At 40.8% G+C, this 212,160-nt stretch overlaps 8 protein-coding genes across 22 annotated transcripts; 4 read left to right on the top strand and 4 right to left on the bottom strand.

Annotated features, from left to right (window-relative positions):
• The first annotated feature begins 907 nt into the window (after positions 1-907).
• Positions 908-50,025, top strand: SHOC1 (shortage in chiasmata 1). 10 transcript variants are annotated; one of them, XM_032676286.1, is made up of 30 exons: positions 908-969; positions 2,739-2,816; positions 6,512-6,641; positions 7,210-7,291; positions 12,557-12,747; positions 15,412-15,574; positions 17,473-17,575; positions 18,269-18,425; positions 20,275-20,382; positions 23,647-23,776; positions 24,623-24,717; positions 25,373-25,387; positions 25,740-25,982; positions 27,111-27,560; positions 29,896-30,021; positions 31,475-31,651; positions 32,600-32,707; positions 34,335-34,522; positions 36,005-36,077; positions 37,514-37,586; positions 38,161-38,345; positions 38,846-38,951; positions 40,619-40,730; positions 41,686-41,807; positions 42,750-42,843; positions 43,806-43,937; positions 45,261-45,410; positions 46,258-46,423; positions 46,643-47,197; positions 49,659-50,025. In XM_032676286.1, the coding sequence occupies exons 2-30, from the start codon at positions 2,772-2,774 to the stop codon at positions 49,757-49,759; spliced, it is 4,380 nt and encodes a 1,459-aa protein (XP_032532177.1). In that variant the 5' UTR covers positions 908-969; positions 2,739-2,771; the 3' UTR covers positions 49,760-50,025. The 10 variants fall into 10 exon arrangements, with proteins under 10 accessions (XP_032532177.1, XP_032532178.1, XP_032532181.1 ...); XM_032676287.1 differs by having other exon boundaries at positions 37,517-37,586; XM_032676290.1 differs by lacking the exon at positions 32,600-32,707.
• A 3,743-nt stretch (positions 50,026-53,768) lies between these two features.
• Positions 53,769-60,737, bottom strand: GNG10 (G protein subunit gamma 10). Its single transcript, XM_032675723.1, has 3 exons — positions 60,529-60,737; positions 57,126-57,257; positions 53,769-55,395 (listed from the first exon to the last, which is right to left on the bottom strand). Exons 1-2 carry the CDS (start codon positions 60,607-60,609, stop codon positions 57,132-57,134), a joined length of 207 nt encoding a protein of 68 aa, XP_032531614.1. The 5' UTR covers positions 60,610-60,737; the 3' UTR covers positions 53,769-55,395; positions 57,126-57,131.
• Positions 60,738-65,004: 4,267 nt separating this feature from the next.
• DNAJC25 (DnaJ heat shock protein family (Hsp40) member C25) lies at positions 65,005-72,364 on the bottom strand. The gene is made up of 4 exons (XM_032675722.1): positions 72,038-72,364; positions 70,916-71,068; positions 68,644-69,114; positions 65,005-66,059 (listed from the first exon to the last, which is right to left on the bottom strand). Exons 1-4 carry the CDS (start codon positions 72,338-72,340, stop codon positions 65,937-65,939), a joined length of 1,050 nt encoding a protein of 349 aa, XP_032531613.1. The 5' UTR covers positions 72,341-72,364; the 3' UTR covers positions 65,005-65,936.
• Positions 72,365-75,927: 3,563 nt separating this feature from the next.
• ECPAS (Ecm29 proteasome adaptor and scaffold) lies at positions 75,928-136,327 on the top strand. Of its 2 annotated transcripts, none has more exons than XM_032676621.1 (49): positions 75,928-76,002; positions 84,521-84,651; positions 88,049-88,165; positions 89,749-89,867; positions 90,989-91,141; positions 93,267-93,435; positions 93,917-94,056; positions 95,081-95,162; positions 95,418-95,537; positions 95,714-95,799; positions 96,063-96,141; positions 97,229-97,278; positions 97,837-97,903; positions 98,010-98,132; positions 99,260-99,363; positions 100,428-100,551; positions 102,763-102,843; positions 103,579-103,810; positions 104,344-104,435; positions 106,218-106,352; positions 108,419-108,584; positions 109,014-109,186; positions 109,645-109,746; positions 111,520-111,643; positions 112,298-112,443; positions 113,503-113,557; positions 114,348-114,462; positions 115,400-115,465; positions 115,637-115,754; positions 117,675-117,842; positions 118,675-118,754; positions 119,508-119,613; positions 120,166-120,213; positions 121,179-121,300; positions 122,378-122,528; positions 123,401-123,466; positions 125,301-125,390; positions 125,871-125,937; positions 126,578-126,669; positions 126,767-126,833; positions 127,047-127,238; positions 128,184-128,392; positions 128,843-128,886; positions 129,446-129,638; positions 130,254-130,398; positions 131,018-131,123; positions 131,280-131,368; positions 132,593-132,664; positions 133,475-136,327. In XM_032676621.1, exons 1-49 carry the CDS (start codon positions 75,981-75,983, stop codon positions 133,612-133,614), a joined length of 5,538 nt encoding a protein of 1,845 aa, XP_032532512.1. In that variant the 5' UTR covers positions 75,928-75,980; the 3' UTR covers positions 133,615-136,327. The 2 variants fall into 2 exon arrangements, with proteins under 2 accessions (XP_032532512.1, XP_032532511.1); XM_032676620.1 differs by lacking the exon at positions 75,928-76,002 and adding an exon at positions 76,250-76,354.
• Positions 136,328-137,046: 719 nt separating this feature from the next.
• On the bottom strand, positions 137,047-158,118 carry SMC2 (structural maintenance of chromosomes 2). Of its 2 annotated transcripts, none has more exons than XM_032676622.1 (25): positions 157,751-158,118; positions 156,938-157,178; positions 155,906-156,055; positions 155,162-155,284; positions 154,228-154,266; positions 153,931-154,041; positions 153,700-153,744; positions 153,015-153,248; positions 152,199-152,348; positions 151,315-151,548; positions 150,318-150,477; positions 148,283-148,400; positions 147,428-147,566; positions 147,060-147,179; positions 146,538-146,742; positions 145,832-145,967; positions 144,746-144,870; positions 144,002-144,195; positions 143,556-143,699; positions 143,115-143,309; positions 141,999-142,199; positions 141,067-141,183; positions 139,609-139,769; positions 138,316-138,463; positions 137,047-137,399 (listed from the first exon to the last, which is right to left on the bottom strand). In XM_032676622.1, exons 2-25 carry the CDS (start codon positions 157,103-157,105, stop codon positions 137,187-137,189), a joined length of 3,630 nt encoding a protein of 1,209 aa, XP_032532513.1. In that variant the 5' UTR covers positions 157,106-157,178; positions 157,751-158,118; the 3' UTR covers positions 137,047-137,186. The 2 variants fall into 2 exon arrangements, with proteins under 2 accessions (XP_032532513.1, XP_032532514.1); XM_032676623.1 differs by lacking the exon at positions 157,751-158,118 and adding an exon at positions 157,623-157,672.
• On the top strand, positions 157,571-157,894 carry LOC116781106 (predicted GPI-anchored protein 58). The gene has a single exon (XM_032676707.1). The coding sequence runs from the start codon at positions 157,571-157,573 to the stop codon at positions 157,892-157,894; it is 324 nt and encodes a 107-aa protein (XP_032532598.1).
• On the top strand, positions 157,874-176,630 carry PTGR1 (prostaglandin reductase 1). 4 transcript variants are annotated; one of them, XM_032676626.1, is made up of 11 exons: positions 157,912-158,040; positions 165,122-165,228; positions 167,133-167,178; positions 167,854-167,913; positions 169,103-169,270; positions 171,081-171,198; positions 171,496-171,651; positions 173,150-173,255; positions 174,332-174,450; positions 175,369-175,481; positions 176,133-176,630. In XM_032676626.1, the coding sequence occupies exons 2-10, from the start codon at positions 165,123-165,125 to the stop codon at positions 175,477-175,479; spliced, it is 990 nt and encodes a 329-aa protein (XP_032532517.1). In that variant the 5' UTR covers positions 157,912-158,040; position 165,122; the 3' UTR covers positions 175,480-175,481; positions 176,133-176,630. The 4 variants fall into 4 exon arrangements, with proteins under 4 accessions (XP_032532516.1, XP_032532517.1, XP_032532515.1 ...); XM_032676625.1 differs by having other exon boundaries at positions 157,874-157,981; positions 175,369-176,630; XM_032676624.1 differs by having other exon boundaries at positions 175,369-176,630.
• Positions 176,631-185,246: 8,616 nt separating this feature from the next.
• Positions 185,247-193,950, bottom strand: TXN (thioredoxin). Its single transcript, XM_032676246.1, has 5 exons — positions 193,761-193,950; positions 188,492-188,596; positions 187,748-187,807; positions 186,865-186,930; positions 185,247-185,466 (listed from the first exon to the last, which is right to left on the bottom strand). Exons 1-5 carry the CDS (start codon positions 193,782-193,784, stop codon positions 185,404-185,406), a joined length of 318 nt encoding a protein of 105 aa, XP_032532137.1. The 5' UTR covers positions 193,785-193,950; the 3' UTR covers positions 185,247-185,403.
• Positions 193,951-212,160: the final 18,210 nt, after the last annotated feature.

The following is a 212,160-nucleotide window of genomic DNA, read 5'->3' on the forward strand; positions in this document are numbered from 1 at the left end:
AAGAAAACTTTTCAGTATTGGCATTTGCTTTCTTCAAATGTCAAATGTCTGGAAAACATTGGCAATATGCCTGTGATTGGGCTAGAACCAACACGTATTCTGTGGGTATCCACATCTACAGTAAAAGGAGGAGGAGGCACAGACAGGCAATATAATGGCTTTGTGGTGCCAACCTCCATAATAAGGTGCCATTTCAGCAAGCAGAACCACATCTGGAGCCTAGTCACAGCTAGGATGTGTATACAGTTGGATGGTGTGGGATGAAGGTGGGGGGATGGAGCGTTCTCACAACTACTCTTGAAATTTCTGCCAGACCAGGAATTACTCAGAGTCTGGACACATCAGAAATCTGACACCAGACTGCCGTCTGAGAAACACAACAATTTGTTCAACAGACAGCAGCTTGAGGGTTGTGGGAGAAATTTATGCAGCCAATTAAAACTAACTAACTGACATTTCAGACGTTTGCCGAGTTTGTGAAGCGGAAGCATATCTGGATGCTAAATTGTGGCCTCGTTCCATTTCCATTCCCCAGGTAGCGGGCAGCGGGTCAGCAGTTCAGTTACACTTTAGGAGCCAACCTGGTCCCTTCCTTGTCGCGTCTTCTCCCTCGCATGCAGCTACCGGGGGAACAAAGGATGGAATGTAGTTACTTAGCTGCATTTACTTATGCATGTACTGCTTTTGAAATGTGTTCAGCTTTGCAGACCGGGTAAGTTTTCCTATCAGCTAACTCCAAGGAGCTCCTCTCTATACACGCAGCCGTCAGGTACGAGCCTCTCCGGAGGGAAGGGACGGCGGGGAGGTGGCTGGGGCGCACGGGGCGGGAGGGCCAGTAGCCAATCAGAGGGGTGAACTCCGGGCGGCAGCCAATCGGAGGGGCGCGTTCGCCGTCCCGCGCGGGCGGGGCGGAGGCGCGGCGGCGCTGAGGGGAAGGGCGGCCGTGTGGGCACCGGGAGCTAAGCGGAGGTGGGTTGCGCCGGAGTAGCTTCCGTCCGTACTGCTGCAGATTTAAAAACACTTGGTGCTGGCAGAAGTACCTCGGACTGCGTATTTCACTGAGAGCGGTGTTCCCTCGAGTTCTTGGAGAATGAAACTGGGTCGTATCCTTCTGCAAGCTCGTCTTGCCTTAAAAAAAAATCGAAGACTTCCTTGTGTCTCCACAGACTAGTATTGCTAGGCCACAGTCTTTCGGTTTTGAATTGGAAATCCGGAACTTACCCGATTGAGGTGGTTTTAATGTTCGGTGATTGACATACCCTTAAGAAACTAGCGGTACCTAAAGTGACTGCTGAGCAGTTCACTGCTTTCAGCTGTGTTAATTGAAATTAGTTCCCAGGCAGTAGTAGTTGCTATTCTATAGCTACTATATTGCGTGAATGTATGATTTTATTGCTATGAGGAAATTTTGGTCAGTGATACACATCAACGCTATGAAATCGCAGTTCTATTCCCTGCCCTTCAGCACTCAGTGGTGGGGTACTGATCCATTCCATCCTTGCAAACCCACCCCTTCTTGCTCCATTCTTCCACATCAAGTCTGTTGGATGTGCAACTGATGGAGGGTCCAGCAGACTGTGCAAAGGGTTTTCTGTAGCATCCCATGGTTTTAATCCACTGTTTCTAACTGTCCGTACTCCTTCCATCAGAAGGTTCCCCTCTACTTTGTTTTCTATATGATTTTATACCTTATTCTCTATTCCATTTTCTTGCCTGAACCTACCTTTTTACCTCTCCTGCACTTCCTTTCTCTGCCCAGACTCCTCTCAAGTAAGCAACTAGCCCCTAATTATTTTTTCCTCCATGGGTTCCAGTTTCCATACCTGAATTTGGTGTTTCCAAATTTTTTACATAGGCAGCTTTAGCCTCTTGGTATGTTACTGATATTTACTGATACATATATGAAGACAGCCTTCTGTCGCAAGTTTCCCTTATGGCCCTACAATTTTAAGTTGGTTACATTTCATTTACATCCTACACTTTTTTGATAGAATTACCTTACTTTAGCTTTGACTCTTGTACCTAATTTTAATTAAGAACGAATATTCTCTTACCTTATGCACACCTGAGCTGTGATATAGTCTGTTTTGCACTCACACTGTGTCTCTGTCCTTGTATAGTTTTTGTTTCACTCTTGGTTCCCATCAGAAGCATCAGCTTACTTAGAGACCTGGTGTTCCAGCAGGGCGTTGTGCTCCCAGCTAATCTATACTCCTATAGCTTATACCTATAATCTCCTTCACCCTTGTAAAACCAAAAAAAGGGAGGAAAAAAGTCCCCTCCAAAATACATGAACCAGTGAAAAGTTAACAGTTTAGGAGGTAGCCAGTCTATTGTCTTTGAAAGCTAATTTATAATCCATAAAAATTCATTGATTCAGATAATTTCTCAAAATTATTGCTTAAGGGAGGTAATTTGTATTACTTACTTTCACTTAATGCCTTAAAAGGCTTTCTGTGGAAAAAACAGCCAGAGGCATAACTGAAATAAAAACCAAAAACCCAGTTCCTTCTGATAGAAATCAAGTGTGCATGGTCTGTAGTTGGTCTGTTACATCCTTCCAAAGGAATAACACTGAATGCTTTGTGTAGCCTTCTTTTATAGGAAATTCAGTCCAGGGTGCATATGCTAGAAATGACAAAGCTATTCTTGTTGAACCTGAATTTCAACCTTCTCTTTCAACATTTTTAGAGGATATAAAAAATTTTTAACTAATCCATATTCTGTATATCTTCCAGACAATTGGAGTGTTGAAAACATCACAAAACAAGATGTTTGCAGCTTTACAGTATCACTCGACAGACTACTTATATGAGGTATAATTTTATTATTTCTCTTATTAGTCAGAACGAAATATAGCAGTAACTGAAGAACAGAGTAAGTGCACATTAATAAAGATATCAAGAACTACTTTCTTAGGAATTCTCTTACAGGGAGGTTGTTGTGCTACACTTGCTGGGATAACAAGTGAAGTGATTACAGGGTTTTTTTAATAAAAAATTGAAGTACAATTTTGCCAAAACTAACGAGCATCCATTATTTTTAATGTATGTTGCAAGTTTACTTATAATACACTTATAAGTTTCCTGCTTTCTTTGGAGAATACTGTGGTTCTAATGCATTAAATTAATTGTTTTCCGGAGAACTAATCCAATTTTCCATCTCCTTTAGTGTGTATTGGGATAGTTGTACACAATGCTGTATTCCCTAATGATTGTAGGGAAGAGGTTTTGTAATGTTTTAGCTTAAATTCGTGGAAAGCAGATGTCTTTTCACACCTACAATGAATATTTTGGCTTTACATGTTTTGATCAGTTAAGATCTAGAAACCTTGTGAAGTCTTGTTTTCCTTCCTGTCTCCATCTGTTATGCTGCCAACTGCTTATTCCTGAGGCACACTGTCATAATTGGGTTTTTACTTTTTACTATTTAAGTTTTCATAGAAAAGCTACGGGCCAAATAAAAGACTCCTCTCGCAGAGGGGTGCTTTGCCGAGAGGGGGTTATTTCTAGTGTGTGAGCAGAAGAATAAGGTAACAAGACATGATGCCTTTAAGAGTACAGGGAGAGTACGAGGACACACACAAGCACTCCTGGCATACAGATGGAGATTTGCAGCCTGGGAAGTGGCCCAGCAATAGTACTTGCAGTTATACTGGGACCCATGTTATGGACCACTGCCCACATCCCTTTTCTTAGAGTGCAGGAATTGTTCCATATTGTACCTGTTCCATATTGTAACAGTGCCCACTGTTTTCTTAGATTATGGAAACCAAAACTTTTTCTGTTGTAATTCCAGCTGTATGCAGTCTGTCATTCAGTGTTTGTGTGGAAACCTTCTCACAGTAGTTCCATTCAGTTTGATCTTCAGATGTTTTCATATTTTCTACCAAAAAAAATAGATGTATTAGCACAACATGTTGTGGTCTATGTGCGAAAGAGAAGAACTACATGGCTTTTCTTGCCTGAGTTTTGAGGATGAGGACAGTGCTGACAGCAGGACAAATGAAAACTGTTAGTAGGGAAATGCTGAGCGACCTTCCCACTGGCTACTCTGGAACAGTGTGAATCTTCCTCTGTAATGCTACCAGGAGGGATTAATGGATGTGATCACACATTTAAAGGTGTTACAGATCTGGCTGTGCAAGGGATATGCCATGCTCGAACCGCAGCTTCTTGTTCCACTCTTGTGCCTAGCTTCTACTCTCTGGAGGAAGTTATATTGATTTTTCCTGTATCAAATGCACTTGACTAAAGCTTCCAATCGTTAGGAAATCCTGGAATTTGATGAGCTTATATCAGACTGATTCCTGCCCACATCTGGCTCAACTGGATGTGGAATCCTGCTCTTAATGTACTTGTTATGCATTTATATCAATTCCAGATATAGTTTTTCCAGCTGCTCTTTAGAAGTGTATCTTTGAAGAAAGGAACCTTTTCAGTCATCAGAGATGCAAGAGTTAGGTACTTCATGGCACCGAGTGTTGTAGGTGTGATCACAAAGTCGTCTTACAAGTTCAAGGTTTTCTAATATTATAAACTGATAATGCATGCAAGCTGTATGGAACTATAAAAATGCACATAACATCTTACAGTTAGAACAGAAATTTGTGGAGACCTCTGCAGTTCTGTGAGAAACAGGGGTAAACATGTGTTGATTAAATGCCATAACCATAAATAATGGTCTTGAAAAACACTTTTATATATTTGAGACAGGCAAGAAAGGTTGTGTGCTATCAGACTTTATAAAATGAACTAATTCATCTTAACCTTTACACTTAGAACAATTTTCCTGGTTTAAGGCTGTTACCTGTGATGATAGCCCTTGGGTGTATTTGTTCCACTTCACAAACATCATGGACAGAAAACAACTTTAGCTAAAGTTACCCTCCTTAAAACTACATACTGGTGCTTAAAATTTCTTTCTGATCTCTGTTGTATTATTGTTTGTATTTTTTATTTGGTAGCTTCTACTTCTACAGTACCATGTCATTCTCCTTTAACCTAAGAGTACTTTAAGAGCTCTTATGTCACAATTGTGACAGTTTGCTTTAATCAAAGAAGGGTTATCATCAGCTCTTTCTGTTCCTGTGATCTCTATCAGGAAATTAATTTTATTTTGTGATAGATGCAGCTGTTTCAGAAGTAACTTCAATACTGATTACTTAAACTGATGTACAGCCAGTAACATGTAGAAGACCTAAGTCCAGCTGCCTGTAATTGTCTGACTCTGTCTTCTTTCTTCAGAATCTGTAAAAGAGATCACTGGGAAAGTGCCATGCTTTGACATAAGCAGAGGGAACCTCATTGAGTTGGATCTGTTTTTTTACAAGAGTGTTCTAAGGAAAAGATGCTATGATGGCAGTAGTTTTTGCCTTTTTTGTTAAAATTAACTAGCATTTACAGAATGTAACTATCCCACAGAGGATTAAACTGACATGGAAAAAGGATTTGTACTGGTGAAGTGACAGTATTTGTTCTCATTGCTTCCCACATCTTTTATTTTCTCCACCAACTTTCTACTTATACAGGAAGGTTTGGAAAGTACACCAACAGCATGGTAGTTCTGGATGCAGTCCAAGTCAGCGAAATATTTCTAGTTTGTCTTCTGGGATGTCTAACACTACAAGCTATAATTGGCTTGACAGCATATGCCAAAATGGGTGGACATTTCTTGGACTGAAGCAACACAGCTGAAGTGAAGCAATGGACTTAGATCTAGAGAGAAGTTACTAGTCTCATTCATTGTGTTCTCCCACATATCTATAGCTAGTTGCCTCTTCCAGTATGCTTTTTACACCCCACAGTTTTTAAGGACAACTTCTTTCTAAGCTATAAACTTGTTAAATACAAAACCCTGTGTAAAAATAATTTCTCTCTGCTTCCCTAACTAACTGCTTGTTCTGTGGTTCTGTGCTATTTATGCAGTACTGTCACACTTCTGTGACAAAAGAACTCTTAGATAGTTTATTGAACTTGGTCTTCAGTGAAGGGCTACTGAAGTTGCCACATCGACTATTTAATTCTAGAATTCGATTGATTACTACCATGTACTCCTGTTTTTAGTGAAAATGAAAGGACTTAAAAGGGCTTTTGTTAGCTCCTAACAGCATATGAAAGATGAGAAGCTTTAGAATATTAAAAATACTTGAAACAACAGTAGTAGGAATGATTTTAAATTGTTTCTGATCATGTGTCCATTTAGGAGACCGTTGCAAGTGTTAAGATAAGCACTTCTAATTGCACATACAAAGTTTACTTAAAGTGTAGCTAAGCATATGTGCAGGTTTGCAAATGCAGAGGTGTAGATTAATAGTTAAATAGCTAGTCAGGTAAATGTTAATATTTTCTCTTAGTTTGAACTGTGTCAGTATTACAGAAATAATAAGGTTTAAGCACAAAAAATCCTGTTATAGGAGAAAACACTTGGAAACAGTGGGAATGTTTGAAGAGGTGCACAAAAAGAATGGACCTGTCTCTCATAATTTTAACATATGTCTTTTTTTGTGCAGAGCATGGCAAGGCAGAAGTTTTCCATCTGGAGATTATCACTTTGCTTTCCTCCCTGTTTATATCAAGATGAAAAGTATCATCTCACAGGACTCTTCACTGATGATAAGTATAGGAAACCATGGACTAGAGGTAGGTTATATAATCCTTAAGTTTTAATTTAGATTTACTGTGGATTAAAGGAAAAGCTTGTGTTTGTCCATAATATGATGTCTGGTTAAAAAAAAATAATTTCCTGAAGTCAGTTCATATATCTCTTGAAGGTAGAACATATTCAAGTAGAAACAAATGGGTAACGGATATTTATTTGTGTATGGCACCATAAATGAGGGTGATATTTGATTAGTCTGTAGAGACCTCTGGAAAAGTTTCTGTCCAGAGAAGTGGTTATGGAAGAATATCAGTGATCAGAGATAAGTGAAATACTAAGTCTGATAAGCTGGGAGAGGTTCAAAAGATGATGCTGAGGTTATGAGATGTGGAAAAAAATGAGGGTTTCCAGTGACAAAGGTAAACGTGTATGAAAGTATTCACATCTTTCTGATGTATTTGCATTACTTTTCCTAATGGAAACCAAAAGTGTTGTTTCTTCTATGCATCTTGTATAAAGTTTGATTAGCCTCTGCAATGGTTTGATCGAGAAATAAAAATAAATTTTAAAATTTTCTATGTGGTTCTCTTTCTCTCTTTTTTGTCTCAGTTACTTCAACACAGAACATGATCACTATTTCGGTATTGGATCAATGGAAGAAAAGCTTGCCTGTGGAGGATTTCCTGGAAAAGTCAGTAACCTTAAGTTAAAAACATTTGTGATTTCTTTGATATCATTCAGTTACTTTGTGAACCATAAGCTAATGATGATAACAGAATATGGAAATGTTTTCTGACAGTAGCAAGCGTACAGTGTGCTGGAGATGTACACTGTAGCAAATAGCTTAAAGATGGCTTTTTCACTAAAAGTAGTATTGTGTTTTATGGAGTTCACTGCTTCTTCATATAATTTTTTTAATGGTTGTATAATCTATTTATGACATTGGAGAAAGACTCTGGAAACTGTTAATGAATATGAAGACAAACCACAAGGACCTTTTACCCCCTCCTCTCTGAGACTGTTATCTCTTGTAACTGTAGATGAAGCTGTTCAAAGAAGGGTATTTATAAATCTTTGAAAAGGTGTAAAAGGCAGCTATAAAAAGTCAAGCTTATATTATAGCAATTAAATATAGATATATTTATTTTAAAATGTTATATACAAAGTCAAAAGTATCAAATGAACTCTGAAACTGAGTTAATTTTAAAAACAGGCTTGCAACAGATTTTTCCAGCATATATTACCTGGATTATGGTTCTACAAAAAACAATAAATTGTGTGTATTTCTGCTTTCAATCACCAGTGTGAAAGAAACAGAGAAATTACATTTGTGCTTTTACAGTGCTACCTAAAATCTCTATTATCCTCAAATCTGCTTTAAAAAACTGGTTATAAAGAAAACTTATGATTGAAGAATTAAATAATCATTTACAGAAAATGCCAGTGCCAGGCTTCCCAATACCTTACAGTGGCACTCTTCTGTGATTTCAATATGATAGTCTTTAATTTCCTTGCTATATTCTAATAGGGCATAGCCCTCTGCTCATTCATGTCACAGAAATGGTCATGCTCATAGAGTGGATTAAGGCTGTGCAGAAAATGATGTGGATGTCTGTTTAACTCGGTGCACTGAAATACAATTGAAATTACATTCTGTATCTTCAGAAAAAAATAAGACTATTATATGTGATATAATCATCTTTGCACCTTCAGAGAGTGAGATAAGTATTATGAGGATGCTGCAAAACTCATGTAAAGATGTTACCCAAGACATTGTCTAGACTAGTAATACTAAAAGAAAAAGCAGATCCTGAAGAACTTGTTATAAAGACACAGCGTGATTTAGATATCAACAGTGAGCACTTGAGAAGTCCGACAGATGCCATCTCAAGTATTAAATGCCAAGAATTAAGAATTTTGTCAGACCAAACAACATTTACCTGTTGTTTTAGCACTTAAGTGAGTTATAACATCTAAATAAAACGCAGGAAATCAGTGCACATGGTAGGTAACAGCTACAGAAAATTTGAGACGATTTCATTTGAGATGATATGGTTTGAAGCTGGCTCCCTGCCAAGTCTCCAAACCTTACCACAAGAAGTCCCCCCCTCCCCTCCAAACCTCAGGGAGAAGAGGGGAAAAAAAACAACCAAGAAAACCGAAACGAGAGAGAGACAGCTAAAGCAATATATATAAATATAATATAAATATTACAATTTCACAAGGGAAAGGGCAGGGGGAAGGGAAAAGGAACAAAACCAAAATAAAATACATATATGTATCCCAATTAGTAGCCCAATATCTATCCACTAAAAGAGTTAGCAAAGAAATATCCCACCACTCTCCTTGGGACAACCGAGAGTCGCTCCGGGACGATCGCCGGCAGCCTCCGCCTCCCAAGGTCAATAAGGCCTTACCAGGCCTCGCTCCCCAACCTGGCAGACTCAACAGCAGGGAACCTGCACCTCCAAGCTGCCGGAAAGAAAGAGAGTGAAGGCCTCTCCTCCTTTCTTCTTATGTAAAAATCGTAGGGAATACTGGGTAAATCTGGACCCTTCTTGGCTACAAACTGGTCACCAAGGAAGGCCCAGACCAAACCACCACAATATTGTAAACCAAAGTGGACTAGATCTCTGTACCAGTGAAAAATTGCTTGAACTGAGACAGGCAAATAAGGAGCAGGGAGTTAAACTTAGGAGGAAAGGGCGTGTATTTGCTTCAGATTCTTCAAGTGCTTTGCGTTTTGTTTAAGGTAAGGAAAGAGAATCTAAATTCTTAGGTGGTTTATGATAGTGGTTTTCCTGGGGGTAGGACTAAGCAGTAATAGTACACATAATCCATCACAAATCGTTATAAGTATTTGCAAAGCGAGACATAAACACACAATAAAATATAAAAAAAGTGTGCAATAAATACAGTGGATGGTTTGTTTTGGATAGCTGAAAAGTGACCTACAGTAAATGATTTTCAGTAGATGTATTCTTAGCAAGGAACAGGGAGTGAGTAGTGTAACAGGTAAATTTATAGATAATGCTAATTTCTTTCTAATAGTCAAAACCAACAGATTAAAGGAATAAAGGTGCCAGAATCTTTTCAAAAATTATTAGGAACAAGCACTAAAATGTTCTGCTTTTGTCATTTCAAGCAATGGTAGGCATTTTTTCTGGAGTACGTTGTTCACTGCTGGGTATGACTCATAGGAGAACTATACTCCTGGAGTTGTACAAAAAAAATATAATTATCTAGTTTAAAGATTCTACACTTACTTGTGGTTTGGCATAATAATTTATCAAAGGATGTCCCAGATGTGCTGCTGTGTAATACGGTTGAGTTCAGTATCTTTGGATTGCTTATCATACAATTCAATATAGTCTGTTCTAAGACTCTGCTCAGTAGATTTTGAGGCTTTTGAGATTTTTTGAGACTTTGTTCTGTTTTCACAGTAGGCATAAGATTTTACTACTAAGTAGGGGTTTTGTGTAGAATTTTTATGCTTTTCTATGTGTCTAAATGTTCAGGTAACTAGGTTAGGGAAATGATATTTTGAAATAAGCTTGTCAACTTGGGGGTTTGACGTTTGTGATTTTTTAAAGTGTCTCTTCTTGTAAGCCATTCAGGAATGTAAGCATGAATGACTGATAAAATTAGTCAGTGAAGTGGCTTGATATATTAGCAAAAATTGGTTCAAAGTGTCAGGGACCCTACCGTCTCCTTGGAGAGGCTGAGAAATAAGAAGAGCACAAGAAACAAGTGAGAGAAAAACACTGAGGAGGAGAAAAACATTGAGAAGACGACACTGACTGCCTAAGCAGGTGTGAGAGGACACCTAACAGTAAAGGAGATAAGGAAGTGAGTCTGTAATTCCTAGAAATTGCCAAATTACTTAATTAGATAAACCTCCTTATTGGCTATATTGCATGTACTTAATAGTTATGCTTATTTTGATGATGAAACACAACTGTCCATATTTCAAAGATACTGCTGAAAGTTTTGCTTCATAATGTAAAGATCTAATTGAAGCTAAATACATTAAGCCTGATGTAGTTCTTTCTGTGTTCAAAACACTGTACAAGCATAATACAAGTGTGCCTTGAACATATGTTTCCATACTTAGAGTAGTCTGCATTTAAAATATTTACTGCTTTCCAGAACAGCCTTACTAAGGATTTGACTTCGGAAAAGATGGCCCATGTAGTCTCAAATCAGCAACTCCACTTAGGTATATTCTGTCTATGAAACTACAGTGAATTCTATCTATGAAACTACAGTGAAATCCACTAATTTCAGTGAAGTTGACCCACATGTAACTGGGCAGTGTTTTAAGGTTTGAGGATTTTCAAAGGCTTATGCCATATGAAAGTTTGGATATTAGTTATTATCAGTACTACATGGTTATTGCTTGTGAACTATACTACCTGGAGTTTCAAAGTTAACTTTTAAGCTATACTCAAAATGTTGTGAAATAGTTGATTTTTTTAAAGATGTGTAGCAGAGATTCCTAAGTCTTGCTGTCTACACATGAAGGCCTATACCGAAATTCAGAGGTGCACTCATCTGAGAATTACCTTTAGAGGACTAGCAAATAGCAAGATGGTGCAATGCAATGTATTATTAAAAACATACATGAATCAATAGGATGCACAGTTGAGAAATCCATTGTCTGAAATGAGAATAATAAATTCAGTAAGTGTAGATGAGCTGATTTAGGTTCTTCAGAAATGTCAGCGCTCATCAATTAGAGCCAGTATATTGTTGCAGTGAATTTATGTGGATAACAGAACACTAATATTTTAATTTTTTAACAATTACAACCTTTTTATCCAGATGCACATTTAGCTCAGGACTACGATGGTTGTTTTTTTTCTGCAGTCAGATGATTTCGCTATTTATTTGTCTAACACGGTTTGGTTTTTCTTTTCCTAAAGAAATAATAGTAATATTGAGATTAATATGAAAAGTGACAGGAAATTGAAGTGAGTTTGTTTCTTCACTTATCCTGTCTTTTTCCTATTGCTATTACTTGCAATTTCTTCATGGTTTTTGAAACACAAGTGTGATGGGTTGACCTTGGTTGGACGTCAGGTGCCCACCAAACCACTCTATCACTTCCCAGCTGGACAGGGGAGACAGAATAAAATGGAAAATGACTCGTAGGTTGAGGTGAGGCTGTTTATTAAAACAAAAGTGGAAGTTTGCAGTCTCACAAGCAAAGAGGAAAATAACAAGATTTATTCTCTACTTCCCATTAGCGAGTGATGTCCAGCCACTTCCTGGGAAGCAGGGCTTCAGAACACATAGCAGTTGCTCAGAAAGCAAACACTGTAAATAATGAATGCCCCCCTCACTCCTCTTTCCCTTAGCTTTTATATCTGAGCTGATGTCATATGGTCTGGAATATGCCTTTGGTTAGTTTGGGTCAGCTGGCCTGGTTTTGTCCCCCCTCAGGATCGTGCCCACGATGTAGGGAGGGGAAGGGATGTTGAGAGACAATGCTGATGCTGTGCCAGTGCTGCTCAGCAGCACCAAAACACTGATGTGTTATCAACACTTTTCTAGCTACCAATGCAAAGCATAGCACTGCTAGGGCTGCTTTGGGGAAATGAGCTCCAGCTCAACTAGACCCAATACAAAAAGTATATATTTAAAGTTTTGCTCTAAATGCTGTGACATCAATAGATTTGATGCTCTTTTCCAGCCGTTATCCTTTTGTTGAATTTAATGCCGGATGTATACTTAAAGGGTTTTTTCTTGGGAAAGAATTGAACATGTAATTGAACCGTGGATCCAGTGGAGAGTGACAGCAGCTCCGCAATTTCTAATCTTCTTCAGTGAATACAGTGATTGTCAGGGTTCTTAGAGTATCTTTATGAGTGCTGTTGATTCACTGAAAAGTCAGGGAAGTTATGACAGTACTTTTACATCAGCTTAAGTGTCAGATTTTTTTTCTGTTTTTTAGGAAACCTGTCTCCTCTGTAGAGCTCCAGATTAGTAATGAATTAATGGAAGTTATTCCAAGTTCAAATCCCTGCTCTCAGACTGACATAGAAGAACCCTTTTTACTTATGAATAAAGTTTTTAAGGAAGAATCCACCCAAGAAAAATATTTGAAGATTTACTATGTCACTGAATTTAAAGAACCATGGCAAGGTAAAATGTTTAATTCACTGTTTTCTAAATTCTGGTAGAATCAGCTTGTTAACTTCCATAACTTTTTGTGCGGGCTCCATAGGCATTGATGAAGCTGTCTGAGTGATCACAGACCTTTGCAGTTGCCTAAGGTATGACCACTGAAGCCATATTTATTCCCTGGAGAAGCAGGGCTTGTATTAGCAGTTCAAGATAGATGCAAACCAAAAGAAGTTTAAGGCTGATCAAACATATGGCAGAAGGTGCCAAAAAAGTATCACAATAAGTAGATCATATCAGAAACTGAACAAAATTATAGTGATCCATTATACATCAATAAAATTAGATCCTTGAAGCATTTTCCTTGACCACATCAAGCAGAATGAAAAGTAAGCAGTTTCCACTTTGCTGCTGGGATTTTTCAAGTCTGTTGCTGTGATTGTTCAAATTGGGTAGTGTCCCTATGTATTTTCTGAAAATTGTGATTAGTAGCACTCTTAACAGATATAACAAATTCTGATCACAGAAAACCAAATATTGAGAAAATGTTTGATTCAACTGTATTGTAAATCAAAGAAAGTGATGATATTGCATTCAAGTCACAATTCTGAAAAATAAGCATATTTAAAAATGTGGAACTGCACTTCCTAGAATCATAAAGTAGCAGCTCAGCTCAGTTCTCTATGAATTTCAAGCACTGGAATTTGTGAATTTCAAACTCTACCTGGTACTTCAGCTGTAAAATTCTATATTAGGAAAGCAGTTAGGTATGTGGTAGTATCTGTTCCACTTCAGTACACATGTGTTAAAATTAACAAAGAAATGCAGTAATTAAAATATTTTAATCACATTAGAATAATTAGATTAATTGGAAAAATCCTCCTTTCTTCATGCACTTTAGATACTATAGCTCCTTACAATAAAAAAATGAATAAAAACTCTGGCTAAATTAGGAAAATAAATGCAAATCAAAGGCCAAAGCTGTGCCTTATTTGACTTAATTTCACGTTAGTATATTAGGAGTTGTCCAGTTTTCTTTAACAAAAATTAAATTAGATATTTGAGGACACAAGTTTAGATCATTGAAGTAGTCTTTATTTTCTTATTGATTTTAGCACCTAATTTTGCAACCACTATTTGATTGAATATTGAGGTGCCTCCTACTTTGTTTTCCTAGTTGCCTAAAGAAAAGGAAGAGGAATAGATCAGGGACTTTGTAGCATATCAGAAAAAATGTCATTTTTTTTTTTATTAGAGCTACTTTTAGCTTTATAGGCTCCTAGAAGCCTTAGTAGCCTCTTCTGAACTGTTCATCTCATTAAACAGAGGCATTTTACAATGAGGCATTTATTTTTTAATTGATAGATTTCTTTATGGGAATCTGAGTCAGCAGCATAGAACAGTTAGAGGGGGGAACATAATCAGTATCTACAACTTCCAGCCACTAGGAAGGAAAGGAAGGTTGTTAGAGATAGGGAGTCATCCAAGGAATGAAAGGGGGATATAGGAATGAGGATACTTCCATGTTGGTAAAAAATAAGAAAGAACAAAAACCTCACTTTACCCTTCTATGTGTATTATCTATATGTAAAATGTGTATGTAAATATTTGTGTATACTATATTGCAAATGTAAGGGATTGCATCAAATAGGGATGTAGTTACTGCTTCAGTTCTGTCAGAAGAAATGAAAGTCCATAGAATCCTGTTATCATAGAATAGCCTGGATTGGAAAGGAGTTTTAAAGGTCATTTAGTCCAACCCCCCTGTAATCAGCTCAGGTCACTCAGAGCCCTGTCCAACCTCACCTTGAGCACCCACAGGGATGAGGCATCAACCACCAGTCTGGGCAAATTATTCCAGTGTTTTACCACCCTCGCTGTAAGAAACTTCTTCCTAATATCTAAATCATCTCTCTTTTAGTTTAAAACCATTACCCCTTGTTCTATTGCAATAGAACAAAAAATCTGTCCTCATCTTACTTATAGGCCCCCTTTGTGTACTGAGAAGCTACAGTAAAGTCTCTCTGGAGCCTTCTCTTCTCCAGGCTGAACATCCCAATTCTCTCAGCCTTTCCTCATAAGAGAGGTGTTCCTTCCCTCTGATCATTTTTGTGTCCCTCCTCTGGACCTGCTCCAACAGGTCCATGTCTTTTTTCTACTGAGGACCCCAGAGATGGACACAATGCTCCAAGAGGGGAGCAGAATCACCTGCTTTGCCACTGTTGGATTTCTGGGCTGTGAGTGCACACTGCTGGCCCAGGCTGAGTTTTCCTTCAACCATCAGCCCCAAGTCTTTCTCCACAGGGCTGCTCTCAGTCACTTCTCTACCCAGCCTGTGGGTGGGCCTGAGATTGCCCAGACCCAGGTGTAGAACTTTGCACTTGTCTTTGTTGAAAATGCAAACATGGGAAAGAAAGGAAAATACCTTTTCTTTTTGACAGACATTGTATAAGAAAATAAAAAAAAAAAAAAAGGAAAAGAAAACCAGAGCTTATCCTGTGGACCATTGGAAGTCTAGACTTTGTTGTACTTAAAGCTTTAAAATTCTAAAATATTTAAAGCAGAAAATACTTATTTTTTGCTGACACTTATAGTATTCTAAAAGTTGATCCACTATTCTGTTTATTCTGATGATTGTTACATTTATCTTGTTTTATAATGTATTTTTTTCTTATTTTTCATCAGATTTATATTTGGAAGAGGAATTTACTTTTATTGATAATCTTGAAAATTTTCGTAAAAACCTGCCAACTTTATCTATACTTCTGAGCAGACTACAGTTTTTTTTAGTGAAAGATCCCCTTTTGGATTCTGAAGGACAGATTTTAACAGAAGAGAACATTTTCAGGTACCTACAAGTTGATGTATAATATTGAACATAAAAAATAATCTGTGTATAATGACATTGGAACATCTGTTAAATGATAACTTTGTAACTAGTTTATATTTGCAACAGGTAAAGACTTCAGCTTTTTTTCTTACTTAGGAAAAAATGACTCAAATGAAATTTATATGCATTAAGAAAACTGGATTAATGAAGTTGTGTCACTTTTGCATTTTGTAAGTGTGAAGTGTACTCAAGATTTTACTTTTGGAATACTGAAAAAATGTACATCTTTTAGGGACCTTGTCCTCCCTCAAACTGATTTTACTGATTCCCTCTCAGTAAAATGCCTCTAAATTTAATTGGGCTAGGATTTTATACGAGCTTCCATGTTCCTTCTTTCTGTCATCTCAGTCATGCTGTCAGCAAATCCGTGCTCTTGTGCTGTTGAACTATATTTCTTCAAGTTCAATTGTATTTCTTCACATTCAAATATTATTTATTTTATGGTTTTACTCACTTTCATATTACTGAGTTGATTGAATTTAGTTGAATAGTGTCTAATGTCATGAATTTGAACTAACTGATACATTAAACTGGTGTAAACTGTATTAGAAATGGGCCTAGTATGTCGTAAATATATTGATGTGCATTCATAAAGTCTGGCTAAATTTTGTGATAATTTACTTCATGTCTGGATCGCTTGTATCACTTCTTTTGTGCTTGGTAGAGTTACATGATTCCCAAGAAAGGTAAAGCAAATTTTAACTGATTTAACTGTACCTGTATAGCAGCAGAACGGGGAGGAGTGGGGTTGTTGGCCTGTTTTTTAAAATGAGCTCTAAGCTCACACTGAGTTTTGGACATAAGACTATGTGCAAGTGTGAACACTGTAAATACCCAGTGAAGATAACATGATCCAGATTCTGCAACTGCTTTCAGAAATGGCATAAAAAGTGCTAGTGTGAACCTTTACTGAAACAGCTCTGACCTCTTGGTCTGTGGTTGACTAGCAAAACCACGAGCCTCCCCAAGGTGGGGGCCCAAATCTCCTTTTGCAGCACATAGGGAGAGGCATTTAAACAAAGACATATAATGAAACAGACTTCTACTTAAGGTAAAATTCAGTTAGCATCCCAAGGCTGGGTGTAGAACAATTTGTACTCTTCAGTCCAAAGTATTCCTTCAGGAAAATAGTGGTGTCACGGACTGAGGAGGAAGTTATCCCCCTAAAAAGTTGTTGTAATTTTAGTGTGGTGGCTATGATTGGCAAGCCTGATGAAAACTTTTCTTTCTGCTTGAAGAATCTTCATCTTTTTTCTGCTTGTATCCTTGCTTCACAAGGCAAGTAGTAGCCTCACTACTGAGTTTTATTTCCAAGCATTTTGAAAGTTTTTCAGTTAAACCAGGGAACATACTTTTGGTTGTCATTTTGATTAATAATAAGCACACTCTGCCTTCACTGGTGCTGAATCATTTCTGAAAATAGAAACTAAAGGAGACAAAAGTGAAATAAGGTCGGTGTTATAGATTACAGAGATTTTATATATAGTAAAAAAAATTTGACATTGGAGGAAACTTAGATCCGCAGCTTTTGCAGAAAGCGTTTTCACATGAGAACATTTATGTGATGGGTGTTGAACAATTTTAATATGAGGGTTTTTTTCTGTAACTTTTTAAGGCAGGTCCCAATATTAAGTGATTCTACTCTGCATATAATGTATTATTTCTTGAAAAATACTTTTGGTTAATTCCACAGATCGGTAGAGCATCCCTTGGAATTGCTTTCTTAGAAAAGGCATGGATTTAGAAAATAAACTTTTTGCCATGTGTATGGCTATCAAAGCTATTGCTAACACTTTCAGTCTTAGACATGAAGTAATACAAAGAAGTCACTTACTTTCTTTTATGATCTTTTAAAGAGAATGTTTGATTTTCCAAAATGAAATGAAGATGGAAGAGAGTAAAAATGAATTGCAGGAGATTAAAGAGAACTTCTGCACTATACCTATAAAAGAGGAAGAGGTATTCTGTTGTTTCATCCTATATATTATATTGGTTGTTGTTTTGTGTTTTGGGTAGGTGTTTGTTAACTTGCAAGTCATTTTACTGAATTCTCTTCATACTTGCAAAGTATTCACAGCCTTCATATTTCCAAGGTTAGGAAACACGGCTTTTATTGGTGGTTTTTTAATTGTTGGATGCTGCTGTTAGGAGTTTCCACTCCGATCAGCTGTTTCTCCTTCTTCTGGATGTGTTGGCACTGTAGGTACTTGTTACACTAAGAATACAAATTAACCAGAACAGGAAGCCATGACATGCATGGGAAAGGGAAAGCTCCAAGATATGTTTCAGGATTTGGGGAGCCAGCTTTGCTTCTTTTATAAAAAGAAGTCAAATCTCCTTTTTCCTTCATTTTTCAAAATTCTAAAACACAAACTTTCAGTAAAGTAAATGAAGATTTTACTTGACTGGGAACTGAAAGTTCAGATACACTCTCTACACTCCACTCTCTCAATCTGAAATTCTGTAACATTGCATTTACTCCGTATTGAGCAAAGCTTTGTGTATACTGTGTAAATGTCATATGATTTCTCTCCTAAAAGCTCTGAAATTGGTTTAGAATTAAGTTATTTCAAGATTTTGAAAAAGCTTTGACTATACAGTAACATCAAAGGGGATTTACTGACCATTCTGTTGTGATTAATATTTTTTCAGTATTTCATGTTGCCTCTTGAGCTAGAATTCAGCAAACCCAGCAATGGCAGATCTGATTCTGCTAAGATTCCATCATACTTGGAATTGAACGAGTTGTTAAATGTGGCCTCAGACACTATGGCTGATGAAGACCTGTGCAAAGAAGTGATCAAAGAATGTGAGGGTTGGTTTTCTTAAATGCTTGACCTGATTTTCCTTTCACTTGAACACATTTAACACAATTTGGCTCTTTGGTATTGAGTTCACTTTTGAGTTACATCACAGCCTATTAAATGAGAATTGCTCTGTGTGAGACTATGAACTATTCTATATCCAGATTTCTGAGTACATGTCTCCTCAAGGGGTAGTAAACTATTCTCCATTTGGTTCAATCCATGGTTGTGTTGTAATCTCAGAAACAAATGTAAATGAACCATGATTTGTGCTATAAAACCTACCATGAATATAATAATTTAGTCTTAATTTTTCCTATCTGTTTTTAAATTTACTTTCAGAGACATCCCTAAGAGGATTACGTGCAGTACAATCATACTGTAAAAAAATGCTTTTGTTGCACTGTAAATGTAAACACAAAAGCAGATTTCTGAGGACAAAAAGGTTAAATATTTCCATGGATAATAGGAATACTCTAAATGACAATAGTTATTTCTTTAAAGAAATTTTAGAAATGTTTCTAAATGCTTTTATGTGATGGATAAATACAACTTTAATGGCAGTTAATTGGCTAATGGACTGATTTGTATGGCAGTATTTTGTCTAGTTAAAAGAAAAAAACATTACCTGAGTGCCTCGGTCCGCAGGGATAGGGGAAATTTGGACCGAGCACTGCGGTTAGGGTTCGGACGCAGTTGAGGTCTCGTGCTGCAATGCCAGTTTATTCAAGGGAAACAAGGGTTTAAAAAACCGCGGTTTGAGGGGTGGACGCTAAGCCAGGGAGGTGCAAGAGATTGACAGCTTAGGGAAAGATGTGGTAGGGGGACAGGGGAAGAATGGGTGGAACTCTCGAGTATCAGAGGGGGCTGACTAATGGTAGCTCTCTCTGCGCTGTGATAGCTACAGCTAATCAGTAACAGAGGCACGGGAAAACAGAGGAGGAGAAGAAGAGATAAACAGCTTTCAAAGGGGAAACCTGAGGGAGAAATAGGGACAATATGGAGGTACAGCAGGATCTATAAATTTTGACAATAAACTGGGGTGTACAAGGGTTCATAAGCACACAACAGCAAACTGGGGAAAAACTGCCAGTCTGCTGGGTGGATTATTCAGTGAGTAAAAAGTCCATTCAGACTCCATTAATGCTTTTCCAGGCCACATATCTCTCCCATTCTGTCTTTTCATCCATCGCACCTGAGTTTTTGTTGTGTTCTTTTTAGTTAAAAATTAATATTTTTCCACTTTTTTGGTGGGCAGGAAGCAGCTCAAAGAAGGAAGATTCGTACTTCTGAATGTGGAGAGTGTCTGCTGAATTCTGTCTGATAGGGCACCAGTTTGAAATAATCCAGTCTCTTGTTGAAAATAGGAACAAAACTTTTAAAAGTGTATATTTGACTAGGGTGGTTTGATTTGCATTCTTATGATACATTTAGTACATGCCATGTTCTGAGCTGAATGATCCAACCTCTGCTGCAGATATTTGAGGAGTTTGTACATAAATGTCAACCTACTGGAGTTTTTCATTCTTTTTTAGTAGCAAAAGAATCTACATACACAAACTCCCAGCAAACTATATTTAGGCTACTTAATTGTTCTGGAAATCACTGTTGCCATAAGAGCTTGGAATAATTCGGGTAGTGATTATACTAGATTGTGGGGGGTTTCTGTCACTTAAGGGACAAGACTGAACACTGCTCTTATCAGCTACAGCATTTGGGGTTACTAAGCATGACTGTGATTTTTCATAACAATATGTCACGGAGGTTCAATAATAAGATTGAAAGCAAAAAGTGCTCTGACAGGAAAATGTAATGAATGGTTAATTTGTGGCACCTTTAAAAATCTGTTTTCAGATCTCAAAGCAGAAATTACATACAACATAGAAATTTCCAAGTACTGTCCCATTCCACAAGAGGTTTGCTCCAGTAATAACACAAGTATGCTGGAATTCTGTGAGTCAGGTAGGAAGATCTGTATAAATCAAGGGGTGATATTTAAAATAAATTCTTTAAGCAATTGTTCCTATATTCTGTTCGTAGGAGGACATGCACTATATAGATAAGAACATTCTCTTTGTGTAATCTACTATTTTTTACCTGCACTGTAAGGAGGTAGAAGTGCCATACTGCTTTCCAGAGCTTTATAGTCTAAACACAACCAACTTTACAGTTCCTTCATTTTGCTTTTGGCTGCAAATGATGTCTATGAATTTTGTATTTGATAGGTTTTTTGGATCTTTTTTGTCTAGCAAATTATCTACCTAGAGAGGGAGGATGAAATTCAAGACAGATTGATTAACATCAATTTGTGGAGTCAAAAAGCACAGTATAAAGTTTGTTAAAGTCTAATATAAATGCTTTCAAAATAGGGTGATGGAGAATAATCCAGGCAGAAGTGCTGAGGTAATAACTTCTAGATGTTCAAAGCTCCTGTACAGACATTCTGGTTTGCAAACGGTTCTGTAATGATGTGTGATCAAGAAATTAAGTCATATAGTCAGCAGAGCTGTTTTCCACAGAAATAAACTGAAAGTGTTGAATATTTGCATTGAATCCTTGCTTCTCCTTCACTGGCATTTGGAAATACTTTGTATGTGTCCACCTTTAATAGCTTGAAAACTCAAGTCATGGTGTTTACAGTGCATACCAATGCTGGGCAGGTTTGGTGTATGACTGCACAACCTAATTATCCAACCCTAGTTAAAATTTCTTCAGGTTCCAGGTGTGACCTTTGAAAATAATGTATATTCTTTGCCAGCCCAACTGTATTCCCAGCTAAATGTTGGCTGGTGAAGTGAGGCAGAAAAATGGCTATGCTGGTGGCGTTTTTCACCTTTAATTAAATGTAGAAGAGCCTGTGCAAAGAGCGACGTTTACAAATGGATGTGATCTGAGCAGAGTGGCAATGCTTGAATATATATGTACCTCTCATCCTAACGTTTATCCTATCCAGGAAAAAGTCTATCCATTATTGCCCTGGGCAGCAGCAGTATTATCAGTAACCAGTGCATGTTCACCTGATAGTTTTCCATCCAGCAGTTACTAAAATCCATGAGAAATCCTCTGTTTTCTCCGGATCAAGAACCCCCTTATTGTCTTAGTTTCAATGTGTTTTAAACTGAACTGATAGTTATCCTCTGCAGGCTAATAGGATCATGCTCCTGATACTGTATTGCAGTGGAATTTTGTTTGGAGCAATCATATCTGTTCAAAGGGTCTGATATAAAAGCTCAATGCAAACCCACCATGTGTTGTTCCACCAAGACAAAGTTAAACTTACTTTCCATCTAGAAGTTATTGCCTAGCATGATAAACTAATCTGGGTCTAATGAGCTGCCTGACTGCTCTCTGCTTCTGAGGCTGACAAATAGGAGGAGCTTAAGTGTAGTAGGTCTGAGCATTTTGAGACCTTCCTCCTGTATGCAACAGTGACAAGTTGACTTTGATCTTCTCTAGGATATTATCTGTTCTACTGGAGCTGATGTAAGAAGTCAAATAATTTTGAATTGTTTTTTAAAGAAAGTGACCTCATTAATCTTTATTGACAGTTTGCTGCCTTAGCTCTGCCATTGCATCAGGCAAAATTAAGTTGTTAGGGCACAATCAGCTTCCATCTTCTTGTTCTAATTGATTTTGCTGTTTATGAGCTACCAGAAGTGAAATATGTGTGCTTGAACTCAGAGAAGAAGCGGTGATAATGGCATTTTCTGTAAACCTTTCATTGTTTGCCTTTCTCTCTTGCTAGGAATAGGATCTGTTTATTGATAAAGGGCTTAAGGGACAAGAGAGTTCACTAAGTCATCAATGAACCTCTGAGAGTAAGCAGAGTTTATCTAATGTAACTGATGAAAATATTCCAGTCTTAAAGGCAAAAATAACTAGACAAGAATTAATATTAATAGTATTGCTGAAAGAGCGAGAATTGTTCTTTTTAGATATGGCAGGTATTTTTGCTGTCCTGAGATCAGCTCCTATCGTATTCAAAGTAATGTGCTTAAATTGTTTATCCCCACAAAAAACAGTTTGTGAGCTGAAGTTCACAGCAGGAGTTCACGGAGCTTTTTTTTGTGTTCTAAGTAAGTGGGAACATACTGGTTAGAAGTATGTTGTTTCCTTTATATCCACTTCTATTTCTTACCTTTTTTTTCTGCTTCTCTGATAGGTATTTGTGTTCTCTGGCTTTCTAACATTGTCCCTTACCCTTCCTGCCATACAATCGGCTTTTTAGGTCAGTCAAGGAGCAGCTGTAAACAGCTGGACAGGTGACTGATTCATAGCCTGCTGTGTACCAACTGGCCAAACAACGTGTGTATGAGGATTGCATCTGCTTGCTGCCTGTTAGAATGAATAGGGAATTTGTTACAAATGTTTTTCCTTAAAGAGGCACTGGTTTACTTAAAATTTTTCTGATAGTTTTCACAGACCATAGAACAACTGTGTTTTTTGTTACCTCTGCTTCCTGATTAGAAGAATGCCAGAGAGAAGAATTCTAAGACACTCATGTAAACCACAAATTTTTATGAAATGACACTAAAATCAGTGCAGTTGCAAATTCCTAATTTGATTTGAATAAAAACCAATAAATAATGCATTAATATATCCACATGTGATACAATTGCAAAAAAAAAAAAAAGTCAAAAGTAACTTGCAGGGGACTTTTAACATGCCAGGTTTGTTTACATACTACTTTAAAAAATGAGATGATCAGTTCAGTGATCATCCCTAGAAATTTCAATGCGTACTAATTCTGCTTGAAAGAGTAATTTTGTCTTTAAAATCCTGACTGTTTTTGAAGTTCCCGAGTCCAGTCATCTGTGTCTTACAGCCACTGTAACATTAGCCAAAGTCTCTCTCCCATCTAAGTAACTTCATTTATGGGGGAAACATCTAAGAAGGCTAACAGTCATAAATGCCTAATATCAAGACCTCAGCCATGGTACCTGATGATTTATTTATAAAAATCATCTTACATGTGAAGAGTATGCAGCCAGAATTACATCAAAGAAATGTAATCTACACATTGTTATCCCCAAAGTGTCTGGAAATTGGATGTGAAGTATTTGGGGCATAGAGCTTAAACAGTGAATTGTCTTATGAAAATATTTTGTAGTTTAATACAAAATTCCACTAGTATAAAATTCGTAAGCATGAGTATTTCATTCAAAGGTAGCTTTGTGATTTTGATTTTTTATTTTTGTTTTGGCTGGGGCATTATGTAATTTCTAGCTGAATATATTCCATATTTGAAAGATGAAATGGAAGTGCCTTTAACTCCTCCATGCAGACAACAAAGTTCATGGGTTAATTTTCTGTGCAGAGGACTTCAGGAAGAACTTCTTCCTCTCTCTGGTAACAGGTAATGAAACTTTGGTAGTGACAAATTCTATCATAAATCCTCTAAATCATACATCCTCAAAATAATTGGAAAAATAACTTTAGTCTATTATGAATAGAACGTTATGAATCAATACTTATGTTGTTTGACCTGCATATATGCTATGTTTTGTGTGAAAGAGTGATGGAGTGCACAGGCAGTATCCGTGGCTTTTCAGGGGAGCTTGAAAAAGGAAATGACAGTCACCTCTGTAGACCTCTTTCTCTAGAGGGATTTAATAACCTGAAAATGCAGTCTCCCTTTTGAAATAGGCAACAGTAAATACCTATGTATTTAGCAAGTGTGTATATGTGTGTATGTATACATTTATAAATATGGAAAATACATACATTCCACAAGTATCACCTTCAAAATCTCCAGAAGCAATACAGGAAGAAAGTATTGTCTGTGTTTTGGGGATATCCTCCAATAATGGGGTTTGGGCCTTTTCATCCTGACACAGGATTAGGATTGCTTCATCTTTTCCTTCTCATCTTGTTTTTGAGACTAGAATTTTTTTGCCTTGCTATCTTTCTGGCATATGCACAAAGAATTTAAATATCCCCTTGGGGCGGGAACCACACTCTAGACAGAATTCTCACTCTGTGCCACTTTAGTTCATGAATCAGCCTTGATGGGTCCTCTCACTCTTTCCTGTTTCCTCTGTGTGGATAAGAACAAACATTTTGATGAACAGGAGAATGAATGAATGAACTGAAAATTTAAAGACAAAGTAGATCTTTAAAAGACAGTTTTACATAAATCAAAATTCAACAGATAATCCTGTTAAACTTCATAACTACAAGTCTTTTTTTATGTTCTTTGTAGTATTTTGGTTACAGGGCCCTCTAGGGAATACTTAGACTCTTTGATATGGCAATCAGAGAAGTATCGGGATAATATGAGCTCTCTTTTGCTTGTCGGTAAGGATTTCTAATTGATGTTAACAAGTTCCATGTACACAGAGAAATACAACAGAAAAGATAATGTTATATTACAGAGCACAGGTTCTGTTTGAGCCATTGAAAATTATCCAGTTCATGTAAGCCTCTGAAGTTTGGATTATCTGATTCTTTTAGTGCATGTAAAAAGTTACAGTATGGCAACAAAGAAGTCAGTATGTCATGTACCCTTCTGTGGAGGTAGTTTGAATGAAATAAGAGTTTTATTGTGACAGTGTTCAGCTCACTACTGCTAATTATATACAATAACTGTAGTAACAGTTTGGTAGAAATTTGTTAATCTGTTGAACTCTTTCCTGTGTACTATTTTCCCGTAAATAATGTTTTAAAAAGTGTATTAATCAATAGAAGAGTATGCTTAATGGAAAATAATGTTTTAAATTCACAAAAGCAGAGTTTGTGTTAGGAAGCAAAATACACAAAACCAAAATAAGCTGCAGGGTATTTAGGACAGCACCAGAATATTAATTACCATTATTCTTTCATTTCATTTTGTTTGCTTCATTTTACAAGTCCCAGGATTAAGTTGTGTATATTGATTTGTTATGTTGTCCAATTCATTTGTACGTTGATTTACAGTTGAAAATAATGTACGGTATTCTCCTTACTACTCCAGTTGATTTTTTTTCGGGTAAGGATTCTGCTAAGTCTTTGTAAGCAGGATAAGTAAACCCATACATAATGAACAAGATAATTTGTAATTTTAATAATGCAGCTACACATTATTAGATCTGAAAAAAATTTAAACCCCCGCCTGACCTTACTCATAGACGCAGTAAGTAAAAAGTACTCTTGCTCTGATAATGTCAAATGCTCTATTCTTAAATCTGTTCATGGACACTGAGTTACAAATGGAAGTATAAAAAATGGATATATGGATATATATAGTAGGTCATAATACCTGGGAGCTTTTATTTACAAAATTACATTCTGTTTCATGTTTCTAGATTATTAATATTATACATTATTTCTGGGTTTTGTAGAGCATCAGACTGCTAACCTTGTGCCTCAGCATCATTCACTGACAGAACTGCAAGAAATGCTACCAGTTGAGACAGAAGCACCAATGCTTAGCTCTCTAGAGAAGGGCTGGTGGCTTAATTTGGGTTTAAATCCAGCAGCCACAGAAATTTTGGAGCAATTAAATATGGATGACAGTAATGCAAACAGTTTAATTCCTACAGAAATAGAAAAATTCACACAATTTACATCGTATCAGTTAGAAAGTAAGTACCTTCTTATTTTAAAAAAAGTGATAGAAAGGCAAAGATAGATACTTAGTCAGAGAATCAGGCAGTGATAGTTACATATCTCCAAGAACAAAGTAAATAAAATATTTCTTATTTTTGAGACTAAAATGTTTTACAGCAAAATGAAGTAGCAACACTATTGCAGTTAAGGTGTACTTTCACAAACTTAAAACAAATTGTAGGAACAGAAACGTTTAAGTACACAAATTTATTACCATGCAGGTGAAGAGTAGCCGCCACCAGCCATACTATATTTTAATAAAATAGGTTCATACAGGAGAATTTCTTAACAAATAGTAGTTTTGCATTGGAATATTTTAATAAAGCTGATACTCACATTGTCCTGTCTGCTGAAGCCAGCGTGTGTTACAATGAAAACTATTTATTTTGTGATGCTACAGAGGTTTTTTTATGCTGACAGTGGTTTCAAATTTGAACACTTCATAACTTCAGAACTTCTCATGGGCCATTTTGCATACTTATAATCAATCAGCAACGAAAAATGCAAAACCTTATTTGGATTTTGTTATATAGCTATGGCTGGACTGCAAGGCATCAGTTGTGGTTGTAGCATTCCAAGGATTGACAGTAACATGATATACTGTGAAACAAATAGACAGAGCTCCTGAAAGAACAGTTCCAAGGAACTGCTTTTTGCATATTTTTAAGTGTTTAGCTACTGTGTTTGAGATGAATGTACACCCATAATGCAAAAAATTGCAGTTCTACTGAAGCATATCTTCAGAGGGAGCAGATTGCATTCATTACTTCTTTTTTCCCCTCTAAAAAAAAAAAATCCGGTAACTTTTCTTCCTCATGAAAGGTACTGCATTCCACTTCCTAGAACTCTAACATCAGTAAACACCATGGTGAAAACTTCTTCAAACAATAGCATGGCCTTCTGTGTCTCAATATTGTGCATTTTTGCTTTGGACTAGTCAGTGCAAGTTTTCTAAAAGTGGATTTAAATGATCTGAGAAGACAGAAAGAAGAAATTTAAAAAAATGCTTTTTCTATAAACCATCCAAAGTCATTAACTCCAGCCAGAAGAGAGAAAAGAAAAAGGTCTATATTGCAGTGAATAAATTAAATTTTATTTTTCAGAATGGCTTGAAGAAAATTCTGTGATAAGCCAAGAGCTGCTTTCTGCTGAAAGACATCAAATGGACAAAGTAGTAAATCCTGACTTGTCACTGCAGACTCAAAGGCAGTATTTTGCCCTGCCTATGAGTGCTGTGTCATCTGCTGAAGTTCACAGCACAAATACATCTGGGGGAGAGCTTACTGGAGGAAACAACAGGAAGATTAAGGTAGAAGAGGAAATTTGTTTCTTAAACCAAGAAAAGAAAACTCCCAAACCATCTGAATCAGTCAGCTGTAAAGGTGTATCATCTAAAGTACACAGCTCATCCTGTAGTGAAAAGCCTGCATCATTTGCACTTGCTACAAAATGGGACAACGATGATTCTGATCTGAACAACTTTATCATGATGAGATCCAAACATACACTCAGACAAAGAGAGGAAAAAAATTATGTAGATAGACTTGAAAAAGGTATGTGAACCAGTTTATGCTGCCATTTTTTCCAGATTTAATTCTTTGCTGTTTTACCACTTACAATAGTTGCGAGTTCATCCTAGTAGATGTATCCTTTGAAGTAAATGGTGACATTTTTCTGGTGTTAGTTGAAGCTGATTTTTCCTCTAAGTGTCTTACCTGTTGGGTTTTTTCCTTTAGATATCTTAGGGGATTTTGGTTGGTTGGCTTAGCTGGGGTGGTGTTTTGGTTTTGGACTGGGTTGGTTTTTTGGTGGTGGAAGTGGTATTACATAAAATAAACATATGAGTTTATTCCAGTTCTGATGAAGTAACTCTTAACTGGTACTTCAGATGATCTCCTCTGTCCATATATTCTGAATCAGATCTCCAAACCTCTCTGGAGAAGAAATAGTTATCAAATTCATTGTAGTTACCAAATAGTAAATCAGTACTCTTACTTCTATAGAACCAACATAACCTAGACAATGAACAAGAGTTGTTCATTTGAGCCAGTTACCTTGGTGCAAACCTCATCAAACAATGAAGCAGAACAGGTTTTAGGAAAAACAGAAAGTTGTTGGTAGCCCTGTTCTTGTTGATGACAATGCTTAGGAAAGAATCTCAGGCTATGTGTTCAGCATTGCAGAAATGCAAAACAACAGAGAAAGAAAAGAAGTGGGAGAATTTCTTTATTTGTTTTTAAAAAGAAATGTCTGTGCCATGAAATAGCAGTCAGCAGAGACATATTTCCAGATTCAGTTTTCAGGATAAAATTATCTTTTGAAAAGAATATTTCTCAAGGTTTTTTGGACTTGTATGGCAGAATTTTAACAAGAACTTTTATCTGTGTTTTAGTTACATGTCCCAGCATTAAAAAAAAAAAAATTTGTTACATAAAAGCTTTCAGCAATAATTCCTCTAGAATAGAGTTGGGATATTTATTTAATTGAAAGCTTATGTAATCTTGTGGAGAAAATTATTTCTTGGTAAAAATTCACCTGTTACTGACATTGGTAGAGATGCATAAAACATTTCATGGCCTCAGAAAACAACAAGCCAAATTTTACAAGCAGGAGACCAAAGTACCTGAACTGAAGTTTTATGCTACCATCTAGTGAACTATGACCAGAACTGCATCGCTTAAAAAGGAATCCAAATGTACTGACAGATAAGCTATGTTACATTCAGGAACAGGCTTGTGGAGGTTTAAGTAGACTAAATGCAGACTAGAATATGTACAGGCAAGACCCCAGTGTGGCAGTTATTTCTGCTATATAGAGAATCCATTAAAATGTGTGGGTCTTACCACATGGATGTAGAAATTACATAAATTATCGCATACTTTTGTAATAATGAAAAGCTTTTATTATGGGTCAGTCTAAATCTGACTGAAAAGTAGAAATGCCAGCACTTCATGTAGGGCTCTTTGTTACTTGGCTTATTTTTTAAAGATATCATTGTGTTTAATATTTACTTTAGAAAATATAGAGGAGGGAGGTAGTAGAAACAGTTCAGTGACTCAGTTTGGAACCCCCTATAGCTTTTCAAAATCAGAAAGGTTTTTTTAAGTTACCTAGAATAAAAATTCATTTTTTCTTTTCCTTCTGTTTCTGTATGATCAGTTTGTTTTCTGAGAAAACTGACATTCATAAATAGAAAAAAATCAGTAATATTTAGGAGAGAACTATTCAATAAGAACTCCTCTCAGAAATAAAGATATAGAACTGTCAGAAGGAGCTTTGTGGGCAGAAGTTGTAGCTCATGCATCAGTATTTATCAGAAAGAGGGAACAGCCACTTAGAAATACTAGCAAGTTGCAAAAGATAGCTAGAAGATGGTAGAAAATTGTTTTCCTTTTTCTTTTTTTTTTTTTACTATTTGCATCTTCCATGTTTCTTCTGGATGGCTTACAGTATCTAATCTTTTCTAGTCTCACTGACTGAGGTATTTTTCATAATTTGAGCTCCTTATGGTCAGCAGTGTCTTTCCTCTCGTGTGTTTTTTCCCCGTATAGAGGCATATGATCTTTCTTATGAATCAGAATCAGTATTATAGAGCTGTAGGACCAGCACCTTAATTTTCCCAGCTCTATTTCTTTGATAATGCCTGACTTCTTGGGCTGTGAAGGCAGACAGGGCCTAATCTCCTTTTGTGTCTTGATGTTTTTCCCATACTGTGTAAGCCCATGAAAACAGTAAAGAATTCATGAGGAGAAAATGTATATGTCACAGAAACTATTTAAATTGAAAATATTTTTGCATGTAGAGTCATTTATTGAACAGTTTTCTTATTCATTGAGCTGGGTTTGTGATATTTGTGTCTAAATATTCACTTGTGGTTTAATAATTCAGTGCTACAACATGAAGAACAGCATACGCATGTTCACAAAGAGGATGACTCTGTTTGTGAGATTGTAAAAATAGAGGGAAAAACCCAAGAGAATGAAGATGGTATCACAGTCAATATTCAAGCATCAGGTATACTATTTTTGGATATGCTTTTTTTTCCCATATGAAGGTAGGCGTCAGACTTCCAGGTAACAAGTGACAGGACCAGAGGAAGTGGCCTTAAGCTGTGCCAGAGTAGCTTTAGATTGGATCTTGGGAAAATTTCTTCGTTGAAAGGATGGTTAGGTATTGGAACTGCCTGCCCAGGGAAATGGTGGAATCACCATTCCTGCAAGTGTTCAAATAAAGTGTGGCTGTGGCACTTGGGCATGTGGTTTAGTGGTGAACATGGTGGTGCTGAGTTAACAGTTGAACTTGACAATCCTAACAATTCTATAGATCTATACAGCTTTGCAATATAATTTTATATTAAATAGTACTGCTCAAAAAAATGCATAAATTATTAGGCCTAGTCTCTACTCCTTGTGACTGGAAACATTGCAAGTAAATGGATATTTGTTTTGACACAGGTGTGAGAGCAGGCTCTAGAATTCCATCTTAATATAAAGCCAATCACATGCAAAGTAAAAAGAGTAACTCAGACTTTGGGTTATGTCTGATCTAAATTAGCAGATATACAATCTCTTCATACCAATCAATACCCTTCAATTATTATTCTTTACTTTTTCCTCTGACAGAGTAAATGAGAACTGGGGATGGAAGGGATCAGTAGTTGTTTTGATAGGAAGTGTCTTGAACACAGTAGAAATGTACTGTGGATTAACACATGACTGAGCCTTACTCTGTGAACTCTGGCTGTTGTACAAGGAATTGTATCAAAAAACACGCACTGACAACAATTTTCTCATGCAGTAGAAATGATAGAGAATAACCCAGAAAATATTTATCCAAGCTATTTTAGAGCCTCAAATCAAGCATACACGGTGCTAGGAGTTTGTGGACCTGGTACAGATTAGTTTGGTTTCCCATGAAAATGCATTTATTCCAAGCATGTGCTTAGTGGGAATGTCTTTCACAGAACCAGTGAAAGAGTACAGCAGCATTTTCATCTGTTTCCATCTGAGATGGGAATCATAGCTATAAGCTTATTTTTTTAATTATGTTTTTCTAATAAATTTTGAAGCAAGACTCCTTTAATGCAACCAGAGGAAAAAAATTAGGCTTTTCTGCAGTCAAAACAAAAATTATCATTTTGAAAATGACTACAATGTAAAAGCAGGCTGTAGAACAATGGAATAGCAGTACAATTTCAGTGCGAGTCTCAGGAGTAAAAAGTCCTAACTTTTCATCATGGAGTTTGGTCACTTTATGAAATGCACGGAACAGCATGGATGCCTGTCGTGAAGATCGGCTTGGTTCTACCACTCAGGAAGTTCCATGGGGAGCAACTCTTCTTCCATTAATGTTGCAGCTTTCATGAAGAAGTGTTGTTAGTGTTTTCTGGGTCTTTGGACTATTCTTGTCCAATGATAGTTTATGAAACCAAACTTTGCTATCTTGTTTTGTTTATTGTGCTATGCAGAAAGCCAGTGCCAGGCATACTGCCTCTTGGAAGAAGCAGCCATTCCTGTGCTAAAAGATTTGACGCATCTGGGTGTACTTGCTTCTGTAAATTGGAGCTTTGACAGTGTTAAGTTTGATCATACAAGGTTTTTCTTAAAACAGCAAGAGAAAGTAGTGTGCGATAATTTTGAACAAGGTATGTCTTTTAAAAAGCATCTCTGGGGGTTTTTTTCTTCTTTAAAACAGATATAATTGGTGACCCAAGGTTCAAAATGCTTGATAAATTAATGATAAAACTATTAACAGTTTGTCTTATAGACTTACAGTAATTGATTTCCTCTTTTAGTTCCAAAATAATGTCTCCTAGTTGTTCAACATTGCATTTATTAACCTCAATATTGCAATACAAAAAAAGTATTCTAATTGAATTTAATTTTAAAATATTTTACATATGCTTCAGAAATGTTGCCTCTACAGCAAAAAACACTTAATATTTTTTCATACTAGATTTTAAAATTGAAAGTTGTCGTGTGTTTTTGTTGTTTCTTTTCTTTTAGTAGCTATATTTCATCCCACCTGCATGATGCAAAATGCTATGCCCATGTTAGAAATGACAAGGAAAAAAAGTCCATACTGATTTGGTTTCTTGGAAAGAGTTCTGAAACGTTTGGGAAACAGGGTAGATGGAGTTACAGTGCTGTTGAAAAATTTAGTGATTTGACTAGTTGGATGAGGAAATAGTAATGTGAACAGCTGGGTTTGTATCATGGACCAAAAGATGGGAAATGTATCAGTACCCATGTATATTTAGATTCCCTCACTAAAATCAGTGAGCAGTGTGGTTTTAACAGCACTCCCAAGGGTACTGTTATCCCCTACTCCAGCAAGGATCATCTGTCCCTACACACCTCTCAAAAACACTTCCCTGTGTGCTGCTTGCTCTGGGTCAGATGGCATGGGAGGTGTTATGTCAAAAGCTGTTTGCCAAGTTCACCAGATCTGAGCTTTGAAGGTTGTCTGTGTTTAAGTGTGTTTAATGAAAATTCTGAGATACCCGGATTTTTTAAATTGATTATGTGTGTACAGTGAGATTTCTGAAATTTTACACAGACCACAACCACACCTCAGTCTTCTGTTTGTAAAGGTAAAATAGATGAGAAGGAGATCATGCTGTTCAGACATGCTGCTCTGGTACATCTGCTGGTGACAGTTCGAGATCTGCTATTGTCATGCGGCTTCGACACAGCACTAGGTTTGTTTTCGATAGTAAATAATGATACCCAGAAACCCAAAGCTTTGTGTGTGTTCTGCAGTCTGTCCTTCATGTTTGTAGCTGTGATTCCTTGCCATCACTGTGTACGCTCTGTTCATGACTAATATACCTCTGCTTATGTTGTTCCATTAATTTGTCGAAGAAACATTCTTATGAATTTTCGCATATATTATGTGTTGTATCTCAGAATGACAAATCCTCATTGTAATCACTGTGTGAAACTGAGAAATATGCAAAAATGGCAGGTCCCTTTTTATTTACAATCTGTCTTCTGTGAGTTTGGAGCACTTTCCACCTAAAAATATTCTTAGGCTCTTTGGAAATTAGGTACTCAAATATGAGGGCATTTTAAGCAAAATCTGAAATATTATCTAATGTATCATAAGGCATGAAGTTTGAAGTTATAACTTAACTTATACAGCTTTTTTCTGAGCTTTTCTGGTCCTATGCTATTCAGATTTGGAATATGAAAATCCATTGTAACCCAGTTTAATGCCTGAAATGATAATGCTGAGCTTATCAAATTGTCATAGTTGTGCAGTGTGAATTATCAGATACCTCTATCAAAATAGATCAATAAAGAGCTGAAGTCAGCATTTATGAATGCCTTTAGGAAAGTCAGGCTCCCTCTATCTTTATAGCAGTAAAGGTGGTTCAGAACATCTAACTTCAGTCGGTCTGAATTCCTTAAGGGACAGTATTTCCTTAAAATTGATGTAAAATGGAAAACATTTGCCATAAGTGAAATTGTAGGGAAAATAAATTATTTTGCATTTCCTTAAATATTTCTAGCAATAGAAGAGTGGGAAGAAAAAACAGAATAAGTAAATAAATAAAATCCCAAGTAAAGTTATTTTCTACAATTACTATAAACAACGTAAGAGGGTGGAAGGAAAACAAATGAGCAGTTCCTCCTCCACTGTTTATTGTAGCAGAAGCACTCCTAGATGATATTTCAGAATTATAAAGCACCTGTGTTTCCAAACCCCAGCAACAGCTGACGCAGGAAACTGTACAAGTAAAAAAGATCTGGGAAAAAACTTAGAAAAATGGAGCCTGGTTCTGAGTAGGCCCTGTAGTCTTCATTACAGGTCTTCTTGTGTTGTTGTGCTGTGCTGTGCTGTTCATCACACAGTTATCTCAGATGTATGCATTTTCAAATAACCCCATCACTGTTCACCAGTTGTACACAGAAGACACAATTCAGAGTTGAAAACTAGTTGTGATAGTTTGAAGAGCGGTAAACACACAGGACAAGTGAAGCTTTGGACAGTGATGGCAGAAATACTGTTGTTATTTGTATAGATTAGTTAAATATAACAGTGCTGCTGCCTGTTTCTGCAGCCATAGAATGTCATATTGAATAATTCTAGCTGAAGTCGTATGGTCTATGGATACTAGAGAAAGTATGGCAGTTTTACAAAATCCATTTACATACCTGCTTACTGGTAATATTATCCTTCCATTTTGGCAAGCCATTGAATTTTCATCTGCTTTTGTGCCAGATACCCTTCATATAGATTTTAAATTGATGTGCAGATTAAACACAATGCTTGACAATTATCTTTTGTTGCTGCAATTGCTTCTTTTGTTGCTTTACTGGCAGGTTATTTGTCCAAGGCAAAGGATATCTATAAAAACATCTTAGAATCCTGTTTGAATAACATCTGGAGGCAGTTGAAGATCGTACAGTACAGCAGCCAGAAAAAGCATGAAACAAATCCCAAAATAACAGCTCTTCAGTGTGAAATGTTAAATTGGATGAAAAGTTATGGAGAGAAACACAGTGTTAAGGTTAACAATGTAACCAATTTCTCTAAGCAAACAAAGCTGTTCCAGACAGTGTGAATATTTATAATACCATCTTTTAACAAGAGCTGGTTTATGGGGAAAAAAAGTTGGAAATTACCTTTCCAACTCATACAATCTGTTAAATTAGGGTAATATAAATTTTAAGACCTCTGTCAGGAGTACTACAGGTTTCTGTTGGATCAAATCTCCCCTTGTTGTATGCCTGAGATAACATGCATATGAATTTTAACATTGCCAGGACTTCATTTCACTGCAGGTGGTTTTGTTTCCCTGGTAAGTATATTGTGTCACATCAGTTACTGAAAATTATATATAACCTTTTATTTGAAGGCCAGTGGCCAGTGGCGTTCCTCAGGTCTCAGTTTTAGGACTAGTGCTCTTAAATATGTTAATAAATGGTCTAGATGCAGGAATCAAAAGTACATGAATTGAGTTTACCAATGATATGAAATTAGGGGGAGCTGTGGACTCCCTTGATGGCAGATAGGCTTTACAGAAAAATCAGGATAGACTAGAGAGCTAGACAATCATCAGTTGTATGAAATATAACAACAAGTGCCAGATTCTCCACCAGGAATGGGGCAGTGCTGGTTATACATACAAAGTGGTAGAGGAGAGGCTGGAATGCAGCCCTATGAAAAGAGACCCAGGCATCCAAGTCTATGGCAAGTTGAATCTGAGTCAGCAGTGCCCTGGCAGCCAGAAGGGCCAACCATGTCTGAGGGGGCATCAGGCAAAGCATCACCAGCTGGTTGAGGGAGGGGATTGTCCCGCTCTGCTCTGCGCTGGGGCGGCCTCGCCTTGAATATTGTGGCAATTTTGGGCACCACAATATAAGGAGGACATCAAACTTGTGTGTTTTGTGTGTCCAGAGGAGGATGACCAAGACAGTGAAAGGCCTCAAGGGCAAGGCTTAGAAGGAGCAGCTGAGGTCACTTGGCTCATTCAGCCTGGGTAAGAAAAGGCTGAGGGGTGACCCCATCACAGCCTACACCTTCTTCAAGGGGGGCAGTGGAGGAGGAGGTGCTGATCTCCTCCCTCTCATGACCAGCAATAGGACATGAGGAACTGGAATGAAGCTGCTTCAGAGGAAGTTCAAATTGGACATTAGGTAAAAGGTTCTTCACTGGGAGAGTGGTCTCCCCTGTAACAGACTCCTAGGGAAGTGGTCAGAGCACCAAGCCTCTCCAAGTTCAAGAAGCATTTGGACAATGCTTTTAGTCATATGGCTTTGTTTTAGGTAGTCCTTTGGGGAGCAGGGATTTGGACTCAATGATCCTTACGAGTCCCTTCCAACTTAAGATATTCTATGATTGTCATTCTGGAAAGCTCCAAGGTTTCTATTTTTGCCACCTGTTTAATCAGTCTCGTGCTTTCTGTGCAAAGGAGAAAGAAAGATGTATGCAGGCTGAAAGAAGAATTTTTTTATTATTACTGGAGTTTCTTCTACTTGTCTTCTTACAGATACTAATCATTATAAGAATGGACTCGGAAAGAGAAAAAGCAGCCCTCATTCACCCGTTATCTAGAGTAGATGGTAAATAATTATTTTAATATGTATTTTTAAAAGAAAAAATGGCTGTTATTCTGTGGTTTGCTGCATTCCTGTTTGAATGCTTCGTGAAGGTGTTTCTCCCTTTTCTCCTCATCAGAAACCTTTCTATGTATTTTTCTCACTGTTTAATGTTTCCTAACTCTTCCATCAGCCATTTTTTCTGTCTTTTAGTTTTATTTTCTCCTCATTAAAGGTTCTGATATAATGTTTTCTTTTGCAACAGAATGTTAGATCACCTGTCAAGTCAAAAATTTCTTTAACAGAACACAAAAGAGCTGTGGACAGCCCATTGTCTAATTACATTTGCATCTGTTGTCCTGATCAGATTGTTTCATTGTTTTTAGCTGATTGGTCACAAGCTTTCTTCCTTGCAAGTTATTTAAGAGCAATTAGAATTTAGAAGTCCTAACTAAACTCCCTAGCATAAAACCTTGAATGAGTAGTTAGTGATAGACCATACTTTTCCTTATTTCGCTCATCTGGTTTGCTAATTTGTTAAATATGTCAGCATAAGCTCTAGTGATCTGTTGAACTCAAGGTAAAAAAATACTGTTTCCAATATCACATCTCCCCACTGATACAAGCAATGCTTTCATCTGTTTGACATTTTACCTGTGAGTAATTTCTGCACAAGCTTGTTCAATGTCACAAATTCAGCTGGTAAACCAAATGTGTTTCAGAAAAATTGTTATTTGAGCCTGTACTTATGTTTAGAGCAAGCCACAGATTTCTTTCATATTATTTTTTAAAATTCATTTTCATAAATCCTTCTTGCAGGAACCTTATCAAGTGTCATGTACTGTAACTGTTCTTTTGCCTTTAAAAATAAAGTTAAATTTCCTGTGCTTTTAAAAGAAGAAAGCCTGTCTTTTAGAATGTTTTGAAAGGGAGGAGGCATGTTCACAATGCTTTTACTAAGAATAATATTTAATGGAAAGTGTTTTATTTGTTTTAAGATCTTAAGGCTTGATTGCAAACCCAGATCAATCCAGCTAACTACATTTCTGAAGAGAGACACTTGTGTTATACCAAAATTCCTTCTTAGATACATCTTCCAGTTATACTTGTAAAATTTCAAATGTATAGAAGGTGTAAAGAAATTTAACTTATAAAGGGGCAAAGGTACTTCCTTTTGCATTAGCATTTAATTTTTCATTTTAAGGTAGTAGAGTTGTGAGTTTGTGAGACGTGAAACCTTTTTTCATTACTTCTTCCTTGGGTTCAAGACAGAAGTTTTCAAATCATTATACCCAACAGTACAATACAAACTGAAATTGTATGGAGCTTCATCACAAAAGACAATGTAACACGTAAAATTTCAATAACCTATGTTGTTCCACATTTGCTGCTTACTGCTGTGCATTGATTCATACTCACAGAGGCTCATTTATTTCATCAAGGGTTTCATTCTTTTTAAGCAGGTTTAAAAGCTGTGGATTTGAATTCTGAGAAAAAAGGAACTCTTTTAGCTTGTAAAGATATCATAAGCAAGTAAGTTAAATTCTTGATTTTTGAGAACAGACTCTCTAGTCAAGACTAAGGTCAGTGAAACTTAAGTTACCTTTGTTCATTTCGTGGGACTTTCCAGTCTGGAGTAGAGTTTACAGAGTATAGACCTACACCTTCATTTTTACTTTGTCCACACTCTAGCAAAATGCTTAGAGAGACTCAAAGGTACTTTTAGAGAACTAAATATGGCGTATTTTTAACCTTTTATCTTGTCTTGCATGTTTTAGAGAAACTTGATCAGAGAAATATAATTTTTTGCATGTTTTAGAAAAAGGTGCTAAAGGTGCATAAGGGTAAAATTGAAAAATTATGACATTATGGGAAAATATGAGTAGTTCAAGAAGATTATTAGAATGGGAGAACTACAGCTTTTAATTTTTTAATTGATTTTTAAAGAAATTAGAGTTTTAGGTAAGGGAAGGGTAAATTTTTTTTTGTAAAAAATATACTTCACTTTAAACAGTCATAATTTATCAAAGTAAAATTTAGTTTATTTTCTTCTCAGGGTAATTCTTCCTGAACTTAACTTTATTAACATTTTGTTGGATTTTTTAAGCCTTAGTAGATATTCCTGCATTATTGTACATAATCAGCAAATTGGAGCTGACTTCCCTTGGTCACACTTCTCATTAGTAATGGAATATGATTATTCTGAAGAGTCTTGCTGGAAAAATCTGTGCAAAAATCTGAATGTTGCTTACATGACTTTTAAAACTACCTTCCCTGAAACAATACAAATGGGTAAGTGCTCTCCAGAATTGTAACCAACAGTTAGGCTGGCATATGAAAGAAAACATTTTCTGTTCCCTGAAATGCTACATTGATGTGCCTGTGGAAGAGAATGAGTAATAACTTATGGAGGCAAATGCTAAGCAAACAGAGCTGGTTTATCTATGCAGCAAGATAGGAAGGTGTTTTTATTCAAGTGTAAGCCTAGTTTTGGCCAAGATGTAGTAGTACATAATGGTTTATAAGGCAGTTGTGCCAAGTTCATAAGTTGTTTACAGTTACTACAAGCTGTGTCCACCCTTCCTCGTCCTAAGGGAATGCTCTAGTTCTAAAGAAATCTGGATGAAAGCCTAATTTCAAAGAGATTCAGAAGAGTTTAATTTGGGTGGGGGGAAAAAACCTATGATGGAATCACTTTGTTTGTTTTAAAAGTTATGTCTATTTAAATATCTAGATGTATCTTTAGTTTTTTGCTCAGGAAACTATTATCTTACTTATACAAAATGTTTTAGGGAATCACAGTGATTCTTTTCTTCTGGAAGTACAGATTCCATATGTATTTCTGACAACTGAAGGGCTTCTCAATATGCCAGATATTCTTCAACTTTTTGAATCCAAGTGAGTGAAAATCACCTATTTAATCATATTGGCTATTTATTTTTCAATTTCCAGGACATGTATCTTGTCCCACTGTATCATGCATTAGCCATCTACTTGGCTATCAGATACATTTCTGCAATTACACTATTAGCATTTTAAGATGTAAGAAGATAGCTTTTCTGCTAAAGCTGATAGTTTAATTTTGGAGATTCACACAGATGTCAACCAGAATGAAATTGTTTAATTTGTTTATTTTTATAATGAACTGGTACTTTTAATAAAAGCAACTCTTTTAATTTCCTACTTTTCCCTGAAAATCGTAATATTATCTAAAACATTTTACTTTGGTGCTTCTTGGTACTTGGAAGACTTTATATTTAATTCTTCATAAAAATTGCTGTTGAATTTTTTTTGCTTTTTAACTACTGGATCTGTGCTAAAAAAGCAAAATGGACAAAAATAAAACATCTCATTTTCTGATGCTTCACAGCCTTTGGGAGAGGCTAAGTTCAAAACAAGGCTAATTTATTCCTAAAATTCAGATCTAATATTCACTTAATTTTCAATACTCTATAACCTGTACAAAAATTGTCATGGTTGTCAATCATTGTGCTTCTGCATTATTTACTTTGACATAATTTTCTTGAATTTTGCTTTCACAGTTATAAATACCTGATAAAGGTACCTTTTATCATGTGAGGGGAAAGAAAAAAAAAAAGAAAGAAAGAAAAAGGGACCAGAGCAGCAGTATCTCTTAAACATAGTGACAGAGATACGGGTGGTTGATTTCACCACATTGTTGCAGAGACATGCCAGTTTTGATCTTTGCTGTATCCATGAGTCAACTGTGGAGTCATTTTTGAACTGTGTCTAATTACAGTTCAGTAGGGGAAAAAATATATATATATATCTTTGACATTTAAAATTTGAACATATGATCTGACATGCTTTTAAACTCTGACTTGTTCGTATTCTCCATTCAGCCTGGCCATAAGCTAAATAGCTAGGAATGCTTTTTGATACTTTTACTCTTTGTAGTACTGATGGAGTAGTTAAGTAGGTGGGCAAAGAGCAATATAGTTTCACAAAAAGTAATAATTTGCTTTTTCATTAATGTCCATATAAGTTTATAGACGACTTAATGCTGGTAGATTAAGGTTCAGGTCTCCTGTGTTTCCTAATGAAATACAACAGGAGGCTGTGCTGCTGACAGCTCTCAGTCACTCAGAAAAAGTGACTTAGGATCATACCAATGGCAGTCAGGGAGTTTTCAGTCAGTTTGCTTTCTCTGTGTTGCACCATCATGAAAGGAGGAAAAGAAATTAAATATACAAATGTAGTAATAAGGAGTTTCTAAGTACATATCTTGATTTATCTATCTGAGTTTCTGTATTATGTCTTTTTTTTTTTGTAAACTCAAAGGCTGTATGTATATGGTCATATTTGATGCAGTTAGCAACCTAATTGAATTAATCCAGTAACATTTCGTTAAATCACTGCTACATTGATGTACACTGTTTGTGTCTTAAAGTGAACTGACCATTTGAGAAAGATTAATGTATGAAAAGACTGTTAAGTCTCTAAGTTAAAAAATTGTATTAAGAGGTATATGTTACTGATTTCCTTTAAGAAAAATATATTATTTCACTTGACTGAGTTTTAATAAAATAATTTTAATTCTTCAGATACAGCATTACCTTTCTTGAAAGAACCAGTAGTTACTCCTTAAGGCTCTTTGGAAGTATAGATCGATATGTGGTGTTGACAATAGATGAATGTACTGCTATCTTTTTGCAGGTACAAAATGAAACTACTGTGTGCAATTTTTGTTATGTGTTGGGTCACTTCTAGGCTATATGTGCAGGCTTCTAGCATATCTTTTCTTCCTCATAATCATATATAATTCATGCATTGTTTCACATCACAAATTATTTCCAAATTCATTAAGTCCAAAAGGCTGTCTCTGCCAGTTTGACTAGTTTGAAATTTTCTCCATTTCTTCACAGAAGTGTAACTTTTGACCTGTGATTTGACTGTATTAAATGGAGTTAAAGAATGCATACATGACAATAGGGTTGTATAAAGAAATTTTGTAATGAGCAGTTAAATGTATTTGTGGCTATAATCTCTCACCAGTGTGCATGTTAATTCCTCCCATTTCAGATTGTTATCTGAATTAGTCTAGAGAGTTATTCGTCCTACTGTTAAAAAAATAATGGTTTAAACAATAGCATAGTACTTAAATTCTGGTATAAAGGAAGACATTGCTTTTCATGTAGAAGAACTGCTTCTGAAAGACATATAAATAATAAAATAATCAATTAGTATTGCAAGCACAACACAGACTACATATACACAATAGCACAATACATGCTATTGAAATTAGTGATGGTGTACTTTATATAATTAGTGTAGGTATAAGATGATTTGTATAAGTTAAGTACTTCAGAGGTTTATATTAGTATTTTGCATTATTAAAGTTTACAGAAAAGTCAGTGGCAGTGTTTCCTTTTTACAGAAAGAAAGAAGGGCCATGAAGCAGTGAATCAGCTTTTTAAGGGTCAAACAAAATAAAAGTTGGGAATGCTAGCTAGTTCTCCCAATCCCATATGTGTCCTTAATGCTTACATTATTTAGCTGTATTTATGTTTCATCTAACTTCTCCGTAAGATAGCAATGCACATTACAAGCTTGGGACAGCCATGGCAATGTATTTATTTGCTTTTTACTTTTCATTTTAATTCTATGGTAGAGTGTGGAAGAACTTAATTATGAGAATTCCTGTGACACTTTAATATCGAGGCTGATGGCATTATCACTCCAATACACATGCTGTTGGATTGTTTTCTATTCCAGAGAGAGATTGAGTTTAGAGTAAGTTATGAAATTCTTTTGTTATCCTGGTATTTTTAAAACAAACTTATCGCTAAAGGAAGCTGCTTACTTGAACCAGTTGATACACTTTGAACTTCCCTGTAGGAAAACATTTCTTCTTAGAACAATACGAATATTGTAAATTCATACTTCTAGAGAGCTTTGGACTTTTCACTCAGTTACAGTGTTGCCATGGTCCTACTGAAAAACTCAGTGATATGACAAAAGTAGTAGTTATCACTGGAGACCTCAAAAAAGTTAGCAAATATGTTTTTTATTTGTTAGGATATTTTTAGTCTTACAAACGAGATAAAGAAATGGTTGTTATAAAATAACAGGCAATACTAATGCGAGGTGTATTCCAAATCAGGAGGTCCAGAAATTTCACGAGACTAAGGATATGAAGCAGAGGAATTATTCTTTATAACTTTGAAGTAAATGAACCCCTACAAATGCATAGTTATGAATGACTGTGTTAGCATCACTGTGTATCATTTGCAACAGGGAAACATTCTTCAAGTGTTCTTCCTATGCATCCATAGTTCTCCTTTTGCTATGGAAGCACACCTTTTGTTGATATAGTTCATAAGCATTCCTTTATTATCTCTTTTTTTCTATAAGCAAGTGTTAATTTTCCCATGCATCACCATTCCTCTCTGTATGTTTTCTCTCCAGTGTCTCCGACCTTGATGCAGACCTTTTGCTTTAGGCTGGACTTGCCTTGTTGTGAGCTGACTCCATTTTCTTCCTCACAGTCCATCCTTCAGCACTGAGTCCCTTAATGCATCCTAATTTTCCTCTCACAAATATTAATGCTCCAACTGTACTAGTATTCTGAAATCTTGGAAATGAAATGGACATTTATTAAGACATGTATCAAATGTTTTGGAATTATTACATGTGCATATTAAATGTTAATGGTCCAGTAAAACTCTTTTACAGGTACAGTCTTAAGGGAGATACTCTGCTTAACCTTGTCTTACTTTATGCCACTCTAATTGAGCTTACACAGAAGTCAGAAGAGTTTGAAGTGAAGGTAATTTTTTTCTGTTTTAATCTTCACTGATATGATATTTCTAGAGAGCTCAAACAAGTATTCATTCTACATCAAAAACATAAAATAGCTCAAAATTACTAAAATAAGAGAGAGGATCTTAATTCAGTGCTGCTAAAATCACTGAAAAGACTGTTGACTGCAATACAAGTTGAATGAGATTCAAATAGCCGTTGAAGGTCTTTTTATGGCTAAGAGTAAAACAATGCGATTGTACCTTTAATAAATTATTGGAATATAGATTAATCCTGCTTATATCTTAATTTGAATTTTCAGTTCAGTATTATGTTACAGAAGAAAAAAAAGTCTCATTTTCTAGTTTGCTTTTTTTATGTGACCAAACAAATTAACTTTTTTTTTTTAATAAATCAGAAAATGTAGTATATAGAATAATCAACATTAAAAAATGGGGCAGGAGTTTCATTCAGCTTACAAAGTTGATGTTGATAACTTATATTTTTGAATGAAGTAATACCTTTTTAGGCCCTTTTTCACTTATTTGCATACTAAATTTCATATAAAATTTACCTGATTGAATGAAAGTTACAGAGAGGACAAAGCTTTTTTCACACAATGTACACAGCAGTGTAGTTTGTGTGGAAATTACACCTTCAAAGTGTTACATATCTTCTTAAATGGTATCAGGCATCTCAGAATAGCTTGTTCTTTTAGGAACTCAAACCCAGAAAATTGATCACATATAAAAAACCTACAGGATAAGTTAATTTCACCTACATAGGATTTGCATAAATAAGGAGTGTCATTTGTAGCCAGGCTAGTGGTCAGAGGTCGGAGTTCCTCTGCGTGATAGGCATGGATCAGGTTTAATTACTCCATGTTACCAGCTGTTGTGTTCAGGTCATCTTTAGTTGTCACCTCAACTTCTGTAGCAAATTCAATCCTTATTACAAGTTTTAACCAAAAGTATTATGCATCACCTTTAGGTAGTTCTTATGCCGGGGATTGAAGAGACAGCACTGGTAATTCGTCAGATTGCTGACAACATTTTGATAGCGTCTAATATCAGTCCTCATGAGTGGCTGGACAAATCCTGGCTTTCTGTCTTGCCGTCTGAGGTTTGCTTATCTTCCCATGAATTTACAGTTTTCTTCCTGTTTCTCAGACTCATTAAATTCTAGGCTTTTTTTTGTTGTTCTCTTAAAATATATTATTAAAATAACCATTATTATGTATCTATACACACATGTATTTTGTATATATGTGTATATATATATATGTATATATATATACATATATAATATTTCTGTCATCCTTGCCAGCACAATTAGATGCAACCTGGACTTTCCGTGACTTTCACAACCTGTAGAGAAGTTTATCTTCCACATTCGTCTGCCAATTTGTACAGTTCTCCAGCTCTAAGCACTAAGTTTAAAAAACTACCCAAACTGTAAAAGATGAACATACAATGGCTAACTTGGGCAGGAAGCCAAATTCATCAGTGGTGATCCATTACCAAAATCAATGGCATTGCCTGCCTTGCTTTAATACCAGATTGTAGACATTCATTTAACTTCTCATACAGTAGACGATATTGTGTATTTACAGCAAATGCTGGAACAGGCCCATCAGTGATCTTCTTTAACTTGTATAGTAAGGTTTTCAAATTAAACATATGGATTTGTTCATTTTATGTAAAAGCTTTGAACTCTCGTGAAGCTTAGGTCGTTCTTGGCTTTTGCAAAATTCAGAAGCATAATAAAGCAGATATTGGCATGGCCTTTCAAGTGTGGGATATTGGATTATAGGTTTTCCAATTTAGAGATGAAGGATACTGTTAAAAAACTGAGAGGAGTCATTGTATTTTGTCTCCGTTAAAGATATTTGATCCTGTCATCTGTTGAGTACAGAGCTTTGTGAAAGTCAGGAACTGGAGGCTGAAATTCATAACAGGCTACTGCTCTCAGCTTGCTGCCCTGTGTGTGACATTCACCCTCCCCCTGACAACTCCTGCTTTTGGCACCTGTTCCATTACTCTTACAGATATAACTTTTATAAAACAAAACCAGTTTTGTCAGTTTATCTTGCTGTAGCTAATTCCCATTAAAATGGAGAATTAATGGTAGATCTGGTAATGCATTTTCAAGTCAAGTTTACATGATTCTCTGGTTTTATCCTTCAGAAAATAAATGTCTTCAGACTGTGCTTGCTTTTTGTCAAACTGTTATGCAGAACTTACTCTGTTTTAGAAATGATACTCTGTTACTTTTGTGGTAAAAAAAGGCAGTTGTAATTGGACTGTAAAAGTTCACAGTTTGGAAGCTCTATTTCTATGATACACTGTATGACCTATTCATAAAAATGTGATTTTGCAGAAACAGAAAAAAAAGAGATAAACATTTTGTCAGATATCAATCTAACAAAATAATTTCCATTTCCAGACGGAGAAATGCCTACTTACTTTTCCATGTATCAACCCTCTGGTTGCTCAGTTTATGTTAAAGAAAGAATCTTCATTGAACAGGTTGTTTCTTGCAAGCTTTGATCAACTGCAGGAACTTCTGCCAGAGGTTCCAAAAAAAGTTTTAAAGGTTGGCCAAAATTATTTTATGTATTAGATCAATCTTTTTTGCACTGTTGTAATATGTGGTTGTTTGGGGTTTTTTTTAATCTGTAAATACATGCACATTACCTGGTATCATTTAAAAATGAATTATACACTTTAGCATGTCATTCATGTCTAAAATGTTGTTAAAAATTCCCTCTCTCCCTCTCTCTCTTTTGCACAATAACAAAACTACCACTTACAAATTCACAGAACTAAGCATTTGACAGAGCCCTGAATGTTAAGATGAAGAATTATGTGCTCCTGCTGCTTCAGTTGGGCCAAGTTTGGGAAAAATGTAGGCTGATTATAGTCAGCTAATTAGATAAAAAATGCACTTATTTTATTATTCAAGAAAATGATGGGGGACACTGTTTATTTAAGGTGAAGCATTCACTTAAGGTGAAGGAGCAAGTGAACAGATATTTGGACACTGAATATGGAATTATTATTGTAATAACTCTATATATGTGAAGCCATGTTTATTGACTGAAAAAAAAAAAAAAAACCAGAAGAATATCTCAGTTAAATTCCTCTATGATGTATGATAGGAGCCAATCCATTGCAGACATTGCTTCCTGCAGTCTTGGGCTAATGAAAGAGAATAAACTACACTAAGACACTGGTTTTCCTGTGTTTCGAAACAGAGACTATTACTTACCCTCTTCATAGATTTAAGGCAGTGGCCCATTGTCTACTGTACATGCCTCTCCTGTATTGGTTCCAATAAACAAAAGCTGATACATCTTAACAACTGGTTTAACTTTTCATATTTAGCAGATGTAGACAGGTATTATAAATATTCCTCAATTATCTATTCCTCATTGTTTCAGCATTTTAGTGACATGATGTCTTCATGCAACCTAAATGCTGGTCCACTAGAAAAAACAGTGCAAGGTGCATCACAGCCAGAAAGCCAGAATGACCTCAACAAAATCTGTCCTGATTATAAACAAAATCAGGCTTTAGAGCTGCTTGATAAGGCCCTAAACAGCACAGGTAATATCTTGAATTGCTAGAAAAATGTTTCCTTTGAAACCAAGTGAAAAAATCTGAGTGCATTAGAATCTTTGTCTTCTAAGCATGGTAAGGCCAGTTATTCTAAGGAGACAGACTGCAATCAGAATGCTCAATGGCATCTTGGTTTCCTGTAAAATTTAGAGAAATAAGCCAATTTTTCATTCTCCAAACAAAATGCTTCAAATTTTTCTCTACTAGGAACATCTCATATGGATTCTGAAGCCTTAATTCCTCCATTGAATCATTGTAAGAGTTTTTTTAAGTCTGATCTTCCAAGCTGTATGCAAAAGAATGCGTGTTCTTCAGACGTAATTACAAGGAGGAAGCAGAATTTCTTTGCTGTATCAAAGGACTGTGAAGATTTTGCCCATCTAGATGTTACAAATTCTCTTCATGTTCAAAGACAGCCATTCAGGATACAGGATGGCTCTGATCCTTCTCCTAAAGACCCTGAAAAAGAGGATTTCTTTGCAACTTTCAATGTCTGTGAACCTCAGGAAAGCTCCAAGAGTTTTCTAGAAGAATTTAGAGATACATTTAAAATCCCTGAAATTCAGATTGACCAGGCCCCATGGAATGACTCTTCATCCACAGGCCCATGTAATTCATTTGTGTGTGATGGTTTCCTCTCTGACTTCTTTGTTGACACGGATGAGCTTCAAAATCTGAATTTTAACCAACTAGGTAGAGAATCTAAAGGAAAGAGAAAAAAAAGGCCTCCATTCTTATGGACAAAAGAAAAAAATAAAACAGGTATGTCCAAAGCAAGCAGAATTTGCTGAAATTCTGTTTGTAACTCAACTGGAAAGTTGTAAGGAGTATTAATAAGACTATACTTTCTATTTTCTTCAAATAGTTGTTAAAACCAATCCAACCCAACAGTTAAATGTTTCCTTTGCTAAAACTTACTTGGATATGTATTTCTTCTGTGATAAAAGGTTCCTAAAGAGGTTCTGTTTTGAGCATAAAGAATGTTTGAGAAAAAAAAGTGCAAAAAAACAAACAAACCCAACAAACTAGAATTGTGTTACTGCTGGTTTTTTCCCTTGGTAAAATATTGAAAAGTGTAGTTCTCCAGTATTGTAAGATTCAGATTCTTCTCTCTTTGACAGTGCCTGAAATATGGATAATGAACATGCCAGAATTATTGTTAAAGTTATGGGAAAGATTCTTTTGTAAACATAGATTTGGACAAAAGGGTGAACAAAAGACTCTAAAGTATATAGATTCTATAGGAAAAAAAAGAGATTTGGCAAATTCAGGGAGTGAAATTCAGATACTGCTGATGGCTGTGTTTTGCTGTTGATGCTAATGGAGTAAAAATGGCACTCTGAAAATTTTCTAAGTTTGTTTCATTCAGTTCCCTTATTCTTGGAATACTTTTTTAGCTAATTTCTCCAGGGCTAAACTCTCCACTTGAAATCATTCCAAAGAATATTTCTTCAATATAGTGTGTACTTCAAAACTTTGTTTGCTCCGGAAGAATGTGCCGTCCTTATACAAAATATTAATTTTCCATAGTTTTCTTATCCCTTGTTCACTTTCTCGAATATAGTTAACTTGAAACCTTTTTTGATAAGCCATAATATGTAGCCATGGAGTCTTACAAGTACAAAAGCATCACTAGTCCCTGTCAGACTATGTATTGCTATATCATTTATTGTAGTATTTTTTCAAATTCCTCTGCTTCCCCGTAGGTGGGGTGCCACATTCTTTAAAAAGTCTAAGGTTAAGCTTGTTAAGTAAAGTGCCCAGCTCCTAGTACAGATGACTTAATTATGATTTCTCTGTTGCTGCCTGTCATTAAATCTTTTGGTGGAATATGAAGGTCACCACAGCATTAAAATATTTTCACTAATTAGATCAGACTCATTCATGAAACCATAAGCAACTAATTTAAATTACTCTGTTTCATGGACTGCTTAAGGTAATTATGACAGTAAAGAAAGGAAAAGTTAATTGGATATGGTGAACTTTTAATATTCAGCCTATGTAAATGTAAATTTTCACACGGAAACTCTGAACAGACCTGTTGCCTCTCCTTTGGGATTAAAATTGAGACCGGTAGCATTGCTGAGTAGTTAACAAGTATTTCAGTAACCTGTAACTGGCATTGATAGCATAAAATAGTAGATACAGTATTTTCAGTAGACATCAGGGCAGATTCTTCTGGTACCACATTTTACAGTATTCTGAAAGCACTGTGATCTCCAACTGATAAGCCTTCTGTAATATTCTTGCACAGTAAGGCAAAGGTAATTAAAAAAATTTTTTTTAAAAAAAGTGATTTTTTTGTTTAGATTTTGGAAGAATAGGCTTATTCTACTTTATAATTCACTAACCAGGGGAAAAATAAGCGTACTAAATAGTTTTGCATGCTATCACAAGAAAAAAAAAAAAATTAAAACCAAAACAACCCCCCCTTAAGAGACTGAAAGCCTCTGAAGGCTCAAATTTGAGAAATGTAAAATCCCACATTTAAGAAATATGTAAAGAGTCAAGTTAAAAAGATACATGTCCCAGGGATTTCTTTAGGCTTTGAATCAAGCTCTCATTAAACCACAGACAATTAATGACACCATGTCAAGCCAGTATTTCTACTGGAACAGATTAAATCCTTAGGTCAGTGTTAGAGTTTTCTGACAATACTTTTTGTGAAGACCAAACAGAATTTTCGTACAGTAACTTGTTTTGAATAAGCAACTTCTCAAATACTTTATTGTAAAAGAGCTTGAATATTAAGAATGTAAGTAGCTTTTTTAAACAACTTAGAAACATGAACATAAATGGTTAAAAAGAATTCACTTTCAACAATTACTGAATATACTGAGTGTAATATTAATGAAATAGAAATAAGCATTAAAATCTTTTCTGAAACATTGTTGTTAAGCATAGTGTAGGTTGATTTATTTATTTTTGTATAAGGTCTTTATACATACTATATATGAACATATTCTTATTATGGGATGATATGCATACAATTGTTCAGTAGCAGTAAATAGTAGTTAATATTAATCTGTACGTATTTTATTTTATGGCATTTGATACTTTTCATGGAAAGGGTGCTGGTTAAAGCTAGAGTCTGTTACTGCTTCTGAGAAACACAGTTAAGTCTGCTGAAGTTAAGTCAAACACATATGAAACACATAGTTAAGTTATGTGTAGTATTTGTAGTTTATCATGGGGCTTTTTTTCTCCTCTACTTCTTTTCCAGATTCAGGATTTCCAGAAATACCAGAGTTCAAAAAGAGAAGACTGACATATGAAAGAGTTCCTGGAAGAAATGACGGACAAACACGTCTTAAATTCTTTTGAATGGAATGGGGATTTGCATATTACATTTATTTTTTTAAATTCCTGAAGTCTTTGAAGGAAATAGATTAATTTTCATTGTTGTTAATTTTTAGAAAGAAACTAGGGTTTGGGAATCCTTACTAGTTCAGGATTCTTTTGTATGTTTTTAAAGTTTTACTAAACAAACTAGTTCCTTGAAGCTTGAGAGTTACTGCTTCTTTGTTTGTTCTCAGGGGTGGTATAAAGGTACTTTATCACTCTTCACATAAAAAATAAAATATTAATGGAAAAAAACAGATGCTGAAGCTCCTGGTGTTTTCAATTCACCTATATTTGTTCCCTGAGCATGCAGCTTTTCAAATGTAAAAATGGGTTGGATCTGCCAGAATCTCCAGGCTTCTCATAAAGTCTCAAGAAATTTCTTGCACCTAGATCTGTGACCCTTTATAGTTGTCCCTTGGGTTCGGATCCACTTCTTCCTTCTGCCAGCTCCTTTAGGAACCATGTGATAAGTTCCTGAACTTTTTAAATCACAATTAAACTACAGGAAAAACCTGTATGTTTTATGGACAGCATTTGAAGGATGTGTTGAAATTTAGCATGCTCATAGATTTGATTCAGGGAACTATGCTGTGACCCTCACTTTCTGCATAACCTGGTGGAGGCTATTTGTTGCCATCTATGTTTTTGAGCCTTCTGGAATGCATTGGCAAGTAGGGAGCTGAGAGTCGTCTGGGAGGCAGTTCCAGATACTCTAGGCTACAACTAGAAGGGGTGAGAGATAAGGAAAAAAAGCTGTCTGAACTGTGAACTACAGAAGAGCACAGAATAGTGTCCAAACCCTCCTTTCCATCAAAGGATTTGGCAACAAAACTGGAAATATGTATAGGAGCAATGGTAGACAGTAGCTCCATTCTGCTGCAGGAATGCATACACAGTTTGCACAGGCGTGCCTGCCAGCTCCAGGATGTCTCTGTCTGATCAGTGGCCTTCAGCTGAGATGATTCAGGTTTCAAACCCACAAACCCTTTTAAGTTTGATGCAGTAACAGAAAGTGTGTGTGTGTGGGGGGGGGAAGTAATAAAGAAAATAAAAACCCACTATGTTTATGGTTTATGCTTGCAGTTAAATACTTATTTGACATTAAGCACATATTCACTGTATGGATAAATGAAAAAAGGACTTAGGGGAGAAAGATTTGGTCTCTCAGAGAAAACAGATTGCTGATTTTTAACTGAATTCTTAAAAGCTATGATGACAGCACTAATCACAATTTTAGTTCACAGTAATATCCCCAAATTATTTGTACCCAGATTATTTGCAAGACTCTAGAAAATACCTTTCACAGGTGATAATATAAAAAGATTTCTAGTAAAATTGCAACCAAGCCAGCGTTTCCCTGAATAAGATGAAGACTTATATAAAAATTGCAGTTTGCTTACTATTTCTGGCCCATTTTTGTGGTCATCTGACCTAACCAGTTTCTGTCTTTTGCATCATGGGTCTGACTCTGTTTTTTAAAATTACCTCCCAGTTTGCGAGAACCAGGAATCTCTTCTTTTAAAGTGCAGCTCTACAAAGTCTCAGTCACAGAAGACCACAGCTGGAGAAAATTATAGCTGCCAGTGCCAAGCTATGTATTTATATCTTCCTTTCCCACAGGCAAAGGCTGACACCAGAACTTTCACATGAACAGTTGTGAAAGAGTAGCTTAGATAATCTGTAGGTTACTTTGAAAACAAAGACACATTGTCTACATTAAATAAGAAAATTCAAGTGCTGTCTGCATTAAGTTTCATCAGGTAGAAAAAATGTCAGTGTGCAGTTAATTTAAGGGCAATGTAGTGGAAAATAAGGAAAAATGTTTGCAATGACTGATTGCTTTACTGTATTTGTTTATGACAAATCTCAATTTCTTACAGATATGGACACATTGACAAATTTATCAAATGTGACATTCTTCCCCCTCGTCAGTTTAATGTAAAATTACTATGGCACTACAAAGATGCGTTCCCCCTTCCCCCCCCCCCCCCCCCCGAAGTATCTATAACTAAGAACTAGAAAGCAACTAATTCTTACACAAAAACGTGCAATACAGAACCTAATCGCCAGTCCTCCATCAGCAGGTAGGGACATTTCATTCCTGGAACAAGTTTGTAAACTTTTCATGACCAGGCAGGTGGCACGTGTAGGTGTCTTGCTGATAGACTGAGGGAGAGGACAGTGAGCAAAGGGGGGCTTGTGGTTCGTGTGAGGCACTTAGTGTACAGATGTGTGCACTCACAGTGTGCTTTACTGTGGGCATCCTGTGGAACCTGTTGCCATCAGATGGTGTGAAGGCCTCTGTGCAGCAGACAGCCCTCTTGGATGGGCTTTGGTAAAGCCTGTGAAGGGAGCTAAGATGCTGCCCACAGCTCTCCACCCCACTGCAGGTTAAACCTGTTAAAGCAGAGGCAGCAAAATGCAATGCTTGTCCTGGTCTAAGGCATCGCAGTGTTGAGTTCAGCACAGTAATGCAAAACGAGGTACACCTGCAGCTGTCCTGTACACTGGGTAGGTAAGAGACAACCTGTTCTGCTGCCTACAGAAGCAGACAGCTGCCCAGGCTCATTTGTCAGGTTCCTTGGTTACACCTAGAAAAGGGGACCTGCAAAAGCTGAGCCGCTAAGATGCAGTCTCATCTACCCAGCACAAAATGACCAGCAGTGGCATACTTCATCACACTGATTCCCAACACAAACACAAGAGCCTCAATGCCAACCAATCCCACTCTGGAGCTCCTTCTGACACTCAACTTTTGTCACAGTACATGGCCTGGGAGGGCAGAGGTGGCATTGCTGTTAATCCTCTCCCTGCTTGTACCCAGCAGCTCAGTTGCACACTGCCCTGAGAGCAAAGGGGTGCAGCAACCACACTCCTCTGGAGAGGCTGGAATCCGTGTCTGAGGAATAACCACCATGCTCAGAGGAACATCATGGGGGAGTGCTCCCAATCCATCTCACAGCTGCTGCATGGGTCTTTCTATCCACCACTGGTGCAAGACATTGATGCAGCCAGGATCTGCAGTGTGCTCACAGTGCTACTCCTCTAACGTGTGCTGACTGTGGTGCTTCTGCTGAAAAGAGACCACGTGGAACTGGGCAGGGCAGCCAAGAGACAATAGCGGCTGACTGGCTGCCCAGCAGCTCTCTGCTGCACATTGTGATTTGGCTACTCCTTATGCCAGCTCAGCAGCCACTCCAGAGCCCGAGCTAAGCCAGGAGGTGTGTGCAACAGTGGGGGGGGGGGGGGGGGGATGGGGTGGGGAGAGAAACAGATGTGAGAACAAGGGGAGATTTTATGTCAGGAGGTAAAAGAAATACGAAAGGCTTGCCAGGGAGGGAGTGGCCAGCACCCAGGTGATGGCTGTCCCAGGCCCTGTTGAAGCATATGCTCATCAGTACCTTTGACTTTAGCATTTTGACCCCTGATTGCCCCTGTGCAAGTGAGACTAACCGTGCTTTCTCTGGACCTCAGCAGTGCATACCTGTGTCAAGCACTAGAAGAAAACCTCCATATTCTAATAGCCTACTGTGAAAGGAAGCCAGAGCAAAGAAAACCCCTTAAGGAAGGAGGTTCTCTCAAGAGAATGTGTATTTATAGGCACAATACATATTGGCAGTATTACAGCTCTCATGTTGGCATCTTTCTGCAGGACAGCAAGCATGAAAATCTTTTGACAAAGACATCAGCCTGGAGGACACCTGCTGCCCCATTTCAGTTAACATTCATGAACATGAAGTACTCAGAGGGCAGAGTTCTTCCTTACAGTTTCAAGACATGTAAGTGAGCCTGATAACATTGTTACTATTTCCCACAGAAATGGTAAATAGCTATAAATGGGATTTTTCTATTAATAAGAATTTCTAAAAATCCACCAGCAACCTTCTCTTCCCAAAAAAGCAAAGTGCTTGAGGCCTCCTCTCCCACTGCAAAATCCAAGTACCCTCCTCCTTACAGTATCTGCTCTTTGTTATAATTACACAATGAGTTCAAAGCCAATAGTGATAGGAATTTTATTTCCAAACTTCTAAAAGATTAATACAAACAATAGAAAGTAGACAAAATTAAAAACTTATTAAAAAAGTTAGTTATCCTTGTAAAAGTGCTCTATAAAAAAGTGAAGGCAAATCACCAAGTACATTTTAGTAAGTTTCATGTATTGCAGACCTTGACAGTGATGCATGCAAGTGTCTTTGGGTGCTCCTGGATTTTTAGTGTCTGTTTGGTCACATTTTAAATACATCAAGAAAATTTCACCATAGCAGTACTTTTACAAATACATATTAGAAGAAGGATTACAGATTAGAAGCATTGCAAAAAACATGCTTTAGAAATCAAGCCTATGCTATACATTGTGTCCAGCAGTTTCTAAGACGTGTCATTTATGCACCGAGATGCACTTAAAAAACCCCTGAATTTGGCTCCAGGTCTTGCTAATGGAAGCAAAATTCCCCCTGAGAATGTTACTTCAGCACTAACAGCATTTAGCTCTGTACCCTAATTATTCAGTTTTGGGTTGTTTTCTTTAGGGAAAAAAAAAATCATTTTTGCTATCATTCTGGTGTTGCAGTTTATCAAGACCAAAGTAAGTAATTTGGTAAAAATTCGCATGTTTTTCATTTCTAAAATGTAAACTTCTTAAGTAATATTTGTACAGTTAGCATAGTATGTAACAGCGGTGATGATTATGAAAAGAATGAGAGTTACTGTATCAGGGATGTTGATAGTTTTGGTCTGTGTTTGGCCCAGCCACCTGTATGAGTTTATATTTTCCCTGCCAAGTTCACTGACAAAACGAGAACTTCGTCCTTGGAGAGAGAGCTTCTTGTATAAACTGTATTAAATGGTGTTCTGTGATTGGCTTGTCATCTGTCAAGGACATTTGAAGGAGAAACCGAAGAGGAGGGGATGAAGTAAGGACCCCTGACTCAATTAGAAAAGACCCCCGAAGCAGACTGCGCACGTGGAAGGGAAATTCCAAAGTACTCACCCATGCACTGAAGGGATGCACTTGTATAACCAAGGGGGTGGGACTGAGAACCTCTGGTGGGGAGGTGCTGGCCACACCTGCCTAGGCAGACTTACTCAGTTGATTGTATAAAAGCAGACAGCCTGTGTTTTGAGTGAGCTTGCTCCACACTAAGGACCAAGTTGTCTTTAGCGTGGACGCCTGCTATGAGTGAGCCTGCTAACCCTCCGAAAAACGCAGCTGCTGCAGAGGATTTTATGGCATTCAGAGTTGGTAAAATACCCCATGAATGACACCTGAGTGAGTAGGGTGTCATATTTCTTCATTGTTTTCTCTTTCTCTCGGTTCCTGTTTACTTCGGCCACTTCTTTGTAACAAATATTGGGTTTTTCTGTTGAGATTTCAATGGTGTTATAGTTTTCAGTTTTCAGTATGCTTTGAACCCTCCCTAATACAGTTACATTAAAAAACTTTAAAAATATTACCAAAAGATAGTGGAATACAGATTCACAAGAACAAACAAATAAATATCTAGGACACTGTTTTTAGCCACATAAAAGTCAGGACACAAAGGGAGACTTTTCTTGTGAAGGAAAGGCAGTTATTATTCATGTCATGCTTGAAGGCAATTCTCCGATGACCTTCCCTATAAGAGGAAAAAGAAAAGATTTATTAAATGCCATCTTCCTAAGCTTTCTCTTACAAATCACAACAGAAAAGCTCCTTTGCACTGAGGAAAACATGAATAACCACTTTTCTTTGTTGGATATTGGTATCCTTGCATATCATAACATTTCTTACTGGCTTTTTTACTTTGCTCTGATTTTCTTATGATTCTAAGATAACAAAATAATAATAAACTACATATTTTATCTATTAGCAAAAAAATACTAAATAACATCCTGGGCTGAGCTATGCATTTCTCAAAGCATAATAAATTAATCATCAAACTCTTGTGAAAATATTTTGTAACCTATCTGAATGATGGGATCAAAGTTGAATCCTACAATACATACATCCATACACACAGAGACTGCCAAAAAAAAGAAAAGGTAGAAAGGCTGCTTCAGTAACAGAAGAACACATGAAACAGTCACTATCAATTTTATCTTATTTGCATGAATAATTAAGAGTAGCACATAAATTAAGAAAATCTACTTTTGCTTCTCCCCTGGCAAGTTTTTTCCAGAATAGCATCTCATGTCCAGTTGTTCTCTCTCTTTAGGTTCAAACCTGCTTTGTTAAACCTATGTAGCAACAATCAAAGCCACACTACTGATGAGGCAAAAGCTCAACTGCAAGCTCAGGAACCCTGGCAGCAGGAAGGGGAAGATTTTATGTTCTAGCTTAAATTCTGCCCTTAAGAAAACATTCCTTTTGTATTTGACAGCACTCTCAAAGAAGGAACAGAATTCAGTGGCTCTTCCTCTCTCTGCAGATTTTTCAGCTCTTTAGCAGGAACTATTTTTATTTTTTTCTTTTAAAGAAGAGTAACCCTTCTGAATATCCTACTTCCAGATTCGTTTGTCACACAGCAGAAATAGATTTTCCAAGTTATGGTGTGGTCCTGCCTAGGACTACTGGCATGCATGGTGTTTCTTTCTCCTGCTGCAATCACTGATAACCTGTACGACTAACAGGAGAGGTTGGAGTGGGAATCACAGAACTGGATCCCAAAGATTTGCAGATGCTGGATGGTCACCCACCCATGTACTCTGCAGGTGTTACATGGGTGCAAGCCAGGTAGAGTGCTAAGGCAGAGTTTAGGGAGTAGCTCATCCCTTAGACCTGTGCTGAAAATGGATGTGATTACAGAATGCCTCAGCTCCTCTTTGCTTCCATCGCTTTTGGTGCTGTACCAACAGTAAGAACAGAAAGAGCCTAAGGACAGACATAGCCAAATAAACTGCAAGATGACATTGAAGACCAAATGTATTTTAACAAGGTTCTTGCTTAAGCTGTGAACTAGTTATCACAACACATGCAACTGCTACAGCTTTGTCTTCTCCAGGCTGGGGATGTGACTGTTTTTTGTCTGCCTGTGTCAAACACAGCTGTGTGTCTTAGACAATTTTAATTAGTTTGGATACTGCTAAGGATGCTAGAGTTGCTCAAACACAAAAATACAACCATTCTAACAAAAAAAACCCCAACTCACAAACAAAACACTTCTAGAAGGACGTGTGGGAAAAAAACATGCTTCAACTGCCACACCTAAAAGAAACAGAAAACCATTTGCAGAGCCAGTAGGGAAATGATAAACACTTATCCACGAAGAACTCAACATTTGAACAACTATCACCATGTTTCTTTGTCCCTGCAAAAGGCTTGAGTTTCAAATCAGAGTAGTTGCCATGATATCTGTGACTTTATTACCTGTTTTCAGAGTAGAGCACAGGATCGGGGTTCTCGGAAGGGATTGCTCCCCGCAGGAACCCCAACGAGCAAGGCATCTTTGCAGGCATTTTGCATACAGTACTGCTGGAGTTCTGCAGCTGCCTGAGAGACCTGAAAAGGAAAAACAAACCCGGAGAGGAAACTAATTCATTCATAAGCATCTACTAGGCATTTCCTCTTGAAGAGCTATTATCAAACAGAGCTGGAGTGCAGCCAAGTCAGGTCTTGGATTCTAAAACACCAAGTAAGTCAGAACAGAAGCACATTTACAAAGCTCTGAGGAACCATGCATGAAATACTAGGCTAGTGATGAGCCAGGAAAGTACAGAGGACTGAGGTTCAAGTGTGATGCAAATTGTCCTCATTAAAATGCACCGAGACCTGACCACAGTATTTACCAATCTACTTTTTTTCAGGTTTATATCTGAACTCTTTGATTCTCAGATAATTTATTAAAAGGAGTTTAATTTCCAAACTTTTAAGCAACACAAACAATACCAAGGAATGAAAGAAAGGAGGATGTAAAGCTTTTTAAGACCGTCCAAATTGTCACCTTCTCCCACGAGTGAATTCAGAACTTCAAATCCACATTCTGGCCCCAAAGAGGAGAGTCCAGAGCTACAGAACAAGCCCAGGATCCCAAAGATAAGATGTCCTCAGCACTGAACTCCCCTGCTCTCCCTGTGGATGGCAAGTCAGTCATGTACCTGTATTCTTGAAGGACAATGTAGAGGAATTCACAATGTCCCAGACACACACTAGGAATAGATGCATGGAACTGTCAAAATCCATGCCATCTGATAGTTTTTTTATAAAAGGAAATAACAGACCATATTGATGGGAATACAAGTTCCCCCCTTAGCTTACCTCTGATTTGTTACAGGACTCCTGAAATAATGATTTTTCTTCCCACACAACTTTGCAGGGTTGCCAAAACAATAACCAGAAGGACCACCCACACTTCCCAGCCTCCTGTCTAAAGGGGCCACCCAGGAGCCCTGATGGAATTTTGGTTCTGGGCCATCCCATCTAACAGCATCTAGAAGTACATGAGAAATCTGGCCTAGCACATGCTTTCATTTGCTGTTTTGCTGCTCTCCGGCTCACCACCTTCCAACTCTCCTCCGTGATCTCCTCCAGGACACTCAACCTGGTACTGCCCAAATTTACTTGGCTGTTGTCAGCACTTCAGGGAGATGCTGTGAGGAGCATTTCTCCTCAGCCTCCCAGGTTCTCTTGGGCAGAGTACAGGGAGAAGTAAGGATTCCTGCTACATCAATAGGCTTCATCACTTCTTCCTTACTTGAGGAGAACCTTTCTAGAGGCTGCAGGGGTGTCCTGCAGTCCCTTGGACCCTCTGCAGCACTACCCTCCTTGCCTCAACCACAGCTGGTACCCTTGCTGGTACCTGACTGTGCACCACAGAGATGCCACCTGCCAACACTGATCAGGCCAAGGCTGCATGGAGCTCTTTTCTGGGAGAGTCAGCAGTTCCTCATAGCATCTCCTTGCACTTTCCTATCAAACTTTCCAGCATATACTAAGCTCTATATATCTTGATATAATTTTTCTTTTTTTTTTTACAAACCAGATCTACTCTTAGCCCTACTTAGGCCCCATAAAATTCTTCATTCCTTCAGTTCACACGAAAATACAAGGGTTTCTGCCATATTTCATCACACGACAACCACGCTCCCTGCAACAGCCTCCTGTGTGCAAGATGTGTGTGGGTACTTCTTTCTACTCAGTTTCCTCTTTCTGAAAATATTTTTCCTGTCTCCTTTTTCAGCTGGCAGAGTAAACAAAATCACCATGGAACTTTGTAGTATGAAATGTATTTTTAAAAATCCTTTCATAGCCTGCTTCCGTCTGGAAACACATTGTCTATTCAAAGTAGACGAAACAATGTTTTCTCCTATACCAGTGTCTGCTAAAACTGAACCAGGTGGTTTTTCACCAGGTGAATATAGTCCTCATGAGTTTTACACTGTATCTCAAGAAACCCAAATGACACTTTTTATAAGATACATTTTTAATCATGTGTCATTTCAAAGCCATGAACAGGTTCCTAGAACAGCAGACTTGGAAACAGATTGCTGCGCGCAATGCTGCAAGAAAAATGAGACCGAGGCCAATTAAGGCCAAGTCTCCCTGGAGTACAAGCAAACCCATAATAAATACATAGGAAGTCCAGTTCCAGAATACGTTATGGGCACAAAGTACCTGCAAACTATAAACTATGTATTTTACACCCCCTCCCCCCAAAAAAAAAACCCCCACAATGGGGCGAGGGGGGTATATATGCCTCAAAATGAGCAGGAACAGAGATCCGGGCACCAGCAATAACTGGTGGTTTGGTCAACCATTTCAGTGTTAGACAATATCCCTCTTGCCACGAGAGTCTACATTTGTACTCTGAACCGTGCTGTTTCTCAGATTCCCACACATCATTGCAGTGATAAATCACAGTCACTTGTAGCGAATCAAGCATCTGCTGATTCAGAATGTGCTAATAAAATTTACTAACATTAACAAATTTATTAGGATGATATCCAAAAGCCATAATGGTTTCACCTTGCAATGAATACTTCAAATTTTCACCAGCCCAGAGTCAGGAGTAATGAGGAAAAGTATTTTGAATTATTTTTTAAATCAACTAGCTAAGTTCCTGCAAGTCAATGTTGTCAGATTGAGGAAGCTATGTTTTGTGACAGGACAGAGAAAATGGTGAAAAAAGGAGGTGATGAAAGAAGAGGAAAGCACTGGATATAAATTATTTTGACCTTCATCCCTTCACAGACTGTGCTGGATTTTGTGAGTTGTTGGAAAGAGTCGTTTTTGCAAAGTAGTTGTGGACTCCCCCAGACCTTCTGCGAGCTAAGAGCTGTCTTGGACAAGGCACCAAACCTGAGGAGCTAGCGGACGACAGGACCGCCTCACCAGTCCGCCTTTGTCTGGAAATATGCAAGCAGGAGAAGGTTCATGCATGCGTAGCAAATGGCCTGCCTTCTCCAAGTGTGCCAGCGGGTACCACACCGCGCTGCCTCCCCCTGCAGATCCTGCCAGCTCTCCGAAGCGGGGGGGAGTCGCCTGGCTCCGCTGCGAGGAACTACTCCCGATTATCTGCTTGCTTGTGCAGAACTAACGAGGGGCTACTGTATTATTTATCACGGCTCCTTCCACAGGGAACAGCACTCGCTTCACCGCGCCCGCGGGGCTGGGGCTCCGAGCTCCCCCGGGGCACACGCACCCCTCGCCCCCTTCCTTCCCAGGGCGCGGACAACGCGGAGGAAAGGGCAGGAGGGGATTCTCTCCCGGCCTCGCCGCGGAGGTCAGAGCACCCGCGCCTCCCCCCGCCCCCGGGTCCGGCACCCCCGCTCACCTTGATCCTCTCCACGGCCGCCTCCAGCTTCAGCTGCTCCACCAGCCGCTGCATGGTGCTCAGGCTGCCGCCCGACGACATGCCGAGCCCCAGGGGAAGACGGAGGGCGTGAGACGGCGGGGCAGAGCAGGGCACAGCGGGGCAGAGCGGCTCCGGCGGGCTCGGCTGGGCTCGGCTCCGCTCCCTCCGCCCCGGGGAGGGGCCGCGGCCGCTCCGCCCGCAGCGCCAGCGGCACCGCCCCGACGGACACCCCCGAGCGCTGCCGCCTGCGGCGCCCTCAGCGGCACTGGGTGGGGACTAAAGGTGCTTCGGGGGACGAAAACTTGCTGGTTAAAATAGGACAGCAAGGGGAGAAAAATAAAAGCGAAGAACAGGAAACAAAACAAAAAAGGGGGGGGGGGGAGAAAGGGAGGGGGAAAAAAGGAAAAGGGAACAAAAAAGAGTAGGGGGAAGGAGAAAAGGAAAGGGAAGACAAGAAAAATGAGGGCAAAGATAAAAAAAGGAAGGGGAGAAAAAATGGAAAAGGGGGGGAAGGGAGCAGGAAAAAGGGGGGGAAAGAAGTGAGGAAAAAAAAGGAGGGCAAGAAAGAAGAGATGAAAGGGAATCCATAGGCTCAAAGAATGGTTAGGGTTGGAAGAAATCCTAAAGATCATCTAGTTTCAACCCTCCCTGCCCTGGGCAGGGATGCCACCCACTAGATCAGGTTGCTCAGAGCCCAGACTTGCCCCTTAACACTGACAGAGATGGAGTTCTAAGCATCCTTCTCTCCCCACAGGCAGCTGTATGGCTCAAACTGCCTGGCAGCTGCTGCCAGTGTTGTTTCATCCTCATCCAGAACTGTTCATCACCATTTCACCAGTGGCCATAAATAAGTCCCCTCACTTTTTGGCAGGGGTTTGCCGGCCATTAGTTTGTTGCCTTGTTAACAAGTCAGTGGGTTGAACCTTATAACCTCAAATGGTTACTCTGAACATAAGACAGGACAAACAGGGGATCAGACCCAGCCAGCATGGGTCTGTGGAAGGCAGGTCCTGCTTGATCAGCCTGATGTCCTTCTATGACAAGGTGAGCCAACTAGAGGATGAGTGAAAAGCTGTGCATGTTGTCTACCTGGACTTTAGTAAAGCCTTTGACACCATCGCCCATAGCACTCTCCTGGATAAACTGGCTGCTCATTGTGTTTATGAGTGCACTCTTCACTGGGTATAGAACTGGCTAGATGGCCAGGCCCAGAAAGTGGTGGTGAATGGAGTTAAATCCATTAGGCTGCTGGTCATGAGTGGTGTTCCCCAGGGCTCAGTATTTGGGCCAGCCCTGTTTAATATCTTCATTGACTACCTGGACAAGAGGATCAAGTCCTTAGCAAGTTCATAGATAACACCAGGTTGGATGAGAGTGTTGATCTGCTGGAGGGCAGGAAGGCTCTGCAGAGGGGTCTGGACAGGCTGGATCAATGGGCTGAGGCAAATGGTATGAGATTCAACAAGACCATGTGCTGGGTGCTGCCCTTGGGTCACAACAACCCCAGGCAGCGCTACATGCTGCGGGAAGAGTGGCTAGAAAGCTGCTCAGCAGAAAAGGACCTGGCAGTGCCAGTTGACAGTGGCAGAACATGAGCCAACAGTATGTCCATGTGGCCAAGAAGGCCAATGGCATCCTGGCATGGATCAGAAACAGAGTGACCAGCAGGACCAAGGAAGAGATTGTCCCCCTGTACTTGGCACTGATGAGGCCATGCCTCGAGTCCTGTGCCCAGTTCTGGGCCCCCTGCTTTAAGATAGACATCAAGGTGCTGGTGTTGCTGAATTTTAGGAACTCTCTAAACATGGAGAAAGAGTCAGGATTAGAAAGGAGACAACGTTTATTTTGCACAAAGTGGAAGTTTTTCCACAAATCAAGCACACAAAAGCGTAAAAAGCAAGGAAATGTATACACTAAAGTTTACAAAAACGGGCCTACCTAATACATAGTAAACAACTACCTAATGCATAGTCTTTGAGCCTGGTAATCTTATGCAATACTTGTTACAGCCTGTATGGGCCTGTCTCTCCTGATCTCTGATGGTCTTTTGGGGAGGTGTCCCCTGCTCAGTTTCCAGTGAAGTTCAGCTCAGGACAGGCAAAGCCCTATGTTGAGTGCCAATTAGGATGTGATCTGCAGCTCCGGCTTAAACAATTGCCAAGCAGGACGTAAAACACAAAAGCTTTCCATAAGCATTAAGCAACACCTGTTAAACACACCTGATAAAATCTATTTGTATTCAAAAGAAGGGTTAAAGGTGAGAAAGATACCATCAGCTTCCATCTGCAACAGAGATCAAAGGAAGGAATGGAGAATTCTGCTTAAAGATTCAGAGAAGTCTGTTTGAACACATCACCAGAGCGTGTCCAGAGAAGGGCAACAAATCTGGTGAAGGGTCTGGAGCACAAGTCCTGTGAGGAGTGGCTGAGGGAGCTGGACTTGTTTACCTTGGAGAAAAGGAGGCTCAGTGGAGATCTTATCCCTCTCTACAACTGCCTGGAAGGTCTTGAGGTGGGGAATTGGTCTCTTCTCCCATGTAACAAAAGACAGGACAAGAAGAAATTATCTCAGGCTACACCAGGGGAGGTATAGTTTAGATATTAGGAAAAATTTCTTCATGAAAAGGGTTGTAAAGCATTGGAATAGTCTGCCCAGGGAAGTGGTGGAGGCATCATCCCTGGGAGCATCCAAAAAAACTGTGAATATGGCACTTGATGACATGGTTTAGTGGTGAACATGGTGCTGGTGCTGCTTTGATGGTTGGACCTGCTGATCCTCCCAGGCTTTTCCAATCTTAATGATTCTGTTTCTATAGGGACAACCAGCCACAAGCTTTGAGGCTTGTGCCTCAAAGCCTCAGTATGGTCATGGAAAGGACTCATGCTGAATCTTCTCCAAGGTCCTATTATCTTGTCACACTTTTCCCCATTATGATCTCACCATTACCTTGTACCAGCAATACTTATTCATGCACATGCTTCTCTCTAAAGTATTGTAACTCTCATCACTCTCTGAAAATTTATGCCCAGAAAAAAGCCACCATTTAGAACTCCAATGACACATTAGGCTAGAAATGCTCAGTAGCCTCAGCTAACGAGGTGTCACTGCAGTGCTGACACCTTTCTAAAGACACGAGTTTTTTATACCCTTCATCACAAAGTTGTGACTGCAGCGTTGCTGCCCAGCAAATTTCTGTGCATTCCATTAATTGAGGTCTGCATCTGGTTATTTTTAAAGGGCTCATATGTTGAGCAAAGAGGGAACTCCCAGCTTAGCTAGCTCCTTTCTAGAAGGTTGTAGGATACCTGATGACTTCTTCACTCACTTGGTGTCAGGCCACAGTGTTACAGAGATGAAACACCATTGCTGCCGAAAGATACAGTTCTGTCCTCTGAAAAGACTGTACCTCCACTGCACTGATTTCCCAGTGCAGTGTCAGGTCAAGAAATTAATCATGGTTACAAGGAAGGTAGGCAAAAAGGGAAAACAGGTCTGTGTTTTTACTGCATATTTGCAAAACCCAGATACTGTGCTCCAGAAAGGGCAGAGCAAAATGAGGCACAAGGTCAGGAGCAGCTGCAGAGCTGTTATCCTGTGAAACTGAGGCCACAGGTTTTGCATACACCTGCCTCATTCTTTTACAGATATAAGTCTTATTTAATAATCAAAACCATTTTATTTGTGCTTCACTCTTTGCTTCTACCACAGCAACCTGATCTTCCCCCTTCCACTCTTACAGGAGACTGTGTTTTGGGGGGGATGAAGCAGCAATAAACCCAAGCTGCAGTCTCTCACTTCATAAGCATCTTTGCAGTGCCCCCAAGATTATTCCATGAAAGCAAGCTCAGCTTATTCTATATACTTTCTTTTACAACTTTTAGATTTAAATTGACAATTGAATACAAAGTGAATTAAGTTTATTGCTACAGTCTGCAGAGAAGGGAAAATCTAGCAGTTCCTCTTCAGTTTTACTACTGCGTACAGAGACTTAGCATAATGCTTCTATCATGCTTTTGAACATGTGTTATTTTAAACAGAAAACTGAGACAAACATTCCAAAGTGTGTGAAAGGTAAACTAGCAAAAGAAGCATAAAGAAGATTCTTCTGCAAAGAATGAGGACAGGTCCCGTTTGCAGAATCAGAAACTTCTTGCTTCAAAAATTAATATGCATTTTAAAATGTTTAGCTACTATGGGCTTTGTCAGGAGCAGCACGTTCAAAAGCTGTGCTCCCAGAACCAATCTGCACAGAAGGCAGCTAATCACGCACCATCTTCAGCAGTTCCCTTCAGAGGAACTTGCTTTTACAGGTGTCATAAATGACAAGCAAAAGACTGTGCTCCCATCTGCCCTTCCCCAGTAAAATTAGCGAGGAGAAATAAGGTAACAGAATCCCTTTTACCAGCAAATCATGGAAACTCTCTGACCTGGGCTGAGTTACAGAGGAAACCAGTCTGCTGTTATGCATCATTTATTCTAAGTACTCCAAGGTCTGATCAGAAGAGATAAACACATTGAATACTTTAGATTTAGAATTTAAAACAAATTCAGTGTGCATATATAAATTTTTATTTACTTAAGGCATCAAAATTGCCCTTTTTAATAAAAGGGTCATTTTTCCCTTTAACCAATACTTTGGTGAAAGAAATGTTCACATTTAGTAGACTAATATTCACTGGTATACTTGTTCTGAACAAGCAGGTATAATTCAATGTACAAGATGAAAAAATGAACACAAAATATCTAAACACACTATTTCATGAATTACTCTGTAGAACAAAGAATTAAGGCTTGTTTGCATCACAATGATGATCAATCATGCATCATTTATTCCCACAAAAAATAAAATCCATTTCCAACTGGACCAGGAATAGCAGTAGTCTGGTATAATCCCCATACTGTCTACATCAAAAAAAAACCAATTTGGCATCTTAGAAATTAGATTGAAAAGTAGGAGAAAAGAGAGGAAAACAGAAAATGGTCCTTGCTTCGAAATCCTTTTTATGAATTTCCAGAGTCCATTTGCAGGAACCCTTCAGTTTAAAGAGGAAAACCAGGACTTTCAAGGTTTGAACTAGGAACATTTTCAGAAAAACTAGAGTTATGGTTCCATTGATGATGAATGTGAAATATCTAGCAAAAATACATTGTTTGGAATAATGAATTCCATACTGAGATCCCCAAGTAAATGGCATATATACATTGAGCTGAGCCTGTTTAATAGGTCTGATTTATAAAAATGGTAAACCTGTATTATGCTTCAGCCTGATTTAATAATTCCTGAGTTTTAGATCACTGCTAAGTCACAGCAGACAAAACTCTGAACGACGTAATGAAAAGTTTTGCAAATCACTTTCAACATTAGCACACATTTTGTTCGGCAACTTTTAATCATCAATAAAAGTCAGTCTTCCAGGTCCTTCATTTTTCATCCACCGCCGATATCTCTTCCATCGGGGATCCATGGCCATCTTCTTCTTTAACTCCTCCTCTTGTTCTCGTTTATAGACCTGATAGACAGAGAGAAGATTTTAGTAAGGCTGAAGTGAGGCTTTAAGTGAGCCTGAAGTGGGATGTGTTTATACTTCAACCATTTGCCAGTTTATTTTTCTTACAGAAGACTGAATTGCAACATGGAAGCAAACCTTGGCCGACACAAAGTGTCAGAGCACCTGCAGCCCAAGAGCTGTAGTCCAGATACTTCACTTTTTTGCTGAGAGCAGAACTACTCTCTTTAAGATGGTACTGCAAGCTCCAGAACTTTTATTCCAAAGAACTAGATGCTTATGCATTCAACAAAACTAAATACACAGTAAGCAATGGCTAATGCTCCAAAAGCTAAACTTGGAGTCCCTCCTAAGCACACATACTGTTCAATACAGCTGTTCAGTTCCTCACTGTAGTTCTCCCATTTCAAAGTCATTATCTAATAGAATACTGCTATGGAACTTTTTATTCCTAATTAAGGTTCTCAACAAAGTTAATATCTCTGTGTCAAGTATTTGCAATAGCAACTGACAAATAATTATATTTCTGACAAGAAACAGTGTCATTGTAATGAAATCTACGATTATTAGCAAAGCCAATTGTCCTTAAAAAAAAAAAAAGCAACAGCACCTACATTTTTATTCTGGAAGGCAGTTTATGTAGGTACAGCCAGCATCAATCTCAATACCATTCATGTTTATGTCATCTTAGTGTCATCTGACTTCTCCTGACTCAGAAGGCAATTTAATTTAAAGTTCTCCTATGCATGAACAAGATTTAAAAATATTATAGATTGCTACATAAATACACCACCTCAATATTCAGTGAAGAATCATTAGAAACCAGAAAAAAAATATTGTGGAGCTCCATGATGCAACCATGTATTGAATTCTTGATCTTTCCCATCCTGAAAGGGACACCAGAAAACGAACAATATGCAAATAGACATCTCCAATGATGAAAGAACAGAGAAGCTTTTGGGGAGAAACACTTAGAGCATGTTTTTCATGCTCTAAAATACATGACTACGTTTCAAATAAGGATATGGTAGTGGCACACAAAAGCACCAGTAGCCCAAGAGGAGAATAAAGTATGATTATTCTCCATTTTCAGTAATACTGGAATGAGAAGGAGTCCGTGTGGCTTCAAAAAAACCCCATCTTCTGCAAGTGTTGGTGAACTGCTGACCAGACGGCACAGCAGACACTGACAGCTTTAATGCATTCCAGTGACTAGGTAAGTTTATTAAAGAAAAACTTATTAAAGCAATTACCTACAAAGACACTATTTCCTCTCCAGGAAGTCCCAAATAAATATTACTATACAGGTGCAACTTTCATGTATTCTTTACTGAAAATCAGCAGCTGGCCACAACAGGAAATGAGTGTGGGCTAAACAGACTTCACTTGTGGCAAATGTAGCTCTTTTATATTCAGTGACCCAAACATGACTAGTTAAAAACGTCATGGATCAGAAACCACAACATTTTTTCTCCATCCTATCTTACCTTTTCCATGTAACACCTGCTTTGACTAGTAGCATTGCTCAATTTTTGCTCTTCCAGATTGTTTTCTAGCAAACACCTCCTAACTGAACATGCGTATGCACCTGCCAGCTAGTCCTTTCCTTATATTAGCATCTATTTTACTATTTTCCTCTTCAGGTTTGTAGAGTAATACACCCCTGTCTTCTTTTGAAGAAGCATTCTCCTATCTTTGGTGTCCTGCCACCATCCCATTTCTTTTCCAATGCAAGGCAGCAGCATCTCCTCTTCCCCTTAAGCAGGCCAAGTCTGTATTTTCAAGTTTTTCTTTAGAAACCTCCCACCTAGATGGCCCTCAGATGTACCTCTGCAGAACAATCGGGAGTATTTTTTCAATCTGCCATGCCCCAGCATCCCAAATCATTCTGGACTGCAAATTCCATGCTGTGGTTAATGTTCTTTTGTTGCTCTCACAGATACCTCAACAATTACATATTGACTATTTAGTAACGGGCTATCCATGGCAAGAGTAGCAGTTGCCGCCTTTTTTACCATCCTCACTTGAACAAGTATTCAGCACTGCAAGAACAGTCCCTGATTCACTGAAGGCCAAAGAACTATCAAGAAACAGTTAGGGAAAAACCCAAAACAATAACAACAGCAGCAACCATAATAAAAAAACAGCCCTGAGCTAGGAATTAAGCTTAGAAGACTGATGACATAGGAGTTTCAGACAATCAGGGTAATCCTTATTACAAATTATTGCTTTTTGGAGAATATAGTCTTCAACCTGCTGTAATAACCTTGTGATAACACATTGTTAAAAGAAAGCCTTTCATCAGATTCAACTGAATCTTGTACGCATACACAGATGTCTTCTGACTGAGCAAATCCTTTCCTACACCCATGGGCACAGTCAGGAGCTGTTGTCTACCAGGCCGTGTGCATAAGAAGTCAAAGGAAACACACCAAGTGATTGTCTCACAGTTTTCAATTTGGAAAGCAACAGCTGAAATTGAAGCAATGCTTCGCACAGACCCATCCCAAGCACCTTCACAAGATGGGCTGTTCTTACTCTGGGAGCAATGGGTAACTAACATTAGCTTTTCACCAGGACTACCCACCTCATAGTTTTCTCGTATCCACAGCTGCCGTTCAAGAAAGGTCTCTTTTTGATGATCTTCTAAGCTGTCAAACTGAGACTGAGACATTTTCATGTACCTTCGTATGATATACAGCTTCTCTTCCACACCATACTCTTGCCCTTTAATAGTGAAACAATAAATCCACCAACAGTACCAAACCACATATTTGCACAAATAAAAAGGAGCAAGAAGGATCTGAAATAGAAGGATATCATATATCTTGGGCTTCTGATAACCACCCTTTATATCTATTTTATTTTTAATAATGTCTTTGATAATTTCTTCCTCTTCTTCACGAATTTCTTCTTTAGATCGCCTGTTCTTCCCTTTTTCTTTAGTCTTGTTGAGTAAACCTTGTTGTCTAGCAATCTCAGTGGCTTGTATACGGTATTTTGGTACAGTAGCTAAGTAGTTGATAGCTTCATTGTAACTACTCCACCAGCTGAAGAACTGTAATTTAAGAACAGTAAAAAGTAAAAAACTTATTTTTATACAGACACATTCCTATCTAGAGGTTTGCCAGGAAAAAAAAAAGACATAATGTGGTCACACACCTTTAATCACAGTTACATCATAATAAGGGTAAAAACTGAGGGTAACAGTTCTACTGTGGTATTACAGAAGCTGTAATCATTCCTCTGAACTTAGTAAAGCACCTGGAAAACAGATGTACAGAACTATATCTCACAGCAGTTTACAGTGACAAGCAAGGACAAGCAGGCGCTATTCTGAATGGTTTTGTTTATGAGAAGACGGTCAGCTTCTGAAGGTTAATGCCAGGCTGTGCCAGCCATTCTCAGAAGCCCCACTCCTTGGAGTTATAAATAAAGTAGCCAATATATGAACATTTAATTATACAATTGTTACCCACTGTTCATTAAACATGGATTAAGTATGTGATGATCTCATTTGCCTGACGGGATTCACTTTGCAAGATTCAACAACCCTCTCTGATCTCCAACTGCCCTCTGAATTTCAATGGGGGTGAAAAAAAACCCAAACAAGAAACCACGAATATACTGCCTGGGTGAACACAGAATCATAGAATATCCTGAGAATATCCTGAGGTGGAAAGGACCCACAAGGATCGTCAAGTCCAACTCCTGGCCCTGCACAGCACAGTCCCAAGAATAATTCCTTCTGAAGACAGGAGGAGCACAATGACTGTCATGGTCAGCTCAGAACTGATGTTGTTCCCATCTAGTGCCTTGTAAATGACATGAGATGAGGCATGGAAATCATGGAAGAAACCAGACAGGCACCTTAGCAAAGGCCAAGAAGCAGAAACAACAAAAAGCAAGACAGGCAAACCAGTTTACAGAGATGCTTACAGTGAATTTGCAATCATCTGGCAGGTGAACTGCAGGAAAGTGTCTCCACTTACAGCCAAATGAAGAAATAAGATGTGAAATGAAACTTTTGCCATTGGAACAAAATCAGAGAAATTAGGTATTTGGTTGCATGTCCCATTAGAACTTATTATTCCAAGCTCTCAAATTCTGATCAATGTGTTTCGTTATTTCAACTTCCAATATCCCACTAATCGTGAGATACCTACACCATGGACTAAGCTGTATCTTTATGCCTCAAACTTCTCGGCTATTATTAATGATGTTTGAGCCAGTAATCTAACAGATCCCAAAGAAAAGTCATGCATCTCTTAAATATGTGTCAGCAACAGCACAAATTTTCTCATCCAAGACACAGGCTGCTTTCTTGAACTTGGATCTATGACCTTCAGAGTAAACTCTGCTGAAGAGAATTTGCTTCTCTCCTGACTTCATCCTTGTGGTGTTTCAAGATTTAAAGGTGTAAGATTCAAATCTTAGTAAACTCCTGATCATCTATGTGAATTGAGTCTTGAATTTAATTTGCAATTAGTCTGTTTTTTAAAAAATGACTTATGCACCTTGACAAACTGACACCCATTATTTGAAGCACTAGTCCTGCCTGTGCTCAAGAACAGGCTATTCTGAGCCTGCCAGGAAGAACTACGTTACTTCTTCAGAAAAGCTACACTTGACTCAATGAAATTAAAAGAAAATAATCTCTACTTTTGTTCAAGGTACCAAAGGCAGTTAAAAATCTGTTCAGTACATTCTGACTTCAGGATTGTTACGGACACCACGCAGAACTTCACCACAGCAGAGAGAAACAGACCCTCACTTTTTATTAACTGGCACATTATGACAACTGTCACTACACCTCTCTCTTCAGAAACTCAGAGAATGATGTAAACATGAAATTTTACCTGAAACACAGAGATGGCACACACGGTAACTAGGATCACTATTCTGACATCCACTTTAGGTGCCAATCTCCTGCTGTAGTAGTGGTAATAATGTCTGTAATACTCTTCAGGATGATCCAGCATGTAGTCATAATCTTTACGTGTTTCTTCATCCTGCAGGATGAGATGAAAAACACATCCAGGTTCAGATTCCTGTTTTCACTTACTCTGTTATAGCTTTGTTTTACATCGCATTAATGACCATGCTGCTGTAAAACTGGCAATAGATCAAGTGAGTATGAAGCACAGAGGAAGATCTTTGGTCTTTTTCTCATATTCTCAATTATTTTGTTCTCAGACTTATCTGACCATTTAAGTAGGACATGTGTAGTCTTAAAATGAACAAGCAGGCACTATGTGAAAGACATTTAAAACTGGAAAATAGACAAGCAGTTGAAATCCACACAATAAGTGTTTTTAACTTCAGAAAGCGAAGTCCAGATGGACTGGAGTTAATAAATATTGCTCTGGAGAAGATTTTCAGATGAGGAACCTATTACAAGATTGTTCTACATAACTTTTAAGAATTAGTTTACAGGGCTGTGGAATCTGTCCAATGGAAGGCCGTTTCAAAACCTCATTGTTCTCATTTTCTCTGTTTTTATTCATTCTCCCCCATATAATTTTGGGATAGGAAATTTAATTTTGACAGACTCAACTGCATTCCATTCAACACTCCCCTTCCAAAAGAAAAAAAAACAAAACAAACCAGCTTCCCTTTTTCAATTCCTTGTAGTCTTAAAACACTTACAGGTCTCTTTCTTCTATTCCGGGGCTCCATCTTTCCCAAATCACACACGTTTTGCCCTGATAAGCCTTCCCTTACAGATCCCATATGCTGCCCGGGTCACTGCTACTTTTAAAGGTATGCCTCTAAGATAAAGACCATCCGGCCCGTTAAAAATAAATAATATATTTTCGAAAGAACGAATCCTAAACACAAAGGGATTTCCAAGGGAACTCCATCCTCCTCCCCGCACTCCCGGGCTGGCTACCGAAGGAGGTTTTTCGTGGTGTTTTTCCTCCCCTCCCTGACTGCTTACCGGAGCGGCTCCGGCCGCGGCGGCGGTCCCGCTCTCTCACCTTGAGGGTCTCGTAGGCGGTGGCGATGAGCAGGAACTTCTCGTGTGCCGCCTGCGCGCCGCCGGCCCCGCCGCCCGGGGGCTCCCCGCGGTACCGGTCGGGGTGGTACTGCCGGGCCAGCTGCCGGTAGGCGCGGGCGATCTCCGCCTTGCTGGCCTGCCGGCTGACGCCCAACACCTCGTAGCAGACGCGGCGGCCGCAGTAGAGCCCGTCGGTGAGGCCCCGCGCCGGCCGCGGCAGCAGCGCCGCGCACAGGCACAGGCACAGCACCCACGGCCCGCCCGGGCCCCGCAACGCCGCCATTTCGCCGCCGCCGGGCCCGGGCCGCGCTCCGCGCCGTGCGCGCGGCCGGGGGCGGGGCCAGCGCGGGGCCAGGCGGGGTCGCGACAAGAGGCGGGTCGCGACAGAGCCCGCGCCTTAAGGAGGTCGGGAGGATGGAGTTGCGATCTTCTCGGCGGTGACGAGCAATAGGACGAGTCCTTTCCCCCTGATTTCGCACAGGATGCGCCTTCTCGTTCTTTCAGCCGGCGGTGTGCCCTTGCGGCCGGGAGCGCCCACGGAAGCCTGGGATGCATCAGGAAGAGCGCTGCCAGCAGGTCGAGGGACGTGGTCCTGCACCTCAGGCCCAGTGAGGCCGCATCTGGACTGCTGTGTTCACTTTTGGTCTCCACAGCTCAAAAAGGACATGGAGCTACTGCAGAGGGTCCAGCGGAGGCCACAAAGATGATGAGGGGTCTGGAGAATCTCCCTCATGAGGGGAGACTATGGGAGCTGGGCCTATTTAGTCTAGAGAAGCCTGAGAGGGGACCTTAATGCATATAATATCTCAAAGGCATGTGCCTAGAGGAAGGTGTCAGAATCTTTTTCAGTGGTGCTCAGTGACAAGACAAGGAGTAGTGGCCATAAACTAAAACACAAGAAGTTCCACCTCAGCATGAGGAAGAACTTTACAATGAGGGTAGCAGAGCTCAGGAACAGGCTGCCCATGGAGGTCCTGGAGTCTCCCTCTCTGGAGATACTGGAAACCCACCTGGACATGTTCCTGCTGTTAGGTGTCCCTGCCTTGGCAGGGGGGTTGGACTGGTTGTTCTCCAGAAGTCCCTTCCAACCCTAATGATTCTGTGATTCTTCCAGGGAAGAACCTTTTAAAGTAATGCCTGAGCCCATGCCTGGCTTGGGCTTGCTTCTGGCAGAGCTCAAAGTTGGCCACCTGTCATGTGGGATCTGGCCCCAAAGTGGGAACTGCCCTATGCGCTCCCAGCCCCCCTCACTTCACAGACCCTCAGGGAGCACTCCTGCTGCTGCTACGTGAAGAGACAGCTGAGAGAGGACCTCACTAATGCCTGTAAGTATCTGAAGGGAGAGTGTCAGGAGGGTGGAGCCAGGCTCTTCTTGGTGGTGCCAAGCAATAGGACAATGGGCAGAAACCGATGCACAGTAGAGTTCCACCTGAACATGAGGAAGAACTTCCTTACTGTGCAAGTGACCATGCACTGGAAGAGATTGGCCAGAGAGGTTGTGGAGTCTCGCTCATGGAGGACATTCAAGAACCGTCTGCGATGTGCTCTAGGACCCTCCCTTGCTTGAGCAGGGAGGTTGGACTAGATGTCCTTCAATGGTCCCCTCCAACCTGACCCTGTGATTCTGTGTGATTCTGCATGCACAGCTCCCCAGGATGGTGGCTGCAACAGCAGGCCTGTGATCTCCTCTACCTGAAGACTTCTCCTGGAAAGGAGGACTACATGTCTGCTCCAATGTAACCAGCAGGAACATTACCTCAGTTAGACCTTTCCCAGGAAAGCCAGAAATATGCCTGACACTGTAAATATCCATCACAAAAATGCTCAGCTCACCAGAGAGCATGTGCTGTTCTTACACTAGAAATGAGTGTGCCTCCCATGTGCCTGGCATCCTCTGCCTGTCTCCTTTCTGCATTAATAAATGCTTATTATTTCATTGAGAGATGGATGGGTCCCAAATCTGTTTCCTCAAAAAAAAAAAAAAAAAAAGCTACCTCTTTGCACCTCACTAGAGCCCAGCCTCTCAGTGCTCTGGGTTGGCAGTCAGCTCCTCAGGCAAATTATGGTAGGTCGACCTGGACTGGACACCAGGTACCCACCAAGCTGCTTTATCACTCCACTTTCTCAGCTGGATAGGGGAGAAAAAATGAGAGGGAAAACAACCAAGTGGCTGAGAAAAGGCGGTTTACTAAAGCAAAAGTTTGTGCACGCACTAGCAAAGAGAAAAAAATAAATTATAAATTATTCTCTATTTCCCATCAGCAAGTGATGTCTGGCCACTTCCTGGGAAGTGGGGCTTCAGTGTAGATGTTGCTCTGGAAGGCAAACCTTGTAAATAATGAATGCTCTTCCTTCCTCCTTGAGCTGGTTTAAAGGTAAACCAGCAGGGGAAAATGAACTCAACCCAAAAGAGAGATTATAAGTCAGAATAACAATTTAATAAAATAATAAAATGAGTACGATTATACAGACAAACAATTGGTTTTAACCCACAAAACCCAAATGTATAACCCAGCACCCTGGGGCATGAACAGAGGGGTGTTCTTTGGGCCCCCTGAGTCCAAAGTAAAGGGAGAGGGGGGAAAACCTGTTGGTGAGAGTGCTGTTGCAGTCTGGTCAAGAGTGGCGATTGCAGTCCGATTGAGGGTGGTGGTCTGCAGTCTGGTTGAGAGTGGTGCTCTGCAGTTTGGTTGAGAGCAGTGATCTGCAGTCTTCCTCTGGATCCCACGAGTGGTTCAAAAAGTCCCAAGACTCCAAGATTATATATTCTCCAGTTCAGGCAGGAATGCTCAGTACCTCCCTCAGGGTTGGGGGGGGGGGTGTTCCTCAATGGGCGTGAGGACAAAAACATCCTTCTATCTTGCAGGCCTCTTAGCACCTAGTTTGTAGCCTGATGAGTCAGGCTGCTCTGGGCAGAGGGTGCAAATAGTCTATTGACAACAGTTTCTGGGAAATGGCATGGAAGGCTATAGAATACACAGTTTTGGGTTACACCCATCCAGTGATGAACTGGGCCCAGCTGTTCTAACTAGGACACCCCTCCTTTTCATAGCTTTTGTATCTGAGCTGACAGCATAGGGTCTGGAATATCACTTTAGCTAATTTGGGTTCGCTGGCCTAGTTGTGTCCACTCCCAGAATCTTGCCCACCCCCAGCCTACTGACGGAGGGTGGAACCTTGGAGAAAGCAGTGCTGATGCTGTGCCAGTGCTGCTCAGCCGTAGCCAAAACACTGGTGTGTTGTGAACACCTTTCTAGCTACCAGTGGAAAGCACAGAACTGTGAGGGCTGGTGTGGGGAAACGAACTCCATCTCAGCCAGACCCAATACACAAATGAAGCTCTGACACTGTCACTTAGACTCACTTCTGCCCTGGGACTGGCCCTGGAGCTGTAGGGAGAGGTCATCAACTGCTCCTGTGCAACCTGCTCAGTCGCAGCAGTAAGGAGGCTGGGGACACCTTGTCTGCTGTGCCCCAGGGGTGCCTCTTGATTGCCAAGATGATTCTTACGGAGATCACACGTGGCATGGCAACGCTTGAGAGAAAGACGCTGTATGGTGGTCGCACCTCTCTCTCTTGTGGTCTGAGCAAGCCGAGAACGGCACGCGAGGAATTTTTCGGAGCAGCTTTATCCCTCCAGTATTCCAGGCTTTGGAATACAGCGGCTTGGCAGCGCCGCTGGTGTCCGTGCTGGGCGGGGCCGTGCCAGTCCCTCAGTGTGTCTGTGCCCGCCGTGGGCGGGGCCGGGCGGGCACTGGGCGGGGCCGTGCCCGGCTCTCGGTCGGTCTGTGCCCGGCTGTGGGCGGGGCCATGTCGGACAGTGGGCGGGGCTCGCCGCCTGCCGGCGCACTCACTGCCGCGCGGGGGCGCCCCGCGCCGCTCCCGGTGCCGTCCGAGCGCCGCCGGGCCCCGCCGGAGCCGCCATGGAGGTCAGCGCGGACTCCGGTCAGTGCTGCCCCCGCAAACCTCCTCCTCGGGGCCCGCCGGGCGGGGCGGCGGCGGCGGGGCCAGGGCGTGTGCGCGGGGGGGGCGGGCGGCGGGGACGGCAGGTCTCTCTCTAAATATAAACCGGCGGTGACTGAAGGGCGGGCTTTGCCGCTGTCGAGGGCAGCCGCAGGGAGGAGGAAGGGGAGGAGGAGGAGAAGGAGGAGGAGGAGGAGGAGGAGGAGGAGGAGGAGGGAGGTGGCCGCCGGCCCGGTGCCGGTGCCGGAGCGAGGTGGGAGGTGCGGAGCGTCTCTCGCCGCCTCCCCTCCCTCCCCAGCCGGCAACATGGCCGCGGCCGCCCAGGACGAGCTCAGTAAGTGGCCGAGCGCCGGGACTGGCAGAGGAGGCGGGCGGGCGGGCCGGGGTCTCCCCGCAGCGGATCCGCTCTGCGGCGGCGCCCGACCCGCTACCCGGCCGGGCGGTGACGGCAGCGGGGCCGGGCCGGCCTTGGGCGGCCATCTCGGGAAGCGGAAACCGAGAGCAGCGGCGCTTCCCGCATCCTGGCCCCTCGGCGGGCGGCGCGGCTGTACCCTCCGCCGCCGGCTGCGTGACCTTGCGGGGAGGGAGCCCAGGGGCGGCGGGACCCGCGGGCACGGGGAGCTGCCTCAGCCCGCCGCCCCTGAGCGGGCGCGAGTGGCAGCGCCTCTACCCGCCAGAGCTCTCGCCCCGTGTTGTTGGACCGCCGTGTTTGAAACACAGAACCGGCGCGAAGACACCGCGGGCAGGCACATCCAAGGGCGGGCCCCGGCCCCAGGTGCGGTGCCGGGCGGGGGATGCGGGAGCGCATCGCCTCCGTGCGGCTCTCGCCACATGACCTGAGGTGCCGCAGCCGCCGGCGTTCGGGGCGGGGGGAGCTCGGCCCTGTGTTCTTGTCACCTCCAAGCCCCTCTCTCAGAGGCTCCGGGGCAGCACACGGTCAGCTGCTCTTTGGAGAAGCCCATGCAACTTTTAAAAAAGCGGTTTTTCTTTCCTTGCGTTTCCTGTCGTGGCATAGAGCTGATTCTTAGCCGTGAAGAATTAATAGCAAGATAACATATGACTCAGCCAAATGAGAGGGCCTTTGGTTGCCCTGAAATAGTACTTGGCAGTCACCAGGGAGGAAGGGCAGAAGAAATACTTCGAGCATATTTGTACTATTGGCTTTCAGTACTAAGGCATTTCTGTGTGATGTGTCTTTAGGGTTTTTTTTGTTGTGAGCTGCTGTGTAGACAAGCTTTTAGTTCTGCTCTTTGTTAGATGTTACTGAAATTAGGCTAAGTGGAACAGGCATATGATAATGGACGTCCTTCATGTAGCCGGATCCCATGGTGAAGTAAGAAGGATCTTGATCCTGCACTGATCCTTGAACTGGAGGACCCAGATGCCATGCTATTTATTCCGCTGACAACTGGGGCAAATTGTAATAATGGCAGTGAAAGCTTTCACTGCTGCTGTCATCCAAGAGATTCTGTTGTCAGCTTTACAATGCTAAAGCGATTCCCTTTGGTGAAACCAGTTAGCGTGAGATCTCTTGCTTGTAACTCCTTGGCATTTATCTGTGTGTAATCTAGCTTCCCAGCCTCCAAATATGAGCTTGCAAAAAATAAGTCTTCAGCCATGTGCCTGTTGCTACACAGCCCTTTCCGTTAAACTGTGCTAAAAGGACAAATGTCCCTACATTGAGATTCACATTAATAATTACATGTTGTCATTCGGGTTACTTGACCACTGCATCCTTCAAAATTGAGAGGGTTTTATTGGTTTGGTTAATTTGTTTGGGAGGAGGAATATCTTTTGGGATTTTTTTGTTTGGTTAGTTGGTTGGTTTGTTTTGTTTTTTCCCTGGTGCCTCATCTGTCACTGAATAGAAAGTACCATAGTCTTAAAAAATAATTAAAGCTAATGAAAAAAAGAATAACTTTATGTAGAGAAAGAGGGGGAAACTAAGGTTCTCTATGGGCTTACTGTCTTTTGATATGTTCGAATAGTTAAATTTCAGGATATTTGGAAAGGAATCCTTTCCTTTTTAGAATAAATAGTAGTCCCAAAATAACAAGAGTAATTACTATTAGTTTTAGATTGGTAAACCAGTTTTCCTTGCTTTATATTCACATGGCTGTAGGAAGCTTTGTTCTGTAGCCCCAGTCAAACACATAAACTCTACTGTTTGTGTAAACTCTGTGTAAGGGTGCTTACTGTTTTAAAGGACAAATTATTTGAATGCAGAATAGGATATGGCAGTTTAAAAAGTAATGCAAAATCAGTACGTTTGCCCTGAAGCCATAAGAGTTCAGATGCCAGAGACACAAGTTAATCTTGAGTGACAACAGTCAGCCACTCGAATGGAGAACCTATGCCTGGCATATTGCACATATTGGGATTGTAGTGTGCTATTCAAGCTTTTCCATAAGCTTTCCTATAAAATGGAAGAACGGGATGGAAAAAAAGATAATATATTCCTCCCTGCAACAGGCCTTCCCAGCCTTTTCTGGTCAGATCTTGTAAAACAACCTGGTGAGTGGCCTACTTGTCTAAGTGCTCCTGTATATTTTTTGGCAGTAGGCACAGAATGGGTTACTGGTAGTGCCAGGAATAGCACTAGCAACTCCTGACTCACTGTTTGCTGCTGTAATCATACTAAATGTAGTTTCTCCCAGAGTCTAATACCATTTGAACAAGAATTTGACTCCTATTTTAGTAGTTGCACGGCAGACGAGAGCTTTATTCTTTCTTCTGCATGTGGAATAGTGCCTGAGACAATTGCCTGGCTCTGGAGAGATCAAAGGGTGTGTTTGAGCTTTTGCTTTAGCAGGGCCCTGCCCCTAAATCTACCCCTGCCATTCAGGAGGTGAAGTTGAAATGCTTTTGTGCCCAGGAGTCTATTTGATGTAGGGCCTTCTGGAAAAGTGTGGGGGAATGCTAGTGAGATGTAATGGTTCTGCAGAGTTCAAGTAATAGAGGAGGGTTTCAGGTTTTTTTGTTTGATTTACTGAAACAATTCTATAAATTACTTATTTTGTAGCAGTCACACCAATCTGTCAAAAAGATGCTTTTCAGGAAAGCAAAGACAAATTCTGACAGCATACACAGTTTTTTGCTATCCCGGTCTCTGCTCTGTTTGGCAGAGGACTTGGACTCTCTTTTTAGTTCCTCGAATGCTTTAGTGGTTAACGGTCAAATTATGAAGTACAGTTAGTTTGACATGTCCTAGCTCTAGCAGTTCCTGGAGTCAGTTTTCATAAAGGAAGGGTGTCTTTTATTTGATACCCAGCTACACAAATACACATTGCCAAGGGGTCTGTGTGGAACACCTGATGCGCTGTGCATAATATCTGTAAGTGCCAGAGGAAGCTAATTTGACATGGAGCTGTGCTTAGCTGAACTGAGAGAAGATTTATGCCATAAAATTGTGGATAAACAGTGGCATAGCTATCTCAATAAAGCCGTTGTTAATGGCGTCTTCCTTCCTTTTTTTTTTTTTTTAATTAACATAATGAAAGTAAACTCTTTGAATTCTTGGCTTTATAGAGGTAGCTATTTTACTGTTTATCCATATTTTTATCCTTTCTGTGTCTTTCTCTCTCTTGTTGTTGCCTTTGGCAAGCTCTGGTATTTATATTTACCAAATGGAAGGAAAGGGCATGTTGTTTCTGTGAGCAGGCTGTGGGGTTTTGCTGTTGCCTTGGGAGACTACAAGATCAGTTCTGAAGTAACAAAACTTAAAATAACTCTGATCCTTTTATGGGCAGTGTTGCAGGATTTGGAAGTTCATAAGGCACCAGTTGTCACAACAAGGCACAAGTCTGGTTGTCAGTATGGCTTTCTTGTGGAACTTGTATACATTACCTATGTTTTGAAAGCTATTCATTTCCTTTTTGCATTTGCAAGGTGATTAAGTACTGAAACCTGTGTTCCTCCGTGTAGTCTTAAATGGAGATTGGAAAAAAACAGAAGTGCATTTTCTCAGAGATAGGTAGCTGCATTGCCATGGTAACTTGGGGATTTCAAATTCTAAATACACTATGTCTGTTCACAAAAATTGGACACTGCTCTTGGAAACAGGGATACAAAGATACATCTTGTTTTCCTGGCCCTTTGTTTCTGTTACATACAGTGAAAGGAAATGTCTTCTTCATATGCAAGGCCTGTTGTTAAGTTCTCCATATGTGTTTGTCCTCTTGTAAATACCTTTTTTTTCTTCAAGAAAATGCCACAAAAAATTTTAATGTTGTGTAAAAGTACTGCATAGCACCATGGAAAGAAGATACATGAGTAACTGTTACAAATTCTACATGGACTTAATTGTATGTATTTTAAAAGTATAACTACTTAGTTTTTCTACTCATGCACTTAATTCTTGTTTTTGTTGTTTGGGTTTGGTGGGGTTTTTTTCAGTCCATAGTAAAATGGTAACTGTCTTAACTGTGGCACACGTATGATGTTTCTAAGACTAATTATTAAAATAGACATCATTTCTCAGGTGCTTTGTAATGGAGTGAGTAAGTCTGGCTGGGACTATGGTTGGCACATAACTTGTAGGCAGATTCTGGGTGCCATAGCAATCATCTTTCTTCTCAAGAAATTATGTCCCGCTTTCATGTTATTAAAGGGAAACTTGCAAGAGTATACTGAAACTTATGAATTCTGTGATGTGCTGATTTAATCTTATTTGTGTTATTTTTTTCCAACAGTCCTTGCCAGGGCAAGGGGTTCTTAACATGAAATGAATCTAGGATGCTCACAGTGATCTCGGTGATGCCTACACCTTTATGTTTCTTCTGATCTGCAGTTTCTTATTGGAGAGGTTTTTGTAGAGCCCTGCAGGACTGGGCACAGGGATTTCCAGTTGTGTTTCCAGTGAGGTCTCCTACCCTTTCCCCTTTTCTCCCTTTCACTTTTGACTTTCTCACTGTAGAAATGAAATAATGGCGATCTTTGGGGTTTTTTGTAGTGTAGTTTGTTTGTTTTTTTTTCAGTTCTCTGGACTGCATTAAAAGTTGGTCCTTTGCCTCTGATAGCTTGTTCTTCCCCCAGCCCCACGTTCCTCAAAGTTGAACTGCAGTAGATTGAGTAGAAGTAATTTTATAAACCTGTATAACTGGCTAATACAGAGGGTGCTGTAGGTGAGAACCAATACCAAGGAAATAGTACGTTCAACCCTCATCTGAAATTTAGGGCTGTGAGATTGAAGAAGGAGAAGCCTTTGTAAAATCTCAGATCTCTAAAGTATTGGCATTTTAGATGGAGATAAAGATATCCTTGCCAAGTGTCATCCCTCCATTACTTTTCTTCCGCTTCTTCCAGAAAATTTAAAAATTTTCTTTAACTGTATTAACCAACTTTCAAAAGGAAAAACTGTAGGAAATGTGTCACTGCAGGGACTGCATTTTAAGTTCAGTGATGATTGGCAAAGGTAAAGACTGATATGCATAAAGCCTCCTAGTTAAATTTTAGTGCTCTTACTGTCAAGTTGTAGTAAGATTGTGTAGTAGTTAATTTCAGTTTCTAAGGCTTTTTTCAAACAGTTTTTGTCCTTCCACCGCCTTCCTTCCCCCAGAGTATGTAGTAAAGCAAGTTAGATCTCTTGCTTTACTTATTTTTATTATCATATAACCTGGTGGTTCTCTCCTAACATTACAATTGTGTAGTTTCACATTCGGCAGGAGGGGCTGTAAAACCAGGTGGAGAAGGCTTTAGCTTTATACTTAAATACTTGTGAAGTGCATGTTGTGGGGGAATGAGATGGGTTGTGAGCAAACCCTTTGTCTTGTTTGATGTCTGGTGCATAGTGGTGTGCTCGCTGGCATAGGCTGGGAGGAGGCTGTGAGGAGACAGAAGAGGGAAAGACGCTTGCCCCATGCCAGCCATCAGGTCTACAACACACATGGAAGTAGGACACAGCTTCTGAGACCAAGATACTTTATCTCCAGTGACTTTCCTGGACCATTGTGTGTGGTGCTTTAAATCTCCAGGGTTTATGCTTTCCTGTAATGAATGCTGTCAGCTTGAAAGATGGTCTTAATTGTTAGAATAAAAACTGTGGAGAAAATGGTTGATGTGCAGTACTTGGGAGGGTTTATAGCTCTTTGTTTTCCTGTCCCACTGCTATGGATACAGGCTGCATCAGCAACATGGGAGGGTGCTCTGACAAACTCCTGACCAGTTTCCTAACTACAGCCAGGTGGCCAGTGTCCTTGAATTTTTTGAAGAGTCCAGTTGTCTTTATGGTTAAGGGAAGGATACCTAATGACAGGATAAGGGCTTAACTGACTATGCAGCAGAGATTTGAGAAAAGTAATAATCATATCTCACAGGCAGCATAAACAAGGGGGTAGCTTTTTGTCCTCCTGGTCTCTATTATTAGTAGTAGTGTTAGTATTACGGTTGCTGCTGCTTTTAACAGCAGAATAATGGAGGAAGCTGGAAATGGGGTAGATGCTTGCAATTCAGTGCATTGCTGCATTTCCTGAGGGTGCTTGCAGAGTGGTTTCTGTGCCTTCAGAAGGGGTGTGTGTGTAGTCCAGTGACTACCACAAATGGCTTTTTCTTAACACTTGTGTCTGGTCTGTTGCTATGTGAAGGAACATGTTGGGTAGGTTCGTTCCTCAGTTGACTTACTTGAGGATGGTGGATCTGGAGTGTTATTCTGGAGTTCTAGGTCCAAGGGGAAAGATTTCATAATTTTATTCATTGTTTGCTATTTCAGCTGCTTGGTGTGACTTCAGTAGTCCCCTAGTGCTGATGGGATTGGGAGACACCAAGGATGTCCTGGAATGGGGGAATCATTGGCAGAGGAGGGAGGGTGGAGAAGTATGACATGAAAAGGAAGGTGAAGAGAGAAGTAAATTGTTAGGATTGAAAAAAAAATTAGAATATGATATAAATGTCCTGAAGCTGTTGACTGTCTGACATCCTGACTGTTCCATGAAATTTGTCTGAAGCAAAAGATTGAGTTGCAACTCAGTTTACATTATAGCTGCTGCAAAGTTTTGACTTGTAGTTTTGTTGACAGTAAAATTTCATAGTCCTCTGTCTTTTCAGCTCTCTGTCATATTTGCTCAGCAGAAAATGAAATCTTGGAAGTGGTATGTTCGTTTAATTTACGTCTGGCAGAGGAGGAATGATGCTGTGACAACTCTTAGTGCCAAGATAGCACAGGTTTTAAAAATAGGATAGTGAAGGCTTCTGAAGTTACATCATCATAGGTTTGCTGGCTAGAGCTGTATTTGCATTTTAGCATCCCTTTTGTTCACTTTGGTTCCAGCCAAGTATCCATTCACCTCAGTCTTTACCTCTGCCCTGTACCAGTGCTTTTTTTTCTCTCTCTTTTTTTTTTTCCTACTGTAGTCCTTTATAGCCAGGTCAGTGATCCTCCTCTGCTGAGGGAGGCTTCTCCTTGGTCTCCATCTAATCTCAGTTTGCAACAGGTCACTATAGATTAGTCTTTGGGGGAATGATTTTCGCCTTGTAGGATGTCTTAAGACCTTTATTCCATCAAAAGCCCTGAGTTTCCTTGCTGCCTGTGGGTTTGGTCTGTGTTGCTGCAGGATGAAAAACAGATGCTCCCGATCCTGTACACAAAGACTCTTCTCAGTCCAGGTGTTGGGAATGCAGCTGTTGCTGGATAGGCTTTGCTTTGCTTCACTTCTGGTGTAGCTGTTTGGGCAGCTGCATGTTGGCACTTAAAATAAGGACTTTTCCCTTGTTTTTGTAAAGACAGATGGTCCTCAGCCCTTGTGCTTGAGCTGTTCAGGGAAGATTTTGGTCTTATCTGTTTCCTTGAAATGTGTTTGTTTGTTTGTTCCTTCCTGGGTTTGGGGAGTAGAGCTGCTGGCTAGAGGAAGGTGAATTTGTTACAACGCTAGAGCAACTTTTTAGAGTGATAATAGGGTCTTCGTGTTTTAAGGTACAGCAACATGTCCTACATTTCACACTTATGAACTTACTCCTGTGGATGTTAGTGCTATCTCTTGGAAAAGAAATCAATTGTAACAAAGCAGTAACTGGTTCAGCGGACACTTTTATAACTTTGTACAGATTTTCTGGGAGACCCGAGTGCCCCAATGGAAAGTTGTGTGCTGGACAGGTTAGCCTCTGTCAAGATGACCCATGAATACTCCCATGAATATCAAACTTACCCTGGAACAGCGGTCTTGAGCTTCACTCTTGCTTGTTGATTGTGCTTTCAGGTGTACAGCCTGTTCCTGCAAAAGAAGCCTTATTTGCTTCTCTCTCTGTTAGAAGTGGTCTCCATATAATTGTGGAGGCTAGTAGTGGAAGCCATCAGGCTTGTTTCTGCCATCAGTAATTTTCTTAGCGTTAAAAATACAAGATGCATCTGTGCTGAGTGCTGTTGAGATATAAGTACTCTAATAACATTGTGTAGCATTTCTTAAAAGCCCATTAGGAGATGTTCAGAAAAAGTTGTTTTCTTGCTACAGCGATTTCGAGTTTCAACCAGTTTCTCTCTTTTTTTTTTTTTTTTTTTAATTAACTGCAGATCAGCTGGAACGTGTGTTCTTGCGTCTTGGCCATGCAGAAACAGATGAGCAGTTACAGAACATCATTTCCAAATTCTTACCCCCTGTTCTCCTTAAGCTGTCCAGCACACAGGAGGGAGTTCGCAAAAAGGTAAGGGTTCATTTTACCATAAAGATATGTTGTCCTGATCAGGAAGAAGGAAATGCCCTTGATGTATCATGATTTGCTGTGCTTGGATGTTCTCCATGGAGAAAATTACTCCTTGAGAAAAAATTGTTGTGACCCTAATATATATTACGTTTATATTATACGTTTATTATACTTGTTAGAACTTTACAAAACAGTCATTGCTTGTAGCAGCAAGGCTTTTGCAGATGTGTGGAGGCTGCATTTGTTTCCACTTGAGGCCAGTTAGCTCTGAGTTAGCTGAAGACTGAGTCTTACTGCCATAGGGACAGTTGCCTTGGCTTCCAGATTAGGTCTGTTGTCCTTCCAGGCTGACTTAGGGCACATGGGACACAAGCTTGCTTCTGTGCATGGTATGCCATGAAGACCTACCCACTGATGTCCTTCATTTGGCTGATAACTGGAATAAGAGCAATGACCAAACAATTTTGAAGATGGAATTTGATACCTACCGGAAGGAATTCAGTTCCCTGCTACAGAAGGCAGCTTTATCACAGAATTCATTCAGGTACATTAATATGTACTTGAATGACCAAAACTGTTTGGTCTTTGCCTCTAACCGGGCACAGGAACAAGGACCAAGCAGTTTCAGAGGTGGAATTTAAGATGTACCTGGGGAATTCAGTTACCAGCATTAGGTTTTAGGTCTGGTGATAGAAGTGGACCAGAACCTTTTGAAGCAGTGTGCAGATGAAGTGTTGGGGGTTAGAGATGGAAAAGAAGCTTTTCATAATCCCGTCTTTGTCTTGTGGAAATAGGGAAATGGTCACAGGATTTTAGTAGATTTCAGAAGCTACAAGTAACTGTAACACAGATTTTTCTCGAAGTTCTGCACAAAACATGGTCCTAACAATGGTTACATGAAAGTGTATCCGTAGATGTCAAGGCATTCCGCTATGCCAAAATATGGATACTCCAACTGAGATGGAGTGTTCTTCTGCATACCTGTTTACCATGTGCACTTAAAGCTCTGAAGAAAAGCATTTCACCAGCTGGTGAAATTTCTTGGGGTATTTTTGTATGACATTTTTTCCATAATCTGGAATGTGTTGTCATTTATTTTGGACTGTTGTGAGATTCAGGAAAGAGGGAGGACTACTCTTTGGAAAATTAAATTTTAAGAAGCTTCTCAAAATCTCACAGCATACTTATGGTATATTGTAGTAGTAGTACTGTTAGTAGTTTTTTTGTGTTAGAGTGAATGATAAAATAAAATTCATTTCTTCTTCCTTTTATGTGGTTAAACTATAGATTTTTATCTACATCAGATGATGATAGTATTATAAGCAATTATAGCACTTCCATGTACTTCTTAGTATTTGTCAAATTCATTGCAGCCATGGAAATTATCCTGAGTTCTGCTCTTGCCATATCAGTGAAGGCATTTGACTTTTTCAGGCCATGGTTTGACAAATGAGTTAAATTCTACTCTAGGATGTCTTCTACAAAATCATTTACCCTACCAGTGTCACACAAAGAACTAATCCAGAGTAAATTCACTCTGCTGGTTCAGATGTACTCCAAGAATTATTTTTGGACTGGCAACATTTGTGCCAGACTGAACACCCTGTCTCTTTAAATGCAACCCAGGTGATGCCAGCAAAAACATAAGAAGTCATACTTGAAAGTGCTGACATTCACTTGGTTCAGGTCTGAAGACTACTGCTGGATGAGATCGTTAGTGCACTGGTTTGATATTAATGACTAGAGAAGCAGGGCATGAGCTAAACCCTCACACATATCCAAATCCAACCATGTCTTTTCTTACCAGCCACCATTGGTAATTTGAACATGTTTGTCAGGGTCAGTACTAGTTGTATTTTCTGCTCTTTCTCAAAGAAAGATCTGTGCAGACAAGTTTTTTCCTTTTTAAAATAGTATGAATTTTTGACTGTTATAATAAATTGAGAGCAGCAAAATTTGATAGCTGTCAGCATTACTTAGTTTGTCAGCTTATCTCTGGTCTCAATCACATGCTTGTGGTCAGCTCTGCAGTTTTGCTGGATTACAGCTGGACATTATTTTGTTTGACACTTAGTCATGCAGTGGATGCAAAGATGGTGACTTAGCTCAGTGAAGTTCAGCACATGTATGTTTCTATTACAGACTTCAGTGACAGCAGTTTAGCTGTTTTTTCAGCATACTATGACCAAGGCAATGATCCCTCAAAAGCACAGGACATCCTGGCTTTTTGATTTTAATTGCTTGAATTCAACATGAATCTAGGACTGACTCTGTCTGGTTTTACTGGAACTGAGCTGATTTCATCTAGTCTCACTTATATTTTGCACCACCTTGCATGAGAATCTGATAGGGTTTGCAAATGAGATGTAGATGTTCAGTGTGATTTCTCAGAATGGATATTTGTTCCAGAGTAGAGTTTTGTAGTTTTTCAAGTTACTCCATTCAGTTATGTTATCTCATTGAGTGGGTTTACAAATGAAACTTTGCTGATGCTATGCTAAGAATAACTTAATGGGATTGTAGAATCATGGGATAATTCAACTTGGAGTGGACCTTAGAAGGTCTCCAGACTAATCTCCTATTTAAAACAGTCCATTACAAGTTCAGTTCAGGATGCTGAAGGTTTTACCTCTGAGGATAGAGACTGTACAAACTTTCTGGGCCCCGACTTCACGGCTTGAGAGTCCTCATCATGAGAAAGTATCACTTTGCACCCCTCTGGTTTCAACACGCTATGACCCCGGCTTAGCTCACTGTTCACCAGAGCCTGGGACCATCCCCCTACCACAGCAGTTGCCTGTTCTCATTGGCATTGCTGCTGGGGCTCTGCCTGCCCAGGGCATGGCTGCACATTGCTCCTGCCTGACAATCACAGTGTTCCCGTTGGCTTCCCCTCTTGGTTGAAGCATCTAAGTTCTGTAATGTTCCACTCCAAACGCAGTTCTCATACTTGATAACTTTATTATGGGTGGGTGTTTTTTCATAATATTTTTTTATTTGTATCATGAATATGACTTATTCTGCAGCCCAGTATAGAGCAGCAATGCAGATTTCCAAACCAGGCTCAGTTTTGAGGGATAGTAACCAACTGTAGAAAGAACTGGTCATCTTCACTAATCCTTTCTGATATTTCTCCTGATGGAAGTTATTGGTTGTATTATGGTTTGGGACTTACATGTTTGTCTTAACAGTGACTTGAGACATGTCAAAGTGGTTTCAAGGTAATCCACTAAATGATGGCTGCTGTTTTCTTAGAGATTAAATAATCCGTAAGCTCAGGCCTGATTTGTGTATAATAGGCCTGCCTGGTGGACTGAGGGTGATGCATGGAGTCCAAAGCAGTAAAATTAACAGTGCTTCTTTCAACATTTTTGGTTTTTTTTTTCCTTTCTGTCAGGTCATGGAGTTGCTGGTTCATCTGAATAAGCGCATCAAAAGTCGTCCAAAAATTCAGCTTCCAGTAGAGACATTGCTAGTTCAATATCAAGATCCCTCTGCAGTGTCTTTTGTCACTGTAAGTGTCTGTTCTTCCAAGAATGTTTGCTGCTTTGCTTGTAACAAGCAGAATATTCTTTAAAGCTCTTGTATCTAGCTCTGTCAGTTTTCCTAGTAAGTATGTTGTTGTTACAAGGTTGAAGTTTTAAGAGCTTTTTTTAAACTGAAGTTATAGTCTGGTATGGGTGAAACTTAGTTTCATAAAGCATTTTTCAGTTTAAATTAGTGATAATTACTCTTGATATCTCGTGAATGCATGAATTGTCATTGTGTTTATTGTAGAGGGTCTATTCATTGGTAGGAGATGTATCTTGCAAGCAGCCACCAATCCTTATCCTAATATGTGCAGAATCAGAGTGTTACTTAAAACCACCTGTATCTCTGAACACATGAGGACCTGTATTTTTATGTGGTTTTAGGATCAGGACCTTAGCTGAGCAGGAAAAGATGAAAAAAAAGTTATTTTATAGATGGCAAAACTTTACTAGATTATTTCATTCAGTCTGGTTTAAAAAGTGAAAATGGTTTAAAAATGTTTTTGTGAAACCATGAGACAATTTGCATTTCAGTTTTGGTAGATCTATTGCAAACCACCACCATGAAACAAAAGCGATAAAATCATAGGGAAACTTTGTATTTTTCATTATACTATTCAGTCATGAGTAGTATAAATTAAAAACAACATCTTGGGAATTCATGGAGAAATATTTAAACAGCAGTAACACAGAAGTAATCTTAGATTGTCTTTATGCAAGTGGCATTACTGGCATTCACCTTTTAGAAATGGCTAAGGGCATCTAGGGTGGATGTGTGTTGTAGAGCAAAAAGAACTGTCTTGTTTAAAGACATACTTGACATAAACTGTGCTTTTGGCTGGACATATCAAAAACCTCTTTTCATTCATGTGTCTCAGTGATGCATCTTGTTTTGCGTCATAAGGCTTCATAATACTTTAACTTAAATGCCATCCACAAAGTAGCGTAGCGCTTCCCTCTTCAGCACTTCTTTCAGCCAGGTCATTGAACACAACTGTTACCTCTGCAGTTCTTGGCTGACTTTAGAGCAGCAGGACAGCAGTTAGATAGTCCAGTGTTCAGTACTGCTCTGCTCTGCTGTCCTGTCACTGGATTCTTAATGGCATTTGCAGCTTTTAATTATGATTTAGAAACATGTTTTGAAGAGAAACCTTGCCTATGCTGCTGACTTTGTATTTATGCAATACTACTCTCTATTTTATTTCAGAAATAGGTGAGAGAGAACATTACATTTCCTTTCCTTGAAGCTGTTGCTCAGATATGACTGCTTTTAGTGAAATTGGCAGTGAATAAGACAAGCCAGAGAGGGGTTTTTTGCATTGTTCATTTCTGTATTATTTTTTTCCACCTTTTGAAGTGGACGCCCAGCAAGACCTACTCTGAGTAGTTATTACTGAGCCTACCTTTCAGTAGCTATCAGTCCTACGAGTCTTAGACTTAAGAAATTGGTCTTCCAACACATATGTTGTTCCCAACACCCAGTTACATAACACAACATACAAGAGTTTAAAGAACACATACTTGTTTTGCACTCTTGCAATGCTATGTGCTTTTTCTACTCCTTTAGAATTTTACCATAATTTATGTTAAGATGGGATACCCCCGTCTGCCTGTGGAAAAACAATGTGAATTGGCTCCAACCCTTCTCACTGCTATGGAAGGGAAACCTCAGCCACAACAAGACAGGTATAACTACTTATTTTTGTAGTGAATTCTATTGGTATTGTTTTAGTAAAATAATTTGCATCAGTTTGTTAAAATATTTCTTTCCCTGGGTACTGTCTTCATTGTTTGGAATGTTCTTGGCTTGTACAGTTTGGATCAACAATCCAGTAGTTTGGATGGTATGAAGAATTCATATAGTCTACTGTTGTAATAGTACAGGACCTGCATCAGCAGACTTCTTGTATGATAAGAGGCCTGTGTTATGACAGAAATTAAATGCCTGTCCATATCCCCCATACATCTTCATCAAATTCTGGTTTCCTGCTTAAGGTCAGACCTTCAGTAAATATCCTCTGTCTAGCAGCAGGAACAGCACTAGATGTTTTGTATTGGCCACTCTAAATTGAGAGAGAACCAAAATTCTTACTTACTTGGTACACAAAGTTGTAATAAATAAAAAAAGCCTGAAGTTGGGGACTGCTGTATATTAACCTCTAGAAAACTGTTAATAGTGGACCTGATTCTTATTTACATTGAGATGAGTTTCCACCGTGTTGGCATTGGAAAAATGGCATTAAAATAATATCTTCATTCACTCTACATTACTGTGATGGTGTAGAAGTATTTTAAAAGTGACCTTATTGAAAAGTCTTGCAATAAAATCTTGTTTCTGTTCATGAGATCGGTATGAAAATCCAGGAGCATGGTTCTGCTCTGTCCAAAAAGTGAGTGCGTGAGTGAAGAGAAAGTACATGAGTTTGGAAAATCTGGCTGCTGTATAGTCAATGTATTTGTCTATGTTTCTTGAGGATGAGAAAGTCATAGATTGTATTTTTTGGCATAATTATGGAGCTATCAAAAGTCTGGACAAAGGCAGTGAATGTATCTCTCCAGATGTGTGTCTGTGCTTGCATGCAGACATATATGTTCTATTTTAAGGGCAAATCCTAGCTCATCTTCTGCCTTCCATTTTTAAATACATCAGGTGGCAGATAGAGGCCACTGAATATGTTTAACTTTTGTTAACATTTTCTTCTTTGCTATTAAGGACCAGATGTGTTGTAAAAGGTTTCTCTCTTGAATGTTGTGAATAAACAGGTGTGGTTTTTTTAATGGTTGCAGTAAATATAATTGTTTTTCAGCCTAATGCATCTTCTAATACCAACCCTTTTTCACATGAAATACCCTGCTGAACCACTGAAAGCAGCAGCTTCTCCCTTTAATCTTGCTGAAAAACCAAAGACTGTACAGCTGCTTTTGGACTTTATGTTGGATGTTCTTCTTATGCCTTATGGGTGAGTTGATACCATTCTTCTCTAGTATCAATGCGTTCTTTAGATGTGAAACATTACAAACTACACCCTTGGAAACTCATTTAAAATATGCTGTTATTTCCTATCTCAGATGAAGCCAATTACATGTTTCAGTAAGGTAGAAAGCAGGGTGCTAATTTTAAGAATGGGATCACCATTTTCCTTTTTTTACAAAATGTCTCTTTTCCACTTAATTAGGTATTCTGCACTAAACCTTTCATGGAGAACTCCTACCAAAATGTGTGCTCATCTTCCTGTAGTTGAATTTTAAGGCTTATACTACTCTGGGGTCATAAGCAAACATAATCTCTGAAAACTTGTGCTTTCCAGAGGGGAATCTTTAATAACAAGACTTATCTTTCATCTGTCTTGTGGTGAAAAATTTTTAGACTGTGATGGTGTTGTCTTAGTGTGATTGCTGTTTCTGAAAGCAAGAAGAATGTACAGAGCAACTTAAATTTATTGATCACTGCTTTGTTAGGAACCTTCTAGTGTCTAAAATCAGTTCTTTCTCAAAATCTTTCCCTTAATTTTCCACTGATTTTTTTTGCTGTCTTTGTATTGCTGGGGAAGCTTTTGCTTTGAAAGAAAATAGAAATAATTTTAACAATAGAACATATTTCTTTTTTTTTTCTGACACAAAACCATTTCCCATAGGGTTGGTTCCAATAGAATTTTTCTGGGCATCTAACTCTTACTCACTTGAGTGGATTAACCTAAGCGAATTAGTTTAAAATAGTGAGCATGTGATCTTTCTCCAGGTAGCTTTGCTGGAGCCCATGCACCTATCAGATGTTTCAGGGGCCACTTCCTTTCTGTTTGAGTATGTAGAATCTTGCAGCTTGTAATTTAAAATGCTTAGGCTGCTCTTCTGTCCACAGCCCAAACTCTTCAGTTGGCCTAGGTTTGTGCTCTTAGCTTCATCCCCACACAGTTGGGGCTGTAGCTTCTGCAGATGAAGTCCTTGCGCTTTGCAAGGGAGACTTCACTCCCTTCCACACTTTTGTACTCTGGCCAGGCAGGAGTTTTTAAATCATAGAATCATATAGATTGAAAGATACCTCTGAGAAAATACTCAGATGTCAAAAGTAGGGGGTGAAGGTTTTAATTTTCTTTCCTGAAGGTGCTTATAGAGTGTCTTCAGCTAGCCTGTGGCACTGGATATCTGTCTTGAAGTCTTGCTCCTGATGTGAGACTGTAGCAGTTTACAACTAATTTGTGCTTGTTAGAACTTGCTCTGTCACTGCCCAGTTGTGAATTAGCCTTGCCATGTAGTAAACCAACGAGAAAGCTTAACTGTAGGGCTTAAAGCTAACAATCAAGTGTTTAAAACTTTGACTAATGAGACTTGGAATGAATGTTTATCCTTATTGTTGAGACTGTTTATCTCTTTTTGTTGCCTGTGTGCTGAATGCAGAACAGTGAATGTCTGGCTGGGGTCAAGTAATTCTTGTTGGTCTCTGCACTACAATTTTGGTGCTTCCAAGAATAGGTGGAGAGGTGGAGTGGCTTTTGTGAAAGGTTGGAGATGTGCACAGGGCAGCTAGACTAACCAATCTTCCAAAAGACCAAGACTTGTAAACTTAATCTTTTTATTTTTGCTTTCCTTACATGTCCAGCACTAAAACTGCCATTTTCCAAGACAATATCTCATTTATTTATTTTTTTTATGAGGGTTTGTTTCCTGCCACTTTTGTTGCATATGCTTCTTTATTTCCCTTGGTAGGTTTGTGTTTTTCACATACAAATGTCATTGAAGCTTTTAGCACAAGTTTCTCGAATGTAGTACTGTATATGTATTTACTTCTAAGACAAGAGAGAGAATTCTTTCTGGTTTGTAACCTGCGAACCTCTTCAGGAAATGCCAGTGAACCCTTTCCTAACTGAGGTTTGTTTTCAGTTACAGTGAAATCGTTTATGGCTTTTGCAGAATATGTTGGGATAACTGGTAGCAGAGTCTCAAATTCTGTTGTATATTAGAGTCATGGGATTAAAGAAAAATATATGAAGTTGGACAGGTTATGTGTATTCCTTCATTCCAGTGTCTAATTCAGCTGATAATGTGCATTGTAAAGCCTCTAATGAAAGTCTTTTCCCACCTGCTTAGGTTCGTATTGAATGAATCTCAAAGTCGACAAAATGTGCCCTCCACCCAGGGCTCTTCACTGAGTAGTGCAGGAGGTTCTGGAATCCCTCAGCCGCCTCCAGGGATGAGCTTTTATGCAGCCAAAAGGGTAATTGGAGATAGCCCATGGACACCAGAGCTGCTAGAACAGGTACTCAGAAGTGTGCAACTGGTCCTTGAGGAACTAGGGGTGGGCACAGATAGAGGAATGGAGGGCCAGAGGGAAATATGTAACTAAATTGGTCAGATCTTTAGTTGCCCTGAGGGAATTTATTGAGGGACTTTGCATGATGCCTTAAGGAATTTTGGAGTGGTGAGATAGGAGGAAGGTGACAGCAGTTCTCAGAGCTGATTAAGAAGAAACCATGGCTACAGCCTACTCTTGTGTTTTCCTCCTAAAGGTTGCAGCAGTGTCTTCTGTTTATGAGGCCTTTTGGTCATGCTGATACTTTGCTGCAGGTGACTGCTTTGACAGGAGGCGAGAGGATTGCTCACCTGAAAGGATGGAGAACATGTGAACTTATTTTTAACAAGCAGAAGCCACGATTTCAGACATCTGAACTGCTACAGTTACCGTAACATCCAATTTTTTTGTCAGTAATACTGTCTTTACCTTCCCTGGTGTTGAACAGTGTAAGCTTGGGATAGTGAAGTTCATTGAAGCTGAGCAAGTGCCCGAACTTGAAGCTGTTATACACCTGGTAGTAGCCTCCAGTGATACAAGACACAGTGTTGCCACTGCAGCAGACCTTGAACTAAAGAGCAAACAAAGGTATGGTCTGGGTGTTTGGAAAAGACAGTATGTTAGTGTCTTAAGCTAGCTGCAGTGAATGTAATACTCCAGAGAGGCTGTGCTCTGAAAGGAGGAAGGCTGCAGTCCCCTGTGTACCTGTGAAGCTGCCATGTATTCACACCAGTCTGGGAATGGTGTGGCTCACCACATGGGAATATCACTTCGCTTTGGAACTGACAGCTTTGATTGTGTAGTTTTGATCTTTTTTTATATTGCTTTTGAGCCATTTTCTTACCAAATGATAGAGAATATCATTAGTTTTCACTTTATCCTCTGTGAATTATCAATGGTCAATAAGGCCCTAGTAAATGGTCCCCAGAAAGGTATGTTTTCATTTAATTTATTAAGAGAATAAAGAGAATAATTGTGAAATGAATCATAGTCTAGGAAGTTTGGCAGCTACTGTTCTCTGCATTATTAAAACTTTGGCTTGGCTGCAGTTCACCTTTCATCATCTAAAGACAATACTTCTGTCTTTAACTCATCATGAGACCAGAGTAATGGCTATTGGTACTATTGGCTGAGACATTGATTGTGGGAGGTTTGCTGGCTCATGCTAGGAGATGGGAGCAAGACAGGCCTGTCTTTGAAATGTGTAGGTGGCTTCTGTAGGACTGTTGAAGTGAGACAAGTGTGGACGAAATGCATGTTAATATGTGATGTTAAGTTTGTTTTATAAGAAATATATGCTAGTTCATGGATTAGCATTCTATATTCAGTTGGTATATTCCTGTGGTCTGTATATCTTATTTCAGTGGGAGAGAAGGGAATACATAGGTTTCTCACAAATTATTTGATAATATGTTGTCAGAAATTGTAAGTGTAATCACTTCACGTTCTTTATATATGTGTGGGAAGAGTGGTTACAAGTCAAACTAGTTCTGTTTAAACTTCGGGAGGAATGTGAATATGATGTAAAATGCTGTAAACCACATATATTTTGAGAAGCAATCAGAGGTCAGAATCATAACGTGTTGCTGTTCAATGTGGTTTTTTCCTTCAGTTTAATTGACTGGAACAATCCTGCTATCATCAACAAAATGTATAAAGTGTATCTTGGGGATATACCACTGAAAACCAAGGAGGTAAGATTTGCCTTCAGAGTTGCATATCTTCTTAATTTCTGAAGAAGTAATTTTAGTTGCTTATTTTATTTTAAGAAGACATAAATTTATTTCTTAAATCTATCACTTCCTTTGATCTCTGCTTTCACTGAACATTTGTGCTATTGAATAATTTTTTTCTCTGTCCCAGTGTGTTCTGATTTGCAGTAGAAAGTAATTAAGCTAACTTAAAAGTACTGCTGTCCAAAGATGCACTATTTCATCTGTTTCTGACAGGGATCTGTTCTGAAACCAGAAATGAAACGAGAATCAGTCAGTACCCGTGTTAAATTAAAGATAGTTCCTCATCTGCTGCGATCCAGGCAAGCTGCAGAAATGTTCCCAGCTAACATTCAGGTATGCTTAAGTTCCAGATAGGGTTTTCCTTATGACCTTGATAATACAGTTCCTCCAGTATGTAGAGGAGGGAAACATTGTTACTGATGACAGTGTTTAGAGAAGAGGGGGAATTGGAAAACCTTTGAAAGTGAAGCCAGATATTTACTGATCTGCTCCTTCTCCGTTTTGGTCAGGTGGTTTATGATGGACTCTTTGGTGCAAACACAAATGCAAAACTGAGAAGTCTGTCGCTGCAGTTTGTGCATCATATTTGTATCATGTAAGTAATTCAGAGAGCGCAATGTTTTTCAGTTATTTGCTTAGAAACCACTCTGTTCAATAAATATGTAACTGAACTAAGAAGTACTAAAACTCATAGGAAGTAAGGGGTTTTTTACTTAATCCTGATATTCTGTGTCTGTCCTTGCACGCAGTAAGGTGTAATTTCTCAGCTTTTTTCAGTTGAGAAGAAGTGACACTAGAGAAGATACTTTTAAGAGATGCAAAAGATAATATTTTGTTTTTTGGTGTCTCTGATTGCAGTTGTCCAGAGAGTAAAATAAAGCCGTTAGGCCCAATGCTTTTAAATGGACTTACAAAGCTGATCAATGAATACAAAGAGGTAAGATGAAAAGTTCTTTACTATAGTTATTCAGATGAATGCAAACAGAAGACAAATACCTTTGTGATGGAAACCGATTAATCTTTTTGTGCTGGTTGCCTGAGATAGCTGTGAAAGGATATCTTTCAAAAAATTTTGTTTGAAGAGAAGCAAATATTTTAAAAGGCTATATAGGAAAATTATTTGTTCAACACCTACAGATAGGTGCTTGGGCACCATTTGCAGAGTCACAGGAAATAATAGTGTTGAGACTCTAAAGAGTGAGGCCAGAGTAGCATCTAGCTGCTGTTACTCTGGGGCATACAGGGACTTCACATCTGGGTGTTTATCCTGTTGTGATAAACAGCTGTATAGGCCTGCTTGGAATGCTTTCCATCCTACCTGTCCAGAGATGGTATTGTGATGGGAAGGGTGTTAACAAACAGAACTGCAAATGCCAGTCTGGCCTGACGAGGTGCTTCCAGTGCAATTTCAGAAGGCAAATTCCACATGATACTGTTACATGTACCTTACAAAGGGCTGATGTTGCAGATAACCCTTTCTGCAGCTTTGAACCTCTTGCTGCTTCATTTGAGCTGTTAAATGTGACTTTCTGGCCTGAGTTGGTGCTTGAATGCGTGGGCCTCCCCTGTCATTGGGAAAGGCATGAAAAGGGAGTGTTCATGGTATAGTAAGCTCATATATAAATGTGCTGCAGGATCCGTTGTGCAAACAGCTTCTTTTGTTTACAGCTGCTGTTTAGGTCTAGTGGAAAGTTTCTGTTGCTCTGCTACTGTTTCTTATACTCACTGAATCTCCTTATCTGTTGCTCTTGAAATAAAATGTGATTAGCTGAGACCAGAAGGGACATTTACATTTTGCTTCTATTTGCAATTGTTCTGTTTCTTGGAAAAAAGTGTACTCCCTCTGTTCCTATATAATGTTTTTATTCTTGGATAGGAATGTTTTATGTTTCAGGATTGTTTTTCCATGAAAGCCTGTTTAAGCACTTTGTAGACAGGCTTTAAAGTTAATGTTTAATTCTAAAAAATACACTGTCATGTATTTCTGGTTTTGCTGAATTTTATTTATTGTTTTATCATTCAAGGATTCAAAACTGCTGTCAATGGCATATTCAGCGGTTGGAAAGCTCTCCAGGTAACTGAAGCACCATTTAAGCAATGGTACCTTGAATGATTTTTCCAGAGTAATCAGTTAATTTATCAGTAGCAAGCTTTATGCCACCTGCCAATTTTGTAGCTGAGTGCATGGTGCAGAGAAAAGCATTCTTCTTGTGACATCTCTAGAGATGTAAAAAGAAATATGTTCTAGCTGATAGTTTCTCTACCAGTGATTAATGGCAGCTCATTAATTATGAACAGAATTTAAGAAATAGTTTCACTTTCAGGATTGCCAGAAACATAAATTTAAGAACTATACAGTGAAGACTAGAGGGTGTGAAGCTAGACAAGTGCCATGTTCAGTGATGTGCTGGTGATCTAAGTGATTGTCCGTAGAATGTTTCACTTTCCAAACTATGTTAAGGGAGGGAGAGTGTGCTGCTTTATGGTGGATATGGCTAAGATAAGGCAGACTTTCTGTGCTGACTCTGATTGTTTGACAATTACAATGTGGGATGAGGGGAAGACCAATGAAATGTGAAGGATTTCAATTGAAAGAACCAAAAGCTTCATGAATTAAAATCTCTTGTTTCAGCCGAATGCCTCAGCTGTTTACCAAGGATATAGCACTGGTACAACAGTTTTTTGAAGCTTTATGCAAGGTGGGTACTGGTGGGGCTTTGGGGAATCATTGGTGTTTTTTGCCAGTTTTGCTTAATTCTTGACACCACACTCTGTAAAGTGAAAACTCTTGGTTTTATACTGCAGGAAGATGCTGATACTAGGCTTGCCATTCAGGAGGCGTTGTCTATGATGGTTGGAGCATACAGTAACTTGGAAGGAGCCCAGCGTACCCTAATGGAAGCTCTTGTAGCTTCTTATTTAATAAAGGTATTTTCAGTGGAGTCAAAATTACATACCTTAAAAAAAAAAATCGCTATTAATTGTTTTCCTGTTTCCTGACATTTCTGTTAGATACTTTGGGAATGAGTGTCCCTTTTCTTACTGAGTGTATTGGCCTGTCTGGGAGAAGGGGTGAGGAAGTGTTTGCCTAAATAAAATATTTTTAATATGGCTCAGTGTCTGCAGGGAAAGTGACAGTGCAGTTCTCTGTTTGTGTTCTGTTTAGCAAACAAACAAATCCATTGCAGTTGCACTGTATGTTTCTTGTCTCCTCCTAAGGAAACTCTGAGAAGTAGATGCTTCAAGGACAGTGTCTTTTGAAATGCTTTGAGACAGCAGGAGTTTGGTAGAAGGGATCATTCACTGCTAAGTGGGGTTTCAGTGGGCTATGTGATTTCTGACACAAGGCTCCTGGGAACTTACCCAAGAATTCAGCCTTAAGACACTAGTTGAGGCTAAACCACATTTGACTGACTCTCTTACTTTACTGAGTACCTTCTTCATGTTCAGAATACGCCAGAGGTCTGAATTTTCAGAAGGAGTGCTTTTTGTATACTCCATGTTTGTATGGGTACTCAGGCTGACTGGAAGTATATGTATTTCTAGTGTAAGAAACTATTTTCTTGCTGTTGACTCTTGACTCTTTTGCTCAAAGGATCTAGGTCTCCAGGTAATACCTTTTTGAGACTCTCATGTCTTGTAGACAGAATGACCACCCTAGGCTCATGTTTCTCTTCCACCTCTGGCTGTGCTGCTCTGAAGCATAGCTTTTTTTCCTGTGCATAGATGATGTATGTTATATTAATTTCAAAATTGCCTGGATGGAACAGTTCAGTTGTCCAAGAATGAGTGATAACCTTGATTTACAATTCCCCAAAATGTGCCTGTATTTAATTAAACATTTAATTCCCCACTTGTGTGTATATGAGAAGCTTTTCCCCATCTCCTGCCATATGAAGAGTTAGCATGAACAGTGTCTCAAAATGTCTAAAGTCTTTGAGTCATGTTGGTACCAGAGGACAAAACAGTCTACTGATGACGTGAAAGTGGTGAGTGCAAGTAATTAGTGCTGTCATTTAAAACTCAACCATATGTTTGTGTCTTTTCCCTTTAAGCCTGAAGTTCAAGTACGTCAAGTGGCTGTGAAATTCGCTAGCACAGTGTTCCCTCCCGATCATATCCCTTCCAGATACTTGCTCCTGTTAGCCGCAGGAGACCCGTAAGTTATTTTCCTCTATAAGTTATTTTCATATGTATATATATATATATATATGCACGCACACACATATATTTGCATCCAGTATATATTTGGATTAAATGTGAATGCCTGTATATACGTATGTATGTAAGTCTACACATTAATAACTCACAGAAGATCAAATATGATAATTCAGAAATTAACGTTTGCATAGGCACATTATTGGCGGTTCTGTGGAGAACTGTTACTGTACTCTGTGATACTTTTTACTTTGGACTGTTTTTTTTTGTTTCAGATGAATTGCTGTCACTAAAGCACTTCATGTTAATGATCAGTTGCAATTACAAAGTAGAAATGCGTTAACTGAAATCAGTCTCGCAGTGGCTAGGAATTATTTTTTCCTGGCAAATTTTATCAGTCTATTTTTAGCTGGTATTTGTAAAGAGTCAAGAGCATGCACTTGTGAGAGTTGCTACACTCTTCTGAGGTGTAGGTGACTTGTTAAATTACACTTATCATTTCATTTGCAGTCTTCTGTTGCAGAACAGAAGTGGTGGGGGGATTTTTCGTACTTAACTTTGATTGCTCAATTTTTGATGTAAGTAGCTATTATGTAACTAAGGAAAGCTAAACAAATCAATTGCAACAGCTCTAGCACTGCAGTGTCAGCACTGTTTCAGAAATAGTTATGTGCTGTTAAGGAGATAATGATAAACCTGATAGGTGTTGGCTGAAGCTTGACTATAGGAAGTGACAGGGAGGAGTAACAGATAGGAAAAGAAAGATGTGGGAACCAGGAACTGCTGATGAACAGTAGAAGGATGTAAGAGCAGCAGAAGTGAGCTCATACAGATGGTTTTGCAGAGGGCACTCATTACTATCCTTTTTTTCTTTCCCCTCTCTAAAGTAAACAAATCATTAAAAGTTCTAATGCAAGATTTTTTCTCCTTTCCTTTCAAAAAAACCCCTCACATCTCATTTAAAAACTGTTCTCTCTCCCCCAGCTTCCCATCATACCTTACTGATCATTATAGGCCATTTGTTCCATGCGAATAATGTCTGGGTTTTATCTTTTCTTCTGAAAGACGGGAGGAGGTACATGGAGAAGCCCAGCGGGTACTGAGAACATTTTCTGGAAAAAATGAGAAGGAGAGTTCTGGGAAGCAGCTGCCTTCCTTCCCTGAAATGGTCCTTTACATTCAAGAGAAGGTATGATGCTTCTGTCTCAATAAATGACAAATACGTACCTGGTGCTCAGGCATGTGGTCTTCCCTTCCCTGTGTCTGTCTCCCTCACCATCCCCAAGGAATAAACTTAGTGAAAATCACAGAGAGGACCACACATAGTATTGCATTGCCGACATTAACACTCATTACTTTCTGCTGGGAATAATTGCAAGAGATCCAAGTGTTAAGTAATGAGGCAGATCCTTGTAACAAAGTGGGTATTTTGCTTTGTTTCAATTTGTGCAAATGATGTGTGGAATGGGCAATCTAGTATTCAAGGCTGATAATCCAGCATTTTTCTCAAGTAGGGCTTGCTCACGAATGTGTTGTGAAGGCACAAGAGGACCACTCTCTTTTTGACCCAGTGAAAAATAATGTGCATAAAACAGAAAAAAGATTATGTGCTATAAAGGAGATACTGGAATAAGTGAAAAAGTCCGATTTGTTGACCTAAAGGCTTAATTTTTCATCTTCACTGCGATTTACGGGCATAATGGCCACATAACTAGCCTTTCATGAGTTTAGTGGAATGATATGCCAAAAACTGTGCCACTCAGTTTACCCTCACTGTTTGCACTGAGAGCGAGAAGTGTTAAAATGTACTCTGTGTTACACACTTCCTTGTAGTGTCCGTAGTAGGCTTATAAACTCTAAATATGTGGAGAGTCACTGGCAATATTTTTCTTCCTGTTATCATCTACTTTTTAAAGAAATTTCAGAAGTTTGTAATGTTGGAGCATGTCTGATTTTGTAAGAGATCTGCAGTAGCAGAACCCTTAAACCTGACAGATTTCTTGTGAAATGTTGTATTCTCTAATGGTGGCGTACTCCGTTGGTGTACTCTGCTACTATATGAAGTATTTGAAGTTTCACAAGAACTTCTTTTTTGTCTAGAATGCTTGTTATTTAAATATGTATTTAAATGTTAAGAAACCAGGATTGAATTTTAGTGTGTGTACCTTTGTAGGTAATTTTAAAATTTTTCTTAACACCTGTAATATCGCTAAATAATTATGGATCAGTGTAGTTTAATCACTGCTGAGAAAAGCAAGATACCCTCACTCATGAGGAAACTTAAAAAAGAATTTTTGAGCACTTTTCAGATCTCCCTTATATTCCTGAAGGTGAATTTCAAAATCCCAGAGGTGCATTAATTTGGTTAGTTATCTCTAAATATGAACTTTCACACATCATCAATAATCTGTGAGTGTTAAGAGATGTTTGAGATGTCTGTATGCATTGCTTGGCACAGCCAGCTGAGTTGCAAAATGGCTTTCCTGCATGAATTAGCATGATCCTTCTCTCCCCCTTCAAGACAGTATTTGTGAAAGAGTGGGACCCAATCTGCTGGGTGTGAATGGGAACCTATTCTTCAAGGGAATCACCTTCTGTTCACTAATTCAGGTTTTCTTTAATGATTCTGGGTGTCACTGAAATTACCATCCAGCAAAATATCTCAGCATGTTAAGAGAAGTGAGAGTCTGTTGACATCTGCAGCTGTCTTGTATGTTCATTCAGGTGCAAGGCTGCCTAGCTGAATCGAGCCTGGCACTGATGTGCATGCTGCCTATTTAATATATACATGCTTTTCTGCAACATTTGCAGTGGGTTTCACTAGAAGCCTCTTGTTCAGATCTTTTTCTTATGGAATATTCCTACTTGTCATAGCTAACACTTCCATGGAAAGAAGTTACGCACTTGCTGCAGCAGCCTTCCACCTGCAGGGTCTGAGAAACTCCCTGGGTTTGGCTGGTGCAACACAGGGCACCCACCTCACACTACTGGGGAAGTCTGGCTGCAGCCTCTCCAGGCAGAGCTGCCATCTCAAAGCTTCCTGACTGCCTGTCAGTGGGGCACCTCAGAGTTTGAAAGTTTGAGGTATTTTGGTTTTGAATTCTAAAGCACTTCTTTTTTTCCCTGAAGGGAAGAAAGACCATTTTACTCTTTCAGCTTTCCCTTCCATTCCCTCTCATCAATTCAGAGTTTCCACTTTCTAGGTTGATAGTAAGGTAGATCGACCTGAACCGTACCATTTCCAAGTGCACTGTGCCCTTCTTGTTACAGAGCTGTTGTGCATTTTCAGTTGCTAAGTGAAGGATTAACACAGTCAAAACAACAAAATTTCATTGACCTTTCCAACATCTCTGCCGTTAGGGGTCTGAATGTTCCACTCTTAATTTGCTCTGTTGTTTAGGCCTCTCACCGAATGAAAACGCCTGCTAAATATATGACTGGAACTGCAGCATTGCCTTTTAATCCTGCCACATTTGGAGAGGTAATTGTCTAAATTTACTTCCTTAGATATGTGTACAGTTATTCATTTAGATGATACTGCAAGAAGCTGACAGCTACAATAAGTCACCTACATTTTAAAATTCTTTTAAACAGATATTGGGATTAACTCTCCATCCTTAGTCCTTAAATGGCAGTCTGAACAGGATTTTAACGGGGGATTGGGAGGAATGTTCCTGAGAGGGTTGCTCCACTGCTTTCTGCAGCATACCTAATGTAGGAGCTTGTCAGAGAGAGAAACTGGAAGTTCTGTGCAAAACTCCTATTATGCTCCTTGAGGCTGTTCTTTTCATAACAGATTCCCAGGCTTCAGAGACCTGTAGACACAAAGTCAGATGGGAAGCAAGATCTGTATTACCGATGTGTTGTCTTGCATTTGCAAATTGCTGTAGGGTACAGGCTGAACTGCTTGCAAGGAGGTTGCATCAGCTGATGATAAACCAAAAGTCTGCATATAATTTAATCTGTAGAGATTGATGCAGGCACTGTAGGGATGTCTGCTTACAGAGGTGTATCGCAGAAAGTGGTCCTGAGATTTGTTACACTTTATATTTGTTCTTGCATCTATACGGACTCTTCTGTCTAGATTTGGTTAAAGAAGAAACGATCTAGTTTTGGTTACATTAAAAATAGCATATTCCCTGCTCTTTTTTTCTCCTCCCCAGTTTTTCAAGTGCTCATGCACTCGGTATCCTGTGTTTTTATCTTCTCTACTTAGATAGTGCTGTATCTGCGGATGTGTCTTGCTCACAGTGCTGGTGTGGTGCCAACCTCACAGAGCTTGGCAGATATGCAAGATCATGCTCCAGCCATTGGACGTTACATAAGAAACCTCATGTCTGGCAACCACATATCTTTCTCTTCCTCCTCATCCTCTTCAAAAAGTGCAGAAACCAACCCTGTACATATATATATTGGCCTTCTTCAGCAGCTCTTAGCTGGTGTTGGCGGTAAGAAGCTGTGTGCAGCAGCATCCTGAAGAAAAAAATGTCTTCTCTTACTAGAAATGAGTTGCATAGTGCTTTGAACTTGGCTACAACTGTCACAGAGTTGCAACGTGGACTATATACTCTTTAAGCTTGGTTTTTCTATGCTGTTATATAGGTGGGAGAAGACAGTGAGGTAAAATTGCAGCATCATTTGACATAATAATGTAAAATTGTGAAACCATTTTCTGTTACAGCTTCCTTACCAGTGAATGCTTTGTCTTCCTCACTCTGATAATAGCCTGTCTGCCATAAGTGTAGTCTAAAACACTTGAATGAGTTTAGAACAAATTGCTACCAGAGCATTTACTTTTAATAGCTTCCCTAATATTTCTGAGAAATACTGTACCCTATTATTCTGTATTGTTTGTTATCCCTAGTGAATTGCAGATGAATGCTTTGAAATGCCTGATACTTAACCTCATTTTATCACTGATTGTTAGATTGGTGTAAATACTGGAGTTGTTTAATGACATGATTCTTTAATTACTGTTTAGGTTTGCCAGTCATGTATTGTCTTCTAGAAGTTGTTTCAGTGTATCCAGAAAAACTAGCCACCAGATTTGTAGACAAAATGGATTGGATAAAGGTATACTGAAACCCCTTTTTTTTCTTTTGTTTTGGTTGGATGGGATTTGGCATTAGCAAAATCTGGCATATATCTCATAGTGAAACAGAGTATTATTTTCAAGTATGCACTTAATTTGAAGTCTGGTATTTATACTTACAGGCAACACCACCTGAGATGTTATGTGTACCAGGAGGGGGGAAATTATTTTTTAGTTCTTTGGTGTTACTGATTTTGTTAATTGACCTTGTTTGTTGACCTACATCTGGGTAATCTATGTTATCAGTCCTGTTGGTATTGTCAGCCAGTTTTTTCTTGACAAAAGAAAACTGAAAACAAAATCTGCACATTTTTGAAGAAATTGTTTAACAATGGAAATGCTTTGGTGGAAAGATGTGAGTGGCTTCTCAGAAGATGAGATTATTTAGATCACTAAGTGTTTTAGAGGCCTTTCTTTGGACTTTTTTTATTTATTAGCCTCAAGCAAAACAAATTAAAAAAAAACCATAAACTGGAGCCTGCTTGGGAATAAGGCAAAGAGAATTCTGCTTTCCCTAGATTCTTTTTGCAGACAACTTTGTGCTTTTTCATGAATTTGCTTCAAGCATCCAGGGTTTTTGAAGCTTTTACAGGTTACCTTTCCTTTCACTGGGGGAATCTGGCAGAAACAAATACTTAAAGGTTGAAAAAATAGAATGTGTTCAAATAGTTTTTTTTGTGATGATATCTGTGCTGCATTGCACTCACTGTATGTGGTTTATCACGCCTCATTTACATGCAGGTATGAACTGCAGAGGAGAGTACTTAAAAACATTCTCCTTTTCAGTATTCTTCATCATTTTTAGAAAAGCCTTCTTTTTTCTTTGGCCTGGTGTCCATTTGCAAAATTAAGCTTCTAGGAGTGGTTACTGATAATACCTAGTTTCAGAAATACTGTTGTAAATCATCCTTTGTGTGTTTTTTGTCTTACCAAGGGAAAGGAACAGGTTCAGGAGTTTATTAGAAGTCAACTGTGTGATCTCATGCAAGCTTGGAGATGAAGTTAGTGTTACATTTCATGAGCCTGACAGAGGTCATTTCTTCTTTGCTTGCTTGGCTAATTTTGCTTCCTTTGTGGTGGCCCAAGCCATTCAAAGATTTGGGTATGAATTTTTCATGGGAGTCTGTTGCATTATGCATTGCATTACTGGCAGAGATAAGATTATCGTAACAAATGACCCAAGGCTTCCGAAAGTCAACTTTTTAACAATTTACTTAGATAATACAAGATCTCCGCTCCAAAGTGGATAATTTTGCATTGATAACTGTGACTTCCTGGACATTTTCTTTTTTTTTTTTTGCTGCAGTTGGATTTAAATGATTTAACACTCTTGGGCCTTTTTCCCCCCTTTGATTAATAAAAAGGGTTTGGAAGCCTCTGGTAGCTTTGGGGAAATAGTGGGTTTCAGGTGTGGGGTTTTTTAGCTTATATGGATGCAAAACGTGAGAGCTCTAAGCTGAGGACAAAATTTGACCAGGAATTCGATCGACATATTTTGACACAGAACTGATGGGTGGCCCTCTTGTGGCTAGTGCCATCTTTCTCCAAAAAGCTGAGTGTGTAATGAATACTTTGCTGAATTGAGGGCTTTGTTTCTTACGAATTGATAATGCTGTTGGTTTAAAGAGTGGTTTCTGAGTTAAGATGTACTTACGTAGCTGCACGACAGTTGTCTCTATATATTGAATCTTTCTATGAACAGACTGTATAAGAAGCTACTTCCATATTTCATGCTTTGGTTTTGTTTTTTTAAACTCCTACAGAGCCTGATGAACACTAACAAAGAAGAAATGCGCGAACTTGCAGCCCTGTTTTATTCTGTAGTGCTGTCTACCATGTCTGGAGATGAGCTTAGGGCAGCCTTGGAGCAGCTGATCAAGATGACGAAAGACAACCATGTAACTACCTTCCTTTGTCTGCTTGTTTTTATTCATGTCATGTAACTGATAGGATATTTGAATCTCACAGTGTGTCCAGGATGTATTAACCTTAATCTGGGTGTAAAATTAAGTAGCTGGCTTCCAGCTGGATGGTGAAAAGGGATTTTTGTTGTAGGTGAGTGGAACAGGTCTTTAAATAAGTTAATCCCTGAAGCTGTTGTTAAGATCAGTAGGAGGGTTTCCTGGAGGCACGTCCCAGGCAAAGTGCCGTCATACGTTTTACCATTTTTAGTCAGCTAAATAGCCACATCCCGTTGAGTGGTAATGGATCACAGTACCTTCTTCAAACAGTTTACCAATTCCTTATTCTTGAGCATCTATAGGTACCCACAGAACCTAGAAAATGTTTAACTTGTTAAATATTTAACTCCTCCCCTCCTGAGCCATAGCCGCTTCCTGGGTCCTCATCACCTCAGGGTGTTGTGCTGGGTGAGGGTTGTGGCTTCTTTCCTCCCACTCCACATGGACTGCTCAGCAGCCCTCCACAGCTGTATCTCTACATGGTGGGTTTACCTGCCTTCCTTCCTCCAGCAGCTCCTTCCCCCTTCTATTATCCTTATCTCTCCATTTTGACACTACAACCATGGAAAAGAAGTTTTGTAAACCAGTTGGACAGGTTTCTGTGCTGGTGTCTTGAATCATGAAAGGGAAGGAAAGGAGTACCATTTCCAGGTTATATTTCTCCAAAATGTTTTTGTATCAGTCTCTCTGAAGGACTTAATGGGCCACCATTTTACACTGCAGGTGACAGACTCAAATGCTGACAAGAAGTGCTTATCACTTTATGTTGTAGTTAACAAACATGATTTATTTTGAATCTCTGAAAGCTATACCTGTGAACCAAAGCCATGCCATTGCTCAGTTTAATGTAGGGTGTAGCTCCTGCAGTTACAAAGCCAGCACAGATAAGTCCCAGTCCCCCATGACTGCTTTTTGCGCTGGTCACCCAGGAAACTGTGGTTGAAGTTTCATAGAACAGTGTTGTGAACTGTGAAAGGAAAAAAAATAGCAGGGTGTTCCCATGCCTTTTTGAATCTGAGTCAGTTAGAGCTCTTATTTGCTGCGAATATACAAAACCAGTTGAATCAGTACAGCTAATGGTGGTGGTAATTCAGTGTGATTGGATAGCTGAAGTGTAGACCCATCTTCTGCTGGCTTTGCTGTAGTGAGACCACATCAAGGAACAGTCCCTGGTGGCCAAACAAGGTTGAAGATCCCATTCTGGCAACACAGTTGCATTGGTGCAACTTTTTGTGGGGTTGTGATACAAAACAGAGGTGTGAACTAATTGAAGTTTAAGCCCCTGCTCCCATCCCTCTTTTTCCCCCCCAGTTAAGGTAGCACTTGTCTCCCAGCCTTGTTTCTGCACAAAATCCTTTCAATAGAATTCACCTGTAGAAATGAGCATTATCATTAGATAGTCTCAGCACTGAATCAGCATTGGAGAAAGTGACTTTCTTGACATTAAATTGTAACAGTTAATTTTCACCATTTGTGGCCTACCAAACTGTGTTAGAGGCATTGTCTTCAGTAAAGGCCAGCTGTGTTCTCATTCTTAGCAATGCAAATCTAGAGCAATTCCCCTTTTCTGCTTTTTGCCAGAGTACATTTTGTCCCCTTAGTCTGAGTACGTCCAATTTTTAAGTAGAGACAATGTAGTATTATCTTAGTTTACCTTTGTAATTCTGTACTTTGAAGTCAGATGAGATCGATGGTTTTTTTTTTTTTTTTTTTTTTGACCTGACTACAAAAGGGTAGTTTTAGGAATGTGAATGCTGGTGATAAATTCTTAATCTGTCCTCCTAAACCTCTTATAAGTTTTGTTATTTTGTCTTAAAGGACTCCACTCATAAGAGAGTACTAGCAACATCAAACTGTCTGTTGTTGCCTTATGTGTTAGAGCTCTGCATTCTTCAGAGTGTCCTCTGATCTGGCTTGTCCATATGTGTTTTTAAATCAGCGCTTTGTGCAAAGTGTTACTTACTTTGAAAATGAGATTTTTTGCACTGTTGGTGTTGTCGTAGTGCCCGGAGGTCCAACATGGATCCTTGTTGGCTTTGGGATTTACAGTAGGAAGGTACTTGGCCAAAGGGAAAATCAGAACAATGGAGCTGCATGACATAGAACAACCAAACACTGCAGTCATGCCGGAACAAGAACAACTTATAAAGTCAACAACAGAGACAATAGGTAACTTCTTGCCTAAGACTTTGCTGCATGTAACAGTTGTTTTTTCAATCTATTCAAGGCTGAGAATTTTTCTGATTTTTCTGATATTTTCTGAGATACTCAGCCCATAGATAGTGTAATCTTGAGTTCAATTTTTGTGATAGAATTTACAGCATGTAAGAATGTAATCTGGTTGTATGGACATAAGCCTTTTCAACAAAACCTAGGTGGACTCTAACTCAGAGACCAACAAAGCACAGTTAGGAGCAGTGCCACTGCTTCAATTCCTCTCAATATCTCCTTTCACTTTGATTTTGTTCTAGCATAACACTTCCTACCAGCTCTAGGGGAGATAAATGCTTTGCTTCTTGCATGGGTACAATACAAGTGCCTGCCTGCTGCTAAATAATAGTATAAATTTGAGTTGTTCTGTTTTGCTTTTTCCTGTAGGTTCTTTTCTGGACAGCACCTCTCCCTTCCTTGTAGTGGCTGCTTGTACGGCTCTTGGGGAGATTGGCAGGAATGGCCCCCTGCCAATTCCCAATGAAGGAACAGGATTTACAAAGCTACAACTTGTTGAAAGTTTATTGGCCCGGATCCCTTCTAGCAAGGAAACAAATAAGGCAAGATTTTTTCGTAGTGTTATGATCCATTTTTGAATGTTTTTGAATGTTTCATCCCCAGGTGTATGTGTTCCCTGCCAAACTCAACCTTATTTAAGGGAATTAGGTTTGTTGTTGGCTTTAGTGAGTCAAAGTTAGGCTAAAGGTTCTTGCAATATTGTCTAGCAGTTGATCACTTGTGCTTTCTGTAGTCGTAAGTAAGGGCTTAAGGCATGAAAATATGAATCCTCATAGTTTTAATTCAAGAAAAATGGGAGTTCCTTCTTGTAAATAATCCTCAGAGGCCTGTGTTTTGGAAGAGAGGTGTACTGATTGATCTAATAAGCCACTAGCACATGTGACTTCTGGTACCTTAAGCGGAACTTCAGTAAGGGTGAAAAACGGTGGGTTTAAAATGTATCTCCTGGATTTACAGGAGGGTTATGTAATGGTGTTGGGTGTTTTTGTTTGTATTTAAGATGAAGGAACGAGCAATACAAACATTAGGTTACTTCCCGGTGGGAGATGAAGATTTTCCTCACCAGAAGCTCCTGTTGCAGGGTTTAATGGATTCTGTGGAGGTGAGACACTATCGATGTATTATCCTTTATACTACAGTATTTCTATTTGGATGCTTTTTATATACTCTAGAGCCAGATTTACAAGGGAAGTTGTCTTTTTGTAATAGTGCCTCTGGATTTTTTAATTCTGCCTTGAAATAGAGAGCAGACTTTGGGCTGCTAAAATGTTTTATGCCACAGTGTTTTACACACAGACTAAAAACTTGGCGTTCAAGGTCTCTGCCACAGTCTGAGAAAAATGCACATTCCCCTTCAAGAGGATTATGGATTTTTTTTCACATATGTAAAATCTTAAGATCTGATAGTAATGAAGCCATAGGTCTGTATTTTGGCCTTTGAAAGTACCCTAAAAGTAGGTAATGTAAGTACACCTCTTTTGTCTGAACTACATCAGCTAATACTACTCACTTGAATTAGAAGCTTTGTTTATAGGAGTATATGTACCTGTTCTCCATCTTAATACATTGTTGTAGTGCACAGTACGTCAGAGCTGTTATACATATTACAATATGCCAAAGAGCAAAATTAAATAATCAAGGAGTTTTTTTAGTGTTCTTCACTTACAGCTTGTTTTACCTTTCTTCCCTGCTCATACTGACATAGGATTCTGCGTTGTAGAAGCAGCTGTAGAGTATAGTCAAGCATATTTTGCTGAGTCCTCCAATCTGATGTGATCAAACAAGCAAGAATCACAGAATGGTTTGAGTTGGAAGGGACCTTAGAGATCATCTAGTTCAAACCCACTTGCCATAGGCAGGGACACCTCTCACTAGACCAGGTTGCTCAATGCCCCATCCAACCTGGCCTTGAACACTTCCGGGGATGGAGTAGCCACAGATTCTCTGGGCAACCTGTGCCAGGGCCTCACCATCCTCACAGTAAAGAATTTCTTCCTAATATCCAATCTAAACCTACTCTTTCAGTTTTGAGACATTAATCAACTGTCCTATCACTATACTTAGAATACTAGGAGCACTGTGTACATAAACATAAAATGATGTTTGAGTGCTGTGTTTTTCTCCTGTAACTGCAGGGGGTCATTACAACTTCCTTTATAAAGGGTGTACTGTAAAAATCCAATTTATCTTAGATGACAGGAAGCTAAAGGCTTACTTCTCCAAGTGCCTGAACATGTTGTGCTTCCAGAGAGTAAGGAAAGCAATCTAGAAGGTACTCAGCAGGCATGGAAATGAGTTCTTACGAGTCAAGGTTCATCATAAATAATTACAGGAAAGTGGCAAAGTTCTGCATATCCTGTTCTTGAAGGCTTGGAGGATAGTGTAAGGACAGTGAAACAAAACAAAGTACTGTCTGAATTCTTCTAAAATGAAAAGAGTTTTCTGCATCTTTTAAGAGATCAGCTTCTGGATGGAATTACAGGAGACTCTTACTACTATAACAAAGGCACAGTAATTTTCATTAATCACTGGCAGTCTCATTCTAACTGTTTTGTTTTCATCCTGTCTATCCAGTTCTTTCTTTTCACTAAGTTGAACTTTTGCAGAGACTACTCAATACTTTATAGGAGGTATGGATTAAAAAAAGTGTGAAAATTTTAGCTTTTACCATTCATTTTGGAGAGTTTGACCTCTTTTTCCATCAATTTCAGTGGGTCAGAAGCTCACCAAAATAGTGATCTTATTGCAAATTAGTGCTGAAAATTGGGATTGGGGCAGGGACTGTGTGTTTGTATATTAATTACCAAAATTTTGGTGTGTGTTTAGTTAGTACTGTCCTCAATGCCCTCAATGTACTGTCCTCAATGTTTTTCAGGCCAAACAAGTAGAACTGCAGTTCACAGTTGGTGAAGCCATTACCAGTGCTGCAGTAGGAACCAGCTCAGTGGCTGCACGTGATGCATGGACAGTCACAGAGGAGGAATATATCCCTCCTTCAGGTAGGCCTTCCTAATGCAGGGGCTGGTTTGGGAAACATCTGGACTAACACTGGGCTCCATAACTTCACTTCTGCAAGTGTTTTTCCAACACCTTCCAGTGATATCATTAAGTGACATTTCCATGCAGTAAATGCGGAAATTCTGTGTAAAAACTAAGGTTCTGTACTATTGGAATACAAGCATGAGAAAATGCTAGCTTCAAACCAGGCAGGTGTAAATATCAGCCTCAGACCTGCAAACACGTGTTTTAATGTTGTGAGAGTGGTCTTAGATCTCTAGTGTACACAAAGCTGAGCATGTACAGCATGGAGTAGATACCGAACCCTGCCATTGCTCCAGAAATTTTGAGTCCTTACAAAAAAAAAAAAGTAGCACCCTGAGTCTTAGGCAATATAAGTGGTAGCTCTTCTTGACCACAGGCTCTGGAACACATTCATGAAGGGTTAGGAGGACACAGTGTTTCTAGTAGGAGAAATACTTTCCACTGACTCCAGTGAAGGCTTTTCCTAAATAAGCAGAGATTGAGGTGTCACCTGAGTACTCATGGACTTAATAGGTTTTTCATTGCTGCTGCACATTATTTTGACATTAAAAATGGGTATGGATGATTCTCAAAGCTCCCCTCTCCCCTCCACCTTTCTCTCTTTCATATAGATTTGAAAGTGAATGATGTGGTTCCCTGGGTCCTAGACCTTATTTTGAACAAGCACATCATCAGCCCTAACCCGCACACTAGACAGGCAGCTTGCATCTGGCTTCTGTCAATGGTGAAGAAGCTGAGCACACACAAAGCAATTAAGGTAAGAAATATACCTTTTCCTAACACTGGCTCCTTGTCCCTATTTTTGCTTCTTGCCTCATTTCTGTCCCTTTCTTCCCCTTCACTGCCTCTTTTCCCCCAGTGCTGGTGCCCTCCTTATTGAGGTCTTTCTGAGTCATGGGTTATCTTCTGTGAATGGAGGAACAGACTAACTGGCAGATGAACAAGGTGTTTGTCACCTTTGTAAACATCTGACTTGCACTCAAGTCAGAGTAAGCTCAGCATAGATTGCCGTTGTAAGATGAAGTAGCAGTACATCTTCCCTTGGGAAGAAGAGGTTGGTGTCTGTATAGTTTCTAGGCTTCATATTTGGAAAACATAAAAGGAGGTCTAGGAGTGGAAGAAGGGGGAGAACTGGACTAATTTGTTTCACAGAGTTTATCACAACTTTGGTACCTAGGCGCAGTTACGATGTGCTTCATGTACAGTGTATTTTTGGTACACCTTGATGAAAGCCTCATATTTAAGGTACCCGTCTGTAATGAGAGAGTGTGAGGGGTCCTACACAGGGACTTAATAACGCATTCCCAACCAAAATGTCCTCTCTTCACATAGAGGTACTAGAGGCTGATGGGACCATGTAACCATTGTGTGCTTTCCAGGTAATGATAAAGAGCTTTAGGGCAATAGGTGCTTTGCAAATGTAAGCTGTTACATGTAAAACCTTGTGCATATTACACTTACCTAAACAGTGCACCTTGTGAGGGGTAGCAAAACTCACTAGTTTTAAGGTGAAGAGGGCACCATCTGGCTGCAAGGCAGATTTATGATGCACTGCTGCCAGGTATTAGGCAAGACAAATAAAATATGGCTTCCTAATGGCATGATAGCTATAAAAAGGTGCTCTACCATTAGCTGTTACCTTTTGTGAGTGTCAGTCAGGCTGTTACTCACTAATCAGGAAAGAAGGGCAGTTCTTGTCGTAGGCGTAGGTCAAATAAACAGCTCCATTGATAGAGTAGCCTCTTTTTATCTGTTAGGAACTTGCCTGGAGACCAGACAAAGGATCCAAAATAATGACCCTTTTCTTTTCTTACAGTCTCATCTCAAGGATATTCAAAGTGCATTTGTTTCAATTCTGTCAGATAGTGATGGTAAGTACTATCACATCTTAAGAGTTGTGTCTTTTGATGGGCTTTTAAGAGAATGGGGGGAATCTTTGAACAGGCAAAAAGTCAACTACACTCTCTCTGTCAGTCAGCACTGAAAGATGACTGTAGGTAGAAAAGTCCCATTTCTGATGTTAATAGGAATGATTTCTTTTCTAGGCACCACATGCAGAGATAAGACACACAACATTTTTGTGTGTTTTGGTAAACAAGCACAAATATTTCTCTGCATTTGCCCCTCCAGATTATAATAGCAGAAATTGTTCAGTGGTGCTACTTCTGCTCTGCTTTGGGCAACAGGGTGTGTATCATGGAGTTCTGCATGGACAGGAACTCTGAGACCTCTTCAAACTAGCACATTTTGCTACCTGTGATGGCAACTAGTGGAAAGGGTAGCATCCAGCAATCTGTGCAAACCTCACCAAAGTGGAAGAGAGTATTACCATTAATGTTGCTGGACTTAGAGTGCCAGCAGCGTGTCAGAATATCTCCGGCTTTTGGAACTCTCCTTGCTATGTCAAAACCTGCAGTAACAGTATTTACATGAAGGTGTCACCTAACTTCATGGGGTTTATGCCTTCAGAACAAATTGCTACTTCAGAATGCAAAGTTTGTGTCTTGACAGACTAGATCTGCTCTAAAATGGAGAACTGTGAACCATGGTACAGAGCCACGTTTGCTATGTATTGATTTTGGTTGAACCTTGTTTTTTTAAATTTGTGTACTGCTTAATTACATGCTTATCTTTAATTTTACTTTGTAAAATCTCTTGCAGAGCTTAGTCAAGATGTTGCTTCAAAAGGTCTTGGGCTGATATATGAACTAGGAAGTGAACAGGATCAGCAAGAGCTGGTCACTACTCTTGTTGATACCCTTATGACTGGGAAAAGGTACAGTGAACTCAGAACACTGTGTGAGAGTACTCTGAGCTATGTGTTTTATGGGAACAAAAGTGTTTCTTTTTTGTGGAAAGAGATGTTTTGTTGCCAAGGGCAAACCAATATCCATTCCCAGAGAGTCAAATTGGGACATTTCTTAATTCAGCTTAGATTTTTTTGTGACTGAAGTTGTTCTGGTTTTGTTCCTTTCCACAAAGCTTCAAAATAATGTTTCAGTCCTGATTCAAGCAGTTCAAATCAGTTGGGGTTTGATTAGATTTCCTACTTGCTGCATTGTGTAACTGCAGAGAACAATGACTACTTGCAGCAACTCTGCACATCGTGAATGTTGCGGAAGGGGGACTTGCTTGTGCCTGGAATGCACCTATTGCTGAGAAAGTGTTGTTAATGGTCACTTGTTAGCTTTAGTGGGGAAAATGCTGGTCTTAATCACTAGCCATGAGTTCTGTGTGTTGGTCAGTGCTGGAAATGCTCTTTAACAGCCTACTCCTCTCTTAACTTGGTGTGGGTTTGGCCACTATGAAAAAACTAGGCCGGTAGCGTAGAGATTCATTGGTGGTAAACAGGAAGAAACCAGATGAATGGGAATGGTATTTTTATATTTTGAAATAAAGATATGCAGTCCATTATATGGCTGTCTGAGCAGAAATAAAAATCCAACATTCAGTGTTTTGACTTTTTACCTTCTGACTGCACAGCAAAACTCTCACTTGCTGCAGCTCTCCTTAACATTACAGATGACACAAGTTAATGAGATACCTTGCAATGTGTATGGCTTTGCACAACTGTATGTTCTTTTGTGGGATTGGAACCGAAAGAATGTTAAGTTACTGAGTTAATAAAGGAAAATAAATTACTTGTTCTGTAGTGTGCAGTCTGTTCAAGGGTAGAGTTTGGTAAAGCTAATACTGGACCTCTTTTCTATCAGAGCCAAACATGAGATGACTGGAGAAACTGTGGTGTTTCAGGGTGGTCTGAGCAAAACCCCAGATGGGTAAGTTTACTGACAGTTTCAATACAGACACATAGTCAGTGCTGAAACAGTATTCCTTTGCTTATAAATCTGCTTCCTGAGCTTTTTGCTCCTTCTTGTTCTCTCAGTTATTAGGTATTGTATTTGTGTAGCTAAACATAGTGACACTGATTTCCCTTCTGCTTTTTAAAGTCAAGGTCTTTCTACCTACAAGGAGCTTTGTTCACTGGCTAGTGATCTTAATCAGCCAGACCTGGTGTACAAATTCATGAACCTGGCCAACCATCATGCCATGTGGAATTCTCGGAAGGTAATTCTCTGCTTTCATACAACTTCCATTCCACTGTGAACTCTGGAATCAACAATTGCATTTCTCTGGCTTTGGTTATATGTTTTATGGATAACTGCATGGAGAGGGCCTTGATGCTTTGGTGTCAGGACAAAGCCAAATTTACCAGCCTGAGAAAAAAAATTAGGATTACTTGAAATCCTTACAAAACATTGGTATCAGAGTCTTCATATAATCCTAAGTCCCCCTCTGAATCAGGTGTGATCCTTTCCTTTTGTTTTTTGAATGTACTTAGAAGACAGGTCTTAGTGTGTTCAAATGGTGATAATGTTTTCAAAACTGCATGAATTTTCAGATACCAGAGAAAAGTGACCCTGGTCACAAAGAGGCAGAGTAAAAAGTAATCAGCAGTAGGTTGCTAAAAAGCACTGTTGTTGAAAGTATCCTTTTTTAACTTAAGTTCTGAAGTTTTGATATTTTAAAGCTGCTGGGACCCTAAACAAAGCCAAAATACTGTGGGATCCACTTCCTGCTGAAAAAAGAAACATCATAAATTTGAAGATTTTAGTATACTTCAGAGCTTTAACATGGGGACTCTCTACACTGGCTTTACAGAAGCATGGAAGAATTTATTCTGTTTCTGGGAGCAGGCAGAGCACCTTTTGTGTGCTTGCATGCAGAAGACTCATGTAGCTGCCTCTGCTATACTGCACTTTTTGTGCTCTTCCGTACTTGCTACCTAAGGTTTTGAGTCTCTGGCAACACCACTTAGTGCAAAAAACAAGTCCTAGCTTTCATCCAGAGTTTGGCAAGTCAGCAACATCTTTCAAGGCTTCCTTGTCTTTGCACTGGGACTTCAGAAGCATGAGAACATAGAACATAGTTAGTTTCCTGACCCTTGTGGAATTTCACTGGCCAGGATGAGTCCAGAAAATCCACTCAGCAAGTGTATGCTGATTTCTGGCATTTGAAGAATTTGCAGAGTCACTGAAGTTGAAGGGAGTATCTGAAAGCCTGTGCTCTAAACCCCACAAGAGCTGGGCAGAGCCCACTGTTCAGGACCTTGCAGGTGATGCCTTCCTTTTCCTTCTACTTTCCACAGCAGCAGGGGTCATAACGGAGAGTGTGGCTTTATTGCTCTTGCTTGACTAAACTAACCCAGACAGCACATCCTGTCCTGTGAAATCCCTAGTGTGGGGTTTTGAGTGGCAGCTTTTGGCACTGCAAGTCAGGAAACATAAGTCATTAGAGGCAGTCACTGCACTGCCTGCATTGAGTAATTTCTTCTTGGCCTGTCTGGCAAAATCTCATGGGATTTCATAGGCAAGCATCAGTTCCACTGTATTAGAATTGACAGTGGAACTGACAGTTGGAGAAACAAGAGATCATAGAAGAATGCTTGAGTTTAAAGTAAATATGAACAGATACAAAATTATAATCCTCAGAAATTTGAGATTCTAGAGCTAAAGTGGAGTTGTTTTATTTTTAATTTTTCCATTCCTATGTTATTCTAATTCTTATAAATGCAGCAGAATTTTAGGGAAGCAGTGGCCCAGCTTCACCAGTTTTGCTGACAAAGAATCTTTTTTGAAAGAATGTATTTAAATCTTCATAGTTTTAATTAGCCAGTACCACTTTTGCAAATGAGGTAGGTCAATCAGTGTCTTGAAATAAAGATTGGAGAGAAGGAGAAGAGATTGGAGAGACTGGAGAGAAGAAGAAGAGAGAGAAGTAGTACTGTGTTGTCTACTGAGTGTGATTGTATGCTTGAGATCACTGGTACTGTAGCACTGAGGATGGGCCAATTCTAGTACCATTCTAGTCCTTTTGATTTGGTCTAAATCTACACAGTCAAGTTTGCCCCTGACTGTGGTGTGCCCAGGAGCAGTAAATGAGTGAGTAAGCAGTGGTTTAACAAATACTCCTTTGTCATCATTTCAGGGAGCAGCTTTTGGTTTCAATGTGATAGCTGCCAAGGCTGGAGAGCAGCTGGCTCCATTTTTGCCCCAACTTCTTCCCCGACTCTACCGCTACCAGTTTGACCCCAACTTGGGCATTCGACAGGCAATGACCAGCATTTGGAATGCCTTGGTCACTGACAAGTCTGTGGTGAGTGAACAGTACAGTGGGGAGAGGTAGGTTTGCTGCAAGCCAGCAGTGTGTCAGAGATCCTCTTGGGGCAGTTGGATCTTGTGCAGAAAGGGGTAAGGTCCTGTCCTACAGAGAAAGAGGTGTGCAAATCCATGGATGAGCTGGGGAATGCGCAGAGGTTTTGCACTGCCTCTTGTACGTGAAACAATATTGCAGACCTTGTTTGTGCAAGTATTAAAATTTATGGTTTACTTAAAATGGAGTCTTTCCACACTTCGATATTGCTTTGATCTTGCTTATGATAAGCTCTTCATGAATCCTTATGACCTAAGATGCCTTCCTAAACAAGAGCATCTAAATATAATTCCTCCACTTGTAAGTGGGAGGAAGCCCATGGAGGGAGACTGCTCCATCAGTTTGAGGAGAACTCCTCCCAGACATGTTTCAGGAATAAGTGATTTTCATAAGATGCCCTTGCTCAGGTTCTGCAAGGCTTGGAACGGGGTTTGCAAATATTTTCTCCTAGGAAAGCTGCTCTTAATGTGAAATCATTCACTCTGATCCCTCATCAAAGCAAAATTGCTTCTCATGGGAATACGTGTTTGGTGCTGCATTTTAACAGTGCAGTTGGTAAAGGCTTTGAGAGACTCGTTAAGTGCTCAAGCAGTGCAGAGAAAGGCATGTCTAAAGCACAGTTAGAGTAAGTTTGCACAGCTCTGGCAAGAATTAGTTTATCTGATGTGGCCGAAAGTAGGTTGTATTATACAAAAGGACTCTCTTTTTATAGACTATAGACTATAGGATGCATAGCCCATGCTTATTTCATGATTTTTCCCTTTTTTAATAATAGGTTGATAAGTACATGAAGGAAATTCTCGAGGATTTGATCAGTAACTTAACAAGCAGTCTGTGGAGGATCAGGGAATCCAGGTATTGCTAGAAAAAGTATTAGATTTGTCTTTGAACTCTGTTATTTTCTCTTCTTCACCATGAACTTATTAGCCTGGAGAAGCTGAGAGGGGAAGGAGCACACGTCCATTCATCAAGATAGAGGCCAGCTTTGTAGCTGCCTTTGAAGTGTGATACAATCTTGAAGCTATTTGTGTAACTGAGCCTAAAATCTTTTATTGCATGTAGCTTGATACTAAGCAACATTCGGAGAATGAGTTTTCTGGTCAAAAAGTTCTTGCCTATCCTTGGTCCTGAAATATTGCTTTCTCTTAGAATTGTCAGTATGACAATTGCATATTTGGCAGCAGGATGCCATTTTTAATAAGCCGCTTTTTGTTTTTAATAGTTTGTGGTGACGCTCTATTGAAAACTTTCATTTTAATTTCAATTCCAGACTTTATACCATTTTGTTTTCTTCTTATCCTGTACTTACAGAGAAGAAATCTAAAACAGTTTTATAACTGGAATGTTTGCAATAGCAATTTTCACCACAGCAGCCTTTCTCATTTGCTGTCAGTGGTTTCAGGTTTTACCTGAATGACTGAACATTTTTTTCTCTGCTAAAGGAGATGATCTTTTGATAGAGTAGATTTAGGATTTGGGGAAAATAAAGAATGTGAAACAGTTGTCCTTTTTATTTTAACCATTTACTTATATTTATAAACATAGCTATGTATTTACCTGTGTCAAGTAAGTACACTGTGTGAAAGAAATAAAATTCCTTGTTTGCAGCTGTCTGGCACTAAATGACTTACTAAGAGGAAGACCTTTGGATGACATTATAGACAAGCTTCCAGAGATCTGGGAAATCCTGTTCAGAGTGCAAGATGACATTAAGGTAATGGAACTGAGAATTGAACAGGAGTCTTCCAACCAAAAGTGGTACAGTGATCAAGCTCTGAGATGTTTAAAGAGAGATTCCTTGACAAGTCAACTTGAAGCAAGTGGGAGTTTTGAGTATTAAGCAGAAGAAATTCAAGCTCCTTGCAGTTAAAATTTCCATACCACCTTGGAAATTCTGTATTTGAAATGTTGGGGTTTGTTCCTATTGTGCTTATTCTTGATGATTCAGGATTTTTCCTGGATATAAAATAGTTCCCAAGTATGTCCTTAACTATTGAATATAGAAACATTTATTTTGGGCTGCTTGTGTATGACTTGCATATATGAAGTCAGAGTCTTGGGGTCCTTCCAGATTTGATCTGTGTTAATGTGTTAATTGTACCAGATATTCAGATGGACCAAAGCCAAAATTTCTTTTACAGATGTTAAATTAAGTATTGGCCATGAAGATAGGTGTGTCAGTACTAGTGTTACACTTATCAATTAATATTAATCATTCTATAGAAGAAATAAAAATAGCAGCAATGATTGTTGACTTCTCTTTTAGGAGACTGTGCGAAAGGCAGCAGAACTAGCCCTAAAAACTTTGAGCAAGGTAAAACTCTTATTTCATCATATGCACATGTAGCCAGACATGTATGGTTATGATGTCAGGTAATTGTTCACTGTCATATCTGCAGGAGTACTTGTTTACCATAGTCTGTTATCTTGAAAAGGCCTCTACTGTAAGATGCAGTTGTGAAAATCTGAATAGCCCTAGATAAGGATCACCACATACTGCCCTGTACTTTTGTTGATGCTGGTGAAGTCGTGTTGCTTCTGGATAATGTGATGTTAAGTTCTGTACAAGCAAAGGAAGGATAAAATGAACTGGGGTTTTTTAGTCTTTGCCAGTTTTTCCTCATTTAGCGGTAGGATTTCTTGTAGCTTAAGCAGTTGACCTAGGCTGACTCATCTAGTTGACCAAGCCTGGTAGAACCTCAGTGGTATGAAACAGAATAATGGAATACGTTCTTCACTGTCTGGTGCTGTTACTGACAAGATTTATTGGGTGTAGTACATATATCCCTTAATATTTTGTTTGGTAGTCCTGTAAAAAAGTCACATTATTTGAAATCACAGCCTTCACAATATTTTAATGCTACAAGTGAGGATCTGGTCCAAAAATGTTACCACAAAATGTTGCAATTGCAGAATCTGTTCTGATCTGGCACTTGCTGCTCTGCCCTGTGGAATGGTTGAATCCCTGTGGCTGAGATAGGCTATCCCTCAGCTGAGAAGTCATTTGATTCATCTCTTCGTCCAGATTCAGGTCAAGGCCTGTTAGGCTCTTAAATTACGTTTTCTGGAAGCTGACTGTAGTTGAAACCTGTTTTAGGGATGTATCTTAGGATTTAAGTACTTTTTGGAGAGGAGGATGAAGGTGTAACAGCCTGGATTTGGCTGTCAGCAGTTTCTCTAGTTGCTCTTGCCACCTTCTGACTGAAGGAGGAAGTGCTTTAATGTATCTGAGGGGGAGGTTTGTACATGTTTGCAACGCTGATTCTCACCTGTCCCCAGGTCTGTGTGAAAATGTGTGATCCCTCTAAAGGAGCAGCAGGTCAGAAGACGATAGCTGTGTTGCTTCCTTGCCTCCTGGACAAAGGCATAGTAAGCACAGTTGCTGAAGTCCGATCTCTCAGGTTAGTTTTGTATCATATAAGTTTGCCGGGAGTTGTCGTGATTTGTCCCAAAGAGACCCAACTGAATTGCAGAATGTTCTTTGTGTTTGAAGTGACAAGTTGTTTCCCAAAAGAGCTTTCCTGCTGAGTCGTTTCCCTCTGAGTTTAAATAGCAGCTCTGAGAACTCTGCCTCTGGCCTCTCTCAGTATCTGGCCTCTCCGCAAATGCCCAGATTCAGTTCCCACCAGGAAGTTTTTTTTCACAGCAAACTGATCTGCAAGCCATGTGCTCTGCTAAAGCTGTCCCTTGGGACTGGCATATCTGTTCTGCATGCAAACAAAAAATCCCATGGTAGTTCTTCAAACAGCCAGGTCTGATTTCACAACTGGTTGTGAGAATTGGCAGTTCACATCCCAGATGAGACCACATTTGGTCATGCTGTTCAAATACATTTTATGTCTTGTAACAGTTCAATGTCCCTTGATGTGTAGGGACTTTATATGCTTATCAATTTGTAACCTTGTTTACTCCTTCATTTGCTTGAAGGACAGAAAAACTGGGGTGTAGCTCAGTGGCTCAGACTTGGAGTGTAGCTAGCTGGTCTTTGCAAAAATAATTACTAGTAAGGTAAGACAACTCCTAACAAATGATAGTAAATATTTCCTGAGGTTTTTTTTATCCCTTCTGAATATATGAAAACCCTTTGTCAAAATGCAGCATGAGAGATTTGGTCGGTCTGCAGTTGACAAGTGGGATTTGAATAGATCATTGTAAACTCATTTTTTCTTGGACAGAAACAATGGATGTCTCTGGGTGACTTTGCCCAGCACTTCTTTAAAACATGAGAACATGTTATTTTTTTTGTACATCTGTCTGCAGTACTGTCTCTTTGTTTACTTTGGCCAGAGTATCACAATCTCTGATCAAAGTATAACATCAGTTGGAAGCTCAGGGCTAGGGTATGACTTTGCTTAAGCAGAAAAATACACATACTTTTGTTTGCAGGTAGATTTATATTGTTGCATCTGGATTACAGCAGACCAGTTTTCCAGTTCAGTCTGTTTCTCTTTTGACCTTCCCTTTAATTTTTTTTCCAGCATTAACACTCTTGTGAAGATCAGTAAAAGTGCTGGATCTATGCTGAAACCTCATGCACCAAAACTTATCCCAGCCCTGCTGGAATCCTTGAGTGTGCTGGAGCCTCAAGTCCTCAATTATTTGAGTTTTTCTGCAACAGATCAAGAGAAAGTAAGTGCAGCTATAATGGGAAAGTATCAACAGAACAGAGATAACAAAGATTTAAGCTTCATTCAGTAAACAGAAAAATAGCAGATTTAGTTGAGAGGTGTTCAAAGATGCGAAGAGAAACAGCTATTAAATTACTAAAATTGATCATTACAGTATGACTGGACAAATGTGGAAGGTTTTTTGAAGGATTGTGGTTTTCTGTTGTGGGTTTTTTTTTTTTAATTATTATTATTATTCCCTAGACCACTACACATTTCAGAAAGTAAAAAACAATCTTAGTAAAAACTGTTGTTAAATGTCACTGCTGTTTTTCCCAAGAGATTAACTTCAGGACTTCTTTTAACTTAAATTAGAAGGTGTACAATAGCGAAGTGTGCTGGAGGTGGATGTTGTCAGCACGGTGTCCTTTAATCTTTCTCAAAGAACCATATTAATTTATCAATATGGTCTTCTGGGGAAGTGGTGGAAACCCACTATTCAGAAGCAAATTTAGCTTATTTCATTGTGGAGAGGGAAAAGGGTAAAACTTAGCACTTTGCAAATGAGAAGAGAGTGAACAGTAGTTCAGAGTGGGATTTTTTCCCCCTCTCTCCATCCTTCCTTCCATCTGTTGGTTTTTTATTGCATTCATGTGATATCAGAACTGCATGGTTTAGCTCCTGTACTCTGGCTAGAACATCTGTCTTCCTCTGAAAGGGGAACATTCATGGACTGTAGGCATAATTACTTTCTGTCTGTATGCATCTGAAGTGGTGTGAGGTAGTGAGTTACAGCTGATGTTGCCCTTTCCACTGTTTTCATGTTGCATTTACATTTGGGGTTGTTTGGGTTTTTTTACTGGTTTTTGGATTTTTTGTTGGTTTTTTTTTCAGACTGCAATGGATAGTGCCAGACTTAGTGCTGTCAAGTCGTCTCCCATGATGGAAACCATTAACATGGTAAGTTCTTGTTTCAGAAGGATTCCAATGTAAAATATGTTGTAGGAGAAGAGTAGGAATTTAAATGGGGTATTTACAGAATACCCCTGCAGGGTTCATTTTATTATCACATCTCCATGTGGCTGTCCACTTCCTTTTTCATGTACTGACTTCTCATCCTGTCACCAGTGCTTGCTCCTCAGATGAGTTGTGAGTAGTCTTGGCTCCATTTGGAGTTGAATGGATTGTTTTTCTGCCTGAAGACCTTCCTACTTTGAGGAAGAGGGCATCCTTCACGTGCTCTTCTTTGGATAGGGGCTCAGCTGGTTCTGGATTAGCTAGCTAACATTTGTCTTCGTCTCTGGCCCACTATTCCACAACCAACTTCTCACCTTGGCCTCCAACTGATGATAGTCATTGTTCTTAAGGCACAAATACTGTTCAGCCATTGCCTTGTGGTGCCTTGGATATCCCTACCTGGGCCTTGCTGATGTTTTGGTGGTGGAGATATTTAGGGAAAGTGTAGATATCACTGAATGCAGAGTCAGCTGCTGGTGTTTGGCACTGTAGTTTCCTGCTGCTGGAGGAGGAGTTGCTGATGCCCAAATGCTGTGCTGGAGGATTTGTCCTGCTAGAACAATCTGTCCTCTGTAAGAATCTGCCCCTTCCCAAAGAAAAGATCCCTCTTTTCTGCTCAGGCACTGCAAACAGCCAGGGGCATATGGGCAGGGAGGGTTTGCTGAGCAAGTTTTAGGAGAAGCATAGCCAACGGACCTATTCTTTATTTGCTCTCTTTATGGAAAAATAAGAACAGTGAGCCCTCCCGTACAAAACAGTATGTGGAGCTGAGGTTTGGTGTCAGCTGAAAGCCTTTCTATAAATAGTGTGCAAAGTGGTTGGGAATGAAAGGCTCCATGTAAAAGTGCCTCACTGCCACCCCACAGGCTGCAGCAGCTGCTGCTGTCCCTCCTCCAGGACATACCTCTCCTCTGCCAGCCCTCAGGAAGCAGTTGTGGTGCTCTGATTATTGATTGGGATTTCCTAGGGGAGGGGAGAGATAGTAATGTCTTCTCTGGAGTAGTGTGAAGATGTCCTGGCTTATGAGCAACCTTCTCTATATTCTGGGGCTGGCTGAGAGATTATATGGAGTATTCCCTTCATCTTACCGGTGCCAGAGGGGGCAGTAACAGCTGATCTGACTTCTGAAGCTCAGAAAGAGTTGCCTTCATTTAGTATGCGATCCTTGAATTTGCTGGAGATTGGATCTCCCCTCTGCAGACAGTGTGCTGGTAACATGAGGCTTTCTGTTTTGCCCGGTGGCATTTTTAAGTATAGCAGGTTAGAAATTATACCAGTAATATCCCTCTTGTACCCTTATGTCATTTATACCACTTATTTGTCTTGACCTGTTTAAAAACTGTCTTGGCTGGTTTTATTTCATTGTCTAGTTTGGATACGTTACTGCTTTCTGGTTTCAGACAGTTGGGGAAATGTTGGGGTTTGTCCTGAGATAAGCACACCTCTACAGCTCTTTCTCTCTCCAAAATGAGTTCTTGCTAGTTGTTACTTTCAGGTTTTCTGAAGGGTTGGAGTACAGGAGTACATCAATTCCAGCAAATGATGATTTTAGCCGGGTCAGCTCAGCAGAGAAGTGGGACAAGAGAAGCTCTGTGTGGTGGAAGCCACTTTGTGGTGGCTTCTCACAGTGCAGCAAACTCACAGTTCAGCTGAGGACCAGCCGTTAGTTCTGAGGCAGTCTCAGGTGGAAGTACACCAGCTTAAATCTGCCACCATTACCTTTTTTTTTTTGTTTTTTCATTTTTTCCCCTCTTTCTCATCCCTTGCCTTTCTCTAGAGCTTACAGTATTTGGATGTGTCCGTCCTGGGTGAGCTGGTTCCTCGTCTGTGTGAACTGATCAAAAGTGGAGTAGGCCTTGGCACAAAGGTATGTCTATGGTTTTAATAGTTCAGTATGAATGAGACCAAGCTGTCACTTTAAAAGACATAGTCAAAAGAACCGTATTTACATTGACAATTCTCTGTATTCCCTTCTTCATCTCCAAATGGAATAATTTTTCATCTGAGTCCCAACCCACTACATCACTTTTCTGAAGGTGTGCTGCCCTAACCTCCCCTGGGCTACATGGCTGCTGTGACACTTGAGTGCAGAAGGTTGTTCTTGACTGTAAATCTTCCAGGACCATCTGTCTTGAGCGTGGGGTTTTTTTCACTTTCTAATTCAGTTCTTGTCATTCATTTTGTACAACCTGTTTTACTGTGTCAACCCTTGGCCTATCAGGGTAGAGGCTGAGTGGGTCTAGATCAGGTCATACGAGTGCATGTAGTACTCCAGCAAATATTAACAGTGATAACCAGGAGCTAATACTGTTTTATCTTACCTTTGTTTTCCTTTGCAATCTTCCAGGGAGGCTGTGCCAGCGTGATTGTGTCATTAACCACACAGTGCCCTCAAGACCTAACACCTTATTCAGGTAAGGTTTGTTTCCAGTGTCAGGTTTTACAGCTTTTTGTTACTGTGGTATTTCCGCCCTTGATTTTTATCACATGAATGATCTTTACATGTGTGTCTTCCTCAGAGAGCTGTTTGAAGTTACCTTTTTTGTTTGAGGGGGTGGGTCCTGGGGGTGTTACGTACCTCACCAAGGTGGAAGAGGCAGAGGAAGGAGTTGAGGAAATTCACTGGCACCCAGCAGGAACAGACAAAAATATCTCTCAACTCTCTTGGAGCAGACTAACAATCCCTGTGTTAGTACTTCACTGTCAATAAGCATTTGTTCCTCAACTTAAGCTATGGGAGCACCATAAACAGGGACTTTGCCTCATTGGGTCTCCTTTTTACAATCTATTGTGATTTGATAGTAGAAAGAAGGTCGCCTTTGTGCTGCGAAATAGAAATAAAGCTGAAAGCATGATCAGCTGGGTGCTCACGTATAGGAACATTATCAGTCAAGGTGTGCAAAACAATAGCACTGGTTTAAGCATAAGGACCAGACAGACCTATAACCTCACAAATATACAGTGAGGAAAAAATGGCATGAGTTCAGGCTATTGTAATTCTTGCCATAGCAATAAAACATGATACTTTTGAGAAAGCAAAGTCTCTTCCAACAGGCAAACTTATGAGCGCGCTACTTAGTGGCCTGACTGATCGCAACAGCGTGGTACAGAAGTCCTTTGCCTTTGCTATGGGGCATCTAGTCCGGGTGAGTTGGGGTTGGTTTTAGGTTTTACCCTGCTCTTTTGCTGATGGTTTTTTTTTTTTGAAGTGTTTGAGTGATTTGAGTCCCTTCCCTGTTACAGACTTCCCGGGACAGTAGCACTGAGAAGCTGCTGCACAAACTCAGCAGTTGGTACATGGAAAAGGAAGGTACGTTGCTTTTGGAGTATTCAGTGCAGAAAATGTTCCTGGCGATAGCAAAAGGTAGTAAAGAAACACTTCTATATTGTGATGCTTGGCTGAGTAATTCCTATGCGTTGGTATACAATACTGTGCCTTACTCTGCTTCTCAAGAGGCACACCAAGCAGTTAAAAGGATACTCCTGCTTCCCAATCATAATGTGGCTTGTTTTGCTCCTTCAGAGCCAGTTTACAGAGCAGGCTGTGCTTTAACTGTGCATGCTATGGGACGCTATAGCCCAGATGTACTCAAGAACCATGCCAAGCATGTGCTGCCATTGGCTTTTCTTGGAATGCATGAGGTTCCTGAAGAAGAGAAAGGAGAGAAAGAGAATTCTGCTCTGTGGACTGAAGTTTGGCAGGAAAATGTACCTGGTAAGTTGTGTTAAGATTAGTAAAGCTTTTGGGGAAACATGGGGCAAGAAATACCATGCGTTCTGGAATTCTGTTTTGGAAAATAGAGTTTTGGGAGTAAGATTTGGGAAGATTTTTCTCCGTTTTCTTCCTTGCTGAAAATTCTTGGATGAAGGTTAGCTTCTCTGGCTATATATAAAATAATTACAAGGGTGTTGATCACAAGGATGGGCAGACAGAGTCGGAAGAAGTATTTTGAGATTGTGAGACACTGAATGCCACTGTAATATGGCCTTGATCATGGTGCAGATAACTGGACATCTTTGGAAATTTTGATGCTAGCCTTTAAGGACTGAGGCACACTCTAAAGTTACAGAGCCTGTGTCTCTGGTTGGAGATCTCTCTGGTAATGCCTGTGGTTTTAACTTTAATGAATGAATCTATGCTATAAAAGGGCTGTTCTGTTTATAGAGGAAGATCTAGATGCATGATAGAATTTTTTTACTGGCTCCTTCTGTGATGTGATTTCAGATCTGGTCCCTCAGTCACTGGGAGCTGCAAAAAGGTTTTCTAGTGACCTGTTCTTGAGCAGAAAAAAAAAAAATCCTATTCTTTAGAAACAGGCTAACACAAAGTCTAGTGTTTGCTATACTGAAGGAGTGAGCTGAACTCTATGTCTAGATACACACCAAAGACTTTCTTTGGAAGCCCCTAGAAAGTGAATCCATCTTCAACTAGCCTGGGAGGAATTCTTCACTCCTTTGCCTGAAGTAGGCTTTTATGATGTGTTTCATGGCCAAAAACCCCAAGAAATCTGTAACTGGTTGTTTGGTTTTTGTTTTTAGGGAGGTGGGGGTTGGGGGGTTGTTGTTTGTGCGTTTGGTTTTTGGGGTTTTTTTCCTAATAAGATCAGATTTTTGTTTGATTTGTTGCAAAATTACAGGTTTTCCTCCATTTGATGTGCAGGTACTCAAGGTGGCATCAGACTGTATATGCAGGAGTTGATAACCATCACCCAGAAGGCTCTGCAGTCCCAGTCCTGGAAGATGAAAGCCCAGGGAGCAGCTGCCATGGCATCAATTGCCAAGCAGACAGGCTCCCTTGTACCGCCACATCTGGGAATGGTGCTCTCCGCGCTGCTGCAAGGCCTGCCAGGGAGAACCTGGACTGGGAAGGTAAAGAGGGAGCTGTCAGCTCGTGGATCATTGTGAGCCCAGTACCACGTGGCCCTTGAGTCAGGAAATACAATGTTCATGCTGCTCTGCAGCACCTGTAAGAACTTAGAGTCTGCCTTTTGCCCTGCATTTAGCAGATGACACAAATGACAGGGAAGATAAGGAGATTGTTTTAGGATTTAGACCACTTCAGTTGCACCGTATTCTAACTTTGAGGGGTACTAGCATGTGCTCAGAGGCACTGCAAGGCCCCTTTCTGCTGCCAGTTCAGTGCAGATTGGAAGCCTAGTCCTTTGCAGCCTCTGCAACAGGAATAGGAGGAAACAGACAGACATTGCTTCTCTCAATTGGTGTCACAGGCATATTTCCCCACTATCTCTTGCAACAGAGTACAAAGGTTTCCCCTGTGTGGCAGGACTGCCATTTGACTCTGTGTCTTACTCATTGCAGGAGGAGCTGTTAAAGGCCATTGCCACTGTTGTCTCTGCGTGCAGGTAAGTGTCTTGAATGAGGTGGTACTCTCAGGATCTGAGATCTCAAAAAGGAGGTTGTTACACGGTGTTACTGCCTAATAGGGTGCTAAGAGACTCTGGAAAAGTTTGTGATTGCCATTCTGATCTGCCATCAGCATGTGAGAAGTCCTTCTCCACTTTACATATCAATGTATGGGCCACTGCTGAAAGCTGGGAGGGGCAAGTGGTGCTTCAGAGAGACCTGCAGAAGTAAGTGGTTGATTTAGGGAGGAAGATGATGTTGAGAGGCCAGAATTGCTACGAGGAAAGAAGAGACTAAGGGGAAGGATGTACACTGTAAAGGGAAAAAGAGTAAGAGGTGGAAGGGTAGTGAGGGGGCAAGTGCCTTGGAGCATGTGAGAGAAGAGGAAAGAAAAACAGAAGAGACAAAGAGCAAGGAAAAGCACCAGAGTGTAACTTCTGTTAAAACCGCTAGTAGGCAATTGAGTGACTGGACATAGGAATTAATTCCTATCTGGGGAAAAGTTTTTGGGAACAGAGTAACGTGGGTCTGATAGTTCCTGTGTGCATTGCATTTCAGTGCAGAGTTGCAGAAGTCAGTGCCTGGTCAGCCCACCATCAAAGATACTGTCCAGGCTGTCCTGAAAGAATGTCTTAAAGAGAATCTGAAGTATAAGCTGGTGGCGCTGCGCTGTGCGGCTGAGGTGCTGCAGGCAACAAAGGAAGACCGATTCCAGGAACTTACAGAAATCATCTTTCCCATGATAAAGAAGGTGACAATTCAACTTCTTTAGTTTTCTCTATCAAATTGAAACACCCAAGTGGTGACAGGCCAGCTGATGCTGGCCATGTGCCAGGCTTCTCCCCAGAAGGCTGCTGGTGTGAGGAAAACCCCACACTCACTAGGTTTTTGGTGGGGCTGATACCAGATTGTTGGTGACCCCTGGGGGGTTATACCTGTGCTGCCCAAATTCCAAATTAGCCCAACTGTTCTCTAGGCAGAATCCTCCCTGTGGTGTCCAGCACTGCCCTGATACAGCATTAAAAGTTAATTTCTGGCTGCTTTACAGGCAGCAAGAGACTCCTGGGAAACCGTGTAGGGTGCTTCTGTTTAGAGTCATCAGAGCTTTGCAGCTCTGCGAGTGGGACTCGTGTAGCACAGGCAGATGTTTGAATGCCAGGCCACAGAGCCTGTGGTGTGCTGCCACAGGCTGCCGATGGCGCCTGAGCCACCAGTGGCCCCGGTGGCCTGTCCCCATCTGTGTGGTACAGGCTGGGTACAAGGACTGCTGTGTGCAGACACCAGGGAAGACTGAGCTGCTCTGCAGTGTGTGCCCAGCCTGCCTTCATCCTTCTGTCGATCATACCTTCCCCCATGGCCTCCACAGAACTCTCTGGAGAGCGTGGGTGTGGGTTTCCCAAAGCATGATGAAGAGGACGAGGACATGAGGGAGAAGGAGATGCAGATGGAGTCCCTGATCTGTGCCTTCGAGACCCTGGGCAAAGCCTGGCCAAGGAGCCCGGAGACACAGCGTAAGTCTGCTAATGATGTGCAGAGCAAACTGTTTCCTCTTAAAATAAAAAGTGGGAGGGAGGGAGGAACCTGGAGATCATGTGGGAAGTGAGGAGGCTTTCGAGAAGATGTAGGGTCTTGCTGCCTGCAGCTTGCAATATTTTCAGTGAGAAAGCTGCCCCAACAGCTTTCCTGCAGAGTTAGCCCATCCTTGGGGAAATTCTATTACTTTTGTCCTTAATTCACTTCACAAAAATGTTCTGAGTTTGCAGACTTGCAGGATGCCTGAGGTGGCCTAGCTGATGAAAAGCAACCTGGTTCTGTTGCTCACATTTATGTTTGCATCACAGCCATAGAAGATGGAGAAACTGGGAATATCTGGGAGGGGCAGGGAGGGGAAAAATGTTGTTTTTATTAGCATGGCAGAGTGTGTAATGCAGCTGTTTCATCCTCCAGCATTTGCATGAGTGCGTTGATGTGGTGAAGATTTTCAGGGTCACTTGTTACAGGATGTTGACCTGGTCATATGCATTAACTAGCTTGATGTCACTTGGAGAGGAGCACCTGGGAAACAGACTAGGAAATGTTTACTTCTGCCTTTTTCTGTGGTGACACAATGACATTCTTGCTTTCCTGTAGGTTGCTATCGCCAAGAGTTTTGCAAGTTAATGTGTGACCGTCTGAAACTCAGCACATGGAAAGTGCAGCTTGGAGTGCTACAAGCCATGAATGCCTACTTTCAAGGGTAATTCTTCTTTCTGCAATCCACTTCAGTGATTTGTCTTTTCTTTCTTGCTTCAAACTGTTTAATGAACTTGAGGATGACACTGGATTCTTGGAGAAGTTGAGCAGACTTCTTTTTCAGTGATGCAGGGTGCCTGACTGTTTCTGCATTTGACAGGCTAATGCTGTTTGATGAGGAACACTCCGACCCCGTGGCTTTGACAGAAATACTATTGGAAACCTGTTCCTCCATCACCCATTCTTTAGGTAAATAGACTTTCTCTTGGTTTATGATTGATGGTGAGTTGCTTGTTAATACATTCCTCCTCTGGGGGTTTGGCTGGTAGAGGAAATGCAGAATAAGCATAAGATGTCAGAGGTAACATTTTGCCCACCATTGCACTGGATTGTGATTACTGTGATATTGCAGTAACGGTTTGAGACTGTACTGTGCAGAGTGCAGTGCACAGAGAAGTGCACTCCTCTGGTGCAAGAGGGCTCTGAAAGGGGAGGGAAAGGTAGACAGCAGACTGTGCAACCTCTCAGAACTGCAAATCAGAAATGCAGTCATTTTCTTCATGCAGAAGGTGGACCCCATGTAATCAAGCTATTCCTGATTTAAAAACCCACGTTTTTCTCCTCCACAGTTCAGGCTTCCTGAACACATATGCATTATGTATCCAAGATTATAGTATCCAAGAGGTACCCCAAATTTTATCAGATAGCCGGTGCATGAAGCTCCAAGGCTTTGAGGCAGTTTGTGCTCTCCCTGAACTGGATGCCCATGGGGATACAAGTGCTACCTGTGGCATGTTGACAGTCATGGGGCTCTTCAGTACTTTGGTAGTGTTCCCACTTGTCCTATGACTGTAATGGTGTCCTGGGTCACATCTCTGCATGTGGCTCTTGTTTCTGGTGTGCCTAAAGGCAGCACCTACTTTAGCACTAGCTACCAATTCAAACACCCCTTCAGAGAAAGTTTCTTTTAGATATCAGTCCTCATGGAATGAAGATTATTAAGGTGAGTACCTTGATAAGATTTCAACTCAGAGACCAAATAACTTCTTGTGACAAGCTTGTGCTTGACGTCATAGGGTTTATCTACCCTCACCTAATGCTACTTGTTAACATTTGTATGGTCTATAGCCAGTACAACTCCCCAGAAGAACGGTCTGTTATGCGCAGCTGTGTGTGATCACACTGCAGCTGTGCCAGTGTTTTGTTCCCTTCTGGCATACGTAAGGAGCAGGAGCTGTGTGGTAGTAGCAGAGGCAATGCACAAGGTTTAGTTGACTTGTCAACCTCCGATTGTTCACTTTCTGCCATTCAAATGTGCCTAACTGGGGAGCACTGCAGACTGACAGCACAAAGGAGAGCTCAGTGAACTGTGCTAATGAAAGCGATCTGGTGACTGCTTTTTGTACGGTTAGTGTGCATTTGGTTCTCAATGTGGTTGTGGGCTTTCTTGTTTGTTTTCTTTAAATCCCTTAGAAAACAAAAGCTACACGTCCATAAGAACAGAAGCTTTATCTGTGATACAACTGCTGCTCACCAAACTACAAGGTGAGACTTTTTTGCTTGCTACCTGAAGAGCCACAGCTAGGTAAAAATGGCCCCTGGCTGTGTGGCCTGGAACCGTGGAGAGATGGCCTTACTTTTTGCTTGCAGCACTGGGTGATTCTGGGGCAGCTGGGACTTGGGAGTTGGGGAGGGCTTGAAGTAACAGGGGCTGATGTCAAGGTCTAAAAAAGTACTGGTGGTTACTCCTTGGATGAGGAAAATTCAGCAAGGAGGGTCCCATGGGGGGAGCACATGGAACTGAGTGTCTTGTCAGATTCTGCATTACATTCAGTCTCCAGAGAGGAGGGAGCTTCTGTTTGTTCCTTTATTACCCTTTCAGTGTCAAGTTTAGTTCCTCACTGTTACTTACGATCTAAGCCTTGCAGAATTGACTTTGGAGGATGAGTCTTGTCAGGTCTCAAGGTCATATGTGTCTGAAGTTGTCCTGTAGCAAATTTTTCCTTAAGATTTCTGTTATGCATTTTGTGTTTCCTTTATTCTACAAGTCTTCTTACATGCCTCTTTCATGAAGGAGTTGTAACATGGGAAATGCTTGGTTCTTCAGGCCTTTGCATTCACATGTTACAGGCTTAGACAATGAAACCTAGCCCAAGTGGGCAGGACTCCCTGTGCAGGAGGCAGCACATGCACCCAAGTGTCCAGTTGAATTTGTACTCTCCTGAAAACGCAGTATGGACTACCAGGGAAAGGTTAAGGCAGTCGCTGTTCCAGCCTGTCTGGGGAAAGAGATGACCTTTTGGGGTTTTTTGGCATTCTGATGTTCATGTCCAGTGTCTGTCTTTATCTACACAGAAGCTCAACAGTGGGAAAGCCTGACACCAGAAAGCAGGGAGCACCTCATTCGTTCGTTGTCTACAATGGCGTCAGATAGCAGACCCGAGCTACAAGAGAGGGCGTTTGTATTGAAGAAAACACTTGAAAATCTTGATTAAGTTGTAAAAAGTAAATTTCAAAGTGCCATGTAAAACAAAAACAAAAAAGTGCAGTGGTCTGAAAACCAAGTGGGGAAATGAAGATTACTCTGTAGGATGCATCATTCCTGGCCAAAATAAAAAATGCCTTAATTTCTTTTCCCCGTTAATGTTATTTTTACTCTTTTAAGCTGATGGTTACTTGTTTTATCAGTAAATACCTCTAACAGTCTGCCCTAGAATGTAAGTGTGCAACATGAAAAATGCAAGGGCAAGATGCTTTTTTTTTTTCCTTTAAATCGGCAAAAGAATGTTACATCCCCTTTGTCCTTCAGAGGAATTGTTGAAAAACCACCAGTGCAGAAAGTGAAAAGCGTATTTGATTTTCACTTGTTGTGTATGTAGAGATCTGTTACCTGGTGTATAAACAGTAAATCTTCAGCACTCTGCAGTAGTGCTGGTGTTCATCTTTAGAGAACGAAATGCTTCCCTTGATGAGGCATGTGTTAAACTCCTGTGGCTTCCCAGGGACAGGGTTTCATCTGACACCCACCTCTGCATCTGCTTGTTCCTCCCTTGCAGCCTGTTTGTGCATGATGAAAGGCAGAGTACTGTTAACTTTGCTCCTTCCTCTTCTCTGACCTCAACATGGACTGACCGAGATTATGCCTTCCCCAGCTGGCAACCTCGGCTTCCCAAACTTTAAATGAGAACTTTTTTCCTCAAAGGATGCACAAGAGAGCACTTTAACTGAGCTGTGTGGGACAAAGTTGGGGCTAGTTGGTACCCAGGTGGAACACTGCTCTTCTCAAAATTGTTTTGCATGGACACTCCTCAGCTCCAGGAAATTAAAATAAACCCTGAAAACAATCTTTTCTAGGTATGTTTTTGAAGAGTGTTTGAAGTTTGCAATGACACATTTTTTTTAAGAGTGGTAATATTAGTTTTATTCCCTTCCTGTTGGTAAACTTGTTCTTGCTTTGGAAACCTGTAACAATTTAGACTTGTCAATATTTGTAAGAAACTGAATCATCTGTCATTTATCAGAGCCCAAGTCATGATGGTTTCTAGCAAATACTTTTTAATTTGCACTTAAGAAGCAAGATTATATCTGCAGTAACATGGGAGTAAAATTGCTCTATGGTGATGTGGCCATGCTGCCTATCTCTTTTTTTTTTTTTTTCCCCCTCCAACAAAAGACAAACCTGACCACTATAGCAACAGACTTTTAATAGTGTAAAGATAGCACGGCTCCATAACCTGACCAGTATGTGTACAGCTTTTTGGGGATAAATGCTTTGCTGATGGTGAAATAAAATCATTAGTGTGGGCAATATCACGTCCATGGCTTTCAGCATAGGAAGGCGGTTTTTTTTTTTTTTCTTACAGTCTGCAGCTTCTTTCAAATCTGCTCTGCTAGGGAGAGGGTTGCTGAGATGACAGACATCACATTTCCTCCATGCCCATTTATTCAGATTCAGGTATGCAGTACCTACTTTCCCCTCAGGTGCCATTTCCCTGTCAGTATTTTCTGGTACTGTAACAATCTCATTGTTGCTCTTCATGGAGAGGAATGTAATTTGTGAACACCTGGTAAGAAAATGTCATGAAGAAATGGGCAGGTAGAGCTGTCCCACTGTGGCTCTCGTGTAGCAGAAACCTCAGCGAGCACTACACATTGTACACTAGAACTGGTCAGTGGGCAACTCCTTGGTGCTGGGAGCTGGTGCTATAATGTTTTGATTTACACCTTGTTGCAGGGAGCTGCTCTTTGTTTACGTGTAGTTTGAACTATTGAGCACAGTGTACATTTAAAGATTTTACTGGGCAAATCACTTTGCAGTATCTTTAGCAAGTTGCTTACCGTGACATGTAGTGTCATGAGTTCTCTTTTTTTTGTATTAGGTGATTACCAGTGATGCTTTGCTGTAGCAGTTCATTGTCTGACTTGGGTTTTTTCATATTGGTGAGTGACAGTAACAGAAAAGCAAAAGCCTCCATGTCTCTGGTAATTTGAGTTTTCACTGTGGACTGGAGTATTCAGAGGCAATGCCTGGTATGGTCTAATGACTGTACGTAGAATAACTGTAATCATTGTCAATAGCAACCTGAATTTCTCTATTGGGGATTTACACTAGAGGGAAGAGCGTATTCTAGGAACTCTATAAACAGCTGGATTAACAACTCTGGCCAAGAGTGTTAGGAAGGTTAGAGATGGTATGACACTTTCTGAATCACAAAGCAATATGTCTTTCTCGTGATTACAGAGCAGATTCAGAGCTCCTCTCTAAAGCATGTGCCTATACACAAAACCTACCTGTACAAAAGTTAATTAAGTCAGAGGTTTGATTTCTACCCCCCTCGCATTTGTAAACTTGATAGGATTAAAAAAAAAAATAAATAGATGTGGCCTTCCTAGAGTTTCTCCTCTAAAAGTGATTGCACTATGTAAAACACACTGTACTTTGCCCAGCACGGGCATCTCTTGTGCTGCTGCGATGCTTTGTATACCCGGAGTGCAGTGGGCAGACTTGACTCTAGCACTCTCATTCTGACTTACAAGCCGTTGCTTAAATGGATGTATATTGAGAAAAGTTTTCTAATGTTGCAAGATCTCCATCAAATTCACTGCAATCTGTACTGTCCAAGTATGTGAATGGTCTGACTGAAAGAAAATCCTCCTGCTTACCAAAAAGGTAAAATTAAATAAAAGCTGCATGACCTGTTCCTTGAAGTGGCTGGTGGTGTTTTTTTTCCCCTGGGGTATTTTTTAGCATCCTCGTGTTCCAAACTGCAGTTCTGCTTTGCCCCTCACCCCATGGACATGGATGGTAGCTCTGCAGTTTTAGAAGGAACTTTTGTGGGGTTTGTGGGTTTTTTGGGTTTATTTTTGTTTGGTTGGTTTGGTTTGGTTTTGAGCTTTTGGTGGGGGTGGTTCTGGGGTTTTTTGGTTTTCTTTTTATTTTTTTTTTTAAGCCCACAGTTTGCAACCAGGCAGGGTTAGGGTATGTATTATGTAGACACATTCTTTGTATATATTGTATGTACATTCTTACACTTTGTGTATATTATATATACATGGCAGATGAGGCCATGAGATTAATATTTAACAGCAATTTGCAAATACTGTTAAAGTAACTTGGGAGTTAGTTGTTGATGATTGCTTTGCTCCATAACAATTATAGTCGGTCAGAAATTGCTATGCCACTTTTCTCTGGAATTTGACAACAGACAAGGAAGGTAATGTTTACACTTTGTAACAGGTCTTCTGAATGCTGTAAAACACTGAGGACAATCTGATTTGACTACCATTCTACAGCTTCAGTGCCTTCATTTCCTCCTGTTAAGCTTACAGAGCTACTGCTTATATACGTTTCTGTGTAAATGCTTACAGAGGGATGATAGGAATTATTTATGGGACACCAAGAGGAATAAATGTGGTCAGCTTAGCTTATAGTACAGACAGCTTTATTCAAACCTTTATTCAAAATAGTACAGTTAAGACACTAAGGAATGTTATAATTTTAATGTTTGAAATTTTAAAAGAGCTTTTTAAAAAGCCTTTTCAAAGTAAGACAAAACACTTAAGGAGCTCATTCCACAAGTTGAGGGTCATTGTTTCTCCGTTTTGCTGGTGGTGTCTCAGAGTTCCTACATGTTCTCTTGGATTTTTTGTCAGGAGACCTAACAGGTCTTCTTTGAAACTGACTGTATCTTGTGATAGTGGATACTCCATCCAAAAACCTGGTCTTATAGAGGACATTTGCATTGCTGAACATTCCATCCTTCAAGGACACCACAATAAACTAAAAGGAAACAGAAAAGCTTGAAGTAAATGCTGCCATCCAAATAAAGACTTTAAGCAACAATGGAAAAGGCCTCTAAAGAGAGAAGTCCTTTTACTTTATTTGGCTAGAAACTTGGTGGTAATTCTTAAGAGAATATTCTAAATGTAACCAAGGCCCCGCAGACCCACAGGCCAGACATTTTCTGCAGCTAGTAACATGCATCCCTGTCCCTATCCCAGTGCTTGGCCTGGGATACAGTCCACAACCCTGGATACCCATTTATGGTGCATCAGACACTGGAAAAAAAATGTTGCCACTAATTTTGTAAGAATGCAGGATCTTTCATAGTCAAAAGGTACTGTTCAAATCATTTTACAATGCTGGTAACAAATGTTCCCCTCCTTTCTCTGATAATTTGAAAAGGTCTTAACACCAAATAGAGACGTGTACTACCTTTTTTTTTGTGTATAGGTCACAGTGATACAGAGATTCTTTCCACTAGTGCCTGGCTTATTTTACTAAGGTCAGCATGAAATATTTTTTACCTCAGGTTAAAGAACTCTAGGAAAAAAGAATTCAGGATGTGGATCATGCCTCAAACTGATAAAAAATCTTTCCTATTACTACCTGTCTTCTAACCACTGCAGCAACAGCTTACATTAAAACGTTGAGGTTTCACCATTGCCATATCATCAGTGTAACTTCCAGTTGAAACAACTCAGAAATGCAACACACATTCCTGGAATAAAACAGGTGAACAGAACAGCTCAGAGTCCTCAGTGGCAGACTGCCTCTGAAAATAAGGATTGGAGCTCGGAGCAATCTGGTCCGGTGGAAGCTGTCTGGGCCCATGGCAGGGGGGTTGAACTAGATGATCTTCAAGGTCCCTTCCAACCCAAACCATTCTCTGACCACAGTAGTTTCAAGATCATACCTGGGAGCGTCTGAAATGAGTTTGAAGCATCATCCCAATATTTTGGGTATGAGAGAGATCAAGGGCTGCATCCACTTCATCCAAGATGTACACTGGGGCAGGCCTGAAGAGGAGCATGGCTAAAATCAAGGATAAGGCCACCAACGATCTGGGATGGAGAAAAGAAAGTTATGATTTACTCTCTTGTCTGAAAGGCTTTGGCTTACGAAAGCAGTGGTTGAAAGGCAGTGAAGGTGATGAAGGGGCAGGAGCACAAGTCCTGTGAGGAGCAGGTAGTGGGGTTGTTAGGTAGCCTGGAGAAAAGGAGGCTCAGGGGAGACCTTATTGCCCTCTACAACTACCTGAAAGGAGGTTGTAGCCAGGTGGGGGTTGGTCTCTTCTCCCAGGAAAAAAGTGACAGAATAAGTGGAAATGGCCTCAAGCTGCACCCAGGGGAGGTGTAGATTAGATATTGGGAAAAATTTCTTCACTGAAATGTTTATCAAGCATTGGAACAGGCTGTGCAAGAAAGTGATTGAGTCATCATCCATGGAGGGATTTTGAAGATGTATGGATGTGGTGCTTAGGGACATGGCTTAGTGGTCAGTCTGGCAGTGTTAAGTTAATAGTTGGACTTTATGATCTTAGAGAGCTTTTCCAACCTAAACAATTCCATGATTCTAAAATGCTTTCTCAATGGAATGACAGCTTCCCATTTCAAAATGTGAAGTATTCTGTCAGAAATGTCTATTTTCAATTCTGAGTTTTGCAAAGATGTTTTTCAGTGTACAGTTCTTGAAGTGTTCTGTCCTTAGAAAGTTCTGTATCTGTCTCACCTCTTCCAAAATTCTGCTTCTGCTTTTCAATTTGTTAGATATTTTTCCTTGCAAAGCAGCACAAGCCCTACACAGTAGCTGTAGTCACTGGAGATGAAAACTGTTGCCACGACACTACTTTTATACTGGGGTAAATCTTGTCTATATAGATTTTTAAGATTACAGTTCAAAGAGAGGAGCACTTAATTCAACACTATATCAGTACTACCTAGAGTTAACTGCAGTTTTCTCACTACTCAACTCATTTGTTTTGTCACTTCTTCATGGAGTAAAATCTTGTTTGTTATTTTATGCCAAGTAATGCATTGTTCTAAGTCAGAATGAATAGTGCTTCCAATACTGAGTCAGTTTGGGAGGAGGAAGAGTCCCTAACTTGACAAGGGAAAAGATTAATTTTTTTTTGCTTTTCAGAACTATAATTAGTTAGATGTATCAATTATATACACAACCACAACAGAAAACAAATATATTCACCAACCTTTGTCCTCCACTAAGTTCTGTTAAGTTTTCCTTCCAGGTGTTTCCTAAGGCAACTTTGAACTCCATACCATCCAAGACATTGTTGGTTTTAGTGGCTACCAGCATAGCTTTGGCTCCTGGCAGGAGTGTTGAGAAAATTGAACCAAAGTCTTCATTCACCTGGAAGTCAGACCACAGAAGATGTATGAACGTGCTTTGAATCAAGAGCCCAAAGAGCAAAAATGGTAAAAGCTGCACAAAGCTCAAGACATCTTGCCCAGTTTAACCCAATAACTCATGTCTTGAAGATTAGGAGATACAGGATAGTGAGAAAATACTAGCATACAGAATCTTATTTTTTCTGTACTGAAAAGAGAAGCAACACCAAAGGATATATGACACCTCACACTAAGCATTTTAGAAGGATCAAATGACAGAAGTATGGGAAGGCTTCTTTATGCTATCAGCCAGGGAAACAGTTATGCCTTAACACAGTTTTATAAACTGGTAAACTGTGATTTCTCCCAGTTAATTAAAGGACTAGTAAAAGTATAATCACCATGTAAGAGGTACATGCTGGCATCCTCCCCACTCTTATTCTTCCCAGGTTTGCTTAAGCAATGCCCAGGTATTGGATGAGATGCAACTTTGTAAATGCAGATTAAAACTTTCAAGGTTAAGGAATGTATCTGTAAACACACTTATTCCACCACCCGTGATGCTTTGGAATAGAGTTCACCAATTTTTCCCAAACAAGATTTTTGAAATGAAAAGGCACCATTTTGTCAGTGATATATTGAGTACAGGCAGTAATAATTAAAACCAATACTTTGTCTGTGTGTAATTCAAACTTAGATAAAATTGATTTTCTCAAAGGCCAAAAAGTACAAGTTCTTCTGGTACAGTGGAAAAGAATGTGTCAAAAGCTTCCCATGTAGAAAGAGAAAATTTTATACTTTTTTATAGTTCATTATATGAGAGAACTAGTAAGAAGGTAGAGTGCTTAGGTAACAGAAACATAAATCAGATGTTGCTCTAACCCAACATTAAGTATCCTGTCAGCAACTGGAACAGTACCCCAGGTCCACAGCCCCACACTGTAGGGGGCTACAGGGAATCAGAAGATTTTAACTTTGATGAAATATTGCTTTAAGATAAAAAAAAAAAAAAAAAAAAGAAATCCCTGTATTTCAGCAGGCCAGTAGTGTAACTTACCTTAAATTTTTGTGGGCACTAAAAGAGAATGGTAAAGTAGTTTTGCAGGTTTAACTGGATCATTACAATTCTCAGAGAATGTCTTATTCTCAAAAGTGAGATTAAACAGGAGAAATGAAGTGGTTGTTTTGTAATTTAAATACTAGGCAAGGGACATTAATTCTGAAAAGAGACTCTTTCTCCATGGAAATACACAAAACAGTAATCTAAACCAAATCGGATGTTCTGCTAAAACGTGAAGATCAGATTTCAAGTTTCATACCTTTTTCCAAGCAATATCTAAAGTTTCATTTTTCTTCTGGTCAAGCTCTTCAATAACTGCAAGAATTTTTAACTTGTCACTCTCTACAACTCTTTTTTTCTTCATTAAGTCATTGTACTAAAGAAATGAGAAGAAAAGATTGATTTTAATGAACTTTGTGCTAAAATAAATTTTGTGCCACTCTTACAGCTTTACCATGTCATTTTTTAACTATGAAATAGTCATTAAACATGAGATTGAAATCCAGTGTATTCATTTAGCTGCATGAAGGAGGTAAATCTGGTGATATTATTTGCAAATTAAAGCATCAGAATTTTCAACAATCAGCAAAGGGGAAGGCCAACATTACTTTGAAAATTGCACTTCCAAGTTAATTGTGTTTCGTTAATTGTAATTTGCTTTTCCATAGAAGAAAGCATGCTTCTGGAGGCTGATAGGAGGAAACAGTACCAGAAAAGTTGAAGTGTGAGTCAGTGGGCAGTTTTGAGACAATCCTGGAATAGCCTGAAGATACAGATTAGTTTGAGATAACTCTGGAACACCTTCAAGCTATCATGCTTGAAGATGAATAATTTTTTGATCTGCAACTTTTATGACAGTATATAGTTCTCAGATACTCTAATAGATACCACAAAGCTTGCCTAACACTGCAGCTTAGGATGGACTGGGATAGGAAGTAATAAAATAATTCTTTTTACCATCCAGAGTCAAGACTATGAATAACCTATAAAACTGGTGTGCAACTGAACAGTTCAAAAATGTAAGATTAGTATAAAAGATCCAGCAAAAGATTTCCTGCTATCTCATGAAGGTCTAGTTTTTGGTGTGTTCAGAAACAGAGCATGTGAAAACAAAGCTGTGTTATATATATATGTGTATAACCTATACCCAACCTACACAATCTTTTTAGGCTAAAGTACAGAAATGTTTACCCTCTCCTCTGTGTCAGAGAGCACGTTCATAGCTCTTGCGTCCACATTTTTTCCCAGCTTGTCTACACGCTCCTGCAATTTCTGCAGCCTTTGAAATGCTTCTTTAGGATCACCACTTTCGAAATCATAGGCTGTGTTTGGCTGACGAAAGAATGGTCTTTCTGAAGCTATCCACTTGTGCTCTATCAGCATTTTGTTCATCTGTAAACAAGAAGATATGTTGAGGCCTTCCCCAAACCCTTCTCAAATGGCGAGAATAAAAGAAGAAAACACACACAAAAAAAAAAATCAACATGCTAAAATTACTCTACAACATTAATTCTTCTATCCCAATGCAGCACACAGGTGCATATCTAAAACGAGAAGATGTAAAAGGAGTTCCAGAGTCAAAGACACATCCTCATAGAGGTACAGTCAATGCTCTGCTTTATTCCAAAAAATACACACATTATCAAGGGTCCTACAGGGTTCACATGCTCTATCTATAACTTTATTCCCTCTCCTAGCCAAGGCACGCACTCTGACCTTTTCAGGCCCTCCCCCCTTCAGGTTTCTCACACCCTGGATAACATCCTCTTCTCTTGTTTACCTCTATGCAGCTTTTTCATATCTGCTGCTCAAGGACACAGATCCCCCCAGTCCAGCACGCAGGCTGGATTGTGCAAACAGGCCTGCAGCAATATGTCCTGCATCATCTAAGATTCTCTCAACACATATCTTTACATTGTTTCAGGTAATTTCCTTGACTGTACACAAACCAAGATTTTAAGGTAGCTTTCATATATATCTTACTTAATTGAAACACTTTTTTCTCTATATCTGGACTACACTAATGTCACTAAATCTTGGAATTGCCCTCTGTAATTAGTTACCTAATTTGTCCATACAGTTAGATTGTTCTTAGTGATCACCTTCTCACTGTGATCTACTCTCTGTTAGGCCCTACAGATAAGCTCTGTTACAATGTACAATTTTCACTCCCTCTTCCTGGGATAAAACTTTTTACATCAAGGATTGCAAATATGATAGTGCTTAAGAAAAAGTTCCTTTGCACGTGGCAAGGGAAGTAACCACTCCTGGCCACAGGATGGAAAGAAAAGTACAATTCTGAAATACCTTGGCAGCAGCATCAGCAGCCTCTTGTTGACATTTGATGATGTCATGTTCTAATTCTTTAATCTTAATATGTAATTCATTATTTTGTTCTCTGTATTTTAGCATCTCTGCAGATTTGTCTTTAATTGCATTATCATGTAACGCGATTACTTCCTTTTCCTTGGCCAGCTCCTTCTGTGATTTCTCTACAGATTCCTGAAAAGCAAATCAAACAGGTGTTTTTTAGGCTCTTACAAAGGCTGGTGTTAGACCCTTACTAGAACAGACACAGCAAGTAGAAAAAATTCACATGTGAAAACCAAGCAAAAAAATAACTGCCTGGGCAGATTGAGTGCTGGTAAGCAAATCTGAAGAGCAAAATATACATTATAGTGTGAGCTTTAGGGGATCACACCTTCAGTAACATCAAAATGGATAATGAAACACAGTATTCACATTTACCTCTGTCTTAGCCACCTCAGCTGCCATAGCATCAATTTGCTCCTTGTAGGATTTGATTGCTTCCTCTGCAGCTGCTATCTGGTGTTCACAGGAAGCCTGTTCTTGTTTCAGCTCTTCAAGTTCCAGAACTAAAGCTTGGACTTCCTGAAGAGATGTTTTCCAATTTATGGCAGATATATTTAAATGGAAAGAATTAAGATTCAGTTTGATGTAGCAAATGCTGTAGAAGATTAATAGCACTCGTTCTTCAGCAAGGGGACAATCTCACAAAAAAACCCCACCAAAAACCCACAAACAAAAAACCTCAGCAATTCCTATGTCAGTGACTACAGAGTAGTATATTAAGTCTCAGAACTGACAGTATTAAAACCTCAGGAGAATCAAACTTTCTGATTTCTGCAACCACTTTATCATTGAGAAAACTGCCAACAAAGGTGAAGTTTTACCTGTTGCATATCTTTTATTTTTTTGCTTGAAGCATCTGCGTTTTTCTTGGCAACAGCAAATGCCTGCTCAGCATTTTTCCGTTCTTCTATACATTCTGCTTCTGCATTTTTCATTTTTTTCTCTAATTCCCTGTATTTGTCTTCTGCTTTCTTTTTGCTCTCTTCAGTTTTGTTTAATGTCTCTTCACACTCCGCTGAATCAAGAAGTACAGTAGTGAGAGTGGGCACCGTTTTCATCTTTAAATTTACATCCTAAACTCCAACTGAAATTAATCTGTCTTTGCCCTCAACAAAAAAAAAATTGTAAATTCACTAGTTACTGAAGTCAGATATTTCACTAATTATCCTAAGACAGTGTGCTGTTGTTACTAGTTCTTGGTAGGGAACCAAACAGACAACCAGCCATTAAAATTAATGAAAATATGCCTTTTTTCTTTTCTTTTTTTTTTTTTTTTTACAGGGACAAGCATATGCCAAATTGCATGATCAAGAAGTAATTAATCAGATGGCTACCTAACAAGATACCTTACTCCTAGAATACTATGTCTACATATGTATCGCTTCTGTCCATTTTTGTCTTTACGTTTTACTGGTTGCTGCATTTTGTGCTTTTACATTTTTCCTTAGCTATACGAACACTACTTCTTCTCAACACTTTCTTACTAAGCAAATTCAAACAGCTTGATATCCATCTCACTCTCAGCAATTGATTTTCAATTAAAAGAGTAAGAACACATTTGTCACCAATGGTTTTCTTCAGGGCAAGCAGCTCTTCCTCTTGTTTGTGATAAGCACTTTGATGGAGCTTCTTTTGCAGCAGCTCTGCTTCCTCAGACTTCACCTCCCATTGCTGCTTCAGTTGACGGTACCTTTGAAGACAGCAGTGACACACTCCTGTATTGAGGGGTACACAGCATCTCCCTTCCAAAGTTGAAGTGGATAAATACCTATATTCCCATTCTAATGTGAGATATAATGATGACAGTAGGACAAATACACTTAAAGGAATAAAAGTCTGATTTAATTCCTATAATAGCAATTGTGAGGTTTGTAGATATGCAAGTTATCATATATGTAACTCCTGCTATGTAGCCCCAATCAGACATATCAAAAACAACTGCAATTCAGAGATCACTGTTTTTGAAACCAGCATTATGACAGATGCTAGGCTGAAACATTAAAGAAAAAATATCTAAAAGCAGAAGTCCTTTTTTTCCTTTTGGCTATATTTCTGGAAGTCTATTGCAACTCAAAACAATTTTTAAAAATAAATCCAGCTGGTAGATAGCATAGTATGCAACACTACCTTCTCATGGCATTCTGCAGAACTAACACATTTTTCTATTTGATCTTTTAAAAAGATGTTCAGTAATTGAGTAGTTGAAAATCAAATATATTTAAAATTACATAATTTAAATCATTAAACAGTAATACTCCTTTTTAGCATCTTTACATTTTCTTGCAAGAAAAGTAAGAGATATCACAAACTGGAATTCTGTATGGCTGTTAATATGGTTGAACAGATCCATTCTTCAGTGGACTTCATGACTTTAGAAAACTGCAAATGATTTAAAGTAGACATCAACGTATACCTTTTTTTCCCCCTGTATTACTCAAAACAAAGTTTTCTTACATATGTTATCTATAAGCTAAATTTCCTTTTGATTGCTGAACTTACAAATTAAACTGCGGCAGGAGGGAGAAAGGGAATAATTTTCTCCGTATTTCTCCAATCTCAACACACCCTGTGGCCTCCCAAAACACTTCTTTATACTAAATTTACTCAGTCACATAAGAGAAATGATACACATTTTATAGTGCAAACCTTACTTTTCAGCAACCTTCTTCAAGCTTGCCAACTCATTCTCTACAGCCTCAAGTTCAGATTCCTTTGTCTTGAGTTCTGCTTCAATATCTTTCATTTCTTGAAGTTTAGATAATATTGGTACAGCCTGTGAGGACGCACCTGTTCAGTGAAAAAAAAAAAAAAGCCAGGCTAATAAGAATTAGACTAGTGGATTCACCACTGGTAATAGCAAATTCTAAACGTTAATGATGCAGGTTGGTGATTTATTTTAGTTGCAAAACAGATACATCAGCTAGGCTAAAGTAAGGAGTTCTCATGAAGAAAAACTGTCTCCTCTGTTACAAAACTTAGTTCTGCAGGCTTTGAATACCACACGTGCATGTCTTGTGCAAAGAACTAACTTTTCATAATCTATGAAATTATCTCAAATCCATTATGAATTACTTAAAAAAGTGCTTGAATATAAAGCACTTCTCCTTCCAAGAGGATTATACAACCAGGATTTAAATATTTAAAATCTAAATTACTTTATGCAAATAGTTCTCCATTATTTTTTCTTAATCTAATTAATGTTATTTCAGCTCAAGACAATCTTAGTTTAAACAGATGATATCATTCCCAGTATGAGTCTACACAAAAAGTTACTGTTCATTTTTACAAAAAGCATGCAGAGCAGTAAACACTTTAACAGATACACGATATTAATATAGGAATAAAACCAGCAATTACCTCCATGCAGAGTGCCTTGGGGGTCAAACACATCTCCATCAAGAGTAACACTTCTTGTCATTATCCTTTTGTCAAAGGTCACTTTCTTAGCATTATCCATGTTATTACAGATCAGTGTTGTCCCAAAGACATATTCCATTGCTTTCTGCAGTTCAGATTCATATGCAACTGCAGCAAGGGCTAAATGCAAGTTATCATGACCAACCTAGAAATAAAATGGAATCCAGTTAGTATGCCTCAAGTTATAAGAATTTTCAAACTCAATTTTTGTCTTTTTTTGATAAAAACACTTTCTAAAAGCATCACTACACTTTAAAACTATTTCAGTTACTAGTGAAATAATTAATACACATTTAAAAATTGCATAGCTGAAAGGATATAAAAGAAAAAAAGTCAATATGCTCTCAAACCCTATAAAAATTCTTATTAGTAAAACCATTAAGAAGCTCATGTTTTCAACACAGAAACAAAATGAAAACAGGACACAAGCAATATAGTGTAAATAGTGTATTATCCACATACCAAGCTTTGGGCCAATTTGACCGTCTCTGGTGGAACACACCTGGCTGAAATTTTGTTTAGTGGAATGACGGTGTATCGATGCTTTAGTTCACCCTTTTCTAAAAGCTTTTTGCCAGTCACCTCAAATGAAAAAGAGTTACAAAGCATAACTGAATACACAACTGATTTTGTAAAGACAGACAACAGGGCATTCGAAAAAGAATACATTGTTGCCACTAACTATGCATGACACTCTTGACCCAATTTAAACATGTAGGTGGTCCAAACCCCCTCCTAAGCATTCAGTAACAATGCACATGCTTGCCAGCCCTGAACCACAAACCCACATCTCAAAATCCAGAGTTCTTGTACTAAGGCAATAAATTTACCTCTGTGTTCACAATAACATTATAGAGTTTCCCTCCAGCCACTGCCTCCAGGGCTTTTGCTTTAGATAGATCTTTCACAATTATAAGAGTCACAACAAGGCCTTTCACATGGCTTGGATTCCAATTTTTTTCTGGATGTCTGAAAATAAATATATATTATAATAATCATCTTGGTTTTCTCCCACACATCTTAAAAAATATTATATTTAAAACTTGTGATGCTTATTATACTTGTGTAGGAAATTCTAAATTCTATTAGAAAAGAAAACCAAACACACAGAAAGTGGTTAAATTAAATAATTCAGGGCAAGAGATTTGCCAATGAGGAGTTAGTTATGTAGTCATTAAATAAATGTTCTTCCTGATTTTACTATGATTTGTTCACACAGTTTTCAACTGATTTTTCCAATAGGTTCTCTTATTATCACAGCTATGGGAGTATGTTCATCCTGACTATTACATAAACACATAAACCTTGGGATACAGGTATTTGATTAGTGGAGACAGGTGGCAACGTTGACCTCCACAGAGGTCCACAGGCAGGACTCTGGAAGTAAGGATTATACATTTTTGCAGTTTAGACCCTTGGATTCTATGGCTTTAGCTACTGAAGTTAACCATCAGACAAAACTTCTAAGTTCTAGTGACTTTGGTAAGACCGTAACATTTCCTGACTTTCCGCCCCGCCTCCCCCTTCACTTTGCAGCACAGGTAAGACAGTCATTATTCACTGGCACTAACAGGAAAGCAACATCTAAGCCATTGGTGGAATTATCTGCTAAGTCCCATGAGCCATGCACAAAAGGCCCCAAAAAGCACTTCCACATAATGTTCAGGATCACGCAGAGATCTTACTTGTACTCAAACTGTAGATGCGGAAACTTTGCCATTAAACCTTCATGCAATTCTCTCAGCCGGCTGATATCAGAAGTCAATGCCTTTTTCTTTGCTGGAAGGGCTGCTTCTTTCTCTTCTTCAGAGTTGAACACAGGCAGTAGGCATACATCCAGAGTACAGAAAATCTGTCAGCTTAAAAACTGGTAACCTACACTGTTTAATCTACACATATGTAGCGAATATTTAATTCAAAGACTTTCTAAAGTTCTTTGTAAATTTTCAGTTTAGACAAATTAACACCATCACAATACCAAACATGCAAAAAAAAAATGTTTAAAGTGTAATGTGCTTCTCTAAATGGCATTCTGGAATATCAGTTGAGTTTTGAGTAGTGTCTGGAACATACTTTATCTGGCATGAGAAACAAACTTTAAGAAGTCTTTTAGGTGAGAAAAACCAGGACTGAACAGGGACACTGGTCACTTTATTCATGTAAATTTTTGCTAGAATTTAAATTTTCCATCCAACTTGAAAATGCTTGGCCTAAAGTTTATAAAATCAAATTATTTTAAGCTACTTTCTGCGGAAGGTAAGAGTTTGCAGAGTTTTGACCAGATAAATTTCTTTGTGCATGAAAACAGAATACTTGGGTTTTCATTTCCCTCCTGCATTGGGTCTGAGTGGGATGGAATTAATATTTCCCACAGCAGCCACATAAAGCTGTACTTTGTATTTCCAGCAGAAAGTAGTAGCTGGTATAACACCAGTGTTTTGGCCTTTGCTGAGTGGTGCTGGCTGTCGCTCCAACCCCTCTTCCAAAAGCCAGTAGGCTGGCGGTGGGCAAGAGGCTTGGAGAGGACATAGCCAGGATATGGGATCCAAGGGATATTCCAGAGTATATAAAGGTGTGCCCAGCAGTAAAAGTTAAGAGAAAGGAAGGGGGGAGGGAGCATCCATTATTAAAGCCTTTGTCTTTCAAAGAGCCCCTATGTATACTGAGGTCCTACTTCTCAGGAAGTGGTTGGATGTTGCCTCCTGATTCCTGATGGGAAGCAGAGTTAAATGCTTTTATTTTCCTTCTCTTCTGTGTCCACCAGTCAGATCCAAGATGGATTCACTGCTGGCCAAGGCCAAGACCATCACTAGTAGTGGTAGCACCTCTGGGATAACATATTATAGAAGGGGAAAAAGACCCAAATCAATCTGCAGCAGCCAGAGAGAAGAGTGAGAATATGTGAGAGGAACAGCCCTGAAGACACCAAGACCAGTGAAGGACAGGGAGGAAGTGCTCCAAGTGCCAGAGCTGAGATTCCCCTGTAGCCCATGGTGCAGACCATGGTGAAGCAGGTTGTCCTGCTACAGCCCACGGAGGTTCACGGAGGAGTGAATCCATCTGCAGCCTGTGGAGAACCCCACGCTGGAGCAGGTGGATGCCTGAAGGAGGCCATGACCCCATGGGAAGCCCACAGTGGAGCAGGTTTGCTGGCAGGACTTGTGACCCCATGGGGGTCTCATGCTGGAGTGGTCTGTTCCTGAAGGATTGCACCTCATGGGAGGGACCCATGCAGAGTCTTCTTTGTGAAGAACTGGTCCATGAGAAGGATTCAAGTTGGAGAAGTGGAGGACTGTTTCCCATGGGAGCGTCCCCAAAGTGGAGCAGGGAAAGGGTGCGAATCCTCCCGCTGAGGAGGAGGGAGCAACAGGGACAAAATATGATGAACTGACTGCAGCCTCCATTCCCTGTCCCCCTGCAATGCTCACAGAGAGGAGGTACAGAAACTCAGGAATGAAACAGAACCCGGGAAAATAAGTTAAATCGATTTCCCCAAATCAAGTCTGTTTTGCTTGTGACAGTAATTGCCAAGGGATCTCCCCCAGTCCTTATGTCAACCCACAAGCCTTTTGCTATATATTCTCTCCTCTGTCTAGTTGAGGAGGGGGATTGATAGAGCAGCTTTAATGGGTATCCGGCATCCAGTCAAGGTCAACTCACGACACTTCTATACTACTTTTCAGATTCCCTCAAAATTATGCACCAGAAGTCCGTACAGACCTGTATAGTTCAGCTCCTTCATTTGGTTCTCCAGGGTTTTTTTCATTTTTTCAACTGCTTCAAATGCGTTCTGGTCTTTTGTGTAGCCTTTATCGATCTTTTTAACTTCAGTTTCTCTTGTCTTTAATTCTTTTCGTGCATAATTCAACTTCATTTGAGCCTGTAAGGAGTAAGCAAATGTGGAAGCAGATCTTCAAAGACAATCTTGCAGGTGCAGATTTAGAACGCTTGCACTAAAAAATCTGTAAAGTTTTCCACTGGTTGCAGATATGCCAAAAAGAACCCGTGGCTTTTGAAAATAACGGCACAGGTTATTTGGAAATAAAAACATAGATCCTGTATTTAGCTGTGGTAAAATTAGCACATGAATAGATCCTGAGAAGAAACAAAGCAAAATAATCTGGGATACGGCTAGTCCTTTCTTATTACTTTCTACAGAGGAATTTTTCCTGAATTGAGACAAGGAAGGTACACTTTCAACTTTGAAAATTTAAATTCCACTGCTAGAACTATCCCAGCAGAGGTTTCCTATCTTGAGACAAAAGAAATGGCATTAAGTCGTGTGACTAGCACACAATTTAGCTGAGGACAAAAGTTTCTTCTAAACTCTCCATTGACAGTCTCAGGCATCTTTATTTTGATTCCATTAAGTTTAACTGCAGAAATCTCTTCGTATGAACATGTATCATGGACAGTAATCTTATTTTTTTGTATCAAATACCATCAACCATTTGAGTGCAGTGACTCCCCCTTTATATCTCAAATGCCAGTTTCTGTACTTCCTCAGAGCAATGTTACAGCTTTTTCCCATGCAAGGATATTTTGTTTATATTTTATCAAGAAGTTACCTTAACGTATATGCTAAAATGTAAAATATCTGGCATAGATATCTGTGTCTCTTTTCATCGACCTTTCAAGCATGTGTCAGTTAGTTTTCAGTCAATGTTCAGAAGAAGCATGAAGACAAGTCTGAGACAGGCAGAGCTTTTATTCTTACCTGTTTAGTATCCGTTACTGCTTTGCTAATTTCATTTTTGCAGATCATCATCTGCTCAGAAAGAGAAGCTTCTTCCCCATTGTTATTGTTGGATACACCAGCAGATAGAGCATTAAAATGTTTTTGTGCTCTAGATAAAGCATCTGCATCTTTTTCACTTTCTTCCTGTAAAGCATTTAGTTCTTTCTCTTTCTTCTTAAGCTCTTGCTCCTTTGACACCAATGCTTTAGAATCCTTCAGCAAAACAAAGAACAAAAACAAAAAAGGAAAAGAAAATCCAAGTCCATTAACTTGAAATTCATATGTAGATGAGGAGCTACAAGTAGTTTCAACTACATTTCTATGACCTTTGTCAAATTTTGTAATCTTACAATATGTCTTTGCATGTTTTCAAATGTGTACTTGTCCCATGAGTGCACTAAAGATCTACAGATAAATACAGGAAGTGATGACAACTGCCCACTAACTAGGAGAAGTATCTCTTTCTTCCCAATATCTAAAAAGTGATCTTCAGCGCTTCTCTTGTATAAAAAACATCAACTGTCGGAAATACGCAAGGTAGAAATTTCTCATTTAATTTTAAGAGTAACGTATGTCCAGACAGCATAATAATTTGAAGTTATAGGGATCTCTCCTCAGGTTAATAAAGGGTTGAGAACTTTCTATTGCACTTGTTTTGTATCTCCATCATGTCCATTTCTAATGGGAACCTACAACCTTACACTGCACAAATTAAACAGTGTCCTTAACATTTGTTTCTGCTTTTCTGATGTACTTTTTACCCATCACAGGATTTTTCTTACTGTAACAGGCAAGAAAAACCAGCTGTACCCACAGTCTGAATTAATTTAGCATGTAAAGAAAATTATATACAAATAGCTTACCTTCCGCATACGTGTTACCAGTTCATTGCACTTAATTTCTTCACTTTTTAAGTTTTGCTTCTTGAGATCAAGGGCACTTCGTGCTTTGGTATTAACTCTTTGATTTTCTGAAAGAGTAGCTTCCAGTGCACGAAGAACATCTCCAACTTTCTACAATCAGTAACAAAGGAAAGTTAATTTAGCCTCTGAGACTGATGCCGTACCTGTAATATTTTGTCTTCTGTTCACAGCTTTACGTAGGAGGAGATCTGACCAAGCGCACAGTCAGACTTCAATAGAAACAGGTCAGAATATCTCTTGCCCGTGAAATTCAACCTAACTTGAAGCTACAGTTGAAGACCCACATCACTCCATATGATGGGACACTGTCCCTTCACAGAAGTTGGATTTAGACATCCAAAGACCCTATGTGCCATTGTATCTAACCAAATTTACCGCCTCCAAAATTGAAGTCAATACTGATTTCTTTTGAACAAAAGCTTCCTTACTTTTCTTTTTCTTTGAGACATAAACAAAAAGAGAGAAAAAAATGTCTGGCAAAACTTACCATCGAATGCACAGGTGGAAACATGAGGGCAAAGTTTCTATGCTTTGGTTATTTTTCATATACAGCAATTGGAAGTAAAGCATTTCAGACAAAACTTTAAAACTATGTCTTCTAGACAATGGCCAAGAACAACAATGAATAGTGCATAATCTAAGCAACCCACCAGAAGAAGATAAAAATTCAAGGGTATATTATCTGTAAATATTATTCCCATGTCATAAGATTCTTTGTATTCAAGTATTCAGATGAGCATGACTGTTCGCACTTACCTTATCCTTCTCCTTTTCCATCTCCACTATGTCTTCATTAAGTTTTCTTACTGTCTGTTCAATTTCAGCCTTTGATTCCTGAAGCTTCTCCACATTAGCCTTCATTTCCTTTAACATAGCACTGGAGGATTCCTTTGTTTCTTCAGCTAGAAGAAACTGATAAGCTATACAATAGCGGTTTAAATGTTCTGCTTCTCGTACTAATTTCTGGTGTTCTAGATAGGCTGCTCGTCCCTGAAAAGACCAAAAAAAAAAACCCCAAAACATTCTAAAATTTGAAGGAAAATAAGGATACATATGACTGTTATAGAAATCTTCTAAGCACTTCTAAACATTAGTATTTTTAGGTAAGAAAAAGGATTCTCCATCTTAATATAATTGACTGCACAGCAGAAATATCACTTGACCCAGTTTTTTTAAGAACTAAGACATGTTTTTATCTTCTAATTTTATCTAGTTCTTTTGTTTTCTTCCTTCTCCCTACATTTCTCTCTAGGACTTCTTGGAAGTCCTGAATGTCACATTCTCTGTATTTGGAAAGACAATAACATTTCTCTATCAGAAGATTCTACAAAGCTTGAAAACATACTACTGTTTTAGCCAACACGTACTGGTTCAGGGCAGCTGAAAGCATTTTTTCAGCACTTGAAAGACCTACTTTACCTCACTTTTAATTTTTCCATACCTGTCTCAGTTTCTCTAAATTCGGATTGATCTCCTCATTCAAGACCTGAAACATAAAACAGAACATTTGTATTCTGGTTTTTTTTTTTTAAAACTCTAAACATGTGTAAGCATGACTATCTAGTTCCAGGTGCAGAAATGAAATATTCAACAACTTAAAAAACACACTAAACTAATTATTCAGTTATCTTTAACAAATATGAAAGAAAGTATACTTTCTAAAATGTAGTACCGTTTCAATGCTTTTCAGTTTGGCTTCCTTCTTCTCTATGGTTTTCTGGACAGCATTTCTCTTGCTTTCATACAGCCTAGTACCAGCTGCTTCCTCAATCATAGCTAAAATCTAAAATAGAGCAATGCAACAAAAATGAGATGTCCAACTGAGTTGAACAAATCTAGCATAAGAAGAAACATCCCATCTCCTTCCAACACCTTTATTTTTGTTGTCCCCTTCCCAAAATATGGATTCTTGTAATTCAAAACAATTCAATAAAGCTTCAGACAAAAAAAACTCCCACAACTTTCCTACCTCTGGCGGCTTCATATTTAGAACTTTGGTAATTTGTCCCTGGTGAGAGAAAGACAAAACAAGAACAGTGTTTGTGTACCATGCAGTAGTAACAAGAAAAACCAAAACTCCAAATCCCAAAACTGTTGAATTTTAAGTTCAAACACTTTTTTTTTTTACTATAAGAATAATGTAGTTTACTGAATTGTTTTGTTATCCAAAGTTCAAATAAGTCACACTTTCAGTTAGCAAGCTTGAAATGGTCCTCACAGGTATTTTAGGCTCGTCCTCCACATTCCTGATTACAACTTAAAGGAGTAAAGCACAGTTTGTTCTAAAGTCTTACTGAGTTGCTGATGTTGAATAAGTTCCTAATCACAAACCGGTTCTTTTGGAGATGTAGCTCATATATAACTGGGGAGAAGCAGAATATGTACACAACTGTCGCCATATCCCAGCCCCCCATTCAGTTTGGGACAGTTACATTTGACTGAGTAAATCCTGATCTGTTTTATTATTCCTTGCAAATATTTCAGGGATCTGCCTAGTCCCTATGTTGATGTTTATAAGAGACTTTTCAATTAGCCAGCATTCTTTCATTAATTGTTACTTAAGAAGGCACATATATCAATTTCACTCAAAATACTGTCTAATATGGAACACATGTAATAGGAAATAAAATCTCTGTAATTTCAGCATAATAATAAAAGAAACACATATCTGTTAAAGAGAAAAAAAAGAAAATAAAATTGGAATATATTTCAGAAAACCTTGCTAACAGTGTGCCACCAGTGTGTTTTAGGGTCAAACTGCTGTACTAGAAATCATAACAGACACTTCATTTTTACTCAATAAGATATTGCTTCAATTAGGAAATCAACTGTTCTCCCACTATCTATCCTGCCTCAAATTTAGTGCAAGTTCTTTCTGGATTTTATAAAGATGCACACAATACCTGCATAATGAGGAAGTGAGGATTATTGACATTGAGTCCAACGGAACAGAAGAGATCCTGCACACGATTGCTGGTAGCATTTGTACCATTGATAAGATACTTACTTCTACCTCCAATGACAACCTGGAGAAAGAAAAGAAATTGAAGAAACTTTCAGTGGTTCAAAAATTACGTAATATTGTGAGGATATAAACTGTAACAAAGAATAAAAAAATCTGAGCAAATCATCCGTATTACATCTTTGTGTACACATATATGTGTGCACTACACAGATCTATCTCAAAATACATCTTGTTTGACTGAAGAGGCATGTAAAATATTTAACTGAAACAAAAGAAAGATTAATCATTGAGGACAATACTACAAGAAAATTTCCAAAAACACTACTTTAAAAAAACAACAAAACAAAAAAAACACCCAAACCAAAACTCCAACATCTTCATCAGAAAAATAAAGGTTCCTTGGTTCTTGGAGATCAAACTTAACACTCAGTTCAGATATTAAGAGGAAGATACAAAAGCAGAAGCAAAAACAAAATACTAAATAGAAAATTAGAACTTGCGTTACGAACATTTTTGTCTAGTACACTGGACCTACTCCTGCAGTTTGTGCCAAGGACACTGTGTAATTGCAGAAACTCAAGGACTTCAAAAAATATCCTTTTTTTTTCCTTGACCAGTCACTCTGTTGAGCATGGCAAAAATGTATTTAGGTTACTAAACAATACAGATATTAAAGACTCACCTGCCTAGTCACGACAATCTCATCATTAGCTTCAAATCCCAGTGGACTCTGACTCTTGTCCGAATTATCAAAGCTAATAGACACAACCGCCTTTGTAATTCCAGCTTGCCCACTTTTATAAACTAGATCTTGCAAGTTGGAAGCTCGCACCTAAATCCATGGAACAAATAAATACTTTTTTGAAAGAATTAATTTCACAGCTTCAGTGTACTACTGTAGGTTTTGGAGAAATGAATGAAAAAAATGAAGATCTAGCTGCATATTTAAGAGTTCATGTGAACTGATACATGGGAGCTGCAAGGTGCTATTATTCTAAAACCACAAGCAGAGTGTGGCAGTCTAGTTTTAGTTAGCTAATTGTTTCTGCATGAGGTTCCTGACAAACACTGAACAGATGTTAAAAAAAAGCCAGTCACCAGCACATTTATTTAACCAGCACTTATTATTCATAACGCAGTTCACAGGGAAATGCTTCCGAAAGTGTTCCTGGATTTGTCTACATCTGGGGGAAGGCAGAGGGTGGAAAAGAAGGGAAATCAAAAAAGCATCCAAAGACAGAGATTCAAACTGACGTCAGAACTGTCAATTTTTTTATGAGAATAAAGCTGATATATCGTCTCTTAAATAGCAGGCATTGCACGAAAACCAGCTTTTTAATTTTTTCTTATGAACCAGATGGCCAAATGTTAAGACCCAACCCAGAACTGAAAAAATTTATTTACAAATAAACAAGTCAGTGCCTTTTGCTGCAAGAGACCTTCAGCTTGAGATTGCTACCTTTTAAATGGGTATTTTTAGTCTATTGTTCTAAGCCACATACTGTTCACGACTGTAGTCCACTGAATTCTTACCTTAGAGTAAGAATGAGAAAGAATGTCAGACACCCAATTTTATGTAATGAAAAATCCAAGTAAATAAAACTATATTTTCAAGAAGCACCACTTCAGATCTCCCATCGGAGATTACTCGTTATAGTAATACAAAATGCTGCTAACAGAAGAAAGACGTTTCGTAAATGCCCCATCCCTTTACCTGTGACAGATTGTTGATTCCCAACACGAAACAGATAGAGTCCAAGATATTGGACTTGCCACTACCATTGAAGCCAGTAATGGCATTGAATAATGGGTCAAAGTCATTAACTTCCGTCCTTTGAGCATAGGATTTAAATCCTTCCAGAACAATTGACTTGATGTACATCTTCTCTATGGTCCTAAGGGACCAGGCAAAGTATTCCTCCGAGTAGCACAAAGAAAGGTATCTGGATTATGATCTTATATATTTCAAAGAATAAAAGAAAAAAAGAATAATCATACTGCATGCCAAACAAACAGTTACACGTGTGAGAAAATGGTAAGAACACATGATTTTCACAACAAAAACATCATGCATTTATAAGACGAGAAATGACAAGTGGACCTCAGGTCCAGGTAGCATCCCAACAATAACCTGTACTTCAGCATTTCTAAGAGACGTGACTTCACACAAAGCTTACCACGACACTTGTATGAAGACTGGTGGCAAAACCCCGGTTTTTCACCAAGCTGGCCGCCAGCCAGCGAAGGGGAAGCAAAGCCCCGGGTGTTTCAGAACACAGCAGAAGCGGAGCCCCCATTTCCCGCCTGCAGGACTGCTATATCTGCTTAGCCCCACCGCCCCCGAGGGATGAATCCCAGGAAAGCGGCAGCCCCGGCTCTGAGGCACAGAGAGCACGGACCCACCACAGCCCCATCCCGGTCCCTGCTGCCGGCATCGCGCTGCCCCGCGGCCCACTCGGGACCCCGATCCAGCGAGCCCCCCGTGCCGCGGGCAGCTCCGCTCCCCTCCCCGATCCCAGTGCCTCACTCGCCCACCGCCGGGGCCGCTCCGCGATCCCGGGGCCGCTCGCCGATCCCGGGGCCTCGCTCGCCACCCGCCGCAGCCGCTCCCGCCGCCCAGCACGATCGAATTTTGGCGCCGAACGCCCCGGCCGTTAGAGGCGGCGCCTGATGGCGGCCGCCCCCTCACGGGCTGCCGCGGCCTGCCGCGCCCCGCCTTCCGGCGGCTGGCACGGGCTGTGATCTCGGCTCCTGCCCGGTGAGGGGCGAGCGCTCCTGTACTGTGGTCTGAAAGGTGGGCGAGCACCCCCAGGGCAGGCGGGCACGGCCGAGAAGGGGCTCCTCGGGCTCTCGGGGGGACGGGAGCTGGGAAATGGCGGCTGTGGTCGGTGAGGGAGGTGCGGTGCGGCCCCGCGGGCCCCGCGGGCGATGGGGCAGGGCGAGAGGGCACTTGGGCGTTCATGTGGGGTTCTGTGGCGGGGCTGAGGAGCTGGAGTGCAGCAGCTCCAGGCTGCGGCGGGAAGTGTCTTTGTACCGGTCTGAAATCATATTAAAATGAAGGAAGTGCGGTTCTATACTTATTACATACCTTCCTACTACAGCGCTTCACCACCCCATTCTCCCCCTACCTGCCAAAAAAAGAAAAAGCCATCTATGCCTGTTTACTGCTGTGATATAAACAGGCGCTTCCATTCAAGCAGAGGAAGGAGAACTTGTTCAAAATTTGTGTGTATGTGTCACTGGAAGAACAGGAGTTGTCTAACTATTTATTACCACATTGGTCACAGCGGGAAAGCAAAGTCGGCAGGATGCATTTGCTCTTTCCTGGATAGTGACCACTGCTGTAAAATTTACTGTCCTGAACTACTGAGTTTGATGTTATTTTAATAATTTTAAATAATTCAGACTGAAGGGCTACATTACAGAGAAATAAAATAGTGTATTTGCTCACATCAGGAATTACCTTGGATGCTGCTGTTTAAGGCATTACTGAGACAGCAATGCTGCTGGAGGTACTGCAGCCAGAAGAACTTGATGATCTCTTATCAGCTGTTACTTTGCTAACATCTGAACACCATACTGAGAAAAATTATTGTGAAGTATGGAGATGAATCAGATTGACGCTGTGTAACTATACAGCCACATCAAATGTCACATTTTATTTGGCAGGTTGAAAATGTTCCCAAATGATTTTTGAATCATTTTTAATTGACAAAAAATCTGCTGTCTGTGGCAAATGTGCTTGCATGTTTCTTGCCTGAAGGAGAGGCCCTGATTCGTTTCTGTTAGAGGTGGCTGCTTGGACTACACTGTATCATGTACTTACAAAAGTAAAACACTTTCCCAATTCTTAAAATACTCATATCACAAACTGCTGAAGCTATACTATATTTTTACCCTTGTAGAATGCCTACTTGTGACTTCAGAGCTAGGAAGGATCTGCTCAACACTTGGTACAATGCACATTATCAGAGAATCATAAAATTATTTGGGTTGGAAGGGACCTGAAAGATCATCTAGTTCCAACCCTCCTGCCATGGTCAGGGTGGAATACAAGAGTAAAGTATCATGCTCCGCTTATGTATGCTGCAGCAGCAGGGAGGTCCTCAGGTCCCATTTTCCAGATGCTGTGCTGATCACTTCTCTGTGCTGCCACTTTTCCACTCCAGCTCCTTTGACTCTCCTTGACATCCCTCTTTTTTTTTTTCCTCATGTGCTGAGATTTATCAATCTCAGTCTCCTTAATACTGCAGATTTCTTGGAGTGGTAACAGATAACAAGTATGTCTTGTGTATGCTAAGTGGGCTGGAGCAGCAAGTTTCTGTCTTGAGGGAGAAGTTGGTTGTGCATGTTACGAGCAGGAACTTGTTCAAGGATCAATCTGTCCTTGCAATATTACAGAAATTCAGGAGGGACCCTCAGAGGGATGGCTGATGCTTGAAAGCATGTTTGTCATTTCCCTTCTGACTGCACTTATTACACAACACTGCAAGAGATGCTTATGCTGCAAAGGGGTGTTGCTGCAAATTCAAGAAGTGAAACTGTGCTGCAGTATGTCTCTAGTGCTTTGATGAAATTTTACATTTACTGATGTTGCAACATGTGTTTGGCCTGTATCAACATTTTAAGCAAGGGAGAAGTAAAAAGAGTGCTTGAAAGAATCTTATGAGTGCTGTGCAGTGACCAGGGAAGCACAGCTGGCCCATCAAGAAGCTTCAGCTTGATTTGTCAGTTCACATCTCCTGCAGTGTCCCACAGAATTGCTAAAATTGAAAAAGAGCTTTAGGATCGAGTCCAACTGTCAACCCAGCACAACCACTATGTTCACAAGTAAACCATGTCCTCAACTGCCATATCCGCATGTTTTTTGAACACTTTCAGGGATGGTGATTCCACCACTTCCCTGAGCAGCCTATTTCAATGCTTTACAACCCTTTCTATGAAAAAAACTTTCATAGTATCTGATCTGAGCCTCCCTTGGCACAGCTTGAGGCCATTTCCTCTACTCCTGTCCTGTCACTTGTTACCTGGGAGAAGAGATTAACCCCCACCTGGCTACAGTCCCCTTTCAGGTAGTTGTAGAGAGTGATAAGGTCTCCCTTGAGCCTCCTTTTCTCCAGGCTGAACAACCCCAGCTCCCTCAGCTGCTTCTCATGTGACTTACTCTCCAGACTCTTCACCAGCTCCACTGTCCTTCCCTGGACTTGCTCCAGCACCTGTGTCTTTCTTGAAGTGAGGGGCCCAGAACTGGACACAGGATTTGAGGTGCAGCCTCACCAGTGCAGGTGAATGATCATTTCCAAAGTCCTGCTGGCCATACTGTATTGCTTGTATTTCTGATCCAGGCCAGGATACCATTGGCCTTCTTGGCCACCTGGGCACGCTGCTGGCTCATGTTCAGCTGCTGTCAACCAGCACTCCCAGGTCCTTTTCTACTGGGCAGCTTTCCAGACACTCTTTCTCACCCAGCCTGTAGTGCTGCCTGGGGTTGTTGTGACCCCCCTGGCAGGACCCAGCACTTGGCCTTGTAGAACCTCATACAATTAGCCTTGGCCCATCGATCCAGCCTGTCCAGACCCCTCTGCAGAGCTTTTCTACTCTCCAGTAAATCAACTCCCACCCACCTTGGTGTCATATGTGAACTTGCTGGTAGTGCACTCAATCCCATCTTCCTTCCTATCTATGGACTTGCTTCTTTTTTCTTATAGTTCTAGAGAGTCTCACTGTATGTGCAATTTCTGAGAGCTGAAGGGCAGCAGACCTGTTTTAGTGAAGGTACTGCTTCCCTTCTCACCGGCCCATATGAACTTGCTCTTTTGAACCTCTGTTGGAATTACAACCTTGTTACAAAGTGCAGTGTGGCCAAGTCTTGTAGCAGAGCAATGACTACTCACCTACAATCTTTGACCTTCTTCCAGGAGTTAATAGTATTGCGTAAGGAAGTGAAGTTGCAGCTTTATCGTTTCATAATACAGTGTCATGCTTGCTTAGAAGTACAGTCTCTGCCAAAAGTAACACGGGAGTGGTTTGCCTTTATTTTGTTTTTACAACAGGAAAAAAAATGTTGAGAAAGCATTGTAGTAGCTAAGCCAGAGGAGAGGAACAGGTAATTTTTGCTAAAACTTGTAGGTACATATGATTTGAAGCCATGATCACTCCCAGGTAATTGGTAATCCTATATGTGCATGGGATCCTGAGGTAGCCTCTGTATTATTAATCCCTTGGCAGTCTCTACTGCCAAGAAATCCTTTTGTGTTTGTTTGGTTGGGGTGGGAGGGAAGGTGGTTGTTTGTTTTCTAAGGTATTTGGCAAGTCCTTCGTGCTGGTGCCTGGCAGATTGCTTTGAAATGCTGCAGAAGACATAAATTGAGTCTAGGGAAGAGACTAGATGAGATGATGGTTACCTGAAAAACTGCTGTCATAGTGATGGTGGGTTTTTCCTCAGCAATGATCTACAAACCAACTGTGTCTGAGGGATACACTTTACTCGCTTTTAATCACACCCTTTACTTCCAATGTAGGTGTGAGCATAGCTGTTCCTGCTTCAGAATAGAGATAAAAGGAAAAGTACCACAGTCATGTCTGCAAATTATGACTGTCAGGAAAATGAACTGTTAAGCTAACCCCAGATTTGAATTGAACTTATTTGTAATTGACAGGCTGCTAAAGCGATGTTGTCCTCAAAGTTAGATTTGGGCAAGTTCAGGCTAGGAATAATAGCTGGGATTACCTAAGAAAGGTAAGATTTTCTAGTTTGACTCATGCTGCCTCGAGAGCTTTACTACTTTTCCACTTGAATGTGAATATTCCCAGATTTCAGGTATTGCCATCAGCTCCTCAGCCTCCAGTCAAACTATCTCCATTTTTTCAGACTTGCCTGTCTCTTTTATTCCTGATCTGCTTTTCCGATTGCTAATATGTAATATGGCATTCCAGTTTTCACCACTTCCTTCTTCTCTCCCCTTTTCCCCTGAACTGTGAACCTTCTTACTCATGCTGATTTTGGAGACTGAGCTGTGACTTCCTGCATGAAGTGCTTTGCTTTCAGCTCAGCTACAGTTTGCAGCAACTGCAGTGTCTGAACACAGATAGGATCTTTGCTTTCTTATGTATTTGATTAGTGCAAAGAGACAAGATTTCCCATTCCATTACTTCTTTTCTAGGTGTTCTTTATTGTTTTATATCTTGATGGTCTAGATGAGGGGACAAGGAGGGTTTGAAGGACATTATAATAAATGCTATCCTGGACTTCAATTTCGGTAAAAGCTTTAGTGGTTCTTTTGTAAGAAAATCAAGCAGAAATGCATCACCTTATTTTTAAATAGTCTTTTTATCCCTGTCATGGGCTGTTCTTTCTGAAGTTTTTATCATAGCAGCCTCTTTGCTATAATAATGGTCTGTGAAACAGTTTATACAGAAAACACACGGAAGAAATGTATTATCCAAACCCATTGACACTGAAAACAAAGTAGTTTTATGGTTTACGAGGGCAGGTTACTGCTTTAGGAGCTGAGATGGTGGCTATCACATACTTAATTCAGTAAAACTTAAAATGGAACCCTGAAAATGTTACATCACTGCTATTTATCCTTTGGAGTATGCTTAAGCATCCTTTGGTATGCTTAAGAAAAGTAGTCCTTACCACTTCTTATTATTTTATATCTAAACATACAAAATAATCTTACTTTGTTAACCTGGAAATTGGTTTGTGAATCCATCCATTAAGCATGTATCTGTGTTCTGTTTTCTGGATTTTTGGTTTTGTTTTGGCTTTTTGTTTTACAACCTACAGAAAACACTCCTAGTCTTGAAGTGGCTATAATGATGTGATTTCAGTAGGAAGAGAGAAGTGGGCAGCAGAAAATTTCTCCTGTCTCCAAAATTAGGCCTAAATGTAATAAAAATGGTTCTGTGAAATTAATCTTTCAATATTGTTTGTAGGCAGGATCATTGCTCTGCTGAAAAACTAGAAATTTTTGATAGGAGTGTGAAGATTGGTGTGAAAGGGAGGTCTGAGAGTGGAAGCATCAAAAGAAACAGTTGAAGGAAGACAAAAATGGCCTGTACTGATGGCACCTAGGCTTGCAGATCATCATAATTACATGATTAGTGTTGGGGAGGGCCACGTAGGGAAGACAAAGGACAGCCTCAAAGAGGTATCAGGTTCCTGTACTCAGACATGGAGACTCGAGCTATTAGGAAGTGCTGGTGGGAAGGTAAAGAGCAGGGCTGGAGCCTTGAGGCACACAGACAAAAGAGACAAAAAGCAGGGAGTCAATACTGATGACTCACAAACGTGGGACACGATGAGAGACACTTCCCAGGGGTACAAATGGCACATCAGCAAATAACTGCCAGCCTAGCCAGCATCCCTTTGTCCCTGGTCATTCCTGGATGGAGCACACTGCCGGGACAAACCCCGCTCGGTGCCTGTGGGTGTAAACGAGTGAGTGGGATCAGTTTTGTTACTCTGAACTCACCTTTCGCTCCTGTAAGCCCGTTTGCTGGCTTTGCTTTGTTCTTGCTACAGTGTCACGATATCTTTTACTACAGCTAAGCACTGGACAAAGTTTTCTCCGATGCTACATGCCTCATTGCAACATAGTTGAGGCAAAACGACAAAGCTTGCTAGTGTTTCTTAAGATGGCTCGGCAACAGTGAGGCTTAGCCACAAACGCTCTGATCCTTCGGGGCGTGCACTGGGAACATGAGGATGTCAGAGCACACGCCGTGAAGTGACAAATGTATGGATCATTTGCCATGCTAAATGATGAACTGAACAAGGAATTTGACATTTTTTAATTAGATATTTTTCCCCAGAGGGAGAACTCTTGCGAGTTCTAGGGCTGGACTGGTAAAAAGTGATTTGAAGAAATTCCCGCGCTGTGGGATAGGTCTCCAAACTGCAGGTTTTTGTGGTTTCTAGAACCACGGGGTTTGTGCATTTAGCTTCGCGTGTTGCGTAACGTGCCTGTGCAACTGGCTGGGCACTGAATTGAGGGTTTTGGAGGAATGATATCAAATCTTGATAGGAGAAAGGTGACTCACAATGGGTGTGTGCTATGCTATGTTTACTGAGGGTTTTCACTTCATCTTGGGGAAGTGTATTGAGGGCGGTACTAGCCCTGTCTATAAAAGCCTACATTTTGACCTTTGAAAGTGTGTGTGACTGAAGGAGTCCAGCCCCTGGCTGAGTCGGGTGCAGAAGGTTATTGTGACAGCAGAAGACAGTTTTCCACCTGCCTGCTCTAAGTATAACTTCTGTTTCTTGTTGGTGCAGTTGTGTATAAGAAGGGCAAAGGGGCTGTGAGGTTAGAATTAATGCAAGTTATTTTTTTGTTTCTGTCTTGTGTGGAAAACGCTGGTGACAATGTGCTCCCAGTTCCAAGCCCTGAGCTTGGCAACTGGAGAAGTGTTTTCTTTCGATATAATGACTGTCACAGAAAGAAGTAGTGCTTACCTTTGTTTTTCTCAATTGTACTTTGGTTCAAGTTTGTAAAAGTTTAGGTTCATTACTCATCCCAAATAATCAGGGATTTTTTCCTTACGGTATTTTTTTTCTCATTAAACTAGTAGATTTTCTCCCTTCAACATCTTTAAGGTGGGAGTCATGCAACATGCCAGGGCTGCCTTCCCACTCCAGGGCTTGCTGCCCTGGAGCAGGCAGGAAGGTCCGACAAGTCACAGAAAGCTCTGGGTTGCTAAGGCAATGTGGGCCTTTTCAGGCATTTTCTTGATCTAGTGATATTGCCACAAGAACAAGCAAAGGCTTTCTTGTGTTATGGCACATTATCGAGATAACTGTTCTGCCTCATGAAGTATAAACCAGCCCCCATGAGCAGCCCAGTACCATTGGGCATCCTTTTGACAGGTCCTCTTTTTGTTGTTTGTTGTGCAGGATGGTGACTGCCAAGGCGTGGGTTCTGAAGAAGCATTTTGAAGGTTTCCCCAAAACCAGTGACTTTGACTTGAAAGAGATAAAGCTGCCAAATCTGAAGGATGGAGGTGAGTGGAGCGCTACCTGTTATTAATTTTTCTGGAGGTTATCTGATTGCTGATGTATGGCTGCGCATCTTAGAACTGTCTGCATGTTTCTCTGGCTTATATTTTCAAAAATGCGCTGACATGGCTTGGGCAAGCCGTGCACCTTAAGAGAGAAGGACAGTTGCTGAAGAACAAGTATGCTGATGGGTTTGGTGGTTTTTAAGTCATGTTGCCTTCTGATAATACCCTTACAAACAATGGCTGAGCACTTCTAACTCCAGGACTCAGCAGCTGGGCCACGCCTTTCACAGTTTCAAGCTGCCTAATTCCACTTGGTGCCTGATGACAAAGGCACTCAAATGCATTTGCAAAGAAAGCTTACTGGAGAAATTGCCGAAGTGATACAGCCTTGAAACCCACAGCCACAAGGAAAACAGAATTTGTTTCATTTAGAAATAGAGAAGCTGATCATGACACAGAGGAAATGAGATAACTGTTGTAAAATCCAAACATGCTTTACTAGTGAAAGGCTTTTATCTACATTATTTTGGAAAAAGGTGGAGAAGACGACATCTAGGAGTATGTGTTCAGTGGAGTTTTTCATGCTGTTAGGGAAAATACTGATAATAGTGCTGGGAGGAGAGCAGAGAGACTGTGCACTGACAGTGAGCCTGCAGCAGGGAGACCTCAAGGCTGGAGTGGGTAAAGGTTAGTTTTTTATTTTAAGAAGGAACACTGCGAGACTTCTACCTCCATTCAACTTTTTTTTTTTTTGCCAGTCCTTAGATTTTTTTTGCCTAGTCCTTAGTCCTGTTAGATCTGATCTGTTTTAACAACAAGAGACAGTGAATATAAACAGTAAAAAATGGACGGTTTTTATTCCTGTGGTTGTGTGTTTTGAAAAGGGTAAGGAATATGTTAACTTATTATATACAAGAGCTGTTGATAAAACAATGAACTTTGATTTGTTGTTTCACATGGACATCTGCATCAACCATGCTGTCTTGAGCCTCATGCCACTACTTGTCCTTTACAAAATTTACTCCACTTTAGAAGGTTCACGAAAGAAATTGCATTAAAGTACTAGTTATGTTTGCAACTTAAATGTTTGAAAACCGATTTCTTCTTACGTATGCAGACACAGTTAAAAATTTCATGTCTGTGTGTACTTAAGAACCTGGAGTAATTTTTTTGTTCCCAATTTAATCCTTACAGCAAAAAGAGGCATAACTTCATACTGCAGTAACACTTTTAAAGAAGGTGGCCTTCCCTGTTATGTTACATGGCCTTCCTGCTCTCTCTTGAGTAATGGGAAGATATTTCTATCTGAATATATTCCTAGCTTGTACTAGATAGACCACTGCAGCATAGGCAATGAAAAGTATTAGTAGGTGGAGATGAACAGCTAGAACTGCTGTATGAATGAGAATTTAAATTAAAATATGTTTAATGGTATATTTTCCGGGAACTAGTGTCATTAGAGACAATAAAGTGGATTAAGCTACTTTAAAAAGATAAACTAATGCTTCCTGTTTAAGGCAACCAAGTATTTTTTGTATTTGACCTGTGCCAGGGTTTCTTACCACCCTCCGGTGGTTGAATTGTGAGATGCCCTTTTACATATGGGTCAAAAATAAATTAGGGTTCTGGCCACTTGACCCTTCTATGGAGAGAGGAGGCAGATGCAAAAAAGCATGAAAATAAGACAATCTCTTAGATACACTACAGAAAATGTTTTTTGTAACAGCACATCCATAATCAAAACTAATGAATGTAGTAGTCATTTCTGGTAGGTTTTCCCTAAAGGGTGGGGGATGCTTTTGAGCATCAAGAACTCCTATCAATTTAGCTGAAAGATTGACTTATGGAAACTATGCTTTACTGCACTGCTAATGTCCAGGAATTTGCTTTGTCTTTCGTTGCAGAGTTGCTGCTTGAATCGGTGTTTCTCAGTGTTGATCCTTACATGAGGTATATATTTTTCTTCTTTATGACTTGCTGGCTAGGATGCCTAATTCCATCTGCCACTTAAACCTCAAAAGAACACGTGCTGAGAGTGCCCCTTGTTGTCAGAGTCCCAGTGCCTCTGTCTGCTTTTCATAAAAAGTGTGTAAATTACAAGACTCAAAATATGGAGCTGTGCCAAATTTAGCTAGACACTGGGATAGTTTTTCTTTGAATCTGCTGGTTTTCCTTGTTGTGTGTTCCACTGAAGTGCAACAGGCTCAAATGAGACTGCAGCCCTGTAGCAGTACCTGCTTCATTTATCTTAGCAACCTTTTACTTAATAGTACAAATTCTAAGTCAGACATTGCTGATAGACCGATGTTAATAGGAGGCAGTTAAAGCTCAGGGAAACCAGGTAGTTTTAAAGAGGATGCTGGTGGATGCAGGTGTCAGTTCTCTGAGTCTTAGGCTTCTTGTGGTGGTGGACCATGCCGGGAAGATTAATGATATGGTGTCCCCCAACACTCTCATGCTGGGGATGCTCAAGTAGCTGGCCCTGCAAAACATCCAGTTATGCCACAGTGTTCAACAGCACTGCTGGTATTCTCTTTTTGGGTCAGACAGTAGCTACTACTGTCATAGTGTATCCGGAACATTATTACAGTTGCTCACAGTAAGCCATGTCTGCTTCTGTTACAGAGTTTACAGTCGAACAGTCATGAAGGAAGGGGACATAATGATAGGAACACAGGTTGCCAGGTAAGATCTTCAGTTCTTGTGAGATCTTGTTGAGATCATATGGCAGATCTCAACAGGAATGTGCTGACGTTCGAGACATCTGCAGTCTGTGTTACCTATTCTAGACTTGAGTCTACACTACATACTTCTGCAACTGTATTCTTATATGTAATTGGTTGGAATGTGTTCTTCCCCTAAGAACTACTTTTGCCTTTTTGGAGAGCATTTAGTCCTCTGATAAAACCTATACATTTTTTCTGGCGATAATGTTCTCAAAGGCAAATTTTACAGGTATGAAGGACCAACAATTGTATTTACCATAGGTGTCAACTTCACATTTTAAAACCTTCTGTACTAGTAGTTGCACGCCCACAACCATACCTGCTATCTACTCCAGCTGAAAATATCTCATAGTCACTGAATATGCAGCTCCAGCCAAAGGGCTGTATAACCATAAGTTCATCCTTTTCCCAAGCTTTTGGTAATTTACAGATGTTTCCCTTTGTCAGCTTGTTCCTGCTGTGCTGCCTATCAGTTGCTGCTTAGGAACATCTGTGGCCTTTGACTCTTGTGTTTCTCTGCAGGAACACAGAGGCCTGGGGTAAATTAACAACTAAGTCTGCTGAACAGAAGGCCAGCTGTTTCTAATAATTCAAAGCTGCTTACCTACCCTTTTCTAACATAGTTTTCCTGTTGAGATAAGGAAGCTGAAGTTTCATTTGGTATAGAGACACTGCTAATATGAACTTCTCCCTGGTTTTAGATACTGCTTTCTATCTGGTTTCATTACCCCAAGAGGTTCCATCTTCAGGATCTTCAACTTTTAAATGGGTTGCAGGTTGTCTGAGAAGGAAACTGCTTTTTACAGCCTATCTGCAGCTCCTTGCTTTTCTATGCTTTAATGCCAGCATCCTCCTTCCTGCATTCTAATTCACAGAAGCCTAGTCTGAACTCATACCAGGTGACAGTCAAAAAAAGAGTTGGCACTCGTGGGAAAATTGGATTTGTTGTGGGCAGAGCTGAGTCTAGAATCATCTTGGCCAGTATCTCTCTGGTAATAAGAAATTGCAGACATTTCAGGAAAGGAGCTTGACACCTACAGCATCAGCGGGTATGGGCTAAATGTCCTGATGTGAAATATTTCTTTGAAGAGCCAGTATTGATTTGTCTCTGACAGGGTATTCTTTTTTTTTCTCTCTCTTTTAAAAAGGGTTGTGGAAAGCAAGAATCCTGCTTTCACAGTGGGGGCCTTTGTTGTGGCTGACGGTGGCTGGAGAACTCATTTCATCTCTGATGGGAAAGACCTACGTGCCCTTCCTTCCAGTTGGCCAGAATCACTCCCCAGATCTCTAGCCCTTGGAACAGTTGGCATGCCAGGGTGAGTTTTGAGATGAAAAGGCAACTATCATCTGGATTTTACTGTGCAGGATGTTTCTGCCTATCTGTGTGACCCTTGTCTTGTTCTACAAGCATGTTGCCTGTTTCACTCTGGTAAGAAACATGTGCTTCTGGATGCCCTTACCCTGTAGAGTACCTGAAGTTTGTCCCATCCTCTAGATTAGAGGAGATTTGCCTTGGAGATTATGGTGCCTCTCTTTGAGGAGCTATGATAAAGAAGAAAGAGGATCCAGGAAGGGCTGTAAAGAATCCATTTCAGTCTGTGTTAACCTTAGTGGAAAGTCTCAAACTTCACTGGCACCTGGACTAATCTGCTTTTCCTGACTGGGCTCTTCCACTATCACCATATTTCCAGAACTACCCCCAAAATTGCAAAAGATCACTGTCATATCATACAGCAAAACAGAGGTCCTTTAACTTGCACTGGAGCAGAAAACTCCTCTGCCTTGGAGTCTATATTCATTACTGCAGTCTCAGTCATCCTCTTGCATTTCTTGACTCATTCTCTATAGTTTTTATGGGAGATCAGGACTTGGTCAGTCCTATTCACATGGGAGGCTTTCAAAAGGATTGTAAAATTGTGTGTGATGGAGAACTTCTCAGATTTCATTTTAACATCAATCAAGATGTTTTTCCTGATGGTTGGTTCAGTTCCCACTTTCAGTCCAGACCAAGTGTGAAGCTCTCAGCTTGAATTTAGAAATTATCAGAAGAGTTTTCTGAGATTCTGGGCCAGTTGATGGGCTAAACTTAAATGTTTTCTACAGATTACTATGGCACTGATTAGGCTGCATCTCAAGTGCTGTGCCCAGTTGAGCCCCTCACTCCACGAAAGACATTGAGGTGCTAGAGCCTGTCCAGAGAAGGGCAATGAAGCTGGTGAAGGGTCTAGAGAGTAATTCATATGAGAAGGAGCTGTGGGAGCTGGGGTTGTTTAGTCTGGAGAAAAGGAGGCTCAGGGGACACCTCATTGCTCTCCATAAGTCCCAAAAGAACAGTTTAGCAAGATGGGGGTCAGGCATCTAGTGACAGGACAAGAGGATATAGCCTCAAGCTGTACCAGGGGAGATCCTGCCTGGACATCAGGAAGAATTTCTTCATGCAAACGGTTGTCAAGCATTGGAACAGGCTGCCAAGGGGAATGGTGGAGTCACCATCCCTGGAAGTGCTCAAGAAAAAACTGGACATGTCACTTAGTGCTAAGGTTAATTGACTAATTGGTCAAAAGTTGGAGTTGACCTTGGAGGTCTTTTCCAACTTTAATGATTCCATTTTTCACCCAATACCCATAGCTATGCACAGTAGTCCTCAGGAGCAGGGAGACCATCAGTTCATCAAGTTTTTGCCACCCTTTTTTTCTGCCAGCTTTGATTTGTGATGAGTATCATTTAATCTTTGCCTCAATCTGGTAGATACCAGCTGGCTACTGACCTTTCTCTACCTTTCTCTCTCTCTTTCAGTGTATAACTGAACTGTCATCTTACAAAGTTATCTGTGTTTCTCCTTCTGGCTACTGATGACAAAGAAAGTTAATGATCTGGCTAATGATCACAAAGATTTCTGCTGCAACATTCTGTTAACCCAGTAACATATCTGTGTTTTTTTCTGGGATGGCTGTGAAAAAGCCACCAAAGTAAGGAGGTTGGGTTAATATTTATATTTCATGAAGAATGAGGAAAACTAAATTTTGTTCTGGTTGTGATGATATTGTGGTTCAATGTGGTCAAGTCCTATCTCTGAGTCTGTCATCTTTTACTCCTCACTGAGCCATTCTTCCCTCTTTTTCACAGCCTCACTGCGTATTTTGGTCTGCTGGAAGTCTGCAAGATTAAGCCAGGAGAGACGGTGCTGGTTAATGCTGCAGCTGGTGCTGTGGGCTCTGTGGTGGGGCAGATTGCTAAAATTGGGGTGAGTGGCTTGAACCGGCTCATACTTGCTCCTCAGAAGCCTCAGCTGGGAGACAGGGCAACAAGGCTATGAATGATCAGCAGGGCAAGCATCCCTGAAGGCATGCCTGCACTGGGGTCTTGTGATGGAACAAGCTCCTGAAGACATAGCCAAGCTAGTTCAATGTTTCCTAGAGCTCAGAAACTCATATGGTGACAACGGCTGCGCTTTAAGGGTGAGCTCTGCACCCAGCACTCTTTGAGTGTCAGCCTGTGTTGTCAGGGGATATTTAGAAATGTTCTTTTCCTTTCCTTGCAGGGTTGCAAAGTGGTTGGCTGTGCTGGCTCAGATGACAAGGTTGCCTATCTGAAAAAAATTGGCTTTGATGAAGCTTTTAATTACAAGACTGTTAAATCTTTGGATGAAGCACTGCGTAAAGCCTCTCCTGATGGCTACGACTGTTTCTTTGATAATGTGAGTTCAGAGAGAAGGCCTTGCCCTGAGCAGTTCTCATTTTCCTTAAATTATAACAGGATCTCAATATTGTATACATCTAATTGCAAACTACACCAGGAACTCAATACTGAGATCCACTTAATCGAGAAAAAGAACTATCTGCTTTCCTGTTCCCTTTCCACACATATTTCTGCAGCTGAGTTGGGCAGCAACAGAAAGGAAAAGATTGAAAGGCAAAGCTGGGTTGTTGGCAGTGTTTTTGAATGGAGAGAAAGAAGTTTTACTTCACTCTTTGAAAAGTGTGGCCAATTTTGGGGAGGTAAGGGTCACAATAGCATTTAACTGATGCTGAACAGAGACAGCTTCAGTCCATTCCTGGCCCACCCTGGACCACAGCTATTGCAGAAGGGGAGTGAGTGTAGATTATGTGGTCACAGGGGCTGCACTGGTGCCTGTAAACTAAAGAATGGCAAGGCCCACTTGTAAAACTACTGCAGTGGCCCATAGAGGGTTTCTGACCTCTCCTAAGTATAGCTGGAATTAACGGGGACTGTGTACTGTTCTTGATAGGCTTTTTGAATGTGACCATCTTGTTTTGAACAGAGTTTAACAGTATGGATGCAGTTAAACCATGTCAGTTCACCTTCAAGCCAGACAACCAGCCCTGGCTCTTTTAATTTCCTACTACAGCTAACATATGGATTATACCTGATAATATAATACCTGGGCACAAGGGTATTAGCAGATATAGCAGCCTAAAACTCCCTGGCTAGCTACCTGGTTTAAAAAAACCCATCATCACCTCTTTAGCATGTCTTTCTCTCAGCAGTCTGTGTTCTGTGTGGATTGCAACATACCTGCCTTGCCCTGGCAATTGACAGAAATGCAAAGTTCAAGAAGCAGGGTTTCAGGAGCTCCTGGTTACTTTGCCTTAGCCTTCTGAATTTCATGTCCAGTGCTGCCAGTGTCTGAAATATGTTTAATGGTCACATCCATTCCCTTCCCTCTCACTTCCAACTTCTGTGTAGAGTTCCCCCAGCAGTAAATTTTCTCACAGCTTCTCACCATTAAAAGTTTCTGTTCAAAACACATCCCTGTTTCAGAGATGAGAATCATTAAGTAAAAGCTTAACATCACCACGATGTGAAGATGTAAAAGTGCAGACTGGTGTGTGGGAAAAGCTGGTGCTTCTTAGTGCCCCTAGACATGCCCTTAGAAGGAGGGATCTATTTGCAAATCCTGCCCAACACTTCCAAACCAAGATCTGTGAAGCAGATTTGGAATTAAAACTGCTTTCCTACGTTCATAACTAATTTTTAGAAGAGTGAGATTGAGTCATTATAGTGTTCTCTAAGTGTAAGGGTTTCTGCAGCCACCAAATCTTTGGAGTAGTGCAACTCACCTCTCCACTCCCTGATTGAACCCGTTGGTGCAATGATGCAAGATTGGCAGATTTTGGTAATCAGTACTAAACACTGGATTGTCTCTAAAGCTGCACATGCTCTTGTTTTTGCAGGTGGGTGGAGAATTTGCCAGTATTGCTATCAACCAGATGAAGAAATATGGAAGGATTGCAGTCTGTGGAGCCATCTCTCTGTACAATGACTCCGTGCCTCAGAAAGGTGTGGGCCTGCTTTATTGTGTCTAAAATGATTTCCTGTTTGGTGATGGCAGAGAGACATAATAGGAGTCTTTTGAGATTTTATTATTTGTTTCTCTGTGCCATTTACGTGTGTGTGTGTGTGTGTGTGTGTGCGTGTGTGTGTGTGTGTGTGTGTGTACATTCAGGTAACTAACTGCTCTGGGGCAGTGGGAGCATGACCACACTCCTTGTGTGTACGTGCACTCATCCTCCTTTGTGCACACTCACACTGGATGGAAAATATCAGCTGATTAGAAATGAAGGAGTGACTAAACTACTTTAAACAGGACTCCACAGGGCTCTAAGCAAATATAGATCAGTAGAAGGCTGATGTGGTGCATGATGTCATTTACACAGTAGTACACAATTTTAGATGAGATAATAGATTTCTCTCACGTTTTTAGATGATGTGTCTTAGGGTTGTTTTTTTTCCCATAAGGTTTCAGCTACTAGTGAAACTGCCGAGAAATGTGGCCGAGATGAATATTCACTTCCAATAACATTTAAGTTTTTCAAATTTGCCTTCTAGAAGAAATAGGAGGTCTGAATTCTCTTTGACAGCACATTGGCTTCGGACTCTCAGACCACTTCAAAAAAATGAAACAGGCTTTTGAGAGTGAGGACTCTATGACGAATTTTTGTGATTGAGGGAACTGTGTTTTAGAGTTTATAACTTAAATTTTGAGAGTTAGAAAGAGGATGAGAGCCTGGCAGGCTACCAAATAAGCTGTCAAAACAGTATTTTTGAGATTCAGCTGAAGTCCCTCAGGTGAAGAAGCTGAGGCCAGTTTACTTCTGAATGAAGCTGTTTTCAGAAATGTTAGTGTTTAGTCCCACAGCTTTACAGATCAGGGCTGTGTTTCCTTGTTTGGCTGTCTATCCATGAATCCTTGGTCTTTTGTCCTGGAAGTTCTGTTTGGAGAAAAAATATTTGTTTCTTCTGGCTGAAACAAAGTCATTCAGTGGTGTTTACTGCTAAAAGCCCACTTTACGCTTGGGATTTATTTTAAATGAAATTGATATTGCAGATGGCTTTCTGGTTCCTTTCTCTTGCAGGGCCCTACATGCAGGTTCCAATGATCTTGAAAGAGCTTCGAATGGAAGGGTTTATTGTGCACCGCTGGAATAACCGCCGGGAGGAAGGTGTGAAGGCACTGCTAAAGTGGGTCGTGGAGGTAAGGAAGGAAGGGGTAGTTTTCTGTAAGGTGTACTCACACCATAACTTCCCTCTTTGCAAGGGGTCTCTTGTCATAGCTGTTTGGGTGAGGTCCCAGCATGGTACTTTTCTTTTCCCTGACATGATCTTTGAGCGTTTTGGGAACACTCAAACCATAGTAAACATGCCTGATCCCTTCTGCTTTGTTAAGACCAGCAGTATTAGCTTGTGGAATTAGATATATTCCAGAGTACATGTAGGCTTTGAAAAAGGATGCTTCCAGAGTAATTCAAAACAGTTATCTGGTAATGAAGGTTTTCATAGTTAGGGTAATTCCTCTATTTCTCATTTGGTCATCTGTAGCATGAGCAAGGATTTCCATTGTAGTGTTGTGCTGAAATTACTGGCAAGAATTAATGTTTTTATGGAATTGGGAGTTGGACTTTAAAGGGACTTAATATGGAATTTCTTTTATTTTTGTAAATAGAGGCTAAGTTAGTTATTAAGTTGGTTCATGGTTGTGAGAAGTTTGTAAGTGTGAATACTAAAGGCTAAGAGGCTCTAGCTTTTTCAAACATGAGGATTTGCGATGGATCAGCTTTTGATCACTTGGATTTGCAATTCCGTATTTCTGTATGGGTAGACAGGCCTGGATTTGGGGAAAAGATCCCCTACCTATCAATTATTTGGGGACCAAGTAGCACTAAATCTATTCTGGTATGTCTGGCAGTGACTTTTGCCCCCTGTATGACTCCAAGTAGAAGGTTTCACAACAAAGGCAGATCCTCACAGCAGCCTACCTAGTTTTGCAGAGTTAGCCTGGTGCATGCCAGCTTGCTTGTTTCAAATGAAACATACGTGCTGGAGAAAATTTTGTTGCAATTCATTCAATTCTGGTGGATGAAAACTCAGTAAATTCCTTTCTTACTTTTGACAGGGAAAAGTGAAGTACCATGAACAAGTCACTGAAGGATTTGAGAACATGCCAATGGCTTTCATTGGAATGTTAAAGGGAGAAAATCTTGGAAAAGCTGTTGTAAAAGTCTGAAGGTCAGATATTCCTGGGAGACTGGTGTGGGAGAATGTGATTCTGTTAAATGCTTTTAACTCACCTGTCAAAACATATGATTAGTATGTTTCTGCTGGACATTTGGTAATGGTAACTTCTGTTAATAATTGGGCTAATAAGTGTAAGAATATGCCAATTCATAAAGAATTTGAAAGATACCTCCCAAAATTACATAAAAAAAAGAGCCTTAAAATTGCTGAACATCAGAACTGTATCAGATTTAATAGTAGCTTGAACCTTTGTTTTTCCTTACTACAAGCCTGCTCATACAATTTCCAAAGCTTTGCTAGCTGATGGCACATTTAATGTTTACCCATTGATTTGTCCCAGAACTTGACAAGAGGGATTTTTTAACCAATATCAAGAGGTGGAGAATAAGCTAAGCTAACAACACTTGGGGATTCCAGCTTCTTCTCTAGCTGATTTTTTTTTTTTGACCAGCCATCCCTGGTAAAGGGGGGACTGATGCCTGAGAATTTTTAGGATTTTTAGCTTTTTGTAGATTTTAGAAGTAGCTGTGTAGTAAATATAGATTTTTGGTATAATTGTATATTCTCTCACACTTTAGAATAATAGTTAACATTACTAAACCCTATTCCCCCATTTCATATTGAATTTTCTAAATTCTTTAGGCTTGTTTAGGCTCCTTTCAAGGTAGGACTGTAGTAAACACCTGTTATGTTTAAGAACATTTGCACCCCAGGCCTGAACAAGGAGATACGATCATAGTCAAAGCAACTCTCAAGCCTGGAACCTTCGAGAAGCTCCTAAGACAGTATGTGCTGTGAAGAAGAAGATGAAGAAGAAAGGGATCTTGTGACCCTGGACTCAATTCTGGAGAGGCATGCCAGGAGGCAGATTTGGGGAGGATCTGGGGGGCGGATAGCTCTGGGATTGGATGGATAAAACCATAAAATTATAGAACCACTGGACACAGGGCGTGCCTTTTCTGTACTCCTCGTGCCAGAAGGCCTTCATTAAAGAGCTGTTCTCTGTCTTATCTACTGAATTAGCCTGCAGATTTTTCTGCTCCTGATTTTAAGGCAACAAAACTTTTATCAGACAATGTAGATATCTCAGTTATTCTGAGATTATGGAAAGGAAAAATAAAACCGTTAATGTATACTTTGCTTGTGTTATAGTTCTGCTTGTGGAAAACTTTCCCTTTCACTTCCTTGTGGCTAAGATAGAGGAGCTAAAATATTAAAAGCACTTATTTATCCCAGCAGATCTCAGTACAGGTGATATGGAGAGCTCATTAATTTCCTTGAGAAATTTGGTCATTGGTGTCCAAGCTTAGAGTTGACCTTGCCATAGTGTTCACCCTGGCTCTCCTGGGAGGTGAGATAAATATGATGGCCCAAGCTGTGTTAAATTGGTGTCCAGCACCCACATGGTGCCAAACAAAGGAGACACACAGATTAGCAACAATAAATATCTTAGATGTTTTGTAAAGGCCAGAACAAGAACCTGTAACTATGGGATACAGACAGGTATTAAAAGTGACTGTGATCCATTTTCATCACTGTGGAGGACTTCTTGGTTACTTTTAAGGTTTCATTACTGATCTGTGAAGAGGGATTTTAAACAGCTTTCATGTCTTTGCAGTGCCAGGATTAGATGCTCTGTTTGTCAGCAAGAAGAGATCATTTACTTAAGTTGTAGATTGACCAGTACTTGCCAAGTGAACTGAAAAAAACTTGTCCTGAAATACAGGTCAGGTGGCCACTGGGGAAGTAATGCATCTTGGCACAAGCAGGGGACAAGTTCTGGTTGCTTGATAGTCTTTTCTGAGGAGACTGAATTACCAGTTTGAATTGGCTCCAGTGCTGTGGTTTTACAGTGGCCTCTGGAGAAGGTCTGTGGATAATTACCACTGCACAGCATGGAAAGGGGTAAACCACAAAAGGGAACATGTTGTCAGTAGACTTCAAATCCATTGAGTAGAGGTCTGGTGTTGTTTAGTGGCTTTTCATTAAAGAATTTTCGGAGGGCTTACAAGTCCTTAAATACTGAATTGTTTTAAGTCCAGTGAATTAATGATCCTTTGTTTCAAGTACAATTGTGATTTGCAAATGAACTAAGAATAGCCACATGGAGTTCCTGTCCTTTGGTCAGAGTTGCAGAAAGATTTGTCTGTCACAATAATCCTGGCTCAGCCTGCTTTCTCCTAAAATACTGATCTGTACATTACTCATTGTGTATAGATTTCATGCTTTATGACTTGCAGTTCATTTTGCAAGGCTGTTTTACCCTCAGAATGTATTTTTTCTTTGTAAAACCACCACCACACCACACAACCCTGAGCCTCTGAACTTCTCTAGGGAACATAGCTATTTCCTCCTGAAAATTCAAGCTATTACGTGTGAGGAACACTGTCACCACATAAAGAATACCCCTCATTGTCTGGCACTGTCTGGAGGTCTTGCGGTGGTTTTTCACTGTGAGCTTGGTTGTCACTGAAGTTCTAAATTTTGTGGAGTGACACTTGAATTGTTATTGAAAATAAAAAGGGAGTATTAAAAAGTAGGATGAAGATCTCTCTTCCCTGCTAGCCCTGTGAGTACAATCACTGTAGTGAAGTTGAGCAAGGTGCCAATGCTCAGTGTAGAGCAAAGGCACAGTGATGTGTTGCTGGGATAGGCCTTTTCTGCCAGTGCATGGTTATGTGTGGTTTTAGGGGCAGAGCATGGGTAGTACCATTCAGTCTGGCCTGTCCTCCAGCAGTTGCACAGGGCCTGAGAGCAGCTGTCTGCCAACAACCCTTCCTCTAAACAGCCAATCACCCCTTCCTCTAACACCATCACTCTGCAGCTGAGCTTAAAGGCTTTCTGGGAAAGAGAGAAGCTGTGCAAGGGATTGCCTGGGGCTACATCATCCTCAGCACTACAGCAGATCTCCATTGCATGCATCTACAAAGATGAAAAGGGTGTCAGCTTTGCCCAGGGTGCAGTGCCCATTCTTCAATCACCCTGCAGCTGAGGTTGTGCTGATAGTCATCCCTGGTCTTTTTGTACTGCTTTCCTCCAGTCCCCATGGCCATGTTTGTGCCACAACGTAAGTTACACTTCACGAGTAAGCTTGACAGTGGGATTTCTGAGGCTGTTTATTATCCCAATTCATTGAGGGTGTAACATATGAGAGCAAGAGGAAGAGTTTATTTAATAATCTTCAGTGTAAATAGCTGCAAGCTTCATCATCTGTTGGCTAAATAGCTCTTCATTTACACATAGCATTATTTCTAGGCTAGTGGTTTAACTGCTTAATGCCTTATGCTTTCCTGTGCAAAATGGATGTGTCTCTAGATTGGAGGTGTTCAGGCTAATAGATATGAAACTTTTGTGCCCTGTTCCTAAGCACTGTCAGGCTGGGGCTCGTGGCAACAACCTGTTCTGAGCTCAGGCCACAGTGGGGACCAGCCTTGAGGAGTTTACCATGGCCTGCCACACCAAAGGTGGCCTCAGGAAGCCCTGGGACTTTCTGCAAAAGGCTGTGGGTTGCAGAAACCAGGGAGCTATTTCTGGAGTGCACTGCTGCCTCGTTGAGCTTCTCTGATGCTCCTCCAGAGACAACATGGCCCAGCCACAACATCCATTCTTATGTGAGATCTGCTCCCCAGCTTAATCAAATTGAACCTTAAACCTGCCACCACCTCTGATGCAGCTTGTACTGAAGTAAGACATATTTCAGATCCTTTGCTCTTATGTCGCTCCCATGACCCCTGCCTGTAGCTGTTCGTTTCTCTCATCATCAGCTCCAGGCAGCTTGCTGCTGGCCATTAACTACAATGCTGAGAGATGCCTCCTGTCCCTATCAGTCCCTCACCACTAGCTCAGTGTGGGCTCAGCTTCCTAGGAAGCTGAAAGCCTTAGGAGCAGTCCTGTTAAGTGGTGCTAAAACTGCCCATTGCATTTCCCTTATCAGCAGGCTTCACAGTTCCAACTACTGTTCATGTACTGTGAGTACTGCAGGTCCTTGCTCTCCCCTGGGCTGCTCTCTCAGAGGAACTAGAAACATACCAGACTTCATTGTCTTCCTGAGAAAATGTAATGGACTGACTGGAGGGAAGATGATCCAAGCCTGGTCTAAAACTCTTCCTCCTTGTATGCAAGTGGACCTAATGCCTGGCTTCTCCACCCCCTAGAGTCTGTTCACACCTCTGCCACATCCAGCACAGATGCACCAACTCCTGTGAGCCAGGCAGATGGTGCCACCAGGACAGTAGGAACCCACCTTTCCCCATGCATTTCCCTCTAGCCCACTACCTAGAGGTACTACCATCACCGCAGCGCTGTCAGTACAAGGCATTCCTAGAGCCCGCCTGTGTATACATATACATGTATAAAACTGCAGGAGCAGAAGGCCTTTGGAAGAAATAGTGAGGAGGGAGAGCTTTGCACCTGTTCAAGGAAACTTTTGCTGCCAGGGAAAAGCTTTAACATGGGAAGGAATTTGTGCTCATGCAAGATGCTGTTTATGTTCTCTTTGCCTGTTTGTTGAGAGGTAACTTGCCAAGGAGTATTATTGACTACAAATGATAAAATTCTCACAGACATGCCTGGAGGCTCCCACAGGAGGACCAGGCAGGCCATAAAGCACAGGGGAAAATCTCAGGCTGGGGTTTTATTGCACATATGAAAGATGTTGTTATAAAAGCACCAACAAGAGTTTCCATTTCCACCTTTTCAGCCAGCTGTATCGATCATTAGACACATACATTGCAGTGTTCTTGACTGTCAAAATAAATTTTCTTTAAAACTAGCCACAGCCTGGTGCCTGGGGTTACCTGTGTGCATATCAAGCCTTACAAAACCCCGCAGAGAGCCACAGCCACCTTGTGGAGATCTGCACGTCACAAATTTGTGTTCGTCAGCTGCAAGTAGAGATATGACTTCATGCAGCTCTCATGAATTTCTCACCTTCTCTGTCTACCAACCTGGGCCATCTCAGCTTTCCCTGTCCAGAGGAGGAAAAACTGCATTCCATGTGAATGTCCTTCCCCATCATCTTTGAAAGACTTTTGCAAGTTCTTCAAACTCGTCTAGTGCTTCTTTATCAAATCCAGAGGCATCTGGCTGGGTATGCTTCTCACCTGCATGAAACCTTCATTAAAAATAAGGATGCCATAGTATGGTTCAACCTCCACTCAGCTAAACTGAGTAGAACACCTGAGCTCCTTATCACTATTCCTGCCATAGTTTCATGCTTGGTCTTCTGACTGAAGAAGACCTACAGATAAAGACTTCAGCAGCCAGGGTAGAGTTGGTACACAGTTACTGCTTCAGATGAAACACAAAGACTTTGTGCCTGTTAAGCCTTTGCCCAATCTGCCCTGCACTGGCTGTTGCCAGCCTGTCAGTGTATGGGGTTTTATATGGGAAGGTTTTGGTACTGGCAGGCCTGCAGGGGTGGCTACCAGAAGCTGCCACCACATCAGACAGAGCCAATGACAGCCAGCTCCAAAAGGGACCTGTCACTGGCCAAAGCTGAGCCCTCTGTGATATTTGAGAATTAAAAAAAAACACAACAAAAAAAGCTACACTACAGCAGCAGAGAGAGTAAGAAGAGTACATGAGAAAAAGCACCCTGTAAGACACCTTCAGGTCAGTGAAGAAGGAGGGGGAAGAGATACTGCAGGCTGGTGCAGAGATTGCCTTGCAGCTGTGGTGAAGACCATAGTGAGGCAAGCAGCCCATGAAGGTCCACAGTGGAACAGATAACCACCTGGAGCCCATGGAGGTGCTCGTGTCCAGAGCAGGAGGATCTGCCCGAAGGAAGCTGCAACCCACTGGAGAACCCACAGAGGAACAGGCTTCTGGCAGGATTTCTGCCTATGGAAACGAGCTAATGCTGGAACATGTTTCCTGGCAGGACCTGTGTCACACCAGAACAGCACACTCCCAAAGAACTGTATCCCACGGACCCCACACTGTATCAGGGGAAGAGTATGAGGGGAAGGAGCAGCAGAGATGATGATCCCCTGCACCGCTCAGGCAAAGAGGTGGAAGAGCCAGAATTGAAACCAAGTCTGGGAACAAGGGGAAGGATAGAGGAAGGTGAGCATAGATTGTAATTTGTTTGCATATTTTATTATCCTACTCTGTTTAATTACAATAAATTAATTTCCCTGAGTCAAGGCTGTTTTTAATTGCAGATTGATCCCCTTGCGCTTATTTTGAGCCAAGAGCAGAATTTTCTCCCTTTTTCTCTCCTTTTCCTACAGGGGCATGGAGAGGGTGTGGTGGTGCAGTGCGTATAAGAGGGGCTTGGTAGGCACCTGGCAGCCAGCCAAGGTCAACTCATCAATCTAACTCTCCCGCCCTTCACCAAGGGCCAGGGACCAGTACCATAGAGTTAGACCAGCAAGGATTTCACCAGCATGTTCCTCAAGCCAATTCCTTGGGTGGCTGAAAGTTGCACATAACAGAGCACAACAGAGAGGAGCTGCTATGCCACAATTTATTGGCATTGGAAAAAACAACAGAAGCCATTTTTTAGCTTGGAAGATTCAGCTACTTTTGATGAATGAACAGTTAAGAATTTAAACATTAAAATAATTACCACTACTCTTATTAGAATCATTCCAGAGGGGAATTGAATTCTAACTTCATTCAGATCAGGTAAGAATGAAGAGCAGATGGCTAGCTGGAGTTGAAGTTAGGTTGACTGCTGCAAGAGATGTAGAAGAGGTGTGTGGGTGGTTAAGCACCCCAAGTGCATGACATGCACTTCCCCAAGTGCACAATAGCCATTTCAGAAGCCATGCATGGAGTAAAGGTGTGTCACTATGTCACTGCAATGTGATCACACACAGTGCACTTGTCCACTCACTGTGACCCCTTGGCCTTTCCTTTCATTATAGTTAGTACTCTCTCATGAAGCCTAGTTATTCCAGCTATGTGTTCTAATTGCTTGTGCTAAAGGAAGTACTTCTCTTCTTGTTGGCCAGCCCACTATACCAAGCAATGCAACAAGCCTGTAGACAAAAACATCTTGCTCTACTTGTTTGACAGCAAGGCACAGATTCCAGCCATGTAATAGCCAAATGATAAAGACTGCAGTCACTGCCTGAGGGGAGAACTTCTTTCCAAACCCCTTACTTCCATAAGAAACCTTTCTAGGTTGTTTCTTTGCTGCCATGAGATAGCATGTAGTTCTTTTCTACATCAAGTTTTGCAAACATGCAAGGCAGTTGGCCATCACTTTCCTATAAAAGGCATCTTTTCAGATAAATGAAGCAGCCAATTCTGTTCATGCAAGCAGCAAACCTCAGAGTTTAATGAAAGAGTGAATGCTGCACTACTGTCTGGCACATGGCAATACTGGTCTCACACCTTTACATGGAAAACAAGTGAAGAAATGCACCCACTGAGCTCTCTATGAAGTATTATTATTTAATACACATGTGGCAAGGCATATAGCCTGAGGCTTTAGCAGGGATACTCATACCTGTTCTATTTAGAACAAAATGTTTATTTGCTATACCTAGGCTTTGTTAAAGGCTGACACACCCTGTCTTTGCCTGTTGAAAGACTCAGTCCAGTTCCCATCCTGAACTGGGGTTCTCTCCTCCCAGTAGAGGCACTGTTGCTGTAGGAAGTGAGGCTCCTCACATATAACCAGAACAAAGCATAGGCTTTTCTCTCCATCACCCATAACGACAAGGATCAACTTCAAACACAAATTCTGGCATAACTATGTATTTTAAGAGCATATGCTTGCTGTTTCCTTTAAAGTGAAGGTCTGTTTAACACAGATATCCTCACTGCATATTCCTCAAAAAGCCAAGCCTTAAAGAACCCCTTTCAAATAAGGTGATGCAAGTTATTTTCATCACAGCATGCTTACATGCCAGTTCTCAGGATGGGAAGATACTGCAGCACAGGAAGCTGAACTCACTGCCCTTGTAAGAACTGCTTTGCACCCCTTGTTTCAGCACAAGAGCTGTCCCAGGTGTTTTGGTCTTTCCAATCATGGCTTGAGTTTCAAGTCACTGTCACCTGGATTCTCCAAGGCAACTACAGAGGAGTACCTTATTAAGAAAGTAAATGAAATGCTAAACCCAACGCACAAGTAGTAATGTCCCATTGACTACACCTTTCCCCTGCTGTAATAGGCAACAATGTGGTCTGGCCTCACCTCAGCAGAAATACTTTTTGTTGCAGTACACTCAAATAGCTTCTTTATTTCTTAAGGATGAAGCAGGGTGCTGGGGCAAACTATTGAACTTCACCTGGAACTTTCAGCAAGAATTGTTTAAACCTTTCTTGCTCCCAGCTACTGCCCAGAAGGACTAAGTCAGCCATGCAGAAACTGCTTTCAAAAGCAATGCTTGTTTTTCAGATGCTGTGATGTCAATACATTCGTGCACCAGCTTCATTTTATACCCTCCTCACAAGTCTGCCCATGGCACCACTTGGGGTAGTGGTTTCCCCTTTACCTTTGAACAGCCATTCAAACATAGAGCTGCACTCCTCTTAGTCAAATAGCCAGAGCTGTATGGAGAACATTTGCACGTCCTTCTCATTGCATAATCACAACCTAGAGCTTACATCCAAGAAGATCCTTGATGGTTCATCCTCAAGTAAAGGGTGTGGTCACTTCTTGGACTAGAAAAATCTTGTTTCTAATTGGGAACATATACAACAAATTGTTGAAGGTCCCCCTGTTGAAGCTTAAAGAGCTATGAAGAAATTCATGCATGCTTGTGAACTGAGTGTAAGGCTGAGTCACATGTGAGCTCACTATCACAAAGAGGCTCACACATTCCACATCTCCTGCATATGCAGCAGGAAGTCTCACTTTTCAGTGAGTGATACTTAGTGAGCAGCACAGCTCACCAAGCCCTACCCACAGCATCAGGATAGCTGCTAGCTACAGCCCTGCTCCCCTATTTATTGAATTCTTGTGCAGGACAACACCCAAGCCAGCAAAGAAGCCATTTTGATACAGTGGAAAAACCACAGCAGTTCTCCTTGGTAACAGTCCCAAGAGTAGGTGAACGGCAGGTATAAGAAGGCTGGCAAGTCAGCATTCCTCTAGACAGCCTGATTCAGGTTTGAAGGACCACAGACTCCAGTTTACTGTTCAACACAGTGTCCAATATGTTCTAAGAATGCGGCAGTGCAATCAAGTGAAAATTACTTGATACGAAAATATATAAATCTAAAATCTCTTGAGTTAAGGCATTGCAAATTTTACTTCTTCAGTCATTTGTTCCAGACTATTGCCTAGGAACAAAGCAGCCTAACTCAGACTAAACACACTTTGTTACTAATAGAACAGAACGTACACAAATGACAAGGCAAAACTGAAAAGGCATAAAGGCAGCAGCTCCTACCTTGCACTTCCAGGGTAAGATTGGTATTATGCTCTGGAAAGACAAGTTTTAGCTTTGAAGTCTGAAATAAGCTTGAAAAATTTTAAGAGTCTTTTAACTAAAAAGAGGTAACAAAAGAAAACCTATTCCACCCAGTGACCACCCTTTTTTCTCTGACTCCTATTTCTCTATTTGTAAACCAGATTATATAGCCTGGTGACTACCATCTGAGTAAGGAGGCAGGAGACTTCTCCTAAAGCAACTGTCATTGCTATCTCATGCAAGACAATTTTCCACCCCCAGCAATAGACCAGGTTGCCTTTGACAAAAGTCTTTGTATCCACAGAGTACTCCTTTAACACAGCAAAAGTGGCACCTTATTTATACTATGAAATCCCCCACATTTTAATTGAAACACACAGCAATATCCAAAAGTGAAGAATTTACACTTTATTGTACTCATTTATATAGATCAAGAGGAGAAAGTCCACCACTTAACCTAGCTAGCTTGTTTAATTTTTTTTTTTTAAAGTAGAAAAAATTTAGCCGAAGCAGTCATGCTTCACTGTCTCCATGGCTGGAGATCAGACTAGACTTTTAATGGTCTCTTCCAGCTTCTCTTTATTGGCCCCAGAGAACTCCTGCACCTGCAAAGAGAGACTGATTTTTAGAACTGTTGCATTCAATGCTTCATAACTTTAGTTGCATAGCATCCAGTCACATACACATCTATTCAACTTTGCTACGACTAAAATTTTTTCCCACCTTGAAACAGAGTATTTTGCAGATGTTCATCTATTTATTTCCCATTCAACTCATGCAAAAGTTGGAACAAAAGCCTATCAACAATCACTTCCAGACTACCACTGATCTAAATCAATGTTGTCTAAGACTCAAATAGAGTCTGGAGGAGACTCTGAAGGTCACTACTTATCACAGTTATCAAAATTACCTTGTGCTGCTCAGGACCCCACCAATCAAATTCTGGAAGTACTGTTCCAAATGATCTATCCCTGAGCCTGGTTTCTCCTGTGACAGTTATCCTTCTTGCAACTTCCATGGCAAAAAGAGAAAGGCAACACTCACATCTCAAAAGCAGCAGCTGTGTTCCTGCAGCAAGACGGGCTCAAGGTACAGAGCAGAACTACACTACAGGCCATGAAACTGCTCGCTTAATAAAAAAAAGCCACACACAGACTGTCATCACACTAATCTCAATTCTTCCAACTACATCAGGAAGTTGTGGAAGTTCACCCTAAGAGAACTGTCAAAGGCTCATAATTAGTCACGACTTGGCTCCATATTAAACTGAAAGTTACCCAACATCTGACATTCACTTCCCAAGGTGCAATTCCATTGTCTTCAGCCACAGAACTTACACCCAAGAACTGTTTTACTTTGGAAGAGCCTCTCTTACTTGGCAAACTAAAAGCCCAATAAAACACATTTAGCTAAACAATTCTTGAGTTCAGGCTGAGAGCTATTCAAACTACCCTGCACCTCTTGGCAGAGTAGGCACAAGACATCTCCTCAGTCCCCTGACAGGGACAGGACCTTCACTTCACAAGTTACATAGATCCCATGTGATATAATCTAAACAGTTGTTTGCTGTATATAAGCTCAACCAGGTTAGAGACTTTGGTTTGGGTGGGATTCCATAGGCACCTGTAGTTATGTCTCTGCTTGAATAGGAGCTACATTGGAGAACAAATACTTATGAAGTAAAAAGCAGGGTGCTAGGCAGACAGACCAGCAGGCTTAATCCAGACATGTCACTCACTCTACTATCTCTAATGAAGCTCTGCTTGTAAGTTTGACCTGTAACACTAGTTCAGTTCACTACCTGTAAACAATACGGTGTGGATCACCAGTCTGCTACTGGCCCATGTTACATCTGATGTGGTCCTAAGATGAACTTGCTTGCTTTCGGGAGTGTCTTAATGCTAGTGGTGCCCCAGAGACATTATCAAGGGACAGTAGACTATTCCCAATCTTCTTTCAGGTGCTTAGCTTGCCTGCTGCATTTCCAAAAGAGAAGAACCTACCTTCTTTCCGTTCTTGTAGAACTGGAACGTTGGCATGCACTTCACATCGCAGTGTGAAGCAACATCCTGGAAGAGACAAAAAAACCAATATTCTCAAGGATGTTAAATTAAAAAATTCCACTACCTTACTTCTGTTTAGGTGATAGGGCAAAGCTATTACTGCTCAAGATAAAACAAAAGCACTTCTATTAGTCCCTCACTAGCAAAACTAGTGCAGTGCTAACATCTCCTTGAGGTAAACCTGAAAGATCCCCTCTTTGACATTTAATTCATGCAATACCAAAACCACATTGGCTATACTTATACTCTGGAGAAAAACAGCCCTCTGCATCAAAAACAGATGTGACTGTCTGGAAGGCTCAAAAGCCCTATGGCAACTCTTGTGCTTTAACCTGACATTTTTCAAGTCCGTATTTGATACTGCTGGAACTGCAATACAGCAGACATTTTATTGCACTTAATTCAAGATTTAATTTCATTTTTAATGAAAGAGGAAACAGTGCCAAGACCAGCGGAAAGACAAGACAGACCATCAGACAGTTCTGAACCAGTAGGTTTAACGAAGAGTGCATCAAAGCAGCTTAAGGCCTTAGACTAACACTCCCTCCCAAAGCAAAAGGTCAGTGTTCCCAAGTTATCTAACACATGCCATAGGACTTCAAGTGTGCTGATAACCAAGGCAGTTTGCTCTGTTCAGGTGTTCTCTAAAAAAAAAAAAAAAAAAAGATAATTCTTTCCAGCCAGAGCCCTATGTCTCATTTTTAAGTTTAAGTAATCTCTTGTTTTGTTTCAGTATGTGTGAGGATATCATAAAAAGAGTTCTCCTTTGTCACTTCTGTGGAACTCCTTAGCTGTCCTCCCTCAGCACCACCCCAGAACTTACCTGGGCATCATCCACATCAATTTCTATGAACACCACATCCCCATACTTCTCACCCAAGCTCTAAAATGAAATAAATAAAAAACTATACAGTTACACTGTTCCAGGAAAGCTTTCATTTAAAAGACACATTCATATATATTGTAAGGCTGGTGTTGCTTAACCCCCCATTGAAATATGCCTTGTTACCATAAAGCAGCTGTTTTAGTGACCAGAGCAAAAATTTCTTTTCTGCTCCAGATTCTTTCTGGAGTAGCCTGTTGAGATTTCTTCAAACGTACTCCCCACCAAGACTCAAATATCCCAAGATACAGGTGAAAAGCCTGCTCTTGCAGCCTTCAGCTGATCACCAAAAGATGATACAGCTTATCTTACACTTTACCAGGAGATGATACTGCCACCTAAACACAGCTGGAGTAATTTCATAACTGTGTACAGAAGGATAAGCATTGTTTCCTCTCTGTATCTCAATCTTGAGACAATGCAACTGGCAGGTCCCTGTGGATCCAAAATTCATGTAAGCTTTAGGACAGCTAAACCACACTTGAGCTCCCAGCTATACTGAAGAAGGTCAGTCTACTTAAGCTGATAGTTTTAATAGTAGATACTTCTGCAACTTCTCCCTTTTTCCAGAAAATGCTGGCAATCACACGTGGCAAAAGGTACTTTCCTCCGTGTTATTGTCAAGCAACACAAAAACATTTATATACAATTTAATGCAGAAATAAAAAAAGAAGAACTACTCACATGGAAAAAAGGCTTGATCATTTTGCATGGTCCACACCATGTAGCAGAGAAATCGACTACAATAAGCTTCTCGCCAGCAGATTTCAGTTCCGCCTCAAATTCAGTCTACAAACAAACAAAAAAACCCACACATAATTTCTCCCTTCCTTTCCTAAAGGATGTAGAGTAATCCCAATGCTTGCTAGCTCTCAGCCCTAACACATTATGGTAGCTCTTTAAACACTTAACTGGGTTATTTGTACCATAATGTAAGGGCTTCAGTATTAATTGCTTTCATCAGTGCCAGCATCAGTCAGTATCTTATGAGCCTTAAATTAGAAAACTACCACAATGCTCAGTCTAACTCACTGAATTGTGGAAACATAAGCTAGAAATTCTCTAGTTACAATGCTTAGCTCTGATAGCTCTGTGTTATCCCCAAAATGTGATCCTTACAGTTTTTAATAATCCATTTTCTCATTTCTGTCTTGGAAGGAAGACTTCCATTTTCTTCTGAGACAGACTTTCCCCTGCAGAATTTGAAAAGGACACAGACACAAACTTTTGTACACTCCTCCAGTTTGATGTTTTTTCCAATCAATGGCTAACACTAAAATGATGTTGAGTGGTTTACTCTACAGCATGTTTTCCAAAGCAATCTCACAGGACATTTATTTTATTTATTTTGCCAAGTGAACCCACATGTAACATCACTGGTCAAAGCAATGCTACACATACAGTCTACAGAAGTAAACACCCAATACTTAATTCAGAGTCTTCAAGTCTGTGTGTTGCACTTAGTCACACCAATCATTTCTGGACAATGTTCCTTGGAATTCAGCATCATTACATGCCATTACTCATGTTTTCTGGTCAAAAAGTGGATGTTTTTAATAGAAATGAAAGCCATAAATACTCGCATGCTATCAAGAGGCAAACAAGTATCTCACGCAGAAGCAGAAAGTGCTGATCAACTACTTCCTGACAGTGTCTTTTTCAAAGAAATCACAAGCCATCACAACAATTTTCAGCTTTGTTCTCATGGCAGTCAAGCTTCAGGAGAGCTGTTAATATAAACTTCACTTCAGATTATGCACACACAAGACAGCTGCTGTACTCCCCCAGCTTAACAGACCAAGGCGCTGGAGTTCTATCAGCAACAGCTAACTGAAAACAATGTGGTTACTCCCAGATACACACAGTAGTTTGTTTTGCAGTGCAGGAGCTAATTAATTAAGATCAGCTTCTGCAATCAGTCACAATAAGTCAACACTTGATTCTAGTAGGCTATTCCTCCCATTAAAGAATACCATGCAGGTGAGGAGTCAAGAGTGCACGCGGTCAGACTGGACATGAGTATATTTAACAAGCAAGTAGAGGTCCTGCATGAGCATTCTTACATATAATCAATCCTATGTGAAAATCTTCACAACTTCCTGTAACTTCACACAGAATTATTATGTCTCCCTGTTAACAGACTTTTCCCCTCCCCATGTAGTTCTCTTCAGAGGCACAGGCTCCACTGATGTTTGTTCTTCCATCCTTGCATCTTGGACAGTCACAGTCTACTCTGCTACAAGATCAGCAGTAACACTGCACACCACCTACTCTTATTCTGAAAGAAATGGAAACAGTTAAGTTTTCCTGCCTCCCTACATCACCCCACTCCTGTACTGACACTGTATGCATTCCTGTACCCCAACTCCGAAAGCATCCCATTCCCACCAACAGTGTTTAATGTCCCTGTATACAGCAATCCATGGTAGCTGTTCCCTGCAGCTACTTACACCATAAGGCCCTCCATCAAACCTCACTCTTTTGGCCTTGAAATCCTACCACTGATTTTTGGTATAGCTTCGCACACCTCTGCACTGTAACATCACCAGCTCTTTACTGATTCCACTTCCTGCACCTGCCAGTTAGACCATCCTCTTTTAACCCTTAAGTCTTCTAATCAGCTACATAATTACTGTATTCTGATAAAGGAAGCCCAGCCCTGGGATGTGTTCTTCATATGCCCACATACCTCAGGTTTGCCACTGCACAGAACACAGGAAAAGTGGGAGGGCATGATAACTACAGTCAGTCACACACCATTCACCACTGGTGACCTGGTACTGATTACAAATCAGATGTCACTCTGCAAGTCATCCTAGTATCAGCTAAAATTGCTGTGGGAGTGAAAAGAGATACTGGGTCCAAAGGCGTTACCCTTTCAAGTTAAAACTAGTGAGAAGTTCTGGAGATTTTGCCAGAGAACTTAATTTCCCTGGAGAAAAGAACACAGTAGAGGGGCAAAGAAGCTGTTTGACCCGGCCAACTGACTTCTATAGTTGTCTTTTGTGTTAACTGTGAAGTTACAAGTTTTCACATGGAAAAATAAATAATCTGTTACCAGAAGAGGAACCTCCCACCATGAGACCATTTTGTCACACCATTAGAGGATCTTACAGCTTTGTTAACCAGGAATTTCTCCCCCTTACTGGGGGAAACCTCAGCTAGCCAGCTGGTCAGTTTTGCCTTTATTTTTCTTCCTACAACCTCCCTGTGCATAGACAAGACCTCATTTGGCTTGTATTGTCCTCCAGCAGAAAAGCACATGCTGCATTCAGCAAACATGCTGGTAGCAGGCATCTGTTGCCAAGGACCAAGCAAGAGAAAAAGCTCTAATAATGAAAGCCTCTAGTACATCAGAGATTCCCAGCACCAGGTAATGCCTCCAAATGGAGGCTAGTGGCCACAGATGGTGCTGAAAGGAGTCTCCTGCTCTCAGCAATAGGTAAAATAGGTCCACGCTATCCGGCAGATTTGATTAAAACTTAGTTATAAACATTCTTTTTAACTCATATCAAGTCAGCCTTGAACTTGGATTAACCTAGTCAACAGCTGACTGGTTACTATATAATTCAGCGGGGTTTTTTTGTAAATACAGAAGCTAGCATAAACAGACTGAAGGTTCAACTGCCTGAACACCCTAGCAGATATGACGTCTAGAACTATCACCTGTAGCTGAAGCCACAAGTTTTCAGTATTTTCTTTAATTTAGATAACAAGAGAGGCATCTAGTACAAAGAGGAAAGCTTTGGCAGCATCAGCTTTTTAAGTTTATACACCCTGTTAGCTTCTGCTGTAAGAGGCATTATGTCCCATAGGCAAACCCCCTTACAAGTTAGAGTACTCACACATCTCAATGATACAAACAAACCAACCTAAGTGCGGCTCTTGTGCACTAGCAGGTACTCCAGAGGGACCACCCTGAAAGTAGCCATTCTGTAGAAGCTAGTCAGTTTCTGAAAAAGTGTGTAGGGAAAGGGGCCACATCTAGCTAGCTGTCACGTCCACACTGCTTTACAGACATCACTCACAGAAGCTCTTGCAGACAGTAGAAGAACGGGTTTTCCCCTTTGTATCAGAGAAGAATACAAATCTGCTTTACTGAAAGCCAGAATTAATCCAGAAATCCCAGCTGCACTGTACTTGAATACTCTGTGTGTTGCTGATGTCAAAACCTTGTTGTCAGCATGACTGTTGAGTCTGCACTCTCCATGGATGACCAACAAAACTGTGCTTTAAACTACAGCAGACTATTAATCAATGATCATAGCTAAGAGGACAGTAGAAGCCTAGTTAATTTAGAGCAGGTTCTTCCTCCAAAGCCAAGTTTATTGACTTGCCATTTTTAAGCTGTTCCTGCCTATAACAAAAACCTCCAACCTTACTCAAAGTTTGCCCCTCCTGTACCTCCATAAACAGAGAAAGGGAAAGGGGGGAAAGGTGTGAGCCAGAACAACAATTTCAGGTTGAGTTCACATACCATTCCATCTCCAGGACCTGAATTATGAGGCATGTCTTTTATCTTAAGGAGCTTCCTTTGTGCACAGGTTTTTGAGCTGGGGTCAAAAGTCCTAGTTTGTATATTCATGTGTAAGATGTTAACACCTTCAGAGTCCAATGGGGGAGGTTTGACATGATTTTCATTTATGAAGGGAACTGACTGTAGAAGAGCACAGCCTAGAAGACTAACTTGGATGCCAAACAGCATCACTTACAGACACCTCAAAATGAGATTAAACTGACACGTCAACCAAAGTTCAAGTTCAAAATGCAAGACTAGTCCAATAGGACTTTTCCTGAAATGAAGAGTTCGCTAAGTTTTCATGAAGAATATTTTTTGAGACTTGGGTTCATAAGTTAGAACTAACAAATACTCTATTGTTGTCCATCAACCACATCAGCTGCTGTGCACAAGACCACATGCTATTTCATCACCAGCACAGTATTCTCCATGTGTTGGTTTAGGCTTTATTACTATTCTGTATCTCAGAGCCACAGACGTATTTGTATTCACAGAACCATTTAAACAGTGACGTGCTGCATTAGCATACTGAAAACGTCAGACAGCACCATAGTAAGGGAAATACTTCTCATAGCAGCAACTCCTGTTTTTTGAGTACGGGAATGGGCTCTAGCAGGTCCTTTCAAGTCAAGAAAACTGGATTCGTGTTTTCCTTGAACTCCTACCCGGAAACACACTAGAACTTAGGCCAATCTCTACTAGAAGGTCGTCTGGTCCCCCACACACCAGCAGTACATAAGGCAAACCGGGACTTCTGAATTAGGGTACTGTATCACAGAAACAATTAGGTTGGAAAAGATCTCTGAGATTATCGAGTTCAAACTACGACCCAACACCACCTTGTTAACTAGACCACGGCACTAAGGGCAACGTCCACTTTCCTTAAACACCTCCAAGCGATGGTGACTCCACCACCTCCCTGGGCAGCCTACTCCAGTGTCTGATCACCCTTTCTGTGAAGAAATTCCTCTTAATGTCCAACCTAAACCTCCCTCGGTACAGCTTAAGACTACGTCCTCTCCTTCTGTTGCTGTTGTACTCGTTAAGATTTTAAAGGACGATGAGCAACAAACCTGTCGTAGTGTGGAATTACATCATCTCCCTCCTCTTTCCGATTCCCTGAAGCCTCGGGTCGCGCAGTTATTTGACCCCTCCCTGTGGTCTGACCGAGCCCCCCGCCGCGATTTCCCCGCTTTCCCGCCGCAGGGGCGAGTGGGCTCCGCCTGCCCGGGCGGCACACGCGCTTTCACTGCCATCTCCCGCAGGCCAAGGCCTCTCGGGAGCCCAGGGCAGGAGGACGGGGTCCGCCGCTCGGCGAGCTGCCCCCGGCAGCGCTCCCGCCCCGCTCACCCTCCCGCCGGGAAGGTGATGCTCGCCCCACCACGCTCCTCTCTAACGGCGAAAGGACGTGGCCGCCTCGCCCATCGGACTCACCAGGCTGCCCACGCTCTTCACCATGGTGACGGCTGCGGAAGGAGGGTCGGTGGCTTAAAGGCAAGAGGCCAAGGCTCCGTGCCCACTCTCCGTGTGCTCCCGCCGCGCTCGGGCCGCCACAGCTCTGCTCCCGCGCCGCCCCGGCTGCCCCTTATATGCCCGGTGTCGCGCCGCGCATGCGCCGCGCCGGCCCTCGCCTCCCTCTCCGCTCCCCCCTCTCCGCTCCCCCCTCTCCGCTCCCCCCTCCCCGCTCCCCCCTCCCCGCCCCATGGCGCCGAGGGATCCCCGGGATGGGGGAGCGGGACGGGCCCCAGGGTGGGGGGGAGCCGGCGGAGGGCACGGGCCCAACCCCGCCCGCCTTCCCGCCCGGCGGAACGCCGGCAGGGAGTGGGGAGTGCATCTCTGCTGGCTGCCTGGGAGAGGCAGCAGCGGCAGCGGCAGCAGAGAGGAGAGCCCGTGGAGGCTGGAAAAGTGCTGTGTAACGATGAGCAGGAAGTGCTCGGCTCCCCCTGCCCCCCCGGCGGGCCAGGCTGTCTGGCGCGGCGCCCCGCTCGCCTTACGGGAAGGAGGGAGGCGGGCGGTGCCCGCAGTGGGGGCCTGGCAGGGCTGCTGCGGAGCGGGAAGGCAGGAGTTAGGCACAGGAACAATTTGTCTTTCTCCTTTTTTTCCCTTCTTGTTTTCCTTCCCACTGCCGAAGGCACGGAGCGGCGCCGTTTCCCTGTGGGATGCGGGCTTTCTGCAGCGCAGAGGGCTCAGCAACACGAGCGGTGCCTGCCCGGGTAAACACTGGAATCCAGCCGAGACACTGAGCATCTCTCGGAGTTTCCCTCTTGGAGGGACTCTGCCAGGAGCGTAAAGAGTCCTCACAGAAACAGCTCAGCTTTCCCTGCCGAGGGAACTCTGTCGTGAAACGTTAAATTCCCATTTACCTAGTTTATTTCTCTCTGTTTTGGAGATACCCTTTGTTCTACCACATGCTGGTGCACCACTGCCCGCACAGACTACACGAGTGCAAAACAGGGCTGCCACAGTCCTTCCTTCCTTCCCTTGGGCTGGTAGGATTTCATTCTGGAGTAGGTGATATTAGGTTTTGGGTTACTTGGTGCCAGGTGTGTGACGAATGTGGTGTTTCTGCAGGTTACCAGCCTGTGGAAGGTTTGCTCTGGGATGCAGATGAGTAGAGGATGGAAAGACTTAGTGTAGGTCTTGAATAAAAAACATGCTTCTTCAATAAAAAGAACACAAAAGACAGTTTAGCTTGATACAGGTATCAACCCATCTCAACAGGATGTGCCTTGATATATTACTTTGTTTATGGTGGACGCTGAAATAAGTCAGTTTGTATTTTGCAAGTATACTAAGTGTGTAGCTTACTACAGCTGCAGAACCACTAGACTCTTTTCTGGCCCTGTAGTTGAATCCCCTTTGCTCTTCTCACTGCTTGTTGGGTGCAACTTTAGTTGCACCTCAGCAGGTCATATCCCACCTAGCCGTTTCCAGACCTGGTTTTGCCTACCTGAAACATTTCCGGTGCTGCTCTCCCTGCTTCTTCCCCTGCCTATTTGGTGCCGTGAGCGTCCCCTTTTTCTCTTTGGTGGCTAAGATGTCTGTGGGTGAGAAGCAGCACTGTGAGGGCTTCGTGGCTTCTGCCAGCTTTTGGGTTTTCTTCCAGCTGCTCCCTGCTGCTCTTGTGTCCATGTGTCCTGTGGCAGACAGAGGCAGCTGGTACGTATGCCATGTGTGGTTTTGAGAAGGTGCAGCTGTGGCTACTGGCTCAAAGGAAAGCAGGAAAACCTCATGAGCCAAGGCACCTTGCTTTGCCACCTGCTGCCCAGCAGGATAAAATGATACAGAAGCCCAGACTACCTTCAAAATCCAGCTCCAGAATGCCCCAGCTCAGTCTAGCGTCATGTGGCTTTTGCAGAAGCCAGTGCAAGCAAAGGCAGGAAACAATCCACCCAGATAATAAATTCTTACTGCAGCATTCTGTAGGTGAATATGGGTGAGTAAACCCTTTTTGAGCTATGAGGAGAGGTGCCCCCCTCTCCTTAGATCCTATCTGTGGCATTTTCTTCCTGCTGTGCTTACAATCAAGTACTTAGACATACAGCAGTTTGAAGTCTAAAATGTTGCTGTTGGATTGTTGTATGAATGCCTAAAATAACTGGACAGCAATATAATGTATGTGATCTATGCTTGATTCTTAGACTGTAGTAATTACTATCATGACAGTGCATAATAAAAATGATACAGAGGAATGTGGATCCTCTGGATGGGGGAAAAAAATCTACTCACCCGGAAAACACATCCTATTTTCTTCTTTTTTTTTTCTTCTTATAAACTGTGGAATGCCTCATTATTTAGCTCAACAATGCTGTAGCTGTCCCACACACACAGAAACTCAACCACGGGGGCCTCAGCTTCTCATGTGCCCTCACTCCCACCCACTTTCTTCACGGCCATAAATGCAACATATTTCTCTCCCCAAAGTCGCCACACGGTGGCTGTTAAAAGTACACAAGTTGACTGTGGGGAAGTAGGAAATTACACAAGTTGCTATATACTGTGTCATACCCAGGAGTCACTTGATAGGACGGTGGCCAATAGATGGCTCTTGACGAATCCAAAGGGAATCAGGAAGTACTCGAAGACACGTCTTTGGCCTTCAGGAACATGGGTTTGCTTGCTTCTTAAAGTCAGAGAATGTGGCCCAAGGAGGGGCAGAGTAGAAATGCAATGAAAGCTTCAAAAATCAGTCCGTAGATAGTTTATCTTACAGAAGTTCTGGAAACGTAGATGAATGCTTGTGCCCCCCACCCCATGCCAAATAAATAAGTTTATATTGCTATACTCCTTGGATGTGTGGAAGGACTGTGGAAGAGGAAGTTGTGGGTCTAAATTTAGGTGCCCTCAAGAGAATTAATTGGCAGCACTTAGATGTAGGCCAGTAAAAAGGACTGTATTTTTTGAGACCTCGTGCCGTGCCATGACCCTCACAAACATCCATGTTCCATTTCCCCACAGTCATGCAATGGAGAGGGAGGAAACACAAAAATGAGAAGGAAAAAGAAGAACAAAGAAAATGGAGAAGGAAAAAAAGAGCAGGGAACCAGATCCAGCAGCTTGTGCTACCTTCTCACAAGTTAACCTCTCCAAGCTCCTGTGAGCATATCTAAGACAAGCTTCTGTCTCCCCAAACCACTTTAAAGTCTCATGACCACTCAAACGTGTCATTCAGTAAAAGGGACAGCTACAGGGATAATATTACTACAGCTGTGGCACAGATGTTCTATCATGTCCAACAGGAAGGAGTGGTACAGAGAGTTCCAGAAATGAGGAAACTCCTAGAGGCACCAACTTCAGGCATAGCAGCATCAGATTTTATCATAGGAAAGTCAGGTTATTTACTAGTGTCTTACAATGGAAATTGGAAGTGCTGCAACAGAGCAGCAGCCTGTAATTGTACTTTCCCTTTCCTTCCAGCTTGCTCTTCTGGTATATTTTGCTTTTGTAGCTGACCTATTAAATTTGCAATAAATATTTAATAATTGGATAGGTATGCTTGGTGTTGTGCCAGCATAAGTCACAGAACAAACATGCTTCTCTCTCCCAAGGTGATGTACTACAGATGTAATTATCCAGAGTCTTTTGAACACTTGGTGTAACACGTCTGGTTAAAAGATGAGAAGTTGAGGAAAAAAAAAGGAGAACAATGATCTTAGCCACAGTTTGTCTCCCCTTATCAAGTGCTGATGTTGATTAGCAAAGCACTTTCTCCTGGGAGTCAAGAAAACCTCCATGTTACTGCCCCCCCCTCATTTGCACTTCAGTTTTACTAAGTTCTTTGGAGAAAAGATTCTCAAAACACTCCAGAGCTGATAAAGCTGGTATTTTGGGACTTATATTAGAAGGAACCTGTTTGTTTTTTTTTTTAAGAAAACTTCTATGAGCTCACCTGGGTCTATGGCATGCTGTGGGTCTCCAGAAAAGAAGGTACCACTGGCATGATGTCTGCAAACATGGGAATGCACATCTGCACTCTCTGATATCGAGACAGTTCTGGTCTGTTTCTGAGAGATTTACACTTGTGTAATTGCCTTAAGTATCGCAAACTCAGCCTGAGAAATTCAGTCACCTCCTCCATACTCACAGCCTCTTTTCTTCGTTGGGTAGCAGAGCAGGCTGGAGCAAGCAGACCTGCATTTTTCCTAGGAGACACTGTTGTGTTTTTTTCCTTTCTAGAGAGTCCTGACTTTTTTTAGAGGATCTTTCATTTTCCTAGGGGATGCTGGTGGATCTATGTACTCCCAATGTCCTCTGCTGTGACTCAGGAACAAGACTCTTTGGGGAGCAGGAGGGTAAATGCCAAGGAGTATTGCAAGGTGCTTGAGCTGGAAAGCAGCTGTGTCCAAAGAGGCAAAGAGAATTTCAAGGCTGTGGCAAACCACGAAGCTGAAGTGCAGCACTTTGCTTGTGCTGGGTGTCTGCAGAGTGGGAGACCAACAGACTTCTGGAGAGGAGACAAGAAATTTTTTCCTTCTTGAGGATATGTGCATTTTCACAGCTTTTTGTCTGGGTAGAATATCTGCTGGTTTGGCCTGACTGTAGGCAAATGCTGGTGTGTCAGGACCAGCTGTTGGTGCACCTGTGAAGATGTCTTTGAGGAAGCAGGTAATGAAGAATAAGTGCGTATGTGGTGTGTACATGGAGGACAAAATGGTTGGTGTGTGTTTTGCTTCCAGTTGTGATGGGTTGACCTTGGCTGGCCACCAAAGTCACTCTGTCACTCCACCTTCCAAACTGGGCAGGGTAGATAAATTATAACAAAAGTTTTGTGAGTTAAGGATAGGGAAATCACTCTGCTGTTACTGTCATGAGCAAAACAGTCTTAGCTTGGGGAAATACATTTAATTTATTGCCAGTTAAGTCACAGGTAAGATAAGGAGAAACAGGAATAAACCTTAAAATACCTTTCCCCGACCCCTCCCTTCTTCCTGGTCACAACTTCAGCCCCGGTTTTCTTTCCCTCCTAGCCCTCAGTGGCACAGGGGAATGGGGAGTGGAGGCTGCAGTCAGCTCATCGCACATCGTCTCTGCCAGTGCTTCCTCCACAGGGGAAGGAATCCTCACACTCCTTCCCTGCTCCACCGCGGAGTCCCTCCCGTGGGAGACAGTCCTCCACAAACATCTCCAATGTGGGTCCTTCCCACAGGCGGCATCTATTCATGAACTGCTCCAGCATTGGTCCCTTGCTTGGGGTGCTGTTCTTCAGGGACAGACTTCTCCAGCCTGGGTCCCCTGGGGGTTCACAAGTCCTGCCATCAAACCTGCTCCAGTGCAGACTCCTCTGTCCATGGGACCACACAGAGGTTCTGCCAGAAGTCTGTTCCAGTGTGAGCTTCCTATGGGCATGCCCCTGCTCTGGACATTAAATCCTCCACAGGCTGCTGATCCTGATGGTCCCACTCCACCGTGAACTCCCACAGGCTGCAGGGGGACAGCCTGCTGCACCACGGTCTTCACCAGAGGTTGCAGAGGAATCTCTGCTCCGGTGCCTGGAGGACCTCCTACCTCTTCTTCTTCACTGGTGCCTTCTTAAATCTGTTACCCCAGAAGTGCTAGCACAGATGCTGATGGGCTCACCCTTGGCCAGTGGTGGGTCCGTCTTGGAGCTGATCTGCATTGGCTCCATTGGACCTGGGGGAAGCTTCCAGTAGCTTCTCATATGAGCCACCCCTGCAGCCCTTCTGCTACTGAAACCTTCAAACATAAACCCAATACACCAGGGATTGGGTCTAGTACTTTTCATTTAGAGTTTATCTGAAATTGAAATTAGCTCCTGGAAATGACTAATGTATGTATTTCACCCCAGATGAGTCTGCTCTTTGCTGTGTGGGCAGGTTCCCAGGAAATCAACACAGCCCACCTAAGGACTGGCAGGTCCTGCTCAATATTCACTAGGAGAGTCTGCCAGGTGCTCATAATTTTCTTCATCTTAAATAAAAGTTTATGAATGAAATACAATGGGTTCGTGTGTTATCAATGAACTAACACGTTTGTGTTAAAAGCCTTGACGTCACACACAGATGCTTAGTAAAGCAATGTAGAGAAGTTGCAAGCTGTAAGTATCCTTAGCTGCCTTCTCAAGGCTTGGCCACAGTCAGAAAAAAGTCCCCATGCACCAGGGTGGGCTCCTATGGTTTCCTGAAGTGTTTCTTCTGACTGGCACTATTCAGGTGTCCTTGCATCAAGCCAGATTCTGATCTCCTGATCAGTGTGTGGGTCCAGTGCCTTTTGGCAGCTGGATGTGGCAGACCACACTGTGCTGTTCACAGGAAGCAGCGTGGGGGGGGGGGTTGGGGATAATTGAGCTTCAGTTCTTCATTTTGCTTTGCATCACATTCAGATTACAAGCTGGTACCAGTGACAGACATTGCTTTTGGCTATCTGATATCCAAAGCTGTTCTGCTTTGTTTCTCTTTCTCTCCCTTTAAGCTTCACCCACTCTCCTGCCTTGTTTTTTTCTTAATTCTCGACCTGTCCTAGGGCTTTTTTCCCTTCTCCTCACTATGCTTTGTATCTCTTCTTATGGAAGCAAAATTTCTATGTAGTTCTGAATCTGCTTCACAAACCTTCACCTACCTGCACAATCAGCAGGCTGAGCAACCCAGATGTGGGGCCTCCAGGCATTTCTTCTTCTGTAGAGACTTTGACCTTCAGCATTGGTGCATTTGCCAGGTATGATTTAGAAATACAAGATGTGATTTGTATGCTGCAAGTTGTTCAGGGCCTTATCAGGAAGGTGTGGAGCTCACATACTCCCATCTCTCCCATGCTGCACACTCCCTGGGCCACTACAGAGATAAATTTGGCCACAGGGTCCCTAAACTCTGAGTGCCACTGTGGTGCTCTCTGCTCCAAAAACCAGAATGGATGTTGGGCATTGGGGCATCTTCACCGGTTTCAGAGTGTTATCTCTCTTAGGATCTCTGTGCATGCTCCAGTTGTGACCCTGCAATGGGTAATCTAGTGTCTGGAGAGATTTTAGCAGGTGTAATAAAGGAGCTGGCAGCAGCATGAAGGAAAAAATGATGGAAAGAGAAAGGCAAACTGGCTTTGGGCCTCCATCCCGGGATGTCTCAGGGCCTTTGCATCACCTTATCCCTGCAATAGCATCACATCCCTCCTGCAAGGTGCTCCTCAGAGCACTAAAGCATTGCCTCAGCACTGGTTTCTGCCCTTGCACCATGGCTGTCTCTGGTGTGGGGGGTTGATGAGACTTTTAAAATGCAGCTGTATGGTTACCTCTGTTGTCCACTGTGGTGGGTTGGCCCTGTCTGGATGCTACATGTCCCTCAAAGCTGCTCTATCACTCCCCTTTTCAGGTGGACAATCCCCTTTCTCTGGCCTGGATTCTTCCAGGAGTGCAGATGGATGTCTGCTCCACTGTGGACCTCTGTGGGCTACAGGAGAACAGCCTGTCTCACCGTGGTCTTTACCACAGGCCCCTGGAGGACCTCTCCCACATTCTTCTTCGCTGACCTTCACCACTGAGTTGCTTCTCTAACAAATTCTCACTCCTCTCTCTGGCTGCAGTGGTTCCTACACAGTAACTTTTTCCTCTTCTTAAATCTATTACCCCAGAGGAGCTACCTCCACTGCTGATGGGCTTGGCCTTGAGCAGCAGGGGTCCATCCGGGAGCCGCCTGGCATTGGCTCCAGTGGACGTGGGGGAAGGTTCTAGCAGCTTCTTACTGAATCCATCCCTGTGGACTGTCCCCCTCCACCACTATGACAAACTTGCCTTGCAAATGCAGTACATCCATAAACCATTCAGTGTCTCATTTTCTTACCCAAAACCGAGAGTGCTTTATCTCTTGGTGCTGGCTCAGGTCAGGGGATGGTTGCGTGGGCGTATGGAGCCAAGTTTAAAAAACATGTAGTCTGTGATTTCCTAGATGCTCTTTTAACAGAACTGTGATATTCACTGAAGAGAGGTGTGCACAAGCTCCAGTTTCCAAAAGTACACATGCAATTGCATTTCTGTGCCTGAATAGGTGATGCTGAAGAGCCTCTGTTTACACTGCAGTAGTTGTCCAGCTGACATTTTTCAAAGCAATTATATTTTTAGATGTGCAAATTATGCGGGGATGGGTGGGAAGATGGTCACCACATCCTGGAAAAACTTACTATCCTTTAAGGCACCTGTAATAAAGCATTTGAAAACAGAGCAACTAAAATTGCTAGCCAGATCAAAACAAGTTGAGGACTTGTGCTGAAATGCCCTAAAGCAGACAGGAAGAAACAACACTGGCTGGCTACCTCATGAGACATACACTCTTGCCTTTTCCACAAGCTTGGAGGTGGCTGTGATTCATGGAATGACAGGTAGGCTTGAGAAACCACATAGCCAGAGCTCCAGGACAGAGGAGATCTCTTCTAGTCTTAGACTTATCCATCAGCCATCTGAAGGCACTGCTACATCTGTGCAGAAGAGATGTTGTGGATGTTGTCACATCCACAGTGGTGGCAGGTGTCATCTATTTCATAAAAGTTTCACAGCTGCTTGGCCAACATGTATATGGGGCTTGTGAGTCTGTCCATTTGAGCAGGGTGACCACTGGCAGGTGGTACCCACGTGCATGACTGACTACAGGTCATGCAAATGCCAGCAATGCGTTTCAGGCATCTGTCAGCACCAGTCTTGTCTACTGGAGCAGAGGAAGACAGGGAACCTTCTCCCAGTCACCAACAGGGCAAGAGAAGAAGACACAGCCTTGGCTTTCCTTACAAGGTGTGCTACAGAGGAGCAGTGGGTCACTTTTCACCCTCTCTATAACCAGGTTGAACCTCTGCCTCTGACCAGAAGAGATTTTCAAGTTACTTGGTTGCCACATGCAGATCGTGCACCTCCCAGTTAAGCTCTGGCTAACTAAGCACCTCCCCTCACATGCCTAGTGAAGGCGCAGGGGAATGTGTGGATCTACCCTTCATTTTCTGCTCTGCTGGAAAGGTGAATGCTGCTGCAGCCAGTGCTGTCATACCAACTCTCTGAACCGCTGTAGGGCAAAGGATATGACAGTGATTAATGAAGCAGGGAGGCATAGCTGCTGCTTTTCCTTCCTGTGCTGCACATTTAGATTGCCCTCAGTGTGCTGTCATATCCTAGAGGATTCTCGAGACAACCCACTTCCAGAAACATCCAAAGGGAAAAAAAAGACCAAAATAGTGTTGAGATGAGAGGAGACCATGAATATCTGTATACATCATATGATTCTCATGAGTATTTGATATTTACCACCTTTCTGGCTAATTAACAGGAAGGAAATAATACTGCTTTATTGTCATGCAATTTCTTATCCTGGCAACACTGGAATGACTTATGAGTCATTTCTGAGAAGCGTGACACTCATTAACATCCTTTGGGTGCCCCTGGCCTCATGAGAGATGCTTCTGCATAAGTGCACTGATGCTGCTACCAGAGACAAATGGGCTGGACACCCCTACCTGGGTGCAGCTACCCTGCTGCAAGGATAGACATCAATTTCTTCTGTGACCAACCCATGTTTGGGGTCTGTGGATGGTGTTGGTGCAGCAGGGGTTTCTGCAGGGGGGACACCTGAGGGCTCTATGTGGGCTGGTGTGTTTCTTCACAGTCATCTGCTTTCAGATAAACCCTGGCTTTTCCCACCAGTGTGGCAGCACTGCACCAGGCAAGCAGCAGTCCACAGGGATAAATGAGGCATCCTCTTCTCCAGAAAGAATCCCCCATGGACCGTTGTCTGGTGGAAAATTCTGCCTCATTCAGAACTTTTTGTTTTCTTTAGATTTTACCCAAATTCAAGACGTAAACTTGAACCTTGCTGTGGAGCTCAGCAGAGGGCCTTCCCTCACGGTTGTGTTGCACAATGACAGTTGTGCCAGACAAGCACCCTGAGTCCTAGGTGTTTACTCTTTAACATATTTATGTATTTTCCTTCTAAGGCAATCACAGCCCTAGCTTTTTTTTCCCCCCAGAAGCTACAAAGCATGGAAACTTAACAATACTAAATCCAATAAAAAGGCAAAAGTGTGTTCTTTTTTTACTAAGAACTGAAAGAAAAAAGGCTACCGGCAGGAAATAGGATAATGCAATGTAAAGAATGGAAATTCAATTTTTTTGGTGTTGTCCCAAGCTCTAGCTTCAACATTTGCAAGAAAGACTGCAATAACAGCATCCAGACACAGAGTTGGTCTAGACAGGCCAATTAATGTTTGAGAGTCCTCTGAGATCTTAACAAGATTAAGGGCTCCCTTGACTCATTTTTCCTTTCAGTATTGGAATAAAGGCCCAGATTTTGTCAACAGACTCTTACAGAGAGCATGCTGTCGTTGCAACAAACTGGTTTAGTTTTGGGGAAGGGTTGTGTGTAAAAAGAAAATGGTCTAGTGGGAAGCCTGGCCCTATTCCCAAGTGCTATTATTTGAAAGCTTTGCTCCTGATCTGCTGAAAATCAAGTCACTTGGAGATAGGAACCAAGTTCCTACAGCCTTGTAGCTGTCTGGGTGCCAGGCTTGCACCATGAGATTTGGGACACTGGTTTTAGTCTGCAATTCAGCAAAATGCTGAAACTAGTAGGTTTTTGCAAACACTTCATTTGGCTGCTGGCAGGGGGAGCAAACAGAAAGCTAGGCTGGGTTTTGCTATTTGGTTTTCGTCTGGACCCAGGCTAGGCTTGCTTCTCTTAAGAGCAAGGCCAGTGGGCAGCTGGCTGAGGGAGGGCAAAGGAGGTTTGCTAAAGCAGCCAAAATGGAGAAAATGAGACTGTGAGGGCACTCAGGTCTGAGCTGTTACTGACAACTGCAATATTTGGGAGTATTTCCAACCCTCCGTGATCTCTGGACCAGATCCGCGCACCCAAGGACAGTTGACATGAATCAGCCTGAACACACTGACTCCAAACAAAGCTGGTGTTTCCAAGAGGACATCTGGCATTAATTCACAGTGATTGGTCATGAGTTTTTTGTTTTTTTTTTTTTTTGTAACAGGGACTTGGGCCTTGTGCTGGTGTGGAGTGGGAAGTGGTGGGGAGGAAAGTCTCTTGAACTGAGTGTAGCCTGCCTTTTTTTTGTGTGTGTACCTCTTTCATTACGGCTGGCTCACGTTGCTTTAGGCTGCCATATAGGTTGGAAATCAGCTGATGTACATTATCTTGGGCTGAGAGGCATCAAGAAGTCTCTCTAACACCTTCTCAAGGCTCTAATTTCTGCGGCCTTCACACTATATACAGCCATTCAGGAGTCTGTAAAAACAACTCAGTCCTCATTCTTTTTTGTTTGTTTGTTTGTATTTTTAATGTAGATTAAACCCAAAACACTAGTAATGCCTCAAGATCATAGCTCAAGCCTTCAGTAGCCGAATGGTATTTGTTGGGATGCAATCTCATTGAAAAAATGGCTAAAAAAAAGCCTAATCTGAAGCCTTTGTCTGTTTGGTCCTGAAATTAAACACCAATCAGCCTTGGAGCAGGATGCCAGAAGATATGGTGACCTCGTGTATGTGGCAGTGTACAACCCCCCATTTCCTCCCTGCCACTCAATATGAAGGAATTCTTGATAGGCCTTTACTTTGACTAATGGTTCCTGGGCGGTTAAGTTCCCCTTAAACTTATCAGAAGCACTGTCTGTTCTGTTGCCTGACAGACTCCAGTTTTCTAATGAATAGCCTTGAAACCTTATTTTTGTGTGAATAACAGCCTAAGTGGAACAATGTTGTTGCTATTGGACTTCTTTGAGGAAAGTTCTAGTTAAAACTCTCGGATTGTGGCTGGGATGACTAAAGCTGGTCATCTCACAACCCTATGAACAGCGGTCCTGAGTGAAGCCCTTTGAGCTCTCCTGGACCACAGTGGGCTGCAACCAGCATCTCCATCGGTAATTTGGTTTGTGTGGCAAGGTCTTGGTAGTGGGAGGACTACAGGGGTGACTTCTCTGAGAAGCTGCTAGAAGCTTCCCCCATGTCCAACACAGCCAGTGCCTTCTTGGTCCAAGATGGATCCACCACTGGCCAAGGCAAATCCAACCATCAATGGTTGGATTTAAGAAGGAAAAAAAAAGTTATTGTGCAGAAGTAATTGTGGCCAGAGAAGAGTGCAGTGAGAATATGTGAGAGGAACAACTATTCAGACACCAAGGTCAGTGGAGAAGGCTGGGGGAAAGGTGCTCCAGGCACTGGAGCAGTTTCCCTTGCAGCCCATGGTGAAGACCTGCATGTCTGTCCCACTGCAGTCCATGGATTTGCCCTTGCAGCCCTGGAGACCTTGCAGTGGAGCAGGTAGATGCCCAAAAAAAGCATCCACAGGCTATGACCCTGTGGGAAGCCTACACTGGAAGCAGGTTCCTGGCAGAGACATGAAGACCCATGGAGGTAGGACTCCATGCTGGAGCAGGTTTACTGGCAGGACTTGTGACCCTGTGAGGGACCCATGCTGGAGCAGTTCATGAAGAACTGTAGCCCGTGTGAAGGTCTCACACTGGAGAAGTTAATGGAGGACTGTCTCCTGTGGAAGGAACACTATGGTGGAGCAGGAAAAGGACTCCTCTCCCTGAGGAAGAAGCAGCGACAGAAACAGTATGTGAGGAACTGACCATAACCCCCATTCCCTCTCTCCCTGTGCCACTGTGGGGTAGGAGGTAGAGAATCAATAATAAAATTAAATCTAGGAAGGAGAGAGGGGCGGGGGGAAGATGTTTTTAGGATTTGTTTTGCCTCTGATTCTCCTACTCTGATTTTGATTAGTAATAAATTCCAGTAATTTCTCTGAGTCGAGTCTGTTTTGCCTGTAATGGCAACTGATGAATGATCTCTTCCTGTCCTTTTCTTCACTCATGAACCTTTTGTTATACTTTCCCTCCCCTGTCTAGCTGAGGAGGGCAGTGATAGAGTGGCTTTGTTGGGCACCTGGTGTCCAGCCAACGTCAACCCCCCACACTCTCTGAGTGGGATGACTCTTGGAGCTCAGCAGCTCTCATTTGTGATTCTCAGAAGACCATTGCCAGAAGCTGACCTTGGGGCCTAGGCTGATACCCCCAACTCCTTGAGGCTAGATACTTTGCCCATGGAGAAAGGCAAAGGCATTTTATGTATTTCATTGAACTCGAGGGGAATTTTTAACAGGCATAGATACCTTTGTACATACTTCTATGTGTGTGCGTGCATGTTCACACAACCTACACCTTATAGGAGGTGTAGGTTGACTGTTGCCATCTCAGATCTATGGTTAAATTTCTGCTGTGCTCATAGTAAATACTATCAAATAATTTTTTAAGTATTAAATTAGTCAATGATTAAGAGATGTTAAATCATTTAGATATAAACCATTTTGGGCTGAGTTTGGACTCACTCACACCTATATTAAACCTGCTTTTCCAGATACCTTTGATGGTGATTTGTTAAGCACTCTAAATTACTGATTCATGACTGTAAATTTTGAGTTTCTGTCTTATGTCCATTCAAAATGCTTCTGCCCTTTTCTCCCATGGCCTGTCTATCTTGGGCCCTCAGGACTGATATATTAGCAGAAGTGTGTCTGAGCTGCATGCACTTTTCTGTCAAGAGAGCCATGTCCAGGCCTGGAGAAGCTGAGACTCCGGTTACTCATTGGCACAGGTGAAAATAAGTACCAGTTAAATACAGAGACCATGAAAGGTTGCTGTGAAGCATATTTTGGAGAGAGTGTACCACCTTCCTGCAGTACAAGATGTGTCCACTTCCAATCCTGTAAAGTCTGTTTCCCCACTCTCAGACTTGCTTTTTCCTGATTTTGCCCCCTAATTTCTTTTTCCTCATTTCTTTTCTGTTTTATGTGTTTGTCACAATTAAGAGATTTGCTCATGATGAGAAGTAGCCACCTCTCCAAGGTGTATACCTAGGTGGAAATTAAAACAGTGATGAAAGATCAGGCTTTGAAATAAGAAACTCCCAGCTAATCCTACATTATTTTCCTGGCAGATGGTCAGAATCCTTCTCCTATTTTTGATAATAAAACATGATGGCCTGTATTTGATTTGGACTTGCTCAACCCTCTTTATCAGCTGTCATGGATCTGGTGGCTTCGGTAGAACAGAGTTGTTTTCCAGAAACTAAGGATCCTTGCCAGAAAACCAAAGGAAAAGATGTGCTTCATATTTGATATATATTGGTATATATATTACCTGTTTAGTTGCTGTATACCACAGGGTATACAGGGTCAAATATTGGCAAAAATAAAATAAAATAAAATAAAATAAAACAAGTGCACATTGAACCCCCCCTTTCTTGCGCATACCTGTACCAGGAAATATCTCCACTGAGTAGGACCTAACTGTGATGTAACTTCAAGGACATGAAACAGGAACTGCATTAGTTTCCCAGTATATACTTCCAACAAACCTGAATCAGTGAGTATTTTGTGGTGTTTAGTATCTGAGTGTATCTGAGGTTTTGGCTGTGCATGAATCAAACATAGGCGAAGTTTGTTTCCTTTTTCATTCTATAGCAAAGCTCAGTCGTTGGAGACTTTGGGAAGGGGAAGTAACCCATGGAAATGTCTCTTTCTTCACACCTTTACATCTCCTTTATACCCAAGTTGCTAAATGTTACATGCAGAAATCAGTTTGCTTATTAGTCTGACACTTGAAAGGCAGCTGCTTGCAATCAATGGGACCACTTTACCTGGATAAGTTGGTAATATTTTAAATTCTTACAGTCTGAGGAGATGGTCTTAGTAGTTTGTGTTTTATGCTCTAGATCTAATGTTGTTGGACTTTATAAATAGAGGTGACTCAGTCTTTGTTTTCCAGCCTTTAACCAGTACCAAACTGACTTCAAAATTACAGAACATTGTGTTGTTCATTCCTTTTGGAGTAGGTAGAATAAGTGGACTTGCCACAGTGACAAGTAACAAGTTCAGCACTGCAGCACACTGTCTGCAGCACAGAAGCTGTACTATTTTATCTGAGCACACTGTCTTCAGTCCGTAGACTTATAAGAAGAGAAGAGCTGCAGGATGTCCTTGAATGTGGATGAATTTGGACAGGCTGCTCTGCTGCAATTAAAGTACAGCACTTATAAACCAGTCATTTCTCTGAAGTGTGTTTTCTTGATTTGCTCAGAGCTGAGAGCTGAACTTTATTTCCTCCCCAGAAGAGATATGATTGCAGCAGTTTATTGCTAAAGCCAGATACTGAGGCAGAGTCAGGAAGCTTCTTTAGACATGTGCTGTGCTTGCTAAAGGTAGAGGACCTTTTCAGGTCTATGGCACTGCCAGTAAGGGTTTTTCTCCGTGAGCAATACACTAGAGACCATACAAATGCTTGTCCTGTTTTTGGCTGTGGAAAACATCTTAGACCAAATCTTCCCAAGCTTTGGGGAACTTCAGAGTTTGCTTCTGAGTCCAGATGCTGCATTTCCCCTGCATTTCCCTTTATCTGACCCTATAGCCCCACAGGTGGCATGGCCTGACCTGCTCAAGGTTTAGGGTTTGCTTCAGGATCAGAGAAGCTGCCTGTGAGTGAGACCCACACGGTGCTGAGGCCTGACCCACACTGGGGTGGCTTGCACAGCTGACACCATGAGCAGTGACCTTGGTTGCTTCTGCCAGAATCAGGGTTCCCGCTGCTGCTGGGCTGAGCACTGCAGCACAGTGCTCTTCCCCTTTGTCCTCCAGAACAGAAAATGCTGCTCCCTCCACCTGATCCCACCTTTTATGTGTTGTGTACTGTGCATTAGCAGGTCTCTGCCTGATCCTGCAGCAACAGCAGAACCCAGTGCACCACAGCACCCCAGCACCACGTGGTGCTCCCAGGGGTCTGGGTTGTTTGCCCAGTGTCCTCCACCTCCTGCAAGGTGAGCAGAACTCAAACCTCCCCCCCAGCTATGGGATGCTTGGAGGGGAGCCTCCTTCTTCATGGAGGTGTAGCATAGCACAGCGATATACAGGCACAGAGAGACAAGGATGAAGTTGTTTTGTCTGTTTCCTCTAGAGCATCAATTTTATGTTCTTCTCTCCAGCATGCCTTAGCACTGTATTCCCTGAGTTGTCCCTCTTAAGAAGAGACAGAGGGTATTTTTTGAAAATATACATCATCCCCCTTCCCCAAATTTTTGAACCCTTTTTACAGCCTTTGAATCTTAGGCATGAGCACAATTTTCAGCCAAACCACCCAGAGGGACTTGGTTCACATGAGATGTTTCCACTCTAGGCATTGCTTTAATTGCTCTGCTGAAAGCCCATCATTGTGCTTTGAAGCAGGGCTGGAAAAATATCCATTAGTGACATTCTCAGCCTAACTGATGGTTGTTTTACTATTTTGTAGCCTTAGCTGTCTTTATTGCAGATGGTTATTAACCCCCAAGAGCTGAGACTCTGCTTCGCTTTCATCCTAAGGAGCAAGAGCAGTGTCTGGCTAATTCCCTGAAATGGATGGGTCTCTGCTTCTGCAGGCAGAGGGGCTCTGCTGGGTGCCTCTCTGCTACAGTTCAGCTCTCTAATCCTAGAGCACAAGCCAGCAGGTCATTCTGAGCCAGAAACCTTCATGTTCACTGGGAAATGAACATTCCTTGTGAGAGGAAAGAGAATGCTAAAAGCCAATGTAGCTTCTTGGCTAAAGATGGCTGTCAAATTCACATTAGATGAAGAAAACATTGGTCTGGGAGAAACTGAATAGTACACAGATAGGGACACAGACATCCTCTCCCATCCATCTGCATTTCTACAATTGAGCACACAAATCCACAAGCCCGGCCAGTGCAGATACAGTCCTGGCAGTTGCTCTAGCTCTTGCCTTACTTCCTACAAGCCTTGGTTAAACATTATATCCTGCAATGCCCTATCAACTCAAAATCATCCCATAACCTGGATAAAACTACTCCGTCTCTGTCAGTGACCTACCTGACAGGCTCATGGGTTCACCCTATGCCTTGTTGCTACCCAGAGGCAAATGGCAAATCACAAACAAACAAAACACAAACAAAATGCATTATGAGGAAAGATCATATGACAGTAGGTGATGGGAGAGTACTCATAAAAGTTTGCATAGGAAAATCCTTGCTGCTCATTCACAGATGTCCAGGACATGTGTGACTACTATCCATGTGACAGTGCTGCCCATTTGCCCTTGAGGGGCAAAGGAGCCTCTCAGGCACGGGGGTGAGGTCATGCGGGATGGCTCTCCAGCCTCCACCCGTTTTCCGCATCACTAACCTCAGGTTTTTGGCTCCTGGGGAAATTGCTGTATTTGCAAGTTGAGTTTGCTCTTACCAAGAAGTAGCACATTCCTAGGACAATGCCCCAGATCTGAAAAAAGTGCCCTGGTACAAAATCTTTTGTGCTAGCTGGGCTTTGCAAAATCCTAGGCATCTGGCTCTATTCATACCCGACTTTTATACCAGCTCAGCTTTCTTGTCAGTGTAGCGGCACTCCTCCTTTGTCAACGAGTGAGATCAGGAGAGCTTGTGTAAATTCATAGAAACAATGTGCAGCACACGCCCATCTACCAGGCAGTCTGTGTATTCCCAACAGCCTTCCTGAGCTTGGCAATCTGTAAAACTACTGGGTGTTTGCTGTTTAAGTAATTTGATATCAGCAGAATTAAGAAATAGTCAAAGGATTGTGATTTTATCAGATGACTCAAAATTGGGAGTGTTTATTCCTTTCAAGCACCTTTACATCATCCTGACTCAGCAAAACAAGTCCAGTTCAACTTTTTTTTTTTTCCTCATTTAGCAGGTTTCCTGGGAACATTAACTATAATGCAAACCCCATGCTCCAGATCCTGACAGTCACGCTCAAGAAAGCTCCTGCTGCAGGCGAGACATTTTGTCCAGGTGTCAACATCAAAAAAGGGAGTCCCAGTTCGACAACAAGACTTGGCACAGAATTGTTGGGAGCCTCCTTGCACCAGCAGCACATGCCCTGTACATAGGTGTGCCTCCATGCATGTCTGTTCACTGGATAACACACAGGGTATCCAGTATGTGGTGACTGTACTGGCACCGTAGGAAGACCTCAGAGCTGAGATATTGGACTTAACAAGGTTTTTTTTCAATGGTCACAGCTGGCCATCATTTACCGCAAAAGAATTTCTGATCTGTGGTGAGACATTTATTTTTACCTTACTTTAAAGGCTCCTTGATAACAATTTATTCGTTATTTGTTTCTTCCCCTGTTGGGTCAACAATAAATTATTCAGACTCTTTTTACGTTATGACATGAAGGTCAGGACCAGTGATATAAAATATGACAAGGTACCAGAGGAGTTTGCATCAGCCACAGGGAAGTACAGAACTGCAGAGAAATAAGGTTGGTCTTTCTTCCCCTTATTCTGGTTTTAACACCACTAAAATATCTTGTGACTGACAGCCTGAGAAATCAGCTCAGTT

Source organism: Chiroxiphia lanceolata, chromosome Z (genome assembly GCF_009829145.1).
Source record: "Chiroxiphia lanceolata isolate bChiLan1 chromosome Z, bChiLan1.pri, whole genome shotgun sequence".
Taxonomy (NCBI): domain Eukaryota; kingdom Metazoa; phylum Chordata; class Aves; order Passeriformes; family Pipridae; genus Chiroxiphia; species Chiroxiphia lanceolata.

Bases quoted from the DNA above. Each gene is read 5' to 3' on its own strand.
- SHOC1 (XM_032676286.1), top strand. From the start codon at position 2,772: ATGTTTGCAGCTTTACAGTATCACTCGACAGACTACTTATATGAG. The intron at 20,383-23,646 runs GTAGGAAGATCT...TGTAATTTCTAG, and splicing joins GCTGGAATTCTGTGAGTCAG to CTGAATATATTCCATATTTG. The intron at 40,731-41,685 runs GTACAAAATGAA...ATTCTATGGTAG, and splicing joins GTACTGCTATCTTTTTGCAG to AGTGTGGAAGAACTTAATTA.
- GNG10 (XM_032675723.1), bottom strand. From the start codon at position 60,609: ATGTCGTCGGGCGGCAGCCTGAGCACCATGCAGCGGCTGGTGGAGCAG. The intron at 57,258-60,528 runs GTGAGCGGGGGT...TTTCCTTTTCAG, and splicing joins CGGCCGTGGAGAGGATCAAG to GTCTCTCAGGCAGCTGCAGA.
- DNAJC25 (XM_032675722.1), bottom strand. From the start codon at position 72,340: ATGGCGGCGTTGCGGGGCCCGGGCGGGCCGTGGGTGCTGTGCCTGTGC. The intron at 69,115-70,915 runs GTAAAATTTCAT...CTTAAATTACAG, and splicing joins GTGCCATCTCTGTGTTTCAG to TTCTTCAGCTGGTGGAGTAG. The intron at 66,060-68,643 runs GTGGGTAGTCCT...TCTGTCTATCAG, and splicing joins GGATACGAGAAAACTATGAG to GTCTATAAACGAGAACAAGA.
- ECPAS (XM_032676620.1), top strand. From the start codon at position 76,327: ATGGCCGCGGCCGCCCAGGACGAGCTCA. The intron at 103,811-104,343 runs GTAAGAAGCTGT...ATTACTGTTTAG, and splicing joins GCTCTTAGCTGGTGTTGGCG to GTTTGCCAGTCATGTATTGT. The intron at 112,444-113,502 runs GTAAGAAATATA...CTTTTCTTACAG, and splicing joins GCACACACAAAGCAATTAAG to TCTCATCTCAAGGATATTCA.
- SMC2 (XM_032676622.1), bottom strand. From the start codon at position 157,105: ATGTACATCAAGTCAATTGTTCTGGAAGGATTTAAATCCTATGCTCAA. The intron at 154,042-154,227 runs GTAGGAAAGTTG...GCTCTATTTTAG, and splicing joins TAAATATGAAGCCGCCAGAG to ATTTTAGCTATGATTGAGGA. The intron at 150,478-151,314 runs GTAAGAATAAAA...TACTCCTTACAG, and splicing joins CAGTAACGGATACTAAACAG to GCTCAAATGAAGTTGAATTA.
- LOC116781106 (XM_032676707.1), top strand. From the start codon at position 157,571: ATGAATCCCAGGAAAGCGGCAGCCCCGGCTCTGAGGCACAGAGAGCAC.
- PTGR1 (XM_032676625.1), top strand. From the start codon at position 165,123: ATGGTGACTGCCAAGGCGTGGGTTCTGAAGAAGCATTTTGAAGGTTTC. The intron at 167,179-167,853 runs GTATATATTTTT...CTTCTGTTACAG, and splicing joins AGTGTTGATCCTTACATGAG to AGTTTACAGTCGAACAGTCA. The intron at 171,652-173,149 runs GTGAGTTCAGAG...TTGTTTTTGCAG, and splicing joins ACGACTGTTTCTTTGATAAT to GTGGGTGGAGAATTTGCCAG.
- TXN (XM_032676246.1), bottom strand. From the start codon at position 193,784: ATGGTGAAGAGCGTGGGCAGCCTG. The intron at 186,931-187,747 runs GTAAGTTCTGGG...TGTCTCTTCCAG, and splicing joins TTGATGTGGATGATGCCCAG to GATGTTGCTTCACACTGCGA. The intron at 185,467-186,864 runs GTAGGTTCTTCT...CTCTCTTTGCAG, and splicing joins TCTACAAGAACGGAAAGAAG to GTGCAGGAGTTCTCTGGGGC.